The sequence below is a fragment of the Lagopus muta genome, chromosome 9, assembly GCF_023343835.1.
Source record: "Lagopus muta isolate bLagMut1 chromosome 9, bLagMut1 primary, whole genome shotgun sequence".
Taxonomy (NCBI): Eukaryota; Metazoa; Chordata; class Aves; order Galliformes; family Phasianidae; genus Lagopus; species Lagopus muta.
In genome coordinates, this window is record NC_064441.1 from 18,015,072 (window position 1) to 18,236,646 (window position 221,575).

Here is a 221,575-nt window from a genome sequence, read left to right on the forward strand (position 1 = left end):
GCTAATAGAGGAGACCCTGCATTAAAATGAACAAGCTAAAGGGGATACACAGTTCTTAGCTGAATTATGCTTGTCATAGAAGCATCAAAGAAAACAAAACACACTGGTATCTGTAGATTCTTCTAATTCAAAAGCCATAAACCAGTATTCCAGTTCAATGTCTGAGTAATGCAACCTTTATCTGACGAAGATAAGAAGTGGCAGTTGCAATTACAAAACTTCACCATAGAATAAATACAATTAAGTAATAGATTACAGTTAGATATATGAATGCATGGCTCATGCAAGGAATTCAGATCTTGAAAAAATCTTTCAAGAGAAGATTTAGGCTTTGTCAGTGACAAAGCACTTAGGCTGGGTTCATGCTTTCAATCTACATTAAACTTAGCTCAGGAAGAAGCATGCTTTAATGGATAAATCAAATGATTGTGCCTTATAACTCGCTGTATCTAGTGGCTTATTTCACGACCTTGACCAAACCACACTGCTCCTTACGTTTCTCTGATTTTGTAACGCAAATGATTTTTACCTGCTCCCTTGAGACCTATGGGTAGACAACACTGAATAACTGATAAGTAGAATTAAATAGAAAATAAATTCAGTATTTCTCATTTATTTTGAAAATCAAGGTAAGCTTTAAGGTTGGCTATTTTTTCTCAGTGACATATTTTTTCATAATGAATTTCTTACTGAGGTGTGTTTTCAAGCAGGCAGCATTCACTGGGTGATTTCTTCTTACTACCAAACTTAGTATCATGATCACCAGTGACATTATGAAATGCCATGCCCAGAAGTTTACAGAGAAAAATTGTTTGGCTAGTAGCCTCTGTTCCTGATATAGTTCTCCTAATAGAGGTTTACTGCCCAAGGACAAGATAACAAGAAGGCTGAACTTTGTTCAAATACATAGGATTTCTCTTCCAGGCAGGCCTCAAGTATCATGAGAGGAATCTGGAGGCCAGTGTTAGCCATGGCTTTCATGACTGCTCACTCATTCCATAGACACAAGATTTGGGCCTTTTCAATCGTGCCAGCTCAGGCTCATTTTATGAGTAGTTTTGTTTCAAACTGCCACTTACCAATATTAAGCTGTAGGACAGAGGCGAGAAAAGCCATCTTCATTTCTTCATTCACAAACTGGAAAAGTTACTCAAGCTTTTACAATACAATATTTCGACTTTTCTTGACATTGCTTCATTTCTGAGATCTTATTACTTGGCTCTAAAACTTATTCCTGGTTTGAAACCTGACACAAGCTATGAGCCCAGAGCTTTTGCTTTTAACAGAGATATTAGAAAACTTGAAAAAAGACACTTAATTCCTCCCATTCTCAGGTCTCATTACATGCTGTACACTGTGTGCCAATAGATTTTAATCTTGATCTTGCAAGGAAGAGGTTTAGAACATGATTATCATGAAGATTAGGAGAAGACACTTTTCACTTCCCCAGGCATATACTCATGGCACAGGAATGGAATGCTTTGCCATTTTGTGAGTTTTTCTCTATGTATATCTTTTCTTTCAGTATGTAGAGTTTTCATCAAAGTTTAGCAATAAACAGAAAGCAAAAAGAATTGTTTCTAGTTTTACGTGAACAGTATGTCAATATTTTAAAGCTAATATGTGACAAGAGACAGGTCAGTATAACTGGCAAGGCAAAATCCCAAAAGAACACTATGGATACAGTGGATGAGTGATCTACAGGCTTAAATTATCCACATGGGAATTAAAAAAACTATCTATTAGTCTTATATGATTTTAGCAGGCATTTAAATGTAATAAGGGTTTTACTGCCTATCAAGGTATTGATTCCTAGACTAAACATTCTCTTAGTGGATCTTAGCACGATGCTCATGAAGCATCACAGAGCTCCGTCAATTTAATACATTATGTTTTATTAATTTCCTACTTCAATGTTTCCTTGATTGGTTAAATTGGCTGCCCATAGGCTGGCTGCTTCTTTATGTGAAAAAAGCTCAAAAAAGCTATTTCAAGGCTGTTGAATAACCGTGTGCTGAAAGAGATCCAAGCAGAGAGTTTACAAAATGCACACACAGGAAAAAATATGTACACTTAAATAAATAATAAGGGATGGACATAAACAAAGCACTACTGTGAAAACTTACACAATTATGTGTTTATGCTGTTAATTAATTAGGACCTTATATGTACAGGATGTTCTCATCTCATAATTTGTTTCCTCTAAATGTGCCTAGCTTTGCACATCTACAGCTGCAGACCTAGTAGTTCTCCTACTAGATTCTCTAGTAGTTTTAAAAGATGGTAACTGCTGATGATCACATGACACAGTTCCACTCACTTCTGCATCTTAACAAAATGACTTGAGGAAGCAAACTACTTCAGAGCTAAAATCAATAAGTACATAAAATCTATCACCATGAGCTTCTATATACTCTACTTTTGTAAGGCAAATGTACACATTCTGTCTGATTAATTCCTTATACATCCACCAGTAGGCAACTGGTGATAAAAGGTAAAACACAGAGTGTCTCCTTATAAATTGAACACTCTTTAGTGTACTGAAGGAGGGAATAACTTCCAGCTGGAGAAATAGTGTTGTAATGCACTTAGAGATGATCATGCACGTGCACAAAGCAACTGATGTTGCTCATACAGTTGATTTTGAGTGATTGAGTAAGGAACAATAGCCTACCTATTCCTTGTTTTTAAGAGACATTTTATTATACAGGTAAAATGCATAAATCATGAAAATGTATTTAAACAGGTTGATGCAATGTGTGGACTAAGAAAGAAAGTAGATGGAGATAGGTAAAGACAAGCCTATTGCATAAATATTACATAATATCCTGGTGGAACAATGTTTTAAGAACTCAGAATTTGAAATTACTTTCTGCATACCATAGAGTATCATCTAGGAATGCACATTAGCATTAGGCACTGGAATAGGCTGCCCAGGGAAATGGTAGAATCACTGTCCCTGGAGCTGTGTAAGGAGCGTGCAGATGTAGTACTTAGGGACGTGGTTTAGTGGGCGATATTGATTGGGGGACGGTTGGACCAGGGGACCCTAGAGGTCTTTTCCAACCTGAATGATCCCATGACTCTCTGGTAAAGTTCTACTGCACATTCATATTTTCTAGGCAGACACATTCTGAATATTTGCACAACTGTCATCTGTGCTTTTCCCCACAATAACACAGTGCTGCTGGATGAAAAATACCTTCCTAACACAAAGCGCTATGTTTCAAAATAAAGATTTTTAGTATATGACCAGCACCAATTATGATTTACTTGGATTTATTTATACATATGGATATATTTTTATATATGGATATATTTATAAACTAGGTCCTCAAGAATTGTGTTAAATTGAAGTTGGTGTAAGTGAAGCTCTTGGTATAAAAATATTTCAAAAATCAAAGGAAAACAGATATATTTTCAACAGAAATATCCCCTTTTTTGTTCTTTCTTGCACGTGTTACACATTCAAAAGTTCCATCAGTTTTAAATGGGAGTTCTGGGTCTGTCAGATCTGTAAGGCCTATTCTTCACATGGAAGTATGACACCTAGAAAGGAACTGAAAAATAGAACTCACCTTTGGGAACTTTAGCTGTGTTGTACAATTTGCCACTATATATTTCATATATTTCAGTTTAATATATTTCAAAGGCACCCCATAATAGCTAGTAGTTCTTTACAAAGGTCACTGTAAAACCATATCCTGTATTTCAGAAAGTGATCCTTGTCTGCCAGCAAAGCAGACAAACTGAACTTTGTTAATAAAAGCGAAGTTTTCTAGGGTTATCACTCTGACCCTTAAACTGTATTATCTGGAAACCCATAAGCCTTAAAAAAATAAGATATGAAAAGGTTTATAAAGCATTCTCCTAACAGGTTCTGTTTCCAGCCTCACTTTTCAATCTGAAGTTGGTTTTAAGCTCTTGCCACCATGCCTGCTGATTACAATGGGACTTGGGAAATGGAATCCAATGAGAACTTTGAAGGCTACATGGTTGCATTAGGTAAAATGAAAAATATTAACTACATTTTCTTTATAAGTAAAATCTTTCTAAAAATTAATAAGAAAACTTTTATTTTTGTATTGTGCCTTCTGGCCTAAGGATTTATGTCAATCACATTAGAAATCAAGCAATTGTAACGTACGTGCAACTACAGTGACCTTGGCATATAAGAAAGAGAAGATTGTAGCCAAGTATATTGCTCAGTATTGAAATTAAAATAAGCAAACAGACAGATCCCATATCATTAAAGCAGCAGTTGTGTTTAGTATTTATTTAGCATTTTGAACTAGTGGGAAGTGCATGTGGCAGTTGCATAGCAAAAGAGCTGGAATGGGCAGATTCTTCCAGGAGTTTTTATGGGAATCATGCTTATGCAGCAAGGAGACTGAGGTCATGGGATCTGCTGAAGATGATTACAAAAGTTAAATTTCACTTGGCCACCACCACTGATGGCAACAATAAATTGTACATGTGCAAAGAACTGTCCTGCTCCTTACACAACTTTCAGGTACTGTTCTTTAGCTCCTTTATTGTTAGAGATCTGATGGCTACAGTTTGTGCATCCACTGTACAGGATACTAAGCACACTTTGTAGATGCTGGAATACCAAAGCACTATTAACTGACAGCAAGTAATATTCTTGTCACTCTCTATAAAGTCTATGTTGCTTGTAGTCTATGTTATTTTTCCCACACATATTCAGTTTTTGCCATGACAGTGAGAAAGATTTTTGAGAGAAATGTCTTCTTTTGCTTCACCTATTATTTCCAGTATAAGTCGTCTTTCAGATATTTTTATTCTCATCAAGATAAAACCTTGATTTTGCTCCAGGTCATTATGATTATGCAAGTAGTGTGCAGAAAATTCTTCCTCTACTAAGGTCAGCAGAGATGTAGATCTTTAATTTCCTAAAAAGAAGAAATTATAGATAAAATAATACAGTTCTGATGAATTTCTTCAGTAGATACTGGATTGGCACTGAAAGATCAGTTACCTTCCTTCTACCATTGCAGTAACACGGCTGCATTTCAAAAAGCTGCAAAAAATATGGAAGTTGAATTTACACATGCACAAGAAGTGTAATTTTTAGAATCAGAAATCTTCTCCTGGCTTTAATACACCACAGATGAATGCCACAAAAGATCATTGCTTCTTTATTACTCATGATGTCAATATTACTTAGAAGAAGAATCACTGGAGCTGACTCATCTAACCTAGATTGTAGAACACTGACTGGCTAAATTAGTACATGACAAAATTAAACATAGTTTATTTTTATGTTCACAGTTAATAGCCCTCACTGTTCCAATTGTGCCTTTGTTCTTCCCATTCTCAGATGTTGTCTCACTGTTTTCTATCTAATGGTCACTGATTTGTATCTTCTGTTCAGAATTTGATCTTCCTCTTACTCTCATTTTTACTGTAGCTGACACCACAAAGAGTTATGCTGATAAATAAGAGTTTTTTCAGTTCAAGTACTTTTCATCAGAAGTTAAGATCAGACTTACAGCTTCCTTCTACTTTTTCCAAAAAGCTGTTGAGTTCATTTACTGGATATTTAGAGAATTTGCTTGCTCAGACACAAAAATAGCTACTACTAAAGGTCTTGATTATCCAAAGAAGCAGTGGTTCGAAATCTCTACAGCTACCTTCCACAAGTCAAGATAATATCAAGATAATACGTTTGTTAGGAAAGTAGTGTAACACATTAGGAAATCAGTTAGTGATATCTTTAAAAAAAACCTCACATCCAACAGTTCTCAATGCCTACACCAGTGATTGACCTTAGGATAACTACCAGATATCCGGTCCTGGAAAGCTGACTTCACACAATGTGGTAACAAGATTAAAAGCACTTGACACTCTCAATAGCCTAAGACAAAGGAGAAAGAATGGGTTAGAATGAAGAATGCAAAACAGATTTATCTTTCCTGGAAAGTCCCTTGATTTGTTGCCTGCTCTAGACAAATTCCAATGGAGAGAGAATGAACTTTCTGACAAAATTTTCAAAATACTTTCACAGCAAGAACATCGGCAAGTGGTGGGATGGAGAAGGAATGTGCACTGATTGTCTGAACCTTGCTCCTCATGCATACGTCATAATTTTTGGTGTGTATACATACACACATGTATTATACATTTACTGGTGACAAACTGCCACTAAATTAGTGGGATAGGAAAAAAAAAAGGAAAAAAAAACAGTACAAAGATGCATATGGCTGTAGGTGATTCTCAGAATGTGTCCTGCATTAACTTGTGGTCAGGGAAAGGAAATGACATGGAAGGATGGAGAAGTCGTTCTTCTGCTCTGTTTCTCCCAGTTTTGCACGTGGTTGATACTTGAGTATAAAAGTGCTAAGGTTCAAAGCACACCAAGGGTTTTTTTAAAAAAACCTCATCCATCCTTATAATTAATACATAGGTATTTCTGTACTTTAATTAAAGAATAGGTTTGCCCTTTAAGCCAGAAATTTTGCTTTTATCATAAACACATTACAAAGTGTTTTAATCTACTATAATAGAACAATATATCATCTTTATTGCTTGCATTGTTCAACATGCAGTTATGAAAACCATGCTTTAATAAAATCTCCCAGTTTTTCTCCAGGAGCTACAAGACTAATATATTAGTCAGAAATAGCATTTCCTTAGAAGTCTAGACATTTTTTTTCCCACAGAGAGACCTAAATTTTATGTTACCTGGTTATAAATCAGACCCAGAGACACTTTTAATCTGCCATAGCAGATAAAATATACCCGAGAAGTCTGGTTATAAATACTAAACATTATTCCCCATGTTAGAAAAGTCACATTGTTTCTTAAGCCAAACCTCTCACTCAACTCAATTAGTACATCACAAGTAGTATAGGGAATCTACCCAAAGAGAAAGGACTCCATTAGTTGCATTGCTGAGCTGACAATGATTAACTCACATGCAGATCTACTATGGGATGGATAGCAAGCCAAAACCATTTTTCAGTAACTTTCAGAAACATGTGAGATTATTTCATTTGCATATAGCACTATATTAAGATTCATTGCCAGCTGGTCAGAAATATTTATTGCAGATGGTAATGCAGCTGGCAAGAGGTGGATCGTCTGGGACAAACTGTCATGCTCGTAATATATACTGTTCTTTCAGTTACTTTCAGTGTATTCTGTTGCTTATATTAAGAAGTTAGTCCACATCATGAACAAAATAAGGATGTCAAGATCAGGACTGCATTAACTGTTTACAGAATATTAAAAATGAACTGTCAAATGCTGTAGTTTGATACTATTTGACTTTTGACTTTCAACTGCTATTCCTCTAACACCTAACTGCCATTTATTTGTCTCTTTGCTGTTTAACCACAATGGACAAGCCAATCATTTGTCTGTTTCTTTTTTATTCATTAGAAACATTTTTGCAATTTTTAAAATTAATTTCTTGTATGCTCCCACAGATTATAGGTTCCCTGTAAAAATATCATGCTAATATCCAAAATGAGTGTGACTACATGCTTATTTTCTACTAACATGCTTATTTTCTGAAAAGGCATGTTGTCCTGAGAACAATCAGGAGTGGCCAAAATTTGTGACACTGCAGAATTCATATCAATAGCCTCACGCGCCCAAGAGCTACATAATTTATACAGCAGACATAGAAGAGGGAAGGGCTCTCAAGCATGAGATGCTAAGGGCACTCCTAGTATCCCATAGCTTCATGTGTGAGTGAAGCCAAAAAAAGAATATGTCTTGTTATTTCATCTCCAAAAGATCTGGAGATTCAGAAGATTTAAGAAACCAGCATAAATTAACTGGTGGTTGTTGTAGTCCTGCTTACAATATTCCCACAGACACTCTCTTAATATGTAAAATCAGTACAAGATCCTCAGCTGAAAGTCCTGAAAATGGAAGCTGTCGGGTTTTTTGAATGACCTTTTTCTTTGCAAATACTGCAGTTAAAGAGGTCATTTGTGGAATTAATTGACCATTAAACACAATATTATTTTTACAGTGCATAAATATAAAAGTTGTTTTCTTTTATTTTTGGTAACAAAAGTTGGAATTTTCTGTGCAATGCTTTCTTTTCTGTTTCTTATCAGACATTGATTTTGCAACTCGTAAAGTTGCAAAACACTTGAAACAAACAAAGGAGATTACTCAAGATGGAGATAATTTTAAAACAAAAACACTCAGTACTTTGAGAAACTATGAGCTGAACTACACTGTGGGAGTGGAGTTTGAAGAACACACCAAAGGACTCGATAACCGGGTGGTTAAGGTACACACTATCTGATTTCTCTTTACACTACAGTCAGTATCAGCCGTAGCAGTTCCAAAAACCAGCTGAATATGGTTAAAAAAAAAGGGGGGGGGGGGTGGTGGTGGGAGATCACCAAAACTTTACAGATACTTGAGGATTTTTACGAAGCAGAAACAGTTTGTGTCTTGAGATAGTTTCCTTTCCTGCTCCAATCACACAAAATAATCAGGATGGATGCTCACGTAAATGAGGGTAGTCTTTAATTACATGTTTTTCCTAATAGGGGATTTTTTCAGGTTTTCTCTGATGTGCCTTTGTTTATTTAGAAAGTAACAAAATAAGTTATTTTTACCTGTGTAATCTCCTTAAATAGATTGTAAATCTATCATTCTGATTTTAGGATCTTCTCTGCGTAAACATTTTAAGCTCTGAATCAGTAGGTTTATACTGGATTTGTGCTGCTCAGCCTCAAGTGGACAGTTTAAAATGTGAATACTATTTAAAGGAAGCCTACACTCAGCTATTAGACATAAGTGAGCTTTTAGAAGAGATAAGAAGAAAATGTGAGCCCATGTTACTATTGATACAGACCCAAACGCAGGCCTACAGACAGCCACAGGCAAGAAGGCCTTGTAATGCAAGCTTTAATTTCTTAAAGATTCGTGCTCGCGGTTCCCACAGGAAACTCTGGACATACCTTCAGACACCTTCAGTGAGTGGACAAGTGATGTTTGGATCAAGGACCATATTGTGTATTGGCACATCTCCTACCTCTTACAACAGATTCAGCTAGAAAGTCTTGTGTGGCCTTCAAACCAGACCATGTCAGGAAAGTTAGTGAGGAAAAAAAGTATAATCACTGATTAAATTCATTTACTGAATTCAGCTTCATGTTTGTCTATTGATACTACTTCTGTTTTATTCTCTTCTCACCCCTAAAATACAGAAGCAATATTTTCAAAGGTAGAAAGGGTGACAGCTTCTCACCCATTCAGTGTCTTGAAAATCTTGCATCAATTGCCTATCTTGGTTATCACTCCCTGAATCTAGCTCTATCAACTCATCTGACAATTATCATAGTTTTATTTTTCTCTCAGCTCACATCTCTCCTGCTATTCTCAAAATGATGCTGTCCCTTGCCTCATTATCTTCTCAATAAACAAAGTTTCAGGCTTTGTTGCCAAACTGAGTAGCTGAGATCAAAGCAATTGCCATGGGAAAGCACCATGTTTGCATCTGAATTCAGGTAATCCTTCACCAGAGTGGCACAGATTATATTATGGAGTACATTGTTTATTCATTATAAAACACTGTTCATTTTTCACTCAACTTTATGCAGTGTAATTCCTATGACTTCTTCCAAATTATTTCTCATTCAGAACTCTGCAAACCATCATATAATACAATCCGTTTTTCAGTATCTTGAACATCCCTATAACTAAACGTTTCCCTATTGCTTTCTCCAGTGAGCACTGGTGGACACTTTCTTGTGACAGAGCTTATCCTTTCCAACCTCGAACCCATGTCTCTTAGACCTGCTGCAGACGCTAAGATCTAGTGAATCAACCATTACATCACTTCTTAAATCCTTGCATCTTCACCACATGAAAGCCATTTTCTTTCTCTCTGTGCAGAATCATTTCACTTGCAGACTTACTGATTTCCTCTTTATTACCAATTACTTGGACAGAAGGAAGCACAATTTGTACGATTATTCCCCTACCTGGCTTATTCATTTTTGTATAGTATCCTATTCTGAACAAATTACACTCTTTGTTTCTAACAAGAGGAGGAGGAAGGATGAAGCACATCAAGCCATTCATCTCCAGGCGACTCTAAAATAATTTTTTGGTCATTTATTAACAAAAAGTGCCTCAAACACATGAAGGTAATAAAACTGCTAGGCAACATTTAAACATAGAGTGGGCATGGATAATTTAAAAACCATGTAGCTTAAAAATACTGTAAATATGAAAGAACTTAACTGAAATGGAATGAGTTTTGTCTTGCTATTACTAGAAAGCTCCCTCGTAAGAGAAATAAATCATCCAACCCTGAACTAAAACACAAAGTAGGGTAACGATACTCTTGGAAACTTTCAATAACTCAACTTCCACTGACTGTAACCAGTCTCTGATGAGGATTTAGCTATGATAAATGGATAAACGTCTTTCTAATTTACAATGCTTCAAATCTAGAGTAATTCAAAAGAAGTTGCTCTGAATTTACTGTAGCATACACAAGGGTTATACTGAAAGTAATGCCTCCTATTTTATTACATCAGTCCACAGAGTCAGAGGCAGATGACAGTGGGATGGCAGTAGAGGTTACACCTTCCCACCAGTATTCCATTTTGCTGCCGTGTGACAGCAGAGGGCAAGTCTGACAAAACAGTGTCTGTCATAGAATTGTGCCTGAAGCAAAGGCATGTAACCAAATTTCTCTGCGTGGAAAAAATTGCACCCATTGACACTCACTGACACTTGCTGAACATTTGTGGTGACCAAACAGTAGATTCAGCACAGTGAGACAGAAGCTGGTGCACTTCAGCAGTGGCAACAGCAACAGTGGGCCACTTCTGCAGGTGCAGATTTTTACGAGCACGGCTCATCACTACCAAAAGTGAACATTTAATGGTGGTGACTATGTTGAAAAATAGTGTTTTGTAGCTGAGAATTTGCCCTATCAAATTGTGTTATTGTGCTCTATCTGTTGTAATTTCCAAGGAAATAAATAAGAGACAATACTTTTGGAGCAACCTCTTATGTGTTGAAAATTGATCCTGTAAATGGAACTCACTACAGATATGAACCTTCTGCTCCTGGATGAGATCCACTGAATCCAGTATCCTGTTTGTTAGACAGACTGAATCTCACAGAACCAAAAATGATTCAGAATGGAAGGGACCTCCAGAGATTTCTGACTCAACCCTTTTGCTAAAGCAGGGTCAGCTCGAGCACACAGTCCATCACTGAGTTCAATCAGGGTTTCACTGTCTCTACAGATGGATATTCCAGAAACTCCTTGTGCAACCCATGCCAGTGCCTGATCATTTTCACAGTTTAAAAGTGTTATCTTGTGTTTAGAAAAAAAGCCCACAATTTTCATGCAATTATTTTGGACTCAGCAGTACACTGGTTCGTACGAATGCTAACTTAGTGTACACAATGGAAACTGACAACAAAGCTCTGGAAAAGGTTCACAACCGTCATCTCAAAAGCATTCAGGGTTTTGAATGACTGATTGGTTTGGGTTTTTATAGGAATGAGAAGAGCAATGGTTAGAAAATGTAATTATTTTTTTTCTCATTGCTTGAATTAGCTTATTTTCACATACTCATAAACTTCTTGCTAACATGTCTGAACTAATTGATGCAGACACTAGTGACCTGGGATGGTGACAAACTGGTATGTGTTCAGAAAGGTGAAAAGAAAAATCGTGGCTGGAAGCACTGGATTGAAGGAGACCTACTGCATCTGGTAAGAACTGCTATACAGAATCATAGCACATAACAGACTGCAACAAAGTACAGTTCATCCATTTCAAAGCTTTTCTTACTTATTCTAGTTAGAAAGGTCTTTATTTAGACAGCTCTGATCTCTGAACTCGAAGGAAATCCCTCTCTCTGCTTCATCTCAGGAATGCTGTTTCTTTTCACCTGCTCCCAATTAAGACATAACCCTGCAGTGGTTTTTTTGCTCCAGTTCACTGTCCTCCAGCTATTAACCCTTCTTGTTACGCTGCACCTCTAATGTCTTCTCATTTTCCTTTAATCACTGGAAGGAAAAAGGAGGGAAAAAAAAAAAAGCAAGGGAAAAAGATTGCAAGAAAAATGTTGGGTTTTGTCCCTAAAGAAGCACTATGTAATTTTAGAAGGAACTATGTAGGAATCCAGATCAGAAATCACTCTCTGGGTACTCAAGAAGAGTATTTCCAATTATTTTGTGCTAGTACAATAGAAACAGAAAAAACCTGGAGCCTGAAAAGGAATTCAGTGAGCCTGATAGAGGCCAGAAGGGCTGTGCAGGAAAGGAGCACTCACAGGAGTATGGAAAGATTACAAAATAACAGCTCACATAATTGACGCTATTCCAGAAGTTTCTTGGGAGAACAATCAAGAAATGGTAAGATAATGTTGGATGGTACAGTAGGTGGGTGCAGAAAGATTATGGAGAAGACCTCAGCAATTTCTGTCTCATGATATGCACTTAGATATCTACTCCTTGCTAAGTTTACCCTACAGATAGTAGGTGTGGTGAGCCACACTGCCTGAAGTCTGTATGCTTGAACAGTCAAGGCAATTAATTGACAATACAGTATATGTCACTGAAAGCCAGTTGTCCAGCACACATTTTCATCTCCATTTTAATACATAGTCAAAAGCTGACCTAACAAAGATGCTACATGCTGGCTGCAGGACTGAGCCTAAGACTTGGGGAAGCAGACAGACCAGGCATACTCTCAGAAGAGTTTCCAGGAACAATTTTGCAGGCTAGGGCAACTGTTGGCCAAAAACCCAGCTTCAGTTCATCTTCAAGCCTTATCTGGCACAGCAATGCCAGCTGATTGGAAGACCAATAAAACGGTGTACATTGTGATGTGCGTGTGTGCCAGACTTCAAAAGATCAGCTGTGCTGCTAAGCAAAAACGCCATCCCGATCTGACTCCTAAAAGATGGCTGGGCACTTCTCTGAAGTAAACATTCTTATGGTTTTTCCATCTTCCCTTTTTTGTTTGTTTTGAATTTCGTTAAGTCTCATGAATTTTGAGATAACATGAAATATAAACTATTATTGTATGTTGTTTTAACAATGGAGCATGAAAAAGCCTTCCATTTAAGACTACTTTTAATGTATTTTTCATACATATTCATCTTAGAGCTCAATTCATATGTCAAAATCTAATTACTGCAACACGTGGTGCATGCCTGCTGATTGTTTTTATAGAATTAGCTCTTCTTTCCTTATGTTCTCTTTTTCATAAGTGTATCTTTGTAATGTAATAGCACAGTTGTAGCAATTTCAGGGCAGGGGAGCTTCTGGCTATGCAACTTGTTCCACTAACTGTGTTAATTCTGTAGGAACTGACGTGTGAAGACCAGGTGTGCCATCAGATATTTAAGAAGAAAAAGTAACCGGAAAACCACTTAAGCCTTCATCACACTATTGTGCTGATATGTTTTGTCTAAAAACAGAAACAAAGCAGATTTTGTAACAACTCTTTGAAACAGCTACGTGAATGCAATTTTGTGCATGTTTATGAAGAGAAACGTTTTGTAGAAATAACATCAGTTACACACAGCATCATTTTCTCTTTTTTCTTTTGTTGGAGTTAAATAAAAATAATTGTCTTTCAAATTGTGCTTTCCTGTATCTTTACAATCTATTTAGTCTTTTCCAAAGAGACATTCTTTAGCAACAAAGCTGAAAATTAACAGTCACAGTTATCTCAACCACAGAACGTTATGTATGTATTCTCGTTATGAGAGAATGTGAAATGCTGTAGCTCCTTGAAGCAGTCAGTTAGAACTGGCACTCTGCTAATAATCCCAGAGCAGAAGTTAGCTGTTAGAAGCACACCACTCCCTTCAGGAGTTGCTCCATGAAGTTAAAGCTAAGGCATGCTTACAGCTATCAGAGGAAAACTGATGAGTGTACATAGAGTACATGCATGCTGTGCATGTGGAGTTTACACAGACTGTGTGTATCCATGCACAGACTATCTACCATACAGCAGTCTTCACCCCGCACCTCGCTTTTAGAGTTTCAAAAGAATTTTAAAAGACTTTGAAAAGTAATTTCCATACAATTGCCTTCCATTTTACTTAGGGTTTTTCAAAAGACTTCATGCTTTTTGCTACAGGCAAGTTTAAATTTACCATGGATGGTGAGAGCTGCTTCTCTAGGTGGAAACAAATTATTCAAGGGGGCGTGCATGCATGTTCCACTGAAGAATGGTTTGCACACACAAAAGCTTGTCTGCTTTTTCTACTAGGAATCATTTCTGTGAATCTGATTAATATATCACTAATACTGAGATGGGCAGCTGCACAGACACGTAAATAGCTATGCAGGGCCATTTTTATGAATTAGACTTTGCTCCTCCTGATAAAATTTTGATACTGACCTGATATCAAACTTCTTGTATGCTTTAACTGAGCAGTGCTCTAATGAGAGTTCACAGTGCAGAAACCGCACTTGGAATTGGTAAATTCCTTCTTATTTTTTCTGTTCAGCCCTGATCTGAACTTCCCTATAGAAACGTACTTAATTCCTACATCTAAGCCCCTTCCAGTTATAAAGCTTAGAAGGACCACAGTTCATTAAGCTTTCAAAATATTATCAGAACTAAGTAATCACCACAATAAAGAATGTGTACGTCGTAATCAGTGGCATTACTCATATTTGGCTCTTGCCAAGAGAAAGCCTGTGCAGCACAGAGTTTAACAACTCCATACAAATCATTAAACAAAAGTTCTTACATATCCTGAAGAACAGTAATTAATTTACAAATGATGAGGAAATTATGAGGAGATTGAAGAGGGAAATAAGCATTCTTTCTTAATAAGTTTACAAGTCATATCTAGTGGATATGGATGGGAAGTAAATGAAGTAGACTTTGATTAGAGAGAAAACTGCACCTGACCTTACGTTTCTGCAAATACAGAAAATGGAAACTCTTGACTTTTTAATAAGGGGAGGGAAAATGTTCAAGGTTATTTATGCCCCAAAACAGCAGTTTCTTCCTGCACACACTGATACGCAAAACCTTGCAGCCTTCTTTATAACTAGATACGCAGAACTGGAGACAGAGGAGGTACTTCTTACACTGCATTATAATTACTTCCAAAGGTATACTCAGTTGCACGATATTTGTGATGTTAGCTTAGTCTCTAAGCTCCACAACACCCCTTACCTTTGTCAGCAGATTAAATACTCGCACTGAAGGCACAAATCTCGTTGGTCAACCACAGAATGCTTATCCACATTTTTCAGCCTTCTGGCATGCACTACTGTTTCAGCTGTTTTGAAGGATTACCATTTGCATTGACTCTTTTCCTCATAGATACTATTACTCAAATACAGCTATTGGGAATGGAATTTACCAGATTTCTGATCCAGAGAGCAAAAAAGCCTGTACTGTAACAAAAGCAATTCCTAATGAGTACAGTAAGAGTCACAACCATTGCCTGTCACTGGACTTTTCAAACCACAATGACACAAATAGGCATAGGAAATATTTATGATAGGATTTCTAAAATTTTCTGCACTGAGCCAGTTTTGCTCCTGGAAAGTCAAATGATGAAAGGAAGGCAACATTGCTGTAGGATAATGTTGTAAATGCTCCCACTGGTAATGCTCTATGGTTACTCCGTAAGATGCTGTCTTTCTGTTAAGCTCTGAAGGTCCACATAGGTTGTATGTGCACAGAACAGCTTTCAATTTGCCCATAAATATCCTACTCACTCTGCTGACTTGCTGCATGTGAAGTATGCCCATTCCACTGCCATCTGGCAAAAAGTCCGAGGTTTTTTACAATCTAACAAAGGCAAATAGAATTTCACTTCCAAAACAGTCGTTTAATTGCATTTGTTTATGTTCTTTTTGACCAAGAGCACATCATTCGCCCTAATGTGGGGAGAGACTAATAGAAAGGATGGAAGCATTCAGATTTACTCTGAAGTCTTTTCGTCCCCTAGAACGCATTATTTTCAGGTTTAATTCATGCTTGAACGGAAATGCAGAGGTTGCATATGTTTTAATTTCAGCTTGCTGACTGCACATGTTATGAAGCCTAGAAGAAATCATTTTGTGTATGATCACTTGTTTTTTCAAAACATACTCTTTCTATATATGTGTAGGGAAAAATAATGATAACAATTGAAGAATATGTATTTTTCTGGAGGTATGCTAAAGCTAAAGATTGCTGACATTTGAGTGAACAGATGTAGCAGAAATGCAAAGTCACGGCCTGAAGCAGTGATTGAGCACCTGGTGGAAGGCAGGGCCAACCCAGGAGAGCTCAGGTGCATGCAGTGTACCTGAATGACCAGAAGGGATGGAGTCAGGATCCAGCCCTTCTCAGACCTTATTTAAGGGTTGGCAGTGGAGGTGAGGGTATCTCATTGGAGAGCCCTGCCTGAGTCCTTCCAAAGGTAAGCACTTTTCTTCCTTTGTTTTTGTGTCCCTAGTTGCTGCATTTGGGTTTGTTCCCATTTGGTTCAGCTGAGGATTGTGCCACCCTGCTATTATTGCTGTACTTTCTGTCGCGTTACACTAGACTGATGCAGTGTTCTTCCAAGACCTACTGCAGAGCAGTAGTCCTGAAACCCAACTGAATTTGTGTATCTTTTCAACACATGGATTGGGGGGGGGGGGGGGGAAAAAAAACCACTTTGCTCCACTTCCAGTGTTCTAGAAAATATATTCTAGCTTGATCAATGAAAGGCGAATGCAATGTAGTCACAAAAGCAGGTAAAGTCTTTGTAAAATCCAGTTGCTATCAAAAGCAAACCAAGTATATACTCCCAAAAATGTATAAATTTATCTTTTCAGTATACTTTTTAATTAAATTTCAACTTCTGAAATTATTGTAAGGCATCAAAGTGTAGACTGGAGCATCATTTTGCAAGCAGTTATGTATAAGTCAGAGCTCTTCAGTGGAGTCAATTACTCCATTCAGCCAGATCGGATCTTGAAATCAGGTCATGCACATCTGATAGACTCTGAAGCTGCAGAATGTAATGCATTCAGAATTCAAAACATCAGTATCAGGAAACTGCATAATACTATTCACTGTTATTGATATCTGCCTCAAAGATTCAATAAGTAAAGACTGCCAAACTTTCTGAAGATATTAGGGAAAAGATGTTTTAAGTTAAAAATTTATCTTTTCGTTAAGATGTTCAAAGTGCGCAACAAAGAATATTCCCATGTGACAAATGGGATCTTTTGTTATGTGCAAAAAGTAGTTAAATGTCATTTCTCAAATTAGATATGTACCATACTGATTTAAAAAAATAAAATACCAACAAATTAATCTAAATTAGACTTGATGCATTTTTTGAGAAGCCGGTATCAGTAAACTAGTCACAGATATCACCTGGACAATGAGCTCTTCTAGTTAGGGGATTAAGGCAGAATTGAATCACTCTCCTTGTGGGGAAAAAAAACAGCCTCTAAAAACACAGATTGCTGTTTGCTGCTAATGGGTGCCTTGAGTAGCATTACAGCAAATTGCTTTCCTTGATGGCATAAACTGAATACACAGAAAATATGAATGCTTAGTTAAAATGCTAGTACATCAAAAGTCACTAAAGGAAAATAAGTGTTTTCCAGAGAAGGGCATTGTGTGATCGTAATTGAACTATTTCAGTTTTAGTGAACTTGTGCCATTTAAAATGGGAAGCACGACCAGATTTTTTTTTACTGTCATGATGATTGTGAAGCCATTCTGCAGCAGTGCAAAATGAATGCTAACTATGACTAACTCACAATGGCAGGAATACATTAACTGCTGGCCGCTGGGCTGTAGAATCCAGTGTGGACCTCAGAGGAAGTCTAGACAGCTCCAGTCTGTGCCACAACTTGGGCTCCCAGATGCAGTATCTGCTTATAGCAACGGGTTATGCCTCTTCCTATTGGCATCACCTTGCTTAGCCTGTCTTATACTAAAACATCTCTGCACCATGAAATCTATAGGGGCAATGCAGAACTACAAGATGGTAATATTTATCAGTCAATTATAAGTGGCTGAACTTTTTCAATGGAACAAGTTAACTCAAAGGAGTTGCAGAACATATTTTAGTACAGTAGATCTATAATGCAGGTCTCTATTTTATAACTGCTGAAGTTGAATATTATCTCTTCCAGACACAAACTCATCTAATAAGGCTGAACTTCCTCAGCAACACCACTGAATATGCATAGGAAGACAGCAGTGTCATATTGTGTAAAATCTGGTAGAGGAAGATTTTTGTGAAGAATACAGCCCCTACACACACACACACACACACACACACACACACACACACACACACACACACAAAAAAAAAAAAAAAAAAAAAAATGCACAGAATGGCTTAGATTGGGAGGGACCTTATAGATAACAAGTTCCAACCCTCTGTCATGGTCTGGCTGCCACCCACGAGATCAGACCACCCAGAACCTCAGTTCAGTCAGAGTGGCCTTGAGTTCCCCTGGAGATGGGCATCCATGTAGCTCCTGCTGCTCAACTTCATGCCAGAAATAGCTCACCTGCAAATGTCTGTATTAAGTTGGTGCTCAACCAAAGATGAAGAAATCCCATCTTTCATTGAAGGGGAACCTGTTGCGATTTTCTTTAGATTAATGGTGAATAAGTTCCAGGTAGAAACATTCACACAGTTTACTGTGAAGTGAGCAATCTATGGTAATTTGTTCTCCTATAGTAACTTGTTTGTGTATCGCAGACCTGAGTTCAACTAGAGCAGAGACTGACAAATGAGGAATCAGAGGTACAGCACTTGTCTTGCTGCACTGACTGATCTGTAATGAAACAGATTTCAGTCTCACACTAGCCTGACCCGCACAGGAATTATTTATGGATATAAATATGTTAATATCAGCATCAGTGACATGTACCCACACATTTGTAAAAACACAAAATAGATACAGTTACACTAGCATTAAAATGTGTTACAGAAGTATAGTTTAATTTCCTTTTGCCTTCCCAGTGAGGAAAAAACTGCACCAGATAGGGCACAATCATAAAATCATCTTTTAAAAAGACGTTTACAGGGGTTTACGTTTGGATTTGTGTTACAGGACATGGTTTAGCGAGCACTATTGGTGATAGGTGGACGGTTGGACTGGATGATCTGGAATGGCTTTTCCAACCTCTGTGATTGTGTGAGTGAAGTTAAAGGCAGCAATCAATATTATAGTTAAATAATATTCAGTAAAATTCCTTCAAGATTGTCCTTTAAATAAATATATAGCCATATTCTACAGCGCTCTTCTCCAGGCGGGTTTCCTTAGACCCGCTCCCAGGAGCTCAGCCGCAGACACGAGGCGGGAAGCGCGAGGAGGCGCACAGGATGGAGGCGCCACCTGGCGGCCAAGCTCTGAATGCGCAGCCCGGGGATGGGCGCCCGTCAGCCGAGGGCATGGGGTGAGCTGAGAGCGACACCGTCAGAGCTGGGATTTTATGTCCTCCAATACTTAGAATAGAAGCATAAAAATATTCCTTTTTCTTTTTTAAGAACATAATTACTAAGGCAACATGTGTATGCAAAAACACCACAAGAGCTTTTACTTTAAGGGAATTCAATTCTAACTACGCATAAGCATTACTAAAAAGTACCCAATTTAATTTGGGTGGCCATATGAAAACAGCCCTTTTTGTATAAGTGAATGTAACTTAAATCTTCACAAAGTAAAGGATATAAAACTAAGTATAGGTGACAGCTGTTCTTATAATTGTGGTGGGAATGTGGGCACAAAGAAGGGACCTGACTGCAGCATTTCCAGGCAGATCGCATGCAGTTGTAGTGTTTCTAAACCAAGTTTCTGGGTTTGGGTACTTTATCAATTCACAATAGGATCAGACAAGCTGCACTGCCACGCTGTAAGAGAAAAACTAAGATGAAGCTGCAAAGTGAATCATTTGTTATTGCAAGAAGAATCTGTTTGCAAACAAAATATTCAAGAATTGTGAAGTATTTAATCATTAGCTTTCCCAACTAGACAACACTTATGGGACTAATGGAACAAAAAACTATTCAGAAAATTAAGATAGACATCAGATGGTTATCACTTGTCTGCTCACAGTCTAGTCAGATAAAAGCAGTTTACATTCTTAACATTAAAATGATCCGCGCTGCTTTTAATGCACACCTTTAGCAAAATGCTTGCACTAATACACTTACACAGCACCTAACCACTGCTTTCAATAAGCACCAAGCCTCACCTGCCTGTGTATGCACTAGAATGTTGGATACAACATTCACGCTTTAAAAAAATACCAACCTATTGAAACCTGCTTGTTTCTCATCATTGCCATTACTGGAGCATGTATCAAAGCATTTCTCTAGCTAGCAAGAGAAAAGTTGAACTAGAGACACTCAGAATTAAAAAGCCTAAACCATGGTTTTACACTGATGCTCACTCTTCAACAGTTTGAGCACCTCATCTTTGCAAGAGGATTTGTCCAGAAGACCTGAAGTCTGCAAATCCCATATCAGCTTCCATTTATGTAATATCTTGTCAGAGACTCAACAAGAGTCTCTGCTTTTAGCAAAAGCTAAAAGCATGACTTGGTGCAGTCTGACTTAAAGAGTAAAGCCATCAGATGGAGATGGTTGTGATAACTTGCACTCCTCAGACTGGATGAAAAGGAAACGCAGGGCACACTGCTAATACTGAATTATGTATATGACCATGCTTCTGCCCATGGAAACATTTAACAATTTGGGTTCTATCAGAAACAGGAAAACAAAAGAAACACAGCTTGTACTGGACTTGTGTAAGTACATTGTTAAAAGTGCCTCTGGCAGTACGTTATTTATTTGAGATTATTATAGAGCAAGGATAAAATCTAATACAGCTTTCATCGCTGCCTGCTGTCATACATAGATAACTGGTTACTGTGCTGCTGTGACAAAAAAGCTTCAGATGCAAAGACTGTGCTACACTTCAGTGCTACAGAAATGCCAGACAGTGCTGTGACTGCTAACTGAACTGCAACACAAACTGAGAAAACATCTAACTATGCAGCTCAAACTGCAAAGATTGAGAGCTCGTACCCTTTCCTGAACAAAACCTATGTGTTACAACTAATGGGGAAAAGAAAACCCAGCACCTGCTGACAGAACTGCTTTTTATTTGAGAGGTACCCCTTAAAAGTACGACTATTGGATTACGGTCACATTTTGGGTTTCTAGAAACCTGCTCTGACACCTTGTGTAAATGAGTGTGACTTGAAAACAAAACCTAGCAGTAGGGTTTGGGTCTGACATGCCTACCACAGCACAAGCCTTATCTGCATTGCAGCCTGTAATGCTGTGATGAAACAACTGCTATGAGATCATAAAAGATGGTTTGTAGCAGAGTATTGGGTCACATGGGATGAGTGCTGAAGCAGCAGGACTGTAGCAGTCAGAGTGACAGCTATTGCTTAACCTCAATTTCCTTCCCTTGGTTTGTTAAGAAAATGAACAACTGAAAAATTATCTTCTGCCTTACATCACTGCAGTCCTGTTAGGTTGGTTTTGACAGCATTCCTCTCCCTTTGGAATAGACAGCAATGTAGGATATTTAAGATATTAGTATGGTGGCTCGTTTTAGCTCAGGGAAAGCACAATCTGAGAGTTTGGTTCAGTATTATTTATACCTTGCATACACAGCTGTTACATCAGGGACTGAGACCTTATCTTTGCATCCAGAAAACACAGATCTGCCTGATCCACAGAAACACAAACAACTTTGCTCTTTCCAAGGCGATAGTCAATTACCAAAGACTGGCCACTAACCTTTCACATTGTCTGAGTGTCCATCGTGCTTTTCTTCAGCTTTTACTACTGTTTAACTCTGTGTTAATCCTGACTAGCATTAACAGAAAGCAAATGTGGCGTTTTCCACTTGCCAGTGCTGGAGCAACAGATGGTTCTGATGACTGGTAAAGCTATTCAATAACAGTCTGTGCAACCTTATGAATACCCTATGCTGAAACATTTCCTAGACGTGTTCCAACCCCGCAGTTATCAGTGATAAGGTAATACTGTGTAATAGCAATTAAAAGTGAAATCAAAATGGTATTTCTGTTCACTAATATCATGGAAATTTCAAAACGTAGCCTGAAGTAGCCTGAAATTTTAAATTGGCTATGAGGCTGATATCCCCTAGAGGAGAAGAAAAATTGTGCTGTTTCAAGACTGTATTCAGGGCAAATTCAACTGCTTGCTGAATCCGATCTTTGAAATGCTTTGACAGATAGGTTTAATGAAAAGCAGAGAAAATTGAATAAGTTTATCTGAGGCCTGAGAATTCAAAACAGGGGAAAAAAAGAACATTAATACCAATATTCAGCTATAGAGGAAAGTGTGGTAAACTGATTTAAAAAGAAGAAATGATATGCTCTAAACTTGGAACACCTGAGAGGATATAAATTGCTGCATTTTACTTCTGTGTCTCCAAGGCCTGCCCTTTTGCCACTGATCTTAATGGAAGTGGAATCATGCCCAAATTGTGACTATGGCCTCCTGAACATAAAATGTGAAGAACTAAGTGTTAATAAATCAGAAGTACTAGAGGGTCAGTCAAGATCCTTCTCAGTAAGTGATTACATAAGTGACACAGAGATAGCACTTACCTAATGAATCAATTTACCCAAAGCAGCAGTAGAACAAGAGGGTAAGAACTTGTGTCTCTATATTATGCACAACAGTTCCATTTAGTCTCATTAATAACCTGAATTTTGTCAGTGTTCCTTGTTTATAGAAACCTCTCTTCACATTATTACCACAAGTACACTACCACCATTAATCCCTTGCATTTTCTGTTTTAAATCAGTCTGCTTAAATTAGAAGCTGCTAAAAACATTGATGGTTATCCTGCTACTGATGTAAGGAAGGAGTGTTTTTTGCTCCTTTAGTACCTTTTAAACAAGGGCTGATCCCTTCTATTGAAACTTGACAATACAAGCTGACATAGGTGCCTTGTTCAGATGAGTTCATACAAAAACATCTAAGCCCACATACTGAAGTTTGGCAGAATTTTAGGCTGAAAGGCAGGTAAAAAAGATGTCATGTGGTATTATTTCAGGTGACTTCAAATATAGAACTCCCAGTCCCCTCTTTAATGTACTGCAGTATCTGTGTGCTTTGTGGGCACTACACAATGATCCTATTTGAAGCAATAGCTATTTTTTGAACTCTGTTTATGCACTATCAGATGGAATTAATATGGAGAGGATGGGATTATTTTTTTCTAATATGAACGCTGCACTCTTAACAGTTCTGTTGAGAACTCTGATTTCTTTACTAGTATCTTAGTTCCTTATTATCTTCTATTATCTTATTAGTCTGATCTCCATACACGAGTCAGGTTTGTATCCCAGGGAGCATGTTTCCAAGATGTCATATCCCCTGACTTGTAACAAAATGAAGCAGTACAATATAGGATGCTTCTAAGTCAGATCTACAGTGGGCTTTGTCTCACAGCTCTGTCACCTCCACGTTAATAACACATTTTCTTTATACCTGCTGTGTTCCATCAATCTTTACCATCTTCCAAGTTAAGGCTGCAATGAGTTTTACTTCAATTCACCGCACTGCAACTATTAACTCCTGGCAATGAACGAGACTTCACATTAATTTTGTATGTGAAATAGGTACTTTGCAGTCCTATAGAGTTGACCTAAATATATAAAAGCTGTTCTGCATTCAGAAAGAAAGGACCTAGTAAGAAAAATATAGTGATTTCAGTTACAAAATAACTCACAGAATACTTGGAGAATAAATAAGCAATTCATAATGCTACCTTAAGATAATAAAATTAGTCCAGCTCAGACACGCTTGCAAACTGGGAGAAAGAAATGCAGTGAGCCTGGGAGGTGCTAAATATCCCCGTGGTGAAAACAAGCGATGGTTGATGGAGAAACAAAGCAGAATTTACATAGCAATGGCAGCGTCCCGGGTAGAACCATCGAGGCGCAGAAATACTGAACCCTCTGGACAGCGCGGCTGACTGCAACAAGCAACTTCACATTGTGTCTATTACACCAGGTTTGGGCCTAGCTAAGGACCTGTTAGATATTCACCTGAACACAAATTTCCAAGCATACCGAGCATATCCAAGATGAGCTGCATGAATGTGGCTCTACTCCAGCCCTCTAAGCCTTACCTGAGACAAGAAGAAATTGAATTGATGTTGCTTTGTTAGCCTTCCCCCTTTCTTTTTTTTTTTTTTTTTTTTTTAAAAAAAAAAAAAAACACATTTGGTGCACTGAGGCTAAATAATATGTCCTCACAACCAGTACTCCAAAATGCTTTGATCCTTTTCTTTGGAATATCAATAATGTGCAATTTTCTACCTTGAAATGGTCTATCCTGCTCCCAGAAAACATTTTACTCACATACAAATTCAGCAATAACTTCACAGTCAAAAGGATCTAAGCTGAGATATCTGTAAAGCGAACAGACTGGTTATCCTGAGAAGCAAGAGCCCACTAGGGACTAGCTGCTTCCTTTGGACAACAGTTGTATCTTCATAAGCATCTCCATTATAGATTCAGTGTTTCTCCCTAATTCTCCTATAGCAAATATGTGGAAAAATCCACTAGTAGATTTTTTTTTTATTTTTGGTGGGTTTTTTTTGGGGGGGGGAGGGGGGGGGTTTGCTTGTTGTTGTTTTTTTAGTTTTATAGCATAAATTGTGTCCAAATGCAATTGTTTCAACTACCAGCACTTAGCAGGTTGTACAGAACACTTTTTTTTTTTTTTTAACATGAAAAAAAATCTTTCAGAGTAGCTTTGCAAACACAAGGAATGTGTCCTGTAATGCCATGTTACCAGTTCCTTCATTCTACACCTCATTACACATACATACCCACACTTCACAGACCCACCCCTTGTGCTTCTAACAAGAAGGCAGCTGTAGGATGGTACGAGACGCTGCATTGTAATCCTTCTTGTACAGCTTTATTCTAGCTTCTTAAGGAAGCAAGGCCTACATTGCACTCCACTGCTATGTAGCCATTTCCGCACATGCCTCACATCATTCCTCCTCCTCTTCCCTAATCATGGACTTAAAGACACCAAATAATGGCAGGTGAATAAAGACTGTGCACTTCCTCCAAGCTAAAGAAAATGCTAGAACTTTTTTTCTGGCCCAGGAGAAAACAGCTGTAGGGCCAGCACATAAGAGAAAACTGCAGTATTATTACGTAGCTAAGCAGGCGGGATATGAGCAGGGCAAGGAGGAATGGTGGAACAAGGCAATAATCACAAGAAGCTGTTTCCTCTGCTCTGTTACTCTCTAAGAAAATGTGTAGCTTACTTCTTTTTTTTCCCCCAGAAGGATCTCTCTCATAAAGCTGGCAATAAAAATAGCCATAGAGTAGCATAAAGAACTCAAACTGGAGATTACTGTTTTATTAAGTGTCTTTGTATTGACTGTCTTCTTAGAGACAGCCCATGGTTTCACCTGCTTTATATATAACTGAAACAGTGTCTGGTACAAGATATATAGCAAAAAATGTGAAAGGAAAACACATACATGATAATATTTTCTCTGTATACCCACTGAATTCCCAACAATTTGTGGAGGATTTTTTCTTGATTCAAAACTGGTACCATTATGTCTAGCAATTGTGAGAAATATTCTCATCCTTAATACACGGAACTGTTTGTTTGGGTCTTATTTCATTGCTCCTCTTCTTCTGCAAGATCAGCCTTGGCTTATAGCCCATGTCTCTTTACTTGCACTTTAGTTTTTCTATTATTACAACTTCCTAAGAGAAACAAACATCAAGCTAATTTTGTCCTTTCCCCACTATTTTCTTGATTAATTCTTTCACATACTTTCCTTGCTATCTTTGATACCCCTGTGGCACTCTCATCTCTCAGCAGGACCTTGTTGAGGTTTTTCAAGGAAAAATATATGTGTATTGTTCATCCCCCACTACATACATGCTCTAACGGGGTATCTTTCCCCAGCACTTCTTACAGGGTTCCATCCTGTTCCAAACACCTCACCTCCCTAAAAATCACAAATTACACTCTAAAATCTTAAATTCTAAATTGTCTTCTACATTCTGAAGGGTTTTAAGCATTATTCCACAATCATTAGTATAACAAAAATAAAGCGAAAAGAAAGCCTGGAGTGGAAGCAAAAAGTCTAAACTCACCCATAACAGCTGACACTGTGCCCCTCTCCTCGCTTCAGGCATCTGTTATATGTATTTCCATTGAGCTCATCTTTTTCTAATTTCCAGTGTCTTTCTGTCTTTGCTCCCTTGCAGTAAAAGCAACAATAGTTGAAATAATCTCTTTGTCATCCTTTTGTTTGTTTATGTCCTTCAAACTGTAAACGCTGCAGGGCAATGCAATCCTTCCCACTGTGCTGTCCAATGAAGCACGCAGGGCTCCTAATCCCCAAGTGCACATTTGTATCAAGAGAAGCATTTTCTTTAACTGAATCTATATTTTGTGTTATTCCCCTCTTTTCTAGACCTAAATCGAGGTTGCAATTTTTAATTAACGATGGAACATTAACCTGGCAGCAACACTGGGAGAACCTTCCTCAATAACGGCACTTCCTGAAGTTCAGCACCGTGTTTCTGTCAGGTTCTAGAAGATGGCCGTCCTGGTGCTCGAAGGACCGCCTGCAGCCCGGGGCGCGCGGAGCGCAGCTGCTTCAGCGTGGTGCTGCGTGGAGCCGGGGCTGCCCGCAGTGATCCTTGAGGGTTGCCTCCACCTCGGGACGCTCTATGATTGCACGGCTGTACTGGGGCTTGCATGAGCTGTAGCACCAGGCAACAAAATACAAGCGGAAGAGAAACGTGTCCCGCTGCATTTCACACCCATAAGCGCACACCGAGCCCTTGCCCGCTCTGAGCAGCGCTGCCGTTACAGCAGCAGATCAGGTAAAGGGGGCAGAGCTCCGAGACTTTCCACCGCCACCATCGGATTGTGAGGTACAAAGACACACAGAACGGTGTTGCCGGCAACGCCGCGGGCCCCGTTTCCGTTCCCGCCAAGCGGGACACCCATTACAACCGTTACTGCCGCCGTGAGGTGGCAGCGCGCGCTCACGCGCCCGGTTACTACAACTCCCAGAACGCCCCGCGAGCCGTAGTTGAGACGGAACGGACTACAAGTCCCGGCATCCCACGGGGCTCCTGCTCTCGCGAAGTCCGGGAGCGCGATGTTCGGCTCTCGCGAGAACTACGCGTCCGGAAGCTCCACGTCGGAGGGTGGGGGCTGCCGGGCCTGGGACACCTCAGCCGCGGGGCTCCTACGGGGTGACGCCGCGCCATGGTGAGTGAGGGAGTGCGGGAGCGCGGGGCCGCGGAGAGATCAGCGGGCCGGGCCGTGCGGTGTTAGAGGGAGGCAGCAGCGGAGGTGACCTGGCAGGCAGCGTCCGAGTTGTTGTGGGGGAGCGTTCGTGGAGAGGTCCTGAGCTGCCGCCGGCCCTGTGACAGCGTAGCGCCGAGGGCCTGTGGGCACGGCGGCACCGGGCTGCGGGTGGCCGAGAGCGTTGTGGTGCTTGGCACTGTCTGAGAAAATCGCTTTACTGGTGATTGAAGTGGAAGGTTGGAACCTCCTTTGTGATGGAAACGCTTAAACTTTTACCTCCCCTCAGTTCTTGTGGCAGCGTGTTCTGCTCTAAGCTGTGTTTCTCTTCATGATTTTAACGCTATCTCTGTGTTGCACAAAACTTCTCTGAGGCAACAGCTGACTTCTCTACAAGTTTGGTCTTTCTCGAGTGAAAAAGAATGGAGATTCATTTGTAGTCACTTGCACTGGAAGGGAGGTCCCTTTGCTTTCCTTCAATAGGTCAGAGACACCGTGGAAGTGTTGTATGGAGCTGTGCAGAGCCTCTTTGTGCTGGAGATGCCATTTGCAGTATGGAAGTACTGCGAACTCACGAAGTAGATGGAGCAGACCTGCTCCCCAGATCTCTGCCCCCTAGAAAAAAGCAAAGGCAGATGGATGGAAAAGAGCAGTATTCTATTTGTGATAACCCTGTTTATTTAAGGGGCTAGTTTTGCCTTTTCTTCCTCCAGCACGTTTTTATGGCTGTTTAACTTGGCTGGAATAACACAGAGTTTCCATTTTTTTCACCTCTAGCCTCTCCGACTCGATATCAAGCGAAAGCTAACAGCCCGGTCTGACCGGGTGAAAAGTGTGGACCTGCACCCCACAGAGCCATGGATGCTGGCAAGTCTCTACAATGGCAGTGTCTGTGTTTGGAACCATGAAACACAGGTGATAACTTTGACTTTCCTTTACTATGATTTTTTCAAAACTGACCAGTATATCAATTCTAACTTTCAACACCAGATTTACAAGAAAAATCTGAAAATGCTGCTACTAGTTGATTGTGCTCTCCGTGACTTGTATACAAGAGTCACAGTAAAAATAGGCAAGTATTATCTTGAGCATAGCTCTAATGATGCTTCATTTCGTACACATCTAGTTTCAAGAATACAAAAATAATCTCCGTTGAACTTGCAATCTGTAATTACGAAGGTTGTAGGAAATGCTAGACCTCTGCTTCTCTGTCAATGGTGGCTGAAATTGGGCAGCAGATTTAGAATTGATTTGGAGGTGTGAGTGGTGTCTGAAGGCATTGAGTGGAAAACAAGAAGGTGAGCACACAGACAAATATCTTCTTGGATACAGATGCAGCTTTAACATGTACATGCTGTGTTGTGGTATCCCTTGGGGAGTTGTCAGTGACTGCGTACAGAGCACTGATTTCAAAGCTGTAATTTTCTCCAGTGCTATAAACGTATTACTTTTATTTTTAGACTTTGGTGAAGACTTTTGAAGTATGTGACCTGCCAGTGAGAGCTGCCAAATTTGTGGCAAGGAAGAACTGGGTTGTTACAGGAGCTGTAAGTTGTTGTCTTGTGATTTCTATGTGCAGTAATAGTTTCTCTTGATTTGTTTTCATGCCGTTCTTTTATACGTCACATAAAAATGATTCAATGTTAATGTGCAAGAGAGAAAGGAATGCTTCATTACTCTTCTCCAGTAATTTTTTTTCCTTTTAACTTGGAGACTTAAATTTTTCATTTCAGAGGAGAACAATCTAATTTGTGGCTAAATCTAATATCTAATGCAGTGTAGGTCTGTATTCAACTTCTGCTGTCAATTGAAGTGCATCTAGCATACAGTTTTGACTAAATAGTTGTAGTGCTGCTTTAACAAAGCTGAAACTATTAATTTTTCAAGGTAAGATGACTTAAAAGCTGCTTTCTACTTTTCTTCCTGATTATACTCAAACTTTTTAAGAATTTTGTTCCCCTCTAGAAAAATACTCTCATTTTATTCTTTGCAAAGCAAATTCGTTGAATAGTTTTATTCTAAACTTGACAGCACGTTTTTCTTGAGGAAATGAACATTGATCAGTTCTTAATCTGGTGTCCAAACCATATAATTGTTATGGCAAATTGAATTAGGAGATGTGTGTCAAGACATGAACAGTGTTTTGGGGTGGTGTGTCCTGAAGGGTTCAGCAGACTGTTCCTGCTTTGGCCTTTAGATTGGTCATTGAAAGTTGTACGTGAAAGGCATGGGTCATCTGTTGGAAAGTCAGAGAGTTCTCTGTGATAAAGTTTATCTAAGTTGAAGTGATGCCTAAAATATTGTCTACGTTTTTTCTTTCTAGTCTTCTGCACTATACACACAGTAAATACAATTTCTTGTCCTTCGGCTGCCTTATGCTGCCACGACACAGTTAGTTACAGCAACAGTAACTCAGTGCTATTTCCCTAGAGGTACAGCACTGCCTCTCCTCTGTCAGCACAAGAGTTCAAAAAGCTGCATGGGAAGCTGGATTAGGAGCTGGTGGAAGTTAATGTGTTCTTATCAATTTATTTCCACCTGGGTCAATTCCTCAGTCTGATTCATTGTGCAGCTGTATCTTAGCTTTCCCAGGGGAGGCTGCAAGCACTGGCGAAGAAATGGTGAGGAAAAGGCAAAGCTGCTTTTAGAAACAGGGCCAAGTCTTTTTCAAAGTAACTATGAAATTGTGATGTTATTTATTGCTTATTCTTCACGTTGGATGTTCATTGCACTGTTAGCCTGATTTCAAAGGGGTGCATGTTCTTCTCTGCCATACTGGCAATTGTTTTCTGTAGACGTTTTTTCTTAAACAGGTGTATATGAGAGGAAAAGGGTGCAAAAGAAAATAGATTGGATAGAACAAGTAATGTGCTAAATTCTACACCTAAGTAAAGATTTGGGAATACTTCTGAGGAGAATACTGTATCTGAAATAAAGACACCTTTTCTTTTGTTCACATCCTTCCTGAAAAGTAATCAAGTTGACATCAGTTTCCCATTTGTTTTAGTGCAAGAACCTTGCTTTTCATTTTCATATTAGGCGTTAATAACTTTCAAAGCACTTCATTTAAAATCAAAAGATCATTTAAAATGCATCTTTTTAAAATGAATTTTTAGCTGAAGTTTATTTTATGAATGCCTTGGTATAATGCTGGGTAATTTATAGACTTCTGAGCCAAGTAATAATTTATTTCATTTAAGTAGATGCAGAAAATAATTTTTCTAGAACATATCATTGTAAGAGATTCTTCAGTAGTGGAATGTTCTGACTACTACATGCTACATACTACATGCTACTCTCCAGCATGTTGTGGTGTATTATATGGAAAGTACTGTTACAGTTTTTTATTCTGATCTCTTTCACAGGATGACATGCAAATTAGAGTTTTTAATTACAACACCCTGGAAAGAGTGCACATGTTTGAAGCACACTCAGATTACATTCGTTGTATTGCTGTACATCCCACGCAGCCTTTCATACTGACCAGCAGTGGTAAGAGCTCATTGATATATTTTGATATGTTTTTCATCAACTACTTACAGGGTTCTGACTAGATAGCAATTGCATGTTTTTTCAGGTTTCTGCTAAACAGAAATCCTTGAGCAAGTAGCTAGCCTATCAATTGTTATTTCTCTGCCAGCTACGTTCATATTTTTAATGGAATATCAATTCTACTTAGAATTGAAAATATTATAGCTTATATTCTTGCCAGAGCAGATCTCAGAATCTTGTTGCTTAATAACTGCTCAATAAAAAGTTCACATAGATGATAATTAGTTACCCTTCTAGAGTTTGCTTCACTGAAGCTCCTTTGTTTTGTTTTGTTTTTTAAGTACTTCTGTATTTCAGCTAACAATCTGAGTTGAAGCAGAATGTAACTCTCACCTGTTCTTCCCAGCATATGACAGTATTCTGTTATTTGAGCTAGGAATGGAAAATTCACAGTATCCCAGCAAATCTTTCCCAAGAGTACATACATCATTTTCTCAGTCCTTTCCATTCCTGGAGATGGTGCTGATACAGCCTGAGCACTGCTAGAATATAGTGAACGGTTTGTGTTGGAAGCATCGTGGTTATTTCTGCTGAAGATAACACGCTTGAAATAAAGATATCAGGAAGCCAACCTGGTTGTTTCTGCTTTCTATTCCTTAATGATCGTTACAGTAGGTGCCAAAGAAGAGAGCACAGGTTTAATTCTTTAAAATCTACCCATTATTTTAAGATTAATAATTTAATACCTTAATATCTATTCCTAGTCTCTGCAAGACAGATTAATTTTCTGAACAGAAATTGTGTATTGATGTGATCTGGGCAGGCTCATTGCTTAGTTTTATAACCATTCTACTGGAGAATCTTTTAGAGAAACTTGTATTCCCTGTGGTCTTCCTGAAAGTAAGGAACAGCGATTTTAAACATTGAGAAAATATTTATCTTGAGAATTAGCATTGCCTCCTTTCAAGGAGGAGACACGAAGGAACCTTTAACTTGAAGTCATTACGATTACATTATTTCAGAAGATGTTGAATTAACTGAAGCTTGATTTTTACTGTTTTATTTTTCCTCAGATGACATGCTGATTAAACTCTGGGACTGGGATAAGAAATGGTCTTGTTCTCAAGTGTTTGAAGGACATACCCATTATGTCATGCAGATCGTCATAAACCCAAAAGATAATAATCAGTTTGCCAGTGCCTCTTTGGATAGGACAATCAAGGTAGAGGATTCTGTTGGTTTTTTGGGGGGCTTTTTTTTTTTTTTTTTAGTTAAAAAGTAATAATCAGAAGGAACATGCAAACCATTAATGAGGACAGTGGGTTAAAATTCTTAGAAGTAGGTCAGTAATAGAATTTTTATTGTATGAAGATGTGTATTTTGGTTGAGTTCCTGTATGCATACTAACTATGCACATAGTAGTAATTCAGTAAATGTACAAGATTACCTGACACCTTTAATCACTGAAATTAAACTTCAGTGATTGCTGCATTCCTCTTGGAACTCGAGAGACACAGGATGGGGTAGTGGTTGTACTGTTTAAGTGTAGTCAGGAGAATTGAACCTACAACATACAGTGTTACCCAGCCTTTAACTGGGTGCCTTTAAAAAATAAAAATAAAATTATTTTCTCCCATTATTTGTAGTCATTTGCTACAAGTCTTTTAAACTGAATCCAAAGGTGTCTTCAGTCTTCTGACAGCAGACTGAGCTTCATTTGCTGTGAAACTGAGTATCTGGGACTGTTGGTTTACAACCAGCGGGAGAGTGAGAGTTCCTCAAGTTCCCTATCAATTAGCAGTATACTGGCTGTAAAAAGACAGTTTTGATTTCATCTGTCTTCAGCTATTGAGATGAGATGTGTTTAAATATTGCTGTGATGCAATGATTGTGGGAAAATGTCAGTGTATCTACAGCCTGACTGCTGACTGCATTAGAATACAAACTCTGGCAAGGTTGGCCTAGATGAGAGAGGATCAAAACTTACATGGGGATTTTTGATGTCTTTTTTTTTTTCCCCCTGGAAAGGTGTGGCAGCTTGGCTCCTCTTCACCCAACTTTACTCTGGAAGGCCATGAGAAAGGGGTAAACTGCATTGACTACTACAGCGGAGGAGACAAGCCGTACCTCATTTCGGGGGCAGATGACCGGTTGGTTAAGATCTGGGACTACCAGGTGTGTGTCCAGCTTTCTGCAGGCTATTGCATAGACTTTGCCACAGCAAAATCATGAAATTGTAAAAAGGAAAAGGACTTGAAAACATCGACACCTTTTCCTTCCTTAGAAAGATGGAAGTGGGAACTGTTTCATGATACATCTTTCAGATTTCAGTTGTTAACTCTTTAGAGAGCATGCTGTGAATTCTACAAATGAACTTAGGGGTTACTTAAATTTGATGCTAAGGTGTTGTTAATAGTGTTAACTTTGATTTTTCCTTGTCTGTTTACTTTCTGGACTCATTACACAGGCACACGTTCATGCATGTATGCATGCTCACATGTACTTGACAGGTCATCAAATGAGTTGCATTATTGCCTCATTTGAATGCTGTACAGGAAAGAAAAAAATTGAGACAATTGCTGGAAATTCGAACTCATAAATTCTTCCTGTGTACAAATGCATTAATGGTCAGAAGGGTAAGATGAAGTTTGTTAGATAGAAGTTTCAGGTTGTTGAAGTGTAGTGTCCACAATTAAACCCAAGATCAGAAATCAAAGCTAGTAGTATTAATTAAAATATGCACTACAGCAATGACCGTTACATAACTGAGCTTAAAGCTTTACTAACACATAAAGCTGTATGTATTAATTAGATAGTCCATTCCTACTTGCTTCAAGCATAGTAGACTTCTCTTTAACAGCTGTAATAAACATCCTTGATGAAGATATTAGGTGTTTCTTCGCCTATAATTGAATTCAGATATGTTTTGCTCTGATATTTTTTTTAAGTAATCCCAGATGTCTGCTTGTCTTTGTTCTGTTGCGCTACCGAGCTCTGAGAAAGCCTATTCATTCATCAGGGAGAAGAAATCAAGTCAGTGCAATCATTGCTACGTAATACATGTTCAATGCTGCTGCTTCAGCGTCTTAGAAATAAATGTTACTGGAAGAAATCTAGAAAAAATACATGCTTTGAGATAGACTTCTGGATTTTATTTATTAAGAAACAAACATTAAAGTGTTGCAGCTTGTTTATTACCTGCACCTGTCCTTTCAACTCTTTGCAGAACAAAACATGTGTACAAACACTGGAAGGACATGCTCAGAACGTGTCTTGTGTCAGCTTCCATCCTGAACTGCCTATCATCATCACAGGCTCAGAAGATGGTAATTGCCTTTTTCTGCTACATAGGGGATAGGGGAGGGACTTACAGGGAATGTTTTGCTGTGGTGTGGGCACACATCAGGAGGTGTTCCGCTGAGGAAAGCAATAAGGCACGCATTCCTTTCTTCTAGGAACTGTGCGCATTTGGCATTCTAGCACCTACCGGCTGGAAAGTACGCTCAACTATGGGATGGAGAGAGTGTGGTGTGTGGCCAGTTTGAGGGGATCCAATAATGTGGCTTTGGGCTATGATGAAGGCAGCATCATTGTTAAGGTACGATTAGCTACTTGAAATGGGAGAGGGTGATTCATCGCTGTCCTGTGTAAAGAGCAACTAGCTTTGTAGTAATATACAAAATACTGATCAGTTAGCATTTTAATGGTCATTTTTAGACAAAGCCAGGATATTTCACTAGATGTGTTGAACTGAACACAAAATCCAAATAGTACTTTCTCCGTCTGCTAAGTTCTTATGCTATGTTTCCTAGCTTGGTCGTGAAGAACCAGCCATGTCCATGGATGCAAATGGAAAAATCATTTGGGCTAAACATTCAGAAGTCCAGCAGGCCAACTTGAAAGCTATGGGAGATGCTGAAATTAAAGATGGAGAAAGATTGCCACTGGCTGTGAAGGACATGGGGAGCTGTGAAATATATCCTCAAACAATTCAACACAACCCTAATGGACGGTAATTGATTTCAGAAAAAAAAAAAAATTTGTTTTGTTTTGTTGCTTTTTTTTATACTGGAAATCTTACTGCATGTGTCCTGATAATGACCAAGAGCCTGTGGCATAGAGGGGTTTCATCTGCATGATAGCTCACATTTTAAACAAACAAGTTGCACTTTGTAAATAGGGCAAACAAAATATATAATGTAGTAGTAGCAAGCCAAATTCTTCTATTACATCTCACATTTTTTAATTAGATAAGCTAATATGGAAGAAAAGGTAAAGGGATACACAGTAGAAATGCAGCAGAGTGGAGAGCAGAAACAAGAAGGGATAGTAAGTAGCTAGCAAAATAAAGCAGAAAAAATCCGTTATGTGATGGGCTTGGGAATACACAAAGTTGTCCTATTTGATTTTGTCTGCATTTGCATTAATTGTGATACAGGCTTTTAATATCTTCAGGTGATTTGTGTGTTTGATCTAGTGCACTGAATGTGCATGTCTGACAGGCTGCATCTTTGTCTTGCTGTAGGTTTGTTGTAGTGTGTGGTGATGGTGAATACATCATTTACACAGCTATGGCTTTGAGGAACAAGAGTTTTGGTTCTGCACAGGAGTTCGTATGGGCACATGATTCATCAGAGTAAGTGTTGCAGATTTATCCTTTGTATTAACTGAAATTTGCTGCTGTTACATTTCAGTCTGTACAAACACTAAGTTGGGCTGAAGACAAAAGAAAAAAAAGGTTTGAATGATGAACTTAGAAAACATTTAAATAGTACCTTTTTTATTTGTTGTGCTCTGCTTGTTTTTGAAGAGAAATGCAGGGGGTTTTCTTGTAGCAGTTTACTATTTTAGTAGTTTGCTACTTTAACAGGCAAGTAATATTTCTATAATGCAATCTCTAGATATGCAATCAGAGAGAGCAACAGTGTTGTAAAGATATTTAAAAACTTCAAGGAGAAGAAATCATTCAAACCTGATTTTGGAGCAGAAGGTGAGTATTTACTTCTGGAATACGCATACTGATGCGTGTGCACAGTCTGCACAGTCTGCGCAATGCAAAATTCTTCAACCTTTGTTTTCTTGCAGGCATCTATGGTGGCTTCCTGCTGGGAGTTAGATCTGTTAATGGTTTGGCATTCTATGATTGGGAGAACACAGAACTGATCCGCAGAATTGAAATTCAGCCCAAACATGTAAGTTTTGAAAGGAAGATATGAATCTACACGTACATGTCTGTGTTTACTCAGTTTTGACTAACTTGATTTTTGTTTTCTGTAATGAAGCCAAGCTGTCAACTGTAAAGTAACAACATCCTAGGTTTATCTCTGCCTTGTAATGAAAGGGAAGAAAATCTTATATGTGTGTTGGCTTCTTGGTTCCTAAGGCTGCTATGAGAGTTTGTACAAATTAAAGCTAAAATATACTTTCTCCCTTAACTTGGGCTCTCTAAACCAGTGCCATTATTGATTCTGATGACACAGATTTTCTGGTCTGACTCGGGTGAGCTTGTCTGCATTGCTACAGAAGAGTCATTCTTCATTCTGAAATATCTATCAGAAAAAGTTGCATCTGCCCAAGAAACACACGAAGGAGTCACTGAAGATGGAATTGAAGATGCATTTGAGGTATCTGTATTTAAAAATGGAATATGACCAGGATCAGAGATCACTGAAGCAAGTCTTGCCAGAGTATAGCAAAGTTAGTCTTTAACTAACACTACTAAATTTTCCAGACATCGTGCATTTGGGTAGCATGTTCACAGAACTTAAAAAAAAAAGAAGTTTTCTGTCCTTTTGGTATTTTGAAATTTGACAGAAGTTTGAGAACAAGTGAAAAACAGCAAAAATATAGTGAGGAAGCATATATTTTGATTATCTTGTTTAACACTTAATTTGGTATTTCCTTTCTGGATTTGTCATTTAGTTAATTATTGAGATAGAGATTTTTTTATTACAGTGTTTTTTTTGTGAAACTGAAGGCATAGATTACAGAACTTCACATTTATACCTGAAGCTTCTTTTGCAACTTACCCTTGTGTCTGTTGAAGTACAGAATGTTACATTTAATTGGAAAACACTGTAGTCTTACTGCTGTCTCGGAGTAGCTTTTTGATTAACTTTAATTTGCAGGTTCTTGGTGAGATTCAGGAGATTGTGAAAACAGGTTTGTGGGTTGGCGACTGCTTTATTTACACCAGCTCTGTGAACAGACTCAACTACTATGTTGGAGGAGAAATTGTCACAATTGCCCATTTAGACAGGTAAGTTGCTGCATTAGATTGTAAGAAAGCCCTACATTTTTCAGTACAAGTTATGGCAAGGTAAATCCTCCACTTGCCCTGCTGTATTACTTTAGGTTACTTTATAATGCTAATGTTCTGAGGCAATTAATGTAATCTTGCATAGGATAACCACGCTTTCATGTAATGCTATTTATAGAGTAAAAGTTGATGCAAATATTCTTGCTACCATTGGATTTTTTTATGTAGTACCTCATAGTAAACTTATCCAGGGTGAAAAATCTTTGTTTTGTTTCAGGACGATGTATCTCTTGGGGTATATTCCTAAGGACAACCGACTGTATTTGGGTGATAAAGAGCTAAACATTGTTAGCTACTCTTTGCTGGTCTCAGTGCTTGAATATCAAACTGCTGTGATGAGAAGAGACTTCGGAATGGCTGACAAAGTTCTTCCCACAATTCCAAAAGAGCAGAGAACCAGAGTTGCGCATTTTCTTGAAAAACAGGCAAGAGAACTATTTCTTAGACATCAAAAAAGTAATCAGCTGATTATTTGTAATTGAATTTGCTACGTAAGAACTAAAAAAGCCACTAACTTCCTGTAAGTGAATCTTCTTAATCATCTGTATTTATTTGGAACACTGTAATCTCTTCTTTAGATGGCTTTTGTTAAGACTTCTAGGATGCTGTTTGACCTGATGGATTATTTTGATTATCTGTTTACTTCAGGGCTTCAAACAACAAGCTCTTGCAGTATCTACAGATCCAGAGCATCGTTTTGAACTTGCTCTTCAGCTGGGAGAATTAAAAATTGCTTATCAGCTTGCAGTAGAAGCAGAGGTAAACATACAATTTCTGGTGATTCGTAATAATTCTGATTATAAATCCTAGAGGCCCCGTAAGAAAAGGCAGTGTGAAGGTGCAGCACAGCTCTGTGAACACTGTAAATACGCCTCCAACTTCCTTACTGAAGTTTCTCTGCCTGAGCTGTGGGATGGGAACAAGCATGTTGTCTGCTTACCCCTGGGGAGTAAAACATTCCAACCAAGAACAAAGCCTTAATCTTCAGTGAGAAGTCCACAGAGAGAAGTGGCAGAACTGAAGCCTCTGGGCCTTTGTTCCAGCCTTGAAAAACTTGCATCATTTCTGATGTTCTAGGAAGACTGACAGGCAGTGATTTGTCCTACAGCTTTTTTTTATTATTATTTTATTATTAAGATAATTGGTCTCACTGTTCCTTTTGTAAAATAAGGAAGTGGTAGGACTAAGTTAATGTTCCTCATTCAACAGGGAGAGCATAAAGCAATGTCCATGCTGTGTAGTGACAGCATGGCAGTGGTACGTGCAGAACAAACTGCAGTAGTCATTGTATCTTAACGGTAAGACAAGTGCACTGATGGGATACAGTACCTTAATAGGTGAACTTAGAGCTTATGTTGAATGCTTTAAAAATCTTTAATGGTATTCAAAAATATGAGCTTTGGTTTTTTCTTTCTCCTCCCTCCTGTTGTGCTTTTTAGTCAGAACAGAAGTGGAAGCAACTTGCTGAACTTGCCATTAGTAAATGCCAGTTTGGCCTGGCCCAGGAGTGTCTCCACCATGCACAAGACTATGGAGGACTACTTCTACTGGCTACAGCCTCAGGAAACGCAAACATGGTGAATAAATTAGCTGAAGGAGCAGAAAAAGATGGCAAGAACAACGTCGCATTTATGAGCTACTTCCTGCAGGGAAAGTAAGTAGTGAGGAATTCAGATGGTCCTCGTTGGGCTTTCTGAAACACAGTGAACATCTGATCTCCAAATGGTAAACTACAGCTAACTTAATTTCAAGAGGAAAGACAGTAGCACGTACCCTTCAGAAAAACTGTTTGATGCCTACTTTTTAAAATCGGGCACTTCTAATTTACTGACATCACAGACTGAACAGCTATAATGCAAAAGTCTAACTTGAAAACTTATTGATAAAAATTCTATTTTAAAATCTGTTAGGCTTGACTCGTGTTTGGAACTCCTGATCAAAACCGGACGTCTCCCAGAAGCTGCTTTTCTTGCACGGACCTATTTGCCAAGCCAAGTTTCAAGGTAACATTAAAGTATATGCAAGTCCTAGTAGTAGAGTCAAAACTGCCTTTATACAATGAATCTGATCTCTGTCTCCAGGGTTGTTAAACTGTGGCGGGAGAGTCTCTCTAAAGTTAACCAGAAAGCTGCTGAATCTCTTGCTGACCCTACAGAATATGAAAATCTTTTCCCTGGATTAAAGGAAGCTTTTGTTGCTGAAGAATATGTTAAACAAAGTCTTGCTGACCTGCGGCCCGCCAAGGAATACCCCCTTGTCACTGTAAGTAAGAAGTGAGAGTTCCTATTTTCTCTGAAAGAGAAAAATTCGAAGTTGTGCAAATTCTGCTGTAAGCAAGTCGATGAAATTACTTACTTAAACATTCCATTAACATGTCTGCACTTCCTATATTTTAGCCAAATGAAGAAAGAAACTTACTTGAAGAAGCAAAAGGCTTTGAACCATCGGGAGTAATGGCATCTCAGGTCAGTGTTACCACCAAATGACGAAGCCTAAGAAGTGCTTGTGTTGGAAGTTCTCCAGGGTGGATGTTACTGTACAGCTGTGATGATTGAGCTGTTGCTCTTACTGGCTTGACTACTGCAGTTGAGTTCCACATTCTTCTGCCTCAGACTTCTAGACTAAAAAAGTAGACTAAAGAAGTCATTAGTAGTTACAGAATTATTTACTCCGTGTGGCTGCTTATGTTTTTGTTCTGCCACCATTTCGCTCAAGTACGTGTGTGTAATCACAGTGCTGCCACTGAATTCATCCTGAAAAAAATTGCATATCAAAACCCTTACTGCCTCAACTGCTTCCAGCACACTCTGAAAGCTCAGTAGTCGGACCTTGGAATCTCTTACATACCTCAGCAATTACAAATGCTTTATATTTGTTGCTATTGTGCATGGCTGAAGTAAGACTGCTTCAAAAGTTAGAGAGTAGGAGTTCTGATTGATTATTTGGAAATAGAATATTCTAAGTAGTGAAGTAGCTCAGACTGATGGTTTTATCACTCAAGTGAAAGTTTTCACCTTGTGAAAGTTATCTACGTGTTAATTTACAATTATCTTGCATAGAAGCTATAAACAAGGCCTGCCATGTTCTTCAGTTGCACTTCAGTTTTAAGTTCTTTAAATTAATTGACACAGACTGAAGGCTGTTTTTTTTTTTTTTCTAACAACTGCTTTGAATTAAATGGGGGCAACGGGGGGAAACAGACATGGTAGGCTCCTCTGGAGACCAGAAAACTTAATGGCTGTGAAGATGTGATTCTGGAATTACTGAGGGAAATTTTAGAAGACAGCCATCAAGGCTTGGGGGATGTGCAGAGGGGCTGTTGTTTGCTTAATTGTAACAAAAGTTATCTTTTTCATTAGAAAAAGACAGAAGAAGCAGTTCCATCTCCTAAACCAGAAGTGATGAATACAGTACTGCAGAATTCTGATCTGCTTCCACCACGAGATCAAAAGGTACTGGAATGTATCTTAGGAATGGAAGGAGTGTCATGGCTGAATGAAGAACTTAAGTATACCACATAATGTCACTTTTATCTTTACATGAACCACACTCCTGAGACTTATTACTCTGTGTGGATCTCTTCCTGTAGAGTGCAGAAACTGTACACAGTAATGTAGAACAATTCCTACTGCCTTGTGGGCTTAAAAGGAAACAAGTGGAGTCACAACCCAGAACAAAATAAGAAGTTCCAGTACTGCAAACTGCTCTCTTATTCAAGAAGGCATTTCTTTCTGGAGGTTATTGTAGGTCTTAAGCACTACTTGACTGCCTTAATGTTGCTGAATGTTTCAGTACCTCGTATAGCATTATACAAACTACATCTGCTGTCACAACAGCTGTCTAACGTGTCTCTCTGGACTTAATTCCCAGACACTTCTGGATTTGGAAGACGACCTCGATAACTTAGACCTGGAGGATATTGATACCACAGATATCAATCTGGATGAAGAGATCTTAGATGACTGAACAGAGTTCTGGATGACCGACTCAACTACTGCTTACTCCAAACAAAGGAATGAAGTTCTGTGGACTACATGCTCCACATTAACTCGATTTTTATACAGAAGATGGACCACGTAGATGCAGGGAGAGGGGCAAACCCTGCAACTGTAAAAGATTTGAGTATGTTGAAATTTGAGACATAGACCTGCTCTAAAGCATCGTGGCAGCGTTTTCATTTAACGTGCAGTTCAATAAATCCTTTTAAACATTCCATTCCTGTTCTCTCCTCTATTTCAAGAAATAAATTGAATTACAGGCAAGTGTTTATTCAGCATCCATCACCTTGAAGTAGAAGAGAATGTGACAAGAGGGAGTTCACGTATAGTTCTTCTGCAACTAAGCTGTTTCTCTAGTGAGTCCTATTATGTACCAAAACATGTTTTTAGCATGCGCAGTTATCCAAGGTATTTATTGTGGAATCCTCTACAAAGAAAGTTCACAAACAGCTCAAAATAATGGTAAACAATTGTTTATTTCATGAAGCTGTAGACGTAGCCATTGCTTCTTGGTATGCCTGGAGGGCCAATTGTATATAGCCTTCTTTCTGTGATTCAGTTTTCACAAAGACCTAGAAGCAAGGGGGGATGAAGATTAATGTACACTTAGGAGTACACAGTGAGATTTCATCGCTCCAATGGTTTGTCAGCCATTTCTTCTCCATCATTATGCTGTTTTATATATTAAAAAAAAATATGCAGCAGTTCTAGTTAATTACAGGAAGCTATTGACTAGGCTTCTGGTGTTCAAATGCGTTATCTTCTGTAGGTAACTGCGCTTAGAACAGAAGAGTGTACCTTGATCAGATCAATTCCATGAAGTTTCCCTTCTTTGGCTTCTTTTGCTGACTGACATTCGGGATGAAGCATGTGATACAGTGTGATTAAACTTGTGGCATCATCCAGCCTAAACAAATAAAAGTTCAGTTGTAGCTATGACCGTTTCTAAATAATTTGAGTGTGCTTGCACACCACGGGCCTTCATACACTTTCACCTCATATACACAATCATTAGAAGAGAGAGCTAATGAGGCAGCCCATAATTTACTGTAATAGCACCTTGTTCCTGAGAAGGAAGACCAGAAGCACGTGCAGCAATTAACAGACAGAAACTGACTCATACTGCAGTTTAAGCCTGATCTACTACTGTTCAGGAGCCATAAAGCTAAAAGCCATAAAATACAAGGAACTGTACATAAAACATAAAATTAAGCAACTATAAGAGGTTAATTTCTGCAGACACCTACTTTGGTACCTTAACACTTTGACTGCAATATAGCTGGTACTTCCATTCAGAATCTAGGTAGCTAGAAATTACAGCTAGTCTAAAAAAAAGCTTTCAGACATCTTACGGAAATGCCATTTTTCAAACAACAGGCCTTTACATTTTCTATTTGCCTATAAACAGAATAAATGACAAACACCACTTACAAGTCTCTGTTGATCATATCTATCAGCAAGCCATCCGTTTTCTTTCTGTTTACCAGGTACCACACCATGCCTCCAAAGTGCCTTGTTGAGCGGAGCAGATCGTATTTTGCATGTTTCTCAATGTCATCATATGTTCGATGATGAACCTGGACACAGAAAAGAATTCAGTTTCAATAGTATAAGCAGAGCTTCATGACAGTTCCTCCTCTTTACCTTTCACGTAGATTTTTTGGATCCATTTTTAGGCCTCTCTAAACTGTGGCAGTAAGCCACAAGTTCAGCTGTGCTACTTTAAAGCTTTACACTTGTTTTAATTTGGGGTAATACTGGGACAATCCAGTTCTTAGAACTCATACATAGATGTGTGTTAAGAAAAAACTAAATGCAACCTACACACTGGCAATTTTGGGAGGGAGGGACATGAACTCTGAACCTTCATTGCACTGCCCTCAAGTTACAATCTATTTTTCAATGAAGTCAAAGCAAAGAGTTGGTAATGGATAAAGTTGAAGAAGTTACTTGAAACACTGATTAATGGAAGTTCTGCTCACAGCGATTCAGGAAATTAGTTAACATTAAATAGGTACAATAGAAAAACTTTCTAACAACATAACAATTGATATCTTCATTAGTACTTACAGTTACTAAATTGACACCCTTCAGCTGGAAGTGTATTTTTGTACCCAGTTTTTCTCACAAGCATTAGTTTATTTTGTGCACGGTGCTCTCAGATGCATCAGTTATCTACCTGATTTTTTCAAATCCTAGCATAGTAGTCAAGACAACTCAAGCAGCACAATTGGGGCCAGTTACAGTTACTATCAGTTCTGGTTGGATACCAGAAGACTATTTTCTGCATCTGTACTTCTTTCTATATGTTTGGAAAATATTTAAATGGGTCACTTTTCTGAAAAAAATAAAATAAAAAATAGAAAGCTCATGGCAAAGATAGCAAGTAATCCATGGGAACAGGGGGGAAGAACACACCTGAACAACTCTGATCCCCAGACAATATTTATGCTTACAAAATAAACCTTGAAACTTCTTCCCTAATGCTTTTCTACTTTAATAAAAGTGAACTTACTCTGATATAGTCAGCTGAATCTGGCTCAAACTGAGCAATGCACATGTTAAGGATATCTTCATGACGGTCTTGCTGAAACACAGTCTGAAACAGTTTAAATTCAGGCATAGGTCACATATCACACAATTGCAACTATCCAAAATTTAAATGGCAGTGAAAACATTCCTCTTCTGGGCAACACAGCACAGGTAACCATTACACATGTACTAACAGTACGACAGAATATTTACATTACCCAGTATTTATCTGGTTGCAACTCGGAATTTTATTTTAAGCAATTTAAGCAAGTTACACTGGTAAGCAATTGTTCAAGAAGATTAAAACCTACCAACCAACTGGCTTATTCAGAGCCACTACTCTGTCCAAACAGCACAGCTTCACTGTCACAGCACGGTCGAGAAAATAAAAACCATCTGTTTTCAATCCCAGTTCTTACCCCGAGGTGTTCGTCCTTAAATAACACTGGGGGAGTAACTCTGCGCCCTTCTTTGGGGAAGAAGATCTGTATCATGCGGTCTCGCTCTTCCCAGGTTGCCTTACGTAATACACCGTTTGGTTCTCTAACGACAATGAAACGTTCCTGAAAAGAAGATCAGAAAGAGCATTATCTCCCACAGCATTCTCTACCTAAGCAGGATCACTGTAAACAAGATTCCTGTTTGACTAAGTGCTCCAATGCCAAAACCATGCTAGTATTACAGTGTCTTTTTGACTGCTAGTATGCATAGAATTATTTATCCCTTTATAAATTATACATTTACACCTTAATCTGACAGTAGAACGCAACACTATATGCACTTATACTGCAAAATGTAATGAACAACATAACTAAGCCCAGAGAAAGGAATTAGCACTGCTGCTGGCCCGACTTGACACATTCAACACACGCTAAATTAACAGTGCATGTATTTTCCATTATAAAGCTCTGGGATATAATTTATCATCAACAGACAGAAGTCAACAACTGAAACGCCTCTGTATTTCTGCACTAAAGCCCAAATTCACAGCTGCTCGGCTCTTAAATTAATGGATTGTCACTTACACGATGCGGAGTGGCATAAGTTAAATCTGTAAACACGTATTTCGCAGTTTCAGTTCCCTCGAGGACTTTGTCGTCTGCTAACACATCATCAATGGGCTCTCGTTCGTCCAGCACTGGCGGCATTCTCAGCTTTTCTTTGGCCTCCTCAATGGCTTTTCTCGTGGCCTTCGGGTAAGAGTTTAATTGATTTCGCAATTAGAAGTTAGAAAGGAGGGAGCGGCGGCACCGGCAGCGTACAGCGGGCGGCTCCGCACCGTACCGCAGCGCAACGCAACGCACCTCCTGCAGCTGAGCCTCCGTCAGCAGCCGGTACTTGGGCGGCTTCAGCTCCTGCCGAACCGGACGGAAAACCTTCTGCAGGTTCAGCCCCGTCATCCTGTACAGCAAATCCTGAACCGCTTCATCCGTAAAAGCAGGCTTCGCCTCCCTTTTTTCTGCGGGAGGATTTTACACGCAATGAAAGGGCCGCGCGGGGACGGCCGCACACCCGCCCTCTGTGACCGCCCTCGGCCCGCTTCCCTCTTCCTCAGCCACCCGGGCAGCGCCGCACACGCGCTCCGCGAAGGGCAGGAAAGGCGGAGAAGGCGCTCCCGCCACCTCCCGCTCGCGCACCGCCCGCTCACGCACCGCCCGCGGACCCCGCGTCCTGCACGAGCCCCCGCTGCACGCGCCATCCCCACAGCGCCCGCGCCACGCGCGAGAGCCGCACGGGCGGCACAGCAGCACCCTTCGCTGCGAGCGCCGCCATCTTGCTCGCGCCCCGCCCCGCCCCGCCGCCGACGCGAGCGCCGCATCGCTCCTGAGGCACGTCGGGAAATGGAGTGCGCGGTGTTTCCGACCGCTGCTCCTCGTGCCGAGAATCTCCCTCGGTCAGAAAGCCGCTCTCAGTGCGTTCGTGTGAACGCTGCGGAGGCGGGAATCCGAACTGAGGTGGAAGTGCGAGTCGGCAATCCTGTCAGAGCGGGGGCGTTGGGCGGGAATGGCGCGAAGCAGGGCTACGGGCCGACAGGTGTCCGCTCGGCTGCGACACGGAGCAGCAGGACGCGGAGCTGAGCGCGCGTTGTCTGTTCCCGCCGCCAAACTGCGGCGTTCCCCCAGTCAGCCAGAAGGCGGCGGGCGGCACCTGGCAGAAGGAGTAATGCTGGGGTGATTGACCCGAAAAGAAGAACGTCCTGTGGCTCTCTGATAATCCGGCGCTTACGGGATGACAGATTTTCCGTGCGATCCGTAAATTGGAATAAGTCCAAAGGACACCACAGTGCTCTTGCCTGAGGAGCGGCACTGCGCCGTGCATCCTTCTCAGGTCGGTGAGAGGTCACTGCCAGCTGTAGCTGCCCTTGTGGGGAACTTCGGTGTCTTGGTGCGGGGGGAAATAAATAGCTCACTGCAAGACAGACACTGAGTGCTGCTGTGTGCCCAGAGGGCAGCGGAGCCGTGAGGGGTCTGGGGCACAAAGTGTGATGGGGCACAAAGCAGCTGAGGGAACTGGGGTGGGTCGGTCTGGAGAAGAAGAGGCTCAGGGGAAACCTCCCTGCTCTGCAACTCACTGAGAGGAGGTGGTGGTGAAGTGGGGGTTGGCTTCTGCTCCCAGGTTAACAGCAATGAGATGAGAGTTGATGGCCTTGAGTTGCACCATGGGAGGGTCAGGTTGGAATTTAAGAAGAATTTCTTCTCAGAAAGAGCAGGGAGGCACTGCACAGCTGCACAGGGCAGTGGGGCAGTCATCATGCCTGGAGGTGTGCAGAGCTGTGGAGATGTGGCACTGAGGGACATGGGCATGGTGGGCTGGGGTTGGACTTGGAGATTTCGGGTCTTTTCCAACCTTAATGATTCTGTGACTTTGTTAATATAGTAGCTCAGTTGTAGCTGAGTATATTTCAGTAGGCATTACTTAGTTAACTTGCTAGTTAGTCTGTACCTTCTGCTGAGCGTCAGCCTCACGTGCTGTGGTCAGGGGTGTGTGAATCAAAGAAAATGTATTTTTTTACTTACTTTACTTACTTGAGAAGGGCCCTGAATGATGTGGATTGTAAAATGCTCAAAGCCACAAGGTGATGCAATCTGCTTGACAACTGTCAAGCTGGGAAATATTTCATCTCCTGGAGGCAAGATCTCAAAACAAAAGCAGTGTGCTGTGCCAAATCAGTCTAAATTGTGTTACACTTGAAAATGGAGATTAAAGTCTTAGGGAAAACAAAGACTGTATAGCATGTATTGGTTTTAGTCAGGCTAAGCATCTGTTTAAGTACGTATTTGTTTGTAATAATAGATCTTCGTTGTACTGGGCAGCATTCTTATTTTACCTAGCTTTATTCAATACTGAAACACAGGTATTGAGTTGAATTTTGTGTTCAAGCTTTGTCCTTCAATATCGTGACCTTTGCATTATCAGAAAGGTCATAGGAAGGCATATTCTTCTCATATTTATATTGGTACAATCAAGTTGAAATCGCTGAGAATTAGAGCACAAATTAATGCATAATATTATTTTAATGTGATTTTGTGCTTAATTTATTTAAATAATGCCAAGAAAATTAAAAACAATGTTGAGGAAATTGAGAAGATGTTGTTTTTCAGCTCTTGCTTGGAAGACCTCTGGAGTGAGAGCTATACCCTATAAGGGAATTGGGAAGTTATTTGGCGACTTGCCTAAAAGCCACTTCAGACCTGTTCATGAATTTGGATGGCAAGCCAACGTCCATTTTAATTCACAGAAGTGCTTAGAAAAACAACAGAATTTATTAGACTATATCCAGCAGAGGTTAAATTCACATTCGTTCTGTACTGGAGTAGTAACAGCTGCTGTGAGGATTAGCCTTTTGGCTGGCAGGATGAAAGGAAATATTAACTAACAGTGCTGGAGATAGAAGTAGAGCAGGTTAACGTGTTTTATAAAAGAATATGAATTTATGTTGGGTAGGTTGGTTATATTTTATGTATGGTTTATTGCCATACAGAAGTAACAACTTTAAGTGGGATGTTTTTTATTGGTATACTTACAAATACAAAACCAGCTTGAAAAATTGGTGGTGTAATTATTGATAATGAAATAAAGAATCTCTTAGCTTCAGTTACTATTTTGAATGCATCCCAGGACAATTGATGTTGGAAAATTACAACCATCTGATGAGGGGTGGATGTCCCCTGTGAAACACATTGGTGGTCTGTCTGGATTCTATTGGAAAAGTTTCAATACAAAATCACCTCCACAGTTGGCATTAATTTCCTTTTTGTTGGTAGTTTCAAGGGAGCAAAAGGATCAGATGGCCTCCGACGCTGAACCACTTCGGTTAAGATCTCAGGGAGAAGGAAAGCAAATGGGGAGCCTAGGAGCTCGCATTGTTGCTTTTCCATTTAATAAATAAAATAAGGGACTGTGGCTGCCAGCTTTTCTGAATAGTAATTATGTTAAAATTGTGGTAGCAAGTTGTTAGGAAGGAAGAATTCTCTGTTGGAAAAACACAAAAAGACAAAATGTGAGGTTTGGGAACTGAGCATCCCATTGCTGTAAGAAGAAACAGACTGAGCCCAGTCAGAGTGTCTGCATGTCCACAGCTGATGACATGACCTTTTTAAAATTAATGGTTGGTTCTCTTGTTCCTGATAAGAAAGAATCTGGCAATCCTGTGAAACATTTTTCTGAGGGACACAATGGACCAGGTTGGAATCTGTATTCACTAAATCTGCATGGATTAAACTGAAGAGAAGTTATTTTTTCACAGAGAAGGCAGAGATTGTGAAAGTAACAGAAATGACACAAACCTTATTCTATTGTCAGACAAGTAACTAAATGAGTAACATGTTATGTGTGGTTTGTTTTGGTTCCCTAACCCTAGATGGAGTGATTTATTTCCTTGCTGTAATCATTGGGTGGCAGTAATACTATTGTCTGTTTTCAGGCATATTATCTGCAAGTTTCTTTTCTTCAGGAGATAAAGTAGTATTTTCTCTGGAATTGTCCTTTAAGCTCTGTAGCCATGAGCTTGTCTTGCCATCCAAAGCCATTGGTAGCTGTCCCCCCCCAACTTCCACCAGAATCCCTTTATTTTGATGGCGATGATGACAATAGTGATGATGCATGAGCCTTTGCTAATACATCAAAGGGGCCAGTTTCCATCCTACAGACCATACAGGTATTTGAAGCTGTTTTATTTTGAGATTTCATTTTGATCCGTGGCAGCAGGGACAGAAGATGGCATACTGAGCCACCGGGCCAAAGTGAGCTGTGAGTGCAGAGCTGTGGGCAGTTGTGCTGGACAAAGCCATCTAGCAAAGCACAGCTGAGGTCCGCCCAGAAAATGGCGTAACTGAGGTCAGCCATAGCCATTATCATCCTGCATCAACAGCTGGCTTCTGTCACGTATGCAAAAACCCATGGTGAGAGGGAATGGGGGAAACTTTATGAATGCAGAAGTCTGACAAATGCTTTTTGTCACCATTGTCAGTTTAACAAGTGCTAACAATATATATAGCTTGAAGAGCAAATATCCTAGATGTTGGGTTTTTTTTATTTTGTACCTTGACTATTTGTCATTTTAATTTCAAATTTGAAGGGAAAATTACAAAACCAAGGAGTACTTTTGATTGCATGTAGTCTTTACAGGTTAGTTACAGATGAATTTACAGAGCCTGCTTGCTATATTTTCCTGGGCCACGTGGGGGCAAGATTGAGATTTTAAACATTACAAATGAAAGTCCCAGGGTAATTACAGAGGATAATGTAAATGACCTAGATTTGCCTCTGTCTCACATAAAGCTGCTATAATCTCTCTTTAATAATGATAAATTGGATATATACAAATACTGCCTCCAGTAATTGAGATTACATACATTATTTATGGTAGGGATATAAATCCCACTTTGGTTTATATAGTTTTCTTTGCTACACTATAATGGCTTGAGCCAAAGCCTATTAAAGCCATTGGAAGTCCTTCTCTGACTTCAGTGAGCTCAGAACTAAGCCCATATTTTTCAATAAATTCCATTCTTCTGTTCTGCTTCTGTACTGCTTATCTTTGAAATACAAATTGTTAGAGGGGAGCAATAGTAAATATTTGGTATTATTCAGAGTCTGGTAGTTGTTGTTTTCCCCCTTCTTAATCAATATTTAACCTCTTTCTCATTCCATTTCTGTTTAAAGTCCCGTCCCTTTGAATCCGAGTGCCCCCGCAGGGCGCTGTGAACTAAACCTGGGCATAACAAGCTGTTATGTGTCCTGCTTATAAACTGGTCTAATACCTCTTCAGTGCTAACTGCATTTTTTCTTCCATCCTTTTCTAGTAATAACTGATTTTATTGACACAGCCACCTCGTTCTTCAGTTCTTTCGGTAGGAGGTGAATGCATTTCTCTGCCGATGAATTGTTACTCTTCCGGAATTATTTTTTTTCTCAAGACTGATTTGATCCCTTTCAACATTTTTTGTTCATTTTTAGATAAAAGAGCTCTTATCTCTTGTTGTTTTAAGCCTTGTTGTTGCTTAGTGATGCCAAGAAACCACTCCTGCCCTTGTGACAATCCCTTTTTGTGTTCTTTTTGCCTCTGATATTCCGGCTCTGAGATTCCTTCACAAGTTTCCTTCTGTTGCATGTAATGATTTTTCTTCAAATCTCCATTTTGTTTTTTTTTTATATTGCCCCTAAACTTTCCTGTTTTCATCTTACGTTGCTTTGAATTTCTTACCATTTGTTTTACCACCTTGTTTTCTCTTTCTTAATTCCCAAAATTAATTGTTCATAGAAATGCTCTCCTGTACTTTGCTACTTAATGATATACAACTTATTATTTTTGTTGCTTTGGTGTTTGTAAGAGCATTCTTTTCCTCTCTATGATGTTTAAATTGTCTTCACGATAGGAAAAATTTTTAACCATTTTTTTACCCACACCAGATTAAAAGATAGTTATGTTATTAAAATAAAATACCACATTTTCTAAAGGTGTTGCTGGAGGGTTTATTGTTCCTTTTTTCCCCTTTCTTTTGGATCCAGAATTTAATGCAAATTAAATTTGCTTAGGCAAATGCACGGTGCATTTAAAAAAGTCATTATAAAGACAGGATCCTGGGGGTCTGACAGAAAAGCTAAAACAGCTGTGCTCTGCAGCACAATCAACACATAAATCTACAGTATCTTCTCTTTGTGATCAAATAAATGAAAGAGGCTCAGAAAGTAAATGATGTTTTGATCTCAGAGAAGCAGATCTAAAAGCATCAGTTTAAATCTCAGCCACTTCTGCATGAGTCTGTTAAAATCAAACATTTTTTCGTTTTGTTTTAAGCAGAAGTATTTTGATTTATCAAACTAACAACTCTACCTGCTTGATTTGAAGGTTGTAGTTAGGCCCAGATGAAATGGTTTTTTAGTTGCTTGATGAAGAGTGTGTCTCTCAAGAACAGTTTTCAGTTGCATTTATTCTTGTTACTTTCTGCCAAAGCAAATCAGTAAAATCCTAGAGACAAAAATAGCCATAAAATTAATATAGTTCCAATTAATATAATACCAATAATATAGATTAATATCAAATTAATATAGATCCAATAGTTCTTAGACTGTTTTCCCTGTTTATTTCCAAGTAAACCTGTTGACTTTTACTAGGCTGCCCAATAAGGTGAACAGGAAGACTCCCATCCATTTTTGGACAAACACTCTGGGTACAGTACCAGATGTCACTAGCTGACTTCCAGAGCAGTGTGGACAAAAATGATTGACTGGGTGCTACATCTGCTTAAGTGTGGGGGGAAATATGAGTGTTCTTTATGAAGTATTTTAAAGCTGCATGGTGAGTAAGTTACTGCATTTGTTCTTCACAAAATGTACAAATGACAAACTGTGGAGACCAAAAGAAAGGATAGAAACCTGTACTGTTTTTCTGGCTGATCTGTTCATTATTGGTTTGCTTCCCTGTTTGTTTAGCCATGCCATTCTGTAACACATGATATGATCGTTAACATATGTCAGTGTTTGTACACGTAGACTAAAGTACTTAGATCTTTTTGAAGGCATACAGTACATATCTAAATAATCTGTCGAGATCTGGTAGTGGCTTTAGAAAATGTTTCACAGGGAGAATAAAGAAAAGCAGCAGACGGTCTCTCATGCCAGGAGGAATATTAGTGACGGGAACGTGTGAGGCACAGGCCTAATGGTGTCCCACGTGCTGTATGCAGATTGCACCCATTTGTCAAATGGGAGAGTGGACAGTACACAAAATCAAGGCACTGAATCATTTTCCTCATTGGAAGAGCAATCTTACAGCAAACAAGTAGACTGAAAATTAGGATAATAAAGTGAAACTGTTCGAAGTCCAAATATTTGTGCCTGGTCAGATCATTTTTTTTCTATAACTCCACAGTAAAAGGCAAATATCGTGGTCCTCCCTTCATTCACCGTATTTTGAGCTGCCTGATTCTGATTTCATTCCTTATATCCTCTAGCACAGATCATATTTTTTTCATAAACTCCTTCATCTTATTATTCAAGTAGAAACAATGAATAATTTTCTTTCAGGTTATTGAGCTGAATGAAGTCACAGAGGGGTCTAATGAATGCCAGAGCCTCTGAGAAGAAAAGAATGGAAGCTGAATCTTCTCATTTCATTAGCAGCAAGTCTCCAGATGGTGTCATGGTGTTTCAGGTAACTATAGCCTCAAGATGCAGTTTTACAACCAGCTAAAGTTGATCTAAGACCGTTCTGCTCCTTCTGTTCAAGCATCCACTTGGGTTGTTTTGCTTGCTTGAAACATTTTGTTCTTCGTGATAGCCACTAAACAGACTCTAATTTTCTCCTGAATTTTGAATAAAAACACAATAGCTCAGACCACACAAATTTAGGATCTGAGTTGGAAAGGTAGCTTTGACACTGCATGAAAAAGCAAACCAGATTCTGTTCCCTTTGTGTCTCTGCAACAGTAGGAAGATTTCCTAAACCTTACAAGGTATTACTGAGATGCACCCAGTCCACATGGTGTTTTATGATACAATGCTGCAGCACTGAGATCACTTGGTTTTTCTGTGTGTTCCAGTACAGTAGAATTAATGTCCAAGTACCATTTCCTTTGTAAGCAGGCAGCAGAATTTTTGACTGATACTTACAAATTAATTAAGCTGTTGCTTGGATGGTTTTGTTTAGACCCCAAACCAAAATTACAATCTGAGTGCTGAGGCTGCAGAAGATTAGGTCTGATCCTATGAAGAACAGAGCAATGTGGCATCATTACTGTTTAGTTTTGGAAATTGTGTCCAGAACTGTGCATTTGCTTTGCATGTTTGAACACTGAGGATAAAATATTTGCCATTAGAGCAAGGCATCTTTTAATTAACTCTTTGTTTCTGCCTTTCCTCTCATGCTTCTTGTGGTATAGAGGATCAAACTTCCTCTAAGTGCTGGTACAATGTCTGATTCTGTGCAATATGCTATATGCTGTAAATGTGATTATATCTCCCACTTACTGATGGCTAAATGGTGCTTACTTTGCAGTCACTCTTTTGATTTCTCTTTAAAAATTTCCAAATTGCTACTCAAAAAAAAAAAAAAAAAAAAGGTTAGTGTCTGCATTGTCAACAATTAGATACGATTTTCTTATATTATAGTACTGTACTTGTGAAAATCAAAGCTAAACAGTGCTTGTTACTGTGAAGTAATTTGGGAAATCCTTTCGAAGTTTTCAACATTGCTCCCTGTGTGGCCGCAGAGCAGCAGGTGGCAGTGTGGGGCTTTGGGTCAAGCGTAAGAATGAGCAGCAAACGCATGAAAGAATCTGCATCTTTGAAAAATACTTGTAAAATGTTTGTCCCTTTAATATGAAAACAATTAAAAAGTGTAAATGTTCGATGTTTACACTCTGAAAGAATTTCATACTTTCTTTTTCCTGCATAGTGATTAAATGCGGCATATTTCTTAAAATTAGATTGGCGAGGAAAACTTTTGCTCATTTTTTCATCCACTGTAAAGCTCTCCAATCGATTGCTCAATCAAAAGGAAGAATGTTCAGTTCTTGATATCATGAGCCTGCTCCTTAATATAGAACAAGAAGGAAGGAAGGATAACTAGCTTGTTGCCCTCTTCTGTCTCCTCAAAAAACCTTTATCTCCAGTCCAGTGGCATTGATGAGACTGGACTTTTTAACTATTCACTACAAGCAGAAGGTTGCTGAGTAGCAACAACCACCCTATACCCTTATTTTTAGCTAGAGAAACGGTAGACAGCCAGTGCAAGAGTTGTTCCATTTTCAATATTTAACTGGTTTTGTGTTACTTCAAAAAAATGCTTTCAAAACAACCTATCTTACACAAATAAAGTGTATCTCAAAGGGCTGATCCTGCTAGAGTCTTCAAGAAAAAATATCAAATTTTTGTATTGTGGTACTGAAGTTAAATTTCCTGTACTATGTTATTTTTCTGTGCATTATCCTATGCCTGTCTCACGGCTTTGGGTCTCTCTTCCCCAGTCTGTGTGCGTCATTTCTTAACGAGGCAAATGCAACCCGTAGCTAGGAAGTGAGTTCTGCCAATAACTGCCACTGACATCTTGATGACTCTGGATCATTTTACCATTGTGTGTTTCCTAATTCCTTTTGATTTAAAATGGAGATTGATTGTATGGAAAGAAAAAAGAAAAAAAAAATGTTATTGTATATATTCTTACTTTAATTTTAGTTAGGGCTAACGAATATTTACTTCATAAATGATTAAAGTGTTCTATGTACCATGTCAGGCATGCTTTTGATAAAATGCTATTTTAATTTCTAGTAGAATCTGTCATTAACTGTGCAATATCTTTTCATTTTTTTCCAGATACCCCTACTTCTAAAAAATATTTTTTAAAAAATATGTGCTTCTTTATCCAGCACATACAGTTCTGTCATATGCTTAGTAAGGCTTGATTGTCTCACCTTTCAGAGATGCAAGCAGAAATAAAGAAGAATGAGATGATGATAAGACTTTAACGTGTCTCTGTATGGCTTTGCATGCAGGTTATTATTGCTGTATAAACAAGGGAGATTTTTAATGGTGGAGGCTCGTCGAGAATGTTACAGATGGAAATTGTTCCTAAGAGCAGAGAACATTATTCCTTCTGACCACTGGTGTTTTCTTGGTAGGGCAGAAGGTAGATGTGCCTGGGCTTCTCAGGGCAGGGTGATTAAGGAGCTGTTCAATATTGTTTTTCAGTGAAACTAACTGAAGGGCTGTCCACAGCTTGTAGCTCCTGTTGGGTCATAGAACTCAGCAGAGTAGGATAAATGTAGTGCTAATTCTCTCTCTTACTATAGGAAACGCTGCTTTCTGTACTGAAAAGGAGAGGCATAGCAAAAAACTGGGTTGGTTTTCTTTTCTAAGTTTCTACCAATTATATTTTCCATCCCACTTCAACATCCAGTACTGTCTTGTGACAAACACCAACAGTCTTCCAGTTTGGAAATATGTCCATTTAGGGAGGAATAAGGTATTCTTCATGGGAAGAGTAACGTGTTTAAGACCAATATTAATGACCTTTCTCATCCCTCGTTTATTTTTCCTATTGAGTCTTCTGCTCCTTGTTCCCAACAAAAAAAGCCCCTTGTGGGGGCTTTTTTAATGACATTTTTGATCCCTCATGCCCATCCTTTTCTCCATCCATTCTCTTTTTCTCTCTCCTTCTTCTTTTCCTTATAGAATGGCATTACCCTTGTGGCAGTTAGTTTTGCTTGGTTGGGTCGACATCTGTCTCCACGGAAAATATTTTCTTTGGGTACTTACATCCGTGGTGTATACATATGAACTGTTACCTCTAGAGGCCATCATCCTTTGTTTTTTTTTAAATGTGGAACACAAACAACAAAAGTATTTTCTCAGTGGAGACGAAATCTGGGGCTTTTTATAGTTTGCAAACTGATTAGCTGTAAAATTAAAACTGAACGCTTTGGAGAGCAGCACTAAGTAAAACAAATATCACCAGTCAATCATGAATGAATTTTCCTCAGGTTTGAACTTATTGTTTGCCTTTCAATAATTCAAATAAAACTTGAATCCAAACAAGCCACAGAGCTGCCTCCATCTTCTTACAAAGCAACCAATCTCTTAAAACAACCAAATATAGATGATATGCTGATGCTAACCCCGAATTATGGCCCCCTTGTTCAGAAGAGAAGGGTCTTCGTTTATCCCTCTGACAGGGGAGCAGCAGGGATATTCCTTGCTGGTTAGAAGGTGATGAGCTTCACCTGCTGTGACCAACCGAGCCATCACTTCTTTCTGCAGCAGACCAGGCCATGGGAGAAACTCCAGTCTGCTGACTTTGCTGGGATAGGAGCACCCAGAGCCTGGCCAGGCTCTTTTCATTGGTGCCAGCAATAGGAAAAGGGGCACTGTGCACAAACTGAAACATAGGAAGTTCCATCTGAACATGGGAAAGATCTTCTTCACTTGGGAGCGACAGAGCACTGGAACAAGCTGTCCGGAGAGGTTGTGCAGTCTCATGCTCTGGAGATACTCAAAACCCACCTGGATGCTGTGTAACCACTATAGGGAATCTGCTTTAGCAGGAGGTTGGGCTAGGTGATCTCCAGAGGTCCCTTCCAACCCTTGTGAGTCTGTGACCGAAACACATCCTTTCCTACAGTGCTTTCCTCATCCTTAGCACTGATAGGAAAGAGGATGCTAAACTAAAGGTTTTGTGTCTGAGGAGGTGTCTGTGCTTCAAGAGATCCAGCACATGGGGAAAAGCCCTTCAAAACATCCTTTACAAATCAGAAATTTCATAGTAGCAAGATTGAATGCTCTCCAGTCCCCTACCTGTGCTTTCAATGAGAAAATTGCTAAGAAATATCCATAGCCCCTCAAAGAAACAGGACATCCTGAGCTGTGGCAGATGGACTTGAAAAAATTTTAATGAAAGTTTTCAACAACAGCTCTGTGTGTGTGTTTGGGGCATTGAGCATGTGTGCTCTGTGTGCTCACGCATACACAGACTGTGAACATAACATATACTATGAGGTGTGCATCTTTTGCTAGAAGAAATGTATTTTGTAAACAAGACAATACTAATTTTGTTCACCCTGTTGTGGCACAAGGCAGGATTAGGTAGAGAGTAAATTTCAGGATGTGAGTGACCACAGTTGGAGGTTTTACAGTGAGTGTTCAGTAAGATGTCCTTGGAACATAAAATTAAAATAAATGAAGAATAATCATAAGCCATGTAGTAGTGAATGTAAACAAATCTTGAAACTAAATAGGTAAAAAAAAATGCTCTGAGGAAACCGAAGGGCAATAATTAGAAAAGAATACTTATGCTTTCTCTCTTCCTAGAAAAGACAGATTAGAAATTGTGTAATTACCTGAATACATAGCAAAAATAACTACTGTAAAATACTCATGAACGATGGCAAGCTTTTTTGAAGTTAATGGTATAGAATAATTTACTGTGGCTGAAGGCCTGTTTGATGATAATAAATATAAAGAAAATGTTAAATATATTTTTAAATATTTTATCAACTATCACATTTTAAAAAGAGCAGGAAACATTTAATAAAGCAAGAGAGTTACTGTACTGCAGCTGGAATAGTGTAGACAGGAACACTGTAATAGTGTAGATAGCAATAGTAAACCATATTATCCAATTATTGATCAAGTTAATTAAATGACACTGTCTTTAGCTCACAAATTTTCACACAAAAATAATGTGAAAATGAATATGAAGTGCAATGAGGGAAGACTGCACGTTAATGCAGCTTATCAAAAGTTGTATTCTATACCTTGGTTCCAGCTCAAGCTTTTTTATTGCCTGTGCCTGGCCTGTTTTGCATTGAAGGCCAGAAAGCCATGTGTCTGAGGAGTAAACTCCTCTGGGCCATTTAGCCAGCTATTTCTGACTTACTCTACTTTTTATGATGTATTTTAGTAACTCTCCTCAGCTTTCATTGCTTTTATTCATCAAAGAAATGGAACAAATCAGTGAACAGTTACAAGTAATAGCAGTATGTTTAGGGCAGTGCGTACCACCTTTTAAATGCAGGTTGAATGCTTATAAGAAAGAGAATTTCTAGTAATTATCACAGAAAAGCATTCAGAAACTGAGAAAGGAAAAATTATTTTTATTCCTTTCTTCACCAAGTTCCAGATAATTTGACCTTGACATGTTTGGCATGGAGTAGTACAATCCAAATAACGCGTATTCTGCAGCATCCTCTACGGCCAGCACTTTTGGCTGAGTGTGGCTGTTGCTAACTGACCCAGCTCTGAGGCAAAGCTTTCAATAGTGGCATCCTTGTGCATGATGTTTTGCTCCAGCTCAACTTCGATTGTAAGGAATTTCACCTTGTTTCATCTACATAGAAAGTTCTGCAGAACTGGTGAAGGTGAATACTAAAGAAATGAAAAAGGTTTTCAGATCAGGTCGTACAGGAAAGATGTCTAATGTTAGTTGGGTCATCCAAGCATATAGGTGCTCATTGTAGGTCTTAATTAAATTAACTTAATTAAAATTAAACTGACACTATGCTATACAGACTCGGTTTGTTTTTAGTACTGAAGCTAATGAAGGCTCAGTGAACAAATTGTATTGATGAGATCAATATGTTTATCATGTTCACTTTGCATTTCTGTTAACAAAAATTGACTCGTGATTGGAATCTCCTGATTATTTCATAAGTGTAATTATTTTATATTACCTAGGAGTTTTTTAAGACTATCTTACAAAACATATATAAAGTTTCACCTGTTTAATATTAGACTCCCAATAATTTTGCTTTTGCACATAACCTTGTTAGAGAATCCCGTGTTCAGTAGCAGTTACCAGAGAAGAATTCAGAAAAGCAACGTGTAATTTCTGCAACTGGAATTTGGCCAGAATATATCCCTTATAATCAGACTTCATTTCCTTATATTGAGATAATTCTCTGACTGTGCTCAGCCCAAATCAATATGAAAGACAAGGGAGTTGGAACACACCAGATGAGACACAGCACCTTTAAAGAGCTGTCCTCAGGGTTCCAGGAACCAGATTTGCACACAGACCAGTAACATGTGGATTTGAGGATTATTTTTTTTTGGTGGTTTTTGTTCTTTGTTGTTTTTTCTGTTGTAGTTTTTTCACACTTGCGATTGCTGATTTTAGTTTTATTTTTAAGGTGTCAGTTTTCTAGGAGGGACAGCAAGTATCAATTTTCTGGTCAAGAGAGTTTAGATTTTCAAGGGACATTGTAAAATAACAAGCTATTCTTACGATGTTTTAACACAACGACAATGTTGTCAGGATTCTTTAACAGCAAGGCAAAATACTTATTCAAAACTCCTTGCATTTTATACTTATATGGTAAACAATGTAGCTTTCTAATCCCTTGTGGATGCATTTCGGTTCATGCCCATGCTTTGAATACCCTACTATAACCACGATGGCATCTTCATCCTCTCTTATTTGTCAGTTTTTGTGCTGTATTCCCAGAAATCTGTCAGAACTAGAAGCCCACTGCACTTTACGCTTTGCAAAAACACAATTAAAAAGCAGTGACTAAACTTGACTACTATCATAATTAAGAAATTCTTATATTGTTCCTATATTACAGTGTATAGCAGTCTGTCTGAGATGCCCTAGACAGGATGACTAAGGCTTAGAAAGGACATTGTAGAGTCATAGAGTGGTTTGGGTTGGAAAGGACCTTAAAGCTCCATTTGCAGCCCTCTGTGTGGGAGGGTCGCCTCCCACCAGATCAGGTCAACCTGGCCTTGAACACCTCCAGGAATATTTAATTTAGAAGTCTCATGTGATTATTGAAACTGCAGGAAGGCAAACTCTTTTTATTTTTCTTCTCTTTAGTGAATATGTGAAAAGTTTTTCTCATTTTCTATTTGCAAACTGGAACCTGGTTTGGTATCCTAGGAAGATCGTGAAGTCTGGTCAGGAACCATTTTCAGTCTCCACATTAGTTTGAATCCATAAGTCCAGAAGGTATCAAACCAGGTAATTTCCAGTTATTACAGGCCAATAAGACCAGCCATGTGTAGAATAAAGGTGCATTTAATATGCAATGAAATAAAGTAATAAGGAGAGTAAAAATATTTACTGTAATTTAATTACCATATTGGCTGTCACATAGGAAATGCTACCGAGTAAAACTTTGTTCAAGATATGCAAGATGTAGTCCAGCGATGTTGGGGACAGCACTGAGCCACCTTGTTGGGGTTACATTTCCTCTGTAGGTAGAAACAAAATAGCTCAGGACATAATAACTATAAGCAGGTAATCTGAGAGTGCTGTGCAAGCACAGCAGAAGATAGCTATGGGTTACCTATTTTTGATATTGTGCTAGTCATTAGAGAATGAGCGGCAGCAGAAATGCAAGTCATGGCCTGAAGCAGTGATTGAGCACCTGGTGGAAGGCAGGGCCAACCCAGGGGAGCTCAGGTGCATGCAGTGTACCTGAGTGATTGGAAGGGTGGAGCCAGGATCCAGCCCTTCCCAGACCTCATTTAAGGGTTGGCAGTAGAGGCGAGGGTCTCTTGCTGGAGACCTCTGCATACTTGAGGCCTTCTGAAGGTGAGCAGATTATTTCCTTTGTTTCTGTGCCTACAGCTGTTGCATTTGAGCAAATTCTCATTTGCTGCAGCACGGGGCCATGCTGCTTTGCTGTCATGGCTGTGCTATTGCATTACAGTGTGGAACACTTTTTGCAGCTGAAAGAACCCTATAATGTGTGTGGCATCTATTTTGTTCAAATCTAACATGTCAAGCCACACAGGCCTGTTGAAATGACTCTATTTCTGTTACTTTGTCTAACTAAAAGCTGGCTAATGTTGTGAAGTATGGGGAGAAGAAGAACAGTAGATATCTCTGGTCTGCACCACTGGAGGCTAGATTTTGTGAGGAGGATGTTCTGTGTGTGAGAACTGCAATGGAGGTATGTTTTATGAAATAATGTGTCTTGTTCTCTTTTTTTTTTTTTTTTTTTTTTTTTTTTTTTTTTTTTTGGAGGGAGGCAGGAAAGTGGAGCATTGGCTTGGAGTGGAAATAGATTGCTCCTTTCTAATTCTACCTGTGTATCAGCTGGGTTAGGCAACGGTAGAGTTCATATCCTTTATTCTCTCCCTGTTAGCTCCTGGAAAGGGCTATGTTGCTTGCTATAATACTTAACTTTTATTTTTATTTTTTTTTTCTGCCTAGCTTCTGCTTTTGATAAAATTGTTTCACCCGTATTGATGTCTGACTTTGCTGTTGTTTAGATACAGAAGTTGTACTGGTAACATCTTTCCTTCTGTGTTAATTAGAGCACACTGGTGTTGTCAAGATACAGGCATGAGCTGTACTGAGTGGAAAGAAACCCTCAAACAACTGCAGTTAAGTCCACAGGACTTTGTCAAAACCATGCAGGAAATCTGTGACAGATCCCAGATTAAACCCCAGATTTCCTGTCTCCTCCACTTGTGCTACAACTACAAGACCTGTAGCTTCTTAGTTGAGGGAAGTGTTGTCCAATAATATCTTTCTTTTTCTGGTATACACTTGCTCCAATTTAATACACTAGTTGCCATGTGTTTTGTGTGCTGTGGTAGTTCTGTTCCATGACTGTTTCTTTGTTGTGTTTTGTAGTACACACTGTGCAATGAATGGTACTAATGCTGGTTACCAATTCTGTTTAGCGTTCAAGCAATAATAAAAAAAAAAACTCAAAAAAGGCATGTATTAAAAGTTAACCAAAAAGTATTTATGGATGCAGATAACTTACTGTCTTCCTCTTCCAAATATCCTGCTTATACTTCTTCAAATCTAAATAGCATTCAGAGAAGCAGTAAGCAATGCAAAGGTGCAGATCTCTGCAGCTGCTTGAAACGTAAGCTAACCAGTGCTGATTCAGAAAGATGCCCAAGGAGAGCTGTTTGGGCATCTGTGTGTTCCCAGCATTATGGGTCCCAGAAAGTTGTCTTTCATGGCAGAATATGGGGCCATGAGGCAGGCTGGTGCACCACATACACTGATTCCTTCTACAGCCAGGGGAGCTGAGCACTGTTGTGCAGAGAGATTCTTTCCACGACAGGAATCGCTTCAAACCCAGAGGGAATAGTTGCTTCCAATTCACTGTTATCCCTGTTGGATCTAGACTGGATCTACACAGCTGTCTCTGCCCTGTGCAGACTGGTGACCATTTTACCCATATTTTTTCCATTAATTTTACTTCTTTGGTTCCCCATTGCAATAGATAATGGAGAGTCAACTGTATTACAGCTGGTTTAATGTGAGTCTGGTTACTCTTTGGGAGCAGTTAAAGGACTTGTTTCCTGTGTGGCAATTCATATACTGATCCAGAATCTACTGCCTCTCAAAATAAAGCAGAAGTTATCAAATTGAGGAATGCCACTGCTCAGCTGAGCCCATTACAAAAGCAAAAGAATAATGAAGAGTTGGAGGACAGTTGTGTTTTTCCTCCATACAAAGCTCAGATGAACATGAAGTGATGCAAGTCCAAATGTTGAACTCAAGCTTAAATCAGCATACATCTGGATGGTTATCAAATTATTAAATTGTAACAAAGCATTAAAGGAGTTTTCATACAAGAGAGAATTTTAGCCTTAATATGTGTTTGAGAGAGGATGCTGTGGTTCTAAAGTAGTTTTCTGTTTTATGAGGGAGAAATCTGTAGACATTTTACCTGTCATCTCCAGACTGGTGCGTTGTATCAATGTTAGTATTTGCTACTTATGGTGCATAAACAGGGCTAATAGCTCACACACACCTTATTTAGAGATGGCTGTGAAGTGCTGTGCAGTCTCAGAAACATTTTTCCACAGCTGCTTTACGTCTGAGCTGAGGCTGGTAGATGACATGAGCTCCCAGTCTAAATCCTAATGGGCATGGAAATAATTGTCTGTCGGTTGTTCTTATTAGGGTATACAGCAAGTCAGTCCTCAATGGAGGCACAGTGTTCAAATGCTCAGAAAATGGTTCTGTGTGCTGTCGAGTTTGAAACATAAATCTTAATGGTTGATGGGAAGGAAAAGAGGTGTGTTAACGTGCTATCTGGTAAATGGTTAAGAAATGATGTGCTGTCTACTAAGAAAAAATATCGCTTAGCGTTCTCCTATTTACTTTTCTTTATCTTGCACCCCTGGTTTCTAACAATATTTACAGTACGTATAAAATAGAATGCAGTAGTCCCAGAAAATAGTAGCTCCAAAAGTAAGGTCTTTGTATGTTCAGGGGAGTTTCTCTAGTGCAGATTTTGGACAGTGTTCCATGGTACCATGGGCCCGAACAGTATTTGGGCTGCCAGCAGAACAATCTTGCCAGTAACAGTCCTTAAAAACATGTCTGAAGGGTATTTGTTTCGCAGCTGCTAATGTCCTGTGCCTCAGGGAGCCTGGGCAGCCAAGCAGGCAGAGCTCTGTACTTACGTTGAGCACCTGAATGCTGTTCACAAACCAAATACTCGCTTTTCTAAATCAAGTAATTACACTCACAAGAACGCGACAATCTGCTAAATGACTCCATTAATATCATATATCCCTAATTAACAAATGAAATTAATAGGTGCAGAAAAAGTTTTAACTGTACATGAATAGGCATGATGATGCTGTCTTTTTCTTTTGGCTTATAACAATATTTAGCCTAGACCTTGCATTTGGAACTGTATTTACATGCTGATATTCTACAATATGAATGAGCTCTTTCATGACTCTCTTATGGATGGAAGTATAGGCAATACCAACAAGTCTTCTGTGGCCCTTAATAACCAGTTCTGGGGTCCCTTACTTTGTTCCTTACTCGTGGACAAAATGCCACCACTTTTCACACTGTGATGGTGTACTACCTCACAGTGCCATCTTCTGAGAAGATCCTATGGTGTAATAAATAACAATAGGGAATGGCAGGCTGCTCATGGTTCATCCTAACAGGGTAAATACATTTCAGAGACGTAGGATTTTTACTGACAGTGCAAAGCTGAGTTGCTCTGTGTGCATCTGATAGAGGATAGTAGAGGGTCAGTTGTATTTTTATAGTTTAAAAGTATTTCTATATTTCTGTAGCTGTAGAATTGTACTTAAGATTGTGATGCTTTATAAAATCCTAGTGATATGAGTAGCATATATTTTGATTGCTCTTTAAATTAGTTCAATATCATATAAAGCAGTTTGTTAGAACGTTACATCTTTCCATAAAGTATTCTACATTTAATATACTTATTTATGGTGATTCTGTCTGGTTAGTGAAACTGCTTGCAGCAGTGGTGCTACTGTAAACCATTAGATCTTTACTTTCTTTTGTTTTCAGCAAGTCTGATTTTTTTTTTTTTTGTGAAGAACAGCTGTTATGAACTGGGACTGTCTGAGTTCAAAGACATAATCTGAAAAACTCATAGATCTGTATTCAAGAAAACTGTTTAGTTCTGTGTGTCCCTTTACTGATTTATAGAATTAAAATATCCCTGTTAACAGCTGGATGCATCTGGAGGGTGACACAGCCACGTTTTCTTTCTTCATCTCATGATAATAGTTTTTTTTTTTTGCCTTTTATTTTCTTTCCAAATTGATATAACTGAGATGAAGGTTGTTTTGTTTTTTTTACATTTCAATTTAATTTCCCAAATAAACTGGGCTAGGATGCTTTTCAGGAGTAGAGACTGAAATGTAACCATCACGTGGCCATACACAATCTGCAAAGTGAAGGAAAACTCACATATGGTATAGACATATAGAGTATTAATAATGCTTAATAAATTAGTAACAATTGCTGCAGTGAAAAAGTAATCAGCAGAGCAAGTACAGGCATGGAATTTGCTTTTATATGCCAATTTAATTGGAATAACAGTCACCACCAGGAGCACCCCAGCACTAGTTACTGCGCATAATCACAGCCATTCTCAGTACACAGACTAAAATAGCTCTATTTTTTTCCTAGTCCCTCTCTGTCCTATTGCGCTCAATCTTTTGGATGTGTACTTCAGAAATTAAGACAGAACCTTATTTTAATGCCTTCCTGATTTTCAGAGCCAGTTCTTCCAGGTAGGATGGAGCTAGATTGATAATATGCTACTGAAACATGAGTTCATTCATAAACTTTATCAGATAATCCTGAGCAGCAATATAACCAAATTTGCATCTGCTTTGCAAATACAGCAGGGAGCTGGAGAATCACCTCTGAAAAGAGTTCTGTTTTGTCAGGATGTACTTTTCAAACGTGGAGGTAAGGATTCTGTCGTCTGCAGGTGGATGCAGTCACTGAACTGATGAACATTATGTATTTGGCAGCGAGGAGGGAGGCAGGATTTGAGGTAGTGCAACTGCAGCGTTTTATTGAAAATCCTGATAGTCTACCTATTGCTAGAGCTCACTTGTTGGTGAGTGTGTTCATATGTCAGTACTTGCAGTTTAGGATTCTTTGAGGTCTTAGCAGCATAAACTACATGGAAGCACAATAATTTTTTTTTCCCCAAAACATTTGTGATCTCTATAAAGCAGTCTTCAGATGCTGGCAGGTAGGATCTCTTTTCTTCAAATGAATATATCTTGAATAATTACTAACGTGTAGTCAAAGTCCTTTAACAAAAACAAGCTGGTTGTTTTCTTTATTTTGCCTAGTAGTCATTTTTCAAGCTGTCTCTAGCCTTAGCACTTTGAGAATTCTATAGGAATTTACCATGAAGCCATGTGTGTTTGATACTTTGTATTGTAGTCTGATAAACGTGAGTGTAGGACTGATTGGAAAGAAAAAAAATCACTCTGGAATAATTTGCACTGCGCTTTGTTTTAATAGTTAACTAAATTATTTTCTCAGAAGTCAGAAAAGATTAACGTAAAATGCAAACATAATCAAGAACTACTCAGATTACTAATTGTATCCCAAAATAGACAAACTACAGAAGACCATGTTGGTTGAAGAATACTTTGAAGTACTTTTTGGCCTAGCTTCTTGATAATTCTTCAGAGATACAGAGACAGGACCGCTTATATTTACTTGAAATAGGTAAGAGGAAATCTGTTTTTATTTCTGTTTGTGGCTTAAAGAAAAAAACTACATACTTTTGCTTGACTAGAAGTTTTGGAATCAGAAAAGGCATTTTTAGTTTTGTTCTGTTTTCTTTCGGCAGGCTTTGTTGTTTACAGCTCACTGAGCCCCTCTTATAGAACTCTTTCTGGAATGTTCTTGTTCTAGAATTGGAGTTCAACATTTGAATTGGTTTAGAAATCAGTGTTCACAGGAAGTGCACCTAACAATGGTGGAAGCATGAGTAAAATCCAGAAGGCTCTTCCTTCAATGGAATGATTTGCCTCTAATACTACTTTTGCCCCTCTCTATGCTCTGCCATTAGTTTATCCTCAGTGTGAGGAAGAAACTAAATGAGAAACAAGATGACCAAGCTGCTAACAGGTTGTTGTTTTGTTTTGGTTTTTTTTGTGTTTTTTTTTTTTTGAAGACATTCTTTTAGTCCACCACTCTCCTTTAATAAAAGGAGAAGCTGCTTTGAATAGTATGCCCTTTCTCTAAGCTTATTAAAATGATAACGGAGAGAGCAGGGCATATCTGCTGAGTCAGCTGCTACTCTGTTATAAAATGGAATTGAGGGGAAAAAAGTAAAAATACTGTGATGGAGAGAGTTCATTGCAGAGTCAGTTCAATAAAACTTGTGCTTCCCAGTTCTGGCACATTTCAGCTTTTGGACATTTCAAAGGGCTTGATAAAAAGCAATAGCCTTGTCTCCCACACATTAAAGCTTCATCAACGACATTATATGAGAAGAAGAAAAACCTGGCACAACAGTAAAGCAAAGGGTAAGGTGTTCCTTAGATGGGTCAAGGTGCTCTAAGTTCTCTTGCTTCACTGAAATAACAGCATTTTTTCTGGCAGCAGAACATCTGTACCCTCTGTCTGTGTCGAAGAAGCACATCTGTTCACAGTTATGGGTCAGTACCCGTACAGGAAGCATAGTTGTAGTGCACTCAAAGATGCTGGATCATAGCTCTCAAAAAGCATTTTTTAAACTCTCTAATTAGTGAAGGGACAAGAGAATAAAGTGAATGCAAATCAGCTCTGTGAGACTTAAAATCCCAGACAAATGCTTTAAACCTAGTGAACATCTAGGTAGATGTATAGGCAGCAGTAGTACAGCTTTCACTCAATGCTATGTAGTTTTAAAGCGATTTAGTTAAAAGCCTTGATTCTAAGAAGGAAAAAAAAAAAATAGAGGAATACAATTTGTGTCAATAAGGCAGTGAAACACATAAGCCTGGTGGGCTATCTGATCATATGGAGTTCATAAAAATATTTTCTGGAGTCATTTCTGTCCTGTCAACACACAATTGTCAAGATTTCCCCTCTCCTGTCAGTAAGATCCTTGGGAATACTTCTAACTTGAGAAGTAATATTGAAGCATACAGCACAGTTTGCAATACCATCAAAATCAATTTACTGTTGCTCCAGTGGGCCTAGTAAAGACTTTTTTTTCCTTTTGTTTTCTTACCTCTGGGGTATTTTCAGAAGATTAACTTGTATATTCAGTCCTTAAATATGCAGCCCTCTATAGATACAACTGTCTTACCATAATATCTTCCTATAATAAAGATACTTTAAGTCTGCTGTAAATGAAAAGTATACTTCAGATGAATTGTGCCATCAAAACCTTTTGTTCTGTGGCAGGAAAGACACAGAAAATGGAAATTTAAAAAGCTAAAATTTAAAATAATTATTTCCTAACATCATCTAATGACTCGATTCAAAAGAATTAATGGATCTGTTTAAAATAAACAGAAATGGATATAAAGTAGGCTGAGCTTATGTTTTCCCTTAGTTTGGTTCTGCTTCTAGATAACTATAATGCTGATCCTCTGCACCTTAAACCCATTTATGTAGCTTCACCGCTTTACGGATGCCAGCTATTAACACTGAACTTTAACTATGAAGACATCCCATTACCCTGCTCTTAGAACTACAATGTTAATCTTTTGTTAGAAAGGAAATTTTACTTTAATTTTCCCCATTTTCTTAAACCATAAGTATTTTAGCATTTAGAAGCCTTTTTCGTATGCTTCAAATTCCTTTGTGAAACCCTTGAAAAAAAGATCACTGCTGCAGAGAACAGTTTCTAACACATCAATCGCTAGAGCAAATTGACTAGTCACTACTTCATTCTTCATAGATAAAGGTAACTCTCACTGTTAGCATTTCTTACTGAACATTCACTTGTGTGGGCTGGAAATGCTGTAAAACTTTAAGAACTATCATTTAAGATATGACAAGGTCTTGAAAATGTCTGACACTTACGTTAATACACAATCCCTGCCCCTCCCAACAATCTGAGGGCCCATAATCTGACCTTGCAGACTGGTTGTAGTCGAACCCCTACCTGCTGAGCGTTAGGTAATGTACTGTGTCACAATGGAAACTTCATTTCTTTCTGTGTTGTAGGAATTTTGTCCAAATTATCCATTGGCCAACCACACAACAGGCTTGGAATGCCACTGTATGGCATTAGACAAATACCTGCACTGATGCAATGATCTTAGGATTCCCTAATTCATTTAAGCAAGCACAGCAAAAACACATCTGAGGCAGCGCACTCAGTCATCAGGACATGGTGATGGTCTTGTGGTCATAAAGAAGCTAATGTTTATATTTACTAACCTGTCACTAATAAAACTATACAAACGGTTTTTTAGTCTTCATTTATGATTATATGATATTTGGGATGCTTTCCCTTCCAGTTAGTTCTACAAAAACTTGAACTCTATATTTATACAGTTAGTAATGGTGAAAATGCTCACTTTTTTTAACTGCACAGCTCAGTCCTTATAGGATGCTTGACTATCAACTTTTTTCTTTTCTTTTTCCTTGAGTAAAGTTTTGGAGATATTAAAAATACATTAGCAGTGGAAAACTAACATTAGCTATCTGAATGAGACATGATGTAAAACTTACAAATGGATAGTATTTGTAAAAAGTACATACTTAAACTTATTCAAATGCTTGTAAATGGCTACTGATAGTAAAGCTCTACATGCAAAACAGCGGGATGGAGGGGGGAGAGCTTTCAGCGTGTGTTCTGTGATTTTTGTATTCTGTTGTTCTTGTAATATTGGTTTTAAAATCATCAGAGTCCTTTGTCACTGGATACTGGCTTCAAACGCTGATTCACGAAGGCCCCTGTGCACAGGCTGCTAATCACATATATGGATTGCTTGCTAGCACTGAAATGCATGCACCTGCACCTCTGCTATTTCATGTAATGCACTGTTTCTTGAATCTCCAGTGTGATGTGCAGGCATGTTTGAGCATGCTTAGTTTTACATGCATTGCTGAAGTCATCAGGCATTAGCAGTTAAAGCTAACCTCATGCTTAGGCTTTGGAAAGATGTAGCACTTCTTCCAAGTAGAAGATTGTCAGTGATCACAACAGGAATAAAGCCTACTATCTGCTTTAACAGCCTTATCTCAGAACTAGCAAATGTATTCCTTACCACAAGAATTGTACGAGGTTGATCATAATGTATTTAAAGTCTATGAAGCAGGACTGTCTAAGTAGACTCATGGCCAGTTTTAATGGTACATAGCTCAAGCTTCTTCTTAAATTTTATTTCACTTATTGAAATACTTCTTCTGGCACAAGACACCAGAAGATATCAGCATACGTTACGATTTGCAATGGTTACAACAAATGAGCATGGTGTGATGTTCCAGAGTTCCGAAACAAGCAGAGCAGGGAGACTTTATGCTTGCTTTCTTATGAATATGAACCACAGTGCCAATTACTCTCAGATACTTAGCAAGATCTTTGTTAATACAAAGTTTATCTAATTGCCAAATAGAACAATGATATGGATAACATTGTAGGAGTGCTAGACAGATTCATAGAGAAAATGAGATCATAAAGCTTCACGTGGTGTAATGTATGCCCATGTGACTCGGATGTGGTTGATGCTTCTTATTAAAGTACGTTAAGAGACTTATGAATGTTTTCTGCAGCGTACATGGTAGAACATGTGAAAAAGGACTGGCAAAGGTGTTGAGAGCAGTTAAAACTCTAGGCTATGATTTGTGTTAATGTTTAAGGCTAGAGGGATTGTTTTATTGAAGGAGTTTTCCCAGAGAAACTGTGCTGATTTGTTGATAAGCATACAGCTGACCGGTTGCTGTTCACTCTAGCAAATTATTTTGTTGATTGATAGCTCAGTTAATTTCAAAAGCAGCCTTCTTACTGCCTGTGCAGCTGTGAATTCTAATCAACTGAAGCAATTAACTGCTATCTCTGGGTGCAAAGGAGCCAACTGCAGAACCAAACACGCTGAAAATGGGCTGTTGCAGATAACTGGGAAGAGTGAATTCATGCCTAACTTTTACTCCCTGTAACATTCCATCAGATTCCCTGAAGTTCCAGTATTTACGTATTAACTGGAGTTGTCTCTGTATTATTAGATCAAATGTTCTATTTTCACATTTAGTTGTATTTAATTTAGCAATGGTTAAATGGGATTCAGAAGGAAAAAACATCGTGTTTTGATCACGGGAAATCAAAAGATTTCACTTTGACAGAAAGAATACTCCTCAAGTACTCCATTCTGTGTCCTGAATAAGGGTAACTGCCTTCTAAGGGTAGTTTGCAACAAGCTATCTTGAGCTTCACTGGGCTAGAAAAAGCTGGCTAGTCAGTGACAGGGAGGAAAGGAGTAGAGAAACACATTCTAGTGCTTTTGTTCTCTGTGAGGAGGGAAGCAGTGCCTGACCATATGTGGTCATTATCCATCCCTGGCACCTATTTTCTTAAAAAAGCTTAAGAGTGTTAAACCTAGTGTCTGCCTTGGTTAAATATAACCAGCCAGTATTAACTACCTTTTGTAGTTTCTACTGGTTGTGATTTTTTTCCTGTTGTAATTGGGGTGGAGTTTGCTTTTTATTCCCTATCGTAGGCCTTTAAAATGCAGGCATGCAGCTTTTCTTTTTCTAGGGAAGGCAGAAAGTAGTAGTAAACTTCGGGGTTCTTTGGAATTTATTTGACAACAGAAATGATGGCTGGTTGGTTGGTCTTCACCTCTTTGAGATCGATTTTCCAGGCTACATCAGGTTTTCTGTTAATCCCTTGTTTCTTAAATTAATGTGTGTTTCAGCCTGATGTCAATGTATCATGCCATACTAGAATGAAAAATTTTCATAATTAAGTCTTTATTATTTGGTACTTCGATATGGAAAAGTTCTTCAAAATTGTAACTCCTGAAGGACTCGTGAGCTGTCTGCTGAGCGAGAACAAGGGAGGGACAGAAATAGTTTTTCCAGAACTGAGAAAACAGCAGCATGAAAATAATACCACGCAGTAGGCATGTCTACTGGCCTACAATGTTCTATTGCACAGGATTTTTTCTCATCAGTACTTGGTAAATCCTTCCCTCACTGAGTGAGAAAGCTGATAGCTTTAAATTAGAAGAATGAAAATTACCTGTGTAAGAGAATCATGATATAAAAAGTTGATATTGTATGAGCTTGATACAATAAGACCTCTCTATTTTATAGCATAAAACATACTTTTAGGAAATCAAAGAAATTGAGGAACAATACTGGTATGCTTATGGATATTGGTGTTTAGTGATTTGCTATAGTTATCTCTCAAATACATATTAGATTATTTCTCTATTTTTTTCAGAGTAGAGCAGAGCTGAGACTTATAGGGGCATTTCTGCATGCAAAACAAACACTATCACCTTGATATGTGGAACTAATCTTCTTCTGGAATAGAACTGAGAAGAAATGGTTGTGATCTAATCATTACTTTTGTTTTGTATAAAACACATGCTTAGGTTACTAGGTTATATCTCCTGATTTAAACCTGGTTTAGGACTGCTATAACAGTCTAGGAAATAGTGGAAATCCCCTGCTAGGCTCTACTTTGTAAAAGATGTAATCTTTTAATGTATTAACCTAGATGGAACTAACCACTTTGATCTAAACAAGAATTTGGCTGGGCAGCTTTGTCACTGAAGTCAGCGTGTTCCTGCAGATCTTTACCTTCTGCAAATTACTCACTTAAATTCTTGAGTTGCATTTAAATATTCCCTTTCAGAACATCCTAAGTCACAGCTTATGTATAATTCTGTGCAGTTCACAGCTCCTGTAAGGTTTGAAGAACACTAGTAGGTATTAATGACTCTGACCATCATCCTTCTGGGCTTCTGACCACACATGAACACCCCTCGCCCATGGGACCAGGAGATCCATTCCAGCTTAGTAACACAGCAAAGTGAGCAGTATGGGGGAAGACAGGTGTTTAAAGTCTGGCAAACTTAGTCCTCATTCATGTAATGTTAAGATTAATTGCTGTTGGATCAGCACTGCATTGTTTGTAGAAGTTGCTTCTCTGTTTTCAGTGTTCTAAAAATCATGACAGCTTTCCAAGAGTTGACTAATCTATTCATCCAGCTTTATAATTTAGTTCTGTTTGGAAAGCTTCTTCAGGAAAGACTCAGAATTATGCAGCCAAACTTCTGCTGTAAAGTTCCACTGATTGCAAAAAATTTCCCTTGGTGCCTATTTGCTGTCCTGTTATGTACTGTTTACTATCCTGGCATTGAAATTTTCAGGACTGTACAAATAATAACTGAAATGCAACTTTTTTTTAAATTCCACCCAGTGAAAAGAGGACTGTTTTAACTTCAGAATATTTGGTCAAGATGTACTGTTTTACTCAAGTAGAATTCTCTGTGTTTGCCAAGAAAAAACTCAACCCTGTAGAAGAATATAAAGTTTGGAACGAATAAAAAGTCAGATAGGAGTAGATGCTATCAGAACCACTTCTTTAGTTGAAAAGAGCACAGAAAACCTTTTGTAGTGTTTGTACTAAACTCCAAGAGGACACGGGCTGCTCAGAAGTGACACAGAAATGCACTGCCATTGACTCATAAACTGAAGGAGACAGTGATCACTCACATGCCACTGTGCTTTTATGATTTATTGAAAAATTGTGTGGTACGAAGTTTATGTGGAGATGAACAGATCTTGGCTTGTAATCTTGAAAATACGTTCACGTTAGGTACTTTTATTATCCAAACAAGTAATCATTTTATAATTGTCAGTCCTTTTTGACAGATTGTGTTGAGGCACTTTATAATTACCATTAAATTACGTTTCACAACATCTCTCTCAAGTATAAAATTTCTGTACCAGTCTTAGATTGGTAAGCTAAAGTGCTGATAATTCAAGGGAAGGTCTGAGATGACTCCAAGAAGAATCTGGACCTCAACCTTAGTTACACTCTAATGCCTAAACCACAAAACTGTTGTTTGTCTTTTTCAGTAGCACATCCTAGCTATTAATTTTGAATAGATATATACACAATGAATCCAGAATTTGGAGAATAAGTCTTAGTATAAAATTTCCAAAATTACAAACAAAGTGGTGTTATTGCTTAAAATCCAAACTATGCAAAGCTGTTATTTTTCTATTTCACAACAGACTGCAAATAGCTGCCAAGCTTAACTTAGCTCATTTCTGAAAGTAGAAGCGCTTTTGGAACTGCTTCTGATGTAAAGACAGAATAACACTCAAAACATATTATCAGTCCTTCTAGTAGGTACATTGTGTAGCCCCTCTTTGTTCTTTTAGACTGTTCTTGTCAGGGCAAACACAGTTTGAGCACGGCTCAGAACGTACCCAGAGCTCTGCTTTGCTTGCTTTTTCTCTAAAAGAATCCATTTTGGTGGCATGGAGCAGTTTTCCCCAGGTCTACCATCTGTTCTAAGCTTCACCTGCCATGTGAAATGAGATATGTAAGATAATAAATAGGAGGAAACCTACAGAATTTTGCAAGTTGAGGTCTGGGCAGAATCAGTCCAGTCATGACTAATCAAGAGAGCTGAAATTCACTCTGAATCTTAGAACACTGTTTTGGAACTTTGCTATCCTAATTGAGCACATAAATGCATGACATATCACAGAACTTCTGAATTAATCAGTGTGGCACCAAATCATCTCATTCCACAGAAAGGATAGTTTTCTGTCCTCACTTGAACTTATTTTGTACTACATTTCTTTCAGCCTGAGCTGAAATTTTAAATATTGTTTCTTGGTTCTTCTCTATATGTATGTTACAGTAAAGGAAAACATAGGATCCCACTTCTAACTTACCATCTTAATTTCTATTTTTTGTTAAAATATGAGAACATATATTGGACTTGATTCAATTGTTCTTAAATTCAAAATGTCTTACACAAAGGCCATTAAATGTATTGGTTGGTCCAGCTGAGGCAGCTGGAGTAAGAATTCTGGTTGTTCTGTTGTTCTTAACATTTTTCTTCTCCAACAATAAATCGCTCTGCTTTTTGTTCTTTGGGGGACAAGGGGACTGATATTCTGATTAGAAAATCACATGATGAATTTTCTGTGCAGTTGGTTGCTGTAATTCTGTGCTTGTTATTCTTCCGGTTTCTTCACTGAAATTAAGCTCTTAGCCATGCACAGTGAACAACACAGTCCTTTTGTGGAGCTAAAAGGCACCTTCAGCAGTACAGAACCGAGTCATCTTCTGTGATAAGTTTTTTGGCCTGCTGTAAACCATCTTACTGGAATGACTGTGAATTCAAAGCTATGACTATCGAAATGGAGATTCTGAAATTGTATTTTACTTCTTTTAGGCTGTTTCCATGCCTTTACAACTGATGGTTGTTTATATGAATTAAAATTTAGGTATTTATGTAGTCAAGGACTTAAAAACCTATAGCAGAGGTCAGCCATGTCTGTTGATCTGTGCTTCTGTGAAAAGTACTGTGGTCTTTCAGTTCCAGCAGCATGCACAAGAGAGAGTTCCCTCAGTTGTTGCGATAGGTGCTTGAGCTGTCATTGGTGCCAGAAACTGTGCTTGGCATAGGCTCTAGTTATTCTGGTTTTGAAAATGTTCTTGAATTCCCATCTCACTTTCACCTCTTCTTTCTAGACATCTGGGTCTGGAGTACTACCTTTATTTCCTGCTGCTCTGAAACTGCTAGCAGATATATAGCAACTCTGTAACTTGTAATGTTCTGAGTTAGATTGCCTTTTAATAATGAAAGGCTTTTACATGCTGTGAATGAATATTGACATCTTTTGACAATCTTGGTTTAGTGTTTTCTTAGTAGTTATTCTTTAAAAAGAAAGAAAGAAAAAAAAAAAAACAAAACGATTTAAGTGCTATTTTAGGCTGAATTCCATGAGGATAATTACATGCTACCTCCTGCTAACCCTCCTGCTGCATTGTTCATTATAATGTTCCTTAGCTGTTATCTTTAACCAGTAGTTCACTGATGCTCAGCAGAAGCCACGCTTCCTTATGGAGGTGTATACACTGTGATACTGCATAGTGTTCTGTGAGGGGGTTGTCCTGGATTTTCAGAGCTGCTCAATTATGCTCTACATCACTCCATCAGATTACAACTGATCTAAAGCAAATCCTACTCTAGCTTGTCAGGTAGATTTGGTGAGCTTTGCGGGTGAACTTTGCTTTTCTCAGCGGTGGGAAGAAACTGGAGTAACTGTTATTGAAGTGATCCAGCTATTTTATTCATTAGCTGTGTAAGCTGATGACCTGCGAGCCTGCTCTTTTCCCTGACTGTGCTGTCCAGGAAGCAGGATCAACTGCCGACAACTGACAGTGTCACTGAACCGAGGCGGGAGATCCAGTATGATCAGAGAACTGATTTGTTTTACCTGTTAAAAAACAGTAGCTCTCGCATTCTTGTTTAGGCTGGCCAACTCATGGAACGATATCTTTTTACCACATTAATGACAAATGTGTTTTGAAGACTTGTCACGTTAATCCCAATTAGCATTTTATAATAGCTTCCATTGAAGTAATCCTAAGAAAACTGAATTTTGATCCATGAGGAGTGCAGGAAAACATCTTTCTTTTGCTAACTATAATTTAGCTTCTATATCAGTAAAGGGTCCTTCAGAAGCTGAGTATCCTTGGTTCTGTGGCACCTCCCCTTTGTTTCATGGTTGAGATGAGAGTTTTGTAGTTAAATCAGAGTGGGAAAGGCTGTTTTGTTTTCCTTAGCCAAATCAGTAGCCTTGTTTTCAGAACAAAATGTCACTGATGGGAATAACGCTTCTTTTTGGTGAGAACTGAACCGGTTCACAGTGTAATGATTGTGATAAATGTCGCCTCTGTGGTTTGACAGAACCAAAACAACTTGGTACTTCCAAGCAATTAAAATGCAAGCAATGAAGATTACATGGAAAAAAGAAAAATAACAAAAAAAGGAAAAAATCAAATGCAGATAACTGAATTGCAGCTGGGGCTGGTCACATTCACAGCACAAAATATTGGCCTAAGTCCCATGTGAATGTAGAAGGGATGGACTAGCAACTGATAATGTAGGAAAAAGGGGACATAACCTTCCCATTTGGAATTTTGGTCCCACTGATGTGGCATGGGCTTGTCTCTGTCTCTTACAGAAAGCTGAACCACTTTGATATCTTTGTTTCTCTTGCCACTTACTGAAAGCAAGGGAGAACAAAACAGACTTGAGAACAGGACAGCAAATGATATGGTGGAACGCGGAGGACTTGCTGTTTGAGTCAGTAACATTTAATTCCTTTGTAAATAGGCAGTGGGTTAAACAGGAAGAAACAGCTTGTCGATATCATGTGTTTTTGTTCCTGGTAGCGAACGGTTTGTGGAATCATTTGATGTAGCTCTGCCACAGTAACTGGTGTTATAAGGTTCTGCTTCAGCTTCCTCTCCGTATTTCCACTCTAGTTTTCAGTTGAATAAGGGATTGCATTATAAAGATAGGGATATTAGTATAAAACATTTCTATGTTCCAGTGGCTTTCATGGAGCTGAGCTTCTTTTTATGTTGGTTGAGGGCCTAGTCCACACAGGTGATAGACACTGAAGGTTGCATGGGAATACTCCAAGACTTGCAAGGACAAAGGGAAGAGGAAAATGGAAAAGAATTTACATGTAGTTACTGCATTTTAAGAGTATTTAATTGAAGAATCACGCCTGGTGCCATTAGGAGGGGATTTAATAGACACATAAGTGAACAGTGAATAAACCATATTAGTGGGCACATTGCAGGGCTGTGTAAGAAAAGCAATCTGCAATTTTGCAGAGAATGTGATGTCAACAGATAGGAGCAGTTTGTGCATGAGACAAATACAGTTATTTGAATGAATGCCAAAATAAGGGGAAAAAAACATTGACAAGAAAAGCAAGGAATGCTACGAAAGCTTAATACATGTGACAGAAGACTGAGAGTAATAATGCTCTCTATCAATTAATGAGCATGCAATGACTGACTCGATAGCTGTGAAGTTGGTGACATAATCTAGTAGCCGTAATGCCGTTAGCAGTTACAGTATACTTAAGCTTGCTGTATTTTGTTACAGTAGTCTGATGTCATTTGACTGCTTTGCTTCTATCTAATTCAAGATGTTAATCATCCCTAACAGAAGTTAGGCAGAGAATGCAAAACTATTTTTTTGTTAGCTCCAATGGTGAGGAGGCCTCTTTATCTATACACAACTAATACATTTTGGCCTCTGCATAAGAAAAATGCGGAATCCCCTTCAGATTATTCTAGTCATCAGAACACCACATAAGCAGTGATGCCGGGCTAATTTGAAGAGGGAATAAATTGACTAACTTGACTGAGTTAACAGTAATGACCTCTTATTGATTAATCCTGATATTTTACCCTTCTCTTTATATATATATATATATATATGTGTGTGTGTGTGTGTGTGTGTGTGTGTGTGTGTGGTGATGAAATAGTACCCTAAGAAAAAATAACGAGCAGATAAGCCTAAGAAGAAAATGCATTTTCTGCAGTTCTCAGAAAAATTCCTGAAAAGATGCTCAAACAAAAGCTGATTTCTAATTTCTTCTCAGTGTTTTTTCATAAACGAAAGATTTCCATGAAGGATGTCAAACAGTAACAAAAATAATTAAAAAAATCTTATGTATTATGACTGTTTCTAGGGTCCTGTGTAGGCACCCCTTAACTTGCATAGGATATGAGCTATTTAGACAATGATAATCTATACAGAACAGTCCAGAGTAGCCTAGAGTTTAGTTTTTGAATTCTTTAAGGAGATTTCAGGGGATCTCAACTGATATAAATCATCTACAGTTTCATTTTTCACAATCTTAAGAAAATATTTAGCTTTGGTATTGTTCAGAACTACAAATTCAGAAAATATTCCTATAGCCCTGTGGATATAAGACTAGCTTCCTGGTGTTTCCAAAAACTTTGTGAAATTGCAATAAAAGTTGGAAGTGTTTCTAATGCCGTAGCTGGCCAATTTGTTTCCATGGTATTGTCCTAATTTTCAAACACAAATAGTTCCTTTGGTTGCATGACTTGAAATAAACCCAGTTTTCAGCAAATGCCAAGAGCAGCAGTGTGCTATCGGTTCACCAAGGGAAGCTGTGCTAATCTTGCAAACCATTTGGAGACCCATCATATCTGAAAAGTTTGCTAATGTGTGGGATTTGAGCTGTAACTCAAGAATTGGAAGAAGTCATTGCAATGCCAAGGAAAAAAGTCCTTACTATTGAGTGTGAGTTTGAGGAGGCATAATTTGTTTGCTTGGTGTTTTTCTTCTTGGTATTTTATTTTTAACCTAAGCGTGCTTTAATAAAATATGGAAGCAGACTCAAGTCTAAAGGTGAGTTTTTGGGACTGCTTGGGTTGCTGATCAGACGAAGGTATTCCTATTTATTTAATATCAGCTATTCCCAATTTTCAGTGTTTTCCCAGCAAGATTTTTTCCTTTATTAATACCTTTTAAAGATAGCATAGTTATGGCAGAGTTGGAGGAGGATCGTTCGCACTGACACTGAGAGCACTGTAGATGGGAGCGGGGTTTCCCATGTGTGCTGCTCCCAGTCGCTGTTACTGTGGAGAACTCGATACCCAGCGTGCCGACCCGACATCAAAATCTGGAGGTAGCAATTCTCTATTACAGCATGAATGTTAGCGAATAGACATTGACTGGCAGAGACAGATGGATAAGCAGAATTTGTAGAAGCTACAGAAGCAAATATTTAGGAAAGATGCCAGCTATAAATACAACACATTGAAAGTTAATTTACAATGTTCAGCCTGTCCAGCATGCTTTTCTGTCTAGGACCTACGCTAACATTATACACTTAAGACATTATATCATTATTCTTATTTTAGTGCATTTCATGCCTATAGATTTAATATAAACAGAGGTGCTGACAGGAGCTTCAGTTTAAACAGGTTTAAATGTGAATTTGACTTTATGATTTTCATCAGGGAAAAAGACTAAACAGTTTAAGTTGATTAAATTTTCTTAAAGCTGCAGCTAAATATAATGAAAACCATTTGTGCTTTTTTTGAGGGGGTGAATGGGGAAAATGAGTGTCTCAGTGTTGGTGACTGACGGCTTCATGCAATGAATTCTTTTCCTGTGGAACAGCCTCAAAACAGTTTCCATTTTTCATAAACTTCTGCAAGTTTCAGTTTTCTGAACACTAGAGGAAGCATGGCTTTGCCACTGAAGTGCTAGCTGACTAGAGCTGTGTGTTAAATAACTGAAATATAGATTATGCTAACTATACTTCAAACATTGTTTTCTTGTACTGTGGATGTTTTGGTGATCTTTTCTTTCCTTTTTTTCATTAAATTTCTCCATTTTTACTACCTATGAAATATTCTAAGAACTTAAAACCTAGAGCTCTAATTCAAGCTGAGCACCTGTTTAAGCATGGGCTAACTTCCACGCATGCTTAGTTACAAGAAGGAGCTATTTTAGCTTATTTGGAGCTTGGAAATAGGTAAGTGAGTCAGGGTCTAACTAGAGTGAAGTGTTTACCAGAAATTATTCTGTCAAGTGAGAAATAAGAGTTTCTAAGAGCTTGGATTAGAAAGGGAAAAACACAGCTCTGACGTGTTGAGATGAACCTGGGAAAACAGCTTGTTGAATTTCCAAGTATGTAGGGATAGATTTTTTAAGTGCAGTACTTCAAACACTGCGATGTACTGCTTATGGCCAGTGCTCATCCTCGTATTTTTTTTCTGGACAAAGTAGAATGAGTGGCTTTTGTTTGGTTTTACTTGTTACTTTATATCGTCAATAATTTGGGAGGTCATCTTGAAAATAGTGGGTGCCCACTTTTCCTCTTAAGTGTTAAAGCAATCCAGAATTTTCAGATAGGGAAGTACAAATCTAGAATCATGGTAGAAATAAAGCAGTTAAATGTGTAAGGGGCTCTAGAGAAGAGCTAAATGGAAGAAGATGTGAAGCTGCTTTTGAATTTCTTCCAGAATTCTGCAACACCTTTCCATGGAAGAAAATTATATTGCCATACACAAAATTCCTTTCTGCAACAATAACATGGGCTGAATTTTGTCCGTTTATGCCTTGATGTTTGATTTCCATTGCCTGAAGGCTTAGTTTCAGGAAGCCTTCTTATGCAGGGGGCCTTTACCTATGGAACAAAACTGAGAAGCATTCAAAATTTGGTCATTCAAGAAGTCAATCATTTCCAAGTCAGTAATATCTGGAGAGGATATATTTGGCTGCCTCAAAAGCATGATCTTTCCTTGATTTTGTTTAAGCTGGGAAAAGACACGCTGTGTTGTCCAACTGCAGCCAAATTCAGGCTGCATCACTTCCTTCCTTCTGCTTCTCCCCTAGGGACTAGTCAGTCTCCTGGTATGTAGGCTACTAAGACTGTTTTCAGCAAAGGATTAAGGGGGGCAGCAGCAGTTTGAGAACTCGAAGAGGTTGTCATTTCAACCTGTTATCAATAAAACTGGCATTTAGGGTCGTATGATTTGTCAGATAACACAACATCCTGGTTGTTAAATTGGAGGAGAAAAAAATAAAATGAACCACTAGCTAGATAAGGAATTGGCTGATTTGCAGATGGTGGCTCAGTGTCTAAATAGAGATTGGTGATGAGTGGTGTTCCTCAGGGATCAGTGTTGGGACTGATGCCATTTAACATCTTTGTAGGTGAGATGAACAGTGGGATCGAGTGCATCCTCAGCAAGTCTGCAGACAATACCAAGCTGAGTAGCGCAGCTGAAACACTAGAGAGAAGGGATGCCAGCCAGGGACCTGGTCAGGCTTGAAAGGTGGGCCTGTGCCAACTTCGTGAAGTTTATTAAGGCCAAGTGCAAGGTCTTTCATCTGGACTGGGGCAATCCCAAGCACCATACAGGCTGGTGATGTACTGCGGTTTATCTTTCAAAACCACTTGGTCATCCATCACCATTTCTCAATCACTCGCTTTTAATGACCATATTTAAAGAGGTTATTTAACCCTTTTCCATTTTTAGTTTTTAGAGTAAGCTGAAATATTGATTTGACTGAAGGATTCTAGGGAAGTTTCTTCAGGGATTTGATCACATTATTATGTGATCAACAGCAAAAAAAAAAAATTAATTAAATTGATAAAATCAAAATATTAATGCAGGCATAAATAAACCTTACAATAGAATATGGCTAATACTGAGACATTGTGACTAGCAACATTCAGCTGATAATCTATACCATGAGCATCACAAGGAAGTGACATTTGGGAAATGAAGTACTGCCCCTACTATACATTTGGGGCATATATCTTGGGATATATAGATTTGGGATTTTTAGATATATCTAGTGGGAACTGAAAAACGTGATGTTGAAATCAGAAAATGTTCAATCTGGCAATGCCTGAAGTTGAAGAAGAGTTTTTGCCCAGAAGTAATTTTGCTAATAGTGTTTGAATGTAAACACCTTCCAGCAAAATGTCCGTTAGATATCGTCTATTTCACAAAGTTTCCCCTCGACTGCAGATTGTGAATGGATCTAGGAACCCTCATGTTTGAGTAAGCACCCAGGAGCTGAACAGTTCTATAATATTGCTGGTATTGTCAAAACCAGTGAACTGCAAACAGCAGTATTTTGAACTATTATGACAATATAGCTAAAATTAAGGGTCTTGAGTGTCTTCAATGTCAGATAATCTTTTAGACCTTTGTTTGCACAAAGCAATCTGAACTATAGTCAATGGGAATACTGTATCCAAATGCAGATGTTTTTGTCAGCTTGTCACTGGAGTGGGTGTTTGGGATGCTTGTGGTAAATGCATTTTTGAATGTCGTTGCCTTCAGTTACTGAATGAAAATACTGCTTTCTGTATTCACAGTGGTACAGTATGTTCTAATTGTTAATAACTTCCCCATCACAGTGAGATGACACCAGCATTGATCAGAGGTATTTTGGGGGCAGAAAATGGGATATATTTAACTGCATACCTGTGAAGGATAAGTGCTATAACTCCAATACATTCTGGACTGTACCCAACACAAGTCTACTTTCTTTGAAAAGGAAATTTAGGAAAACGTAAGCTTTATTTTTTATTTAGAGAAGTTGATCCATTCTCTTCCTGTTCCTGCAAGTTATAGAAATACGCTTACTCCAAAATTCAAGCCTTTCTGACATAATTTTAGGATTCATTTAATATTCTTGGCTCCAGCATGCTATTCTAAAGGATAGAAACTCAGAGACAAAAGCTGTATGTCAGTGCAAGATAGTTTTTTAAAGTGAATTGGGAGAAAAAATTAGATATCATAAAATGTGCACTGAAAAATGACAGTATTGGATTTGCAACATTTTGCTGCAAGCTTATTTGACATCTTCTACTGGTGTTAGAAATCATTCAGTTCAGATGTTAACTTTTCAAAAAGCCTTTTCATAATAGATCAGTTTAAATTATGATCATGGCTTTTTTTAAGTGTTATCTTTGTAACTGATGGGTTTGATTAGTTGGCCATTGGTTCCCTCTGACATCATGAGAAGTGACATAGCTGTATGCCTCAGTTTCCATTCACCTCTCTGTTAACTGATCGTGCTAATCCTGTGTTTAAAGCAAGTTTAAAGAGTTAGAGTAAAATAGATCTGTATTGTGTGTATGCATAACAGCTGTTAAAATTAAATTCTTCTGAAGCTAGTTGTGGTGAAAATAAGAGAACATACAAGCTACTTTGAATGACAGGCTCTCAAACTGTTTTTGTTTGTTTTTTACCAGATTAAAAACTTTTGATTGGTTCTGTCATCCTCTAGTATTTTAGCCCATATATTTTCTGGCACCACTTCCTTCTCTTATTGCATAAAATAAAACTGTAGCAGCTTCCATACTTGCCAGGCCTACCATAGGAAAGATCCTTGGGGATAAATGTCTTGCAATATTTGGAAACATATTCCTCTTGTGTTGCTAGATTGCAAGTTTCCAAGGATATCTTTGGATAGCTCCACTATTAGATTTAGTCAGAAAGTCAGAGAGGTCAGTGAGTGCATGGGAAAGAGGATCTGTAGCAACAGTAAAGGCAGCCATCTGTAATGATTCATTCCAGCAAGATTTTGACCTAATAAAAATTCCTCTGGAACCAGTGCTTGGACTGTCGCCATACAATTCTTTCAGGTATTAAAACTACGTAACTAACAAAGCTTTTTGTTCTCACTATATATCTAATTCAATATCCATCCTGTTTTATGAAATTGATAAATTTGATAAACTAGCTTAGAAAGATTTTTCTGGAAGCATCAGTTCCTGAACAGTCCCAGTGTTTGGTTGGGTAATACATGCAGTTCAGGGCTACGAAAGAGTAGACAAAAGCAAATGGTTCTCCTTGCTTCTTCACTTGAGGGAATTTCCATGAAACTCATTGTCTAGTATGCCCTAGATCACTACAATAATAATATGCTTTCTGTTGGAGACTGAAGATGCTAAGTACCCGTATTTAATCAAGGCTCATTGTTTAGTAGTGGGATTGGGTTGTATGTTTGGTTATTACTAGAGACAGTGTGTAAAATCTGGCACAGTAACTTAAGTGGTAAGTCACTTTTCTCTTCCACAAAATGACCATCTCTCTGTAAGCTATCAAAACTGTGAAAGCATGCTTGGAGGCTCACCAAATATAACATTGCTATTAACTTCCTCTTAGCTTAGCCATAATTGTTTCATGATCTGGAATGCACAACTCAGACTGGCTTTACTGAAACAAAAATCTTCTGTTCGTTCTTGCAGTGTGTAATAAAATAATGAGTAAATTACAAATCTTTCTCATTATAAAGAAGTTTCTCTTTCTGTGAAGACCTTCTAGTGGAAAGTAATAGATACCTTTTAAAAGAAGAGATCACCAGTGCCTTTGACATGACATTAAAAATTTGTTTGAATCCAGTCCACACTCTCATTTGTAAAATATGCAGTTAACTAGATCTTAAACAAAAGGCAATAAAGATAAACAGCTGGACATTTAACAGTTAGCAATAAAATTGGCCATAACCACTTCTCCTCACTTGTATGAGAAGTCAATTTTACTGTGTACCTTTTTCTGTATGTTTGTATTCACAGCAACATGCTATTCAGTGTGCTTTAGGCTGTGTCTTCTGCCATGCCTTCCTTGATAAACAAAGGCCACACACTGCATTGCAGCCTTCCTTTCTAGCTTTTTTTTTTTGACATTTTATGGTAGGTCTTACTTCTAAACTTGTGCTGTACCTCATGTAACCAGGCATTGGAAGGATGACAGAGGGCATGGATTTTTAAATAAAGCTTTCATGTTTATGGATTTTTGTTTGTTTGTTTCTACATTGTAGTACATTTAAAAACTACAAAAACAGTTTTGAAACACTTTCTTCAATGTTTCTGCTGGTGGTTGCCATAAAATCCTCTGGTAATTAATGCACAGTCTCACTAAAATTTAGCAGAACTGATTGCAAGCCATTCAGATATGGGGAGCAGCAGTGTATACCTGTGGCACTTAGGAAATTATTGATATTCAAAGTAATCTCAGGCTTCACCACAATTTAGCTGTCCTATATCTTCTGCCTAAGCCAGGACAGGTGCTCTATATGTAGCATAAGGCCTTCAGAATCCTGAAGGGTTTGTTTCACTGTGGAGTGTAAATGTACACTGCAGATTGCTTTCCCCTCAGCCTTTCCCTGGCCTTTAAGTACTTGCTGAGTTCCAGATACTGGAAAATTAGTCATCCCAAACAAAGGTAAAGTTAGTGCCTGTGCAAGGGGGAATTGTCTGATTTGGATGTGTTACAGTCAGTAAATAAGAGGAGCTGTTTGTCTGTTTCAGATATCTTACCTCAGTATGAGAGGAATTATGCCCTTTAAATGTCTGATTGTTCTTGTTTTGCTTACAAGAATCTTCTTTCTGAGGAGGAAGATTTGGGTGTTTGTGGAGGAAGGGGTTTTGATTTTCTTTTTTGTTGTAGTTGTTTTAAGTAAACCTGAAAATCAAGAGGAAGTGGATGTAACAAACTGAATTTCTGATTGCTAAACATATCTTGTGTTGATACAGAGCACTACCTAATCCAGCAACATAAACCACACAGGTATGGAAGTATGATAAAGTTACATTGACCACAGAATTATTGAAAATGTTGTATAACAGAACTTTATGACTTTATGACTATGTGGCTGTGAGTCCCTAACAGTATTTACATTAATTTGGGAGGGAACAATGAAACAACAATATTGTTCATAGTTGTACCTAAAATGGCATCAGGAATGTAGTTTGTCACAAACTTCAGGCAAGAAACATGAAATCTGCAAGCCCACGGGCACGTGTAATGCTAGTAACTGTAGGGTTTTGTTTTGTAAGCATTCACTTAAACACTGCACAACAAAAATCTAACACTTCACTATTGCTATTCTCACATTTCATAACAGTGCACAGAGAATTCAATTATGATCTTCTCTAGAATTTATACAATGTCTACATTGAAGGGAATACATAACGTACTGTTCTGCTGGCACGAAGTAAACTGTCTCTTTCATGTTTGTTGGACTCAGAAACAACTATCTTGAAAAGGATCCCATACTAACACTTATGCTGAGTAGGGATCGTATTGGGAAATATGCTGTTACATCTTGGTTTGAAAAGAAAAAGAAAGAATGTGTGTTTCTGGTTCTGCTTTTTCCTGCCAGCCCACTTTGGTGTGAGGTTTCTAATGTCATTAAGCATTTAAAAAAATCCTCTGGTAATCTTTTCTTATTAACTTAGTGAAGTCTACGTACACCTCATCTCCCCTGCCTCCATGGGGTTTAGTGAAGATTAGGAGTTATCTTTTCTCATGCTCAGGGTATGATGTTAATGCAGGATTTCCAGAAAGAGCTGTAAGCTGTTTTTGTCTCTGTAGGGATCCCATGTCTTCCATATCGCAAGCCAACAACATTTTAAATTCTCGGGCCTATGGATATCGCTAATCAAATAAACTGTGTTTTACTTTTTATCAAGCCTTCCTAAAAGTTTGCCTTTTTATAAAGATTAGTTTTAAGTGAACTACTTCATGAATTTTGATTCATCCAGATACAATTAGCTGCTCCCTAACCATTAATTCTTACTGAACTGTTTCTCAGTGCTACTGGGAGACGTTAATTGAAGTCCCTTTCCACACTCCTGAATGGAGGTTTGAAGACTAAAAGTAGCTCCATAAGCTTGACATGCTAACCAGAATGAGAATTTTCTTGCTCCAACTTTCACTGTTTATTCAAGTGACTATTGAAGTGGTAGTTTTGTGTTTTTAATCAAACTGCACCCATTTAGATTATTTCCAATAATGTGTATCTTAAGTTTTTTGTATCAGATCTTTTTATAATTACAAAGATCTTAAGCACATCTGTCATAAGCTGAATTCCGTATAGCTCAACTTGTTTATTAACTGCATTGAGCAAAAGACATTAACGTAATTTTCATAATCTTCTCTGCTTTGTAACTGTGCAGTCTAGAATTCCCTCACAAACACGTCAACGATTTACTAAACATCTGAACAGCCTATTATGGTGTATGTACTTAATTTTAATCACAGGAGCAGTTCTGTAGAAGATTGAATTTAGGCTTATGTACCTAAATAGTCTTTTATGTTTATGTTAGATTTCCTAAATTAAATATTGTGGGTCTTATGGCACTGGAAGTGTAAGTATTAGGCCATTCCACATAGGTTTCTGGAAACTTTCTCCTGTTCCTACACGACTGCTCTGAATACTAATTTAGCAATGTTATATATTGACTGTTCTGATTAACAGAAATATAAATATATATATATGTGTGTGTGTGTGTGTATATATATATGTGGCAAATGTGGTGAATAACTATGAGTTTTGTCAGATCTGTGAGAACTATAATGAGTTTAAGCATCTCCTAGATGGAGAATGGATCAGTAGATCCATTTCCTGTATTGATCTTTGCTAAGACATCGTTAGCTTATATACAAAGCTATGATGAAAACAGTATAGAAAGAAATTATGAAAGAATCAGAATCTGTATACACTCAACCACAATGAGTAGAAAACTTTGCAATCTGGAAGTGTGACTGGACTTTGGTATATTTCAATACACCTGTTTATTACCTGGAGATCTTCCCAAACACAATGGGCTTCTTTGTAGGTAAATCTTTTCAAAGCTTAAAAAACTTGAAATGTTCATTTTCATTCTATTAAATAATACGTTAAAATGCTTTCTTACCAGTGATAGTTATACCAGTGATAGTTACAGCCTAGCCTTTGAACAACCTTCTGCTGTTCATCAACACCACTGTTAAAGAGCTTCTAGCATAACAACTTGTGCCTATGTAAGCAAACAATTTGTCAAGCAGGGAAAGATGGATTTTGGTTTTGTGCCATCTTCCTGTTTGAAATCTTGTCCCATGTATAGCACAAAAGGATTAATTTTGCACTTAACAGGGCAGGAGAAATTTTTGCCAGAATTGCTATCTCAGTTCCCACATTATTTGTTTTACCAATGAGGTTTCAGAATTTTACTCTCTCTCGAAAAAGGAAAAAAAAAAAAAAAATTTGTGTGTGTGTGTGTGTATATATATATATATATATATATATACACACACACACACACAAACACACATATATATATACACACACGCACGCATTGCCTGCATTTGTGTGTGTGTATATATATGTGTGTATACATACACACACACACACACACAACACACACAAATGCAGGCAGCCACAATAAAAGAAGCCCAAGAAATCTGAGAGGATTGAGGCAAAGCTTTTCTCACTAGAATATTCTTATTCTGAAAATCTGCTTTTCTCTCTGTTAATATAAAATACCCATTGGAAGGGGTGTGGAGAATTAATCTGTGGGGTGATCAGAGAAAGCGTGGAGAGACTCCTGGGATGGAGAGAGGTTTTGTTGATGTCAGCAGAAAACCCAAATCAGTACTAATTATGTAATTTTGTTAGCATAGCATCTATGGCCCACTGATCAGGATCACTGTGTGTAAAGCAGTGTGTGACTAGAGCGAAAGATATTCCTGATGGCAAAGAGCTTTCAGTTAAAGTGTAAAAGAAATGGAATTGTTAAAGGTGTCTGAGAAGGAGTGGAAATATTGTGGGTCAATATTGTGTACAACGTACTTAGAAAAAATGTTTTAAAATCCAACAAACAGGTGATGTAGCATGGTGTGCTCATCCAAAAAGATTTTAGTATTTCACAAAAAAAAAAAAACAGTTCCTGTTAAGAAATTAATCAGGGATGTATCTTAAGTTACAATCATTTGTTGATGGCAAAATGACCACGTCTGGCCTCGTGTGTGTGTGTGTAGTCTGTGCTTTAGGAAGCAGCCAGAGTCTGTTAACAGCCAGATCTTTTTTACTATCCTTAACCATAAGCAAAAGTTTAAAAAAAAAAAATAAATAAATAAAAGTGGCTTTCTTCTCTGGGTTCTATTCATCAGGTGCTCACTCCCTGAAAATATTTTCTTCCTAAAACTGCTTGGTGACCATCTTCGTTTTGTTCGTACTCCCCTGCCCTCCTTTCTTCTCACTTCTTTCCAGCAAACAAAAAGCAGTGGGTAATGGTTGAGCCAAACATCTTAGCAAATGGCTCCCCCCTTTCTTGGTGCTCAGCTCACAGAAGAGACTGAAAAGACTTTCCATACTGAGAACGGGGGGACAATAGAGACCCCTGGACTTCATTAGGGAAGATTTTGACTGTCTGATTCCAAGGAAGTAAAATACTGACTCTCCGGAGCTGGGTGGTGTGCGGAGCAAGGACTGGTTTTCTTAGTTTGTTCAGATGCTGTACTGCAGGGACTACAATGTTATTGTTTTGAATGCTTTATTAGCAGAAACTCCTGCAGAAATACATAAAATAAAAATACAGACTATATGTACTTCAGAAGAAGTGTGCAGTGTCTGTTATTCCACTGTATCTCAGCAATTCCCCTTGCTTGGACATTGGAACACTCTTGCAGCCTGAGAGCCTTTTTCAGCTGAAGTATTTGATGCTAGGTAGCTTTATTGAACCACAGCTGCTACCTTAACAAGGAGGCCACTCCTCTTTCTTTCGTCTGGTAAGATGCAAAACCTTGTATTTATGTGGAGACTGCCCTCCTTCTTGGAGCAAATATTCTGCTTTTTTAATTGAGAACTGCCTGTGAAATGTCTGCCACGTTACAGAAGAATGACAGTGGTGCATAATGGTTGATTTGTGGAGGACAAATTCCAAAATGCATTTCCTTCTTAGTACTGTGATTCTATGAAGAGAACAGAATTTATTTAAAGCAGCAGGTATTTAAGAAGAGGCTTAAACTCTGTTATCAATCCAGTGATGTTTTGACTCCACGTTATTTCCTTTGGTCAAGGCAGTGCATACTTTCCCAGTGCTATTAATGCTAATTTCTTTGTGTCTTTACAGTCTTTTGTTTCATCTTTAGAGATCTATTACTTTTTCCTGTGATTTACATCTAATTTGGAAAGTCAAAATTGAAGAGGCAACCTCTGAGACAGACAGTGGCTTTAACTTAAACCAGCAAAGGATGTGTTCAAGTGTTACAGAGCCCCAGCATTTAAAAGTCTGAGTTGACCTTCAGAAACTCAGAAGAGGCTTGACAATTAGGGAGGTTTAAATAGTGGTATTTTGTATTTATTTGACTTGTGGATTTGAATTGCTTGGTGCTTAGGAATCATGCTATTAAATTTTTTCCCCTTGGTGCTTAGGAATCATGTTATTAAATTTGTAAGCAATTGTGTGTAGTGTTTGTTTTGTTGTTTTTTTTTTTTTTTTTAAACCAAAAGAGTCAATTTGTGAAATTGCATGATTTCACAAGCTGAAAACATCAAATATTGTTCAGCACAAAATAAAATACTGGGAATTTACACTGCTGAAATTAATGACCAAATTCTTCAGCCCAGCATTGGAATGGATGGAATGGCTGCAATACAAATCTGATTGTGAATGTGGGCTATCTCTATTTGTCTATGGTGTGACTGCTGTTGGTTGTGCATTGGCTTTCTGGAACACTCTGTGTTTCCTCTAATGTTCTAGTACCCTGATCATGGTACCTTAGAGCAGGGATCCCCCGCCATGTTCCTTGCAGTGCCTCTTGCTTGTAAGTTGTAGAAGACTTTCTGCCAAGAACTGAATTTTATATGTGCTCTGATGTATTCTCTTCGAAAGAATTCTGGCACGTTTCTATGGGAGAAGACCATAAGAGCTTTCATGGAAGAAGCCTCATTGCTTGAGAAGGGGACTGGGAAAAGAATGGGACAGACTGTTTAGCAGGGTCTGCTGTGATAGGCCAAGGGGAAATGGTTTCAAACTAAAGGAGGGCAGGTTCAGACTTTGTATAAGAAATGTCCCTTCCAACTCAAATTATTCTATGATTGCACCTCAGAGAAGAAGAAATAGCAATGGCCAAGACTCAAAGCCAGCAGTTCTTTCAGAGGAAGGATTCTGTTAGTTAAAAAATGAAATTATTTTCAAATACAGAGCTGAACTTCAACTATCATTCTGGCTGAACTCCATCAATTTAATTGGAAGCAAAATTGCAGCACGCTAATCATTTTTTCCTGCGCCACTTTTATTCATTTACTTTCTGCCACTGCTGGGTAAGAGGTTTGGGCAAGAAGGTACCGTGTTCGGTAAAAAGCATTTGTCCATGCAGTGTGTGCACGTTGCATGTAATATATAGGCAGTGATCTGCATAAATGCTTTAACTGGAGTCAGAAGTGATTTAGTGCTTCTGGTAATAAAAAGCAAAACAGTGAGTTAAATTTTCAAGAGAGTCCAGCAGTTCCCAGTGAAGTGGTGTGCCCAGCCTATGTGCGAGCCTTACCCTTATTTGGTGTATGTCAGAGCTGAGCATCCAGTTTTAGGCAATGAGCTTCTGCAAATCAAAGTGTATTTTCCAGAGGCATACCCCTACTTGTTTCCTGGCTTTCTCCAAAAGAAACTTCTGCCTGTCATTGAAAAATGCTGTTAAGTTTCTTAAGTGCTAAAGTGTTGTCTGCTTCTTGCTTCATGATTCTTTTTCCAATGGGAATGCTTCTTTTTATGTTTGTTCGTTTATGTTATGTTGCTACTGTGTTGCTCTTTTCTTAACAGAAAGGGGTAACTACTCAACATCTCTGATGTCCATTTTCAGGAGGCTATGTGTGGTATTTCTCATACTGCGTTATGATTTTTTTGTCGTTTATTCTAGATATTTTTTTTCTTTTTTCTGGTCTGCAAGTCAACAGGAGCATTCAGTGAGGAGGGGGAGGAAGCAGGGTGAGTTGCCTTAAGGCTGTAACTCTTAACAGTAGCAGAGCTGGGGTCACCTTGCAGAACCTGCTACAGCCAGCTCTCCAGATGCATCTGCTTCGTTGTCTGTGCCAAAATATGGCACTGAGAAGGCCAGGAAGACAACACTATTTGTCTGCATTGTCTATTATACTACAAAAGGGAAAGTACTGTTTAAAGATTTAGTGAGAAGTCCACACTTTATCATCCGGTACTAGACTGATGTGCATTGTGTACTGCAAATGTCTTACAGATATTGCCTGAACTGACATTGGCTGTGGTCCCACTCATGTTGCTCGCTGCCATTTTGGCATACCTGCCATTAGTGGGATTTGATGTGTGAAACGTTTTCCTGAAGTATTCATCAGGGTCCTCCATCAGAAAGAACTGACTTTCTGTTCAAGTTCTGGAAAGGAGTGGGGAAGCCTTGCTCTTGGTGCAACCTAGGAATCAACACTGCAGTGAGCTGTGAATATGCCTTTACAAAAAAAAACAAACCAAAGGTCCTGTATCTGTGTCTGTCTACATTTTTCTCCCTTTAATTGCAATTTTAGTTTTCTTCAAATTAATACTTTGGATCAGAGTTCTTGCCGTTTCCTCAGTATTTTCATGTGATACAGGCAGCACCAAGAGACCAAAACTGTGTGTTTTACTTGACAAAATACCCATTCAGAGGGAACATTAATTTTTTTTCAGACTAATATTTTTCAGTATTTCTGCTATTGTATTTCTTTTTAACACATGACTTATTAGACTTAGCCTATGGCCGTATTTATGACATGAAGCAGAACAAGTAAATTTGGTTGTGTATTTTGTAACTAAAACTGGACTGATTTTTACCTTGTTGCTTATAGAATAACATGAAGTTTAATTTAATTCCAAGCTTAAAAAAAAAAAAAAAAAAAGTGGGGAAAATGCAGTAATTGACAAAACATAAATGATTATTTCCCTGAAGTTCAAGTGTCACTATGCAAAAATTAGTTTATTCTTTTATTAGAGATTCTAGGATTAGATTTCTCTTTTTATTTTCCTGTCTTTGTTCCTTGGTAACTTTTTCTACTTAAAAATTTTGAGAAAAATGTCTTTATGAATATCAAATGTAAGCAGAAAATGTTTTTCAATAGAAATAAAATAGGAGAGCTCTTCAAGTTTGTGGGGCTATTTTTCTTGTAAATTTTATGCAAAATGTTATCATTCAGGCAGCTATTTCTACTGAAGATAAAGCCAAGCAAGAAAAGGATGTAAATTTTGTCATTCGCAATGGATAGAGTGAGTAGAAAGGAAATGAAGTTTTCTTTAGAGAATCTTTGTGCCTCTACTGTACAGCATATCCAGGGTATCTGTTTTTAAATAATTACCATGGAACACCCAAGCTTCCCTCTTCAAAATGGAAATATTCCTGTCTACACCAAACACGTGTGAATATCTGATATGAAGCCTTTAGTTTTTAAAAGATGATCAACAAACAAAAATATTTACCTTTGGGGCTGGAGTAAGAGATACAGAACTGTACCACAGAGCTCTTCAAAACTTTTCCAAAAAATCTTAACAATTTTTCCCTTGCTTTTTAGTGGTCATACTTTAAGCTTTTCTTTGCCACTGTGCAGTTTAAAAGCACTTCGTTCATAAAATGAAAGCTGACTCCTAACGCTGTGAGTTAAAAGAAGAGTTATTATGGCTAGTCACTGCGCTGAAGAAATCATGTTTTCATTGATCCTTAGTCTGGAAGATAGTAAGTAGCTCTGGATTAAGGTACAGGTGATCCTTTAAGAGTGCTCTGGAAGTTATTTTTTATTCCCCCTTGCGCTCCCAATGTCCGTGCGCTCCCTCTGGATTAAACAAAAATACCCATGTAAAGGGTGTGAATATGTACAACTTCAGTGTCTAACAAGCACGCGGTGTAGGCTTGTTACCAACAGCTAGAACTGAAATAATCACAGGCAAAACTTCATTTGAAGTGCAGCGTGCGTGTTAGGTCTGTGAGGGAGGAGAGACAATAATTCTGAAAGAGACACGTGCGAGTCAAATGCCAGCCTTTCTTTTGTAGTCACTCTTCTGGTTAAAAGATAACTGGTAAATGTTCCATGCTTCATGTCCTTTCTGTGCTACAGTCTCTGCCAGTAGACATTTTTTACTGATACAGGCATGCACGTATGGATGTGGAAAGCTCCAATAAGGAATGAGTGCGCAGCAATGCCACAGGCAGAGGCTGCAAGAGTCAGGCTGTAGTAGAAGATTCAGAATTAGTCAGGCTGTTTCAGGCAGCCTAACAGTTGGACTGAGTTTCGTTTTATCAGTCTGCTCTTCTAAATAAATGTCTGTTCCTCTGTCTTTGAAAAGATGAATGGAGCTTCATCCTCTATTAATAGGAGTTGCATTAAATAGTCAGGATTTCATAGAATTTGTTTTCCACGGTATCTCAAAGAGGAGAGTTGAGAAGAGCCTTGGAAAACGGTACACCTCTCATAGAAATCCTTCTACAGCTGATTGGTGGTGATTAATGCTCCTGCCTGCCCTCCTATCTAAAGGTCTGCTGCCAGAGCACCAGCCATCTCCTCAGGGTTAGCACCACTGAGATGGAATGCAGTGTTGTTCCCAGGGGCAGCTCAGTTGAGCCCTGCTCAAGAAAAGAGGCCTTCTGCATGGAACAGGCAGATGAACAAAGAACAGGAAGGCTGGTCTCTGATATGAGGAGGGGTGGGAAGACTGAGCCGCAGTTTCTGCCTTTCTTTCTTAACTTCATTAACTTCAGCAGTCACTCAATATGTGTAGCTCAGTTCAGGTCACCAAAGTGAAGCTGACACATGGAAGCGTTGGCAAGGAACCTGTTCATGCAGAAGTGATGCTTACCTCAGAACTAGCCGAGATAAGTAGCTCTAATAAGATAGGTGGTGAAGTTTAGATGGGCATCTGCTTCTTGCATTTTCTGCCACTGGTTGTACCAGCTTAGTAGAGTCTAATCACATTGCTAGCTATCATGAAAATCATTTAAGAGTGATTATTCACGTATCTATTATAAATTGCATCAATAAGTCTTTTCTATTATACAATAATTGAAAATGGCTGTATGTATAAGCTAAAACTAATTATTCTCTTATGAAACTCATCTATCTAAACATATAAATGAAATACATATCTATTTCTTACATTAATTTGATACTTTCTGTATATCAGATACATCCCATCCATGTTCCCAGTACTTAATTCAGCCATCGCAGTACCATAGCCAGGTATATCTTGGGACAACTGGCAACTGTAATTCTCTGGGGAGAATAGTTGTTCTGCATGATTTTGGGCTGAATTTTGTAACTGAGTTATAATTGAATTCTTGCTGAAGTTCTTGATTTTAGCTGATTTTTGTGGTCTGCTGTGTTGGCAACTGAAGTGTTGTGGAGCTTCCTCAGGCTCGTTGTGCCTTCTACTTTTTATTCTTACTTCAAAATATCTTTTGCATGTTTTACAACAGTGAGCACCTATAACAGCAGCAGTTCTGAAAATATAACAAAAGTCTGTGGCGTTGCTCTCTGTTGTATTGTTTTCCTGCTGCGGATGTACTTGTGACTCGCTGTGTTTACCTGGGACCCATCTACCATCCCATGCACAAAGCTGATTCAGTTCAGACTTTCTGCTATCACAGTTCATATTCAGGGGCTCCTCATTCAGTAAGAACTGAAATTACCCATTACTTGTGCAGTATTGACTTATTTGGAGCTTGATGGCACTGAACCCCAAAAATGTTTTCTGTTGCAAAAACATAGGAGATTACTTACACTAATATAATTAATGGAGCTATAGCTTTAAAATAAAATAAAACAGCCTCCCACAAAAAAAGAAAAAAAAAAAAACTTAAAAACTTTGTTCATTGGGATAAAATATAATGATCTCTCAAATTTATGCAGTAAACTGATACTACTTTGCTTTTTTCAATCTGACACACATTCACAGTAACCTGTTCTGCCATTGTAACCCCCTGACACAGAGTTAATTTAGAGATTTGAGAGTATGATGCAATATCAGCTGCGTTTGCATAACTCATCACTGTTTTCATTTGAAATCTCTCATTAGGACTCATATTACTGTTTGGAAACTTACTCTGTTCTTTTCTTTTCAATGAACGGGCTGACTTGGTAAACTTCTAATTATATTCAATATGCTGCCTGTAAAAAGAGGTGCTGAAGATCATACTGGATATAAAATTATAACTTTATATTAAAATTAATACTTCAAGCTAAGATACTAATTGGAAATTCCAAATTTACGAAACAAAAATATATTTTTGTACACAAAGAAATGAAAAGTTCTAGCATCTTCATTATTTTCTTGTGATGCATTTTTTTTCCAGAAGACTGAATCCCTTTTTAATTGTTTTGGAAGGAACATATGAGAAATTCATTTAAACGTCTTTAAATACCACCCAGAACGTGTTTGATTAACATTTCTGTGTTCCAAAATGTTTGTTTTGTAACATCTGAGAAAAGCCTGAAAGAAATCTCTTGCAAAACTCAAATTGATTTTTAGCAACGAGTTCTTTATTTTATGAAGCCCATATATCCCACGTTCCCAGACTGTCTGCAGCTAGTTTCGTAGTTGAGTTTTCTTATGTTATTACATTCAGTTTTATTCTAGTTAAAGCATAAACCGTCCATCCACTTGTTTCCCATTAAAGCTATTGTACAGAAGAAATGTGAAGTAAATTAAATCATCCTTTTATGTTTTTTCTCCTTAACTCTATTCAGTAAGTCTTTTTAAAATCAATAGAAATCTGAAACTTAATAAACATTTTTCAGAAGTTTTTATATTCTTGAAATACATTTTCTTCCCATTTACAGTAGTTGAAATGATTCAGTTGCATTCAATATATTTTTCAAAGGTCCCCCAGAATTCCGTATGAAGTATTATTTTGATCTGTCAGTGTTACATGTTGACTTCCTAAAATGCCACTAACCAAAACTGAAAACGTGGGGATTACATTGCACTTGTTCTCTTTATGTACTGAGAAATTAAGTGCCCGTGTGTCCAAGGGGAAAAAGAAACCAAACTGCAGCATGTGCAATTCAGAATTTCTTTTAGATAGCAAAGTTGCTGACTGCTGAAACTGAGTCGATAGAGTTCATATTAATTGAAATTCGGCAGTATATAGGGCAAATGTTAAGTTGAAATGGACAGTATTTTAAATCTGTTTTGCCATTCCGATGCATATAATCCACTGAGTTCTGACAAATGTGGGCCTTGTAGACCTTATAGATTCAGCCCAGGGTTCGACCAGTCAGGTTAAATTTCCTGACCCACTTCTGCTACTCTGATTGTGACCATTGCTCAGAAAAAAAGGAGAAAAAGAAGGAAAAAACCTGTCATGTACTCACAGACCTCAAAAAGAATTGCCGTGGAAGTGATACTGCTTTAGTAACAATTCTATTTCAATCTGTTAGAAAACTTGAACCTCGTCTTCAGTGTTTTGCTGGGGGTTTTAAATTGAAAATAATGATGATTTTGAGACATGTTAATTGTGTAGAAGTACTGAATTTTGCTTAGACTGGAGTAGATTTGTTCGTTTTCTTCTTTGGATGAAATTACTGGCTTACTGTTTTTAATGCGAAGCAGGAGAGAAAAACTGATAAAGTATCTAGTTTGTGGTCAGAGCAGAAAGTTACAGAAATGCATGTGAAGAAGGGAAATGTGTGCAAGCTCTGAACACAGGAGTTGTGAGCAACCCAGCAGAACAGATCCCCACCACTTTGGCAGCTCCCCAAAGGGCCGTGCTTGGGGTGCGGCTGCAGGTTCCCTCCAAACCTACCGATTTTTGGCAGAGAAATGATGCTGTGGTCCAGATAACCTTCTGCAGGATACAAAAGGATGGAAAATCTACTTTTCTGGGGAAAAAAAAACAAGTTAATCTCATGTGAAACTTCCATATTTCTTCACCTGACTGTTTTTAAATACATGTAATGTACATATGGGAAACCTTTGTTTTGAACATCTGTTGTGAGATTAAAATAAGATCTTAATTTCTGGTATGCAATTGATGTTCAAAAAATGTAGGATAGAAAGCGTTATTAGCTATCTGCTGGTTGACAAGGGGGCAGGATTAGGTTTCTTTAAGGGAATTACACTTTTGATGACCCCGCTACATATAAAACATGTTAGCTAATGGGGGTGCAGAGGGGGCAGATTTAAGTGTTTGATCAGGAAATCCTGCATGAGCATATTGGATGGAAATTTGATTAGTAACCTTAGTGACAAGGGGATCAGATCCACTCTCTACATACAATCAGATCTGGCAGTACATGCTTTTCTGTCTCTTTGAAGGAAGGGAACATTTGTACAAAATCAAGACAGCGTATTGGATAATTTAAAAAGCTGTTACATATTGAAACCTGGAAAATCACCTTTTTGATTTTATTTTGGAAATATGCTTGCAGTTATCCTGGTGATTTTTTAATTATTTTTTTAAGACGAAGGAGAAGAAAAGAGTAAGGCTTTAGCATTTACAAGAAGCAGTGTTCTGAAAAACAGGCTTTTCCTAAAACCAACTTTATTTTGCCTCACTGTTATAAAGAATGTTGGAAAAGGAACAGATGAGAAAAATAATAATTTCATCTATATTTGCTTGATATTTTTGCTACAGTATCATTATGCTCTTACACTGGTTGTAAGCATTACATCTTTTGAGAAAGTTGATTTCTTTTTGAAAGCCTGTTTATTTTTTTAGATCATTAAAGAAGGCTATCACATTTTTAACTAATGTGTTAAAAATAAATATTTCTGTGTTTTGATAGCAAAGCTCTTTTATTTGTACTCGATTTTTGAGGGGAGCTCAAACTGTAGAAATCAAAAGGCCTCCCTTTCCTTTGGTGAGAAGTGTAAATTGAGGATGATAATGTGGCAATGCTGATTCGCACTAGCCAAGCATCTGGACTCAACTGTTTGTTTTATAAAGAGAGAGGGAAAAACAAACTACCTCCTACTCTCAAATACTTCATGTGTAAAGAAGAGCAAAGCTCTGTGTAGCTGCATGAAACTCAGTACAGAAGTATCCCAACGTATTTCGCTTATGCTGCTGTCTGTACACACAGAGAATAAAGCAGCTCATTGAATCTATTCAGTTTTGTTAGCTGGGAAGAGCTGCATGTCCTCAGCTTTGTGAGGGAGGGAAGAGTGAGGTTTGGTGGGGCATGGGCATTGCAGGCAGGAGGTGCTGCTGGTATTGTGCCACCGTGCAGAGCGGGAGAGCCAGGTCCAAATGCAGGTTCTGCTACTGACCTTAAACAAGTCAGTTCGTAGGTCTTTGCTTCGTCCACTGACCTCCTGAGTTCTGATTCTGAGGTTTGGATGAGGGCTGAGTGTGTCTCCATGTCAGCACAGCATTTAGCATCAGTGGCTCTCGGGCTGTGGCTGATTGTCAGTATTATCAGTAAGATTCAGTTACCACAGAGAATCCTGGAGCCTGGAAAGGCAGATTGATCTGTGTTTTAAGCTGGGTGTAGACTTCAGCTCTCAATTACTTGAGATTTTTGTGTTTATAAGGACAACGCTATGCAAATTCAGGTCTTAAAATCAGCCTTTGAGTTTAAAAAGGAGAAACACGTCAAATGTTCCAGTGTGTTGTGGAAAAAAGTACTCAGAGTAAAGTCCACTGCTAGAAGTAATTAAGTAATAACATCTGATGACACAAGGACTGTCATCTGTTTAAACTCAGAAAACTGGAAAGCTCAAGGAGCCCAGATATCAGATAACAGCAACGCCTGCGTTGTGCAGCTCCTCAGCGACTCCAGTCCCAGGGTGGCTGAGAATTAGCAACTGAAAATGCTAGTTTTTAAAAAGCATTTTTCCCTGGAAAAAAATAGGCAAATGCACGGGAATGTTTCTTGATGGCCTCAGACCTTGAAGTAGCTCTGCTTCTCTGATCTTAGTGGAACATCTTTTTCTTTGTCTGCGTATAAATTACAAGGGAATTGGGCCGTGTACACAATTTATTTTTTGAAAGTAGTTAAACGAATATTAGCTTTTCCAATCAGTCTGATAAGACTGTTTTGCACTTTGTTTATACAATAGTCACATGAGAACGGCCAATACTTTTCATTGCAATTAATTCATCTAATAGTTCAAAAATAACACCTCCAACAGTTTAAGGTCTCCTGCCCTTAGGATACAGTAAATGTTTGGTGTTGGGTTTGTTGTTCTTTTTTTACATTTTACTACTTGATGTCAAAATACTTAGAATTGTTTGCTTCTTACAGCTTCTTATAGCTAACATTTTTTTCTTTTTAATATTATGGTCTTAATTGTAGGGAGTTATAAAAGAATGACAAAACGTAGTGGGAAAAAAAGATTCTGATCTGATTATAAAGGCTAACAACTAACCAGCAAAGTGGAACTTTTTTTTAACACCATCCAATGATGTCACCAGTTTGAGGTTTCTCTGGGACTTTATTAAAATGTTTGTGACAGAGCCAATGTAAACCATCCTAAATCTAACACAGAGCTGAAAGGACTGATTTTAGGGAATGCAAAGATATGGATCATTGGGTCTGTCGAAGCGGCATCTTGAGCCAATTATTGGTGTCATCTTGAGCCAATTTAATCAATCCAAGGGGGACCCAAAGGGGGCGGGGGTGCAGGGTTGCAAGTGTTGGTCAAACATTCTGGCAAAAGTGCATTTGTTGTAACAGCAACCGATCTCTAGTGTGTTGATTTACTTCCTATACATCTACTTTTGTGCATCCTGTAAATAACGGGTTGATCATTTGAATTTCTTTTAGGTCCTTAATTGCTGGGTAATTTTTCTAGATAATGTGAGCTTAAACATATTTAAGACACTTCTAAAGTGGAAATAATTTGGCATAAAAGAACTGAAACACCATTCGGTGTTACTTTCAAAATAGTAGAAGAGCACAAATGCACTTGAACAGTAACATCTATGGATGTTATCTGGACCTCCTTGTACACAAGTAATGCAGTGACTTCTAATTCCTGTAATGTGGACTACTTACGCAGTGTACAGCCTACTCAGTTGAGTACAGCTAAGCCACAACACAATTATTAGCAAAACAGAATGTGATGACTGTAGCTCTTTAAGCTTAATAATGTAAGTTTGTCTTATTGTGACAGATCCATAGCAACAATCTTCAATCAGGAAGTATATGCGAAAAATTACTTAATTGGAGTTCTAGTCAAAGTGTCTTTTAAAGGGTTTTGTTTTGCTTTTTGCTTTAGGATCACATGATTTTGATGTACTTGATGTACAGATTAAGACTGTTTCGTATGAATTAAAACCCTGCAAGCTCTTCCTCATTCATAAACTTCTATAAAAAAAAAAAAAAAAAAACCAGAAAAACAAAAACCATCAAATCCTCTTCATCATTGAGATCTTTCACCTGGATGAGCATTTGAAAGTCAGGGTACTGTACATATTCTTTTGTTTTATTTATTTGTAGTTGTAATTTGGAATTAGTGATATGTATTATTGAAAGTTTATGTCACAAATATTTACTAATAGCTCCACAATTTGTGTCCTGCATTATTTAAAGATAGGATCATGACTAGCTTCTATACATTAAGAACTGAGAGAATGAAATGCAAATTGATGTGTAGGTACGGTAAGGACAGTCAGTAGAAACAGCATACAAATCCATGCATATTAGGACTAAAAATACATTTCCTACATGTGATAAATACAGTATGTGTATTTTGAGAATGTCTCATAACGTTTATCTATGAATATTCAAACTAAATTAGTGAGAAAGGAATATTTGTTTTGGGTAAGGTTTCTTGGAAAAGTAATTTACTTGTTTTGGAACTGTTAGCACTGCGGCAAATTATGTCACACTGCAGCAGAGAAATGACAATGCAGTGAGATGGAATGTGAGATGAGATGATAAAATGGAAGCTAAAATTTAAAGAAGTACACACTCAACTTTCCTATTGCATCTTTGCTGGTTGAAAAATTGGCTATTTGCTTTAAGGTATCTCAGCAGATGAGCAATTAGGTAAGCGTCCAAAACCAACTCTTTTACCTTACTGCATTCCCTAATTAGGCCTGTTTTATTCCTTCAGGTTGTCCTTCTTACTGCTAAATATACATGGCAAAATAACAAGTATATTGAAGAATATTCATAGTGTGTTTACTTGTCTCTACACTTATGCCATTTTTTTTTTTTATATGCCAACTGCTGTTGGTGCATATATCTCTAGGATGGAAATCTTCACATAGGTAGAGGCAAAAGGCCCAGATGCTCCTTGGAGTATTGAGGATGTTTTATAGTAGGTCTTCAGATCTCTGCAGCAGATTCTGCTTCTTGCAGTGTAGCAAGGAGGAGTTATGGCAGCAGAGCAGCAGTGTTAATGGGGTGACAAACATAAGGTGAATCAGAAACACAGTGTTCAAAACTCAGTTTTTCAAGGTAAACATCTTCAGAAGTGTTGGTTGTTGAACAGTGAATTAGTTCCACATTTCATCAGCAGAAAGAACTTTGAGTTTTATATTTGTGATGCAAGGTATGGCGGCTTAGAAAGATTATATGAATTCCTGCTCTTCATTACATTCACAGGTCAGTAAATATTAGCATTTAATTTGTCAGTAAATGAACGTTTTTGTTATATTTTGTTATACTTGCGTAATTTTTAATCACTCCTTTTCAGTATACATTCTCATCTTAGTCCTAGCAACATAATTCTGACAGTTCAACTTCAGTTATAATCTGCTGGCTCTAGGTCTGTAATTTATTATTTGCTCTAAAGGATCAGGTCCAGAGTTTAAACATCCCTAGCTGAAAGTTTATACCAGTCAGGACAGAAAATTTTTCTCTATGCCTAGGTTGAAGTACATTACTTCTTTATTGAATTAATTATGATAAGGATCATAACTTTAAACTAGGGGTGAGGTGCTGGCTTTCTACTAGGATTGCTTGAAGCAATTTTCATCTGAACATTTTTGTAGAGTTATTGAGTCTGGCAGGTCTGAACTTTATGAGTGAGTAACTTTCTCCACAACTTAAAAGAGGTTGGACGTTGATCCAGGCAAAGGTTTACCATATCCCATGTCTGTAGCCAGAAAAATTTGCACTGCATACTGAACAAATAACTACAGAACCAAATTAAACACATCTTATGAGCTTTTAAAATAAAAGCAATGCTGGTCCTTTCCCTGAGGGATCGATCAGGGAACTGAATTAATATGACAGCTTTACTTCTTTTTTATTTGTTTAAAGTAGAAGTCTAAAATGGTTTTTGGTGAAGAAAGAATTAGTCTGCTAAGTATGTTTATATGAGTCTGTTTATTCATGTAAGTTCAAACATAAATGCTATATCTCTGTCAAACTTGAGAAAGTTGGGCTTCAAAAGCAGATAAAGATACTAATCTTACAACTACTGTTCCCCCGATTGGATTAAAAAGTCTGTGAACAATAGAATTAAATTATAGATCTTTGAAAAATTAAAAAAGCATATCAGAAAAAAGAAAAAGGATTGATTTAAGAAAATCAGGTTCTGTTGTCTTGAGTCAGATGCTCAGAATTCATGCAAGACCATAAGCAGAGATTTTCAGAGTAAGTGTGGCAAGAGGCTCTCATCTAACAAAGTGAGTGAGAGAATTGCTCAAAAAATAATGGCTTAGTGTAAGATCTTGACACTTCAGAGCTGTTTCTATGAAAAGGTTGAGACTCAATTGGATTTTTTTTTGGAGATGGTTTTGTAATAACACCTTTTGTCTTCTATAGGTTTACTGAGTCTTATGCTATGTTACAGTAATAATCAATATTATAGTATTGATCTTTTGCCTTGGTTAAGTCAGTAAATATTTTAGTTCTGCCCAATTTCCACTTATTCCTGTTCAAAATAAGGGCAGCACACATGCAAAACCTGTTCCCTGGGACACTGTAAGCTACAACTGCAAATGGAATATCCTGTCAATAACAAAGGAACTAAGAGTACTGACAGTTGCTGTGCAGATGAAAGAAAAGGAAAAAAGGGATGGAAAAAAAAAGAGGAAAAGAACATTTATGACATCCCTATTTCTGTCAATTCTTTAAATTCTTAAATTTAATGGAACGCTCTGAAAGCTCAGTGCTCAGGTGGAGTAGAAAAGACAACCAAGGAACTGGTGACAAGAAAGAGAGAAAAAAGGAGAGAGAAACCTTACCACTGTGATATGGCCTTTTAAACAGTGCGTGTAAGTTTGGTCACCCGGCTTGAAAATGCACAGTAGATCCAGAAAAGATGTGGGATGGAGCAACAACAAAATCAGTGACATAAAACACACTCCATCAGGGGAGCCAAACAGAGTAAAACTCTGGATTGAAGGAGAATTTTGGTCAGGAGATGCATAATATGGTTAAAATCCATATAAAATTTAGAATATTGTTAAATAAATGCCATAAAGAAGGAGAATTAAATATGCTTATTCACTGTTTTTCATAAAACAGAGCTTCCAGACTGTCCAGTGAATTTGTCAAGCAATAGATTTAAAACAAAAGAAACTGTGTGTGTGTGAAATTTATAGTTGTCAGAAGTTTGGGGGTGAAAAAGAGGGCCTCAGTTTCACTCTCAGTTTGGTGAGCCTGGCTCATGAGTGCAAACTTTGAAAGGCCCTCATCCATTCATTGCTAGATGCTGGAACGTTATCCCAAAGAACAGACTGGACTCAACTTCCTTCAAAGCCATGCTGCTAGCAGCTGTGAAAGACCATAGGCCAGTCAGACCTGTCATAGGAGTTCATAGTTAATACCACTACTGGAGTAGCCACTACCACTGCCTTCCCTCTGATCCCAACCATACGTTTAAAGGTCAGATGTTTTTGATCTTGATTCTATTTTTTTCTTCCTATTGACTGTGCAGCCTGCCTGTTTTTTGTGCATGAAAAATGCAGCCTGTGTTGGCACTGTGTCCCATTACCACATTCAGTGCCAAATACAAATGCTAATAAAGATAGAATTTAAAATATTTACAATTTTTTAAGAGTTTTCATTTAGTGATGCTCATTTGGAACATGCACGCTGCCAGGCTGTAAGTCCTGTTGATCTGGTTGGTTCATGTCCTCGTGCCCTGCTATCTCACTTTTTGAGATTGCTTTCTGCCCAAAGACCTGAGGCAAAAGGCCAAGAGCACCGTGCTTGATGCCCCTTTTAGTCTTCTCTTTTCTGGCATCTGTAAGCTATCTATTCCTCCATTGTATTTGCTCTTCAGGACTAATACATTTATGTCAAGTTAACATCACCATTTGTAACTATGTTCCAACTGTGACATGAAAATCTTCCAAAGTGAAGACTGAATTTACACAAATTATGCATTAGACTTCTTGTAGGTATCCTTATTTCTTATATTTAAAAGAAATATGTAACACCTTATTTATTTTATATCCTTTATTTATATTTACCTACCCTTCCATTGTGTCTTCTCTGATGAAACATAGCTATAAACTACAATATCTAATAAAGTAGAAATAGTGTTTAGTGTGCTTTTGGTTGCTGTCTCAGTCATTGCCTACGATCATGTTGTTCAGTACTCCAAAATAGTGATTTACTGTTCTCCTTTCTGCCTAAGTAGTGCAGTTTGTACTGCTGCTTTTAATGGAATGATAATCCAACGAATTTCTTTCACTTTGTTTCCTACAGCCAGGCATTACCTTAGTTTCAGATGGTTGCTGCAGTGCTCTTGACTTAGTTTAGGTGAAATTTCTTTGTATTCTTTCTTTTTTCTTTCAGTACTTTTGAATTCTGTTCAGGAGATACTGTATCAGGGTTGGCTGCTTCCGTAAGCTCTGTTCCTGGACAGGATGGCTTTCTTCATTTGGCAAATGTTCATTTCTGGTGTTTCTTGTATCTCTTTCCAAGAAATTTGCCCTGAATTCCAATAATTATCAGATCTCTTGTCAGGGACTCATTCCCATCCCCATAACTGGCTTTTCAGCTTATCGTGTGCAAGGTCTTTTATCACCACCACCTTCTACTTTCTTAATGTTTTTTTCCTTATTTTCTTTATACCCTTCAACTTCCGTCCTCTCATGCTTCTTTCATGCCATTGGTTAATATCTGGCTTCCTCCTCTTGATGAACACAGACACCTTAAAATACTTGCTATCAGAAATACATATCAGTTCTGACTGTTCTCCCTGTGGTTACAGCTCAGGGTTTGCGGATTCTAAGCTCATCTGTGGGAGCATTTGCAGGCTGATGGCTGTCTGTGCACTCCATGCTAGTTGTAGCATGAAGCTGGACTTGAACAAGACCTGTTGAAACAGAACTTTCCTTCGGTCCATGCTTCTGTCTTTACAAAATAAATTCACTGGTTTATGAAAGTGATTAAAAACAACAGACATAGTGATAAAAAACCAGTGGTGTACATTGATCGCCTGTTAAGATTTGTTTTCTGTAAAATATTTAGACATGTAAGGTGACGTTTTGAGAACCTAAGAAAGCAACTGAGTTGATAAAAGCATTGTGTTTGATAATAACAGTACTAATGATCAGTTTTGTGAGATGTAGCTATGGTTGCACATATTTCCTGTGTAAGGGAAGTCCAAATCTTCTGTTTCTTCCTACTCAGCTAGTGGTGCATCTGGCCAGATGAAGAAGGCTCTGTGCTCCACATGCTGTTCTGAGCAGTTTTGAACATCTGGCCTCCATGTTTTCATGACAAATATGGAGTTGCTCTAGTTTCCAATTCTGATCATTACTGAAAACCAAGGTCCCTTTAGTTCTGCTTATTGAAGGCAACCAGAGGCTTCCCCCACAGCAAGTTTTCCTCAAGTCATTTTGCTGAGGATTTTCCCACTCTTTATGCCATGGCAACTTGTCCAGTGCATATGCTGAAGGGAGAGGAGATCAAATCAGGACACTACCTCTTGCACTCCACTAACAATGTTTCTACCTCTTCTGGCCTCTGAAACAGAGAAGGGGCGAAAAAATTCATGAATGTTTCCTCAAGGTAATTCAAAGTTGTGACTAACACAGTGAAGAGAAGGGACCTGTTGTTTTTGGTTTTGTTTTTTTTCCCCCTCTATAGTTAGGAAGTTATTTATAATACATGAGATACTGGAATGCGTTATACAGAGAAGCTATGGGTGCTCCATCCCTAGAAGTGACCAGTTTCAGGTTGGATGGGGCTTTAAGCAGCACTGAAATGGATCATCTTTAAAGCCCCTCCCAACCCAAGCCATTCCATGACTCTTTTATCACAAATCCTTTCCGTTGTACTAACACATGAGTTTTCTTTTAAGGCAGTTGTAATGCTTTCCTTGCAGACAGATAACCAGTTCAGTCCTGATGTGTGAGACGCTTCAAAGCCCCAGAAGTTCTGCATTTAGGAAGAATTATGATTGCATCCTATTCTTTTCATATGAAATAGACAAAAAGCCTTTTGAAAAGTTTTGTTGCACCTTACATGAATAGTTGTGGCAAAAGTGGTGCGTGTGCATCCACTCTGATAATCAATCAGACAGGCCTTTATATTTTAATTTTGATTGTCCATAGGCAACTTTGCCAAGAAGGGTTATTCTCTTAGCACCACTGTGTATTTTGTACAGAGTACAGAAAGATTAGTTCTTCTTTTAACACATCTGTTTATATTTAGATTTTGTTTAATACACTAATATAGTGTTATTGATATTTTTAAGACTTTTTCATGTTTGGAATTTGTCTCTGCATTTGATTTTCATTTTGCTGTGGTTTTTGCTCTGTACTCTAGTTTAATGCAGTGTTTAAAAGTGATGGCAGTCTGCTTTAATGACTCTGCTTTAAGTCTTAGGCCGGATTAATTGTAGCATAGTAATATTTTTGCCAAAGTAACAGTTGAAATGGATTGTGTCAATAAGATGGAATTTGATGCACTTACATGCAGCACTCCTGTTTAGGACTGCATGTAAATGATTATGGTACAGACAATATGGGACAGTGTGTGTTACAACATTATAATTATTAAGCACCATTTGAGAGACAAATGTCCAAGATGTGCCCTCATAAGTCAGCATTACCATATCAAGCAAAGTGAACATAAGCTGTACCTTGCTGAAAAGGCACTTCTGTGTGTGATGCTGACAGCAATTGTGAGCCTTAAAGACTGAGTATTATCTGTTGATAGCCCACACAGTCAGTCACTTCTGTAAATTCACAACCTGTGATGAAAACCTCAAAGTGCTCTGGGTAGCCATGCTGGTACATAACTGGTGGAAGTATATGTTTTGGAATGAATGAGAGCCATCTGTGTGTGATGGTGTGCACCAGGCACGAGTCATTTCTAGGATTTAGCCCCAGCTAAAGAGCTCAAAAGCTCCTAACACTTGGTAGGAAGCCTTGTGTATTGAAGCACCTTTCTGTGCTTCGATGAACTGAAATGTTTGAGGAGGAAGCTGGCCTGGGTGGTTGCATTCAAAGAAATAGCATAAAGCAGTAATTACAGCTTTTTTGCCAAAGCTGTTAAATTCTAAGTTTGTCATATGTGTCCTGTGACTTATGCTTGTAATTTTAACATGCTTCTGGGCTTGCTTACTGATTCTTTACATGATAGAGCAGGTAAAGAAGTAAGTTCTGTCTGTACTGTGCGCTGAACCTGAGTTCTGTCTCTGCACTTGTGTGGCATTTGGCTGGAACCAACAATTTCTGCCTCTCAGCAGGTCTGAGGAACTTGAGGCACAGCAACCACCACCTGTGGCAAGCTCATTTCTAGTCAGTGCAGAGTGTACTCAGGATGGCCTTGCATCACCTTGCAAAAGTGATGGAAATATACTTCACTTTTCACTTCCCCAAAGAAATGTTGTAATATTATTTAATCAAATCACCCATGATCAATTTTCAGCATATATGTATACACAGAGATTTTCAGAAGTTTTTAAAATCTAATGGGAGAAAGTGAAACACTTAGAAATTCCTTTGTGTGTGTTTCCATCTGCCCAGGAATCTCAAACCTGAAAGCATCTTCAATTGAGCTGTTACATCTCTTATCCAGCTGAGTTTCTAAAACAGCCCACACTGTGTGAACTTCAGTTCCTGGTTCTTCAATCTGGACCTGGAAGACAATCTCCTTTCTTTTGCTCTAAACACAGGCTAGTCAGTCAAAGTGCCAGTAAATCTTAAGCTTTGAGTATTATTGTTCCTTGTTGTCCTGTAATAGGTAAAAATAAGATTAAATGTCAGTGACCCTAGAGTCCAATTTAAACCAGCTTTCATAATCAATGATAAGTTTCATTCAAAACAGCAAAGCATGGTGAGAAAATATTTGTGATTTACCAACAGTGTGAATCCCTGGAACCCTATCACTGTTAACAGAAGATCCTGTTCGAGGACGTTGCAAAACGATCCTACTTGTTTACATTTCTTCTTAAAAACAACTGATAGAGTGAGTTTGAAATTTATCTTGCATGCTAAGGACAAGTCTCAACAATGTCAGCGTGTTCTTGCATTTAAACTCTCGTGAAAAAAAAACATAAAATAATAAGAAATTCTAATACAAAAGGTATTTCAGTTTGCGTATTCAGATCAAATTCTTCTTGATACAATCTCTAAGGTTGCAGTACATACTTGATGGCAGTTACACGCTATTTTCTTGGTATCAGTAAGATTTGTTCACATGGGAAAAGGCCGTAGTCAGAACTCTTATGAGCGTGTTTCACTTAGAACTGAAAACTCACTGCTCAGTGCTAAATATACGTTTAGATGCTCAGCTATGGGCAGGTACTGAGCAGAAACCTGCAGTGTAATAGCTCAGTAAATAATGAACTTTTGCACCAAACTAGGTTTTTCTCATAAATACAGAACCTGCTTGATGCTGGTCCCGTTTTCTTATTTTGCTGTTCGAAAAAATACTTCTGTCACACTTCTGATGGCGAAGGATAACATTGCTGTGGAGCCTAAAGTATCTTCAAGTGTTTCCAAACACAGGTCTTTGATGTTTTAGAGCTGGATATTGTAAAGAAGTTGAAGTGGAAGGACCAGGCTGAGTTTGTCCTATGAGAACAGCTGATGTTGGAAAATGTTTTTACTAATACAGTTCTGAATCTCATGAGAAGAGGAAATAGTTAAGTTCTAAGCTAATAATGAAGTTATTATTCTTAAGATATGAGTAAAATCTGTCAAAGCTCAATAGGTACGAAAGCCTGAGGAGAACCTTGGCTTTTCCTTGTGGTACAAATTGCAGGGAATGTGTCTGAACTAGCTCTCTTTCAATCTGTGATTTTAGTGGATGTTAACAGTGAACAATCCAAAGAGTGCATAGGCTTTAATGGTGGCTAAGTAGTTTCTGTACTGTTTGCATTTTAAAGGCTGTCCTCTCATTGTACAAACAGGCAGAGCTTTGCTCAAGTCTCTGTGGTTCTAATTTAACATTTACTTCAGCAGGAGCATTAGAACCAGACATTTTTGCAGAGTTGAGGACACAAGGAAAGAGCTTGTGAATCTGGTTAAGGCAGCATTTCTATTTAATGTCTCTTTCTTTTAAATGGAAAAGGCTCTTTGGAGAGAGAGAAGGGCAGAATAAAAGACTCTTACATTGAAAATCCTAATCTTGTTCTCACTGCAGAGAAGGAAATCTGTTCCTATGTTTGTATTTTCAGTATCAGAGCGTGAAGCATTTCAGTGGCTATTGAGGCACAGCCAGTGTAACTTTGTTAGATACCTGAGAAAAAAACAGGCCCAGGTTTTCTGCAGAAGTGCTCCTAGTGAGTGACAGGAACGCATGCCTGTAACCCTAAACTGTGTTGTGGAGGCCTTTATCCAGAAGCCAAGTTTACAGATTTTGCAAAGACATTAAACAAACACTGTAACTTTTAACATAAACACAATTAACTAGCTTAAATATTTATGCAATGTTCATTTCACTCAATGCATACACTGCATGTGATTTAGAGTTCCACAGAATCATAGGATGGCTTAGGTTGGAAGGAACCTTTAGGGTTATCCAGTTCCAGCCCCCCTGCCATGGGTGCCACCACCTGATTGGGCTGCCCAGGACCCCATCCAGCCTGGCCTTCAACGCTTCCAGGAATGAGGCACTCACAACAGAGAGTTTGGTCTTTAGCAGTTGCTTTAGGATGCCATCATTTAATGGCCATGGGTCAGTGGTTGGACTAGGTGATCTTAGTGGTCTTTCCCAACTTTAATGATTCTCTGATTCTATATCACAGAATTACAGAATTGTAGGGGTTGGAAGGGACCTCCAGAGATCATCGAGTCCAACCCCCCTGCCAAAGCAGTTTAATCATTATCATTCTGATGATAATGATTATATAATTATTAAATAATATCGTGATAATATCATTATCGTTCTTATCAGTAACTCAACTTTTCTGGAGCCAATAACTTTCTTGCCCAAAGACATCTTCTGAATTTAGCACCTGCTCCTAAGGGTTTCAGGATTTGTTCATGTTAGCCTGATGAGCTGTTAGGAACAGATAGCTCCTTCCAAAGTTCCAATTTTTTTTCTGACCATGCTGAACATCCAAATATTTCAATAGAGTAATAGAATTCTTGCTGTGTGAAATTAAGGACTAAGTGGTGAAGGATGCTGGAATTTATTTCTTAAATCAGGATACAGCATTACTATAATAGCAATAAAACAGCTTTAGTGCAGTCCCTGTTTATTGGTAAGAGGTGAGAAACAGCATACTGTATAGATGCACAGCCATTTTAGCATGCTTGCTCGAAACACAGCAGGTGACTGATGTAATTGCTACTGTCCCATCAATATGGAGTCAAAGCAAGATGGATTCAGTGAAGACTTTCCAGTTGCGTATCACTTTTACATGTGACTTACCAATGTTGCAGAACTGGAATTGAGCTTGTAAAGTGAAATTGTATCTAGAGAATATCTCATTCAGAAGAAGAAACACTCTGCCTAGTAAACATTTTTGAATTAAGTCCAACAAATTCAAAGTGATCCCCTTGTCGATGTAGAAATGAAAGCACAGGCTTTGTATACAACTCAATCAGTCCCATAAAACAAAACCAGTTAATAATCATAGTGACTTTTCTATATGTCAGCAAAACAAGGAGAAATCTAAAATCCAAGCTTATTAGGAATTCTTCTTTTTGCCCCACACCTAACATAGATGTCATATCTTTTTTTTTCCTATTTTTCCTATTTTTCTTACCCTATCAGGCAAAGTGGCTATTTCATTTAATTTTATTATGGAAAGAGTCCATTTTTTCTTTTTACATGTGTGGTTATTGAATGTCTGTGGGACATTCAATAATATAGTATTGAATAATTCCACACTGGAAATACTAAGCCAGTATATTATGGCTTTGTTATCATCTGAAAAACATTCCACTGCTGAGGAATGACAGAAAAAATGGAAGTCTCCAGCAAAAGATCATTATGTGAATCCAAAGCCAATTGTACTTAAACAGCATGCATGGAGAGCTTCAAATGTTTTGCATCCATAGCTAAGTAGCCTTCAGTCTGACTCCACAGAGAGTGATAGGATCTCCCTGTGACAAGTAGACATAATGGTAGTCATTTCTTGGGAGAATTAAACCAGATGACTTACTGGTTGTCTGCACTCAACTCCAGAATTGACTGGCAGAGCTGGTATCTTGTGTCTTTTCAAAATTATCAAAATACAGTAGCCTTACAATACACTGAAATGAAGTCAATAATTTTATGTGGTGTCATAATTCTTAATACAAAAGGGTTATCAGTGTGGAATCTGTTCTGGAAAAAGAGAAAGATAAAATAAGTGGAAACAACTTTTATGGTTGTAATGATTCTCTTGTTTTCTGAGTCACTGCCAAAGCAAATTTAAAGATAGTTTTTAAAATGTCTCTGGAAGTTCGTAGAGGTTGAGCATTTCTTTAGGTGCCTAAGTATGGACGTGAGCTCCTAAGCAGGGGATAAACATTCTCTTTGGTACGTCTACTAATTCATTCCAGTGAACTGTTTGGTGAAAGACAAAATGTGCACTAATTCTATATTAATAATATCAGGCAGTGGCTTAGGAATAAAAAAAAAAACACAGCATACAAAGCCTATTTACATAGCAGTTTTTTCTATTGGTTTCAAATAATTCCAAGTTGTACATTGTAGCAATAAAAAATTACAATAGAATAGAACTAAGTCAGATTGCACATATTCTGAGGGAATTGTTTACTCTCAGTGTGGATGTTCGATGAGTTCTAACATAGGCACTATTACCTTAGCTTTATCTTTGCAGCTTATTTTCTTTAAAGCAGGTGTTTATGTTGAAGAAGAACATTAGAATACTCTGTATGACTGGAAATTATTTGAGAAACATACCTGAAATGGTGGAAACATATGACTGCTCCAAAAGTAAGGCCTCCTATTTTATAATGTTAGCTCACAATATCAGAGGCAGATGTTGGTGGTATGGCAGCAGAGGCTGAACCTCCCTGCCAATATTCCATTACATTTTGTTGCCATGTGACAGATGGCAGCAGAGGGGCAGTCTGACAAAAAAGCATGGAGGTGTGCATATAAAGCAAAGGTGTGGAGCTGAATTCCTCCACGAGGAAAAAATTAGATCCATTGGAATTCATTGATGCTTGCTGAGTGTTTCTGGAGAGCAAACAGTGGGTGTGCGCACAGTGAGGCGGGGAGTGGTGCCTCTCAGCAGTGGCCACAGACAGTGGGTCACCTCCACTGATGCAGATTTTTCTGAGTGCAGCATGCAGTCTCTTCTTCATCACTGGTGAAAAAACATAGTTAATGGTGTGACAGGGTTGAAAATTAGTATTTTGTAGCTGAGAATTTGCTCAGTCACACAGTGCTGTTGTGCTCTTTATAGCTGTTGCACTTTCTGTGGAAATTAATAGGAGACACTGCTTTCAGAGTGACCCATGTACAAAATCTCTTTACTGTAGTTAGTTTCCAGTGTATTACTAGAACCAGAAGATCTCATCCAACAGGGTGCATTTTGGCTAGGTGCAAATCAGGAAATAAAACTTTCGGCCATCACTTTAAGTTTGGAGTGCAAAACAGACATGAATTTGGTCTAGCAGCAATGTAAATCTGCCAGACCTCCCAAAAACACAAAAACTTCTTTTTCTTACTCTGTTCTTTATAGGAGAGATAAGATCACTTTTTTTTTCTATTTGAGATATCAGTCTTTTCTGCTTATTCATAAAAAATTGCCCCTCTTTCAGCTCCTCCTTCAAAAGACAACTGATCCTGTGGGCCTTCTCAGTTCCTCTGATTTACCCTTTCATAGCTATACCAAAAAATTAAAGTGTGCAGACACAGAAATTATGTTGGTCCTGCCAGTTTCTTCGGTGGGGTCTTGTCACTTTATCTGGAGTCCTAAAAAAAACTGTTTGCAGCCACTGACCTTATAAATTATGTTTGTAAGTGAGAAAGTTAAAGTGCCTGAAGTTTTGGTGTTTTGTTTGTTTGTTTTTAATAAATATCACGTGCACCTCATTTTGCACAGCTGATGTTATTTTGTGTGGGTTTGCAGAGTTAAATTAGGGAAGATTGGAAAGGGGAAATAAAGGCATGGCAATTAAAAGGTCACCTTATAAACTGTGCCTGGACACTTGCTAGCCTGTGTCTAACCGAACTATCAAGAATGGACTGTTTCTCAGTCATTTTAATGGGCCTCCAGTTACAGAGATCCTGCACAGCGTACAGCTGTGCAAAGCAGGTAGAGGCTCTGCTGTAGAACAAATGAGCAGCACAGCAAAGGCCACAAAAGCTAATCTCAGAAGATGCATTTGAGAGAGGCAGGAGGAAATATGAATCTTGCTGAGGGAACCGTGAGAAGAATTCTCAAGATATTAGGAAGAAAAATATTAACTTGCTCCCAACAGCGTTGATAGGCTGAGGGAGCTGAGCTTGTTCAGCCTGGAGAAAAGAAGGCTACAGGGTGACCTGATTGCAGCCTTCCAGTGCCTAAAGGGAGCCTACAAACAGGAGGGGAATCAATTCTTTGGAAGTGTAGATAACAGCAGGATAGGGGAAATGGTTTGAAGTTGAGGGAGGGAAGATTTAGGTTGGATGTCAGGGTGAAATTCTTTACTGTAAGAGTGGTGAGGTGCTGGAACAGCTGCCCAGAGAGCTTGTGGATGCCCTGTCCGTCCCTGGAGGTGTTCAAGGCCAGGTTGGATGGGGCCCTGGGCAGCCTGGTCTGGTATTAAATGGGGAGATTGGTGGCCCTGCCTGTGGCGAGGGGTTGGAGATTCATGAACCTTGAGGTCCCTTCCAACCCTGGCCATTCTGTGACTCTGTGAACGTGTGGTCGTGTTTAGTAAAGTATATTTTCATACAAAGCATAAATTGGTTCTGAACATGCAGTGATTTATTGCTGCTGCCATTTGAAAGAGCAGACTGCTTGGGCCTGGGGCTTGCCAGTGTAATTGTTGTGTTAAATGCTGTGGTGCTCTGAACCAGTAGGGCAAATTAATGTCTTTTGTGATAATTCCATTTAAGACTTGTTATTTTGATAAATCACTGGAGGCAAAGGTCATCACCCCGAGGGAACTTTGATTTTTAGCTCTCTGGCTTGGCATTTCTGTATTTAACTTTCTGTTACGTTACTACAGACGCTTGCATTGTCACTGTTACAAATGTTTTGTTTTTCAGTGAGATTTGAAAACATCTCAGTTATTTATTTTGAAGTATTTAACCCAGAAGTCTATCTTCTCTAATATATTTTCACCTGTTCAACATATGTTAGGCAGAGAATGTGAGCTGGAGTTCTTGTTTTATGTAGTAGTAATAATTAATATAAAGACATTCTTTAGAGTAGGATTGTTGCCCAAGTTGATGCCATCAGTGAAAACCTGGGGATCTCGTCAATTTTAAAAACCATCTGAGAAATCTGTGCTGGCAATTTATTCATTATTCACAAAATATAAGTAAGTATTTCTCTTCTAAAATGGTGATTGCTGGTCTTCAGAATCAGGAGCTGATTATTTGCTGAGATTTGGAATAAATCAGAAGTAATTATTAGGAGTTCCCTGCACTTACAGAATTAGATCGTTTCCCAGAAGGCTATTCTGACAGAGCTTGAGTCTAGCTGGGGCCCATGCAATTTAAGGTGATGTTTCTTATAGCAAGGTACGTATTTATGTGAAAGATAATCTGCCAGCAGGAATCACACTTGATGGCAGAGTGCTAAGGCTGCTATGAGGTGAAATTTTATTTGTGTGTGTAATCCCAGGAAAACATCATTCCTGTATTTAACAATGCAGTGCTGATAAAAAGAGGAAAAAATAGTTTGTTGATACAGATAAACAGCATTTGATTCACATCATTGGAGAAGTTATGAGCAAAGGGTTTTTAATAACGGTATTACATGCATTTCTCTTAAGGGTGCAAATGCCTTTCTTTTCAAAGTGTTGCTCTTCTGTGTGGGCCAGCATAAGGGAATTGTGGCATGACAAAAAGCTGGCTAGAGTTGCTCCTTTTAGCTCTGACTTTAAGGGCAAAGATCGGTGCATCTGTATCTGAGGAGGATAAGCAGGACTCCCACTCAGGTAGCACAGCTCTTTGGATGAGGACACAGAAACGCAGGAGGTTCACATTTGGCAATCTGGGATCTGCTTGTAGGAATCAACTGCCATTTTAACACTTTGAAACTACATGAGAATGTGTCCAGCCTATTCCCTAGGGACTAGCCAGGACACTTTTAGCCCTTTGAAGAACAAAGAAAGCAGAGCCCTTGCTGCAAGAGCTCTGTGCCCTTTCACAAAGTTCCTAGTGCAGGCGTAACTTTTTATTTATTTATTTTATGTCTTCAGGTCAGCTTTGATGAGAGGTGCCTTAACTCTTCTGCAAGGGCTAAATTTCCTGTCTGAGATAATATTTAAGATGAAGACTGACTCTTTCTCCTGTTTCCTTCCTAGAGACCAAAAGGAGGTGCTTTCAAATACAGCCTTTAATCTGGAGGAAATATATGTCCAGTTTGTAGCCCTCATCGCTTCTACAGTGGCTAATGTTGCAGCTTCCAGGTAACAGTCTTTTAACTCATTTGATCCTTTTTAGCCACTTCTTTCACTTTTAATATGCCACAGCTGAGTAGCACCTTTTTTTTATCCTTGCTTCTGCTTGTATATCTTTGTGCCATTGTGGATGTGTAACTATTAGCCAATAAATTAACATTACTTCTGCAATACCTTAATTTATTCAGTTCTGTTGAATTACAGCATGTTCCTTCTTAAATGGAAGAGTGTTTCAGTGCCAGTCTTTAGATATTCAGGATCAAATTCACTCAAATACAATTTTATCTGTTATTACTGTATTATTATATTATTTCTAATAATATAATACAACAATTCACTCAGTGTGGATTTCAAATTATAAATTGCTAGATAACTATTCTACTTTAAAAAATATAATTCCATTGATTACTTCTACTAGTGGAAAAATATATAATACTTGAGAGGATATTGGGCTAAGTTTTTAGTGGCCATACTCTTTGTGTTATACAGCTGTGAAATAAGTTATACCTTAACAGGATGATTTGCTTGTGAGAGGTTACATAGTCTGATGATTTGAACCGTCATCTATTGGCCAAATATAAGGCTGACAGTCCATAATTAAAGAAAAAGTGAGAATAGAACAGGATTGTAATTTAGACTGCTATCTATTCCCCTCCTGCATGCTGAATAACCTGTTGTTCATTGAGTCACCTATAACGCTGTTTTCCCCTCCCATGTGGCTTGTCATGTTTCTTTTCTGATTTGTTTGTTTGTCTTAAAGTTGTGAATGCTGGAGGTTTATTTATATGAGCTAGGCTCAATGTCAATTACACCTGTCAATTTTGAAATTACTTGGTACATTATTTATACTTCTTGTAAACTGTGCTCCTTCACCTGTAAACTTAGCAAAATACACAGATGTTCTGGATAAGTTTGTATTTTACTGTCTCTTCTGCCCTCTTATGGAACTGCTCGCACACATTAAGGACTTCACCCAGATCCCATTCAGAGGGACATTTGCAACTGATTTCAATAGCATTTGGATCAGGTTCTTCATTTGCAGGAGATGAGTGACCTTGTAAACAGATGTTTTGACAGGTGAATGAGGTAGAAGCAAATGAATGGAAGGAGTGGCTAGCTGTTCTTCATGCACCTGAATAGAAGCAAATAAGTACAATTTGCCTGTGTATAACCACAGTAGATACATTAGACTGCTCCAGAACTAGTAGTATTTCTACATATTCCCAGATTATTTTTTACTTTGCTTTGCCTTGGTTTAAGAAAACAGACGTTTCTCTGTATTGCTGCTTATGAAAGTTTGGTTCTGAAGCTCAGATCACACATACCTGCCTGCTTCGTAAGTGCTAAAAAGCAGCAGCGTTGTTTCTCTTTGCTTATTGTTTTATGAAATGTGCTTACCTTCCCACTCAGTCTCAAATTAATGTTTCTGTTTGAGCATTTGCTTCTGTTTCGATTCACCTGCTTGTTAGAAGATGGTGGTTGCAACAGCTAGCGTTGGTTTTCAAGATTACCTGGGTTCCTAATGCTCAGACAGTCTTGAATGTTTTTCAGTTGCTTTCTTCTCAGCTGTTTTCTCCTCTCTTTTATAACTTTCCTGTGGCAAATTCCTGGGAGCATCCTTTAATCTGGCAGGAAAAAATTGCCTGTCTATTCCAGTGGAAAAGTAATGCAGTATACCAGAGAAGCAATATTATTCATGGGAAGTTGGTGGAGAAGCCTTCCTATTGGCATTTTCACTCAGTAACCATACTTAGTAAAAACAAAACAAACAAACAAAAAAAAACCTGTTGTTGTGAAATAGGTGTTGTACAGCCGAATCTCTATTTTGAAAGTCTTTTGGTTTTCCCTGAAGGACCTGATCAGTTGGAGGCAATCACTTATAAGAAAAGTTATGAAAAATATTGAGCAAAAATGTGTCTAACCTTTTTTCTTACATAAATACTTAACACTATCATTACAATATCATAAAGTGGATATTTTCTTGTTACATTTCATCAGACTGACACTGAATTGCTCACTGTTACACATTCATATTCTGTTGTCAAGAACAGAATATAGAAGAGGAGGATATTTCCTCCTGAGCAGAATCACAGAATGGCCAGGGTTGGAAGGGACCTCAAGGTTCATGAATCTCCAACCCCCCTGCCACAGGCAGGGCCACCAACCTCCCCATTTAATACTAGACCAGGCTGCCCAGGGCCCCATCCAACCTGGCCTTGAACACCTCCAGGGACGGGGCATCCACAGCCTCTCTGGTTGTTCCAGAACCTCACCACTCTTATAGTAAAAAACTTCCCCCTGACATCCAACCTGAATCTTCCCTCCTTCAACTTCAAACCAGTTCCCCTGTCCTGCTTAGCAGATAGATTTACAAATCATTAGCTGCTTGACACTATTCGGGTAATTAGTTTGAGTTCAGCAGGGCTGTTATAGTTAGTGCTAATTTAAATATGTGCATAAGTTTTTTCAAGATCAGCACGTGAGATTTTAAGACTTATGCGCAGAGCCAGGTACTTTTAGAAGAAGGTCAGCAAAATTACTTCTTTGAATACAGGCATAAATCTGTTGTGGTTTCCTGTATATCGTATCACAATAGCTTTGGTTAACCACACATCCCTGCTGACATTTTTGTTCAACCAAATCCTTGTCCCACCCTAACACAGACGATCCATTATATGAAGACGATTTCTGAAATGCATGTTTTTATTTCTGATCCCTCTATCCATCTCCCTTGCTTGGTGCATTAGGACCTGGGGATTATTGTAGTGACAGACGTGAAGATTTCTTTAAAAGGAGGGTGTGTTCAGTTCTTTGATATTTGAAAAGGCAAGAAAACAATGATTTCTTTAATATATAACATTGCATCAAAAGGACACCTGACATCAATCATTAATTTCTCATGCTCATGGGAATAGCATCATGAGGCCTAGTATATTGGCTATCAATTTCAAGCACAAGAGACAATGGTACAAATAGGAGCAAGAGAAATGGATTGTTTTTCTATTTTAAATATATTGTTGATCCTTCTAGAATGCTTCCAATTGTTTTCTCTGTGTATAAGATATAGAAAAAGGGAGCATGAAATGAAAGCGTTCTTTTTGGAAAAGCTTGAGGATTCCTTTTAATAGACAGGACTAAAGTATTCATAAGACTTGAACATTGCCTTTTTGGGTCAATGCCTTGCTGTTTTCTTTCCTCCAGCTAAAATCTGGGCATATTGTCTGGCATTCAAATGATGACCTGGATTCACATAAAAAGAATGAGCTTGATTATGTGATCATTCTGGTTCCCCTGCCTACCTGTCTTGTTATACACCTGTCTTCCACTTCCAAATTGTTGTTCTTCTGGCAAAAGGACACCACACATCAGATGTTTTGCTCCCTTTCCTTCTATGGGAGAATAGGACGAGTCCTTAAAAAACTGTTGGGGTTCATGTTATGATCCTAATGCTTACATTTTATAATGTTGTGAAAGCAAAAGCAATCAAACACAGGTTCTATTCATTCTGCCCTCCACCCCTCTGCCCTCCCTCTTTGTCATATTCATTCAAAGCTTTTGGCAGTGGCCCTGTCCAGATTTGGAGATCCAGAGAAGGAAAGTGGAAAACAAAGTCAGTTACTGTACGCATTTTATTCCCTATGGATCTTTGTCTGCAGAACACTGTGAAAAGAAGCCAGGGCTTCAAATGTGAAAGGTGGGTCAGCATTGTGGATTTTTGCTCCCTTTTGTGATAATGTTAAGGCCCTCACTCCTACAGGAGAATCAGCTAAAGAAAGGACCATACCTGCAGTAGCAATTTTATTTCAGATCAAGACTTAGGGTACTGGCTGAAACTTGTGCCTTTTATTCTATTCTTCTCAGGAGAACCTCGTTTACAAGCACTTTTTCATGGACCCCACTCCTTTATGGGTATTTTTATGCATACGGGATGGTCAAGAAACTGCTCAGACAGTCCAGTCTGAGCCCTGCCAAGCTCAGTGAGAAGAATAGTTTGAGCTCTTGCTTTCATCTTTGCCACTTCTATCTGCAGTGGTTAGTAGCTTACAATGGAGACAGTCCTGCTGTCTTCCCAGGAGCAATTTGCAAAATATCATCTTCTTCAGCATGACCAGAAAAGAGCCTCAGTATTCAACTTCTAAATAATTGGAAAGTGGGTGGAGAAAGAAAGGTGAGAGGATAACTACAACAAATATACATTAATGGGTTTGAAGTAAAGATCTCCTTCTCTGAAGGCATTCTGTAGCTTAAAAATAGGAGTGAGATCCTAAACTGGTGAGCAACAGCAATTGGTCTTTAGTAATCAAAGAAGTTATGTGTGCATCAAGGCTGACTTGCATGATCTGAGTATAGCTGTGCTATGATTCCAAGATTTGCAATATGACATCAATAGGATGTCTTTATTACAGACATTTTATCTAGATGAAACTAGATTAGTGTTTACTGAATGTAAACAAGTGCATAATGTGAACAGCACATAATTTATATAATTAAAAATAGATACAGAATACGTCAGAAATTTGTGTCATTTTATTGATGCTCTTACCATAGTGAAATTGAGCTGACCAATCTCACAAAATCTCACAAACTTTGATTATGCACATTTTATTATAAATAATTCATTTTACCCCTGTGGGCTTTATTTTATTAGCTGCCCTTAGTTACAAACTGTTTTATACAGCCATATTATGCAGCAGATTAAGCATTCATCCTTACTGCCTGCTTTCAAAGCAGTCTGTCAGTTGTGATCAGACATGCTGTAAGCTACAAAGCACAAAACTCGACCTGATGCCTTCTAACCAGGAAAGCAGTCGGCAGGAAGTTCCAGCTGAGGTTCACAGTTCCAAAGTCTGTAACCTTCTAATATTTTCAAGGTTTTGTGTGTTTTACACAGGTCAACACATGGTCTGCTTCTCCTAAAAGTTCACCAACAGTTTAGCAAAATTGTGAGCTCCAGAATTAGAAGAAAGAAAAGAATACTTGTGTGTAAAATAGCTGCTGTTATTGTAATTTTTATAGCTTAGACATTTTGGTAAAATCATGCAAGGCATTAGCTTCTTGGTTTTAAGAAATACATAGAGTTCCATTTGAGTCAATGAAATGGCTAATTTACATCAGGTGAGGATCTGACCAGAATTTGTTTCAACTGATTTACTGGTGCATATGCTGCATTGCTCTCACATATGGAATCCCATCACTGCCATATCAAAGATGTAATTAAAAACCTGCCATAACAAATGTGCACTATGCCCTACCAAGTTCTTGCGTTGACAAACTGCCAGAGGGGAAGAGTTTGATCTTTTACTCAATATGGTTTGCCTCTGGTCCTAAAGGTTCTAACAAAGAACTCAGGAGAAGCAAGACACGATGGAGGAGTGCGGACAGGCAGCTTCAAGTAATCGGTTGCCAGGCTATCCAGCCTTCTTAAATACAACTTGCACACTGTTGTAGTACCAAGCAAAAGATAGGCAGAGCAAAACACCAAGCACAGTTTGTTTTATAGTGATAGCAGCTCCTTTCTACTAAGAATGTGAGTAGCAGTGTTCTGCACCAGCTGGTACTTCTGGGTGGTCTTCAAGGCTAACTTCAAATACTGGCCCGTGCAGTAAAACAGCATAGAAGTGTCGAAGACATAAGTAACTCTGGTAAGGTCCTTATCAGCAGACAGGCCCCCCTTTTTTGACCAGTTACACACTGAGCAGGGCCATAGCAAGCCGCCATTCCTGCCTAAAAGTCCTAGGTCAAGGACGTATGTAAAGAAATAGAGTATGCTGAGTGCTCCTTTGAATAAGTGAGCTCAGGCTGCGCTCCAAAAAGTAATGATCAGATGCTAATGAGTATCTTCATCTACTTCCCAAATTCATTTATCTTGCAAGAAAACTAGTTGACAAAAGCTTGCTGCATTTGAGTGGGGGCAGGGTAGGGGATGGCCATAGAAATTGTTTACACATATGAAAAATCTAATTAATTTCTTCAGTTCTTTGTTTGTATTCCCGTAGAAGTTTTCTGTGCATCTCTTAATGCCACCACTCAAAATAAATTCCTACATAACCATTATTCGCATTATTTAATAAACAAAGCCAAAACCAAACCTAATCAGAATAAGCACAAAAGAATCCTTGATGTTAACACATGGGACAATGCGATTGGCAAATGGCTATTTTAAGAAAATTCTAAGAAAGCCTTGCCTAAGGGATATATCCAGAACCCCCAGAAATCAGTGGGAATATTTTTATGATTCACTAGGATTTACATCAGACCATAAAAGCGCAGCATATTTTACAAATCATTTCAGTTATTCACGGCAGGCAAGGATCTTTGCTTTCTTTGCATGGAACTAATATATTGTTTCTTTGTTTAGAGAATTTGTAAAGCTTTAAATCCACAGAGAAGTCTTCTACCTTACTGATGAGGAACTGAGTATATATAGGGGCATATAGACACAGGAGCAAATATATTGGTGAGAGATATCTAGTGATATTAAACACAAAACACTTTCATTCAAAGCAGGTATATAAAATCCAGGTGCTTTATTATTTATTTTGCTGCCATTTCTTTGTAATCATTCGATTTTAAAAGAAAGTTGTTTAATAATTAATGTAAAATCATTTTATTTTTTCATAATTGAAGCACTTAAAAAATACAGAGGTGTCAGCAAGGTCCTGTTCTTTATGACATTTTGTAAGTCAATACAAGAATAGGTCTCATTTGAAGGTGCTCAAAGTTCAGACCCTCACTGTCAGAAGCCTCAGTTCTCCATTGGGAAAATAATAAGAGTTCTGTTTATCTGCAAATTCTAGAAGTCCAGATTTCTTCCTACACTAACAGTTAATACAAAAAAAAAAAGGAAAAAATCACCTGGGAATGTTAAAATTCAAAGACCTAAATGTATCCATGACATATTCCAGCTGTATACAAATGCCCTTAATCCTGTACTGAGAACTTGGCTTTCAAACCAACAGCCTTAATAAACAGAACTATGTGTTTTCATTTGCTATTAGTGCCCTTAACTTTTGTCTGCTGAGAAAAAGGTTTGTTTCAAGACAAGGCTTTTGTTGGGCAGAATAGCTGAGCGCACTCTGTCAGTGTTATCAGTATCTTTAAGTGGGGAACATATTTAACTTGATGCAGGAGTAAAAAGAAAAATAGAAGCAGGATTTGTAAATTGAAGAATAGAAAGCTCTATTACATCTCACGGGAACGGAGAAGTGGACAAGAGGTAGTGGCACTTTCAGCATCCCATATCATGGAGAAAAATGTAGTTTTGTTAAAATATAGCAGGGCAGTGCCTGAATTTTCAAAGGAGCCGAAGTACAATATCCAGAAGCTTTATGCAGCTCAAGATAGCAACATCCAATAAACTTTCTACCAGCACCAATGGCTGGCAGGAGAGAGAAAATCTTTTGATAGCTATCTCCAGTTTTCTTCTGAGAGACCTGCAGCACGCTCTGGGTCCTCAGAGACAGCTGTGCTTGTGCAGCACTACAGCAACACCATGGTGCTTTCCCAGCTTTCTCTGATTTTTGCAGAACCTTCAAGTAAACAAGTCTGTTCACTGAAAAGACCGTGCCAGGAAGAGTGAAAACAACTACAGCTTAGGTCTAACATTCTTCCAGAAGGCAGCATAAGAGGCAAGGCTCTAACACAGATCCAAAGACATCGTAGACATTAAAGACATATCTAGACTAAATGCAACTACAGTATAGCTCAGTGCGAGGCTGAAAACCATGGCCCAAATTTAAAGGGAGTTTCTGTAGTAGTGGGCAGGATGTGGTACCAGGTGAGGACTGTGTGGGCAATTAAGGCTAAGAAGGGTAGTCATGCTCTGACAGATACAAGCACTTTGCCCAAACAATGAATTCAAGCCCTTGCTCTGGTTGGTTAGAAACATGGAGTCTGTTATTGCTTAGTTTGCCACGAATTTAGAAAAGGTCAAAGTAAACATTTTAATTTTTGCAGTTATCATGTTCATATATCAGACTGTGTTGAGCTGAAGAAATTCTAATACATGCTACTGGTTTCTTTTTGTTATTTCTGTTCTTGTAGGGTAGAAAAAGGTATTCAAAGATTCTGGATATGCGGTTATTTTACAGTTGTATCTGTGCCTTTCAGTACATTAGCAAGATTCAATATAGCTACAAGAACTACAAAAACTGTTTGTTTCCTTCTCTGTCATATAATGAGCAAAAGGAGGAACTGTTAACTGTAAGCCCAGTCCAGGGAAGAAAAGCAGACAGAAACTAGAAATAATTTTTAAATAGCAGAATGTGCGACTTTTTCAACTTAGTATGTGATTAAATGTTTTAACATAATTTGCAAGGTTTCAAGAGCTGTATCTTCATGAAATAAGCATATTGTTGTACATGCCCTTCAGCCATTATTTAGTCATAGAATCAAGCAAGTTGGAAGGGGCCTTTAGAGGCCATTTATTCCAACTCCCTGCAATGAAGAGGGATGTCTACGGCTAGATGAGGTTGCTGAGAGCCCCTGCAATGAAAGCACTTAAGTGAAACCCTAAAGCTGTTCTATTATTAGGATTGAGATTTATCTTCCACTTCTAGGAAACGTGCACGCCCACAAGACTAAATTTCCTTCAAAGAATTTTCTTCTGCTGTTGCTGTTCTTATAACTGAATTCCTATCAACACATACCCCAGAATGAGGGCTGAAAGTTCCTGAATAGTTTGTGATTTCCCTTCCCTGAAAGCAACTTCACTAAATTGTATTTTAAGGTTTGGCAGTCTCTACTTTCTAAATGAAGTGTGATTAGAATAAAGGAAGAAAAGTGGTTTAGGTTGCTTCACCTTCCAGTTAGGTCCGTGCTTTGTTCCTTTCACTCCTCTCACTAACAGCTTAACACAGACACAGGGTTCTACCACAGCACCAGCATCAGCTGCTGTGAATTCGTGTGATGTTTCTGATATCCTTTCTTCCTTTCTTCCTTTCTTCCTTTCTTCCTTTCTTCCTTTCTTTCCTTTCTTTCCTTTCTTTCCTTTCTTTCCTTCCTTTCTTTCCTTTCTTTCCTTCCTTTCTTTCCTTTCTTTCCTTCTTTCTTTCTTTCTTTCCTTCTTTCTTCCTTTCTTTCTTTCTTTCTTTCTTTCTGATTGGAGATTACTGGCACAAATACTAATATAGCAGTAATAAGAAGCAATTAGTACTAGTAAAAGCAAATTGTTAACAACTAAATAGCCTTCCCAGAAGCTTCAGAAGTGGAAAACTGCATCTTCAGAAATAAGGAAATTCAGTCCTTCATTCCCCCCCATCCCCTCACTTTTTTTCTTCACGAAAATTCTATCTGATTAATTTTAAAAAGTATCTTAAAATCATTGAGAGTTGAATTCATTAGGGTTAATTTTGTTTCTTCAATCTTGAAGATTAATAATATATGAGCAGTATTTCAGAAACTTGTGTTTCTGAAACATGTGGTGTGTCTATCTCATTATGTAGGTATAATCATGCTGTATGAAATTCCTGCCCAGGCCCCAAAAATAATATTTAGATTGGTCCTTTGTTATGGAGAAAATGGGCTTGAGTCTTGAATTCTGTGCAAAATAGTGACTATCACAATCACAATTTAAGACTTTTGGATTCTATTTCTGCTTCAATTGCTGAAAGGTCAAATGTCACTACAGCTTATGCTATGTACTGCAAATATATTTATGATTTTTATGACTTCTGTTTTGTACTTGCTTCTGCACTAATATTTAGGAGAAGACTTAGTTACACATTAGGTTAATTTTAAGTGCAAATATTTTTCCTAGGGCCATGCTTCATTTACTTAAATGAAAGGACAGGAGTGTGTTTGGGGTTGGAACCTAAATCTCATTAGCTTGAGCTGAAGCAAAGTGCCCACCAGTAATATTTTAGAGCTTTTGAAGTGGAGAACAGCATTCAGTATTTCTCTGGGATAAGGCAGACACGCTCTAGATGACAGAACCTGCAAATCATTTCAAAGCTTGTGTAATTTTGTTGCCTTTCACCAATGCCTGGAACTGTCCTGGGGTTCTGCTGCCCATGCTGACATCTACTGCGGTGCTCCTGCCCTGCTTCTGGTGTCCCTGCTAGGTGTGTGGTTAAAAAAATGCCTTTTTAGATGCTTTGAAAGTTGCTTTGCAAGCTCCCTTTCAGCAAAATAAAGCATTTCTCGTGTGTCACGTTTACAAGTAGCATTTAAACATTTTTTTTCATGTACTCAAAGGATGCATTTGGTAGAAAGGACAGTTTTGCAATGTAGGAGATAAGCAAATGAAAAATGGTAAAGATTCAAGTGGAGCATTTTAATGTTTCTGAATCTGTTGAAGGCTTAGCAATTGTCAAGGATAAGATGTAAAAAAAATAAACAAACCCACTTTGTTATTGTGTGATCATAAAGTAAGCGTACTTGTTACCTGAAGGTACTTGTAAGCAGTGTGTTTCTAGCATTACTAAAAGGCTGAGGGAGCAAACTGGTTTACCTCAGGCGCTGGTTTGTGCGCGAAGGTGGAGTAATTTACAAACTGTGCTCTACTGTGCTGATGCCTGTAAGTGACATAAGTATTGAGTAACAATTAGCAGCAGCTAGAGAAGTGCTGACACCAAATCCTAGAGGAGATGATTTACTCTTAGTGCTGACCTGTCAGTAAACAATGATAAACTTCACCAAGAAATAACAAGTTTTTAGCGTGTAAGTGCTTTTGTTCCCGAATGCTGCTGAATTTTACTTTCCATCTGGCCCAGGTCCTGAGGGCTTTATGGCTATGCCCATTGATAAAGGCCAGGTGGTCAGGTTTTGGGAGCTGTCTGTCACTCGCTCAGAAATGGGATGTGGCTGTAGTTGAGAGAAACTGGAGAAACAAAAGGCAGTAGCAGCTGGGGCGGGCAGGGAAGTAGAATTCTTCTCATTCCCAGCCCCTTCTTCTGTTCAGGCTCAGCAACACCTGGATGTTCCTTGGGTAATGGCTGCTCTGGGGATTCAGCTGAGGCTGCTCTGAAAAGCAGTAGTCTCTTTTCTCAAGCAGTATCTTGAGGGTGTTCAGTGAATAAATTACACCGTTACCATTGCCAGGTGAGATGCTTGGGTGATTGAACCGTTCTGCTAAAAAGAGATGTTTGCTGGATTTTTGTTTGTCTAAGAGCTCTGCTCTAGAATGCTGTATTCTCCTTTACAGCATATTACTGGTTGCACGATCTTGTTAGCCCAGTGTCTGTAATAACTTTGAGATATCTATCGCAAGGAAATGCATTAGCTCATTTTTGTACAGTGTGCATCACCGTCTTGTTGCTTCTACTTAATTGAGATGAATTGTGTAGGACAGAAGGCACTTCATGCTCTTTGTCATAGAAAGTGAATGTAAAACTTAAAAAACACAGACACCTAGGCTAATGTTGCCTAAAAACAAACAACAACAAAAACCCAGATGTTCTTAAATATGGTGGTACAATGTATGAAGGCATTTAACAGTGTTCTTCAACAGAGATTTGGGTACAAACACATTAGGGTGTTTGCAGTCAGAATCCATATTCTAGTAAAGTTAGCTGCAAAATTGCAAAGAAGCAAATCAGGTCAAACTGATTTTACTTGTGTGAAGACAGTGTAAACATAACTAAGGCACATTAGTTGGTATTTAGTGTTTTCAATATCGTTCCAATAAGCAGGTGGCTATTTAGAACAGTGTTTGTGAAAGGGGCACTTAGGATAATATTTACTAAGAAAGCGGTGGGGAGAGAGCAACAAAATGTTTGGTTACTCTGGAATTCATCCCTTGTCAGCATGCGATGGCAGCCGTCTTGGAGAGAGCAGTATTGGCTTAACTTCTTTCTCTTACAAAATTGCTTCCTTCAGCTCCTCCCTGAGAACAAAAGATATCTTTTAATCTGATTGTAATGAGTAGATCCTTTGCTAATTAGCTCTAGTGGAAAGCAGATGATCACGTCCACTTGATAGAGTCGTACTTAGACTTCACTGAGGACTGAACTGAGCTTAATTCCATTATGTTGTTGTTTTTTTTTTTTTTCCCTTGAACAAGCTGTGGCTATTCTATTCATTATATACAACAACATGTATTTGTTTTCAGGTGCTTGCTTATGCCCCTGATCATTTGAAAAATTATGACTTATTTTAGGGCACACTTAAGTTTATTGCCTTGATATGAAATGTGAAAATTTCATGGATATCTGCTGAAATCTACCAATTACAATTTTGCATTTAATCCATGCTGCAGTATGTAACTGTGACCAATTTAAATTAAAAAAAAAAAAAAAGATAATTTGATTAAAACCTGTATATTAAGTATGTACCATACAGGCACAAACCCAGAATGGACCTCTGGAATCAAATGAAAGGTTGGATAACGCAAGAGCAGCTTTGGAATGGCTTACCCTCAATTAGACCATATAGTTGTGTCAGAAAAATACTATAAAATACTCAAAACCTGAGACTTCTGAGTCACTAATCTACTTTCAATGTTAGAGGCTAATTGAAGTAGAAAATAGAATTGAAAAATTACTTTTGAGCCAAAATTAGTCTAGATTAGTTTTCATTAGGTATATTCCATCTTTTACTGTGATAATTACAGAACCTTACCTGCTACTGGCTAGATTCCAGTTTTCCCGGGAAAATAAGATAAGGAGTTCACCTGTTTAAAAACAAGCTATTTGGTACAACTAAAAAGAGAAGTCTGTTTTACAAAACCTACATGTGAGCTGTTCATTACAGTTACTTTTGTTGCCAGATTGATTTCAGTTTTATATTTATAGAAAATAAAAAAGATGAAAAAGCACAGTGTGGTATGAAGGTGCCTAGATCGAATATAGCTACATATTCCAGCATGCTTAGTGAGAACATGATTGTATTTTCAAGATAACACGTAAGTAATCAAGCATAGCATGTAATAACGTGACCAGCATTTTGCAGTTAGTTCAGCAGTTACTCAGTACTCAGAAAATGAGCAGATTCATCCATGCAGGTATAAAATAAACATAAGAAACTACCACTCTATGTAAACTTAATTTGATTAGGAACAAAGTAAAATCAAAGTAAGCAAAAAGCTTTTTACTACTTTACATAGTAGCTGTTTCTTTAGTTTCATATTCATAATAGAACTGGTGGTAATATAGATGCCTTCAGTGCTTGCTGTAGGAACAGGATGCTTCCAAAGACTTAAAGAATGATATTATTTCTGTTATGGTCTGGGAAAACCTACAGCTGACATTAGGAGGACAAAGCTGGTTTGGAAGCAGGCTCCTTACAAGACAAGGATAAAAATGAGAGACTTCTAGCAAATGTGAAACATGCTGTTAGATTTTGGACCTCTCAAAGAAATGTATTTTCAGATAAATGTGCAATAAAGCCTGTGTTTAATCTAGGAAGAGGAGCAGTATTCTACTGGTAAAAAGCAGAAGGAAAATAAATTGCATCATCTATAACCTTTGCAGTCATAGGCTCAGTGAACAGAACATCAAAACCAAATGTAAGGAAAACAAGCCTCTGTATTCAATTTACCTAGTGATATCCGGCCTTATAAGAAGCTTTGAGTATATTCATTCTTTAAGCTGCAGTGTGAAAAAATCAGTACTGAGTTCAATCTTCAATGGGTGAATATGTCCAGGGAAAAAGAATCGCTTAGAGCTAGATCCAGGGTCTGTCAAAGTGACTGGAAGTAGTCTCATGGACTTCAAGGAGTGTGGATACAGGCTTTTAAACATGTAAATGAAAGTTTGATTGCTTTGGGTGAACAATATTCCTGTTAATCATCCAGCAAAGTATATCTGATTATTTGGAACAGCAAACAGCCATTTGGTTTCTGATAGAATACAATGCATGTTTAAGCATATCAAATGTGTTTGGAGTTAGTGAAGGAAGAATCTCAAGATGTTTGGGTTTGGTTTGGATACGCATCCAGAATGTGCATGCTTAGCTAAAGCTCTTCAGTCTGCAGCAAGGTTTTCTTGAAAAACGAGCGGTCTTACTAGGCTTCTGCAGTGCCAGAGCAGCCAGGCTGCTGGCAAAAAGAATGAGGGACAGAGGCTTTTGGGAACATGTAAGTGCTTTTAAAAAACATTTCTGTTTTCTGAAGAGCTTGTATAAAGATAATAGTTCAGCACACATCTGCCTGCTTGTTTGTACGAGGGCTGGCAGATGACAAAACGCAGCTCCAAGATGTTGCCCTCTGTTTTCTCCAGCAGGCGTGGCTCTCTTGTGCCCTGTAGCTCTTTGGGCTTTGTAGCAACACTGACATTTCCTTTTTGGAAAACATGAAAATATTTCTCCAGTTTGCCCTGTTTCGGATCCGTGTGTGTGCATGAAGGCACAGAAGGGTGTGGGAGGGAAGGAAACGTGGATTTTCTGGATTTTCCCAATCCTGTCCAGATTAGGGTCTGCTTTAGTGGTGGCTTCATAGAGCTCAGTTCACTCTCCCTACTGTGTATTCAAGCTGCTGGTATCCTTCCCTTCTCTACAGCTGAGAAGTTTCCATAGCGCATGCAGGAGATTCTGGCTGGCTGGGGTGTAGGGCATGGTGAAACCCAGGAAGTATAAAATTAAAATACTGACAAAATTTCTGTGCTATGCCTGCTCTCTATTGGAAATACAATGATTTATGCTCTGATACTCTACTTTTTTCAAAGAAGACTGTGATAAGGAGTCTATCTTTCTACACGCTGCAGTGGAATAGTTCAAATTATGCTTTGTTTTCTGTCAGTGATGTACCACGTATCTTAAGCATTGTATTTGTACAAAATATCAATGCTTTCTCTTCCAAGGAGGAAACTCACAAGCATTCTGTTGATGAGATGTCTGAACTATTTTCACTGAGATAAAACTGACCAAATGGAGCAACTGACGTACCTTAACTCATAAATTGTGGCTGAAATTGTTTAGATTTGTGTGCTCTTTACTAAATTTGTCGTTTAAAGAGCTGAAATGTGTTTGACATTTCAGGAATTTGTCATGGAGTTCTGTAACAGTAGTTCAAACCTGGCTTATAGAACTTGTACTCTTCTGAACATTCCTTTCTGTAACAGAAATGCCCACGTTCATTTTACTTAATAGCTAAGCACAAAGAAAATATAAGCAGGTAATTATGTATTTAACTCATGGGACCAAGAGTTAACCCGAGAAAATTAAGGGCAGAACTAGATTCTTGTTTCCTTTTTGGAAAGGACCATAAAAAGTATTGTTCTGGAGACAGCTATCATCTTTTATTGGCCTGGGTGCGCGTGTGTTTTTTTGTTTGTTTTTTAAAGGGAGGAGTAGAAGTCATCCTTGGCCAAGTTTCCTTTTCTAAGAATCTCTGATTATGAATGTTGTGCCTTAGCTATCCTTTGTCTTGGCTTCTGTGCCAGGATTTATCAGGATGGAGGATGGTCTCAGAGGTGATGCTCTTTTTGCCACTAGCAATGATTTTTCCTAATAGGGCAAGTTTGTAAGGCTCATTACCAAGAAGGGAAAAATGGGAAAGGAAGTTTCACTGCAATTTTTGTTTTCCTTTTTAAAAGGAAGGCAGAGGCAAAGGATGGAGTTAATATAAAATCCTGCTCTCCAGTTAGCTAAAAGATGACCTGCAGTTTTTGGAATTACGGTATGTTCAAAGATATGTCACTGAAATAATGTAATGCCACAGACATTAGGCCATAATGACCTAAAAAAGTATGTGTTTAGTAGTTTGCAGCTGGAGTCGAGGAAGGAGCAAAACCGCTTGAAGTGAGCCAGACCCACACATTCTGAAAACCATTATTACATTTAGAGCTCTGACTAGGAAAAGTATTCATAGCTAACAGTTTGTCTTTGGTTTAGATTAAATGTCACATGATTAGCAGCTTGCAATGGTGTGAGAAAGTTTTAGAGAGGTTTTTTGGATTTTTGCTTAGCTGTTAACGGTGATCTGAAAGACCATAGCTGTGGTCTCAATCCCAACTGTGGTCTGGAATTTTAAGGCATGGAATTCTCGAGTTTTTCAGGTAAAGAGAATGGACTTAGGAGAAATTGGAGTTCGTATGGACAACCTAGATCAGACAGAAGATTTTGAACTTCTTGAAAACCTTTTTGATCATAGGTTCCAAATAAAAAAGATGTCTGGATTTTGTCCTCAATAGTTCACTGAGTGACTAACTTTGTAATAGCTTAACTTTCAGCAGCCCAATGAAACCTTGCTATTATACTGTTAATCTTGCCTGTGCATTGAGTAGCCTAAAGAGATAAAGTCACTCTTCATACAGACTGTTTCATACATCACTGTTTCATACCGGTGTAGGTGAAGGCATGGATTTCAGATGTCTCAGTTGCCAGTCCTCTGCTCTAACAGCCAGACACTTTTCCTGAGAGGGTGCATATTTTCTTTGGTGTCTTATTCACTGCTGTCTTGTACAATATATAGAGGATTTAACATCTGATCTTGCTCCTCATGTTGCATTTTATTTCCATCTTACCTCAAAGAAGGCTTAATTGTGTAAGTAACAGCTGAAAAAAAACTGTTTTGAACTGCAGCAAATTTTAAAATTACTTAGATAAAAAAGTTACCAACAACAATAATCCAGAAGATCATGTATTGTTCACTGCCAAATTTTCACATAAATTTGCATTGGTTGTTTTTCCCATCCAAAAGATAAAGGATAATAGTTATTAATAAATTTTCATAAGGCATCCCATGAAACAATATGAGAGGACACTTGACAAACCAAGAAAAGATTTACCAACGTGGGGGAAATTCTGTTTTACAGTTGTTCTTCAAAAGGAGTTTTAAATGCCAATTCTAACATATTAGACAAATTCTGTAGGTAAATTGGCTTCCAACGTATGCAGTGTAACAGGTACAGCAAGCAAAATACCATATGTACACCAATATGTGTATCAATGTATTTGTTCATTGAGATGTAGACACAAAACTCAACTGCACCAATAGTAATGACTCCTTCCCTATTTATTTTACGTAAACACCCAGATACAAATTTTGCTAGCATGTAAGCAGTTATTAGAAACTAATCCTATCAATATGTATTGTTAGCCTGGCTAAATCTGAATTTGTTATCTACTGGGTAAAATATAGCCTAGGGTAGCTTGGCCTGGTTACCAAGAGTGTTGGCCATCCTGATCAAGGTAACTAGGCTAGGTATTGATCTGATTTCACTGTTGCACAGAGGACTATTTCTGTGCTCCTAAGAGAATACTAAAATAGGGGGAGGATTTGGATCTGTTTGTTTGTTTTCAGGGTTTCCATTGTGATGCTTTTCATCTTTGACTCAGAGATTGATGACTTTACCCTTTTTTTGGTAAAAAGTTTATTCCAAATGCTTTAGTAAACTTCTATTTTTAATAAAGCTTTAACTTCACAATTCTAACAAGCTTCTCTTAGGAACCATCCTCAAATTACTTTTACACACTAAATGGACAAAGTGTCTGTTTATTTGTTGCCTCCTGTAGTGCTATCTTTCTGTACCTTCCTTTATGTGAAACCAAACAATCTGATGGTTTTCTCTTTGTTGGTGTGCTAATCGAGCTAATCAGCCAGGGGCGAATTTGGGGTTTTTCAAAGTACCTGCCTGGCTCTGCTCCACAAGCAAGTATTAACATTAGTTTGAAGCTTTTCCTGAAGAAGAAAAAGCATTTTGCCAAACTTAACTATTTGTTAAAATGACATGGGTTGAGCTAGGAAGAGATCAGCTGGTCCTTTTACTATATGCAATCAGACCTACTAACATTTATCTCAGAAGTGAAGGAGTTTTGGAGATTTCTAGTAATGAGCGCTTAATCTCCTTTTCTGGAACGTTGGTGCTGTGGTTCAGAAAGTGCTTTTTTTCTGCAGTAATCTGGTCTCCTTATGTTAAACAATTCCATGGGTAGTTTGCTCCAGCACATCACTGATTAATACGAAATCAAGAGATAAGCTTTGTGATAATTGATAAGTCATTAGCAGGACTCTAGAGCATCAGATAAGGCAATGAACATTTTCACATTTCCTGGAAGGTAGGGCAGCGTTGAGCTGTCACTACAAGATGCGGTGTGAGGAACCCTTCTGTGACACAGTTTGAATGCAATACAGATTGACATTCATACGTACATTTACAATGCAAGTGTTTGCATTTCTTACCTGTAACATGTACTTAGATTTTGCAATGAGCTTTCTTTATTTTTAATCCTATACTGGAACCCCAGTGTTCATTTTTTAGAGATCTGGTATTTTATTCACTCGGGATTTCTCTGTACCTGGAGCTGTCATCTGATCAGCATATGTGTGAGAGGAATGGGAGAATTAAGTGGCTTTTTCCTCTACTGTACAGTAGAGGAAATGTTGATTGTGATTTGAGAATCATGGGGTCAACCTATTCTGTTATGGGAAAGATAAAATTGGGAAAGATTCTTTCAGTATAATTTCAAGCTTTTTGCTTTGTTCTTCAAATTAGAAATTGAAAATATTTTGGCTGTTTGCAAACACGATCATTTGTTATTTCTTATCTGATACAATATAAAAGCTCAAGACAGTAAGGACAGTTACACATCATGACTTATACAGTCAGAGCTCTTTAACCTGAGTGAAGACATCTTTGCACTGCTTCAAATACAGATGGGTTGAAGGGATTAAATTTTGAGATGGCCTTTGTTAAAAGAAAGGGGTCTTTTTTTTTATTATTATTTCAAGGCGTGGGGCCATCAAAATGAACTGTGAGGAAGCATTTTTGATGCAGAACTGGTGTCTTGCAGTAGTATTTATAGAAATGGTCACTTTTAATGAGGTGATGGACTAAGCAATGCTTTGATTCATTAGTCAGTAGGTGTATTGGTATTGTATTGACTTAGTGTAGGTAAGATGCTATCACCAGCACTTTGCTCTTGCCTTACTGAGAGAGTTCCCAACAGTGCTGCCTTCCACTGACTTAAATTATGTTGGGAACAATCCTAGTTCAGTACTTCTGAAGTATGTGATGTGCAACAGCACCATGAATTATTCTTTTTGTATTGTTCCAATTAGCATCTAGAATTTTAAAATGCTTGTGGTGATTGGACTTGAGCCTCCATATCCCAGAAGACAGATCAGAACCAGTGGTCCCTAGAAGGTCCTTAGATCCCTAGAAGGTCAAGTAATGAGATGAATGCTCCTTGCTGTTTTTTCTCTCTCTAGTACTTCTAAGTAAAGGACATTCATTTCCTTAATAATTCATCCTGATTTTGATTCTGGCTTTTTTCTTTTTTTTTTCCTGTATTGACTAAAACATTATTTGTAAAAGAACGGGTACACAAGTTCCTTACTTACAGTGAATCAAAGGATTACAGAAGAGGCAACATCCTCGTGCAATGAGATATGAATTCTGATGATACTGCTGTTGAAAAGTAGGTATATTTTTAACCTGTTTCTCTTCATTTTTAAGAGTGAGAGAATGCTTGATCTAGCAAGGATTCCAGAAGTGCTGTGATTTGTGGCACTGAAGGATTTATCAGTACATCAGAACCCAATTAAAGATACTCAAGAATTCTACATACCAAGGGACAAACAGTATCTATTCAAATATGGAATAAATTTTGGATGAAAATATTATGTATGTCTACCCATAGTGTGAAGAGGTCCTCTGGATATGAAATAATGGATCCACTTTAAATGTGTATCAGAGAAAAAAATCTGTGCTTGGTTCTGAACCTTCATGCACAAGTTACCTACCAGTTACATGCAGTGGAAAAACAAATACTAACAGTACCAAAGCCATCTCTGTTCATGTAAAAACAAAGTATAGGCTATGCCCAGGGAATAGATAAGAATGTGCCTACACTAGCATACAGTTTATGGAGTTCATTGCAGCACTTGTGAGAGCTGATAGCATTTCAAACTAGTCTTGAAAGTGTCAGAGGAAGAATAGCATTAACATGACTTTATGATTTAAAGAGGTGGGAACACATCCTCCACTGTTGTAAGCCAACATCAGTGGAGTTGCCATAGTTCAAGTCTGATGATTTCAGAAGCTACTGTTAAACATATCAGAGCTGGAATCCACTGATTTATATCTAGACATGTGGTAAAGCTCCCTTATGATTCAGTAGTTAAGGTACAGCTATTACATAAATAATGACTTATTTTTATGAAGACTTCACTCCTGAGAGAATCCTTTTAAATTACTAGGAATGCCCTAGAGAAATATACAACTCAAAGATGGCAGAATCTGGTCTACACTTACGAAGCTTTAAATGCAGTTCAAAAGGTAAAACTAATTTTTGATATGACTTTATCTGTAACACATCATGTGGAATGTAATATAATACATTTTCATTCATCTTAAATGATGCATATGAAGTCATCTGTAGTATGTTGAGGGCACTAAGCTTCCTAGTGCAGTGGGTGAAAAGATGGAAAAGAGTGCAGGGAGGAGTGGGATGTTGCTGTTACTAAATATGTCTCAGGATCTGTCAGGTCCAGACAAGTCACTGGGAAATGTGGAGGCAGTGCTTTTTAGCTGGTGATTAGGGTTAATTCGACTGACAGACAGAAGTGTAAACAATGATTCTTAACTCTTCATGGAGTTAGAATGTATTCACTGTACTCGCAGTTTAATTGGAGAGAAGAAAGTAAGAAAATAGCAACGTACTGTCCTGTTTAAATCAGTAGTTTTGTAACAGCTGCTCTTGGGCAATCCTGATTTAAAATACTTGTGACAGAGTCTGGCATTACCGTTTTCCTGTTGCATCAGTACGCAGTGACTTCTAAATAGCTGTAGTACCCAGTGTCTTCTACATGGCTGCTTTGTCTTTATTTCCCTGGCGATAAGGAAGGTGTTACTTCAGTCCCAGCTCTTTCCAGTTCTTTCCCAGGGTAGAGCAGTGCAGTTGTGTATGATCTCTTACACAAGGCTGAGCCAACAGTGCTCAGTCTCACACTGTGACAGAAGAGCTATAGCTTTGAAACTTTATAATCTTTAGTAAGATAAATCTTCCATTTTTTTAAAATCAGGTATTTTACAAGATTTTTTTTCAGACGGTGCATGTGTAGAAATTGAAAATACTGAAGTGTACACTTTTCTAATTAGCAATAGAATAATCTCCTTCATGCTTTTTACCTTCACAAACAATTCCTGAAATTTCCTTTTTATTACTCAGAGCAGCAATCATTCACGTGAACTTTGCTTTTTCTTTCCATCTCCCAGGCCAGTTGATACAGATTTTGTACCATTGTCAGCGTTTAATCCACAGAATATGCTTCCCAGGAAGGTAGCAGGAAAGTTTACAAGCTATCTTCAAAAGATTGTCACTTACAGAAAAAATCAACAGTCTTCATAGCAATTAGTGACAATAGAGGCGTGCACCTGCGGTGAGGAACTTTGGCTCAAAGAAGCTGATCTAAAAACCTTTAAGCACTACAGATTTCCAGTCTTAGGTTTGAAGAACTGACAGAATTGACCTGTTCACCTCTGAACTGGTGACCTACAGGTGGGAAGAAGTATTGTTAGAGGCATGTAAGCAGAATGTAGGGCTGTGTTGTTTTGATGTTTAAGCTATCCATTTCATCTTGGTACAAAGAATAACAAAGAGGAGGTCTGGCTGATGAAAGGTAAAACTGCACTTGAGTGAACTCTGCTAGAAAGTTAACTTTTGCAACTATTTTTACAATCTGCGGGGTGGAGATGTGTTAATTCATTTGTACTTAAAAACCAAAGGGAAGGATTTTCTGTCTCTTGGTGTCCTTAACTATATGCATGTTCTGTAGTGCCTTTAAGCTTTTTTTTTTTTTTACCTTATGTAACATGGTTTTATTTTTAAAATTATTTAAGCCATTGACTTCAATGGCTGGAGTTTAAAAATCCACTATTGTTCAAGAAGTCTGATTCTTGAAATTTCCTAGACTTTACACCAGGGGAGGAGGAAATGCTTTCCTAGCTGGTAGCAGGACACAGAGTGAGTGGTACGAAGGAGTCAACTTGGCAATAAAGTGCACTGTAAAACAGTTCACGATAGGAGCTGTGCTGATCATTAGGAAGCTAATGACAGTTAAAAAACAGCGAAGCCATGTTTTGACAGGGGCTGGGAACATTCAGCTGCTGTAATATGGCACATTGATGCTGAATGTGACTGTTAAGTGTCCTGGAGGCACAAAAGGAGAGGTGCAGCAGTGCAGTGTTCTCAAAAAATACATAATTGGTTTCCTCAAGTTCTTGAGATTTGCAGAAATCTCTTAAGTGGTCCCTATTGCAAGATTTTAAATTGGGTAAGAGGAGATGTATGATTAAGGATATTTTGGTTAGCAAAACGCTTTAGGAAGCATAAAAAATTATAGAACAATCAGGTAAATGTGAAGAATCAATCTGCACATCCTACTTAGCATGAGGAGGTTGCTATTTAAATATTTACTCCTAAAAAATTCCACGAGAATGCCATCTCATCTTTTCAGTATTGCATATTTCAGAAAGGAGTGGAGTTATCCTTTTCCTGATGAACCTACCGCTACCTCCTGTTCCAAATAGAAGGCACGTTTCTATAAAAAATCATTTATGACATCAGAAGTCTCCATAACGCTTGCTTCTACATGTAGGGAGAGAAATATGATGAACATACAAGAACTGTACAAAAAAGAGAGCAGTATCTGAGGTGGTTTTGAAATGTTGGAGTGGCCAATCATTGCTTATCCTTACTCATACCAAATTTCTCAGAATTATCAAGTGAAATGTATGAAAGAAGAATATCTGATACTAAACAATAAAAATCTGGTCTAAAATAAGTGTTTAGTATCCAGTATCTTTCAGAACTCTAAGCTTTCAACATTTTGCACAAAATGTTCAATATTTTTCAGCAAGAGAGCCCATGTTTTTACAGGTGACAAATCACTGGGATAAAAGGCCCACAAATTGGTATGTGTATTAATGAGTAAAAATCAATCTTAATTGTTAACTATCAGTTGCTGCTTAGAAATATAATCTCAAATTGAATTAAAATGGAAAAATGTGCAGCACCTGTCTTCCCAAAGACTTACCAAGTTTTATAGGATATAAGTAAAAAATAAAGTCACATGAAACTGGAGTAGCTCATTTCAAAATCATTTTAATGACTGATCCATTTGAATTTAAGCAGATGAAGGATAAGCTGAAGCAGGGATAAACTGAAAAGGCCATGTGCGGAGTCCCTTCGTTATCTACGTGACTAGAAACTGCTGTACTTTATCATCTGTTGTCCCTTTTTGCTATCTCTCTCTTTAATTTTCCTAAATGGCTGGTGCACTGCTGTTGAGATAAGGTATTTAATAAGGAAAAGGATTTAGATGTTCCTACAAGACCAGTCCAGGCTCCTTTTTTTAAATGTCATCTTGATTTGTGCTTTTTTTCTTCTCTAAGTAATAGGCATAGGGATTATGAAATGAATCAGGAAGCTGAATTCCACTAACAAAATCCTTGTATCCACTGGTAACATAAATAACAATTGGTTCGTAGTACAATAATCCCAGAGAGCAACCACTGTGAGAAGATATAAATTGAACCTTATCTTAGGTGGATTACATTTAAAATAAAAATTTCAGAAGCCATGGGCCTGCATATATTTAATTTTAAATTAAGTTTGATTTAATTTAAGACTTCTCTTAAAATATACAAAAAGGGAAAAAAAAAAAAACAAAAGCAACGTAAAGCATGCATTAACATAAACAATCATCTGTAAGAGATAGATATGTTCCACTTCCATGTCATAAAGTTCTCCTGTAGCCATGCCACTGACCAACTCAAGTACTGCTGTTCAGTTTCTACCGAGGGTGTATTTTAAGGAAGTAGCCCTAATGATAAGCCACACTCTGGCATCTTTGCAAGCATTGAGTGAGTAGATGTGTTCTGCACGTGGCTAGAGGATGTCCTTGCAGATGAGTCTCCAGTGTTAATTCAAGTCACCAGTTTTGTAGCTCACAGACTAGTGGGAACCAGATTAGGTCTAGTCTAAAATAACACTCTGAGGTTGAATATAGCACTGAGACTGGTTCATCTGCATCAGCTCCTCCACTCTGCTTCTGTTGTACAGCACTACTTGCAAATGTGGACATAATTTAAGGGTGACAGACACCAAGCCATTATCACGAGGTGTTTGTATTCAAAACAGTATGTATAGTTTTAACTCCAGCCCCTATGTTTACTTATCGTGTTGAGTTGATCTGCATGATTCCTTACCTCATGCACTAAGCTGACTGTTTTTCATAGTGTAGGAGATGGTAATTCATTATTTCATTAACTGTTTCAGAAGAGCAAGCAATAATGGACTTCTGTCAGCTGCTCATAGAATACTTCATCTGTCTCTCATTCTGGTTGGGCAGAATGAGAACATCCTGGGTGCCCACCAGGATGTAAACCTTTTTGGCCTTTCCTTTGATCCTTACCCATAAGGACTCAACATTGTAATTCCCAACATTGCGTTGTACAACATCAAAACACTCTCCAATGTAGACAGCCACCCCACTGCCTTTCCTTCCTTGCTATCCCTTCTGGACTCATTCATTGCAGCATTCCAGTCATGAGAATGATCCCACCATGTTTTGGTGATGGCAACTGTCAAAGTTTTCCTGATGCACAACAGCTTCTAGTTTCTCCTGTTTGTTGCCCATGCTGTGTGCATTGGTGTAGATTCGTTTCAGTTGGTCTCCCTGCCAACCCTGGTACGCTGTCCGTAGAATCGTCTCTAGCAAGTTTTATCTCTAGTTTTATTCCTTTCCTCCTTTAAGCCTGTTCTAAAGCCCTCTCAATGAGCTTTGCCAACTGCCAGGCTATAAACTTCCCTCTGACACAGATGGACCCCATCTCATGCCAGCAGGCCTGGTACTGAATAAACCACTCCATGATAATTAAAGACAAATAAATGTGTGCTTCAGTGGCACCAGCATGTTAACCATGTGTTGATCTGGTGGGTTTCCCCTGCTGCTGAAGGGAATAGCACCTGGCAAGGTGAGATAGGCTGGGAGGGGGTTCACCTGCCACCCTACAGAGGGACCTGTTTCCATTTCTCCTTATTTCTTATGTCCATTCCTTCTGCATGATGGCAAGAAGGTAGGGGATCCACCACTACTTTCAGTGTGTTCCATCCCCTTCCCCACGCCTCCTGCCGCCCGGTACTTTTATAGCAGAGATAGCAGGGTGTGGACTCACCAGTCTCCTTTTCACGCTCACCAACAGTCCTTAATCTTTCTACATCCTGCTTTAGCTGTGCCACCAGGCTGAGCAGTCCACCTATTCACACTGCATAGAGCTGATACCTCTGCTACCTTCTGGTAGGAGTGAGAGGCTCAGACACTCCCTGCAGCCAGGGACCTGGACAGCTGCGTGTTTGCACAGGCGCTCAGTCTGGGTCACCATGTTCTTTTTGGCAATGGCTTTTGGCCCAGTGGAGACTATGGTTGAGCTTCCAGCTCCCTCCTGAGCCATGATGGCTCTGCATGGTGCTGTGTTCAATCCGATTCCACACTCCTTTTATTACCTACTGTGCACCCAGAACCCTGCAAATAAAAGACTACACTGAAAGCAGGCTTGGGTGGCCAGAAGCTCTGAGTGAAGCTGTGTATAGTGGGAGCGCTTAATTTCTCACATGTTCACTTGAAACTCCAGAGATTTTAACAGATAGTTGAACTTTTCTGGTGTAAAGTATAAGCTAGAAGTGCCCTAAGAAATGACTTATTGCATATATATGGTAGATAGTGATATGTGATAGATCTGGGCAGAGAAGATAGGATCCTTGAATGAAGCTGGAAAGGCTGAGGGAGTTGGTAGGTGATTATTTTCCAAGACACAAATGTGAGCTCGGGTCACGTGATATAGCAGCAGCATGATGGTTGATTTTCCTACGCTGAGACTTGTTGGGGGGGGTTACCTCACAAAAGGTTGTATTTCATTCCTGACGTATTTGTCAACAACTGTCTCAGAAATTTAAATTAACAAAGTTTAATCTACTGTTTTGCTATAGAAACAGCTCTACTGGCATGTGAAAAGCGTAAGCTTGCAGGAGCCTGTTCTGGAAATTCTCTGCAACCTTTCCTTAGCTGGAGGGAGAAAATCAGTAGATGCAGCTGCTAATTCCTACGTATTATAATGGAAACTTTATTTAAACTCAACATAATTGGCCTTCTGGTTGTGGTTAATATCTAAGTCATTAAGGAAGAATGAACAGGGAACTAATTTCAGAGACCTGACATCAGTTTCTACCTGGAGGGACAAAAAAAAATTCCAGTTCTGGAAATGTACATGTTGAGTGTTATAAGCAGAACTACCAAATATGCTTGTATGTCATTTCATGAGTGTCTTGTAACACAAGATATTATTCTCAGTAGAGTGTCTTAGGGATATTGTTGCTTGCCCTGACTCAGTCTTTTGCTTCATGCATGGTCTATCCCACACAACTCTTTAGTGAAGGAGCTACTTGAAGGATGCAAGCAATCCATGCAAAAACACTCAGTGTCTGCAAATGTTGTACAAGCTTATCCTAATTTCAGGAGCAGGATAGTTGGGACCAAATTGTTACTACAGCTATGTATTTTAGAGTTCTCCATTTCTTCACAAAATCGGAGTACCATTAATACTATCTATGTCTTCGTCTACCTTTGCAGTCTGTCACCTGGGAAGAAAGATGTGTGCCATCTGAGTAATGTCACAGGCAATGCTAGAAGAATGGGGTACAGAGAGGTAATAGGATCCCACAGGAGATAGAGGACGGAGCTGGGAACACAGTCCTGGTCCTCTCTGTTTATCAAACCACACTGACTCTTGTACTCCTTGTGTTGGTTTCAGCTTTGTATAATAAACATGAATTCAGTATTTTATCTTTACCTAAGGAATTTACCTAAGGAAGGTTTGTGATATAGTTCAGGCTAAGTTAATGAAAATAATGGAAGAGCATTTGAATTTTTCTGAGTGGAGATCTCTAGCTAGAATTGATTGTGATGATAAGGTAAAATGCTAAGAATGAGATTTTTCTCAAAACCTTCTAATTGGAACTCAGTGTTTTAAATAGTAGATGGTTAGATCAGCCATCAGGAGCAGATGTAAATAAAGGGTTTTTTTAGTGATGGAGTCTGCTATTTATGAAAACAAAAATTCTATTGAGAAAATATGCAGCAGAGGTGAACCAAGTCACAGACCAGGATTGCTGCTTCCTGTTGTAGTTCGTGAGAAGTTCTCACAAGTAAGGAGCCATCATCTTAGCTTTAAGATGAGTATTTTGAGGCAAGGATCAGAAGATAACTGAAGACAAGCACTGATGTAGAGCTCATTTGTACTTGCCTTGGAGCTGTAAGATGCAAGTGTTCTAGGGATGGTAAACAAAGGAAAGTAGGAGAAAAGAGTGGTAGGAAAAATAGGAGGTTGTTAAGGAAAATTAAGTAATCATAGGAAAACACCTAACCAAAACTTGTGGTTCTGGTATAATACTGCAGAGACTCTGAGCGTTTGGAAGGCTCCTTCATTGTAATTCTGCACCATATGCTGAATACTTGTTTCTGTGGTTGAGAGCCCTGGGAGTCATCATAGCAATATAATGTATTGGTTTTTGGATCTCTGCTTTTATCTTCCTGTGATGGTAAAGATAACATTGGCAGAATGCATATAAGTTGCACAGGGTGTGCTCTCAGTCACTATGGAAATTCCAATTATTTTCTGCTTTTGCTGAAAACTAGTGGTGCAATCTCCAAAATCATTACACAGAGCTGAATGTCTTTAAAATATCTTCACCTTCTGTTGAATGAATAAGCAAAAATGTAAATGTTCTTTCAGTTTTTCTTATTTCTGTTAATTCTAGGACAATGTTATGTTGCATATAAATTAAGTAAAATTTATTTTCAGAGGAAGAACATAAAGGAAATAGTCTAAAACATTAAAAGATTATAACTCAAATTTGCTTTGAAAGTTTATATCATTAAGAAAACCTAGTGTAACATCAGAATTCTAAGAGATTTGTGCCAGGTTCTCTGTGAACATATACTGTCTTCATACTATTGAAATCAGTGAAGCCAGAACAGTTTTGTAGTAGCAGAGCCTCAGATTTTCTTTTGCAATTTTAAGTATTCTCCTGTAATTACCACGGGGGAAAAAAAAAAAAAAGCACTGGAATGGTGAAGTTGTTATTACATGATAACTTTGGGAAGTGCATCCCGAAAGAAAGTAACAAGGTAACGTGTAATGGGATAGTGTCAGTGCTTTCAAAATGAATAGTGCTTTTTGCTGGTGTTAGTGAACTGTAATGCAGGAGTCAGCTACTTGACCTTTTCTAGCTACAGTAATTACATAAAGACTAAGTTAGAAATAGAGAAGGGATGTGAGCAGTCTTGTTTATTCAATTAACCAAAAGCTTAAGATCATGCAAAAAGGGGTAAATGCCAAGGTGATTAAAAGCAGTGGGGGGGAGGTCTGGCCTGCAGTTATTTATAAACCACATGACTTTGTTTCCATCACCCGCAAGAAGTGCATTCTGTGTAACCTGTGCTTTGCATGAAATAAAGCCCGTGTGCGGATGTGTTCCCTAAAGCAGGAAAGAAATTGCAAGTAATAGCAGACTTAAACTAGAGCCTGTGTGCATTTAATGAAACAGAACAATTTTGTAAAACCGGCCCAGAAAAAGAGAATCCATCCAACTAGAATTCAGCTTTCTTATCTAAAGGAAAGACAATTTCATATGTAACAGTGTCTTTTATTTGCAGAAACAATTGCATTGGAGAATATTCCTAATGAAATAACTCTAGAACAAACATTACAATATAAAGAAACAACGTAAAACTACTAACATTAATATCTAAAAGGCTTAAATAGAATGTAACTCTAGAACAAACATTATAATAAAGAAACAACATAAAACTACTAACATTAATATCTAAAAGGCTTAAATAGAATGTAACTCTAGAACAAACATTACAATAAAGAAACAACATAAAACTACTAACATTAATATCTAAAAGTCTTAAACAGAATGTAACTATTCCTGGAAAGAACCAGTTCCTGGTTCTGCTCTTAGAATTTGCTGGGCAAGGAGCCATGGTGCAGAGCAGGCTCTGCTTGCTTCATCAATTTTTTTGGTGGTGCGACCACATCTTGGGTGTCTTCAACGTCAAATGGATCATCCATAGCGAAGAATGATCTTTTTCTTCCCTGCACGCTGAGATGCTTTGTCTTACATTTACGTTTGCCGGACGGCTTCTGGCCCTCAGCCTGTTTCTGCAGCGCCGGTTCAGGTTGGAAATTCCGTTGGTTTGAGATGTCGGTCTTGTAGCTTTCTTGAATTTTGTGCTGCTGGGCAGCCAGATTTGGGGATTGAGGACAGCTCGGCTGATCTTGTTTTTTCTCACTGCCATTCGGGTTGCTGGAAAAAAGGCTTTTTGCGTGCAGAGCGGCTGGTAATTCTGGCGAGTCTGTGCGCCTCTTCTTGGCCGCTGGTGTGAATTCGTCTTGCTGTTTGCCTATGGAATTCTCCATTTGGTTGCCACCATTCTGGAGTGTCACATTGCAATGCTTACGCTTCTTGCCCAGACGTGGACAGCGATGTTGGATGTTTCCTGGTGCTACTGGTAGCACAGTGAAGGGCATCGCCCTCTGCTCCTAGAATCATAGCATCATAGAATTGCTCAGGTTGGAAAAGACCTTAAAGATGATTGAGTCCAACCACAACCTAACCATACTACCCTAAGTCTAACAACCCTCCTCTCAATCATGTCCCTGAGCACCACATCCAAATGGTTTTTAAACACATGCATGGATGGTGACTCAACCTCCTACCTGCCTGGGGAGCCTATTCCAGTGCTTAACCACCCTTTCTGTAAATAAGTTTTTCCTGATGTTCAACCAAAACTTCCCCCTGTGACAACTTGAGGCCATTTCCCCTCTTCCTGTCAGCAGTGAGACCAGCCCCGCTCTTGCTGCAATCACCTTTGAGGTATTGGAAGAGAGCAGTAAGGTCTCCCCTAAGCCTCCTCTTCCCCAGGCTGAAGGAGCCCAGTTCATTCAGTCATACCCCTTAGGGCATATTCTCCAAGCCCTTCACAAGGCTTGTCGCCCTTCTGTCAGTCAGCTTTCCAGCCACTGCTCCCCCAGCCTGTAGGGCTGCCTGGGTTGGTTGTGACCAAAATGCAGGACCCGATGCTTGCCCCTATTGAAACTCATGGAGTTTACCCTGGCCCAACAATCTGGTCTCTCTAGGTCCCTCTGTTGTGCCTTTCTCCCACCTGGCAGATCAACGCTGCCTCCCAACTATAGGTCATGACTGAAGATGTGAAATAGAAGCGTCCCCAGCACTGAGCCCGGGGGGATGGCACTCGTGACTGGCCGTCACATTTGCCAATCTCCAGTCCACCGGGACATTCCTGGTTAGCCAGGACTGTGGAAGGATGATGGAGAGTGGCTTGGCAAGCACACCCGCAAACCCCCTGAGCACTCTTGGGTGCAGTCCATCTGGCCCTGTGGACGTGGGAGTGTCCAGCTTTTGGAGCAGGTCCATAACCACATCATCGTGCATGATGTGGGGCCTACTCTGTTCCCCATCCCTATCTACCAGCCCCTGGCCAAGCTGACTCTGATCCACGTGTGCCTCAGCTGTCACACGCTTGAATGGATCACATCCATGACCAGCAGATCACAGTTTGTCTCACCGGTTCACACGGCTTGGGTTTCTGCCCTTTGCTGTTAGCAGTACTTAGTATTTACCTTCTTGGTGTTAAGGCAGAGCTTCATGAACCGCACGCACAGCTCATCGATTTCATCGAGCATGGTGCCGGACGTCGGAGCTGTGCCACCAGCATCGTGAGCTCTGTCTCCCATTGCAAAGGCCGGCGTCCGCTCCCTGCACTTTCCTGGGCAGGTGAGTGCTGGCCTGAAGCCAAATATTGTCAAATTTGGGGCCAGATGGCACCTTTGGTTCACCCTCTTCGCCTGCAGTGCCTTGCCAGCGCAAGCAGGGAAGAGGTGTGCGTTGGTTGGGCCGGGACCCCGGCGTGACATCACAGTGCTGTCGCCAGGGGCAACCAGGTGCGTCATCCCACCCGTCTCTAACTGCCCTAACTGCCCCATCTTGTCTAGCCCCATAAAGTGTCACAGGCTTACCCCTAGATGAAAGTCCGTGACAGGGGGGCAGAGGCCCCGGGGAAAGGAGAAAAAAACGAAGCTGTACTAACGGCTTGCCGCGCGACCCGGCCGGCCCCGGGCCGCGTGCGCTCCGGGAGAGGGGGAAGGGCAGAGAGCTAGCAGTTTTAACGAAGAGAAAACACAGAGGCAGCGATCTGAGGAGGAACGATAATTTACTAAATATAACCAAATCGAACAAAATGAGAGAGACGAAAGTACGCAAAGTGCGAGTCAAACCACGGCAGTGCGAGGGAAAGCACGTGCTTTGCTCCGCGGCGAGCTGAGACGGCTGAGCCGGGGCAGGAAGGAGAGGCGGAGCTTGGGGTCCTCCGGAGCTTCACCTCGCTTCCTCTTCCCGCCAGGTCCTCCGGGGATGCCGCCCCTCCCCTCTCCTCAGGATACTCAAAATGCCCATACGAGGCAGTAAATGGGACCAGAACTTTAACTCTTTAACTCCCCCTGGTCCAAGTGTTGTGATGTGGATGTTCTGATGCGGAATACTGACAACAAAAAATCACCAAACCACAACAGTAAGAGTTTTGTGTCAGGGTTTACAGTGTCAAAAGAAACTGTTCCAATAGGTTGTGCCCCCTTGCTGAGTCAGTGAGGAGCTCTCTCTCTGGTTTGGATTTGTTGATCTTTTGCTCTTGTAATTTAGCCACAGTTCAGTGCCATATCTCATAGCCTACCTCTGCCTAACAGGAGGCTTCAGGGGGTGATCCTCCCCCTCTGCTCTGCCCTGGTAAGGGCCTCATCTGGAGCACTACGTCCAGTTCTGGACTCCCAGTACAAAAAAGACAGGGATCTCTTGGAAAGAGTCCAGCGGAGGGCCACGAAGATGGTGAGGGGCCTGGAGCATCTCTGCTATGAGGAAAGGCTGAGTGCACTGGGTCTGTTCAGCCTTGAGAAAAGAAGACTGAGAGGGAACCTGATCCAGGTCTATAAATATCTAAGGTGCAGGGGCAGAATGGCGAGGCCGGACTCTTTTCAGTGGTGAGTGGAGACAGGACAAGGGGAAACGGCCGGAAACTGCAGCATAGGAAGTTCTGCACCAATGTGCGCAAGAACTTCTTTACAGTGAGGTGATGGAGCACTGGAACAGGCTGCCCAGGGAGGTGGTGGAGTCTCCTTCTCTGGAGATGTTCAAGACCTGCCTGGATGCTGACCTGTGCGACCCGCTGTAGGGAACCTGCTTTGGCAGGGGGGTTGGACTCGATGATCTCTGGAGGTCCCTTCCAACCCCTACAATTCTGTAATTCTGTGATTTAAGTCTGCTTTTTGAAGGTCTTCTGTTGGTTACCTACCATAGATTTACTGCACAGTAACAGTCTCCTTTTCCATTCAAGTAACTCACTACTCCAATAGCGAGTAGAGAGTCAGGAGTAAGGTGGAGTTGTTCTGATGCTCTGAAAGAATCCTAGAAGGTATTAACTGGATTTGCATTGCTTACATTACAGCCTGCATCAAATCTGGCACTTTTTTTTTTCTTTATCTGTTTGATGAATACACTTGAAAAATATGTTATTAGTCTTTCTCTAACCTATTTATCTATTAGAATTAGAATAAATACACCAAGGGGGGTTCTGAGGATAAACTAAGGTTTGTGAACCATTGGTTTCCTATATTACCATTATTTTTAGAAAGCAGTTCTCAGGAAGATTTAGCCGCAAAATGCTGCTTGTTCTGAGATTCAGTTGGTCCAACACTTTGCTTACTCTTTGTTAGCATGTGAGTTTTCTGAGTGCAGCACAAAAGCAGACAAGGGTAGTTGTTCCTTAACCATTGCTATTGTGTTTCCTGTTTTAAAACGCTTTTAATTTAGTATCTGTCAAGGAATCAGATTCATATCTGATTAGATTGGTCAAGTTTTATCTTCCAGAGTGTTTTGTGCCAGGTTTGGATTTGAGAATGAATACTTAGATTATTAGAAGTTAATATATGATACAATTGAAAGCTCTGTTGTGTAATTACATTTTTCATTTTGATTTTGCTACCCTAACAAGTACAGTAGGGCATGAATGAAAGGTTCTAATATCAGAAGATTTACTACATGATGTCATGTGCTGCATCCCTCCCAGAAGAATTCATGTTAATTGTCACACAGTCTTGCCAAAATCATGAGCAGTGTGCAGTAATGAAATTCTAATAGCAGACAGCTGGCCTTAAAGGCACATACTCAGTGGCTCTAAAATTTTTGCAGAGAACTCTTCTCATACAATGGCTAGACTCGTGCCTGACCCACACAGACACCAAAAGAGAAGGGGTGCCCTGGCAGCCTTGTAGGCTCTGCATGTTCTGCACGTGTCAGAAGAAGAATAGCATACACATCTCTCTCTTGGTTTCTCTCAATTGCTCGGCTGAGCCGGAGCCAAATGTCTGCTTCTGCTGAAGTGCGTCATGGATTTCTAATTATCCCTTACCTTCAGCGCCCTCACAGATCTTCTATTTTCCCAGGCTCCAGGCCTGGGAACACCATCCTCTGATGCATGTTTATTTATTTATTTATAATTGGGTCATTTCCATGTGGCTTTGACCTCTCCAGTTGACTTAAACCCATGTTGTCTAGAGAGGAATCCATTTTCTACCTCATTGCAGGCCTATTGATTCCTGTTTCTTAGAGTGGGGAACTTTAAGAAATTGCTCCAGCGCAGCAAGTCTTCTATGCTAAAAACAAATGACTTATTAAGCCTTCTTGAAATCCATGAGTGCAGCATCCTGTTAGTCAGTTTGTTCAGCTTCACATCTGATAGTCCTGGACAAACAGAAGGGAAGGTAAATTTTGGACATTCCAATGAGAGGAAGCCTGGAACTCCACTTAGCCTTTCTGGTTTCTGGAATGCTGAGATTTTCTGTAATGAGAAAGCTCATACAGATAGTGGAACTGAAACACTGTATCTTATTTAAAAAGTTGATCAAAAGTAAATTTTTCATTTAAAAAATAGAAACTTCATTTTGGAGAATTAGCATTTCCCACAACAGGCTGAATTTCTAGAGAGGCATGGACCAACTTTAGCTATATGTAACCGTTGGATGAGGTCCTCGGCCTAACGTGGTCGTTGGAGGACAGCATTGTTAAGAAAGAAGCCCAAAATAACAGTCACTTACTGTATGTGAGGAAACACTCAGTGGGCCCCATGAAGTAAATGCTGCCACAAAATATACTTTCTGCCTTTGAGAAATAGTAAGGTTTGGGAAAAGTCCACCCGCCCGGTGCCCTTGTGTAGTTTTAAGGAAACCAGTACATGGAGGAGAGTATGATCTGGAGAGTATGGAGAAGGCAGTAAATACAGACCTCCTTTCTGAGCAAGGGAAAACCCAGCTAGGTGCTTCTCCAGAAACAGAACAAAGCCCAAAGAAAAAAGAAGCCTGTTTATTATTGTAGGCTAAATAAGTCTCCTGTCTAAACACTTGCAGATAAAGGATACGAAGGGAACTTGTAAGTATTGTGGTAAGATTCAAGTGAGCGTTGTGGATAATGTGCTTTGTCATAAGGAGGAAATATACTGTTGAAATCAGGCCATGGGTGATAGCAGGTAGAAGAGGCTCCCAGGGAATAAAGAGATTTCTCTAGCTCCATTAAAATATTTGAAGAGAGATAGATGTATGTTTGGGAATAACTGAGGATCTTTTTTCAAATTTCTAAGAAGTAGGCAAGTATACTGCAATCTTTGTCCCAAAAAGAAGATAATAAAGCAGACACTCCATTGCCACGGGCTTTGTCAGTGTGTTTAAGCAGAAGTCACTAAAATTCTGTAGGGAAAGAGTGGAATAATCATAATGATTTTTCTTGTGTTTTTTTGTTTTTGTTTTTGTTTTTTTAACATAGGACCCATGTAGTAATTAAAAGCAGTAGCCTGAAAGAATGAACACATGCATACGAGTAAAGGGGCAGGGAAGTGATAAAAGACAGAACAGAAATGAAGAATGAAGTCAGTGAAGCAGTAGAATTTGGCTGCCAACAATTGGATACGGGATCTAGAAAGCTAGGTGCTTAATAGAATTAAACTCTTACATATATATATCTATAATATCTGTATACAGATTGATGTAAAAGCAAGGGGATGTCAGAAGTAGATGTATGTATGAAACTTACATTTCCTGTGACAGACAACTGTGGAAATTGGACATGGAGAGATCTGGTCCTTGAGCTCTCGCAGAATTTTCATTAATTGTACACGGCCAATGCCTCTTCCTTCTGAATTGGGCTTTAACCTATTAACGTGTGCTGCCTGGGCATGTGGCTCCATTCAGTTCTGGTACTGTACTGAGAATGTTCAGAAAATGCTTTCAGGTAAGATGTTGTGTTTACATGCTGATGTACTGGGTTCCTGCTGAGGAAGACTAGTGGTAACACAGCTGGTTGTTTTCTTCCATTTGTGAGCAGAGAAGGACCACAGAATGCACCTCGTGGTACCTATTTAGAGAGAAGTGCTTAAATTTCATGAATTTTGATTTTGTAATTGTAGTGGAGCAGTACTTTTGCCTAGTGTATACCTAATACTTTTGCCTTTTGCCTTCACTTTAGAAAGCACTTAACATTATTTAATCTTTTTGCTTCCGTAGCTACCCCTTAGTATCTTTGTACCAGAACAGTTAGTGGTATTTTGGTAACTGGAAGGTGGGATATATACTTTCCAAGTGTACTGTGATTCTTTATCTGATCTCTGTGAGTTTACTTACAAACCAAAACAAAGTCTGGGCAAATAAACCTGGCAATTGCTTGGAGATGGGGGAGAGTCTGAGCTCTACAGCAGACCTCACAGTGCCATATCCAGTCAGATCTGTCCACCTTGAGCCGTTAGAAGGCAGTGTGTGCAGGAGCCCGGTGCTGCATGGTGGTGTCCAGACAGCACCTTGCCTGTGCTGCTTGTGACATTTAAAGTCGTCATTTTTAAGACCTTCAAAAGAACAACTGGGTACAAACTCAATAAACCTCATTTTTTTCTGTACATTTCCCACCTAGGTCACCATGTTTTCAATCACAACCTGTGTTTATGCAGAGTAATTTCACAGATTTTCCTGTGGTCGTATAGAAAGGTTGTTCTCACTGTAATGTCTAATGTTACAGAGCAACCTTGCCACATGCATTAGTCTGAATCTCTCCTTCAGTGTGGGCTGAGGTATATCCGTTTTCCTTACTAAGCCAAATATCGCTAACTAAAAGGAGTGTTTCTCATCTCCCCACTGTGAGGAGCTGGTACAGTGACAGGGAACAGAAATGACCTCTGGAGTTCTGTGCAGCCTGATGAGCTTTCACGAGGCTTTCAAATGCCGTGAGTTCCACACAAATGACTATAAATAATTGCCTAGGTTGGCCTGACCTCGGGTTGTCTGAGAAGATGATCTGATAATGGCACAAGTGACTCTGATTCTGTTCTGAAGCTGAGATCCCATTTAGGATTATACTTATTTGAACTCTCTGTAATTTAAGAAGAAAGCTTTCTGCATGCGCCAGTACTGGAAACACATTCTGAACACAAAGGTCACTGGTGTGGCAGTTGAAATCATCATGAAATAAGTCACTTGGGATATAAGTTTTATGAAATAATAATAAAAACGAAAGCTTACTCTCTGTTTGACAGCGCAGTTTTCTTTCCCTAGCCATGATCCATACCCAGTCCTCAGTTCTGCAGTCTGTATGCCAGGCAGATTCCTCCTGGCAGAGCTGTCAATGTGAAACTTTGAGTATTTTGGAATCTGCATCCATCTGAGAGCAGTTTGGAGAATGGCGAGCCTGCATCACCTCCTTGCCATCAGGCATCCTTACTTACTTTCCCTACCATGGCCAAGTGCTGAGAGTTAGTCTCTAAGAATTATCCCATTTCATGAAATGTGGTCCAAGAAAGAAAACATTCTTAACCAAAGCAGCTTTTATCACAGACTTGCTTAGTCACTCCTTCCATTTTTTTTCCTGACTAGCTATGAACAAAGCTAGCCATTTCTTTCCTAAACTACTGTCTTGCAGAATACATAGTACTCATAGTCCCAAGACTTACTGCCAGTTCACCCCAAAGTGCTCAGAACTCACAGGATTTCTTCAGCCATGATCTCGATCTATAACAACGAAAGCAAAACTAAATCTTCTTTGACCTATTAAAATGTTCCTAATCCCAACCAGAATGATCTGAAACTTTGCTTTTTAACAAAGCTGTCAAAATTTCTCAGTCAGTATATTAAAAAACAACAACAACAAACCCTGTCTTCAAGAGAGATGGAAAATAGTGTTAAAAGAGAAGAACTGGCAGCAATTTCTCATAACAGCTATGCTTGTGACTTGGTGACTTGTTTTGTTGCAGCAATTGGTTGAGGTTCTACAAAAAATGATTTCTAGATTGCTGCAGAATGCAACATCTTAGATAAAGTGATGAGAGCACTACAAGGAGGAGTGCAAACCCTTTTAAAATGGGAACTGATGCTGTCAGTGAGCATATTTGCTGTTACTGATGGTTGTACAAGGGGCAGAAAAAGTTTGGGAACTCTTGGTGTGGAATAAATACCTCCCTAAAGGTAGATGGTCTGTACAGATTAACTGTGACCTTATTAGGCCAAGCTGTTACTGGCTGTTTTTTTACTGGTACCAACTGAAAGTCTTTCAACTTCTTAAAAGACTGGAACAAATCTCTGTATTATTTAAATATTTTATTTCTTCTCAAATGGTTGTTGGAAAGTAATCTAATATTACTGTTTTGAGGAATTTAATAAGCTCATTAAATCTTTAATTCTTCAACACTACTGCATTTTCTGAAAGACTGAGCTTGGTATGCATAAATCAGAGCTCTGCTCATCCTTTTGCTCCTTAGCCAAGAGCAACCCATTCAGGGACAGAACTACGTGTTTAGGGAAGCTGATTTTATGTTGGCTGTAGTATTAATATGAATCATAAGTAAGTCTGTTTGCAGTATCCTAAACAGAACCACTCAAGAGGGATATAGACTTAATTAGGAAAACTTTGTGGAGGCAACAGAGTGTTTATAGGTGTGGGAAGGGTGACAGAAAAAAAGGGCATTCCACAGGCCAAATTTCAGCTCTTTATACAGCATGTTGCTAGCAATAATTTGTAACCTATTAACTGAGATTTTCAAAATACCAATATGATTTAGTCATGTCTTCCATAGAAGTGTAATGGATAATAAGTTTAAATAACATGTATTTTGAAAAAACTGTATATTAAAATATTTTCAGTCATTACTCTGAAGCATGCTATAGAACATTTGTGTGAGGATAAAGAAAAGACAGGTGAGACCTACTGTGTTGGTAGGCAGGCTTCCAAGAGCATTAACGTTTTATTTTAAGAGATGAATAAAAGCCTCAAAATCACTTTAGACTTGGCAGGTAAGGATTGTTATGCTTCATCTTGCCTCTTGGCCAGAAAGCTCAGTAAGTGGGAGCCTGCCAGATACGACAGTCTTCCCCACTACCTGAATTTAATTTAAACCATTCTATGCAGCCCTGATTTTAATCCTTTCATTTTGGTTTTGAGTTACCGCATATATGGCACAATGGAAATCTTTTTTCAAACTTAAACTAGAAACATATTTTAGGAGACAAAAAAAGTCTGTCTTCTGTGCAGAATGTCACATCTTTAACTATTGGATGAATAGAGCCGTTGTAACAATGCACTTGAAATTTCTGATGATCAATAGAGAAATCTGAATTTTCCATAGTGTGCTTTTTCCTTCTCATCCTCCTTGCAGTTTGTACACATTACAAAACTGGTTCATTCAGAATGGCCAATCGTTGCAATAGCTAACGAGATAGTTTAAAATAACTGGAAAGTGATACGTGAAGGGTAAAAAATCAATGTGATGTTCTGTTTTGGTAGGTAATTACAAATGTGTGAAAGCTATTCCTTTAGCCAAATTGTCCAAGAGGAAATATAACAGAACACATTCTACACTCAGTATCTAGAGTACTGGACCACAAAGGATCTGTTTCTGGAAAAAGTGCCTACACATTATGTCCGTATGGATGTAGCGTGATGATGTATTGGGACCAGTGCTACTGTAAGATTTTCTAACAGTTTGTTTGTCTAGATGTCAAACTGTAACTGTCTAACCTGCTGTTGTCTGAAATCTGCTTTTTTCAGAAAAAAATAAAGGCAATTACTTTTGATAAAGCTTTAGCAATTCCATTGAAAGTGTTGTTTGATTAATTATGGCTTGAAATCGTCAGTGAAACTGACAGTTTATTGACTGTGAAATTGAATAAATGAAATTGACTTATAAGGTGATCTTAGTAGTACTGATTGTGAGACAGTTTTAATTATGTAAATGAGGCCACTAGAAAAATTGCTAATTTCTGTCATGCTTAGGAAATGGTGGAGCACCAGATTTAAATGTAGCTTCCTAGAGCTGGTACATGAAGAATGTCATTCTGTCACCCGTCGGTGTCAGGCAGGAGTCAAATCTGACACAGTTGTGCTTATAGACCAGGCAGACTGAAAGAGGAAGGGACTGACAGGGTATCACCAGGGAGGAAAACTTTCCTACAGCATTCTAGCTACCCTGGCAAAGTGTAAAAAGGCCAATTAGCTCTCTGCTTGTCCTTCCTTCCTGTTGTTCCCTGTTCAGATGTGTGCCACTCACAGCTTTTTCTTTAGGCTTTGAGTTGCTTTTTCTAAGGACTGACAGGAAATCATTTATAAACTGGGGGTAGGGAGAAGTTTCCTGTCCTCGTTACTCGCTAAATAATTGCTAAGCTAAGAGAGAAGACAGTTCAGACAATTGAGCAGACCAGACTGCCGCCACGAGTGCTCTTATCTGTGGTCCTCAACAACCGGGGCCTGCCCAAGCTGATGATATCCCCATGGATTTGGCCTTTGCCCCAGTAGGAACCCCCAAACACTGTGAATGTGCTTTAAAAAAATAAGTTGAAATTTAAGTAGATGTTAATAAAAAGGATGTGCTTTCAAGGCCTCAACTGTGTTATTAGGTGTGTGCAGGCAGGCTGGACTGCAGCCTTGTGTCCCTTGCTGGATCCTTACAGGTGTTTAGTGATGAATCAGTCTAAGTGAAGTGTATTTTGTATTTTTGTGTAACTGGGGTTGACTGTATTTTTGCCTTGTCTTACTTCACACTTTACTCCCATGATTCTCAAGTATAAGAGCTTTATTACTTTTAATATGAAAGACATGAAGACAAAAGCAAAGTTCAGTTTGTGTGAGTACCAGTGACTGAACAGTGCAGGCATGAGCTGAGCTAAAGGCAGTGAAAACCTTGATAACCTCCTCTTGCACTGCAGTCTTCTCTTGCCAGCCCTGCACTTCATTTCTGCACTGCAGTGAAGTTTGTGCGTCCAGTCACTGCGGCTGTGGGCAGCAAATGCAGACAGCTGAGATTCTGCTCTAAAAATCCACCACTGTCAGATGGCTCAAATGCACAAGGCAGTTACCTAAGCCCTACTTACATTTCTGATATGTTTTCTTGTCTTATTCTCCATCCAGTAAATTTGAAATACACTTATGCATTTGCTAAAGAATGAATGTACTTGTTCAAAGTTATCTAAAAATATTATTGTAATACTTTGAGTGTATGAATGATAGTCTTACAAGTTTTGTAAGGAAGCCCAAAGTTTGGATATTTCATACTTCAGCAATACTACTGAAGAGATGCACTTCAAGAGTGCCATATTGAAAGAAAACAACAACCATTCTGTAATGTGTCAGATTCAGGAAAGAATACTTTCTAGCTAGCTTCTATATTAAAAGCAGCACTGACTAAATCTGTGCTATTAATGTAAAAAAATCTAAGCTTTGCTGTGCTTCCAAGAATATTAGGTATTATTCAATGTCTGAAGACAAATTGTATACTGAAATCGTGGCACTTGTTCTCTGAAAGGAGTGTGTATTTATTTCTTGAACAGACAGCCTCAGTCCCACTGTGAAACATCTCAGAAAACACAACATTTTGGAAGGACCCTGAGAACGACTATGACAACATTCTGCAAGATGTGAAATTTGGTAGACTGCCTGCTTCCAGGGACCCTCTCAGGTACAGTGATGAGTTCAGTTTTATCAAGGTCTTCAGCAAATTTCAGGTGAAGAGATTAAAATACTGAATTGATAGCTTTGTCCCTTCTGGGAGTTACCTCTTCTGTGTTGTAGTGGACAGCACAGAAAACTTTAGGTTTGGCTGCATTTTGTAACTGTCACTTGACAGTGTTGAAGGATTGCAAATTTTTGCTCAAAACCTGAAAGAGAAGCTTACTGTACCAGGGATGTAGTTTATATAGTTGCGCTATGTTCTCCCTGCTCTCAGTTGCCCAGCTGTAAATCTAGAATCAGCTGTAAATTCATTGTCATGGTTTTACACACCTATGTATCTATTCTTCAGAATTAGCCACGAGTTGAAGTCCCCAGAATCATGGTATTCACCTGAAGTTTATTTCAATGCAATGTATTCTACTGTAATTTATTTTTACTTTTAGTTTTTATCTGCAGCTCCAAGAACAAAAACCCTCTCATTTTAAGTGAAATAGATGAGGGTTTGCAATGTGTTCTTCTGTGTTTGTAGGAGCTGACACTTTCTCAAACGTACTAAAAGTTGCTAAAACAAAGAAAAATTGAGTTTAGTAAAGATCAGACTGGTGTCCTTTAGTAAGACTTGGAACTACTAGGCAGTCCTTGCAGTGTTGCTAAGCTGGCTGTGGGAGAATTCAGTCTGAAAAGAGGGTATAGGGTACAGATGTGTGTGACAGAGCAGGAATGCTAGCTGGTCATTACACTAAAAGCCACTTCCAGTTTCAATGTTCTGACTGTCTTCATGAGAAATGCAGGAGAAACAAGTGAGAGAGTAGCTTTTTAAAAGCAAATATCAGCAACCTGACATTGAAAATACAGCTGGTTACAAATGCTGGACAGTATTGTTTGTTATTCTGTTTTGCTTATGAAAGTGAGCTAAAGGAGAGCATTGTTCTTTTGTTTCTGATATTTTTATCACCGATCATAATTTCTACATCATTTCATCTTCTTTGCATAACACCTGTAGGCTTATGGTCACCTCTCATCTCAACCTGAGAGGCTGAAGTCAGTTTTAAACTGAAGTCTGCAAATTGAAGGGAAAAGAAGTTCACAAATTAACATATATCCATTCAAGTAAAACCTTACTGAGCTTGTTTCTGTTAGCTTGCTGTTATATCCTACCATGAATATTCTTTTCAGAAGAAATTTTACTTTCTTCCTTAGAAGCTCTGCCTGGAATTTTAAATTAAAGGAAAACTTACATATAAGTATAAAGAAGAGAAGTTTCAGTTTCAGGTAGCAAAGGTCTGAGTGGCTCTTTCAAATAGCTGTGACTATTTTAGCTAATACATAACTACTAACAGCAATCATTAGATGTATCAACCTGCACATAATTGGGCTGGGGTGAAAGTATGCAGTCATGCATATTAATTGAAATATCTGACCTGAGCTTTTATATCCAGAAATAGGTTGTCAGTTGTCTCTCCTGTCAAAATACCTTCACTATGAATTTGTATAGCATGTGTTTTTTCGCCATACTTTCCTTATTTTTTCCTGAACTATGTTCTTGTAGGTTGTTCTGTTCTTGATATAAACCCACTTGGTCTGTCTTCCCCCTTAGCCTCCAAGGATTTAGCCTGTGAGGGGGAAGTGTTTAAAAATAATTCCAGTTATGGTAGAACAGCCTGTATCCTTTCTATAGAGTAGCTGACATCAGACTTCTGAGTTCACAAGATGGTCAACAAAAGATCAGTAAAAACATCTAAGGATTCTGAAGGACAAAGATTTTTTTTTCCCTCTTCCCTTTAAAGGGAAAACGTGACTTTCCAGCAGCAGACTTTCAGACTGTGGAAGCTGGAGTGATACACACCTCTTATTACAATTAGTACAATCACATATCCTGTAGAACTACCCAATTGCTCAAAAGATGTGTCTCTAAATATACATGTAGCTCTTGTGTAATACCAAGTTAAATTACAGATGAAATATTAAAGGGCCCTGCATCTGAGTGGAGCTAAGGAGAGAAATCTTCCCTAACTTCTTTCTGACTTTGTCTGAGAGACACGTGTACCCATGCTGGCTCTCAGGAGTTGGGTGAGGGATGTAATTTGCTCACTAGATCACATTAAAGCTGGGGGAGGTGAAGAGAAGCAACATGAGGCTGCAGATGGAAAATTTCTTTAGAGCTGGCTGTGTGTGCCTCTGGGAAAAACCCAGTGACTGGCTGTGGCTGCCGAGTAGCTTCTGAGTGTGGAGAAGCTTAAAGCAGGAGCAGGGTTAGGAGATACAAGACAAAAAGTGAAGAAGAGAGAAAGTTTAGGCAGGAATGAGCCAAAATTGAGAGGGAGCTAAGTCACAGCTCTGTGAGTTGCTCCCTTTCCAAAGCAACAGCATTACTGCCACCCAGCAAGGAGACAGCAGGAAGCTGGGTGGCCTGCTCAGTCACCTTGCACAGCTCCCACTATTGCAGAAGGGATTTAGAGCAAAGTTCTGAAGCACAGGGACGAAAAGAGGGCAAACGGCGAAGCAGAATATTTCCTTAGGCTTTGATTTCATAGCTTCTGAAACTTCAAAGCAGAAATTTTGAGAGGGCTAGAGAAGAGCATAGGCAGAAAGTACATGCTCAGCATTTTGTGGCTGGTCATGATGTTCAGCAGTACCTGAGGCAGGAATGACAGCAAATATTTGCAAATGCTTGTATTGTCCTGCTGTGGTGCATGCCAAGAACTGCAAATGCTGCAGTACAGCAGATTGCCCTCAACCTAATTGTTCCTCAACTACTTTTAAGAAACTTTGAGGGGTTTTGGAGACATTCTAGCTCTCATTGGAAAACACCACAGGATTGTTCATGAAAGCAGTGGTATTTTTAATACATCCATATATAATTGGAAAACCATTTATTATGCTTTCTCATTCTCTCCTACTTATCAAAGCCAAAACTACTTATAAATAGATACCTGTTAGGAACGATATTTTACACTCTCCAAATTTCTTGGATTACTTCTGAAAGCCTAAATGTTGAAATCATTTCCTTCAAATAGAATTTTAAATTTCTCTTTTTCCAGGCATATGAGATTGAATGAGGAAAGTAATACACTTGTTTGTTTTGCAGTGACAGTTTGACATAAAGCAACTTATGGGCTAACAGCAAAAATGGTAACACATTTCAGTTGGGTTGGGTTGCTGGGTTGATGGCAATATCGATGTTTGCAGAAATGAACTGTAGAAATCAAAAAGCATAACTCCATCATATTTATCAAAAGCGATTAAAATAACCCTTAAATTTAAGAATCTGCTAATGCTAACATTTCAAATGAAATTTTAGCTTCAAAAAAATAAGTCCAACAAAAGAAAGAAAGAAAAGTAAGAAAAACTTCTATTTTAAACATTCTTCTCCCTTCTGCTGCCTCAGAATATAACTCCTGTTTCATGCTATAAACAGCAAGCAACGTGAACACGAGCGCGCCTTCCCACCAACTTCTGCTCAAGAGATGTTGACACATAGGAGTGGCAAAGAGGAAGGTGCAAACAGATGAAAATCCCAGCTGAATGAGTGGGTTTTTAATCTTCTTGCACCTGTTTCCAGGAGGGGAGCGTGACAGTGATAGGGTGCAGAAAGGAATGTTACAACCTGGGCAGCAGGATGTGGATGGAGGCAGAGGTCCCTGGGGGAGAGTGGGCTGGAGGAGGCTGCATCATATTGCAGACCTTGAATTTGGAAGAGCTGAGGTATTGAAGGGATTTTAAAAGAAAGTCAAATAATTTAAGAGCAGTATTTAGATGTGGTTTACTCAGGGGAAGAGAGGTATTTACCTGCACAGGATCTAGTGCAATATGGAAGTATCAACTTTTGAAATAATTTCCAAAATACATTGTTTTGGTGCAACAGCAGTGACTTCTGCATGGCTTTTATGCAGAGCAGAATGTGATGCTATCTTCAGAGATGACAGCTTGTGTACAACGGGGGGTTGTAAATGCTTAAAAGTGTAGTACATTGAAAATAAAAACTGTCCCAAGTAGGATGTGCTGTTAGAGGAGAGAGGATAGCACAGCCTCTGCAGTCTGTGAACAGCCAGTGCCTCGCAGAGGCAGAGCAGTGTGCATGGAAGGATTTGCTGGAAGTCTTGGCAACCTCATTTTATTCACCTCCAGCGGCTCATCACTGGTGTCCACACGGTTAGTGGGCCTGAGCCCATACTTGAGAAAGTCTGATAGGAGTCCAGAAGGACACCCAGGATTTCCAGCTGTTTGTTCCCAAATATTTATTTTTGGTAAGGTGATAGAGTTGGCTAAAATACTGTACTCTGCAGTGTTTCTGGGAGATCGCAGACCTGTCCCTTTGCAGCATGTATCTGGATCCTGAGTCAGCTTCATTATTACTAGCAATGGAGGCAGCACAGGTGCTGCCACGCTCTAGTCTAGCTGCACTTACAGACCTTCAAAACGACTCAGACCAGCAATGAATTTCAAATGTTGCTGTAAATCCTATGTTGTTGCTGTAAATCCTTGGGCTTCTTCCCCATTCAGTCTCTTTTGTGTGGATTCCTGGCAAGTGTGACAGGAGCACAGGGCATTTTTGATATATGGCATCAGGTCCGTTAGTTCAGAAACCCCACACAGAAGCTTGTTTTCAGAAAGAGAGAAAATAAGATTAAACAGGACAGGGAATGCTGTTATGAAGGAATGAAAATATTTTCATTACCAGAGTATTTGTATGTCAACAGCTGATAGGGAATGATGTGAGACATTCCCACAAGGACTCCCAAGATTTTTCCTTGTGCAATAGACCGATTAGCAGAGCCCAGATTAAACGAGCAATGTCATGATGCTTTTTGCATTAAAAGGTGTGACATTCAGGCTCTTTATCTGGTAAATATTTTTTATTTTTTTATTTGCTCGTTTTTTTTAATCCTTGTGACTTTCATTATACTGCTTTCAACAGCTCTCCTTTCTCAAGCTCTAATTTCTTGAGGGAAAATATTATCTTGTCCAGCACTTTACAACATACAGATATATCTTCTATAGTGTATGTTTGAAAATATTAAGGAGAAGCTCTGTACACTTACAGAACATGCAGACTTTAAAGGGAGGGGAAGCTTAAACTATGCAAACCCAGAACTATTAATATTTCTAGACTGACTTCATGAGTTAGTAAAGGAGGAAATGAGCAAATTCAGTTTCAGGTTCTGCCACCCATGTCTCCCAGTGCAGCCCTTGAACTGGCCCAAAAGAGATTATCTGACATACAGTTGTTTCCCTATGTGGTTTGGAGAAATTTTGATATTTTCCTAGGGGAAAAAACAAACAAACAAACAAACAATCACAGCTTGAATAACTAGATCAGAAGTATCTGATAAAAAAATGGAAATACTGAAAAACAAATTAATTCGTGTTTTGGCTTTTATTTTAAATGAAAGTTTACAGTGTTCCTTTGTTTTCGTAGCAGCTTCTGGATTCCACTGCAGAACTGGATGTGTTCTGATGACAGGACTGTTTGCACCCTGGCTCAGATTTTATTTGTTTCTTCGGAGATAAAATATCACTGTAGACCTAGAGCATAGGCATTTCACTGCATTTAGTTTTAGAACACGTCCTTCATTTCTGTGTGTTTGAAAATGTGCATAAGTTATTAGTTAATGGCTCCGATCTTTCTCAGATAACATTAATAACTGCACCAGGTGGTAATTCAGAATCAAGGGGCTCTTTTGGAAGTGTTGCCTGTATGACACATCAGTTATGTTAGTTCACTGGAAAACAAGTAGAAACCCTGGAATGCTACTCCATTTTATTTTAGCACTGAAGCACTTGCTGTTATTTATGTCACTTGATTTCTGTGTGTTCATCAATGTTTTTGCCTCACTTTTACATTCACTCTTAAAGTGGTTTTTCTAATTGCCATTTCTGAATGTGAAGCATGAGAGAGACCTCTGTTTTTCAGTTAGAGGAATACTTGACAGATATAAATAGTAAATTCTACTGAAGATATTTATTAATATTACTGCAGTAAGCCCCAGAATGGAGTCAGGATCCTGCTGTGCATATGCATTGCCACCCTTCCCCTGAAAAGTTGACAACAACATCTGAGCTGAGAATTTCAAAGGGGGCTAAGTGATCTGGGTGCAGGGAGCCGAGAGAAAGCACACAGAATTGTTCTTCTCAATTCTACATGCAACTTTGATAATTGATTTCTACATCTCTTTTTACAAGTATCAGCTCAGTTAATACCTCACGGTTCCATTAGAACCATCCAACTCTTCTGTTTTTTCCTTAGGGTTATATCTTCTGTCCTCACAAAAGCTCTGCTGGACCTCCTATTGCAGATACCAAAGAGTTGCTACAAGAGTAAATGTAACTCCTGCTAATGCTTTCTCAGATTTTCTTCTGGCTTTCGTGAGTTTCTTCTTCAATTTTGCTGATTCTGTTTTAAGGAGTTCAGCTGACTCTTTTTCTGGAAGTTGAATTCAGTTTTGCTATCCCACTAGCTGTGAGATTACTGGGATAACAGGAATCTGCCTTCTGTGAGATGGCCATAATATGTGTATGTTAGAAGGGAAGACTGAAGTGTGTGAGGCCCATTCCCTGCGTTGTCAGCTCCTGCACACATACCATCGGTTTTTACAGTCTGCTGCTCCTTATGCTGATGTGGTAGGGCAGTTCAGTGTGTCTCGCTGTTTCTTTTGCAGTTCTTCCATTTGTTGTGTGTGTGTGCATATAAATGCATTCAGAGGAATGATTTTTTCTTCTACTACTCTTAAAATGTTTGTAATTTGCTATTTGTGGAAAGTACCTCCCTTGAGAGTAAAGCAGAATATAATACAAATAGAAAATGCAAACAGCTCCCCCTGTCCCCTCTCCACTCAGGAGATAGAGAACACCGGGGTGCTTTCCTGCACTGAGAGAAATACCCTGAACATTGCCTCTGGAGAGGGAAGAGCAGCAGACCTGGCAGAAGGTATTTCTTGAAGGGCTGTTCTTCTACGTAAGGAGAGATGAATGTGAAAATTGAGAAGTTAAATTTGTATCTAGTAGCCAAGCTTGAGATGGGTTGTTTCCACCCCTACTGCGCTGGGGCCACTTGGAAGAGGAGCTGCTGCAGGGACTGCATGAAGGGTGGGGTCACACTCACAGGAATGCATTGAATAACATGACAAAACTGTGCTGCACTCTACCCATTGCACAGAAGCCTTCACCTCTTGCTGGAGTTTTTTTGGCATCGAGATGAGCTTATCTTCGAGTAACATGTAGAGTGTAAGGTGAATTGCAAAAGAGGAATGCAGACAGCTTCTCCTATCAGCACATTGTTTTGGTTAAGGCTCTACTGGAGTTTTGTAAAATGCATTTGGGGGAGGGGAGGCAAGACAAAGTCAGCATGTCCTCTGGGTTTTCTTAGTTAATCAAACGGGCTTGTTAAGCAATTAACACTTATACAGTTAGAAAGCAATTGTCCTGCAACTTTAGTTTTTATGTGACTTCAAATGTGCCAGGCTGTCTGAATACAAACAACCAAATCAAAACTCTGCAGCTCTGGCTGTAAATACAAAAGTGAGGTGATAGGATCCTGCACCATCAGCAGTTATGCAGCAGGTTTAATTTGAAGTCTGTCACATTAGGGGCATCTGTGGTTCTTGCAGAACTCTGGATGTTGGCAAAAGCAAAATTCTTGGTAAAATTACCTTTCCCGTGCACTTTTCTGCTTTGCTGCTGGCTTATTTGATAATTTCAAAACATATTAACTGTTCTATTATGGCTTGCACAAGAAGCCACTGTAAGAGCTGCCTGCTTGCAAGCTGGGCATCCTGCATGCCCATCTCCAGACTGCTTCAGTGCAATTCTCACAGGAGCCCTAAAGCAAACAGCTTCATTTTCCATGAACCGAAAATTCAGGATTCTTTTTACATTTGATTAAAATGCACTCTTGTGTTTTCTAGCTCATTTTGACAGAGAATTGACAACAACAAAAGCACAGATGTGCTTTAAATGTACTGTTGCACAGGTCCAGCAGTGAAAACCAGTTAGTTTTGTGGGTGCGATCCTTTGCAGTGCAGATGCTGTCCCTATCCACCCAGTGTGACAGTGGGATTCTCTGCCCAGCACAGCCGTGGAGCAGGCATTGACTGGCTTTGCCATCATGCTTTCTTGCTGTCTTCTTCCTCTTGCTTTGCTCTCTATGATTTTTCTTAACCAGCTTTTGCCCTACAGGATGCTCAATAGTTGTATTTCCTCTAAAGTTTTACTTTACACACTTAGAGGCCTTTAAGTATGTGGTTTTGCAGTTTATTTTCTGATAAGCAGCTCCATACAACACTTCTCAGGTAACAACGGTGTGCCCGTAATTTTAAAATAATTCAAAGAGTTCAAGTCTGGGGTATCGTTTTGATGATAAATCCCGTGCTGTAGGCACTCAGGGTCACACGCAGCAGGAGAGCTCGTGGCCTTGTGTGCATGTTCTGCTCCCTCGGAGAAGGTTGGGGAAGGTATACTCCGTTTCATCTTTTTCTTAAATAACTGAGATGTTAGGAAAGCAAAATAGCAAATATCAACATTGCTGGGAAAAAGGGCTAATTATTTGTACTAGTGCAGAAGTTAACAAGCACTTTTTCTTGGATTGAGGGCTGCCATGATCATATAAATAGATGCTCTCCCATCCTCAGAAGGGTCCCAGCTGAGTGCTGCCTTTATCCCTGGAGATAACCTGAGGCCCTTTGTCTCCATCATTCTTTTCACTGGAGTGTTCAGACTGCAGCAGGCTCACACTGAAATGAGTGATTATCCACTGTGGTCCAGTGCCTTAATGAAATTAACTGAATGAGTAAGGGATAGTGTGTGGTATGAGTCACCCCAGGACTACATGTTCCTTCCACACTAACCTTAGGGAGGAGGGGGTGGGCAGTGTCTGCAGGGAAACTGGGGAGAAGGTTAGGGCTGCCAGCTTGGGGCCACAGCACTGCTGAAAGGACAGGGAGGAAGCTCTGCAGGCCGGCAGTTCCCAGGCTGTATTTGGGCAGGTACACAGATGATTGTATCTGAGTAACACCAAGGAGCATTGAAGTTGTTAACAAGACGAGATTTGCAAATTCCTTGTCAGCAAATGCCTTTAGGAAAGCGTATAGCAGGAAATAAAGGAGTCCCTGTCTTGTAATCTGCAGCCATTTCTGTGGTGCCTGAAGAAAAAACTTTTCTTTTACCCCGTGCAGCAAAGAGATGTTTTCTGAGTGCAAATGCTGCTTTTGGACTAATGCACCTGTGCCTTTCTGTAATGGCAGGAAAAGAGACCTCACTGTGCCATGCTGTAAGAGCATATTTAATGTATAGGTTGTACCTGTGGCTGTGAAACTCAGGGAGCTGCTAAGGCTACAAGTGTCAGTAAATATATAAATAAAATGTATACATACTTGGCAGATATTTCATATGTGCACTGTTCTGTGATAAGACAGAAGGGAATGACCAGTAATGGGGAAAAAACTTTTTTTCCTACTAGTTGATTTTCATGTCATACCATATATACAGATGCTCCCTTCTCTTGCTCCATGTAATTTTTTCCTGAACATAGACTGTTTGCTAGTGACCCCTCTCTTTTATTTTAAGCAATATAAATCTCTACAGTTTACCAAAGAGCAATTAGAAAGCAACAGTTGAACAGAAGGACAATCAACTGAAGAAACTTCTGTTTGCTCTCTGGAAAAGAGTAGGTGTTTCCAATGCACATATTTGGAGAAACTCCTGTGAGAATCTCATCTGATCAGTCACATCCCTGTGGAAGAAGGTGATGATGGATTTGGCTACCTAGCTTTAAAAAAAAAAAAAAGTTATCTTAAATGAGTTTGTTTTATAGGCGAGGAGTAACAGAAATTGCACTGTGATCTCCACATTGAGTGAACGAGGTTTCACTTCCCTTTAGCTTGAGCTGTTGGCTACAAAGAAAGATGCATATCATTTCACTTTTTAAAATGTCTTTTCCACTCTGTACTAAACTATCTGATAGAGAGTCATAACTTAACATAAAAGCTTCTGATTGAGCTTCAGTTCTTCACAACAGACTAATCTTGGAGTGTCCCTGGACAGGTTTGCGTGGGTTTTCTTTGTGCCTGTAACAGCAACTTGGGGAGGTAACTAGCAATAGATGGAAAACCTCTGGGACTGGGAATCACTTAGCTCAAACTTTCTCTACCTTTCCCACTCTGATTTTGTCTTTTTTCTCACCTGAATGTTGTGAGGCTGTAAATTGGCTGGACAGCTTTCTTAATTTAGGTGCTGAGTGCATCCTCTTCTTTTAAGAGCTAAGTGAGAGTTCAGCATAGGCAAGTAAGAGTTTTCTGATCCCCCTTTGTTTCTTGGTAATCACCCCTCTGAACGCTCTGGCCAGTAGTATGTCTGCTCCAGAAAGCTGTTGTTCTTTCATGAACTGAAATGAACACATCAGAAATACCAATCTTTGCAAAATAGCAGCAGGGTTTGTCACCAGTTGGTACAATGGCAAAACTGAGGCACAACTTCATCCATAGTGCTTCTCAATTCAAGTTGCCATTTTGACTTCCGTTCTTTTTCTTTAACTCCCAGGCAGAGCAGTCACAGCTCTTGCAAGCACCACCATACATCCCTACTCAGCTCCTGGGCAGCCAGGCCAGTGTGCACCTCAGTTCTGGTGGATTCCAAGCAAGCCACACTCAGGTGCAAAGGCTGATATGTCAGAGCAGACTTGCCAGAGGAACTCCCCCACCACACCTGAATTCTGACAGACCTGCTTTCTGGATGAGTAGATCAATTTGATGTCATGAAGCTCCTACAGTAGCTTAGAGAAATAATGAATGTGGCAAGTGTATCAATGAAAAAGAGAATTCAGTCAGCACAGTAGCAGCAATTCCTTCTAATTCAATTGCTTTGAGAAGGGGAAATATCTGAAAGCGATGATCTAGCAGTGCTGCTCTTACCAGGTTAATTCAGCATCCCTCTCACAAATCTCTTTTCCTCCTCATCCTCCGAATAAGCTGAATTAGAACAGCTGGATGTGGAACAAGCCATCTTACAGATGCTGCAATTCAGATTATATTTTATTAAGCTGAAATGGCAGACATAGCAGACTCTCCTAGGGAGTTCAGAAGTTTCCACCCTTCTAGTAATTGCATACTGTACAGGAAATGGAAGTTTAAAAAAAAAAGAGTCTTTCAGGGTATCTTCTAATAGGGTCATCGCCTCGAAATAAGTTCTCATCTTAAAAATCCTCTGAAACAAGAGAATCAAGGAAGCCTTCTAGGAGTTCTTGGTATTTGTCAATAAGAGTGGGGGAAGGTGGCTGGTTCTGATCTCCAGTGCTGTCTCTCTGAGCCTCCTTCCCCTATGGACGCTTGGGCAACACACGCCTGTAGTTCAAACTAAACTTTCTGGGCCTCCGACTGCTCAAATTCCTCCACAGATGTATTGCTTTCTTCTCTTATCATAACTATTTTCCCCCCATACATCCATCTTTTGAAAAGTGCAATATTCACTATTCCTACAAAGTAGGATTGAAAGTATTTCATATTGTTAATCCTTCATACAAACAGACAAGAACATTATAAATGTGCTGCTTTCATCTCACTAGAGTGATGTAAGATAAAAACTCAGCACTCGCCTGAAACCAGAGATTCGGGTTGCTCTTGGACATACCAAATCTTTCTCGCTCTGGGAGTACAGCTGTGCTTGACGCCTCAGCCCAGCCACCTGGACCCAGGCTGGAACTTAAAGGGAGAACAGCCTTTTTCCTGCCTCTCCATCTCCAGCAATTACTTAAAATTAAAAACAAACAAACAAACAAAAACACCAGCCTTTCAAAAGTAAGCAAATATTGTTGGCTCTGGAGAGGAAGGTTATTATGGCAGTTGCAGGTCATGACGGTTGCTGTAAAAGGGATGCTTTATACGCCGTTTATGCTTTGGGAGGTATTCCCAAAAACCTGAAAGTAATGGAAGTGTTTCATCTACACTAATGCTAGAATGCTCAGTTTCCCCTCTTGAGTGGGAAAAGAGAATTATCTGGTAAGCAGAATGGCTTGGCTTTTCCTACAGTGCCAGTGAATCATTAGCAGGCATAAGGCTGCAGATCAGAAGGCCTGGTATCGTGTTCTCTTTCTTTTTAACTTCCTATAATCTACCTCAAATTTGCTATTAAAGTCACATGCACTAAAGAAGGCCTCATGTGACCTCCCAAAAGGAAGGAAATTATAGAATGGCCTGGGTTCAAAAGAACCTCAAAGATTACCTAGTTTCAGCCTCCCTGCCACGGGCAGGGTCACCAACCACTGGAATAATTGCTTGCTACTCCTTGAAGAAGTATCTTAAACACAGGTCTAACTTAAGCTGTATCAATGCATAGAAAAGAATCTTCCCAAGATCTGATGTACAGGTTTACACACTGGGTTAAACCAAAATTGCTTCATGCTTCTGTGTGAAATTGAGCTCTTTATGTAGCTGGGATAACAAGATTTTATTTGTCAAGTACTTCACAATCTGCCAGTGCAGAAAGGTGGTTGTGGATAGTGATGTATTTTATTCAATCTGCTTTACAGAATAACCACAGAATTGAAGATTCTCCATTAAAACAACCATATTTGGGTTTAATTATTACAAACATAAAAATCTTAGGGTGGGGTGGAAAGCTGTAAATCGTGACTTAATTATACTTCCTTGTGAAGTTCCATTAGAACAGTAAATTAGTTACAGTGCAGGTCAACATGCTGTATGAAATATTTTCTCTATTTTAGTATGCCAGCAAAACTAGTCCACGATAGTCTTATGAAAACGGATCAACAATTAATACATAAACAAAGCAGCATAGGGTACTGATGGCATTACATTATAACTCCTGTGGGATGGGTGTCTGCTAGGATGCTTAGGACCACTTAATTCATGCCGGCCGTCAGTGTCTCAGTAACGTTGGTTTCAGATTAACGTTCTAGAATGTCCTTAGGTTGGCACTGTCTAATTTTACAGCATCACTAAAATGTGCATCAATAACTACGTGAATAATTCTCAACACTTACTCAATTTCTTTCCTTCTAAAAATGCATCTATAATTTCAAGTAGTGTCACTGGCTTAACGTGAGGAGAATTTGAACCTGTACAGGTGGTATTACAAGTAGTCAGCAATCTGTATTCATTAACTTAAATTTTTGTCAAAAATGACATTTGGAGGTCAGTTGCATGATGAAACATGTCAAATGGGAAATAGAAAGATAACAATCTTGCATATACATACCTGTCTAAGCTAGATAAATGGGTAATACAGAAATAAACAGATTCAGTGCTGATAAATGCAAATTCATGCACATTGGAGGTGAAAAAATGTTTGAAAGGCACTAGGTTGACTTGATTTATATTGTTGAATTTGAAGAGATGGTGAAAGATGATAAAATAATAGTTATATAAATGGTGATACCAAAAAAAAAAGCAATTTTGTGCTACAAGAAGGTAACTGTTGTGCATTTCTATCTTCATACTGGAAGCAAGATGTGTAAGGAAATCTTATGTATGGTATACAGATGTGCATTATATTTTCCTCTTTTCTTTTAGTAGACTCAATTTTAATTTATAGGTAAATATTATAAATGTACCCTGGAATTTTACTCTGTTTCCCTGTTCATCCTTTTCTGGCTGCTATTTTAGGTGTAAATATTCAATAACTATTAAAGGAGCATTACATCTGTGTCATGCCTTTAGTGAAGGCTTTCTGTCAATAACCATAAACTGCCTCATTTAAGTACTTGGAGCTTTTATGCTCCTTTGACATGCAGCCAATAACCAAATACCACAGGACTTCACCCTGGCCCTTCTGTCCTCTTTGAGTCCTGCAAAAGGCTAATATGATATCAAGTTGAAATTAACTCATAGCATGCTAGCGGGACAAACCATGCAGTCACGTATTTGACAGAAATTCAGCAGGGAAGACAGATCTTTTGCGTCTCTTTAATGAATCACACCTGATAGGGAGAGAGAGAAACAAAGTTCAGGAGGGATGTATTCTGTTCGTTGTTGCTCTGCTATCTTCAGTGTATTTAAGAGCACATAAGAAGTAAAACCACAAAGCGTTGTTTGTGGGCTGGGACCTCTTGATTCTGTGTCATCCAGATGTTCGTTGGCCCTGTCTGTTTAGACTGAGCATGTGAGTTTGGCATGCACGGAGGAGCGGAAATGGTTGACATCAGTGAAAATGCTGCCTGTAGTGGTCTGCTCACTATCTCTTCCATCACAGGCTGCTCACCCGTTTGGAAAGGCTAATGTGAGCCTATGGGTTGTTCTGAGAAATGGATCTGGAATAGGCCCAAGCTGTGTGAGGAGGAGTCCTTTTCTGCCTCCAAAGCCAGCGGAAGATCACAGGCTCTGCAGACCATGACCCTTAGATCATGGCCCTTCAGTATTCCCCCGTCCCTCACAGTCATGCAGGATGTTCTTGCTGACAGATGATTTACAAGACAGCGTTGCAAGCAGAGGAAGAGCAGCAAACAAGCAGTGCCCCACAGGAAGTCCTCAGCCCTGCATGGTGCTTTCTGGAGGGAGAGCATGAGCATTTCCTCTGCTTGGCCACAACATGCTGAGTGAGGTGTGACGAGCAGGTTGTGATGGTGCCAGGCTGAGGTGAACGTCACCAGGCTTCAGAGTGCATTCACCTGGCAAAGTTTCTGCATCTTCCTGGGAGAAGAAGGGTTATTCTGTACACATCTTTCTGGATATGTAGGTATAGCACTAAATCCAGCCTTCTGGAACACTTTCAGCCCTCCAGACATCCATTCCATTGTAGAAGCTTCAGGAGTGGAGGAGAAAGGTCTTCTAACAGACAGGCTGTACAGTAAAGTAGTTCATTGCAATTACATTCAGAAAGATTGTAAGCTGTGCTTGAAGGTAAGCCATCTGTTACTGCATGATTCCTGGGAAAAGCAAGTATTCGGATGAACAAGGAGATTAGAGAGTACTGAGGAGGTGACTCAGGCTTGTTTTGCAGAGAGAATTATGCTGCCAACACATTGTACAGAAAGACTAAGCTCAGAAAAGTGACTGAGAAAGGAAAGAACTGAACTTAGAAACTACTAAGATCTTAACAATCTTGGTTTAGAACCTGGAGCTGCTGGCCAAACACAGTGTCAGGGGGCTGGAGAAGAATGACATTGGCACAAGAATCTGAGACTTAACTTTGTCTTCTCCATGGTGCTCAGGTTGTGTCCTGTTCAGTGGCATCTTTTTTATGCTGGAAAAGTTCTGGTCTTTCTGGTCCATTTTGTGATTTCGTTTGTGAAAGATATTTCATACCTTTGGTCATTCCTTCTGCCCTTGTTTGTGCGTGCTCTAGTTTATGCCTTCTCTGAGACAGGGCTAAGCAACATGGTATAGTCAATAGATGGGTGAACTATGGCTTTATATAATGACAAGATGTTTTCTGTTATGCTCCCTGCTGTTTTCCTAAGCATTCATAATATTCTATTTACTATTTTGGCTGTATCTGGAACCCAAGTTGGAATTTTCACAGAGGTGCTCTGTCCCTTTGTATGTTAGATACAGGAAAATTCTGAAATGTTGTAGTTACAAATATAAGGTGAGGTTCAGTCCCAAGAGACTGGATGAGGAGGTCATATTGGTTAGAAGTGGGTTTATTTTTATTTGGGAAAGCATTGCACATCTTCACAAAAGCCTGACCAAATAATCTCATGTGAAACAATGATTGGTCTTCATTTCGTGCACTTTAAAAAAAAAAAAGTGTTTTAAGTGTTTGTAATTTTTTTTTGCTTAAGTAATTAAGAGAAATCCTAGCAAATTCATGAGTATTTCTTGCTACTGCTGAGTTTGAGATTTTTCCCTTTTCCTTTCCTTTTCCCTTCACCCAGGAGCAATCCTTGTCTCATTGAAATCACTCCAGTGTTTTCTTACCTTTTGGCTGAGGTTAAGCAATCTGAATGTCGTACAAACTCTGTCTCACCTAAATGCCAGGTGCCCCCAAAGGGCTGCCATGCAGCCAACAGCTGTCCTCACACGGCAGGAGGAGGAGGTGGCTGCTGGCCCCCTGCACTGAGGGCTGTGCCACGCCAGGCTGCGGGTCTGCCTTGGGAGCTGCTGCACAGGCGCTTCACTTCGGCATCATCTGGGTATGGAGATCCAGCCACAGGTTATCCAGTAACTGAGTGAGTAACTGCTGAGTCAGTACTGCCCATTTGTGGAGGCTTTTTTCCATAGCCAGTTCTCCTGCTTTAAATTCATTATGCTCTGTGAGTGTATTTGTTTCTTTTATTTGATGCTGCTTAATCTGAGAAAAACAAAGATAGTGACTGTGTATCATTTGTACTTGGATTTTTCTCTTTACGGTTCCATGTCCTGATTGAACTGGTGCTCTGTTTGAAGTCATGGCTTTTCCTCTTTTCATGATGTTTGAGACAGAATGATCAGTCAACTCTTCTTTATTCTGCCACCCCTTGAATATAGCATTAGATCAAAGTGGTTGAGGTAATTTAATACCCTCTGCACAATGCCTCACATGTAGTATGGAAGAGGGCAAGTTTCTTGGGAATGACAGACCTCAGTGACAGTCTGTTGCCATGTGAGTGCTGCATCCAACTTAGAAGTTAATCAACTGATGGAACTGATCAACAGACTTAAAATATATGAACTAGCTTATAAACTATGGCCTGACAAAAGCAGTATTGCAGCATCTTTTGGAAGAGTAGAATTTCCTTCTTATCCCTGGTAGTTATACTTTATAGAACCCTATAGGAAGACCAGTAAAACGACTAGAGAAATAAGGGATCAATCTACTAAACATTTCCAGAATTAGTTTTAACATTATTTCCACAAACCACTGGAAGAATTCAAACCCATGCACGAAACATCAGTGCCTGTCCTGGGCACTGCACATGTTAGATGGCTGCTTGGTTCAGCCTCTTTTCACCCAAGCTGATCCAAAGCAGTGTTTCAGAGGCCTTTGGGGGAATAATCCATTTTCAGATAATTCATACAAAGCATTTAAAAACATAATAATAATACATTTTCTTTAGAAGTGCCATCCCTTCCCCCTCTAGAAAGCATTACTCTGACATCTGCTACTGCTGCTACTCTGCCTGTTATTATTTGTCTTAGAGCTTCTGTCCATTCTTTTGCTTCTACAGCTGTTGCTGGTGTTTCCTCTTGGTGTTTCCTGCCTGCCTGGCCTAAATTCCGTCTTACACCCTCTTGTCCCTCTGGCTTTCTGCCCAGCTGGTTAAGAGCTGGCATTCACTTGACTTGCATTGCTCCTTCTGCAGTAGGAACATAAAATAATATTTGGGTTTAATTTTCTTTTTTGGGGAGCTCTTCAAGATCCTTTCATGAAGGCAATACATTATTTCTTTGCGCTGACCCCTGTTTGATCTTTGATCTGTGGAGCATCTTGAGAAATGTTTATGACTGTCAAAGCTGCAAAGAACCTTGTGGCAACTTTCCTGCTTCAAAAACTGACGAGCTAGGTTTGCTGGGGGAACTGCTGGAGTAGAGTGTTTTGTGCTTTTTTTTTCAGCAGTATCACGGTCAAGATGACTGCGCAATCTTGCTCTGACAGCACTGCTGTCATCTCTGAGTTTTATAGCCACATGCAAGTAGAGCAAGAAAAAAACTGAAGAAAGAATGCAGGCTATGCCTTCTTACTCTTCCACCTTGGTTTAGCTGAAAAACAGGAGAGGAAGTGGTTCCCATTGACTCCCTCCCTTACAGGCTTCTGGGGGATGCTTACTAGATGCTGGGATGAAGTCTTCACAAAAAGAATTTTAAAGGTTTAACAGCATCTAGAGTGTTCCATCAACAAAGATGATCTTTGTTGTAAAGCTGAAGAGGCAAGTAGCTGAAAATGCAGTGTTCTTCCCCTTTGCCACCAGAAACTTGTTGAATTTAAAACATTTCAAAATATAGTGCTGAGTTTAATCGTAACAAGGATGACGCAGCCAAGATCTTTGAGTTTTTAGAGCCAACAAGTGAACAGCCTGCTGAAAGACACTCATGAGGATTCAGACCTTATGGCAAAAACGTAACTCCATTCTGCTGATCAATAAGAGGTTTTTCCAGCTTCACCAGATCACCTAGGAACACATTCCTGTCTTCTGTACTAGTACTGATCTCTGCCAACATGCTGAAGGTGGGGGAACCTACTGACCTAGATTATTGGGGAAATACAACTTCTTTTTTTTTCTTCCTTTTTTTTTTTCCTATCCTGAAGATACCACCTGTGTTCCATTCACAGAGAAAATTAACTTCTGATATAGAGCTTTTTAATGGTGAAATAGCACCTGTCCCATTTCTTTATTTTCATTTGGAACCAAAATAAATCCTGGAAGAAGAACTTTCTTAACTACGCTTCAAATGGAGCAGTGTTGGCTTGTGCACAGCAAACAATGGCTTTCTGAAATGGAAAGAAGCTCTGCACCTATGATCTGATGCTCCCCACCTGTTTATCGTCCAGATGCTGAGTATCTCTTTTCACTGGCTGGCTGTGTTATCCTGTGAGACAAATGAAGCCATGCAGTGACTACACTAAAAGTGCACTGGCACTTTTTAGTATAGATGAAAGTATTTCCTCAACAGTGTGCTTCACAGATTTGTGGCCAAGGACATATCTCCCAAACTAAAACTGAAGACTCAAAAACGATATGGAAATAGCAGTGAATGAAGAGGAAATGATCTGTTAACTCATTTCTTCCACGTGAACTGCTCAGACTAGTTAGCTGTGTTGGAGCTGAATGCAAGAAGATACAGAGATTTGAAATGTGCAAATACCAGGTTCTATAAAGAACTATTTCCAGGTGGAGGGATCAGTCTGCTCAGAGGCACAAGGTTTCTTTCATGTACCTGACCTTGAATGATTATTTCTCAATGTTTTGCTTTTATTCTGCCCACACCACAGTTAAGCAGTGCTAAAAATACTCTCAGGATTAAGAAACTAACGAATGTGAAAAAGAAGTTGGAACTTAAGGAGCAAAAAATTTTTGTAGCTTCTAAAACATAATCTTTATGTAATGTTGTGTCATCATGGTGTACTGGAGATGAGGAAAAATAATCGTTTGCTATAAAAAGTGATTTAAGAGGACTGGGGCTGCTGAACACTGTTGTGTCACAGCACGTGTTCCTTGGGTTCCTATCAGTGTGTAAGAAAGCATATGGCAAAGAAGATCTCTCAGCTTTTAGGAGCGATGAATAAAAACCTGAGAACATAATGTTTGGTAGCAGTGCACTGCAATCCTACAGAAATACTTCTGGTGAATTTCCACTAAGGCAATTCTTGGAGACTGTCCTGCTCCTCCATTTAAAGTGCTGTTGAGTAGCATCATGGGCATCAGAGGTAAATGCTACACAGGAAACTGTATTGCCTATTCCAAAAAGTAGGAGCAAGTATGAGGGGTTAATTTGAGCTTTTGGTTCTTTCTTAGGTGGTATCTTGGGAGAAGGCCTGACAATCTTAACTTGACACCTGTATATGTATTTATTTTTATTGGAACATAGAATTACAGTGGATTTTAAGTGATTCCGTTTGGTTTGTAAAATGATATTTTGTTTACATAGGTTCTTCTGGTTTATTTTCAAAATGTTGTTACAGTGAGTTCTTAAATATTTTAATTAGCAGCACATTAAAAAATACTGTTTTCAAGGAGTTAAGTCATTTAGTACTAGTAAATGCCCTCTGTATCACTTAAACCTGAATCTAAACTGCTAATCCTGTTGAATAACAAAAGTAATGAATTTACCTCCCTCATCATGCACTGGGAAAGATGCTCACTGCTTCAGTGGATTTTTGAATGTCACTCAAAGGAAAATCTGATTTTTTATAAAAGTCTAAACTGTAAATGAACTTAAATTGCCAAATATTTAGATCAGTGGAATATCAGAACTTCCCCTGATATGTATTTGTTTTAGAGGATATTTCTGGTAATGTCCAGTAACACAGGCTCAGTGTCCCAGGCACAGTACTCAAGCAAACAAACCAACAGAAAGCTTTTTCTTTTTTTTCATATTTATAAAAATATTCAGGTTTATTAATATTGTTGTGTGGAATTTAACAAGTATTTTTTAAAAGCTCCAAAGCCTTCAGTTCTTTTCTGATTATTTTTATTTAATGCATTATGTCAGATTTTCGAGACCACAGAAGCACATCACCTTACAGGAATGCATAGTTTACAGCACTGGGTGCAGGTGTGGCTGTTCCACAAGCCAACACTAGCAGAAAGCTGGGCACAATTTGGGCTTCTATCTGACCACGTCGCTCTGCCTTTCGATAGGGATCCCATCCCCTCCCTGCTGTTTCCTTTTCTCCATGGCTCCTCCTCACTGTCCCTCATCCCAGGGCAGGTTTTCAGTCTCCATCCACGTCTGTTCTGAGCTGTACCCATGCCTGTAGGATTGCCTGGCTCACTCCTTTTTGGATTCCACAGATGCAGGATTCTCTGTTTTGGGTTAGTCCTTCTCTAGACAGCAGTTGATACTGATTGAAATCCCTCTGCTATTCCTAGCGAAATGAACCTGTAGTGTCAGCATAGGGGTTTTAACAGAAGTATCTGAAGGGAGGAGTGATTTTCATGAACAAATGAAAGTATCTTCCATTTCCCTAATTGCTCTCTGGCCTCTCTGCAGCCATGGCACTGTGTGCACAGTAGCACAGTCCCGTGCATCTGGAGCTGAGATTTAGCTTCCCCTGGGCTACAAAGTGCTCTCTGGCAGAGCTGGGATGCCCGCCGTTCAGCGTCACACGCCTCAAGCCTGTTGGTCCCTTCCAGCACTCCGCTCTGCAGTTTTCTGATGGCTGGTTCCAGGTTTCAGCTTCTTGCTGCTGCTTCCTCTACAGTCCCAGAGGAAATGTGACTTTCCCACTCAGAGCCTCCCAGATCAGGAAGCACAAGCTCAAAGCTCCCAACTTCAAATAACTCCACTGTTCCTTATTGCAATTCAAAACTGCCCTTCTTGTTTGTAAGGCCTCTCCCCAGGATTCCCTCGGCTAACTCAGCCTCACTAAACAACCTCCCCTCGTTGCCCTGCTCTGCTCAGCTAACCTGGCCTTCTCTCTGACCCTGTTGCTTCTGCCACCTGGAGCAGCCTTCCTGTGTCTTGCTGCCTTTCTGACTCACCACCTACTTTCCAAATGCCACGTGAAAGCCTATAGTTTCAACCTTGCCTTGTAACAATCTGGAGCAGCTTAAGGAAAGCAACCTCTGGCTGTTACCCAAAGAGGGTTCAATAATTATTTCTCTAACCTTCCTAAAGTAAAAAGGTTGTCCATCAAAAACAAACCTAAGGAGGACCCCACACACATTATTGGCTGTCTTTGTTCTAAGAGGTAAGCATAAAATAAGACCTTAACAAATTACTTTTGCTGTGTGGCAAATAGAATGGTACAAAAATTACAAAGTCTGTCCATGCCAATAAAATGGTGATTTGCACATTAATACATATTTTTTTCCCTTTAATGTTCCTGTAAATTCCAGTTTCACAATGAGAGACTTGAGGATAGGGGTGTGTTGGGGGTGAAGAAAATAGATATTTCTTCAGGGGGAAACAAAGATAAATATCCACAGGCAATAGAAGGGGTGGAAGGACTGATGTGTGCAGCACGGGCATTGCTTTAGGCCTGCCCCACTGCAGCAAAGCTCTCCCCTGGGACGTTTACAGGACGTGATGCACTTTGCCATTTAGTTCGTACCTGAAGGATTTTTCCTGTGGTCCTCCCTGGCTGCAGCTGTAACAAGGCCCAGGGAGCTCTGGGCAGACTTCCAGGCTTCAGCATAGTAAGGGCTGGTTTTGCTGAAGTGCGTGCAGCAGCAAACTGCCTTTGAGAACCGGTTCCTATGTAGCCTGTGCTAATGCCCTCAGGGCAGGAGGGAGAGAACTGCTTTGCTGAAGTATCCCCTGCAGAACACAAAGTCCTCCCCAGTCCTCCTGACCAGCATCATTTTTACTGACTACTTGCTGTTTTCCTTTCTTTCTTGAGGGCCTATTTTCCCTGTAACCTCATATATTTTTGCAACTGCTGCTTGTTGCTTTTCTGGAGAATGCTCTTCCTAAACCAGCCCCAAGTACCTTATTTGTGTGTGCCTGGGGAAGGCAACTCCCTGCTTCTAATTAGCAGTGCAATCTGGCTGCAGAAGCCTCCTAACTGTAAACACCTTTAATGCTTATTGCTTGTATTTGGTGCCTACTGTCCTCGGTCAAGCTCTAGAGATGGCTGTGATCAGAGCTAGATGTACAGATCCTGGAAAAAGATGGTTCAGATGTCTCACTGAAGTGTGCCAAACGACTTGAGCTTAACGCACATTAGTTGCTGTTGTATTGAAGAGGTTTGTTAACTCTGAATAACTGAAGGAGATTAAAGCAGCTGCTGTCTTTGGTGAGATTGCAGCCTTAGAATCAGGAATCATTGTGATGTGGCTCAGCCAGAAAGTGCCTGACGGTGACTGCAGGCAACCTGCATCACCTTGTTTCCTGTCATGAGGCCGGTAACAATTTAACTTCCACACATGCACACCAAGATAAGCTTACTTCATCCAATAAGCATTTCATAAAGAGAGCAAATAGGAAAATAGGACTTGTAGTTTTGAGCAAGTTCCCTATTTCTCTGAGCCTAATTCTTTACTGCTATGCACTCTGTAGAGCACACAAAGGGTAGGAAATTCCTTCCTGAATGCTGCCGTAGCCCCAAGTTCCCAAGGCCAGCTGGCAGGGCTGCTCACTGGACGCCCAGCTGCATTGCTCCGCAAGGCTGGGTGCTGTGCCTGCACACCCCTCACTGTGGGCAGGTCGGCACTGCAGCCTGAAGGCAAGCCTAAGTGCTAAGTGTGACTCCACTGCTGGTGTTTCCTGAATCGTATGATTTTATTTGATATTATTTCATTACTAAACTTTCAAGTAAGCGGGTATGTCATCTCATTTCAAATGGAAACTTTATCTCATTAAACTTTGTAAGTGATGAGGAAAAACTGGGCTGCTGCAAAGGGAGAGAAGTGCCATGGGGTAGATCTGAGTGCTAAAATAAGGTGTGCATTTGGCCTATAGTAATATAGTAATATAGAATAACCACAGCTTTTTCTGCTGGGGGGTAGCCAGGTTTATCCAGCTAGTTTATTTCAATAACTGTCTTTTGAAATATGGCAGTTCTGTTATCTTTTATAACTGTGAGCTTTGCTACCATTGATATGAGCAGCTCTTCCTCTACTATTGTATCCTTCATGTTATTAGCCATAATCCATGCTAACCTACCTGCCTGATTAGCCTTAACAAGGATACAAGTCCTTAACATCTCTTTAATGTTTTCCTCAGGTACTTCTATTAATTAATCTCTGAATTAGAATTAGCTCATATATACTGCCATTAATCATCTGTGTCTCTGTGCATAAGAGCTAGTTTGGTTGCAATTACTGCACTGCAAGCCTGAGGCTAGAGAGAAGTTATTGCTTAAATAATATATGGAATGAAGGAGACCATTTGCCTTGTTATGTCATGGATCCTGGAGCAATCGCATGTGTAAAACCACCAGAGGCACATAGAGATAGCTCCTGTATGAGCTCCAGGGGCAACACTCCTCTCTCAGCCCGTGCTGGAAACCCCAGCGTGAGAGTCATTAGTGAGGCAGCAGAGCCACAGAAAACATCCCTCCCAGATCTCCAACGGGACTCTGCAATAGCTGAAGCAGCTAAGAAGCATCACTCATCACTGCTCCAAAATTGAAGGGAGTAGGGAGGTTAAGAGGCTCTTGGAAACTTTTGAAATCATTGTTTTCATGCTTTAAGGGTTATATTTAACCTTCATTAAATGTTCGAGTAAGTGAATATTTTGGTGTATTTAGTGGGGTTCGGGTCGCAGTACAGACCACCACTCGTTACTGCTTTAATCTTTGCATTTGTGGAAAACATTTAGGAAGTTTAGACACTATTTAATCTCTTTCTTTTTAAGTCTGTTATCTTAAAACCAGTAATAAAAAAAAGCAAACTTAAAAAGAAATTTCTATTTACATCTGATATAAAACAAAACTGTGTTAGTATTAGCATTTCAGAATACCTAGAAAATCGTAACTTTCTATTTTAACAGACAGATTGCACACAATGTCTGTGGGCGGGGAAAATTCCCAGTGCATTGCTGGTTTCCCAGCCCAGCTGGCATGCAGCAGCACTACCTGCAGTGTGGGCCTGCAGACAGCCAGCACTGTGCGGTGCCCGGCTCTCAGCACTGCTCTCAAGAGGGAACCTGCAGAGGGATTGCTCACAGTGGGATCCCTCAGGAAGTGTGGAAGTTGAGCCCTACTGTCCCAGGGCTCAGTTACTGGAGGTCCCCAGTGTTTTCCTACTGTTCAACTTTATCTGCTGGAGTAGGACTTGATAGTGTAAGCTTTCTATGTGGGAGACATAGAACAAGTACAGGTATTCTTTCTAACTAGCTAGACCAGCTTCTAAATAGCTTGCCTGGTGTTTTCATGCTGCAAGGGACTGAGAACTGCAGAGCTATATATTTTGCAAGCAAATCAAGCCGTGATTCTTGCCCTGAGGCAGCTGCATTCCAAGGCCTCAGTCCTGTGACCAGGCTGCTGCTGTGTGCCTCTGGCATTCAAAGAGCTCTGTGCCAGTGCTGTGCTCTGGGCACACTCTCTTGTGTAGGTCTGGGAGCACAGAGCCCTGGGCCAGATGTCTGAAGGTATTTGGTGCTAGGTGCAACAGGCTGAGAAAACTACACACCACTCCTGGCCAGGGGTTTCTGAAACTGAACCCCGTGTTCTTGAATCAAAAGTAATGCAATACTCTGCAACGTCTCCTTTCAGCGGTTAGAGCTGTGATCTGCCCTCTGCACACACAATGGCTGCAGTGGCTTCAGCAGGAGCCAGCATGCTCTGGCAAAGATACCGTGCTGGAAACTACATTCTGCTCATTCTTCTGAGGATTCGCTTTGGTGATACGTTCCAAGGTGAAGACAGCCTGTACTAAGAGACAGGGGAATATCGGGTGAGGTTATTTTGGCCTGTGGTTTTTAGGAAGTCAGACTTCATGTTACGTGTTCTCCTTACAGTCTATGAAAATCAAATAAAGTGCTGGGGCTTACCCTGCCATGTGGATGTTGGACTGCAATAGTGCATGTGTGACTAGCTTGGATACATGGATGCTGCTCACTGATGCCGAGCCTCCCACTTTACCATGCCTCTGACTCTGATGTTCCCATGCTGCCCACTAATGATATGCATAGAGCTTGAAGAGCTTCTCTGCAGCAGCCTGGGAGTGCCAAGTTCAGCTTTGCTGTAAGCATTGAGAGCTGCTGGCTGGGGGGCTGCCTGGATCGCTGCCTTGTGCAGGTGTGGGTTTGCAACACAGCTCTGCTGCAGCCGGAGGGAAGAGGGGATGGCTTTTGTCTTCAGAGCCTGAGTTGGCCCTGCGATAACTCATCAGAACAAAAATCACATGCAACAAACAAAATCGTTCCCCACATAAACTCAGTGGCCCATCTTGCTTCATCTTCAGAACTCTTCTACAAGCAATGCTTGTTATTTGTTCTTTAACTGTGGGTAGTGTTGTAAACTCTTGTTGGGTGATTCGTTTCAACTCACTATTATTATTCACCAAAAATGCAAGTTCCCAATTACTGAATGAATTCATTAGAACAAGGGCATAGATTTTCAAAAGACTTGCAATCTCTCGCAATATTGAAGTACAGTTTAAATTTCTTGTTGGAAAAGACTTCTTTTTTTTAAATCCAAAATTTTGTAGAGTATCAAAAGCTACAAAAATTTCATCAATGCTTCATTTTGGGTCAGGAATAAAAGAATTTATTTCACACAAACAAAACCAGAAATTCATTTCCATGAGAGCTTATTTTCTTTGTTAGATTTAGAGAGTAAAATTTCTTTTGTTCCAGTCACCAGTCTCGGGAGCTAGTGATGTGATTAAACTTCATTCAGCTTCTGTTCAGATAATAAAAATATTTGCAGTATATCCTATTTCCTGGTAATATGGTAGCTCCATTTTTATCTGTGCTATTTCAGGATTCATAAAAGTGGAGGCTATTAACTCTAATTCAATAACTTGTTAGCAACTGCAGATAATTATTAATTTCACAGAGTAACAGGCAAAGTTCTTCATGAACCAAAGATAGAGAGAATGCACTTTTTTTTTTTTTCAATTCCTTTCATTAATAGATACGAATAGAATAGAGATGTGAAGAGGAGCTCCAAGGTAAAGTAAGCACAATGCAGACAAGAGCAGAGGCTGGCTGCAGTGAAGTGTGCTGATTTACAGCACGTGGCCAGCTGTGGGGATTTCCAGGGGTCTGCACTGAAACACAAGGGATGCTATGCTCTAGCATAGGTTTCAAGTGAAGGAATCACATGTAGGAATTAATCATAACAGCCAGGTATTGCACAGAGTCCTGAGCACTGCCCTCAACCTTGCTAACATCCATGCAATCCATGAGCTGCTTATTGTCTGCTAACTGTCGTCTCATCTTTATGTAATGCTTGTTTTTTCACAAATTGCCAAGTTCACAAAAGTCTCAAAATACTTCTGGTGACCAATTGTACACTGCACATGAATTCGAGGTCCACTGTATAACCTTTATTTGACTTTGAAATGTGTATAAAATTTCAGGCAGCTTTTGAGTTCAGTGCAATCTGTTTCCACTGAAGGCAAGCAATGCTGGCAATATGATTACAATAATCGTATTATGAACATGGTATTGTCGTGATCAAGTGAAGGGCTCCAAAATGTAACTGATAAAGCTGTAACTTTGACCTCCATCTCTAGCTTAAAAACTTGATACAGTTCAAATATCACTCTGTATTAGCCTTGTTAGTGCTAAACCAGGCCCAGTCGTTCAATCCCCGCTCCCATGAGTCACTTCATGGACAATATTCATGTAAACAAGAGCTTGTGGGAGGGGAGAAACAGGATCCATCTTTTTATATCAATTTAGAGCATAAGAGACTAACTCATTCGCTGTCACCATTCCATCCATTCCCCAGAGTCAGAGTAGAAGAGAATTTGATTCAAAATCCTTACGTAAACATGCTGGGGCAAATTCACGGTGATGTCAATTGTTGCAACTTCCTTGGCTTTGTTTGACTCGCTGAAAAAAACAATAGGTGTAAAGCAGTTTACAGTGTGTGAAAATTTGTTCCCTTCATAAATATTTGTGGAATAGATGAGAAATACTGCAGTAATTTAAAGACTATTTTAACACAGTGTTCCAAATCTCGCGGAACACAGACTCCTTTCACTTTATTCCCTTATCCTCTGACTTCATTGGGTCCCAATTTGAACTTTTTAGCTAGACGTGGAAAGAAATGTGTAAATTGTACCAGACCTGCCATTAGCTTTGGCTTGCAGAAGTCTCTGATATGTACTTCTGCATTCATTTGGGGTGGAAAGTGTCTATTTAAATTGTGAGATCAATCGTCAAATTAGATGTGTGACTGCACACATCGTTCCAGTGTTTATTTTCCTTTCTGGCACACTTGTGGCTCTTTGAGTTTGAAGAATGTAACTCAATTGGAATGAGCCTCAGTGATAAAATGGTCATCACATAAGATGTCTTTGTGTTGTTTTGAAATGTACTATTACAAGGCATTTTAATAAACTTTGTTTTTATTTTCCTTGATTAATAACACATTTGCTTGTGAATTTTCTGGGATGTTTGATTCATAGTCTTTCCTTTCTTTCCCTTAGAACTCCTTGGTGGCAGCAGCCTACAGGAGGCCTTGTGGGACTATCCCATGGCGATCTGACCTGGTTCTGGCTTTGTCCAAGTAATTTTAGTCGCACTAACACTTTTGACCCCTGGTGTCATTGATAAGCTCCAGAGCACCGAGTGCCGGATCGAAAAAGTTTTGAAAGATCTACGGAAAACGAAATGCTTACAGCCATGTGATTGATATTTATTTGTTTTAATTATAAATATAGAAAATACTCTGTCACTTTCTCTTTTCTGCATTCTCAGTTGAATAGAAGGATTGTTACATTTGTAGAGGATTCATTACACGTATTAAACATCATCCTGAGATGTAAAATACAGCTCTGCTATTTCAGTCTTCCTTGTTCAGCAGTTGATTGATTTTTGCCATTTCCTCAGCTGTGCGAGGTGGAAGGAGAGGCACTGAGCATTGTTGAAGGCATTAAGGAAGAGTAGCCGGCCACGTGCATTCATATGGTTTTGCTGCAAATACTGCTGTCTCCCCTTGATTGGGATTTTCCTTTCACGGAATTGTTTGGCTAAGGTAGTGCCTGGGTTTTTTAGTTGAAATTGGCTTTAAACTGTTTTTACGAAGCAGAAAACTGCCTCACTTTGAACTCATCCTCTGATGTCACCATAGCTGGGAGCTGGGAGCTGAGATAAATTACCATGTGGAAATACGGACTCTGAGCTAGGTACTGATGTGTGCTAAAATACGAGAATGTCTCTTGCGTTCAAGAATATTTTTAACACACTATTATTAGTGTCAGACTCTTTGGTTTGAGCGCCTTTGATAAGTGAAATTAGCACACTGTTTTTCCAGTCTATGTATGGTAAACTCTTTTCCCTTCTGGGGTCAAAAAATATAAATATTAAAGGAAACTCCAAGTGTTGCTATTTGCAAGGTTACAATGTTTGTTATTAGAACCGTAGAATAGGCTCGGTCTTTCAGGCAAGACAGTGTGAGGGACTATGAAGGGACAGGAAACAGCTATATTTGCTGGCAGCGTGCCTGTTTTAAACATATTGCTCACAGTGCCATCCTGATGGCACTGTGGGGAAGGACAGTTCAGCTATGCAGTATGAAAACATGCCATCATATCTGTATTTCATAACATAGCAGGAGTAAGTCAGTCATGAGTTTAAGTTAATTAGATGAGGTTCTTTGCAGGAAGCCAGTTCTGTGGACAGCTAAAAAAACTGAGGATGTTCAGTGGAATTAGGTCCCAAATCTTAATCCCCTCATGGGAGAAGCAGCCAAATGCAGGAAGCACTTTGCACAAGGCTTCCTCCAGGACCCCCAGAGATGTCCCGCAGAGAAGCCTGGTTTTAATGCTGCATTCCTTAGCACAAATAAAGCACAGCTTTACATCATTATTTGTGCAAGACTTTGAAACGAGATTCCTGTTGTACCCTGTGACATAGGTATAGTGAGGCAGTAGTGACAAGTGTTTCCCTTTATACCTTTCTTTTTCTTCTTCTTTTTTTTTTTTTTTTTTTTTTTTTTTTGATAGAACTATGCCATACATGGACTTTTGAGCTTAGGTAAGAAAGCAACTGCCCCCATGCTGCTGTGGTTACTGAAAAGGAGGCTGAATTCAGAAGCATTTATTTCCTCTTATGTGCTCTAGTTCCATTCCTTTAACTGTTGCTTGTATAAGCAGTTTTGATTCCATTGGGCAGTTTCACTGATTGTGTTAATAGGGATTGCTCTTCCCACAGCATATAGAAAGCTTGGAGATGCTTTTAATCTCTCTGTTTGTCTTATCCAAAGAAAAATCTCCAACCAAAAAGCTCCCCGCTTCTCATTTTTTGAATCTAGGCCATAGCTCCTGGAACTAACTAAAACAGGAGAAAAAGAAATCCAATGCATTTGTAAATAATCCCAATTAAGAATAGCAGATTTGGCCAGCTGAAGATGCCTGGGCTGCGTATGGAAGCAATTCTCCTGGCTCCATCTGCTCTCACCCAGCGCAGCCAAACGTGGGCTGTGAGAGCTGGTCCCTGAGGCCCCTGCAGGGCTGTGAGGTGGCTCCCTGGGACCGTCGATGCTGGGTGTCCATCCTGCAGGGCATGGATGGCACAGATGGCTGGTTCTCCTTATCTCAGGAGTCCCAGGCAGGGTGAGCTCTGCGCTGCGAGTGGCTTCCAGCCCTGGTTGTGTTGTGACACTGAAGCAAGCACACGGCAGGAGTTCTCAGAGCTAGTCTGCCTACAGAATGAAGAGGAAGGTAGTTCCGAGGCCCTGAGCTTTGTCTGAGAGGTGGGCACAGAGGGGTGAGGGAAGAGCAGGGGCAGCAGCTGCTGTGACCTGGCCAGAGGCTGAGGCCCATTGCAGTCCATGCGTGTGCAGGAGGCACGAGGCTCCCACGGACTGCCTTCTCTGCAGCAGTTCCAGTGTGGCAGTGGGCAAGCTGCACCTTCTGTGCATCCACATGCAGTGGTATGGAAAGGGTGAGCAGTGATACGAGGGGTTTGTTGGTGTGTGTTAATTACAAGTAGTCATGTAAACAATAAGTGTGCAAGCCCTATCAGTCATTTTAGCAATTGCTTCTAGCCAAAAGCAATTACATTTGATAAAGATTTTTGCTATTTGGAGGCAGGCCTGGATTTAAAACCACAAGATAAAGTGATTATATTCACATAGACTGTTGCTACTGAAAGAACCTATAAAGGGAGGGTCTGATGCGGTACTTTGGTCTTGGCTCATGCCTTATGTTGCTGCTTATCCTTATGGCTCCAGATCTCTGCTGTGCTCACAGAGGTTTGCCACGCTTGGGTCTGCATCCTCCTTCCCCTACCGCCTCCTTCTTCCCCAGCAGTGAATGCAGAGCACTCGAAAGAAGACGCCAAGAAAGTTTTGCTCAGATCAAAGAATGGTGTTCTGTTAAAATTACTGCATTTATTTTCTTAAGTATCTTTATTTTTCCCTTGTTTGAAATTCATTTCAAAATAGTGTGAGAGACATCAGAAGTTTTCATACTTTTTCTCCAAAAATAGAAAAAAAAGTGAAGAAGACGCTGTAAGAAATAAATGAGTGCAGGCAGGTACACTTTTTCATTTAGAAAGGAAAGTCAAAAATAAATCGGCTTGTCATTCATTTATAGAAACTATTTGGAGGGAGGAGACAGGGACAGCCTTGGGTTGGAGATGTGGTTTATGCATGGATGGTCTTTCTCTTACTTCCCTCAGCTCCTTTGCCAACATTATTCCAACGGGGAAGATTTCTTCTGGCCTGAAATACTCCTAAAATAAAGTTTTGAGGGGAAAAAAAAGGCAAAAAGGTGAGTGAATAAAGGAGAAGATGTCAGTGGGACTCACAGGCTGAGTAATTAGTGAGGAGGCAATAGAAGCTGGGGGAAGGATAAAATGACCCAGGAAAGGAGGGATGCACATCTGTAACATTCTGTGGTGTGGAGAAAGGCATTCACAGAGGTGTGAGCACAGGGTGAGAAAGGAGAGGCAGAGTGGAGAGTCAGGCCTAAAAGGGATGGAAGTGAAAGACCAGTCAGAAGGACCTGATGGCAATTTTGGAACTGAGAAGGCTGTGATGTGCCACAAAAGTCATAAAAAGAAGGGCTGGGCAGTAGAATGTTGTGCCTCTAACTCCCTTTCTTTACAACTGTTGCAAATTAGGAAAAAAAAAATGTGTGAGCTGTCTGTGCGAGCTGGATTTGTGTTTAGGTGCATATTGACAGCAATCGTTGAGAAGCTGGTGAAAAAAATAATGAGCAGTCCCCAAAACAATCAAATCCAACCCACATGCCAGCTCAGGAAACTTTATAGCAAGAAGCCTTTTTCTCATTCCATCCATACCCAGGTTGTCCCCATGTCCTTTCCTGGTATTTTCTGCATCACAAGTGTGGGCTTTGGGCTTCCCTCTGCGGGAGCACCATGCTGCTGTGCCTTTCCAATGTCTGAGGAGTTGTAAGGCTGCCATGAGGCTTCTTGTGGGCACCTCTCCCAAAGCCAAAGCATTGGCACTGACAGCTAGGCAGCCACATGCTCTTTTGGGTGCTAGCTTGAGGGCCACGTTGTGAGCCTTCCAGCTGCTCCTGTGGAGCATCGTGTTGTTGTGCACCACTGTGGCTTCCAATGAAGATATAATTTGTGCAAAGCCGATGTCAGAGAGGATTCGGTGAGGGACGTGGGAAGGAGAAAAGTCTAAGGGCTGAAATGTGACCTCTGGTGTGAGCAGGGGCTGCTCCTCGGGAATCCTGCCCTCAGCTGGAGGGGACGGGAGTGCTGCGCTCAGCCACGGCTCTGTGCCGGGAGGACAGCTGTGGAAAGAGAAAAGATCAGTGAAGGCAAATAAAGAGCGTTACTCCAAGCTTGTTTGGCAGCAGGGAGAGCTGGGGCCGGGCCTGCCCTGTGAGCAGGAGCTTGTGCTGCCTGGAGGCTTTTTCTTCGTGATTTTGAAAAACCGTATTGTGTAAAATTGTTTAACACGTACTTCTCAATTGATTTAAAATGGATAATCATCACTGAGCTCTAAATACACAGAGATTGTTGTTAGAGCTACAGATTTTCTTTGTTAATACTAACATTAAATATTTATTCTGGATAAGAATAATGTTGTAATATGGGGAAGCACCTGCAATTGAACTACTGTGATAAGGATCTCTTCTATATGCTTCTCCTGCCAATATTTCACAAACCTTGCTGTATTCAGTGGTAAATAATTTCAGTGCATTTTCCACCTCTCTCGTCTCACAGATTTGAATACATTTGACACGTGAATCTGCACAGCAGCTCATAAACTGATTCATGTCTTTATGGACATGCACCAGATCATTTAAGGATCCCTGTCTGACAGAAGCTCCTTCTTTCCTCCAGCACTAATTGGGTGATGATAATTGGCTGCTGGAGGAAACACCAGAGCAGAAGAAGGCAGCTGGAGTCTGTGTGAGGAAATCCAACACCATGCTCAGATTTACAATTTTCTGAAGCTCCACTTCCCTTCAGTTCAATGAGTATTACCAACCAGCAATCCCTTTCTGTTTGTTTTGACAGCCTCTTTTGTGTGGCTTTTTAAAAGCTTCATAGAGGATAAACTTTTTACTTAAAAAGTGGAAAGCAGAGTGATATGTGTCTCCCTCTGACCATAATATGCCCAGGGAAAACTGACACCGCATGCTTTTGTTATATGCGCATGAAGAGTGGATACTTCACTGTCCGGTGTTGTATATTATATATTTCAATGGGAAACATTGGAGAACTGTGTTTTTAAATGTCTTACTGGTACACTCATACAAACAAATAGCATTGATTTCAAATAGTGTTTGTGCTCCAGAATGACCAATGTACTTCTAAAAAACTCTCGTCAGAGGGAAACATTTTTGTATGATACAACTTTTTCCCTACGCCTGGATTAAATCTTGTAAGCACTCAAATAGGTTCTTAACTATGTGGAAGCTCTGTGCTTCAGTGAACTATTCTGAGCTATAACTTCTGGAGTAATAACTTCTTGTGGTTTTAGTTGCTGTTAAGACCTGTGTTAACCTGGAAATGTGCTGTTGACTTTGTAAAGTCAATGATAAATTTTCATTTGCTTTAGTGACACTGAGAGCTCTCTTTGCTGGCAGTTTCAGCCTTGTACAAAAGGCAGAGTTACCAAATGAGGTATGTCGGGCTGCAGAAAATCTTTCTGTAGACTACTGAATATCCATGCAATGCAGAATATCTTCTCACTTTCAATTTTGTGTTATTTAAAAATAATATTAACTTGTGTAGCTAGAAACTGTGGCCTGTTAGATGGTGTCTTTCTATGTATCAATCTTTCCTTCATGTATTATATTAAACTGTGTATTAACCAGTGTCTAACTGAGAACTGAAGGCTCTGGAACAAACATTTTATATTGCAGTTGCTTATTCCAGAGTTGTAGTGTTTTATGGAGCACTGCTCTCAAATGAGGAATAGGCGATGAAATCTAGTACAGAGATGACATCTGATAGTAGGATGGAGGTGATTCTTTTTCAGTTCACTGAATTACACAGTGAATGAGCTTTAAGTTATTAAGTTGTGTATCCAGAGGAATATAATGGCAACTGAATATCAGATCAGTAACAAATCTGCTTTTTCTGTGGCTGTTTCTAAAAGGAATGTAAATCTGGAATTTTGTTATTACTTTAGGACAGAGGACTATCTTGTTCTGGAGCTGTGATGTGCGAGCAGAGGGCAGCCCTTGCTATAGGTAGCATTACAGGCAGGTCTGCTGGAACAGGAGGTTGTCCCACCACAATGAGGGAAGCAGCACTGGGGTGTTGCACACCAGCTTTGTTCTCCAAATGGGGAGAGGGAAATGAGCTGGCTTGGGGAACACCTAGATTGCGTTGGTCTCTAGGTGTCATTCAGCATGCTTCAGTTCCAGGTAACAGTTCCACATAAACACACAGTTCAAATCAGCTACTTCTGAGGCTTCCTTCAGAGGTGTGATCCATGTTTATGTTGACTGTGCTTTAATCCCCATGGGGCTGTGGGAGCGTATGGCTGCGCTGTGATCAGGTTGCAGAGCAGCTCACTGCCAGCAGCCTGGTGTTGTGCTGTGGGCTTGGGCACGTTGTGATTGTTAATGCAAGCAAGTATGGTGAACTGAGGGCTGAATAAATAATTTGCCTGTATGCACCTCACTTACACTTTCAGGTTTGCAATATTTCACAGTAAGAGTTGAGAGTTTTCCTGTTTACTTGAAGTGGTAGAAAGAACCTAAACTTGGTTCCAGCCCATAAGTAATAGACCCTAATCAACACAAACCACATTTCTGTTAAGGATCTGGTGAGAAAAGAGAAGCAGTGAGAGGTGTGTCTTTATAGTAAATAAAAAATCCAACATAAAACGAAAAGCTGTGAGTGGTGAATTCAGTACACCTCAGCACCTGCTGAAGGATGCCTGCAGATACATGTTCTTCTGCCAGAGCAGGGCCCAGGCATGTCACCAGGTGAAACATACCATTTTGCAACTGCGTTGGGCTGAAAATCAGGAAACCCACACTGCAGAGGGTTACAGTATGAGCCCGACTGGTACAGGTTTGCTGGATCCTACTTGTAGGCTGGCAGCAGGAGCACTTGCTCACGTAGGACCACCCCGTGACCCATTTCAGTCAACAAGAGCTTTCCCAGCAGCTCCAGCAAGCTCTGGCAAGCTTCCTGAGCATCAGAGATTGCTTTGGTGGCCCTATCTATGCACCAGGCTGAGACTCAGGGTCAGGCCTAGCAGTAGGCGTGGAGCAGGCAGCAGGGACCAGACTGTGTTCCTCGTGGGCTGACAGAGGCCCCGTGCCACGACTGAGCTGCCCCACTCCACCCCATTGCTGTGAGGCCTGGGATCCCATTCAGCACGCTGCCTGCGCCCTCACAGCAGGCCTCTGCTGGGTTGCTTCAGCCTCGTTACCTTTATCTGGTCCTTTGGGTGACAGCTTTTGGTTTTATTTTGGTTTTATTTAAGCTGCCAAGGAGTGTGGATATTGTGTCAGGAGTGGATGCTGTAAGTCTCTTGCATGGGCTACAAAAACCTGAGCAGGGTGCTGTGATGGGATGAGTTTCTTGCTGTTGTCCTCACAGTGTGTGCAGAGTCCTCATACAACAGTGTGGTAACAACTGCTGATATTGGGTGTTTTCTTTGTCTACTTCAAATGTCTGCTTATTCAAACTCCTCCCTCTGCACCTTAGCACCTAATTGCATAGGTGCATCTACAAAAAAAAAAATCCAAATTCGGTGAAGATGTGAATCTAAAACAAATTACTTTAATGCCAATTAAAACACATTGTAGGAATTCTTTTCAGTCTGAGTGCTCTAAACTGGCTTTAACTTAGATAACTTCAATGCCCCTCATTTGTGAATGAGTTGGGGATTGAAGCTGATCAATTAATCCTCATTAAATCTTGATTTGGTATAACTTTTGTGTCTGTAGGCAGTCCAGAGAACTACAGCTTGAGAGACAGAATGTCGTTTGGGGCACACTTTCATTCACCTGAAGGTGAACAGGACCTGAGTTGCCATTTAGGCATGATACCAGGCAGCAAAAGTTGATTTTTCCTTCTTTCTTTTTTTTTTTTTTAAAGATTTATTTCTCAAAGTCACAGTGCTGTTGAGTGCTGAGCACTCGTACATTTGCTCAGCTCCTCAAAATCTTGCCCTGAACTCTTTAGTTTCCGCAGTCACTGCTTTGCTGAACAGCTGTGATGAGTGCTGGCTTCTTATATAGTCTCAAGTATCCTCTTCATCAGATTTTCATTAAGTAATTAACTAAGAAAATAAGTTCGTTAAAGATGCTGCCCATGTCAGCTTTCCCAACTATTTATCTTAGTCTCTCTTTTTTTAACCTAATGCAGTGGAATTTAAAGAAGCATTCTGAGCTTTGCATTCAGTCATGAGGGGATTGTTCAGTGGCAGCACGTGTTGCACACGCTGCCCATCCCTGGCAGGTGCTTCCTCTGGGCAGCTTGTGCCGACACCAGGAACGCACAGACCGTGGCTTGGCAGCTTTTAGCACGATGCTGAAAGCCACGCACTGCACTGCGGTGTTGGTGCACACACATCCACATCCAGCAGCAACTTGCAGCCTTTGAAACTCGCCCTTATCTTTTTCCAATATAAAATGTCATAGCATTGCTGGGGTTTTTTGTTTTCTGTTTTCTTAAAAGCTCTTGAATTTATATCAAGTATTTAATGGCAAAATCACAATTTTTTATTCCACTTAGCAATTTGGCAGGGGAAAGGCTCTACTGTGTTCTTCCTTTGAAGTCCAAAAAAATCTGGCTTTAGGTTTGCTACTTTGGGAAAAGAGCTTTGCCTTGTGTAACGAAGATCCTGCTAATGCCACGGGACGCTCGGGGGTGCGCCGTGTTTTCCTAACACAAACATTTAGCTCATGGAGACTTGCGGAGTTTGGAAAGAAAATGAAAGTACCTTCTGGTAGGGATTGTCTTGTCGTTAGATCGACTGATTTTCTAAAAGATTTTGCTTTGTGTAATGCATTATAATTATATGACAGGAGAACAGTGGAGAATACGGCATAGCGTTTCCCATAGGTTTCCTTTCTGAGATAAGGAAGATAAACATTCCGCTTTGCTTCTCCAAGAAGGAGAAAAAAAAAACCTCCTCGGCGGTTTCCTGAAGGCGGTTGGATGGGCGATGGTTTCTGCGGCCGAGGCTTTTTGCTTCCAGACAATGATCGGTGCCGTGTGGGGAAGCGGGGCGCACAAAGCGAGGAAGCCCCGCGCCGAGGTGTGTGCGCTCCGCTTCCTGCGGCAGCTTATCGCCCGCGGTCCCTGCGCACCGCTCCAGCCCAGCAGCGCCGGGGACAGCGGCTGTTTGTTTTTGCAGGGCGCTCCCTGCGCTGGGGGAAACGAGGCAGGCTTCGGTTGGATCTCGCTTTGTCCCTGGGTTGCCGCTACTTCAACTCGGTCAGGAGGAGCAGGACCGAGGTCTGGCTTAGGGTATGCGTAGCTTGACTCTAAATGACCCGCCTCTGTTTGAGCCGTGACACCCAAGCCAGGGAAATATTTTGCTTAGGCTGGCTTTGCTGAAGTGGGGAGGGAATCTCTGGTTACAGAGCGAAGCCAGCAGCAGCGGTGCCTTCCCATTTGTTCCACTCTATACGGCACTGCTGCTCTCTGAGTTGTGCAGAAGGGCAAGAACTATCTGAGCATCGCTTTCCCATACCAGCTGGGAAATGTGTGCTACCGTGCCCAAAAGCCTGGGTGGCTAAAAGGCTAAGAAAATTTCAACAGGAGAAGGTGTAAAAATGGCAGTAATGCTCTCAGTTGGTGCCTGGCAGGGTAGTGCCAAACACAAAGGGGTGACCCCCACAGCAGTTTCAGAGCTTTGCAGTTCCCTGCGGTTTTGCTCTCGTTTGTCATTTATAACTTCCTTTATTATTCGCAAACCAAGTTTTGTAATGCACTGACATCTGCTGTGTGTTTGACTAATGCAGCCACTAAAGCACTGAAATAGCCTCACTGCCTGCACGTAACGGGACTCTAGAAATAAAACCTAAGAAATGGGGGGTGGGACGGGTGGAGAAAGAGCAGCCACCCTGCTCTGTCTCTTCAAATTGTCCTGTTGGAAGGAGGGGCACAGAAGTAAGTAGAATTCAGTCATGCAAACAGCAGTTCTATTGACTATAGTTGCTGCAATCCAGGAAGAGCTACCATTTGCCCATGTTCTCTTTTGGTCTAATCAGGAACGTGGTGATGCAATGGCCCTGACATGATGGACATATGATCCTGATAAATAGCTTTTCTGCCAGTTTTCAGAAACAGTGAAAGCAAAATTCAGAGGAAGGGGAACTGTGAGTGAGTAACCCCACTGCCTGCAGGGTTGGGGTCAGTAGATTCTTGTAGGCGCCAGAGCAGGAGCTGCTGCTCAGTAACATCATGGTTAAAATAGTCAACCAAACTGGGTAAAGAATCTCACAGGTAGATAGCATCAAAATTCGCTGTTGATCTAAAACCTGTTTTCAGATGATTGATTTCTAGCAGTGGCGCAGGGAGGCAGAGGGACAGCTGAAGATGAACCAGAGATCCTTGCATGGCCCAAACCCAAATGTATTGTGCTCCTGCCCACAATACATTTCAGCTGGACATTTCAGGCACCCAGGACAGTACTAATCAGAAATCTCTTACTGAAACAGTTTTAAATGAGAAACTGATCTTTCTCCAAATGAATAACTGGACAGGGTTTTGTTTGTTTGTTTGTTTGTTTGTTTGTTTTTATCAAAAGGTGGTGGTATTTCTAATGGGAATCTGGAGCTAAGCTAGGATTTTTGGTTACATTGCTGCTGAAAAGAATTTTTTGTTAAAAAAAAAGAAGAAAACACTTCTTTTTACAACAAATGTGTTTTAATAGCTTCAGGGGAGAATCACTTCTACAGCGAAGATTCAAAATCTCACAATCTCTCTGGAAAGAGAGGAGGCTCCTGAGAAATGACATCTCAAAATAGAGGCTTGTGCTAGTTCCAGGAATCACAGACCTCAGGTATGCAGTTGTCCCTCACGCAGGTCCCACGCAGGTAGCATGAAGGCGATGTGCCTGTGATACAGACAAGGCTCTGTGCGTGGACATTCAAGCAAGAACAGACAGATGTGTTTTCTTGTATTTTGGAGTTCCTTAACTCCAAAACTGGATGTAAAAACTGTTTTTGTAAACGGTATAGTTTACTAAAAAAGGTTAGGTTTCAAATCTGCCATAAAATGTAGTTTCTGCTTTTGATATTTCCTAGCAAATGTGCACGATGGCTGTAAGGCCACAACAGTGCTGCTTTAGCACCTAACCAACAAAAAGAACTGAAACAGAAAAGTACCTTCTCGTTATGAAGAGTCTTAAACAGTAGGGGAAATCCTCCTCCCCTTGAGATCAACAGGGAAATTCCTTTTTAGTTTAAAAAAAAAAACAAAAAACAAAATATAACTTCCTATTATTCTGAAAGCCTGGTAAAAGGCTCTGGTGTTTCTGTCACTTTGCAATCTTCCCACAAGCAGAGAAAAGAGATGCACCTCTTACATTAAGATACACCTCTTTCCATCTTTACAGCAATTGTACAGGGTTTGATCCTGAGAAGTAGCCAAAAACATTTTGTTGAGGACACAAAGCATTGAACGATGGCTGACTTACTTTTTTTATCTCACTGTGACTCGTCTGCCTTGAAGGTCTGTGCCTGCCCTTCACTCACGATTTTCAGTGCCTCTTACAGACAAGCTCTAAATATTTCCAAAGCAGGATACCTGACGTTAGCAATCAATATTTAGACACACAAATGCACAGGTATTGTGATGATGTGAATTACCGAATTCTGAGAAACCACACATAGAAAAAAGTGAGATTGAATGACCAGAGGAAGATCTAACTGCAGGTAAAACTCCGCTTCATGCCTAGCAGGAATGATGCTATTTGTAAAACACTTGAAGTACCCACAAGGCAACACGCTGTTTAAAAGCCATGTGTTATTTCAACTCATAGCATTACTACTAGACACACTTTAAGCAGAGTGCAGGATGGTAATCATTGATGAATTAACTTATCAGGACATGCTGAGCCTATTTTTCCTCACTAGAGTCATGTATAGGGCTGCATTTGTTCGTTGGTATGCACTGCACATTTTCAGAGCTGCTCTCTCTGAGGATGTTAAGATACACAAAGCACTGAAAGCTAACAAATCATTCAAGGAAACAGAAAGGAACAAAAAATAATTTTAAAAAAGCAGCCAAACCCCTTCATTTCCTCTGCTATTTATTTAAGTCAGATAAAATCAAGGCTAAAAACATCCAGCCTTTTGCCCTGCCCATTGAAAGGGAACCACAGCAGAAGAAAAAGGTTTAATTTTTGGGAACTTGAAAAGTATCCAAATATCTGCTGAAAACTTCAGCACATATTCGGTGCAGTGCATGCTTCTGAATTGGACATTGTGAAGCCATTGAACAGAACAGGCTCAATATTCAGCTGCGTGGCACACTGGCTAGTAGATTTCTTATGCAAATAATATTAGTTAATGCTTAATATTAGTTCCCTGCAGCACCAGAAGGGTGGAGATGGAAGCTATGGAGCTAAGCAGGTACCAAACAGGATGAGAAAGAAGTTGCGTTACGTTTTTAAATAACATTAAGTGGCGTTTATATTCTGAATCCTGCTGTTGTGGGCATTGCAGCAGTTCCTATAAACACTGAGGTCTCGTGCCCTGGAACACCAGTACACCTGGGCAGGTTTGGCACAAGCTGTTCTGACAAAGCTCTCTGGGACTGAAACGAATCTTTGGAACTTGGGGCAATCCTCACCCTTCCCCTTTCCAGCAAGCACTATCTCTGGGGGCTGCACCAGCCACCCCTCGTCATGGCATCAAGCAGGGATTATGGGCCTGTGTCCTGCCCTGCTCGTGGGAATGCTGCTGTCTGCCCAGGCTGTGCTGCTGGCTTGGACCTCTTACTTGAACCCTTGGGACATAGAGCAGAATTGCTTGCGCTTGGTTTGGGCTGGACTCGGCTGTGGGGCTAAGTTGCCTTCGATCACTATTCCTGTAATGGCTTTATCTCCTTTATTTGTTGCAAGAGATAGCTACAAAGTGGATGAAAAAAAGGAAAACAAGTTAAAATGACATTATATGTAAGTGAACAAACTGTAATAAAACAAACAGGCTGGACTTTTGTCTACGTCTCAAAATGGACTTGAATCAAACCCCTTCTGAGAATCTGGGAAAGTCTGGTTATTTTGTTGTTGTTGTTGTTGTTGTTGTTGTTTGGTCTGCTCTGCATTTCCTTGCTCTCATTGCTACCAAGAGTAGCAATGCTGGGAAGCTGTGAGTGGCAATGCTGGAAAGCTGATATGCTGATGTTTCTGGCCAGGTCAAAGGGAGAATGGTTGGAAAAGCCATGTGTGCTCTCCTGTCTGGTAGATTTTCAGTTCAGGTTTTCTTACTTGAAAGGTTGGAATAAGATTGAGACAAAAAATAAGACCTCGGGGTGATTATGCAGACAAAACTTTACTTCCAGAACTGAGATGGCTGAGCTTAAGCCAAAATATTCCACATCTGCAAGGCTTCTGTTCTTGCTCTGGATGGAATTTCAGTGTTTCAGTACTGGATCATGCTTCCGTGGCCACCTTTTTGGGGGGACAATGCAGGGGCTTAACAGGTGTCCAAGGGTCAGATCCGCCTTCCACCTTCCATGGCCTGCATTTCCAAGTTTGGGGTGAACTGCATGTAACCTCAAGTTGGCATTAGCCAAAGCTTAGCTCTTTTCCTCCAAAGGGAGAAAATCACTTCCACCACATCATTCTTAAATTGCTTCTCTAGAGGTTGCGTGTGGTTTAATCCAACAAAGCAGGTTTGTTCTCAGCTCAAACCTAGTCCTGTAATTGGAAATCAAACAATCTTTTTAGAAACATAGTAGTTACATTTTAAAGGAAACAAACCTGTGCTTCAAATTGTTATAAAGTGTAGCATGCATTCAACAGAAGCCCAGCCCATGTTTTGGGGCAGTTAAATCTAGTGCATCAGCTGCAGGTGGAGAGCAGGGAGATGGCATCACCATCCTGCTGCCAGCACAGCACTGTGGCAATGCTGCATATCCCTCCCAGATATGGACTAGGTGCAGCCATTCTAGCTCTGAAGGGGATGTGAATGCAGTCTGGGTAGGGGTGTGGTAGCGCTCTCTCATCATATTCTCCTGAGTTTTTCAGCCAGGGCTGCTGATCAGTAGGCACGTGAGAAGCCTGCATATAGATGGATTTGTTCCCAAATTGCTTATGTAAGTAATGTGTACTTGAGAAATGGTCAGTCTCACTTTAAAACCAAGGCACCCTGCTCCAGGCTAACCTAGCCCGTTCTGCAAACTCTGGCAGAGCTTGGAGCATCTCTACTTGCTTTTAACTGAACCAAACTGCTGCTGGTGGCTTAGAGATGGAAAAGGAGCATACGTAGAGTGGTCATAATGCAGACAGCCAAATGGGAGTACAGAAGTTAATGTGACTACATGTGGACATCTCTGTATAGCTTTGCTCTCAGGGCAGCATCTCCCCTGCAGAGCCTCCAGGGAGTGGGCAGAGAGCACACAGTGTGCCCCATACAAATTCTCAAGAAGATGCTAAGAAGAAGACTTAGTAGGCACGTATAATGTCCAAATTCAGTGGCCCTAATGAGTCATTGTGTGCAACTCTCTTATGCTAAAATTAGCGTAGCTGCAAGCATGTGAAAGCATGTCCCATCTGGCCAGCTCTGCTGTAGGAGCGGGAACCCCCCAACATGAGGTCAGAATGGCTACCAGTGGTGCTGCAGAGCAAAGCACTCCCAGTGAGGACACAGCCAGCAGCTGCCCCAGCTTCTTTCAGCCTCACAGTTTAGGATGCAAACGGCCTTGCCGCTCAGATTGTCTCTTAAGAGGGCTTTTGTCAGCAAAGGTTCTCCAGGTAAGGAGCTGCTCTGCTCCCAGTCACTAACACTGCAGTTCTCTTGCTATAGTACGGTGCAGACCACTGCCTCCTACGTTTAGGAGCTTCTCCTCGTAACCTGAAAAAGCTTTTCAAATGCTGTTTCTTCAAAGCAGTGACACCCTGGGCTCCGGATGAAAACAGCCCGCAGTAGGTTACGTGATCTCAGAGAAGTGTCACAGCTTAGTTTTAGGACCTGCATGCTCAGAGAGGGAGGGGAAGACACAAATTCTCTTTGATGTTCATTGGAAGCTCTTTTTCCTGAGGATTCCTTTTCCAAATAATCAAAAATCTGCACCATTTCCACTAGTTGTGAAACTACTTTATGAAACACTGCAGTTTTTTAAACAATCTGAACAGGTGTGCAGGTTTTTGGTCACCTAAAAGCAGCGCTCCGTTCTGACAGTGTATCTCTAGTAGCAGTGGGAGAAGACTGACTTGGCTTTCATTTTGTTGTACAATACCATTAATTTGCAACTTCAGGGTGATCCGGACATCACTAGACTTGTATCATTCTTTTTCTTTTTTTTTTTTTTTTTTTTTTCCACCCAAGCTTTGTAGAAAAATAAGCATCAATTTCTGAGTGCTAGAAGGAGCAGCTTGCTTTGGAAGTTGCCAGACTGACACAACCGATCTTTGCTTCAAGCTTCCTAAAGAGACATAATTTCTACTTTGTCTGAGAAGCAGAGGCCGCCTTGTTTGTTTTTATTTGCAGCATTCGGCAGCAGTGCTGTAGGCCACTAGCTGCAGGACGGCAGTAACACAGGATTATCCTGCCGAGCCCTAACTGCTGAACCCATAACAGCCAACCTGAACTCTGCTGCGGGCTGCCATTTAATACCGCAAGAAACTGTTTGCATTTCATCATGTAACCGGTTGTGTGAATTCAGGAACCTTCCCCGGATCAGGCTGTGTTTTCAGATGAAAGGAAGAAACTACCGAGCGGCAGAGTGAAATGTATCGTTTGTTTTCCTGTAGGCCTGTCCTCTGAGCATAAACAAATATACTGTAGTGAGGGCTGCAGCTCGGCTGCAGGAGAAGTTGGGCAGAGGAGGAGGAATATAACGGGGAGAGGTTGAGGCTGCCCTTTTCGATGAGGCAGATTTCTTTGATACTGGGGCAATAGGAAGAGCTTCCAAATTGAATGGGACAGAGTATTTCCACGGCGCCTGCTGAAGGGTGAAACCCCTCTCCTGATCCCCTTCCCCTTCCCTCTGAAATCCGCGTTGGAATCGCTATAGAATTGAGCCCATTTGGGACTGCTCCCTCAGGCCCTGTTAGTCCGACCTTTATTCAATGCGATTTCAGCCCTGATCATAATGGAGTGATTCTGTTCCTCATGAAGCTCACATTATGGATGTACAGCCATCACAGTCTACGGCCTGCTTAGTTTTTCCTGTAAAAACAGAAATCCTTGCACGGCAGGGAGCTTGTACAAACAAGCCTGAAGCTACCCGAATTTTTAGCTTTGCAGTATAAATGGAGGGCTAAATTCCCCACTGCAGAACTTACATGCACCTACATACGGTCAGGTTTTTGACAATGAGTCTCATTCATGCAGAAGAAGACACTTGCCAGGTGAATATGTCCTTGTTCCAGCGCCACGCGCCAATAACGCGAGTGAAGGGCGCCCGGGAGCTGCTGGGGGTCCGAACCGGGAGCTGCGCGGCGCTGCGGTGCCTCGGGACGAGCGGGGCTGGAGCCGGGTTCTAAAGACGAAAGCTCTGCGAGCAGCTCCCAGTGTAAAGGAACGGACGCGCGCGCAAGTTTTTCTCACGGAAGGGCTCCACAGAAGCCGCAAAGATCGGTTCTGCGGCAGCCGGCGCCGTGCCGCCCAGCGCCGAGCCCCGGGGCCGGGTGCCGATGCAGCGGGGTGTCCCGGCCCAGCAGCTGCCGCGGGAGGCGGGGGAGCGTCCCCGTCCCACTGTGACCCGGAGGGTCCCGTCCCGTGAGCTGCGGCCCGGCCACGGCTTCCCGCGGGGTTTTGTGTCGGTTCCCGTAAGTGCCGGCGTGCGGGACAGACCGTAACGGGCCGTGTCTTCTTTCGCTCGTTTGTTATGGGAATAAACAATCCACGATCTTGAAGACTAATAGTATCGGGAAGAACAAGAGGGAACAAAACAAAAGGAAAAAAAAAAAAACACCAAAAAACAAAACAACAAGGGAAGAAACTAGCAATCCTTGCTGCACGGTAACTCCCCTTTCCCGGATGCTTTACTGGCCGGGCCGAGGACGGGAAAGGCTCCCGCAGCCGTTCCCGGTCCCGGGGAAACCGGGCTGGAGGCGAGGCGCTCCGCTCCGCTCCGCTCCCCGCGGCCGTGCCCCTCCCGCCGGGCTTCGGCTGGCGGCCGGCGCGGGGCTGCCGGCAGCGAGCGCCTTCGGTGCCGCGCGAGACCGCGGCCGAACAACGGCCAGTGTCTGATGGAGGCGGCTCGGCTGCGCCGGCCGAGAGGGAGCTGCAGCCAGCGGTTGTGCGGGGGACGCTCGTTTGCGCTCCGAGAGAGAAAAAAATAACAGAAATGAAGAAGGGGGAAAAAAAAAAAAAAGAAAAAGAAAAAAAAAAAAAAAAAGAAAAGGAAAAAGAAATCGTTTAGGAAAGAAAGTCTGCCACATTTTCAAACTAACCAACTTGAAACGTTCCAGGTAGCAATCGTCTCCATTGCCTGCACGGGGTGAGTAGGAAAAAACAATAGCTCGGGTACCAGAGGCTGAACGGTGCGTAGCACTCGGCGGTGGGCAGCGCGGCTCCGAGCAGCACAGCTCTGGGCCGCCGGGCGCAGCATGATGGCTTTTGGGACACAGTGGAGGATGCCGCGCTCTGATCGGAGAGGGGGACCCGCCCGGCACCGTACCGGGGAATCTATCGCGGCGAGGCCCCGGTTTGCAGCCCCTCTCGGGGGGGCTTCTCAGTAGGGTTGCGCGGCCCGCACTGAGCACTGCTCCGTCCGCCTCCTAGCCCGCCGTCCCGGAGTTGCCCAGGGGCAGCGGTGCTCTACTCGTGTGCGGGCAGCGGGTGCCTCCTCCCCGTCGCCCCGTCGCGTTCCACGCTGCAGCCTGTCCTTTCCGCGGCGGGACGGGGCCGGGCACAGCCGCCGCCTTCCTTCTGCCTCCCGCGCCCCGAGGGCGGCCGCGGGCCCTATGCGGGCACGGCTCCGCCGCCTCCCGCTTTCGCTGCGCCCGGCTTCGTCCGCCTCTGTCGGTCCCCGAGAGCGCCCTTTCCCCAGGTACGAACCCTCCTTCCCTGCCCGCTACCCGCCCCGGCTGCTCGCGGTGCTCCCGTGCGACGTTTGTGTGAGGAGCGGTGCGCCCTCAGCGCCGCGCACAGCCTCGGCGTCCAGCGGCGGTGCCGCTGCCCCGGGTGGGGCCGAGGAACACCGCGGAGCTGCCGGGGCCATCCGAGTCCCGCGCGGGGGCTGCGCGCTCACCTCGGAGCTGCTCGCCCCGCCGCTCCTTGCGCCGTCCGAAATGCCCCTGCACGGGGCTGCGGAAGGGGGAAAGAAAAAAAGGAGACATTTGGGGGGGAAAAAAAAAAAAAAAAAAAAAAAAAAAAAAGAGGAAGGAAAGGAAAGGAAAGGAAAGGAAAGGAAAGGAAAGGAAAGGAAAGGAAAGGAAAGGAAAGGAAAGGAAAGGAAAGGAAAGGAAAGGAAAGGAAAGGAAAGGAAAGGAAAGGAAAGGAAAGGAAAGGAAAAAAAAAAAGAAGGGAAAAGAAGAGAAAAGAAAAAAGAAAAGAAAAGAAAAGAAAAGAAAAGAAAAGAAAAGAAAAGAAAAGAAAAGAAAAGAAAAGAAAAGAAAAGAAAAGAAAAGAAAAATTAACTCCTGAACTCCTTGGATGTCAAATGTCCTCTGTGAGCTAGCGGGCCCTGGAGAGGAGCCGCGCGCTCGGTTTTGGAGTGAAAAGGGAGGAATGAGCCATTTGGAGGAGGTGATGACACACGCAGCAGTGCTGTTCCACCTGCCCCGGCTCTCGCCGCGGAAATGCCTGCGAGGGGAGCGCCGGGAGCTGCATGGGTGGCCGCAGCGAGAGGCTCGCCCGGCCCTGGGGAGCCCCGCGTCCACGGCCTGGCGGCACACACAGCTGGGGCCGGCTGCGGGAGCGGGCGGCTGCGGGAGCGAGATGGCCGGGGTAGGACTGGGCCCGGGGGTGTTGCTGGGCGCCGAGGGCTGTGCGCCGAAAAGCAAGGTGTGTCGTTGGTGTGACCGCATGTGTGGAGATCGTGTTTTAGGAACGTGAGTTTCTCGACGGACGCGAGATAAGTGATCAGCCTGTGCAGCTGTAGGTGAACGTGCAGAACTATATTTTAATCGATAAATACAACAGCTCCCGAAGGGTGATTCATTTTCTCCCCTACGGTTCGTTCCAAATTCCTCTCCCGGAGAGGGAAGCAGGACCCCTGCGCATCTCCCCGGGCACACTCACCGGGAGCGGCCGAGCTCCGCCGGGAGCTGCCGTCCCTCCGCGCTCGGGTTTGGGCTTGGTTACGAAAAATGTTATGGCACGCAAAGTGCGCGGGGCGGGGAATAGCGCTTGGCAGCGATTCGCGTCCCAGAAAGGTGAAAGTGGGGCTGCGGGCCGGGTGCGAACAGCAGCCACGGGGCTGCGCGTGGAACTCAGCAAGCCGCGCTGCTCGGCAGCCCTTGCCGTGAGACAAAGCGCAGAGCTGTGCTCGGCTGCGGCCCCGGTCCCCTGCTTCGGGTTGTGTCTGCGGCCAGACTCCGCCGCGCCCCGAGAGCCTCTCAGGTGGGCCGGAGCTCGGCTGCTCCGGGGCGAGGGCTGCTTCAAAAATCGTTTGAAGCATCCTCGGTCTTATTCGCCTGTTTCTGTGACTGCAGGTAGAACGATACCGTTAACGATTCGTTGTGACACGGCACCTTTTCAGTTCAGGCTTCTATACCGCCGCTCGCTGAGGCTTCACCCGAAGGCAGAACAGGGGAAGGAAAAGATGCGATCCTCGGGGATGCGTGCGAAATAAGTGGGAGCCCTGCGGGGAGGAGCGCAGGGGCACCACGGACCCTGCCCTGCCCTGTTCCGTCCCTGCCCCAGGGCTTCTGGCGGCCCGGCAGCCGTTGCAGGAGGGAGAAGGAGCGACTCGACAGCCCCGCTCCGTGCCACACGGACGGCAGAACCGAGCGGCAGAAGCGCTCCCAACCTCCCTTTGCTCCCCGAGCGCGGCCCGGGGCCAAAACATAAACGCGGCCGCTTGCAGCCACCGGGCAGGGCCGAGCGCGGCGGTTGCCGTCCGCGGAACAGCTCCGAGCCGCGGGCCCGGGGAGGGCGGGAGGGCGGCGGCGGCGGCGGCGGCGGCGGGGGCGGCTCGTTGGAGCCCCCCGCCTCCCCACCCCCCCGGTGGCGCGGCCGCACCGGGGCGGTTCCACGCCGCGCCGCTCCGCGGGGCCACGTCGGGCCGCGTGTGCGCGGGGCCGAGCGCCGTGACTGCGGGCTGAACCCGGCCGTGCCCAGCGGCTCGGCGGCGATAGGGGAGCGGGCTCCTGACGAAAGCGGAACTCGGCCGGGCCCATACAAATCAGAAAAGAGCCCGGCCGCCGCGGCAGAGGGGAGCGGAGCCCGCTGGGGCAGGGACGCCGCCGCCGCCGCCGCGCTGCACGGACCCGCGGCGCCGCGAGAGGCGCCGAGCGAGCTCCGTCCCGGCCCCGGCCCCGGCTCCGGCGAGCTCCCGACGGGACGGCCGCCAGCACCAGATCTCTGCACCCGCACCGCTCCGCACCGGCACAGCTCCGCGCCGGCACCGCGGCGCGCGGCCGCGGACACCATGATGAGCGGCTACGCGGACGGCGAGGAGGACGCGGTGGCGATGCTGGCCCATGACGGCGGCGGCAGCAAGGAGCCGGAGCGGGGCAAGGAGGAACTGAGCGCCGAGAAGGGCCCCGAAAAGCCGGACCCGTCGCAGAAGCCCCCCTACTCCTACGTGGCCCTGATCGCAATGGCCATACGGGAGAGCGCCGAGAAGAGGCTCACGCTGTCCGGGATCTACCAGTACATCATCAGCAAGTTCCCTTTCTATGAGAAGAACAAGAAGGGCTGGCAGAACAGCATCCGCCACAACCTCAGTCTCAACGAGTGTTTCATCAAGGTGCCCCGCGAGGGCGGCGGGGAGCGCAAGGGCAACTACTGGACGCTGGACCCCGCCTGCGAGGACATGTTCGAGAAGGGCAACTACCGCCGGCGGCGGAGGATGAAGCGGCCCTTCCGGCCGCCCCCGACTCACTTCCAGCCCGGCAAGAGCCTCTTCGGCCCCGACGGCTACGGCTACCTCTCCCCGCCCAAGTACCTGCAGTCCACCTTCATGAACAACTCGTGGCCGCTGCCGCAGCCCCCCGCGCCCGTGCCCTACGCCTCCTGCCAGATGTCCGGCGGCAGCGTCAGCCCCGTCAACGTGAAAGGACTCTCGGGCCCTGCCTCCTACGGCCCCTACTCGCGGGTGCAGAGCGTGGCGCTACCCGGCATGGTGAACTCCTACAACGGCGTGGCCCACCCGCACCACCCGCACGCCCACCACCCGCAGCAGCTGGGCCCGGCCAGCCCCGCGCCTCCCGCCGCCCCGGCCGCGAACGGAGCCGGCCTCCAGTTCGCCTGCGCCCGCCAGCCCGCCGAGCTGTCCGTCATGCACTGTTCCTACTGGGAGCACGACAGCAAACACGGCGCCCTGCACTCCCGCATTGACATCTAGGGAACGGGTCCCCGCCGCCGCCGCGCGACGCCCGCTCCGGCTGCGGACGTCCCTCTCCGTGCCCGCCGCGGCGGGCGGGCGGCTCCCGGCTGGCGCGGTCTGTCCGCCGGTCCGTCTGTGTGTGTGTGTCTGTCTTCGGAGAGGCCTCGGGGTCGGCTTTTTGTCGCTTTATTTCTGGGGGCGCGGGGGACGCGGTGACGGCGGGCCGCCGCCTCTCCGAACTCTGCTCCTTTGTGATTCGGCCTTCAAGCGCTCGGGCTCGGCCTGTGAGCAGCGCGGCCTTCTCGCCGGGCCCGGGTGCCGCCGGCTGAGCTCGGCCTCTTCCTCCCGCTCCTCTTCCTCTTCGGCTGCAAAGCGCGGCGCTGCTGCGGTGCCTTTCCCCGGGCGGCGCCGGGTGGGACTGCGCGGTGGGATCCGGGGGCCGGGACCGTTCGTGAAGGCTCCGGCCGTGGGAGATACGGTTTTTAAAGGAGACGATGTCCTCTGAGGTCTTACAAGAAATTTTATGTAGGTCTAAAAAAATATATTTTGATGTTATAAAAAAAAAAAAAGACGGTTTCCTATGAAATTTGACTATTTCTCCGTGCTCATAGTATAATTGATAATGAAAGTTTAAACTAGCTCCGTATTTTTGTCCCCAAACCTGGCCCGAAAGGGATTTCGGTAGGTTCTGCTTTGAGTGCTCGCCCTTTTTCTTAAAACGTTTTGATCCTTCGATTTTACATAGATGAATGTGAAAAGAAATAGCGTGTATAACACAGGGGCCAGTTCTTAGCGATTGTGTAAGCGTTTCTGTAAGCTGATAGATGCTGTGGCGTAGTACCGTTTTGGGACCAACTTCTCTAGAGTGGCCTAGCACTGTTAATGTACTTTCTAGCCTTGTAAGGTCTCCAATAAATGCCTTTCTCTTAATATTGTTTTGTTTCTCTCCGCTTCTCCGCGCCGGGATCGAGAAGCGGCAGCGCCGAGACCGCCGTTTGTCTCTCTGCCGCGGGACGCCGCTGCCCGGCTCCGTGCGGCCCCGCGGTTAGCCCTGGGCCCGTCCCGGCGCTCTGCCCGCAGTGCCCCGGCTCCGCTTTTGCTTCTCCCCGCTCGCTCGGAGCCGCGGAGCAGAGCGACGCGGAGCAGCCCTGCGCCCTCCCGACCCGTGCCGTGCCGCTACGGAACCGGCGGCCTGTCCGGGCCCCGTGCCGATGCCGCGGGGCCGAAGCCCGAGTAACGGCGCTCCCCGGGCCCGGGCCCGGCTGCCAGGCCCTCTGCAGCCTCCGTGCCCGGGGAACGAGGCGTCTCGTGGCTCCGGCACGGAAACGGGCGCGGCGTGCGGAGCGGGGCCGGGGATCTGTGCGTCTCTGTGTGGGCACCGCGGGACGGCGCCGGGAGGGAGCGCGGCGCGCGGCTCTGTTCCGGCCGGGGGCGGCTGTGAGGGACGCGGGGGCTACGGGCCCGGCTCGGCCCGGGCACGGCGGGGAGGGAGCGGAGCGGCTCGATCTTCAGCACCGGTGCCACGCTAGGGGAAAGGACGGAACGGGGCCGAGGGTGCCGGGGGTGCCGCCGCACATCGGCCCAGCTCCGCTTCGTGCCCGGGATCGGCGCTGCACGGCGCTGACGTGACCGTTCCTCGTTCGTTCAGGGTTGCCCGTCCCCGCTCGTTTCCTCCGAGATCCGTCGAGGCCGTGAACTCGGAAGGGACTCCCTCCCGCCGCCACGGGGCCCCAGGGCCACCGCGCTTCCCTCGGGGTCTGCGGGCGGTGACTTGCAGGGAGCGGCCCCAGGCAGCACAAGCACCCAGCATGGGGAGCGGAACGGTTCGCGGTTCTCGGTGCCGTGCGATGCGGGGCTCTTTCCCGAGGCCCTCCTGGACGACAGGCGGCGGGCATAAGATGCCTCTGGGCTCTCGGGTTGCCCGTGCCCAATGGACTCTGCTCCGCGACTGCGGGCGGCGGGGTGCAGCGGCTGCTCGTGCGTGGGGCCGGGCTGTGCCCTCCGAGCGCCCGGCACCCAGCGGAGCCGCGCCGCCGTCGCGCCCGTAGGATGCTTTCGCGATTGTTTTCTGTATTTTATAAACAAGGCGGCACCGAATGTAAACTCGTGTGGTTCAGTAACAGCCGCCGTGTTCGGGGCTCGGCTGCAGCCTTCGACTCGCATTGCCCGGGAAGCCCGGTGCAGAGCTCTCGGCCGAGCCAGGCTTGTCCTGCCGCTCCGGGAGTGGCCCGGTTCATATCCCGGTGATCCTGGCAGGGTTCGCTGCTTCCCTCCCGTTTCGTTGCTGCCCGGGGCGGCGGGGACTGACCCTACTTGCAAGTGCTCGCTCCGCCAGCTTGGGCCGCCCGACAGCCCCGCTGCCCCGCGAGGTCGGGATCCGGGCCACGTGAATGGCCCCAAGTGGGTCGGATCGGGTTTTGTGCCGGGGATCTGCTCGGGTTGGGCTCTGATGTGCCCCGGGCCGCGCGGTCCCCAGCCCCGCTGACCCCACACGGAGCGGCAGTCTCACGGCTTCGCGCACCGTGCCAGACCCGTGCTCGTTATCTAACGTCGGCCAAAGGGCACCGCGCATCCCCAGTACGGCCGGACTGGGGGGAGCCTGGGGCGGGGGGACTCGGGGCCGCGGTCTCACCCGAGGTGCCGCCCGAGCGGCCCCGTCTTATGGGCTTTATGCAACGCTGGCGAGAGATGAAAGCAGAAGAGCGACGACTGCGCTCTCCGTGCACGGAGCGGGCGTGGAAGCAGCCTCCTCGAGCCGCCGCCGCCGGAGGGGCAGAGCGCTGCGACGGGCCCCAGGGGAGGGAGGGCTCGGCGGCCTGGGGTTGGGAGGGCGCCCACCGCCCCCCGGCTGCCCCACAGCAGTGCCGGGCCCGGAGCGCTCTTCTGCGCACGCCAGTTTGTCTTCTTCTGCCGCCCTTCGCGCAGCCGTCGGGCCTTGGCAGTGCTCGTAGGGTGCGTAGCCTTGAGTCGGGAGAACTCCCGGCCGGCTCGGCGCGGCTCGGCGCAACGCGTCTCAACTCGGCTCGGCTGCGGTGTCCGGGGCCGGGGTGCCGGAGGCTGTGGGTCGAGCGAGGAGGGTCACGCAGCCTCTCTCACCTTGAGGCCCCTCCCGCCCGGCCGATCGATGCCGCCTGATTCCTGGTATTCTTGTCCGTGTTTTAAGTGGTGAAAAAGTCATTTCCAGTCCCATGGTCCGCGTTTCACCCTGAACTCATTGAAAAGAGAGTGTGGGGTCAGGACTGTTTATTATACAACCAATTAAAACAGGAAAATATGCAGAGGCTTCATTCAGAGAGATCCGGCTATTGTTAAGCCGAAAACGATATTTTTGTTTCAGAAATAAAAAATACGTTTGTTATTTAAAAAATCGCCGCTCCGCCTGTGACGGCTGTGGCCCGGCCCGGCTCTGCTGCCCCTCTCTCCACCGCCGCCCCCCGCTGCCACTCGGGGCTGCCGCGGGATCCCCGCTCCCACCCGCCCCGGGGTCCGGCCCCGCCCGGTGCCGATGCAACCTCGGGGCGGCCCTACGGGAGTGGGGGGGGAGCAGCACCGGGGGTCCCCTTGCCGGCCTCACTGCAGAGTCCGGGGCCGCCCACCCGCCCGTCCGCAGGAGAGGCCGTGGGCAGCGAGCCTCGGGCAGGTGGGCTCGGGCAGTCGGCACGACGGAAAAACCCGATGGTACAACGGGCGATGGCAGGGGCCCGGATAAGTGCAGTCGGGAGTCCTCGGCCGCTGGGATTGAAGCAGGGCGCGCCCGTTGGGTCCCCCCGTGCCTCCTCCACCCTCGGAGCCCCACCCGAACGGCACAGGTCGGGGGTTCCGGGAGGATTCTGCCCGGTGGGGCGCAGCACCCGCCCGCATCCACCAAGCCCAGGTAGCTCCACAGTGCGCTCGGCAGCGGCCTGGGAGGCGTTCGTCGAAACGGGCCGGCCTGATGCGGGCAGTTTGTTTTAGTCCCCTAGCTGGATTGAAAACATTTGCTGTGTTTCTTGTGGTTGTTTACAGTCTGTTGGTCCCGACATCACAGCGCCCTTCTGGAAGAGTCTCGCAGAGCTCAGGCAGAGGGAAACCAGCACAGAAGTGACTCGGAAAGTGTGATGGCAAACGGTTAATCAGATCAGAGACAGGGAGGCGGAGGTAATCAATGAGTTTTCACTTAGAGTTTACTTGGATGGACATCTTTTTCCTTTTTCCCTCTACAAGTTTATAAACCACACGGGGCTCTCCGAGCCAAACCAGCAGCTGCGGGGCTCGCTGGGCTGCTGGCAATCCGTTCCGAATGAACGCCGAGTCGCCCGGAGCGGAATCTGCTTTTCGATGGAGCCTCGCGTTGGCCGCGGCCCCGGCGCACGGAGCGCAGCTCGGGGTCAGCGGGATGCTGCTGGGGGACGCGGCGGCTGTGGGGCTCCTCCGGGGACACCCCGGCACGTGGCACCTTACGGCTCAACGCCGCCTTTGCCCGCTCGACTTCGGGGGGCCGGCCCGTGCCCGCACGCAGCCCGCACACAGCCTGTGGGCGGCCCGGGTAGAGCCCAGGCACGGCCCGCACACCGCCCGCTCTCGGCGCCGTCCCTCCAGCAGTGCGGGCGGCTCCGGGCGCCGGGGCAGAGCCGCGTAAGCGCGGCAGCTCCGCGGGCAGACGGCCGTGTCACCAAGCTTCGTTTCATTCACTTCTCTCCCTCTTTAAGGAGCCTTTTCACACACAACGCGCACATTCCGTTAGGCGCGATTACGCAGTAACGGGGCAGCACGCTGTATTTGACCTTTATGCGATTTTCGATGAAATGAGGCGGCCCGGCTCTAACGCCGTCGGGAGAGCGGCACAGCCCCGCACGCTGCGCTCCTGCCCTCCTGGGCTCCGACGGCCGTGCGCTGGGCGCGGAGCGGCGGGGCTGCGGGCCGGGAGCGGAGCGGGGCCGGGAAGCCGCCCCCAGAGCGCCCCGAGCAGCGGTGGCCGTGCGTTGCGGTCCTTTCTCGCGCTATCGTTGTGCTCCGAGAAAACCCAAACAAGCAATGAAAGGACAGGGGAAAGTCGAGAACGACGCGTGGGATAATGTCCGGAATTATCAAAAGCGGGGGAAAACAAAAAGGATTCGCTTCGTTGTCGTCCTTTCATATAATTTTTTTCCCAGGTGTTGCTTTTAACAACGCTCGGAAAACAACGAAGCAGGAGGAGGCGGGCGGTGTAGCCGATGCGCTGGGCTTCCTCCGCTCCCCGCCGAGGGAGGGGCCCCGCGGGAGCTTATCGGTGCCCTCGGGTACAAACAGTGTCGATGGGAACAGAACACCTCAGCCTCGACGGAGAGGAGCGGAGGACGCGGGGGGGCTGCCGGGTCCCTGCCGCCCGCGTAACAGAACCCGCCGTCACCGGGCTGAGGCAGAGGAGGCCTTCGGGAACGGCCAGCTTTCAGGAGTTCGAGGGTTTGGCGGCCCGAGCTCTGCCCCGATCCGTTCCCAGCCGGGGACGCAGTGCTGCGGGGCCGGGATCACCAGGGGAAGGGCCGCCCCGTCGGGGGTGCCGACCCCCGCTTCCCGACGCCGCTTCCCCGGCGCGTCCCCTCTGCGGGCCGCATCCGTGTTCCCGCTGCGCCTCCGGGGCACGGGGGAGAGCTCTGAACTTAGTGGAAGAATTTGTAGCACCCCCTTAGCTGCACGTCACCGATCCCAGTGCCCGTAAGGAGCCCCGGCCGCACCCCGCCATGCGGCCCCGCTCGTCTCCCGGCGTTGGCTCGGCCCCGTGCCGCGGGTGGCGGAGCCCCGCTCGGACGGCGCTGCCCGGGATAGCGGCGGGAGCCTTCGGTTCAGCGTCCGAGGTCCGCACATCTCTGCCAGCCATCGCGGAACGGATTTTTCCCTCCCCAGAGTGGGAAGAGAGTGAGGGGATTACAGGCAGGAATGTCTGCTCACAGTGCTGCGGGCACTGTCATATCGCGGTTGGCCTTTTTTTTTTTTTTTACTTTTTTTTTTTCCATCAGTTTTTCCATTCCTTGAGGAAAGTTTTTCAGTATCTGAATCAAAGTGCATTATTCCAACTCCTTTTCTTTGTTTTGTTTTATCTCAGCCTTTTTTCATGTTTCCATTTAAAAAGTGACAGATTTGGTGGAGCTCTCAACTGTTTCCCATTAGAGGCGAAGAGTTCACCCGAATGTCTTTCTGATGTTCCCCATTACCCGTTTGGGACTTTAAAGCCGCACACGGCCTAACGAGCCGCAGCCTCGGGGCCGCCGGGCTGCTGGGCACGGCGCGCTGCCGGCGGCGGAGCGGAGCGGGGCTAGGAGAGGAGCCCGGGGGTCGGGAGGGGCCGGGATGGGATGGAGGGGATGGAGGTGGCCTCGGGCACCCCCCGACCCGACCCGGCCCTGCGCTGCCCCCTGGCGGAGCCCCGGCCCCGTGCGGTATATCGGGCTTGAGCAAACGAGCTTCCGATTGCAAAATGTGAAGAGAAAGGAAAGAAAGGGGCACGGCTCTGGGAAATGGCACTTTCCATACATTGCTCACGTTCCGGATGCCGGCAGCGGTACGCAATTGGTGCAGCGAAGAGAGCTGAGTTCCCGCTGCAGCAGGGCTCGAGGTGCTCTCACTTCATCAGCTCCTGCGCGTGTTCTCAGACTATTTTTTAGATCTGCTGTTGTCACTTATTTGAAAAGGAGCTGAATACCCATGAAGCATCTAAAGAAGTAGTTTGCTGCCATGAACCCCAGAGAAACCCCGCGCTCGGGGCGAGCGTTCGCACCAGGTGCGAGGGATGAACGGCTTCGGCTGCACCGCGCTGCTCCCCCACCCTCCCCCGGCTCTGCTCTGGTTGGGGCTGCGGGGAATCCCGGGGTCCCGCTCCGCGCTGCCCGGCTGTGCCGGGGGCTGTCGGCGGGGAGCGGCCCCAGCGAGGATTTGCTGCCTTACAGCGGGGCTGCCGGGGAAAGACGGCAACGGAGGTGCCGACCGTTCCCCCTTTCTGTGCCATCCCGTTGCCAACGGCAGCGCCGAACCCCCCGAGCACCGCGTCGCCCAGAGCCGGGCAGAACCGCCGTGCGGAGAGGGCCGCCCTCCCCTGCCGTGTTGCCACGAGAGCATCGTAGCTTGCCCTGTAGCGTGCTGCTGTGTGACCGAAGGGCCTCGGCCAGGGAATGTGCCGTGGTGAACAGACACGTGTGCAGAGGTGTTCTGGGTCGCTTTATATTTATCTCATCCACTTTCTGAGAAGCAAAGACTAAAGCGGGGCTCAGTTTTGGAGAAGCAAAGCTTGAGGTGTGTGTGTGCAAAGGCTCTCTCGGTGCACTGGGAGTTCCAGGGGTCCTCCATCAGGAGGGGAAAATCTGCTGTGGTTATCTTTATTGCTATCGTTGTATTTGTTGGCTTCTTGAATGAGACCGGGGCATTGCTGCAATAACACAAAGCAGCCACAGCCCCTGGGATACCCCAGAGAAACCTTTCTGTACTTTCGTGCTGTTGCCCACCTTGAATGAAAAGCAGCCTCACACATGATGAATTTACTTGGACTGCAGGCACTGCACCTTTGCTGGCACAAATCGGAATGGAAATAACAGACAGGGCACCATCATTGCATTAGGTGTATCTGCTTCTGTTGATATACTTGCTGAACAGTACTTCTTTGTCATCCTGTGCTTCATGACACCATCGTGCACAACTGCCCTGATCCAACCTCGGTGCTCTACCCGAGAGCCGGATGAAGGGAGTCCGTTCTGGTGGCCACTTGCTGTTTGCTGACAGGATGCTCTGTGTGAAAAGCAGCAGGGCAGGAGCGGGGTGCAAAGATGGAGCTGTGGGTGGCTGTGTCCTCAGCCCACTTGGAGGAGGGCATTGAGCATTTGGCAGCAGTGGATCAGCCACAGTGTGATACTGGTTCCCGTATCACTTACACTGCAGCTGAAATGTGAAATGAGCTCCATGTGGCAGCAGCCAAAGAAAAGAAAAAGGGAGAGAGAAAAAAAAAAAAAAAAAAAAAGGAAGCACCCTCCAAAAGTTTCGGTTATCCCTTGAAGCTATATTACAACATATACTGCCCTAATTGAATCAGTGTGAGGACTTTTCCACTCCATTTAGTGCTTGTCTCTGTCCTCCTCTCCCTGGAGATGCACACATTTGATACAAAGTGTGCAGGGGACACACACACACCTAGGGTAGGGTTTTAGCATTTGATTTGTTCTTTAGCTGCTGAAAAGGAGATGTCAGCTCTTACACGCCTTTGACAGAATCAATTACAGTGTTCACCCTCTTCTTCCTTCTTTAAAGACTTTATGCCAGAGTGTGATGCAGGAAGGATTTGTCTGAGTAAAGACTATCAGCGCTGCGCTGAGAAGACAATAGAGTTACCAATCAGTAAATCAGTGAATTTGGTGGGGTGAACCAATACACCTCACAAAAACTGGCAGCAGCTACGAGGAACTGTGAGCAGAGCTCCTGGCAATGGATTGAGAGCCCTCAGACATGATATTTATAGGGCATTCTTAGATGTATGGAGAAAATCTCTGCACATTTCAAAGCATCAGTGCTATTACATAGCACAAAATTAATTTACAGCTCAGAAAGTGTGAGCAACTGATACCCAAACAGTCGTCTGCTCCATAAGCATTCACATGTGCGAAACAATACGTGATCCACAAAACCATATGGCTCTTGTATCAAGTACGTGGAATCAAGTTGAATTATGAAGACTTTGAAATGGTCTCTGAAATGTCCAGCTATGTTTAGTGCAACAATTAAAAACAGATAGATTGTCAGAGTGCATAGAGCAGGGTTAGAGTTAATGCAGTATGAAAGAAAGGAGGGACTGGGCATGAGGCAGAGGAGCATGAGCAGCAGGAAAGGACCAGGAATGAGTGGGGAGATGAAATGCCACTAAATGGGGGTAGGGAGAGGCAGAAAGAGAAGGGAATAAATGGAAGAAGTGAAAAAAAAAAAAAGAAGAAAAAGAGACAAAGAACAAGGAAGGATATATATGATAGGAAATAGAGAGAGAGTAGCAAGAAGAATAATGGCATTTTTGTTATGTAATCTGGCAGCTTTTGCTTTAGGATTATGAAGGGATGGAGCAAACCTAGAGGCTACTACTTACCTATTAAAAACATGTGGGAGGGTTTTCCTTTGATGGTTACATGTTTATACACATGCAGTTTTATAAATGAAAGTGCACTTCATTGCAGTCTCTGCAGATCCTGCGCTGTCCCCTGGAAGCAGCTCTCCCCACACTGCAGCACACCCAGCAGCACTAATTCCCTTCCTGAATGTCACTGGCGGCCAGAGCTTTCTGCTTTGCTGTTGGTCTCACACTTGGGAACTGCTCAGTGCCTCCCTGTGACTCCTGGTGAGCTGACAGCCCCACACAACCTCAGCGCTGACTGCTGAGATACAATTGCTTTCTCAATGCTGATATCCATGGCAACATTTTCATTACACACTGGCTTATCCCAATTATGGTAAATGCTTTATTGTTGAATCCGCTGCTGTTTGTTGTTTTGCTTTGTCCATCTTTCTACCTGCAATCTGCTGTTAACATTGGCATCAGTTTTCAAAGGTTTGGTTTGTTTGTTTGTTTGTTTTGCTAAAAAGTCACCAAGCAATATTTTAATCTAAGGCAATGCAAACTGTGAGTTTAGCAGTGCTAAATATTGATCGGAATGTACCCATGCCTCCTCTAGAATGTGCCCTTTAACATCACCTTCCACCTTTGGCTTTGGGATACTGAGAGCATCAGTTCTGTATCTTTGGCTTAGACTTTTATACTTGAGCCCAGTAAGGTGTGGGCTTTTGGTGTATGCAAAAGTGGATGTGAACACAATCATCACCCTGGCTTCAGAAGGGGAAAAATAGATGGGGCTTCTGGAGTGGGCAGATCAGTGTGATGTGTGTTTCTCTGGAGCACAGCATCCCAAGGAGCTTCTGCTGCAGCAGGCGAGCTGCTCGTGCTGAACAGGATCTTCTCTTGCTTCAGGTCAAACTGTCACACTCACTGACCTCAATGTCATTAACATTTGGTTGTGTTTCTGGTGAGCTACCTCACTGCAGTAGCAGCCTGAGGAAACAGCATCTCCCAGGTATGTGCACAGACAGGAGCTGTGGTTTTTAAGGCTATTTGCCAGAATGCTGCTAACACAAATAACATAAAAATATTTGGCATTGGTCATCTCTCCACAGCCAGTATATTGTGGATAGTGGAAAATTTCCTCATCTTGCATTTTCACTGATGTTTTGCTGGATATTGGCATTGGCTGAATGTTTCCATCCAGCCGGCTGCTGGGCTTGCTCTGGTTTCCAGTTTTCCCCGAGCCATTCCAGCTCCATTTGGTCTTGCTTTAGAGGTCCTCCCCAGGGTGTGAAGGGGGTTGGACTCCTTCCATTTTTTTCCATATATTCTGGAGAGCTTCCACTTCTCCAAAGTTATCTTCAGATCCTTCTCTGATTGCACAGGTCCCTTGTCCCTCTAGGGATGCCTTCCAGGCATATTTCTAGTCTGGTGATGAACAGTTTCCTGGTGCTGTCAGAAATGGCATCTCTGCATTTTGTTAGTGAGCTGCATGCTTAGTTCATGTGCCTCGTTACAGCTGACGTTATCCAAATCACTTGTACTGAGGTAAAAAGTTTCCAAGTATAAGCGTGGCTCACAAGTTCATTGAAGATTATACAGTTAAATTGTAATTTTTTTTTCTGGGGAAAGAAGAAAAAAAAAACTTCCAACCATTTCTGTGCTTTTTCTTAATGTCTTTTCTGCTGTTCTGGATAAAAATCTGAGTGAAATTTGACCATTTCCTCCCATCCTTTGATTCATTTCTCATAATTCTAAAAGTTCTGTTGTTCTGTAAGACAAGAAACAGAAACCTGTGTGTTTAACATTTAACAATGTCTTATTGTCTAATTGCTCTTGGAAAAGGGAATGGAAGAGGAAAAACCTCCCATGCAGCTATAAACAAAGCAGAAGGAAGTGAGTTCACTGTCCACGGGAAAGCACAGCTCTCCCATGAAGGAAAGGTTTATTTCAGTCGAGGGAAAATGCACCACTGCTCCATTTTGAGTCGTTCTTCCCATCGGGCTGCAATGCTGAAAGTCTTGTTGGGAAACCCCAAGTCTTCCCTCCACATTCCTTGTGTACCTTAGTATTTCTGATGAAGACAGTGAAGAAGATGAGTTATAGTCTACAGAGATTGAAATCAATGGCGAAGTTGATATTGAATTCAGCAATGCACATTTGGGCTTGCTAGTGACAAAGAAATACCAAATTCTTCTTTTTCAGAGGTGTCTCTTTTAGAGTCTGCCCAAGTCCCTGAGTTTCACCCCAGCTGTGGCATCTTCAGAGCCTCCTCATCCCCCCTCATCTATTCCTTGCTCTTCCTGCACCGACCTGCCCCTGGGCAGGATGGTGACACCCACTTGGTCATAGGCATGAACTGGAGATCAGGGTTGCTATCACTAAATATAGTAAAAAAATGTAAGTTGAAACTTCTGAGGAAATTAAAAGGATGACATAAAAAGATTGCCAGCGTTTTAACAACAGGAGGGAGGAACAGAGACAGAACAAGAAAGGACAACCAGATAGAAACTGTTTCTGGAGTCAGAGGCTGAACCAAAACAGCATTGGAGAATGGAGACTGAAATGGTTAAAAAAATATCTGCAAGCTTAGAGATGTTTTTGAGAATAGCAAATAAACAGCAACCAGCTAAATAAAGTACAGAGTTATGGTCACTGCTGCATAATGCAGAAGTGAGTCACATCCTCAGTGTTGGAGCCTCAAATGCGTGAGAGGAGTGTGCACAGCACCATGGTCACAGCAGGAGCTTTCTTGGGGGTATCTGCAGTCTCCCTCAGAATGCCTAGAGAAGGGGCTCTGAAAAACTGCTTCATGCTCAGAGCTCGACGAATGCACACACACAGCTAAGAATTCTCATTTTGTTCCCTCCCTCCAGAAGATGGCAAAAGTTAGCTGGACTTATTGTAGACAGATGAAGAGAAATGCTCGAGGGCTGTTTGTGCTGTGCCGTGTTTTCAGGTCACATCTAACACTCTAGATAGAGGAGCTGACCCCAAAACCACTGAAGCAAGTGGTTCTTCAGAGCACTCAGGTAATGCAGCCCAGCCCAGCAGCCTGAGGTGCACATGCCAGGCAGCACGAGGGGCTGCTCTGCTCCACTGGCATCTGTGGGTCCCAGCATGGGTCACACATTTCCCTTTGCAGGGAAATTGTTAGTGACACCTGCACAGAGACCAGAACCAGAAACGGAGCCAGAAGTTTAGATGTTGTACTCAGACTGTGAGACCCAAACTGCAGCATTTGTTGGTGTTTGTGGTATCAGAGACTTTACACCGAATCGCCCCCAGATAAGATTCACTCCTCCAGCACCAACGAGGACCGTTCCCACAAGTGTGGGTTATATAGTGACTAGAGCAGAGTGGGGAACTTGGATTCACAGAGGAACCTTGGCTGAAAGAGAAGAGTATATAGCAAATAAAAGAAACATCAGATTAAGCACAGATTTGGCAACAAGAATTTATTTACCAGTTCAGCAAGAAACTCTAGAAAAAGGAAAAAAATATTACTAATAAAATCAGAAAAGACATGAAATAGTCTTTTCTTTCTCATATACTCGGTTTGCTTTGTTCCTGTATTTAGCTGCTGTGACAGTTTAGAATTTCAACATTAGGAAAATGTGAAAGTATTTGAGTAAAGTGATATGCCGAAGTCAAGAGGCTTCCTGCCAGCAGAGAGGAGGAACTGAGGACTGCTTGTTTAAGAGATGCTCCTGAGGTGCTTCAGCTTAACCTGGTGCTTATCCCACTGCAAAGTTCACATTTGATTCCAAACAAATTTGTCCTTGCACTTTTCTTAGCCTGAGGATTTTTACAGCTGCTGTGGCTGACCAGTTGATGGTCAGGGCAGATTTGTGCCATGTCCTTGGAGGGGAAGGGAGCAATGTGCTTATCTGGGGGACTGTACCCCTGCAAAAACCGACATGTCGACAATCCTTGATAACTGCCTAATGACACATAGCGTAATTCCTCTCCTTAAATCTCCTGTAAAAGCAGGTAGATAACACCCTCCGTGGGCAGAAAGCTCCAGCTGTCTTCACAGATACCTTGCATTTGGGGGTAGTGTGAGGACAGGTGAGTTCCCACATGAGCTTCCTTTACGCTAGGCTTTGGTTTTGGAGAAGGTGTTGCCATTTGCACACACACTTTCTCCTTTGGACAGAGTTCAGCATATCAGTCCCATTGGTTAAGGTCCACTGTAAGGCAGTGATTACATCTTCTCTTATGAGCAATGATTCACATCATAGCTGACTTCTTTGAGGTTGTATCTTTATTATTTGAGCTGTCTGGAAAGCTTGAACAAAGTGATACCCTGGCCTTCACTTCCTGAGGACATGCAAATTTATCAGAACAGAAACTTGGTTGTTTTTCTTTTCCTTTCACATTGAAGACTCCTGGTCTGACAAACTGCTTTATTTCTCATCCAGGAGGAGAGAAAGTGTTGTACCTCAAAAATTTGAGTTGAGTTACGTTTTGTGGATAATACATATGTGCAGAAGGAATACGGCCAACCAGCAGTTTCTAGTAATACAAGAAACAAACCCAACCACAGGGAATGCCCCTACATTGCTTTAATTTGAGTCACTCAGAGCTGCTAATTGTCAAGAACCGATTCTGGGCAGGTTGTGGAGCCCTGCAACCTCTGCTGCGTTCACTCGGCCACAGCAGCTGCGTCACCGATGGCTTCCCTGGCTGTGGGGCAGAGGAAGCAGGCAGACAATGGCTGCAAGGTAGGAAGCTTCCCAGCCTCCCCCCGGCTTCCTCCCCACAGAGGGGTATCACCTGCTCCTCTCTGCTGGATTCACCTTCCTGCAGTGCTCTGCCTGCGGTAAGGGAGCTGTGGTCAGAGCCCTGCAGAAGTCAGATTGTTCTCGAGTTGTGCTTTTACCAGCGCACCATTGCAAGCTCTATAGAAACCAATGCAGCATTAATAGCTCTACTGCTGCCACATGAAAGGAGGAGAGTATTTGGATCTAATAAATCAGCTGAAGTTAAAGCAGTTTCTGCCTTCTCCATTACATTTCACATCAACAAGAATGTGGTAAAGTGCTTTTTTGTACTGCTTAGCATCTGACATTTCAGCACATCTTGTAACGGTGCATGGGGAGAGCGTGGTGTTGCTATATTTGTACTCACAGACTTGGAATGAGAATAAAATCTGGAGAGATGTGATGTGCACAGTGAATGTTTTCCAGGGGGGCTGGAGCTGAGGAAATCCAAAACAATGAAGCTGGAGTTGTCTTGAAAGTGCAGATCACTAGTGCAGGGAGGCAGGGCGCATATCAATATTTTAAATGGAACTAAATCTACTGAAACTGATATTTGCTTCCCCTAGCCCTGCTTTTAACTGCAGGATCACAGATACTGTGGTAAAACACTGAAATAATGTGGTGTTGTGGGTTTGTTTGTTTGTTTGCTTGTTTTCCCCAATTAATTTCAAAATACATTGTTCCTCAGTTTTGTCTCCTACACTGTCAGTAACAGAGTTGAGATCTCTCTTCCGTCATTTCAGGAGGAAGCTGCTCCCATTGCAAGTGCCACTTCTAGGGAAGCCAAGCTTTATTTGCTGATATCTGTTGCATGTGTTTGCTACAGCCACGTTACTTCACATTAGCAATCTCTCCACATGCTTTGATCTCAACTGTTTTCTGTTAGACCCCCTTCTTGGCTAACAGTAAGGCCTCTGGAAGCACCATAACCCTACAGTCAGCAACACTACTCTTGTAAGTGTCAGGATCCTGAGGCCACTTAATTAGCTGGATTAAGTTCACCTGGAGTCTCAACCCCATACCTCTGCATATGGAGCAGTTCAGCTGCTCCTGTGCCCTTCCACCACAGCCTGAGCCATGTGTTATGGGCACTGGGCTCCAGCTCAGTCCCATCCGTGTCTGTCCATTGATCCTGTAGGTCTGGACCACACCACTCTTTCTCACTCTGGCTTCAGGACTGTCTTGTCACTCTGCATCTGCCTTGGAGACCTCCAAGGGGACAGCTGAGTGAGGAACCATCTGCCTTTTGATATGGCCTAACATCTAACCTCCGTCATCGGGAGGAAGTGAGTTAGGTCTGGAGGTAAAAAAATGCCCGTGAGAGGTGCAGAAACCCATCACTGGTGTGTTTGGCAGAGAAGGTCTGCATGTCCTAAAAGATGCAGATGAACTGCAGAGAAAAGTGGCAAAGCTCTCATTTCAGTCACCCTTCCTCTGATTCCGGTTTCCACTTTGTCTTTTATTTTTTATTTTATTGATTTATTTTGTAAGAGCAGCTTCAATTTCCAAGTCTCCTTTGCTCCTT

The 221,575-nt window shown here is 41.1% G+C and overlaps 4 protein-coding genes and 1 long non-coding RNA gene across 5 annotated transcripts; 4 read left to right on the plus strand and 1 right to left on the minus strand.

Moving 5' to 3' along the window:
- The first annotated feature begins 3,908 nt into the window (after nucleotides 1-3,908).
- RBP2 (retinol binding protein 2) lies at nucleotides 3,909-13,488 on the plus strand. The gene is made up of 4 exons (XM_048954391.1): nucleotides 3,909-4,005; nucleotides 8,094-8,272; nucleotides 11,632-11,733; nucleotides 13,335-13,488. Exons 1-4 carry the CDS (start codon nucleotides 3,933-3,935, stop codon nucleotides 13,386-13,388), a joined length of 408 nt encoding a protein of 135 aa, XP_048810348.1. The 5' UTR covers nucleotides 3,909-3,932; the 3' UTR covers nucleotides 13,389-13,488.
- A 13,650-nt stretch (nucleotides 13,489-27,138) lies between these two features.
- COPB2 (COPI coat complex subunit beta 2) lies at nucleotides 27,139-41,332 on the plus strand. Its single transcript, XM_048955584.1, has 22 exons — nucleotides 27,139-27,272; nucleotides 28,086-28,223; nucleotides 28,769-28,855; nucleotides 30,674-30,800; nucleotides 31,874-32,022; nucleotides 32,829-32,975; nucleotides 34,027-34,126; nucleotides 34,256-34,398; nucleotides 34,613-34,812; nucleotides 35,326-35,436; nucleotides 35,702-35,790; nucleotides 35,886-35,992; nucleotides 36,281-36,424; nucleotides 36,929-37,059; nucleotides 37,337-37,544; nucleotides 37,768-37,878; nucleotides 38,559-38,773; nucleotides 39,030-39,122; nucleotides 39,201-39,381; nucleotides 39,516-39,584; nucleotides 40,479-40,571; nucleotides 40,990-41,332. Exons 1-22 carry the CDS (start codon nucleotides 27,270-27,272, stop codon nucleotides 41,083-41,085), a joined length of 2,742 nt encoding a protein of 913 aa, XP_048811541.1. The 5' UTR covers nucleotides 27,139-27,269; the 3' UTR covers nucleotides 41,086-41,332.
- A 242-nt stretch (nucleotides 41,333-41,574) lies between these two features.
- MRPS22 (mitochondrial ribosomal protein S22) lies at nucleotides 41,575-45,585 on the minus strand. The gene is made up of 8 exons (XM_048955586.1): nucleotides 45,302-45,585; nucleotides 44,954-45,108; nucleotides 44,675-44,839; nucleotides 44,069-44,212; nucleotides 43,633-43,716; nucleotides 42,549-42,694; nucleotides 41,916-42,024; nucleotides 41,575-41,689 (listed from the first exon to the last, which is right to left on the minus strand). The coding sequence occupies exons 1-8, from the start codon at nucleotides 45,420-45,422 to the stop codon at nucleotides 41,597-41,599; spliced, it is 1,017 nt and encodes a 338-aa protein (XP_048811543.1). The 5' UTR covers nucleotides 45,423-45,585; the 3' UTR covers nucleotides 41,575-41,596.
- LOC125697868 (uncharacterized) lies at nucleotides 45,585-185,089 on the plus strand. The gene is made up of 5 exons (XR_007378959.1): nucleotides 45,585-45,977; nucleotides 52,179-52,305; nucleotides 115,937-116,041; nucleotides 156,898-157,025; nucleotides 184,656-185,089. It is a non-coding gene; the product is annotated as an uncharacterized LOC125697868 (long non-coding RNA).
- A 20,064-nt stretch (nucleotides 185,090-205,153) lies between these two features.
- Nucleotides 205,154-207,174, plus strand: FOXL2 (forkhead box L2). Its single transcript, XM_048955585.1, has one exon. It carries the CDS (start codon nucleotides 205,345-205,347, stop codon nucleotides 206,260-206,262), a length of 918 nt encoding a protein of 305 aa, XP_048811542.1. The 5' UTR covers nucleotides 205,154-205,344; the 3' UTR covers nucleotides 206,263-207,174.
- Nucleotides 207,175-221,575: the final 14,401 nt, after the last annotated feature.

What these genes read in the sequence shown, in the direction of transcription:
- RBP2 (XM_048954391.1), top strand. Translation starts at nt 3,933, where the DNA reads ATGCCTGCTGATTACAATGGGACTTGGGAAATGGAATCCAATGAGAAC. An exon ending in TCGATAACCGGGTGGTTAAG is followed by an intron (nt 8,273 to 11,631) that starts GTACACACTATC and finishes TAATTGATGCAG; the next exon opens with ACACTAGTGACCTGGGATGG. An exon ending in AAGGAGACCTACTGCATCTG is followed by an intron (nt 11,734 to 13,334) that starts GTAAGAACTGCT and finishes TTAATTCTGTAG; the next exon opens with GAACTGACGTGTGAAGACCA.
- MRPS22 (XM_048955586.1), bottom strand. Translation starts at nt 45,422, where the DNA reads ATGGCGGCGCTCGCAGCGAAGGGTGCTGCTGTGCCGCCCGTGCGGCTC. An exon ending in CTTATGCCACTCCGCATCGT is followed by an intron (nt 44,213 to 44,674) that starts GTAAGTGACAAT and finishes TCTTCTTTTCAG; the next exon opens with GAACGTTTCATTGTCGTTAG. An exon ending in ATGGAATTGATCTGATCAAG is followed by an intron (nt 41,690 to 41,915) that starts GTACACTCTTCT and finishes CCTTGCTTCTAG; the next exon opens with GTCTTTGTGAAAACTGAATC.
- FOXL2 (XM_048955585.1), top strand. Translation starts at nt 205,345, where the DNA reads ATGATGAGCGGCTACGCGGACGGCGAGGAGGACGCGGTGGCGATGCTG.
- COPB2 (XM_048955584.1), top strand. An exon ending in CAACACAACCCTAATGGACG is followed by an intron (nt 34,813 to 35,325) that starts GTAATTGATTTC and finishes GTCTTGCTGTAG; the next exon opens with GTTTGTTGTAGTGTGTGGTG. An exon ending in TTGAAATTCAGCCCAAACAT is followed by an intron (nt 35,993 to 36,280) that starts GTAAGTTTTGAA and finishes CTGATGACACAG; the next exon opens with ATTTTCTGGTCTGACTCGGG.